The sequence below is a fragment of the Zalophus californianus genome, chromosome 8 (genome assembly GCF_009762305.2).
Source record: "Zalophus californianus isolate mZalCal1 chromosome 8, mZalCal1.pri.v2, whole genome shotgun sequence".
Taxonomy (NCBI): Eukaryota; Metazoa; Chordata; class Mammalia; order Carnivora; family Otariidae; genus Zalophus; species Zalophus californianus.
In genome coordinates, this window is record NC_045602.1 from 40424845 (window position 1) to 40710441 (window position 285597).

Sequence of the window (285597 nt, forward strand, 5' to 3'; positions counted from 1 at the left end):
AACCACCAAAGGTTTACCACCTGCTGTTGATGCAAGGCCCTTGCTTTGAAAATGGGCAGAAATCTGTGAAGTGCTATACAAATGAAAGATTTTAAAAATATGTACAAATAAGATGGTAGGTGTTATTGAAACGAGTACTGAGTGTTGTACGCAATGAATCATGGAACACTACATCAAAAACTAATGTATGGTGATTAACATAATAAAAAAACTAGTGTTTATGATTTTTTTTTAAAGATTTTATTTATTGGGCGTCTGGGTGGCTCAGTTGGTTAAGCGACTGCCTTCGGCTCGGGTCACGATCCTGGAGTCCCGGGATCAAGTCCCGCATGGGGCTCCCTGCTCGGCGGGGAGTCAGCTTCCCCCTCTCACCTTCCCCCATCTCCTGTTTTTTTCTCTCTCTCTCATTCTCTCTCTCAAATAAATAAATAAAATCTTTAAAAAAATAAAAATAAAAGATTTTATTTATTTATTTGATGGAGAGAGACACACAGCGAGAGCAGGAACACAAGCAGAGGGAGTGGGAGAGGGAGAAGCAGGCTTCCCACAGAGCAGGGAGCCCGATGCGGGGCTCGATCCCAGGACTCTGGGATCATGACCTGAGCCAAAGGCAGATGCTTAACGACGGAGCCACCCAGGCGCCCCTGTTTATGATTTTTTTTAAGATTTTATTTTTAAGTAATCTCTACACCCAGCGCTAGGCTGGAACCTACAACCCCAAGATCAAGAGTCACATGCTCTACTAACTGAGCCAGCCAGGTGCCCCTCTGTTTTGATTTTAAATGATGGTTTTAACAAACTTTTATTTAAAACATTCACCTGGGTGGCTCAGTCGTTAAGCGCCTGCCTTCAGCTCAGGTCATGATCCCAGGGTCCTGGGATTGAGCGCGCATCAGGCTCCCTGCTGGGCGAGAAGCCTGCTTCTCCCTCTCCCACTCCCCCTGCTTGTGTTCCTTCTCTCACTGTGTCTCTGTCAAATAAATAAAATCTTTAAAAAAATAAATAAATAAAACATTCATGTGCCAAGGATAACTCCATCAAAATGAGAATCTTGCAGTTGCATTGGGATGTGTAACCAGTATAGGTGCAGGTACTTTCATGTATACAATATGTATGGTCCTGAGTCTCTCCCATGGCCCTGAAGGGGAAAGAGCCCAACTTTTGGTGCACCTTACCCTTAGCCACATTCCCTGTAATGACCTAATTAACACTGCCTTGTGACTTTACCTGCATCCTGTCAGCTGGATCTTTAGGAAGCAGGGATAGGCATTAAATGGCTCTTGGCATTTCCCAGGCAAGTGACACAGGCTCTAACTGATTCAAGTCTGGTGCTCAGCCCTGGAATGCAGAAGTCGCTGTTACAGGAGAGAATGGGCTTTTATTAAAAAGTCCAGGGCCTGGGGCAAGGCTGTCTCCAAGTTTCTATGGTATCTATCTCTCGTCTCTCGTCTCTCCGGGCACAGGACCAGTCAACAAAAGACTGGTTGTCTCAACAAAAGTACTTGGAAAACCAAGCCTTTGAGAACTTCCCAGACAGAAATGGGTATGCTTAAAGACCACCTGACTAGTTAATATGACCTCCACTCCTGCTACCAAAGGAACGTAGGCGACCCACTTTGAATATCATTTCTGAGGTTGTTTCTAATTGTTCCAAAAATAAATGGAATATTTCTAGGAAATACTGGTCTCGAGCTAACTACAGAATAGAATTTCACTGACATTACAGGGTCATGACTATACCTTCATAAACTAGGTATTTTCCTATCGACCTTGATGATCAGGGATACAGCAGTACATGATCAGATCAGAAAGTGTATAAGCTGAAAATAGGGTTGGAGACAGAAAGTCCAATATGTTGCTAGCTACTGTGGTGTCACTGCTCCCGATACAGGTGTAACCTGAATCCCCACTTGGGAGCCAGAAATCAGCTGAGAAGAGGCCTCTGGAGAGAGACTGTCCTGGTCCTGGAGGGTGGATGAAGTGCGGCCTCCGCACAGCTCATCCCACTGAGCAGACTGGACTGAGTTCCTGACTTGTACTGAAGGGACTGGGTAAGTCTCTTCTGTAACGCCTCAGAGGATCCTTGGGTAACCTGAAAGTTAGGACAAAAGTCTGGCGCTTGACCCTGAACTGTGAGCAGAGCATTTTGAGAGAGAGCATACTAAATGAGAATGCCCTGCTTGTAACTTCCTGGCAGCCTCTCAGCTTTATCAGGGTCTGTCATGTAAAGCTGATGCCTGGGCGCAGGGCACTGACAGCGGTCCGACACCGCGGCCCGAACGTCGGGACACATATCCCAGGAGCCGGAGAACCCAGGCTTTCCCCGAGCCTCTCCAGGAGACCTGCAGGCCCTACAAGGACCCTAACAGGCTCAGTCCCGCCTCAGGGTCCAGGCTGCTCCCCCGCTCTTGGGAAAGGGAGTTCGCTCCAGGCGCAGGAGGAGAGGTCAAGGAGGCGCACTCTGCATCCCTCTACCGCGGAGGGGCCGAGCCCCCACCCACCATCCCCTTTCCCCAGCAGCGCAGGCTCGCGGGAAGGGCGGGCCAGGGCTCGGGTCAGCGGAGACGGAGGGCTCGGATCCGCGGCCCTACGGTCGAGCAGTGTGTGCAGGGGCGAGGAGCCCGGCTGGCGGGGAGAGAAGACCCTCTTCTCTGTAGCAGGAAAGCCCCCATTCCGCGATGGGGATCCCAACAGCGCGGGTCACTCTTCCGGTCCTGAGCGCCCGCGTCCCTGAGGCCCCGCCCCGCAGCCCACTGCGTACTGGGATTTGTAGTTCCTGGGGGCGGGGCTAGCACGGTTTGGCGTGGGTGTGTCTGTGTGTCTCGAGGTCCACTGTGGCGTCCCGGTCTTCGTGACCTCATGCCCGAGGGCCCACTGGACCTGGGGTTGGCACTGAGGTCGCAGGCTTCGGCTCCCGAGGCCCCGCCCTGTGGCCCACTCCTACTGGGACTTGTAGTTCGGGCTGGGGTTCGGGCCTGGGTAGGGCGGGGGGGGGGGGTGGGAGGAGGGTGGAGGGGTAGGTGTCGTAGTGCCATCCTGTTCCTCTTTGGCCTGGATCTGGACAGCGGACCTGGCCCGGGACTCGCAGCTCCGGCCAGGCTCCCTGTGGACCTTTTTGCAGCCGGCCCACCGCCTCAGCGGCACCTGCAAGACCAGCCTCCAGATGGGCAAACTGAGGCAGGAAAAACTGCATGCTCAGGCTGTGGTCTGCCCTGGTGTCAGGCCGAGTCAGGCCCGAGTGTAAACGTGGGAGAGGAAAGGCCAGAGTGAGGACTTGGCCTGGGAAGCCCAGCCCAGGCCTGTGGGCCATGCTGGGCAAGGGGAGGGTCCAGGGCCCTTTCAGTTCTTAAGAATCTGTGATCAATGCTGTCTCAAAATGATGAACAGGCTCGCCCAGGACTGGCTGAGCACATTAGAGCTGACCACCTCATAGGGTTGACAGATAAGATTTTATTTGCCAAATTTGGCAACCCTACAGACGGAGCTCAGGGAGGAAGGAAGTTTCTTCTGAGGAAGAAAACCAAGAAATGGGGCAATCCTGGCCCACAGGTTTACTTTGAGGATTACATAAACAGGGTTGGGGGGTGGGTTTTTTTTTTTTTTTATTACTGAAGTATAGGTGACATACAATATTATATTAGTCTCAGGTGTACAACATAGTGACAATTACATATATTAGGGAACACCACCATAAGTATCGTTATCATGAAGTATAGTTACCATCTGGGGGTGGGAGTGTTTTGTAAACTGTAAAGACGGTAATGGGTGAGGAGTTACCATCGTCAGAATTTGAACTTGAGACAGTGGAGAAAAGGCTCTGGGCTTTCAGGACCCTCACTTTAAAAGGGAACGTACACTTACTATAGTTATCTGAGATGTCTCCATCAGGAGAAGCTGGGTGGTAGAGACGTGGGACCTGTCTATAATATTTTTTTAAGTGGGGTGCAAATGAATCAAGGATGGCCTTACTGCTCAAAGGTTACAAAGCCCTTTGGGTGTTTGTTCGTTGACTGCTTTATTGAGTGTACAATTCACAGACTTGTGCAACTATTAACACAATCTAATTTTATTTTTTATATTTTTATTTTTTTAGGATTTTATTTATTTATTTGACGGAGACACAGCAAGAGAGGGAACACAAGCAAGGGGAGTGGGAGAGGGAGAAGCAGGCTTCCCGCTCACCAGGGAGCCCGATGCGGGGCTCGATCCCAGGACCCTGGGATCACGACCTGAGAGGAAGGCAGATGCTTAACGACTGAGCCACTCAGGCACCCCTACCACAATCTAATTTTAGAACATTTTCATCACCGCAAAAGGAAACTCCTAGTATTAGCAGCCACCCCCTAAACCGCACCCCCTAATTTCCTCCAGTCCTAAGCAACCATTAATCTACTATTTATTTCTACTGATTTGCCTGTTCTGGACATCTCATGGAATCATATAACACGTGGTCTTTTGTGATGGGATTCTTTCACTTAGCATAATGTTTTATTTTTTTTATTTTTTTAAAGATTTTATTTATTTATTTGACAGAGAGACACAGCGAGAGAGGGAACACAAGCAGGGGGAACAGAAGAGGGAGAAGCAGGCTTCCTGCAGAGCAGGGAGCCCGATGTGGGGCTAGATCCCAGGACTCTGGGATCATGACCCGAGCTGAAGGCAGACGCTTAACGACTGAGCCACACAAGTACCCCTCACTTAGCATAATGTTTTAAAATTTCATCCAGGTTGCAGCATGTGTCAGTACTCCATACTGTTTTTTGCAACTTCTTGTGAGTCTACAAATATTGTGAAATACAACTTCTTTTCTTTAAAGCCAAGTATCTGGAAGGTGAACTGAGGTAACTTGTTGCAAGTGAAAGGACTCCCAGCTGGGACTAGCGTTTGATGTTGAGAGTAGGGTGGGCCCTGGGAAAGGAGGGAGGGGCAGGGCTTGGTGGGGAGGGGGGGGGGGTGCCTGACTCAGCCCAGCCCTGCCTCAGGAGGCTGTGTGTTGTGAGTGTTGGGAGGTTCCCCACCCCCCCACCCCTCGCCAGGCTCCCAATCCACCCTCTGCCACTCACTAAAGGGATCATGGAGCAAGTGTTTGTTTGTTTGTTTGGTTGGTTTGGTTTGGTTTTACCTCATTTGGTCTCCATTTCCTCATCTGTAAAAGGGGGATAATGAAACCATCTACTTTAGAAAATAAATGGGGGGATTGAAGGAGAAAATCATAAAAAGGACAGCACATGGCATATAGTGCCGGCCCTCAAGACTGTTAGCTCCCATCATGAGCTTACAGGGGTGTTGAGGATCCAGTGTAACCCTGGCTTTGAGGGGATAAACCAGCCCTTCCTCCTGCCCCGATCACCCAGTGCCCTTCTTGTCACCACAATGCTCCCCTGAAGCCTCCTGGCCCGCTCATTCTTGCCGTACTGGATGAGTCCCACTTTCCCAGAGGTCACCAAGAAACTCCAGCATGTCACTGCCCAGAATGTCTCTGAGGACCCAACAGCTTTATTCAGAAAATATGGTGGTCCAGACCCCTGGCCATTCCTCAGAGCTGGTTGAAAAGATCTGGAAAAATTCATTATGGATAAAATTTAAAGGCTAGATGCATTCTGAGTGCCTTCAAAGGAATATTTTGGGGAATTTTGATGTTGGAATTTTTAAGTGTTGCAACAGATCCCTGCCAGCTTCCCAGGCTGAGGAAATACAACAGCTCAGCCTGAGCTGTGCCTCTGGATTGGAGTCAGAGGACCCAGAAGGGACTCCTTGTCTGCTGTCTGCATTTTACAGATGGGAAACAGACTCAGAGAGAACCATATGGCAGGGTAGTTAGAAGCCAGGTTGGAAACTCAATTAGGGAGAATCCTTTGCAATTTCAAGAAATCCTTAGCCCTGGAAATCAGTTCATAAGCCTGGATCCATGGACACAGAAGCAGAGGGCTGGACATCTTGGATGGCTCCAGACCTTGGCCAGAGCCCAAGTAGCCACATCCAGAAGTCAGTGTCGGATGCCTCTCTCCTGTTGTTTTTTTTTTTTTCCTCAGCCAGATGTTTGTCTTAGAAGTGGTTTATTAATAATAATGGTAATAGCACCTTGCATGTGTCCAGGCCTTTATTTTTTTCAAAGACCTTCCCACGGGTCATCTCATTGGATGCCCACAATTCCCTAAGGTAGGATGACTGGGTTATTGTCCTCCCTTCACAGGTGAGAAACCTGTGGCTCAAAAGGTTTAAGTGACTTTCCCAAGGTGACAAAGTACCTTGGGGATGCACTAGAATATGGGGATTTTGCTCTCTAATCTGCTAATCAGAGTAAAAATCTAGTTTAAAAAAATGTTTTTTGAGTGTCTGTTACCTGCCAGGTGCTCTGCTGGGTGCTGGCGTCTGCGGGGAGCAGGTATTTCTTGTTCTCTTCAAGGTCCTTCCAGCTGGACTAAGAATCAAGTTGACGTGAGACAGATTAACAGAAGAAAATCAAATTTAATAGTGTACATATGGGGAACCCACATAGATGTGGAAATTCCAGAGACAGTCAGGCAAAATGAGATCCAGTTGTCATGCTGAATTAAGGAGAAGGGGGTAGGGTTCTGGGACTTCAAAGGGAAAGAATGCAACTCACAGGAGGATTAACAAGAGTAAATGTTTGGTGGACAAATGTTTTCTAGGCCACTCAGAAACAATGGACAGAGAGGACTTTGATCAGATGGGCCTGGGCTAGGTTCCTTCCAGTCTACCGTACCTAGTTCATAGTATAATGTAATTGTTGATGGTGATGGCTGTCTTCCTGGAGCAGCTCCTCTACTTAAATTCTTTTAGGCCTTTGGTAGGGGAAGGGAGTAAAGAGCTTTTCCTGAATTTGCTGGGTTTTGATTGCTTTTTAACTCAATATGACCTTCATGCCAAGGTGGCCCATCTTGGCGTGGCCTGCCCTTGCACTCCTCATTTCACAAGGATAACCTGATGTAGCTCCTGGCTGGAGGAGCCAACAGTGTGGTGGGAGAGGTACACGTGTAGCAGATGATAAAAGTGATGACAAGGGCGGGGCGCCTGGGTGGCTCAGTCGTTAAGCGTCTGCCTTCGGCTCAGGTCATGATCCCAGGGTCCTGGGATCGAGCCCCTCATCGAGCCCCGCATCGGGCTCCCTGCTCCGCGGGAAGCCTGCTTCTCCCTCTCCCACTCCCCCTGCTTGTGTTCCCTCTCTCGCTGTGTCTCTCTCTGTCAAATAAATAAATAAAATCTTAAAAAAAAAAAGAAAGAAAGAAAAAGTGATGACAAAGGAAATTTCCAGGGGGGTGGAAGTGTTTTATATCTTGGTAGGATATAGGTTTACATGGGTATTTGCAAATGCCAAAACTCATTATGCTTATGCTTTGTGCATTTCACTGTAAATTTTACCTAAAAATGTAGAAAATGGGAATGCTCTGGGAAGACTATGTCTAGCTGGGAGTTGGCAGGGCACAACTGTTGGGAAGTGGACCAGAGAGGTAAACTAGGTTACCCACAAGTACAATTCCACCTTCCTTTGTGGGGTGTGGTCGAAAAGTTTTCCCATGGAGGCTGTAGACCCAGTTGGCCCAGTAGCCTTGATGCCCAGAGCACCTGGGGTCTACAGAGGAGGGAGGCAGGGATTGCTGCATGTTTCAGGAGACGGATATTTCAACTGAGTCTGCAGGGTGAGCAGTTGGCCAGAGGAGGGTGGACAGGTGGAGGGTGGTTTCTAAGCACTGCTCAGTGAAGTGTGGTTGCCTAGCATGGTCCAGACAGAAAAGGGTAGAACCAGACTTTGAACTACTTCCTTTACCCCAAGCCCCATCAGTAGGCCTCAGAAAAATTCAAGCTTGTTGGAATATTTTTTTTAAATAAATTTTATTGGGGCCACTGGGTGGCTCAGTCAGCTGAGCATCCAACTCTTGGTTTCGGCTCAGATCATGATCTCAGGGATTGAGCCCCATGTCGGATATGCTCAGTGTGGGGTCTCCTTGGGATTTTCTCTCCCTCTTCCTCTGCCCCTCCCCCTGCTCGTGCTCTCTTTCTCTCTCTTTCAGATAAATAAAATCTTTATTTATTCATCTGAGAGAGAGAGAGAGAGAGAGAGAGAGCACGTGCACAAGTTGGGGGAGGGGCAGAGGGAGAGGGAGAAGCAGACTCCCCGCTGAACAGGGGCTCCCTCCCAGGACCTGACCTGAGCCAAAGGCAGACGCTTAATGAACTGAGCCACCCAGATGCCCCTAAAATTTTTTTTTAAAATACATTTTATTTATTAATTTTTTAAAATAAACTCTACCCCCAGCATGGGGCTCAAACTCATGACCAGGAGATCAAGAGTCCCAAGCTCTACTGACTGAGCCAGCCAGGCACCCATAAGCTAGTTGGAAGTTTTTGATTTTTTTTTTTTAAATTTTAGATTTACTATTTATTTGAGAGAGAGAGCATGGGGCTCGATTCTAAGACCCATGAGATCATGACCTGAGCTGAAACCAAGAGTCAGACACTCAACTGACTGAGCCACCCCTGCGTCCCTAGTTGGAAGTTTTAAAGCTGCTCTTTAAAGAAAGAACAGTGTCCTGTTACCACTGTGTCAGGAGGCCAGGTCCATACCCTGATCGCAATGCCTTTTGTCAGCTGACATCTTTTGGGGTTTGCCTGCGGCTCATGACTCTCCACTCAAGATCCAAGGTGGCAGTGTGGCCCATGTGCTGTCTGACTCACTTCCTGGAGGGCCTGGCTGGCTGGTGCATACACTGGCTGGCCTGTTTTCCTCTGAATAGAGAGAAAGGGGAGAGGTATTGCAGGTCAAGCACCGGCTTTGAAGCCAGACCAGCCTGGGCTAGAATCCTGGTTCTGTGGCTGAACTGGGAATGTGGCCCTGGACCAGTCACCCCCTCTGAGCCTCCCTGACTCTTCTCCGTCCATGAAGCATAACTATGGGGGTAGTAAGTCTGAGGACAGAACCACATCGTGTGCAGAGCACTGAGTTCATAGCAGGCACTCAAGGCACAGACAGCAGCGGTCAGAGCTCGACCTAGGCCGAGGATCTGTCAGTCGACTGGGCTGTGGACACCGCCATCCCTGGCGGAGTTTCCCCGCGCTGCTTGGCTGTTGTTAGCCTCCCTAATACCCGCCTCAATTCTAGGTCCGCGTGCGCGTCCCGGGCTCCCGGGCAGGGTCAGGGGCGAGGAGGGCTCAGTAGCGCCCCCAGCCGGCTCCAGCCGCCCGCGCCCCTCCCTCTGACTCCCCGCGGCGTGGGGGGCCGCGGAGGCCGCGGTCCGAGCCGCCTGGCGAGGCGCTGGCAGGCAAACAGCGCTGTGGGGTCTGACCACCCGGCGCCCCGCTCCCCTGTAGGGATCGGAGGGGCTCAGCTGGCCGGGGGCGCCTCCTCGGGGCGCTCGCTCCCCCTCTCTTTGGGGCACACCCGCTTGCCTTGTCGTGTCTCCCCGCTTCCGGAAAGGAAGGACGGGAGAGGGCGGATCCTTGCTAAAGGAATGATTTATTTTACTCCATCTGTGACAAACTGAGCATTCCTGCTGGGGGAGCCTGGAGGGAGAGGAAAAATGTGGATCTGGTTAAAAAACAAACCGAAACAACAACAACAAAAAACAAGTTTTAGAGTCTGGTTACCAGATAATGTTTTTAGCGCGTATTGAGTGCCAAGGCGCTTGGGATTCCCAGGTGGAGTGACCTGCTCTTTTGTTTCGTTGTTAATTCGCAAACCTCTTTTTATTTTTGTGGTGATGGGGCCACGTTTCGCCAAGTGAGGCTCAAATGTGGAGAGCAGGGACTCCCATTCATCCTGTGTCCTCGGTAATGCACAGAGTCATTGCACAGAGTCAGTCCAGAACCCAAGAGTCAACCCCAGTTATGCACCGGGGCAGACTAGAGTCTGGAAACCTTGCTAGGGTGGGAGTCCCGGGGCTAGGGACAAGAGGTGTGGTGTGCTGTAACTTCCCATCCCCCTGCCAGCTACACCGAGCTCATGGTTGGAGGGGGCAGGGCCATTACTTCCTGAGGTGTCCAGCACAGGTACTGGGGTTCCCTTGTAAATTCCCTTTGTTGGGAAGAAAAATAAATCTAGGTTTATTAAGCATCTATTTGTTAATTTTATGATCTCATTTAATCTTCACCTTTATTTTTCTTCCCATTTCACAGATTGGGCACAGTGAGGCTCCAGATTAAACACAGTGAGTAAGTAGTCAGACTATTCAGCTCTTTCCACTCTGCCAGGTTATCTGCCCAGCCTCTGGTTCTTGTCGGGGACAAGGCTCTTGCTGGTATTACAACCCAGATTACCTTGTGTTTAAGGCCAGCAGTTTGACCATGGAGACGCTCAGATGCCAGCTAGTCTGCATTCTCCAAAGAGAATTTACCATCTTGCTCTGGTCCAGAATTTTTTTTTTTAAGATTTTATTTATTTATTTGACAGAGAGAGACATAGTGAAAGCAGGAACACAAGCAGGGGGAGTGGGAGAGGGAGAAGCAGACTTCCCACCGAACAGGGAGCCCGATGTGGGGCTCAATCCCAGGACCCTGGGATCATGACCTGAGCTGAAGGCAGATGCTTAACGATTGAGCCACCCAGGCGCCCCTGGTCCAGAAATTTTAACACATGGATTGACCTAGTTCTACTGTCCAAATTGCCACCTCCTGGGTGGGGCCTTGACCCTAAAGGCTGAACCTTATCTTTAATTAGCCTTTTGAGCAGCCCTGAGCCAGGACAGGCCTGTGTTCTGAACAGGCAGGCCAGAGTCCTGGGCAGAGGAGCCACACATGTGGGCAAGTAACTGGGGGCTAACTTTCCCCTGCAGCACACACAGACTCTGCATCCCTCTGCATGGATTCAGAAAGAAATGGAAGCTTCCCTTACACTGCCTCTGCCTCCCATTCCTGTGTGACCTCGCACAGGACCGTGGGCTAGCCACTTGTGCTCTCAGGGCCTCAGCATCCTCCTCTAGGAAGTGGGCAAGCAAGTTGGCCAGACTAGCTCTAGGGTCCTGTGATGTGATGTAGGCAAGATGGCCCCTGGGCTGGGTGCCTGGGTGGCTCAGGTGGTTGGGCGACTGCCTTCGGCTCAGGTCATGATCCTGGAGTCCCTGGATCGAGTCCCTGGATCGAGTCCTGCGTCACGCTCCCTGCTCGGCAGGGAGTCTGCTTCTCCCTCTGACCCTCCCCCCTCTCATGTGCGCTCTCTCTCATTCAAATAAATAAATAAATAAATAAATAAATAAATCTTTAAAAAAATAAATCAGTGAAATCCTTTAAAAAAAAAGATGGGGCCCCTGAGCTGAGCCAGAACCACTCTTTTTTTTTTTTTTTAAGTAGGCTCTGCACCCATGTGGGGCTCAAACTCACAGCCCCAAGATCATGAGTCTCATGCTCTCCCCACTGAGCCAGCCAGGTGCTCTGAACCACTCTTCATTTTATTGCTGTCCCTCAGAGCACCCAGTGCCAAGACTGTGTGTCAGTAAACATCTAGTGAACAAGGAGATGACCCAGGGTAGACTCCAGAGGCATTTGGAATGCAGGACACAGCAAAGAATGTTTTCCAGACCCCAGACACTCCCTCATTAGTGAGCTTAAAAAAAAAAAAAAAAAAAATCAAATGTATGCATTCAGGGCAAGGAGGAAGACAAGTCTGGGGGAGGAGGAAATTGTCACTGCAGAGGCAGTGACCCCACCCAGGAAATATGACTAACCCAGCTGAGGCCGGGGCTCGCAGACACGGCCGCCCAGTGCTGGTGAGTGTGGTGGCTTTCCTGGGGCTCTCCTCGCAGGTCCCAGTCTCAGAGGTGACCCTGGCCAGCAGCCAGCTGAGGCCACTATGGGGAGGCCCCGAGCCGGGGTGGACCTCAGCCCCCGGGGGTGCCCGCGAGGAGCCAGGCCGGCGGCATCCACTGCTGGCCCCCAGCGCTCGCCCTCCTCCATCGAGGCCGGCCGGCTCCTCAGCACTGTCCCCCCGAGCGGATGGGGACCAGGCTCCGCAGGGGCGGGGCGGGGGCGGAGCCAGGCGGGGCAGGTGGGCGGGGCAGCCCGGGCCGGGACCTGGGAAAGTGAGAGGCTGGGTGCGGCGGGCTAGGAGGAAGAGCCTGAAAAGAACAAGTACGAGGAAGGAGAGCTGCGGAAAGGTGAAAGTGGCAGGGTGGTTGAGGGAGAGTCGGCCCCGGGGACTTCTAGCTGGGACCTCTAACGCAGGCAGGTGAGGGCTGGCTGCCAGGGTCTGGAAACAGACTCACATTTCTGGAAGCTGCTTTGTCCGGGACCGGTGTCCCCCAGCCCGCTGTCCTGGCAGCTTTGTGCCAGGCTCCAGGTACATTTATGGTCTGACTGGAGCCCCACAGGCTGCCCCAGAGGAGGGCAGGTTGTGCCCAGGATACTGACGAGCCACTCCTGGGTCAGGCGTGACCTGGCTGGCGGGAGAGGTGGTGCGGACCTCCTGACAGATTTGAGGCTGCCCATCCCAAAGACTGGACTGGAGTGATTGTAGACGGGTGGGCTGCAGTGGTTGGGGGACGGTCAGAGCATTTGAATTCAAACTAGCCCAGCCCATTATTTTGCAGATCCAACGAGACCTCAGCTGAGGGTTTGGTCCTGGGCTTGGGGTAGGGGAAGGGGGGGGGAGGAGGGAAGGGAGAGTGGAGGAGGTCCCCCAGGCTATCTTCAAAGGCAGGTTCCTTCCGAAGTCCGAAGTCCGGCCAGACCCGTGTGCATCCTCCCCCACCCCTGGCCCCATGACGGTCTCACTGGATTCCCCAGCCTCTGCTTTCTGCCTCTGGGGCTGCTGCAACTTGTCCCAGCCTGTGAAATCTCTCTCTTTCTCTCTCTCTCTCTCTCTCTCTCTCGGGCTCCAGCTGCTCTAGAAATCGCAGCACCACAAGTCCTGTGTATCCGACGCACCCTCTGAGCGCCTGCAGGATGCCGGGCACAGGGTGGGGTTTATAGCGGCGGAAAAGTTTTCCCTTCCCTTCTAGGTTCTTTGGCTGGTCTATTAAATCGATATAAGACAGATTAACAGGACAAAACCAGAAAGTTTAATAACGTGTATACCTGCTGTATACTTGGGAGAGACCCAGGAAAACGCCCTGAAATGGTCGAAGCCATCACCTTAAATACCATCTTATGCTAAAGAAAAAGGATGTTGGGGGTCCGTTAAGGGGAGGTTACCAGGAAAAGCACGGTGAACAAGGGTAAGAGTGTTATGCAGATTTAAGTGGCTGCTTTCCCCTCTGATAAGTTGCTACAGTCATCCCCCCCTCCCTTCCTGATGCAGTGGGGAGACACCCTTACAGAGGGAGATTTCCCTTATAAGTGTAAATGTCTCTTACGAAGGGCAACTTCTACTTGGTTTTCAGAATGTCACCTGTGTCTGCTGCTTCTTAAAAATAGCCGGTTTAAAATAATCGGCATGCAAAGAGGCTTATTTTGGGGTGGTATATTTTGCTCCCCTTCAGGTTCCAGCTAGGTCCAGAGAGACAAAATACAGTCCCCGCCCAATAGGCCTTTATAGTCTGGTAGGGGAGGTGGGCAGATCCATAACTCAGAGTACTCTGGCAGAGTGGGAAGAAGCAATGGTTTTAATGTAAGAGGTATGTATGGAAGAGGTTGTCTTGGGAGGTGGTGAGTTCCCCATCACCAGAAGTGTTCAAAAGGAGGATGGTGAGGGATGCTATAGAAGGGATTCCTGCACTGTGTGCGTATGGGCATGTGTTGGGAGGCAGATGCAGAGCAGATTTAGATAAGTATTTAGACTCCTTCTAACGCTGACATCTGTGATTCTGTGACATTCCCCACCTAGGGGAAGTTTGTCTTTGGCCCCACTGTGTGATGGCTCCCTACTTCTCTGCCTCCTCCAGTTAGACCATGAGACATGGGTTGTTCTTTCTCATTTCTGTGCCCCCACCATCACTCTGCCCAGTGCCAAGCTCCCAGCGTAGACTTTGTATGGAATTGCATAGAGCCTGGCGTGGGCTGCTAGAGGAATGCAGGAATGTCAGGCAAGTCTGTCGCTCTGGATAAGACATGAAGCTGTCAGGTCATCCTAATAGACCACCTGCAAGTAGAGACTGAGGTATCTGCTCCCTAGTGAGAGGGCTGGGAGCACTCCCAGAAAAGGCTGAGGCTACCAAATGTCCTGGCAGGCTCCTTGGACAGCTGGGGTTTGGTCTGAGCCTGGAGGGTGCATACTGGACTTGAGGGTGGGCGTGCACACTGAGAAAGCTCAAGCCACTGTGGGCTTGGGCAGAGTGGCTAGAAGGCAGAGGTGTCAAGTAGCCCCTGGAGCAGAGCCTGGAGCAGAAGGCCAAGGGGCAGGGACCTGATGGGACAGCAGGGGTTTCCGCCCTGACCTGAGCTTTAGAGTCGCCTGGGACTTCTTACATACGCTATCGGGGCTCCACCCTCAGAAACTCTGATTGTAACTGTTCTGGTGTGTGGCCTGGACATTGGGATTTTTTTTGAGTTTGATGATTCTAATATACAGGCAGGTATGAGATGCCATTCTGGACAGTTAACTGGCAGCAGAGAATCCCCTGGAACATATGTTGAAAATGCAGATGCACAGGCCCCACTCCACGCCTCTGTGATCAAAATCTCCAGGCCTGGGGCCGGGGCCTCTGCGTTTTATAAGATCCCAAGCTAATTTTAACAGGCAGCCACGATGATGAAGAAGCAGGTGGCCAAACCTCTTTCGTTAAAACCCTGCAGTGGCTGCCAGAGACCTGTAGTCCTGAGAGGGGGCTGCCTGCTTCTGAGTTATGGCCTGAGCTCCCAGATCAGGAACACAGAAGGAGAAGTAGTAAAGCTAACAATTGACCCTCTTGTTCACACCACCTCTCTGCTGACTTGGGCGTAGGGCAGCTGCCTCACCATTTCAGACCTGAGTCACAGGCTGAGTAGCCCATGGCAGGGGATGTGGGCAAGCATGTGACCTTCTGCGGAATGGAGGAACATTAAAGGTTCCCTCCCCCAAACTTCCCCCTCACCACCTCCTGCTTTAGGAAAGGGTGGTTCCAAAAAAATGCCTTCAGCTCTGTTGTGAGTTAGGAATGGAAAAGAAGTCATGATTCCCGTGGTATTTGACATCCATAACCACTGCTCCTGTTTTTCCCTCCATTTTCTGCTCAGACCCAAGACCCTCTGCTCTCCAGCCCGTCCCCTAAAGATGGCCCTTCGCCCTTCCTGTTTCCCCAGTCCCCAAGAAGCTCCCCATGGTGCCAGTTTGCCTCTTCACCCTGAAATTCCCCAGGCCCCTGCTCTGAGTCACAGAGGCTCAGCTTACAAAAATGCTGTTCACCTGCACAGCGTGAATTGTGTTACAGTGCTTGCTAGTGTGTGGGCTGTGCATTTTACGCCAAAAAAAGAAAAAGCTGTGTAGTAATCGGAACATAGGAAAGAGATGGTGAGTGAAGCTGTGGCTACTGCATTTGCTGAATTTTTAAAAAATATACATATTTTTAAAATACTTGCCTTGACCATTTCCCCCCTGAGTAACTTGTCCAAAAAAGGTTGCTTTCACTGGTGGCCTATAGAATAACATGACGTTTGAGGTGTGGGGGAGGAAAAACTCCCCTGCCCCTCCAGGTCCTTCTAGCTGGACTTAGAATCAAATTGACAGGAGACAGATTAACAGGAGAAAATTAAATTTAATAGCATACGTATGGGGAATCCACACAGACATGGAAATTCCAAAGACAGTGAAGCAACAAGACTCTTAATAGGAGCTGAGGAGAGGGGTAGGGTCTGAGGATACAAAGGGGAGAAAGACCATCAGCAGGAAGGTGAGAGGAGATGCTTGGAAAACAAAGCTTGCCCCATTATATAGGTAAGTTTCTTAGGTAAAGAGGAATCTGTTGGGGCGCCTGGGTGGCTCAGATGGTTAAGCGTCTGCCTTCGGCTCAGGTCATGATCCCAGGGTCCTGGGATCGAGTCCCGCATCAGGCTCCCTGCTCCTTGGGAGCCTGCTTCTCCCTCTGCCTCTCTCTCTCTCTCTCTCTCTGTCTCTCATGAATAAATAAATAAAATCTTTAAAAAAAAAAAGAGGAATCTGTTAAGAGCTCTCTTCCTAGTATAAGCAGGCAGTTAAAGGGGAGGTAAACCACTTTTACTGAATCAATTGGGTTTTGATTGCTTTTAAGTCAAAATAATGTTCATGCCAAAGTGGCCGATCTTGGGGTGCTGTGGTTGCCCCCTACAGAGGCATTTGAGGAGAGCTGGTCATCCGCAAGTGATTGTTGATGCCTGGGAATTGAGAGTTTAGAATTAGGGAAGGCACTAAGTGTAATGTTAGCTCTAGGGCTTTTGTGTTTCTCTGTTTGTTTTTGGTAGGTGCCTTTTATTAGTTTGAGGAAGTTCCCTTCTATTGCTAGTTTGCCGAAAGTTTTTTTTTTTTTTTTTAAGTCAGGAACGGATGTAGAATTTTAGTAAATGCTTTTTCTGCATCTGTTGAGATGGTTATATATATATATATATATATACACACACATATATTGTCAATGCAATATATATAGTTGATGCAAAATGAACAAACCTTTTAGAATCTCTAAAAGAAAGAAAGAGAGTTTTATTTGAGCCCAAGTTAGGACAGTTGCCTGGGAAACATGCTCTTCACAGGGAAGAATGTGCTCCAGAGAATGGACAGTTTTTACAGGGTTGTATACTTTTCTACATCTTACAAAAGCTCAAGAGATTATAGATTAGCATATAGGTAGGAACCATGAGTTTCAACGTCAAGGAATGCAGGAAGTAGGAGCATTGGTCACTATCTTAAGAATGAGATGGTTTCCTTCAGGCTACTCATTTACAAGGCACATGTACAATGTATGTTTGGTGTGACATAAATCAGGATTTTGGTTTAAACAAAGTTTATGTACAGTCATGCTGACTTAGAAAGCAATAAGGTGGATTACACTGATTGATTTTCAGATGTTAAACTAACTTTGCATTCTTGGGATAAATGCCAGTTAGTGTTTTATCCTTTTTATATATTGAATTCCATAAGCTAAAATTTTGATAATATTTTTGTGTCTATGTTCATGAGGGATGTTGGCCTAATTTTTAAAAATTATTTATTTGTTTGTTTATTTATTTATGAGAATAAAGAGAGTGAGCATGGTGGGGAGGGGCAAAGGAAGAGGGACAGAGAGAATCCCAGGCAGACTCCTGACCTGAGCCAAAATCAAGAGTCAGACATTCAACTGACTGAGCCACCCAGGTGCACCCTAATTTTCTTTTCTATAATATATTTATTTGGTTTGTTATATCAGGATAATGCTGGTGACATAGAATGAATTGAGAACTGTTCTCTTCTATTTTCTGGAAAAGTTTGCATAGAGTTGGTACTATGTCTTCCTTAAATTTTTGGTAGAATGTACCATGACTTGAGGGTCACCTGGGTGGCTTAGTCAGTTGAGCATCCAACTCTTGATTTCAGTTCAGGTTGTGATCTCGGGGTCCTGGGACTGAGTCCCAGGTGGGGCTCCCTTGTCAGTAAGGAGTCTGTTTCTCCCTTTCCCTCTGCACCGTCCCCACTCATATTCTCTCTTTCTTTCTCTCTCAAATAAATAAATAATCTAAGAAAATAAAATTAAAAAAGAATGTACCATGACTTGGAACTGGAGGGGGAGTTAAGTACAAATTCAATTTCTTTAATAGATATTGGAACTATTCAGGTAATCTATTTTTTCTTGAGTGAACTTTCATTATTTGTATCCTTCAAGGAATCTGCCCATTTGTTGAATATATTGGCATAAGTTTTTGTAATATTGTCTTTATCCTTTTAGTATTTGTAGAATCTGTAGTGACTCATCTCTCTTATTTCTGAATTGGAAATTTGTGTCTTTTCTTTTTCCTAATCAGTTTGTCTAAAGGTTCATCAGTTTTATTGATTTTTTTTCCCAAAAACCAGCTTCATTGATTTTTCTCTCCGTATATATATTTTTCTTTCTATTAATTTCTGCTCTTATTTTTATTATTTCTTTTCTTCTGATTATTTTGAGCTTAATTTGCTTTTCCTTCTCTGGTGTTTTTATGGTGGAAACTTAAGTTATTGATTTTCGACTTTTCTAATATAAGCAGTATTGCTTAAAGAGCTGTACATCAGTCAGCCTCGTGTAAGACCCACAGTTAGGGGTCTGGAAGCAGAAGAGAGGTATGGCTGAGAAGTCACAGCAAGAGAAAGACATTGGCCCAGGAGTCAGAAACATAGTTTTCACTAGCCACTCACAAGCTTTGTGGCTTTGGACTTAGACTTTCTGAGCCTCAGTTTCTTTGCCTGCATAATGGAGCCAGGGTAATCTTCTCTTGGGCTCTTGGAGATGAAGTAGTTAATGAATATGATAGCATTTGACACCTGGAAGGGCCTCCCCAGACCAGTGCGAAAGGTGGTTGTCATAACATGTGTAATCATAATGGCTTCTTCTGTCTTTCCAGAACAGGAAACAGCATGTACACACGCCTCCCCCAGAGGTAGGCTATGTGCCCCATTCCCTTTCATCCCTCACCTTCTTCACCCCCAAGGGCTGCCCTCCTCACAGCTTCCCTCATCCCCACACCACAGTCCCCCGCCCATCCCGGTCCTCCCAGGTGTCTGCTTAGGTCCACTCCTCATGGGCCCTGGCCCCCACTGCCACCCCTCTTCCCTCCTGCAGTGGCTCCCCGTTCCCAGCCTCGGTGCAGGATCCCGGCCTGCATGTATGGCGGGTGGAGAAACTGAAGCCAGTGCCCGTAGCACGTGAGAACCAGGGCGTCTTCTTCTCGGGGGACTCCTACCTAGTGCTGCACAATGGTCCGGAGGAGCTCTCCCACCTGCACCTGTGGATAGGTAAGGGGGCTGGGGGACCAGTTGAGGGTGTGGAGCTGGGGCTGGCATGGGTCTCACGGGCTTTGCCCTGCCCCTCCCTGCCACCGCAGGCCAGCAGTCCTCCCGGGATGAGCAGGGGGCCTGTGCTGTGCTGGCCGTGCATCTCAACACCCTGCTTGGGGAGCGGCCCGTGCAGCACCGAGAGGTGCAGGGCAATGAGTCCGACCTCTTCATGAGCTACTTCCCACGTGGCCTCAAGTACCAGGTCAGAGCCCACCTCCCAGCGCCCTTACCCTGTGGCTTCTCTCAGAGCCACTCCTCCTTCCAGCCAGTTCGCACGCTGCAGAAGGCCCAGGCGCCCTCAGGCCTGGGTCCTCCCCACCTTTCTGCCCAGCCTCCGCGGGCACAGGGTACGGAGGGCCGCGGGCCTCCTGTCAGCCCACTAAGGTTGGCCGGTCTGGGCTGCAGGAAGGCGGAGTGGAGTCAGCATTTCACAAGACCTCCCCAGGGGCCGCTCCAGCTGCCATCAAGAAACTGTACCAGGTGAAGGGGAAGAAGAACATCCGGGCCACTGAGCGGGCACTGAGCTGGGACAGCTTCAACACCGGGGACTGCTTCATCCTGGACCTGGGCCAGGTGAGCAGGCAGGGCGGGGCTGAGCACTGTGTGGGCACCCGGCTTTTAAGAGGCCAGGGAGCCGGCGAGAAGCCGCTTCAGCCTTTAGGAAAACATCTTACATTCAAAAAGACAGCAACCTCCCTCTGCCGTCCAGCCACTGTCTCTAACAGAGCAGCCTGCTTTCTCCTTCCCTTGGAGCCTTAGTAGCTCTGAGTTCGCGGCCAGCCAGACCTCTCATTCATTTGTCCGCTCAGCAGTTCACTCAGTGAGTCTCTGGTACCTACTCTGAGCCAGCTCGGGGACCACAAATGGCTTGCCCTGGGGAGGCAGCCAACACAGGCCTGTCACCTGCTGCGATGCTCCGTAGGATGTGATAGGGGCCTGTGCTGAGGGGCCTTGGGGCTGGCAGGGCTCCCTCTAGCGGGCGCTGGTGCTGGCGCCACTATCCCGGGAAGGTGCCCTCTGACTAGACCTTCACGGAGGGGGACAAGCCTTTCCAGATGAAGGCACAGGTGAGCTGAGGCTGAGGCACTGAAGGCGGAGAGGTGCAGACAGGCATGCAGGGAGGGGACTGGCTTGACGGGGACCCTGGGTGGGGACAGGAGCAGTGGGAGCAAAAACTGTTGTGGAGCCTGAGACCTAGGTCCCGAGACTGTTGGAGGAGTCTGGACCACGTCTTGTGCAGAAGGCTCAAGGCAGAAGCCAACCCAGGGCAGTGGAAGGGGTGCGAGCAGCAGTGAGCGGGAGGCAGGCGACCGGCGCAGCACAGTGCTGGTAGCCGTGTGAGATACGGGCCTCAAGGATGCCATTCACCCCTCCACGTACTCATACATTCATTCATTCAGTATTTAATATGCATCTAAATATGCGCCAGTCTCTGTTGAAGTACTGGGCACGCGGCTGTGAACAAAGCAAAGCAACACAAAACAAAATGCTCATGCCCTAATGAAGCTTACTTTCTAGTCAGGGGAGATAGATTACAGACAAGATAAAAGACCTTTACGTATATGTGGGTGAGCCTTGTGGAGAGAACGCGGAGGGACACGGGGCTGCAGGGAAACACTCTCGCAGAGTGTCGTGTTGTCTTAGGATGGTCTTGCCTCCAGGGGCAGTTCTTCAGGACCCTTCCGCCAACACACACACACACACACACACACACACACACACACACACACACACACACACTCTCTCTCTCTCTCTCGCAGAGTGTCGTGTTGTCTTAGGATGGTCTTGCCTCCAGGGGCAGTTCTTCAGGACCCTTCCGCCAACACACACACACACACACACACACACAGAGTCAACAGGCATGATGCAGGCAGCTGAGCCTCCCCAATTCCCTCCAGAACATCTTCGCCTGGTGTGGTGGAAAGTCCAACATCCTGGAGCGCAACAAGGCCCGGGACCTGGCCCTGGCCATCCGGGACAGTGAGCGGCAGGGCAAGGCCCAGGTGGAGATTGTCACGGATGGGGAAGAGCCCGCTGAGATGATCCAGGTAGGGGGACGTTGGCGTGGGCAGCCGGGAGGAGCTGGGGGGTTGAGGGGGGTGCGGGTGGGTGGTCTGGGGTACTGCTTAGGGCTGTGGCTAGCTCACAGGGTGCCCTCGTGTGATTCAGAGTAAAGTGCTCCTCTGGGTGGATGGACGAGGGGCCTGGCAGGTGGACTGGACTGGACCCAGCCCTCACTCGCCTCTGCTGGGTGCCCTTGTGCAAGACACAGTTTGCCTCCCCAGGCCTGGTAGCCTTGGGCATGATGGGCTGGGAAGGTCTGGGGCAGGTGCCCAGGAATCCCTGGAAACCTGGCCCGCCCTGGCCCCTCTAGGTCCTGGGCCCCAAGCCAGCTCTGAAGGAGGGCAACCCCGAGGAAGACCTCACAGCTGACCGGACAAACGCTCAGGCCGCGGCTCTGTATAAGGTGGGCACTCTGGGCTACCCTGGCCTGGGGCAGGGCGTGCTGAAGGGAGAGGAGGAAGCCCGGGGAAGGTTGGGTCGGGCAGCAGGGTTGTTTATCCAGGGTTCGAGTGAGGTGAGGATGGGAAATGGATGGATGTCTGGCCCCCCTGAGGAGATAAAGACCACTTCACTTCCGGCCCTTTCTTGGAGAAGGAGGTGTGAAGCCAGTGCTGAGCTTGACTTTTTTGGATTCTTTGCATTTATTTGTAATTTGGAATCCACTTAATTTCCAAATGGATGCAAGGCCTCGGCACTACAGTGATTGAGGGTGACGTGAGGGGAGGGGTGCCCAGTCTCCTCTCTGCTCCTTGGGCAGGGACCGTGAGTGGGGACCATGGGGGCTATGTGCTGGGGGCTGTGTGCTGGGGGCAGGGCATGGGATCTGGCACTGCCCATCGTCTCCCAGGTCTCCGATGCCACCGGACAGATGAACCTGACCAAGGTGGCCGACTCCAGTCCCTTTGCCCTCGAGCTGCTGCTGTCGGATGACTGCTTCGTGCTGGACAACGGGCTCTGTGGCAAGATCTACATCTGGAAGGGTACAGTGGCTTCTCCATTCTAGCCTGAGGCCCCTGCAGCTGCTGCGACCAGGCCGCTTCCCCCTGGAGGGCTCAGCCTGCCTGACTGCTTTCAAAAACAGCCTCAGGGAGCCGCTGAGCCTTTTCTCTTTGCTGCTCCCCCCACTAAATTCCAGGCAAAGGTTCTGAAACATCAACAAGCCTTAGAATCCCCGGAGGGCCTGTTAGGACAGATGGCTGGGCGCCCCGCAACCCCCAAACACCACCAAAGAATTTGCATATCCAACTGGGTCCCAGGCCTTGCTGCTGGTCCAGGATCACATTTTGAGGACTGCAGTCCTACAGCACCCCTAAGCCTACAGCACCCCTAAGCCCTTGGGGCTGCTGGGACCCCAGTCTTGCCATTCTGCCTTGGGGTGTGACGGAGAGATTTTAAATTAAATCTCACTTTGTGCCCTGGGTAATGAACTAGAACTCATTTTTCCAAGAAATTGTATTGGCTGGAGATAGAAACACTGTTGTGTATAAGCCTGTTCGCTTGGTCTAACTGAAAATGGTGAAACAAAGCTCTGAGTCTCTGACTGACCCTGGGAACCTCCTTACTTCTCCATGCTTGTCTTTTCTCGAGCGTGTCCTACCTCCCTGACCAGATTACAACCTTCCTGAAAGCAGGAACCATATCATCTCTGGTGTCGTGACGAAATAGCACTTGCTCAGTAAATAATTTTGGGGGCAACCAAAGCCAAGAGAAACCCGCAGCCCTAGCTTGGTGAGGAAGATGGGGAAGGATTAGGCGTTCCCAGGGTAGCTGCTACTGGCCAGTAATACTCTGGGCTCAGAGAAGGGCCAGAGCAGCAAGGAGCATGGCAGCTTTCTACGATGAGCTGGGGTGGGGGTGGTTGGAGATTGGGCCCTGGGGCTGCCCTTCCCCTCCTACCACAGGGTACCTTTCCCATGGAACCAGTTCCGAGCTTGAGGGGTTCCCAGATGCCCACGGGAGGGAATTTAACCCCAAGCAAAGAACTGAACCATTTTGGAAAGAGAAACCAGAGGGGGAAAAAAAACCCAAGAAAGTTGGGAGCCAGGAAGAGAAGTATCTTGCCTTAAACTGGAGCACATCTTGCACTAGAGGGATGGCCCACAGGAGGGAATGGATAACTGTATGGTCTTCCTTTTTATAAGCTCTTAGGTGGCAGGCCTAATGGCTGTCTGGCATTATGGGACTGAGATTATAATAAATCACACCCTTTTGTCCTATTTAGTTTTGCACAAAAGGCCTGATACTTGTTGATACTTGTCAGCAGTACGGTTGACAGACTCCAGCAGTGTGGTGCCCCAGGGTGGGGCTCTCGATTTAGAGTCTCAGGCCACCGGGAACACTAATCCTGAATATCCGTGGGGCCATGGTCTGAGCAGGAGGTTTTGATTAGAGCAGGCAGAAAGAACAGTTTTCATCCCACAGAGCTGCCGGGTTGGAAGTCTCCAGGGCTGACTTCACACCTCCAAAGACTCCTCAGCATCTTAGCACCCCCTGGTCTGTTGTTTATTTTAAAAGTTGCCAGCTGGGGCACCTGGGTGGCTCAGTTGGTTAAGCGACTGCCTTCGGCTCAGGTCATGGTCCCGGAGTCCCGGGATCGAGCCCCGCATGGGGCTCCCTGCTCCGCGGGAAGCCTGCGCCTCCCTCTCCCGCTCCCCCTGCTTGTGTTCCCTCTCTCGCTGTGTCTCTCTCTGTCAAATAAATAAATAAATAAAATCTTTAAAAATCAATCAATCAATCAATCCGCTTCCAATTATTCCAGGGCGAAAAGCTAACGAGAAGGAGCGGCAGGCGGCTCTCCAAGTGGCTGAGGACTTCATCTCCCGCATGAGATATGCCCCCAACACTCAGGTGAGGAGACGCCTGGGTGCCCCACCTCCTCCTCCGGGGGCTCTTCCTGCGGCCTCTTGCCACTGCAGACCGGACAGGAAGGGCAGGAAATCCCCGGGCACAGTCAGGACCGGTCAGGCCTCGCTACCGCCCCCTCCAGTGCGAAAGCCCTTTTTAGTCCTTCAACATTTTAAAAGTACATGGTGTTTTCTTTTCCTTCTTTAAAGATTTGAGAGAGAGAGAGAGAGAGAGAGAGAGCGCGCACACGCGAGCGCGCTTGTGCACGAGCACGAGATAGGGGAGGGGCAGAGGGAGAGAGAAGGAGAAGCGGACTCTGCTCAGTGCGGGGCTCAGTCTCACGACCCTGAGATCGTGACCTGAGCTGAAACCGAGTCAGATGCTCAACTGACTGAGCCACCCAGGTGCCCCGAAAGTACACGGTGCTTCCTGAGAGGATGCGGGGCAGCACTCATGTGGCAGCTTGTGTGCCTCCTCTGGGCCCTTGTCCCCGGCTCGTCCTGCCCCCGTTGCTCTAGCACAGCGACTCCATGAGTCATTCCGAGGGGAGCTGGTAAGGCTCATGATGACTGGCGTGTCTCTCGAACTGTGCACCCCAGTGCTTGAAGCAATCTGTTTTCTCAGCCCGTGTCCCATCTCTTGGCTTATTTCTCGGCCAGGAGCATACCTGGCCGGGACAGCTATGTGGACTCAGGCCTGGCGCCCGGCACCCTCCTCCGTGGCTCCGCTCTGGCCTTGCCTGGTGGAGGCAGAGGTGGGAACCTCGTGGGCTAGACTTCTCCCCCATCCTCCCTGCAGGTGGAGATTCTGCCCCAGGGCCGGGAGAGCCCCATCTTCAAGCAATTCTTCAAGGACTGGAAATGAGGATGGGCGCCCCCCGCCTCCTGCCCGCTTTCTCCTCCTCTGGCTGCCTGGTCCCTGCGGAGGTGGCCCCGCGGCTGTTCAATAAAGGAGACAAGTGCTTCCCCCGCTCTCTGCCCTCACCGTCTGCCCTGAGCTAATCCTCACTCCCCGACTAGTCACCGGGCCTTATCCACGGGCTGGGGCATTGGAGGACCCGGTGGCCGCCCGCTGCCCAGCTCAGGGGCTGGAGCGGACTTGGCACCATCGAGGCAGTGGGGCCCAGAGTTCCCAGAGGGCTGGCGGGGACTGCTGGGAACCCGGTGGAGAGGAGGCACAGCACCGGGCCCCCGCTTTGCTTGCAGCCAGGGTTCAGTTCAGTCACATACCCCTCCGGGACAAGGTTGGTGCAGCAGGCTCGGGACGCAGTTCTGCTGGAGCCAGGATTTCCTCAGCTGCCCTGAGAAACCACCGTGAGGCACCTCCCAAATGACATGCTTGCCGACCAAGAGGACAACTTCTTTCCACTGCGCGCAAGTCTGGCTTGTCACCGCATGGGCGCATCACAGCATGTTAGGCCGATGAGCGCGGGGCCACTGTAGGGCCGGGGAAAGCCCCAGACGAGTGTGGAGAGTCACGGAGTCTGGATCGGATGTTACCCTGCCTCCGTGTCCTCCCGGGCAAGTTGCTTTTCCTTGTCTAGGCCTTAGTTCATTCTCTTGTATCGTGGGGCGGTGGCTGGAATATCAGTCTAGAGAGCCAAATAGGAGAACGGAGTAGCTCAGAGCGCTCCCAGCCGGGAGGGCATGATCCGGGGGCAGGAGCAAGGCTGGCAAGTCTGGACTGGAGTTCAGGAGGCCAGGCTGAGCTGCTGCAGCTGTCCTGACCCACTCCCACCCCTGGGCCCCAAGGGCGATGTGGCTTCTGAGCTCTGATCAGCTGGATTCTTCCATCCCCAACATATTCTAACCAAGTTCATCCTGATTTTGTGCAAAACAGCACAGGAAAATCAGCTTCTCTGTGTATCCCCCCAACTTCTCTCTGGGGAGCTGTGCGGTGGTCCACCCGACAGCCTCCACAGACAGGATGTGCCAGGGATGATTTGCAAAGGAGAGCGATGAAGGGGGCACCAGATCCTGACTTTTTAGGGTTGTGAAGCATTTTACATCTCCCATGGAAGGCCTAGATAGGCCCTTCCTAAATAAAATGCACAGGTTAAGATTCTTGCATCTACTTTCAAAGGGTGAAAGGCCCCCCTCCCCCTTTCCCAAGAGAACCACAACTTAATCCCTGGACTACGTTGTTGCTAATGTCCCAAGGTCTGAAGCTGAGCACTCTGGGGGCATTACAGAGGGAGTGACTTGGTTAGAAAGGGCTCTTGCAGAGGCCACTGGCCTCCCCTCCAGCTAGAAGCCCACACAGACTGGTCCCCGGCCATAGTGCAGGCTGGGCATTCACGGTCGGGTCTGCGGAGTTAAGCCTTCTGGTCTGAGAGCAACCGGAAGGAATCCGCAGGGGAGGAGCTACGGAATGGACACTCTGAAGTGGAGGCTGAGTCCCAGCCTTTCTGCGTCCCAGCCTCACCAAGCCCAGGAAGCTGTTGGCCACTGCTGCAGGCCCACTAAGCACCCAGGCTGGAGGAGGAAGTAAAGTAGACAAAGGATGAGTTCAGGTTGGGCCAAGATGGCACAAGCAAACTGCCTTCCGTTACCAGCCCTGTCCTCGAGGCATCCTGCTAAGAGCAGTGGGGAGTTCTCTGCCACACCAGGGTGGCTATGTGTCGTCCTGCCTCTGCAATGCACCGCAGCTCCGGTGGGTTACACTTGGAGAAGCGTGCAGGAGCGAGACCGTGGTCTTCCATGGGTCTACTTGACGGAGTACAGAGGACAGGAGAGCCATGTAGTGGGGTCTCCCCAGCTCAGGATACCCTGGCCCAGAGGAATGGAGCAACAGAGCTACTAGCTTCCCCAGAAGCCAATGTAGGAAAAAACATGCGGGGGCCTCACAGCAATCTTAACCAGAGCCAGGGCCGCCCTGCCCCCTGGCTAGAGTGCACAAGGCGTCTTGGCCTCTAAGTGCAGGAGGGACACCATGTACACTCAGTGGGAGCCTGGCCAGGGCAGAGCAACCTTCTCTCCTGGAGCCCCTGGCTCTCACCAGGCCCTGGAACAACAGGGCCACAGGAAGGGGCAAGGTTTGTCTTGGAGGAAAACTCTTGGGGCCCTTGACCTGGATGGAACAATTCTTTTATTCAAAAACTGCTGGTGTGTGAATTTCCTCCTTCCTTCAACCAATCCAGAAAGCCATCCCTGATGGGAACTGCACACCTCCATGGGGTGGGGAGTGTGCAGCAAGGGGGTGCCCAGCTGGTGGGCAGTTGGGATGGGCAGCAATGGAGACACCTACCGGACAGGACAGCCGGTTCTGTGTCATCAACAGCGGGGCTGAGGGATGGGGAAAGGGGAGGGTGGGATGAGTCCAGGCCAGAGACCCCAGAGGGGCCGGGATGCCAGCCCAGGAGAGGACAGCGAGAAGGCCTCTTGCCCTGGTTCATGCTGTCCCCTGCTGGCTGCTGCCACGGCTACCTTCTCCCTTCAAATTCTAGCTCCAGGGTCCCTGTCCTGTGGACACCCATTGCCTGAGAGCCCTGCTGCCCAGCAAGCCAGAATCTGGCACCTCGACGTGGGAATATCTCTCAGCGTGGGCATACGGGGAACATCCAGGCAGGGCCTTCCCACCTCATGATCCATCCACTCGTCGAGATTACCTGCAAACCAACTCTCCACTAGCTCAACTCAATTCTGGCAAATCCTTGCTCTGGAGGCGGGTCTGTGGGGAGCGGGGTGGGTCTAACTATCCCTAATGTCTCACATGGGTGAGGGTCCTTGGCTTCCCTGACCAGGCCCAGCCTGGGTACGCCTGGCATAATGTGCCATGCACCCTCCCAATGCCCCTGTGGCCCATGTTTTAAGTCTCCGTCAGCCTTGGGCTGGTCAGATCAGCCACGTGCCTTCAGATGAATGTGGCGGCAGGTCACACACGCCTGTGAAGGTGAGATCCTTGGAGTGAGGGGCTTGTAGCCCAAAGCACTTCTGTGCTCCCAACAATGAGGCCTGTCCCTTTGACACTCCAGCCAGGTAGATTTCCAGGGTCTTGAGCAGCCGCCTGGGGCTCTTCTTGGCCAACACCTCCAAGTCTGGAACAGAGGATTGGAGAACAAAAGGCTTGCCAGGCTCTGGACTGCACACCAGTCCGGGCCCAGCAGCCGTAGGCAGTACCCCCATCCCAGACCCTGTGGAGTGGAGGGTGAAGGAGTCTTCTAAGGTGGAGAGCTCACCAGAGAGGGAGGATGATGGACCAGATAAAGCCACAGCAACCACACCTTCTACCTTGACCAGGACAGTCTCAACTTTGAATGGCCAGTCCAACTGTTGGACCCAGCTTTTGATTCAGAAAATATGACCACCCTCGGTCGGAGGCCAGAAGGGAGGGCGGGCGCAGAGAAAGGGGAGCTAGCAGGCCCCAGAGGGTTGTGGGCTGATGGAGACTTTGAGCAGCTGGAGCTTGAGAAAGTGGGGGGGGGGGGCGGCTAGGGGGAAGGGAACTGCAGCCCAAACCAGCCTAGCAACCATGCTGGGGTCCCTGAACCTGGGCAGGGGGAGGGGGGACACACTAGGGAGTTCAGGCCTCTCCAAGAAGAAAGAGCACACCTTTGAGGACAAAGCCAGAGTCAGCGATGGTCTTCTGCTGCGTCCTCCAGACATGTGCGAGGCGGAGGAAGGTGGCGGCATAGAAACTGTTCACCACTGGGATCACCTTTTGCTGCCGATTACACTCCCTACGGCACAAGGGGGCGGTGTGCTCAGCAGCGGACCACGGACCACAGCTGGCAGCTGGGTGCCTCTGCCAGCCCCAATCCCCCCCCCCTCCCCAGGGAGCCATTCCGCAAGCAGCCTTTGCCTCCAGGGCAGGGTTGGGAGACTGGTTGGGGGTGATGGTGCTCTGTCCTGGCTCCCTGGGGAGCTGCAGGTCTCCAGAACGAGCTGGGAGAATGGGGCTGGAGCAGGAGGGAACCAGGCTCTGCTGCGTCCTTCCTTCTCGTCAGCCAGCCAGCAGCCCCGGGAAGGGTGGTGGGGGGGGGGGGCTGGCCCGCAGTGCTGGGACTCACCTGGAGAGGCACTCCTCCCTTAATGCCTGGATTGCGATGCGGGTGATATTCACGGACATCAGACAGAAGGGGAATTGCTGGAATGGAGCAGGCAAGGGTCAGTGGCAGCCCCGGCTCTTGGCTTCTGGGCCCGTCATCCACAACCCAGCAAGGTCCCCTGGAAGCAGTGGCAACCACGGCCAGGAGGCAGCAGCTGACATTGCTGATGTTCACACTTGATTTTCCCAATAATCCTCCCATTTCCCAGATGAGGAAGCTGGGACTCAGTGACCTGAAATGAGCTTCCCCAGGCGCTGGAACCAGGATTCCAACTGAGGATAATTCACACGCAGGCTGGCGGGCATAAGCCCTGTGCAAGCTCTCCAGCCTCTTCCCCATCCCGACCCAGGGGCTGTCCTTGGCCTTCATTCACCAGACCCACCATGGTGCTGCCCAAGGACCACACCACCCCCTGGGGTCAGGCTGAACACAGGAGGGGTGAGGCTCGGTTATCCAGCTGTACAGGTTCCTACAATCTCTTCTCCCCTTTTCTAGGCGTCTTATTTGACTGCTCATAAAGCACTTCATTCAAAAGTAGAGACGGCACAGGCACAAAGTAGGTAGGAAACCAGACTGGCTGGCACACCCCATTTGTCAATAACGGAGGCCTGAGAACTAGCTGTGCGGGTCAAAGAGGGGGCAGCAAGGGGTTCACCGGGGCTGCTTCCCCAGGAGGGGCCTCAGAATCCGCTGTGGGGTCTACTTTAATGCTTTATTTTTGGAGGGGCAAGCTCCTTTCTTTTCTTTTCTTTTCTCTTTTTTTTAAGTAGGCTCCATGCCCAGTGTGGAGCCCAAAGTGGGGCTTGAACTCATCACCTTGAGATCAAGACCTGAGCTGAGACCAAGAGTCAGACACTAAACCCACCAAGCCACCCAGGCGCCCCATCCTTCCTATTCTTTAATAACAAAACCTAAGAAAATGAAAAGGGGCTTTTCCCAGGGCATTTCCATATATTACATGTTAGTTTCCACTGTTGCATATATCCAAGGACACCCACTGAGAGGGATCCACAGATCAGTGCATTCATTAGTTTAGAGCAAGAGCCAAAGTCTATCCCATCTGCTTCCCCTGAGAAGAAAAGCCATTACATCATGATGCATAACTGTGCTGTCCAGTATGACAGCAAGTAGCCACAGAGAACCATTTAAGTTTAAATTAATTAAAAATTAAACAACTTTGGGGCACCTGGGTGGCTCAGTCGGTGAACCATCTGCCTTTGGCTCAGGTCATGATCTCAGGATCTTGGGGTCGAGCCCCATGTCAGGCTCCCTGTTCAGTGGGGAGTCTGCTTCTCCCGCTCCCTCTGCCCCCCACCACCCCCACCGCCCTGCTTGTGTGCTCTCTCTCTCAAATAAATAAAATCGTTTTTAAAAAATTAAGCAAAATTAAAAAAAGTCAACTCCTTAGTTGAAAAAACCTCAACCCTTTAGTCCTATTAACCATATTTCAAGTGCTCAATAGCTGCATGTGCTCAGTAGCTACTATATCGAACAGTGCTGATATATTACAGTCTCTTCATTGCAGAAAGTTCTATCTGGCAGCACTGAACTGTCGAGGGTCTTCTGCTCCATAAAGATTTTTCTCGGGGTCTTCTGTGGCATCTGGGTTCCAGATCTTGGCCTGGCCACCTACTGGCTTTGTGTCCTTAGAAAGGCCACCTGCACTATATGAGACTTAGCTTTCCCATTAGGAAGTACCTTTGAATGCTGTGCAGGAGAGAGTTAACGCACCAGGATCTGAGACTGCTGTCTTTAGAAAGGCCTGCTTGCAAGGATGGCCCCTGGCTGGCACCTGGGAACCTGGATTTGAGGAGGGTTCCCACCATTCCCTCAGGATGATTCATGCGCCTCAGCTGTTTGTACAAACAACATGATTTATGCTGAATATCTGCCTTTTCTCTGTGATTCTGGCATTTGGGTATGTGCTACACAGATGGGCACGACTGCGTCCCATAAACCCTTGGGCCTTGAATCTCTCTATAGTGAGCTCTCCGGCTGACACCGTTTCCCGTGCTGCACAATTCGATGCTGGAGGAATTAAGCATGTTCCGTGTGATTCAACCGGGAGAGGACTCTGGAAGGAAGACCACGCCTGATTGCCTACAGATTTGTCCCATGCACTGCTGCCCTCTGCTGGTTTTGCTCTTGCTGGTCTAAATCACAGCTGTGCGTACGACGGCAGGCTAAGTCCTGGGAGTCCTCCAGCGCATCATCGAACTGGGGGTGGTCCTGGGGACCCTGACACACGTGCCATGCTGGGTGGGGTCAAGTCACTAACATCACAAACACTCCACAAGATAGGTTTTTTACCTACAGTTCACATTTTCTATTGTCTATCCCCGGACCCACTCCCAGAGTTACCGTCGGAGGTAATTCAGATCACATATGCACAATACTAAGCACAGGGCCAGCCCAAAGAGGGGCTAACCACTGCCCACCATCGTTACCCTTGCCCCAGCATGAGTGGCCCACGCATTCACGCCTTCGCATACTGCCTACTTACCACATCCTTGTATAAGACTGCCCCCTCCCTTGCCTTTTCTCAGTCTAAAAATAAATATGGGAACAAGAATACGGTAGCAACATAATTAACAGAGGATCTAAACCTAGCATTCACTCACTCTTGGGAACATTCTTACCAAGCCCACTTATTAAAAAGCAGGGAAAAACTGGAATTCAGATCTAAATGTCTCCTTTTCTCCAGCAGTTCCACTGGCCCTGAAAAGTGTTGCTTGGAACCGAAATACCACCTGGAGGCTGTGTTTAGAAAATGGACTGAGGGACAGCAGAGAACATCACACCTGGACCATTCTGAGTTTCCATTTAAGATTTCATTTTTCTTCATCCCTCACACTCAGGCTTAACCACCTTTGAATCCTAAAGCAAGGAAGACCGAGTCAGCTTTTGTGGGGGCTGCTGATACAGTTTCAGCAGCCCTGGAGTTTCGACCCAGTAGTTTTGGGGAGGGGCCTGGGCCTCTGAAGTGGGCTGCTGGCTGACCACGGCTGTTGTAAGGAGCCCACTGCTAGGCCTGCTGTCAGAAGGCGGGTCCCAGGCCCAGCTTCACCACTTACTAGCTTTACCTCTCTGACCCTCACATTCCTTTGCTGGAAAACAGATTTGCAAGGATCATCACTGCCCTCCCTCTTCGCCAGCCTGTCATGTCGGCGGAATGAAACAATGGATGGAGACTGCTCAGAAGGCTACAGAAGTGTGTGTGTGACTAAGCACGATTAGAAGGTGCTTCCTCACCCACCAGCAAGTAGCCCGATGGGCCCTGTGCCTCCGTGTTTGTGTAACAGCTCCGCTTCTCAGCATGGCGTGGGCTAAGTCCCTGCCAGGACTTGTGGGAGTCTGCCCGCCTCTCACCCCGGCACTTGTATTTTTTGGCCAGTTCCCTTTAGCAGGATGTACCACAGGTACCTGGAACTTTAGTCCTCCCCTCAGGAGAGAACAGGACTGGCTGCGGGCAGGGGCGGTGTCCCCCAGCTGCTCCTCTGGTCTCACACACGCCTCCTGGAAAATGGTGTTTTCAAGATTCATAAGGGCTCAAGGTCAAGTGTTACTTTAAAACCTTGGAAGTGCTTATAGTTCAAGGAATTACACAATAAATCTGGAAGGGACCTTGGAATTGTTTAGGCCAAACTAAGGCCCAGAGAGGCTAAGTGACTTGTCTCAAACCATAGCTCCATAATAACACAGATGGAACTAGTGTCTAGCTTCCTGCTGCCTGTGCCAGCCCTCTTACTTTATTAGGTTAAGCTGCTATTCCATCTTATTGTCCGACATGCATATTGTGGAGGAGTAAACGTAAATCCCCAGTAAATCCCACAGAGGCCAGAAGGTGAAAGGATGAGAAACAGATTGGTCAAACTGGTCAGTCTGGGTCCCTGCTGATCAAGTTCCCAGCATCTCCTCTCATCCGGCTGCTCCCTCTGCCTGGGATGCTCCTCCCACAGATACCTGAATGGCCTGCTCCCTCCCCTCATTCAAATGAGGAATTCTGAGTTGGCAATAACCCTCTATCCTGGCTTCCATATTTCTGCAGGAAGCTCTTATAAGAGAACCTTCATAAATCACAAGAAGGGAGACACTGAGGTCAGAGATCACCTATAGGAAATATTAATTAGCTGTAAGACCTTCGGCAAGTCATTTCCCTTCTCTGGGCCTCCATCTAAAATGAGGGGTTGGGGGTGCCTGGGTGGCTCAGCTGGGTAAGCATCTGACTTCAGCTCAGATCACGATCTCGGGGTTCCGAGATGGAGCCTCTCATAGGGCTTTGTGCTCAGTGGGGAGTCTGCTCTCTCCCTCCCCCTCTGCCCCTCCCCCCAATTCATGCTCATGCTAATAAATGAAAAATATCTTTTAAAAAATAAAATAGGGGCGGCTGGGTGGCTCAGTCATTAAGCGTCTGCCTTCGGCTCAGGTCATGATCCCGGGGTCCTGGGATCGGGTTCCCTGCTCCGCGGGAAGCCTGCTTCTCCCTCTCCCACTCCCCCTGCTTGTGTTCCCTCTCTCGCTATCTCTCTCTCTGTCAAATAAATAAATAAAATCTTAAAAAAATAAAATAAAATAAAATAAAATGAAATGAGGGGCTGGATTGCTGAGGTACTCTGGGAGTCTATTATGGTGAAGCAGTGTTGCTGCAAGAGACTGCATCACTGCAGAAGCTAATAGGTACAGTTCTCAAACTTAACCCAGAAATTACCTCCCTGCATCATGAAGACCACAGCAAATGCCCACATTCTCAACTTGTGGGGCCTCAATATATCTCAAGACCAGATACTCATTAAGTCCCACTCTTGCCTCCTCCAGTGTTTCCTGGAATAGGCATAAGTGAAGCCTTAAGATTTATTCTTTAATTTTTATTTAAAACATTTTTTAAAAATTTTATTTATTTGAGAGAGAGAGAGTGAGAAAGCATGAGCAAGGGGAGGAGCAGAGGGGGAGGGGCAAGCAGACTCCATGCTGAGCGCAGAGCCTGACGGAGGGCTCGATCTCATGACATGAGCTGAAACCAAGAGTCAGATGATTAACCGACTGAGCCACCCAGGCGCCCGAGCCCTAAGATTTAATAGGTGCTTTTCCCATAAATATACAGAGATACTGAGTAGACATTAGAAATGAAAAACTGCCCCAGTGGCAGGAACCATATGATTATTTGTTCTGTATTCAAGAACTTTTGGGTTAAAAAAAGGGACCCACCTAAGATACACACACACACATAAATAAATTAAAAATAAAAAAGGCATCTACCTTACTAACGGTTGTGTTGCGCGCATGCAGGCGCACGTGTGTGTGTGTGTGTGTGTGTGTGTGTGCTGTATTTTTACTCTTGGAAATCAAAAGTTACCTTGATAACTGACACTCACCGAATAACTAATGCGCTTGACACTTCACATAGTTTATCTCCAACCTAGAATAATTCTGCAGGGCTGGAATTATTTTCCCATGTTACAAAAGAAGCAGCAGACATGGTGAAAACTACATCACACGGCCCACAACGCTGTTACTGCAACAGTCTGTTTTGGCAACCCCGGCCTGACCAATTCCAGCCCTCTGACGTAAAATGATCTGACTAAAATGTTGCAGGTGTGATCTTTGGCCCCTTACTCGAGGGCTCCTCTCCCTCAGGCAGTACCCGGGCACACCACCTTCCTGTTGTGTGCGAGGTGCAGCCGGGGCAGGACAGGCGAGCTCGCCACCTCAGGCCACTCCTACCGGAGCTGGGAGCAAACCCGTGCCACAGACATAGATTCCAGGCTCTGTCCACTCAGAGGGCCTAGAAGGGTGAGAACTTAGGAGCAGCGTGCATACCTGGCCCTCCGCTCTCACTTTCAAATGTCATTCTCCAATTAAAGGAGCGAGAGCTCCTTGGAGAAGTGGTTAATTCCAGGGCTGGAAATCATACAGGGAAAATATAAGATGGCATCTTCTGGTGTCCAGAAAGCCAAAAAGTGCTCAAAACAGGGTATGAGGCGGCAGGGGGTGGGGTGGGGGGGGCACGCCTGGGTGGCTCAGTCGTTAAGCATCTGCCTTTGGCTCAGGTCATGATCCCAGGGTCCTGGGGTCGAGCCCCGCATTAGGCTCCCTGGTCGGCAGGGAGCCTGCTTCTCCCTCTCCCCCCTCCCCTGCTCATGTTCTATCTCTGTCTCTCTCTCTAAGTTAAATAAATACAATCTTTATTAAAAAACAAAACAAAACAGGGCATACAAAAGAGCGTAAGTGCTGACCTGAAGGAGCTTCTAAAATGGCCAAAGCTGAAACAATGTGAGCAACAAAATAAGTAACAACAGTACTGGGTTATAACCCATAGAATAAAATAAATATCCAGGAGCCCACACTGATATAAAAAGTAATTGAATGAATAAATAAATAGAAGAACACAGACAACTGGAATTCTTCCAATTAATAAAATGAGAGAAAGTGAGGGAAACAGAAAACCACCATTAGAACAAAGTTTGAGGAAAAACAGAATATTTGCACAATCTCAAAGTATCTTCCCCGAGATACTTATTAATTACAAAGGGAGAAATAATAACTACAGTGGAGAAACCCGGCAGACCTCACCTTGACCATACGACCCAAGCCAACCATCCCAGTAGTAAGACATTCTGAGCTGAGGCACAGAGAAAGGTACATCACTCCTGGTATTCTTGCCAAAAATGAAAACCTGAATCTGAAATTTGTATGGCAAACTGAACCCCACCCAAACTTGCTCTTTCTTTTCCATTTCAGTTGATGGCCACTCTATCTTTCCAGTTACTCAGACTAAAAATCTCTTTTTCTCACACTCATCATCAATCCATGAGAAAAAGATACTGGTTCTTTCTTTCTCTTTTCTTTCTTTCTTTCTTTCTTTCTTTCTTTCTTTCTCCTTCCTTCCTTCCTTCCTTCCTTTCTCTTTCTTTCTCTCTTTCTCTCTCTCTTCCTTCCTTTTCCTTCCTCTCCCTTCCTCTTTCTTTTCTTTTTCCTTCCTTTTCTTTCTCTCTCTCTCTTCCTTCCTTTCTCTCTCTCTCTCTCTCTTTTTTTTTAAGTAAACTCTACTCCTAATGTGGGGCTTGAACTCACGACCCCGAGATCAAGAGTCACATGCTCTTCCAACTGAGCCAGCCAGGCACCCCAATTGGCTCTCTTTTCTTAAGCCCATATGCTCAAGATTCTACATCCGGAATCTGACCACTTCACACCACCTCCTCTGAAAATACCCATCATCTCTGACTTGATTATAAAAGTCCTCACTAAAGACTTTTCTCAACCTAGCAGCTGATACGATACACTTAAAGGTGTTAGGTTGGATTGTGTATTCCAGGCTGCAAAAACACTCACTTTATTCAGAGTAAAATCAAAAGTCCTTATCAGCCTACCAGGCCCTCTGCCATCTGGTCCCTGTTAGCCATAGGATCTCCCTTCTGACTGCTCTCCTGGGCTCCTTCTGTTACAGCTGGTTCCCTGCTACCCCTTCAAGTGCCAGACACATTCCTTCCTCAGGGCCTTTGCTCTAGCTGCTCCCTCTGTGTGGAATGCTTTCCCCCAGAAACCAACTGGGCCAACATCTTCACCTCCTTCAAGGTCTGATTTAACTCCCTCTTGTGAGAGCTACCCTGAGCACCCCATAAAATACTCCCCATATTCTCCTAACCTTACCGTACTTGTTTTTTCTCCTTAGCACTCACCACCTTTAAATGTACTCTATCATTTATTTATGTGTTAGGCTCACTGCCTTGTCTTCTCTGGTAGAAGGATCTTTGTTCACTGATGTACCCCCAAGCACTAAGCACAATAACTAGCATAGGGAATGCTGAATAGAAATTTGTTTAGTGGATAAATTCCAGGTGCCAGCATGTGGCATAGATGAATGGCAGGATATGGGTCAGATTTGTTTTCTAAAACAGCGGGACTACCACATTTTACTGCCTAGGAAAACCATTAAACCCAACACCAGAGAAGGCTTGGACAGACCAAGTGACTACAGAAGTCACTTCTGGCCTATCAGTAAGACCATGTGTCCCTTGACCCTCATAGGTAGATCTCCTCTGGGGCACATACAGGCTAACTCTCCTCCTTCAGGGTTAGGAGAACCTATTAGTACTGTTTAAGGGATGTCCTCAGGGAGGACAGTGAGTTGACACATTAGCATCATAGCTATGCCTAGTGCCTTTGTACACACCTCATTTAATTTTCCTAATTGTCCAGCTGAAGTGTCCATGATCTCCATTCTACAGATGAAAAAACCAAGGCTCTGAGGAGTTGAAGCACTTGCTTGAGACACACGCTAACAAGTGGTGGAGCTCAGATTCTAGCCCAGGTCAGGCTAGTGGGGGAAGCCTTGTCCTGGTTTGCCTCAGCTGTCCTGAGAGTCCTGAGCAACTAGAGACAGCCCCCATGAGGCTCTCCTGGTTGCTCAGGAGCACCCTGCACCCACAATGGCTCCACAGCCCTCTCCTCTGGCTTCCCCACAAAGCCCCACCTGGATATGGTGACGAGACAGGCGGAAAATCTCCTGGGCCATCAGCAAGGTCTTTGAGTCCATCACCAGGTACAGCAGGTGTAGGAGGGCAAGGAAGCCTGCTCCTCTTAGGTCTGTGGCTGGATTCGCTCCTGTAACCGAGATGAGTAACTGAAGGGTGATGGTGAGCAATGCCAAATCAAGTTCCTTCTTCCATGAGCTTCAAGGCCTTGGCCACCCCTGCCTGAATGTAACGAGGTACCCCTTAGCTTCACCAAGGTAGTGTGAGCATATTGGGGAGCTTGGACTGAGCCCCACATCCTTGTGATGTCGGTGGAGTCCACATGGGACTCCTGTAATGAGTCATGTAATGAGGCACCTGTGCCCCCTCTTAGCCAGTGGAACCAGCAGAGGCCAAATGGGGTACCTAAATTTCCACCCTTGCCCAGAAGTAATGGGGTGACATCCTCCTTCCCCCACTGGCTCAGTGTCAGAGGATGCCTACTAAAATAAAAGGTTTACAGCAGATCCAGAGTGTCATTACATAATACCCCAAATGTCCAGGATACAATAAAAAAAAAAAATCATTTGTTACACCAAGAACTAGGAAAATCTTAATTTGAATGAGAAAAGATACTTAATAGATAGCAACACTGAGATAACAGATGATGGAATTACCTGACAAGGATTTTAAAGCAGCAATTATAGGCAGAATAATGGCCCCTCCAAAGACATCCTTGTCCGAATCCCTAGAACCTAGGAATATATTTTGTTGCACGGCAAGAGGAAGTTAAGATCATAGGAAGAATTAAGGTTGCCGATCAGCAGATAGGGAGACTATCCCGGATTCTCTGGGTGGGCCCAATGTATTCAGAAGAGCCCTTAAAAGTGAGAAAAGAAGGCAGAAGCACAGAATCAGAGAAAGAGATGTGAGGACAGAGCCAGGCTCAGGGAGATGCTCTGTTCCTGGCTTTGGAGGAGGAGGAGTGGACGTGGCCTCTAGAAGATAGAAAAGGCCAGGAAATGGAGTTTTTCCTAGAGTCTCCAAAAAGCAATGCAGCCCTCTGCCACAGCGACCTTACCCCAGTGAACCTGTGTCGGACTCCTGAGCTACAGAGCTATAAGATAGTAAGTTTGTTTTGTGGGGTACTTGGCTGGCTCCACTGGAAGAGCATGTGATTTTTTTTTTTTTTAACAATCACATAAGGAAGCATTTATTTGAGGTTTAACATGGAATCATACAAATAAAATTTGTATAAACACAAATCCACATCAAGTCATAACACAGATAGCAAAAGACAAAGTAAAAACAAAGAAAACTAATTGGTGGCTATATACAGTTGGACAGTTGTGTCTTGTACACTAGAAAGTCTTTTACAAAATAATCATCTTAGATCAACAAAAGACCAATCTTCAATGTCGTCCTGCAAGATGGGTTAACTTTAGCAATCTCCTCCTGTCTTCTCCAACATCCTCCTTTAGTATGGCTGGTAATTGTTTTGGTGATTGCCACCCCCTCGAGACGCCTTGCCGTAAGCGCTCTGTTGCCCACTGTAGTCTGCACATCCCTGTCCATATCCATAGTTCCCATAGTTATACCCGGTATAATCATAGCCGCCATAGCCACTATAGTTTTGATCACCACCACAGGCACTATTGTAATTTCCATATCCTTGATCATAACAGTTATTAAATCCTTGGTTCCAGTTTTGGCCCTGACCTCGTCCATGACCCCTAGTACCACCTCGTCCACCAGCTGCAGCACCTCTTCTTCCTTTTTGTTGTTGCTGTTGCTGCCTGTATACCTCTTTGGGTTGTGCAACTTTGATTTCACACTTCCCAGAACCAATTTGATGATATCTCCTTTCTAACAATTTCTTTACTGGCTCTTCGTCTGTATATGTAATGAAACAAAATCCTCTTCTTTCATTTGTTTTTGTATCCATGGGAAGTTCAACATTTTCAATCTCTCCAAAGGCTCCAAAATATTCTTTAATTTGTTCTTCAGAAGTATCTGGGCTCAATCCACCCACAAAAACCTTTTTGGGGGGTTCTTTCCCTTTTAAAGCTTTGGCCCTTTTGGGGTCTATCAATTTGCCATCCAATTTGTGTTCTTTCAGTTCCAAAACCTTATCAACACTAGCAGCATCTTTGAAAAGCACAAATCCAAATCCTCTTGATCTTCCAGTCATTGGATCTGTTTTTATTGTACAGTCTACAACTTCCCCAAATCGAGACAAATATTCAGTCAGATCTTTCTTGCTCGTATCCCAGCTCAAGCCTCCAATAAACATTTTACCGTCATCCTGCTGATTCTTGCTCGCGTTGATCTTGGATCCCTCTGCGAATTCCTCTATGTTGCTGTACTCGTTCATGTCCTCCACGGTGGCGGAGTTGTCGGCCGTGGGGTGCTGGTGCGCCGTCTGGGTCGTGGCAGCAGCGGCGGTGGAGCATTGTATGGAGCTGGATTTAAAATGGCGGCGGAACAGAGCATGTGATTCTTGATCTCAGTGTTGTGAGCCTGAGCCCCATGTTGGGTGTACAGATTACTTGAATAAATAAATTAACTTTAATAAGTTTGTGTTGTTTCAAGCTGCTAAATTTGTGGTAATTTGTTGCAGCAACAATAGAAATCTACTACAGCAGTTATCATAAAAATGCCTTTGATAAATAATTACAGTTTGAAAAAAATGTAAAAATAGGAAGTCTCAGTAAAGAAATATCAGGTATAAAGAACCAAATAAAAAACTTACAACCAGAAAATATAACTAAAATTAAAAACTCACTCAGGCTCAAGAGCAGAATAGAGACAACAGCGGAAAGAATTGGTGAAACAGAAGATGGAACAATAGAAATTATCCAATCTGTTGAACATCAGGGAGAAAAAACAAAACAAAACAAAATGAACAGAGCCTTGGAGATCTATGAGTTACAGAACAGAGATCCAAAGAAATGAACACAGCCTCTCACCTGTGGAACAGCACAGAAGATCCAGCATCTGTGTCATCAGAGTCCCACAAGAGATGAGAAAGTATGGGGCTGAGAAAAGTACTTCAAGTATTCACTCATGCAGAATTTAAGAAACAAAACAAATGAACAAAGGGGAAAAAAAAGAGATGAACAAAAACCCAGATTCTTAACTATAGAGAACAGATGGTTACCAGAGGGGAGGCAGATGGGGAGATGGGTGAATAGGTGAAGGGCTACTTATAAGTACATTTATCTTGATGAGCACTAGGTGATGTATGGAATTACTGAATCACTATATTATTCACATGAAACTAATGTAACATTGTATGTGGACTACACTGGAATTAAGGAAAAAAGGTACGTGAAATAATAATGGCTGAAGATAGACCATATTTGGCAAATGACATTAAACTTACAGATTCAAGAAGCTGAGCAAACCCAATAGGGTAAGCCCAAAGAAATCCACACTAAGACACAACACAGTCAAACTCCTGCAAACTCTAAAAGATCTTGAAAGCAGAGAGGGAGAAACAACTGCCTGCCTCTCAGGGAGAAAGAATGCAAATGACAGAAGCTTTCTGGGCCAGAAGTGAGTAGCAGTTTGCAAGAGCTGCAAGAAAAAACTGTCAACCTGGAATTCTCTGTCCAGAGAAATGATCCTTGAGGAGTGAAGGGGAAATCAAGACTTCCTCAGATGAAGGGAAACCAAGAGAATTTATCACCAGCAGACCTACTTTAGAAAACGCTTAAAGGAAGTTCTTGAAAATGAAAGGAAATGATAAAAGGAGAAATCTTGGACTAATAAGAAAGGAAAACAGAACAGTGGAAAGAGTAAGCATATAGGTAAATACAGCCAACTTTGCTCCTCCTCTTGAGTTTTCTAAATTGTTTGATGGTTGAAACAAAAATCGTAACACTGACATGATTCTCATTGCATATGGAGGAAAATAAGATAATTATATTATAGATGAGGGACTTAAACATGTTGTCAATAACAATGGACGAATTAATTATGCGTACATAAAATTTCCTTTTTAAATGAGGACATTTTCCTATTCCACATAAATGTAACTTGATATGATTCTGAAAAGAGTAGCATAATCCAAAACAGCTGAAATAATTTTGTTTCACTCAAAAAATAAAATAATATAAAGCAAAATTTTCATCTGTGTTAAAAGGAAAAAGAAAATAAGAAAAAACCAAATCCTATCACTCTGACGCTTTCCATCTCTCTTAGAGTAAATGTCTGACAACGGCCTTTCCACTTCAGCCATACTCCTCGCTATTTCTCAAGCACGATAAACGTGCTCACCTCAGGGCCTTTGCATTTCCTGTACCCTCTCCCCCAATATCCTACCTCAGGGCGCTAGCACGACAGGAAGAGGACTATCTGGGCTCTCATTCTAGTCCTGGATTCAGGGGTCAAGGAAAAAAAGATGAACAATTCCTGTCTCTTACCCTGAAAGCCCAGATCTTCCCAGTGGTCTCCATGGAGGGCACAGTCAAACTTGGAGCCAGTCAGCTTCTTATAGATGGTCTGGAGGACTCGGCCATGCACTGGGTCTTGGCTATCCAGGCCACCTGCCCGAAAACACATCCCTACTCTGTCGGATTGCCTGCCCCTCCGGGGAGGACTGAGTGTTTCTCAGAGAACGGCTCAGACAAGATAGATCTGGATTGTACTCAAGACACTGTGTTCTCCCACATTTTCACCCCGTAGCTCCCACTCTCCCTGCCAACACGGTACATGCAAGACCTCTGGCTTAGCCTCCACAACAGGAGGACAAACAGTGCTCTCTGCTTGACCACATATGCAGCATCTGCCTCGTGGCAGCACCTGTGCACTCACACTGAGCAATGGTCAGGACCAAGTCCCTTTCTTCTCGGAGACCCTGGTGGAGCTTCGGAGGCCCGAAGAGGCAGTGCCGGAGGGCGGCGAGCCCCGTCCTTCGAATAGTTGGCTGGATTCTTTTCTGGGGAGGAAGTTGCAGGCAATGGGCAGAGGGCTGGGTTCACCTGCTCTAAGGAACTTACCATCAGGGTCAGTACAGGGACTGTTCTTGCAGAAAGAAGTAGCTCCGCCAACTAACTGGCTGGTCTCTGGGCCTTGGAAGGGGGCAGGAACTGTGAAGCACCTGCTCCATCTCTAGAGACAGGGTCTGCTGGCTCCCAGGATTTTTGTAAGTAGAAGAGATGTCCCCGGGGCGCCCAGGTGGCTCAGCTGGTTAAGCGTCTGCCTTCGGCTCGGGTCATGATCCCGGGATCCTGGGATCGAGCCCCACATCGGGCTCCCTGCTCGGCGGGGAGCCTGCTTCTCCCTCTGCCTCTGCTCCCCCCGTCCCCTCTCCTGCTCTCTCTTTAATAAATAAATAAAATCTTAAAAGAAAAGAAAAGAAAAGAAAAGGAGATGTCCCCAAGTATAGGCATTAGCCCGTTGTCCGCATTTGCTCCTTTGGGCTTCTCCAGAGCTACTTCCCACTGACTGCCAGAGATGGCTGGCATGGGGACCCCTGCTTTGGTCTGACAAAGCCAGGCTAGGTTTCCCAGCAGGACCGCTCTGCCTTTTGTAGATCTCTCTCTCTCTGCAGAGGGCATAAATGATAAAGCCTAGCAGTCCTCTCAACTTCCAGGGTGAGAGAGCCAGTGAGGTGGGGAGGTTAGTGGGGACTTTTTGGAGCTGGATACCTGAGAGTTTGCTGGAGCATTCTGTCCATACCACAAGAGCACCTCCTAAACCAGGTCATACTGACTTATTGCTCAAGGGCCACTGCTGCAGGTCTTAGAATATTCTGATTTTGGTAGCTTCTGGCCCTCTGTGTCCCATAAATCACCCATGATTCTTGACTTTTCAGCCTCTCTTGAACCAGGTTTTAAGTTGAAGATCTGAAATCACAATCTTCTAAAACTACTCTTAGTCCCTCAAGATGCCCCAGGAAGCCCACCAGCTTTTATTCTCCTCAATGTTTCTTCTTTTTCCAACCCCACGTATTTTTAAAATTCCCAAATAATTTCTGGTTCCCTGAAGGAATGGAAGAGTGAATGGCCATGACTTACTCAGCTTTCTAGACAGAATGCCTTGCTTCCCTAAGGAACTGTCTAGCATTTGATTCCAGACCTCCCCATCCCTAAGAGGGAAGAGGAGGGAGCAGCTACACAGACCTGTGTATGGCAGGGCCACAAGAGCTCTGGGGACACAGTCCCAAAAAGGCCACTGGGGTCCGGCATGAAGCCTGGGTCCTTGGCTACCGATGATTCTGTGCTCCCAGATTTCTTAGATGAGGTAAGGTCTTCAACTGGAAGCTTCCATCTTGCTTGCCCAGTGCCCTAGGCTGGTAGGATAGAAACCTGGCTCCTGGGAAGGTGTTTTGCCTGAGACCCCAAACCTCCCTACTTTCATACCTTGAAGGAAGAGAGGTCCACGGTCTGGAAATGCTGCAGAGCCTCATTGAAGGAGATCAGCTGCCCAGGCTGGTCTGCGCTGGCCTGGCTCCCTGTGGCAAAAGGCAAGACACTCTCAGACTTATAACAGTAGTCATTCTGTCAGCGAACATTTATTGAGAGCCTTCTGGTTATCACCTCTAAGCCAAACACTGGCTTTCAGTGGCAGACATCAGATATCTACAGCTCAAACCAATCTTCTTTTAAGGGGCTGGCATCCTCTGCTGGGCAGGCCCCTTCTTAGACGGGGCTGTTCAGAGGCTTGCTAGGTCAACCTCTGCAGTGAGTAGGGACAGATCTGCCCAGCAGGGGGTCCCATTCCACTCATCTGTGAGGAGGCAAGTCACTGCCTGGAGTAGGTCCCCATGTGGGAGCATGCCAAGGTCTGTTTAGGGACCTTTCCTCACTTCCACTTTGCCCTTTCTCACACCCTGTATATGGATGACCCCCCTCTCCATCTTCTGGTACAGTCCACAGGGAGTGAACGTATCAGCAATTTCGGGGATGACTGACACAGTCCACTGTAATGACTTTCCAGGAGCCCAAGTAGAGCTCAAGCTAGATATGGGTCCGAGCTCTACCCTCCTATAGCTCCGTCCAAACCTGTCAGAAAACGGAGTGAGAATTTTTACCCAGCCCTCAGAGCCTTCCAGCAGATGGCTTCAGTCCCTGTCTCCAGAGACTTCCTTGTCCAGTGAACAACCTGTTCTCTCTGGCTGCCTGCCTCCATCCTTCTGCCCAACCTCATCACCCTGCGGAAGTGGACCCTGATCAAGGTCCTCCCTGTCTTCTCTCAGGTCTGAGCAGGTGGCAGCCCTTTTCCCATGGCGTTCATTCCCATTTCCTCCAGAGGTGGATTTGGAAAGATATTTTATTCTATGTTAGGGAGATAAAAGGAGAACTCTCAGGAATTCTGTGTCCTAATCCCAGGGTCACAGAAATGTTAGCCACACGTGGATGGTGCCTTTCTTAGTAGCACAGTGCCATTCCTGCAGTTACCTGTCTCTGTCAGGATGCTGTCCACAGCTTCCCATTCTTCTTGGGCTCTGAGCACCTCTGCACTCACAACTGCAAGAGTGAGAAAAGGAGACCCTCTGAGACCCAGGGACGTCTGGATCGATGCTGCAGCCCCAGCCTTGTCTGTCCACCCTGGGTCCCGCTGCCCTCGGATACCCTCTCCACACGGCTGCCAGAGTGAGCATTCGAAAAGGCAGATCTGATGTCAACCCCCTGCTCGAAACCCTCCAGGGATTCTCCATAACTCTCCAGATAAAACCCAAACTCTTCAGCACAGCATCTAAATACTTTCACAGTTTGGATCTTTCTTCTACCCGTAGCTGTGCCCTAGGGCATCCAGAACTCCCTGAACTTCCTCAGCCCCTCCCACCTTCTGTGCCTTTGCTCTCCCTCTGCAGTCGCCCCAGGTGCCTGCACCTTCTGGTCCCAACCCCTGTGCTGCTCTTTTTCCTCATCCTCCAGGGACTCTGATGTCACTCTCAGCCAGCCACCTTCCCTGACTTCATTAAGTTTGCAGAGGGAGCCAGTGGGCCTCTGTGAACCCCTGACACCCATGCTCCTCAGTGTCGTGACTGTCTCTCCCACTACACTGGGAGCCACCTGAGGACAGCGTTCTCCAGAACCTAGCGCAGTGCTCCACACAGGACAAGTATTCAACAAATATCTGCTAATGAATGAAAGCACCGGAAACGGGGGGGCGGGGAGAAAAGGAGAGAAAAAGCAGCGAGACAGGTTCTCTGTAGCCACCACACACCACACAGCCCTTTCTCCAAACCACAGCTGTCACTCCAGCCCGGACTACTGGTGGTGCGTCCTGCTGCTGGCTTTTCCCATTTGCTAGAGAGGAAATTAACACAACATGGAGAAAACGGGAGAGACTTCAGTCCAAGACCCCAAATCATGACCCCTCCAGCCTCCAGCCCCAGTGGTAAGAGTGAGAGGGCAGCTCCTCCTGGCTATGCGGTCTTAGCTGAGGATATCGCAGGGCAATGAGCTGTCTTGAAAGTATACTTGTAAATAAAATAAAATAAAATACTACAAGAAACTCAAAACACTAACAGAAACTGAGGCAGAGAAAGCTGCTGAGAGCAACTCCAGAGCCAAACTGCTGGCGAGCACTTCCTGTCCACGCTCCCCAGCTGCACACAGGTGACACTGTACCCCATGTCATCACTCATGGGACTGCTGGAGGATGGTGCAACTCTTCACCTTCTAGGGGCGAGGGAGGGCGGGGAGAGGGGTATATGACCCACAGGTCAGTACTCGGTACGTGTTAGCTAGGTCACTGACACAGGCCTGGGTTCGGGTCCAGCAGGGCAGTGGTTAGTGGCAGCAGGTGACATGGGTCTGGACTTCTGGGAAATTCAATCTTGCCAGCCCCATCTGGGGTGGACCAAGACCCCGAGCCTCAGGGCTTCCAAGCTAGATAACTTCACCAGGATACAGACTGCTTGGCCTTGGATGGTGAAGAGAATAAAACTTCCTTCCAGCATGCTGGACCCTGGGAGATGAAGAGGAGGGAGAAAGCGGCTGAACAAAGAGGAGAGTGGGGCCACAGCAGGGACTGCTCTTATGGTGCTGACAAGGGCTGTCTCACCCCTCACGCTCACCGATGCCCGGCTTCACGGACTCTTCACCCTGCAGGTCCTCGTTTCAAGCAACTTGGTCAAACTTTTTTTTTTCTTTAAAGATTTTATTTATTTGAGAGAGAGCATGAGCAGGGGGAGGGGCAGAGGGAGAGGGAGAAGCAGACCTCCTGCTGAGCACAGAGCTCCTTGCAGGACTCGATCCCAGAACCCTGAGCTGAAGTCAGATGCTTAACCCTATGAGCCACCCAGGTGCCCCTCTTTTCTTTTTAAAAGATTTATTTATTTATTAGAGAGAGAGAATGAGAGCCCGAGAAGGGGGAGGAGCAGAGGAAGAGGGAGAGAGAGAATCTCAAGCAGACTCCCTGCTGAGCGCAGAGCCCGAGGCAGGGTTCCATCTCACAACCCTGAGATCATGACCTGAGCCGAAATCAAGAGTTGGCCACTTATAATAACTTGGCAGAAGGCTGTGAGCCAGGAGCAGAAACCTCACCTGCACCTGGAATCTGCTGTGACTGTAGGTTAATCAAGAGAAAGTACAAGGTCTCAACTAGCGGTTGCAATCTGGTCCCTAAAAACTGGAGACAAGTGTCCAAGGCATAACAAGAGCACCTCTTCCCTTTCCTCTTGGAACCGGGGAGATTCCTCCTCATCTGAAGATGATCCTGACATAAATACTAATTTCCTCCAACAGAAGAAGATGGAGGCAAAGCACAAATCTTCAGGACAGCAATTGCAGCTCACATTAGCACAGTTCCCTTCCTTTTTCAACTGCCTCCTTTATTTGGGCTCTCTTCCACTTAACCATATGGGAAACAGTATCACTGAGTTAGTAAGCCTGTCTATCTATCTACCTACCTACCTACCTATTTATTTTATTTTATTTTTTAAAATATTTTATTTATTTATTCATGAGAGACGGGGGGGGGGGAGGGCAGAGGGAGAAGCAGGCTCCCAAGGAGCAGGGAGCCCAATGTGGGACTCGATCCCAGGACCCTGGGATCATGACCTGAGCCGAAGGCAGATGCTTAACCATCTGAGCCACCCAGGCACCCTATTTATTTTATTTTTAAACACTTATTTATTTGAGGGGGAGAGGGAAAGACAGTCTTAAGCAGACCTCTGTGCAGAGCACAGAGCCCAATCTCATGACCCTGAGATCATGACCTGAGCGGAAACCAAGAGTCCAACGCTCAACCCACTGCACCACCCAGAAGCCCCATTTATTTAATTATTTTTAAAGATTTTATTTATTTATTTGAGAGAGGGAGAGAGGGAGACCTCAAGCAGAGGTGAGGGGAAGAGGGAGGAGGAGAAGCAGACTCTCCACTGAGCCAGGAGTCTGGCATAGGGCTCGATTAACTGACGAGCCACCCAGGCGCCTGTCTTAAAGAATTTATTTTTTTAAAGTAATCTCCAACGTGGGGCTCGAACTCACTCCCCAAGATCAAGAGTTGTATGCTCCACCAATTGAGCCAGCCAGGTGCCTCATAAGCCTATCAATTTAAATGAGCTGAGAACAATCTGGAAGAAGCCTGTAATTGTTTAATACGACTAAAAATATGTGGCACAGGGGTGCCTGGGTGGCTCAGTCGGTTAAGCATCTGACTTTGGCTTAGGTCATTATCTCAGGGTTGTGAGATCAAGCTTTCCATGGGCTCAGCAAGTGCTCATCTCGGAGTCTGCTTGAGACTCTCCCTCTCCCTCTGCTCCTCCCCCCTGCTTTCTCTCTCTCAAATAAATAAGTAAATACATCTTTAAAAAAATATCTGGCATTAAAAAAAATGCTACTTGTACTGAAATATAAAATATTTTGGCATTTAAGGCAAAATCTCTAATAAATGTTAGGTTTGTCACCACACAAAGATAAAAATCTATTAGAAGAAACTTCACAGATCTCCAAATAATTTTTCTACTTTAGAGTATTTTTAACAAGCCCTATATTTGTGGAGATTACATTTTCAGTTTGCAGAATTCCAAGATAACAATACAGGGCAATGAGCACTCGTTATAGATTTATAATCTGTGCTCTAAGCACTTCACCTCAGCTCATATAGTCCCTACACAATTCCCATCACACAGGTTCTGACTCACTTTCTGTCTTATAGATGAAGTAAGGGTTAGAAGATTAAGAAATTTGCTCAAGGTCATATAGCTGGTGGGTGAAAAAGGCAGGACTTACACCAGAGATATGGGACTCTAGGTGTTTCTCACCTGGTGAGTGGGCCTTTCTGTGTCATAAATCAGCAAGTGAAATGAACTTTAAACACAGTATACGAAAGAATCACGTGAAGCAGATAAAATAGGATACTTTTTCAAAGCCTTTTCACATACACTGTCTCATATCATTGTTGCAATATCCCTTTGAGGACAGAGAAGGCATTGATCAACCTCCACAGCAGACATGGAGATGATATGATTTGCGCAAGGCACATAATACAGCTGCTTTGAGTGCTAGATTAGGACTTAAGTCTTTTGACTTCTAATCCAGTGTTGATTCTAATTTTCCTTGAAGAATGATAAATCCGTAAAATTCTATAGGACAAGTACCGAGAGAAATTGAAATGATGAAAGGTAGACCACGGGGACCTCTAACTTGGGTCCCACCCAGGCTCCTAGGGCGCTGAAGGGGACCTTACCACGTGGCTCCCATCCATTCGCTTCTGCTGTCAGGGCCCGGAGGATGCCATGGTTCTTCAACTCTGAGATCTGTAGGGGCAGCCGACCTTTAGTGTGAGGGTGAATCCATACCCTCCCATCCACACAAACATGCCCCACCCACAGTAGAGAATGTCTTTGGAACCGGAGGTCAGAAGGATGGGTTGATTAAAGTCAATCTTAAAGAGAGGCAGGCGGAAAACTCCAACTATGATGTACAAGTCGGGTGACGTGGGGACAAGCATATGCTCTCCTTGAAGAATAAACAAAAATTCACACAGCTCAATTGAGACTGTGGTGTGCCTTTGGTATTCCCACTGCACTTTGTATTCTGCTTCCCTGGAGCAATTATCTTACTAGCTAGAGGTTGTTTTGCAAGTTTGTGCCCCACAACTCCGCCCCCAAGTGTGAGCTCCTGGAAGCAGGGTCTCTGCTGTCCTGAGTCCCTGGTGCCTGGCCCCACAGAGCAGCATGCAACAAAAGCTTGTATGGGCAGGAGGTACTGGGGTGTGGGTGACATGTACAGGAATTCCTCTGAGAGCCCGAAGAGCACTGGTGTCCTTGTCATATGGTGGAGGATACGCAGCACACACACTTTCAACCTATAAGACAAAGCAGGGTCAGATTCTTGGGCACGTATCAGTCCTCCAAAGTTGACAGCTTAAATGTCACACCTTTTCCTAATACCATACACACAAAGATGGATGAACTCCCGAGAACTCAACTGTACGGACTACTGCAAGGGAAAACTTCTGCTTAATCTAGTCTTAAGAGAAACTGCAAAAAGCTTAGTTAGTATTATCTCAGATTTTTTTGCTCTGTAAAAGGTCTCAGGACTCTGAGTAAGTTTAGGGAGGCAGTTTCCTTACTTTTGGCCTTTCTGTTCAGCTAAACCTTTGCCCATTAGAGCTTTAAAAAAACCACTTGACCAACTTTAAAAACACAAACAAAACAAAACAAAACCACTTGACCAACTTTTGCAACTCAGATTATCAATACAGGACTAATTTTCCTAATGTGTTTTAAAAAATCCTACAAATCAGTCAGGAAAAGAAACCCAGCCCAGTAGAAAAATGGGCATGGATATGGACAGCTTACAGAAAAGGAAACATGCACTGCTCTGAAACAAATAAAAAATGCTCAACCTTACTTGTAATAAGAGACGTGTCAAATAAAACTAGTCTGAGATAATATTTGTCACTTATCATATGAGCAAATTTCAAAAGTGTGCTAACACACTGTGTTGGCTAGAAAACCAAGTGTTGTAACACACTGAAGGGTAAATTGTTCCCACCTCTACAGCTTGACAATATCTGACAAAATTGTACATGCTTTTGGGGCGCCTGGGTGGTTCAGATGGTTAAGCGTCTGCCTTCGGCTCAGGTCATGATCCCAGGGTCCTGGGATCGAGTCCCGCATCAGGCTCCCTGCTAGGTGGGGAGCCTGCTTCTCCCTCTGCCTCTGCCTCTCTCTCTCTCTCTCTCTGACTTTCATGAATAAATAAATAAAACATTTAAAAAAAAATTGTACATGCTTTTGTCCATTTTGGGCCTGCAACTGCATTCTAGAAATTTATCCAACAGATATACTCATCCGTGTGCAAAAGGACATGCTTAGAGCGTCATTCGTGGTGGAACTGTTTGTCATGGCAAAAGGCTAGAAAAACCCCGAATGCCCACTAATGGACTAATTCCACAAATAAAAGCATATTAACTCAATGAGCTCCGATCTAGCCATAAAGAAGAATAAGAAAGTGTTTTATGGACAATATGGAACACTCCACATGATATATTAAGTGGAAAAAGCAAAGGGCAGAGTATATACATGATGTTACCATTTATATTTTTAGAAAACACACAAATGGGCGCCTGGGTGGCTCAGTTGGTTAAGCGACTGCCTTCGGCTCAGGTCATGATCCTGGAGTCCCGGGATCGAGTCCCACATAGGGCTCCCTGCTCGGCGGGGAGTCTGCCTCTCCCTCTGACCCTCTTCCTTCTCGTGCTCTCTATCGCTCTCATTCTCTCTAATAAATAAATAAATCTTTAAAAAAAAAAGAAAACACACAAATATATTTGCTTGTCTCTGCTGAGACTATTTGTAGACTTATACCCAAGGAAGCAGTGATTTTGCCTCCAGAAGAAAACTGGGTGGCTAGGGGACAAGAGAAGGCAGTTTTTTCACTATAGGTATATGCTCCCTGCTTTTTGGATTCTGAACCATGTGAATGTATTATTTTCTCTAAAATAAATAAGAGGAGGGGCGCCTGGGTGGCTCAGTCGGTTAAGCGACTGCCTTTGGCTCAGGTCATGATCCTGGAGTCCTGGGATCCAGTCCTGCCTTGGGCTCCCTGCTCAGTGGGGAGCCTGCTTCTCCCTCTGCTGCTCCCCCTGTCTGTGCTCTCACTTCTCTCTCTCTCTCTGACAAATAAATAAATAAATCTTAAAAAATAAAATAAAATAAATAAGAGGAAAAAACCAAGTAGAAGAAAATAACTAATAAAAAAATCAGTGCTACGTCAAGGCCCCAGAATCCCAGCTGATCCTGTTACTCTAATCCCTCCTACACATTTTTGCCAACTATTACTCCTTGAACAGAGCTTTGATTTCTTTATGACCAGGACACAAGAATGAATGCCTGAACACAGCACAGCTGAGCAAACTCCTCCACTGTTGGCTCCGTGATGCCTCCTCACGACTATTTCCCACTTCAGTCCAGTGAACACACTTGCTGCAGATCCTCTCACCTCCATCCCTTGGGTCATGTGGTCTTCCTCTAGAAGCACCCCTACCACCACCCCTTCTGCCTCCTCAAGGTCGCCTGCCTTCCCCACTGGGGCTACAAGGGTCTCTTCCCTTCTCAGTCCTACAGCCAGCCCTTCTGCGGGGAAGACAAGTCCCTCTGCAAGAGCCCTATGTGACAAGAAAACAGCTATTCGGAGTTGCTTCCTACATGTTTACAGTATGAGAACCCTGCTCACAGCCAGAACCTGGACATTTAGATAAGCACCTGAGCTTAGGATTCTTGCCACGAGTTCCTGCCTTGCTTTTCCTGGGGCACCTTTTAAAATAATCACTTAGAGTTGAGGCTGAGAAAAGCTAGTGACCTCCCCCTTGTAAGTAATAGGGGTGCTTGCTCATGGTCTGGGACTGAGGACTGCCCCTACCTTGGCTCATTGCCCCCTCCGCACACTCACCCCTGCCACGTTTCTGGGATCTGCAAGTAATAAGTCTTGTGACTCCACTTCTTTTTTGTGAGTGTGCTGAAACTGCACCATCAATCAAAATGGCCCTAGAGTTTTCACTTCCCCCAATGCAGCCTATCTTTAAATCAGACCCTGCGGCTTTGAGTGGAGGAAACTTCTTTTACACTTCTTTTCTATTTCTGACACCCATTAGCACAGTACAAGGCACAAAATATGTTCTCAAAAATTCTGATGATTCACTATGCTGAACAACTCCCTCCAGGGGTCTGTGTGCTTATGATTCATTCCACCCTTCCTTTCCCTCTCCAATTCAGTCCCCTCCAGTGGCCAAAGACTCCTCTCTGGAAGAACAGTTCACCTGTCTTAGTACAGTGAAGAAAACCTCCCTTGGCTCCCAAAGCAAAGGCTTTGTCCCACAAGCTCCATTAAGACCACTTCTGGACCAGATAGTGAGAAAGGTAAGGAAGGTAGGGTTAGCTGCCAGGCTCACACAAAGACATATCACACTGGACCCAGAGTCCTGAGGATAATCAAGCATGTGTTTGACAAGGGTCAATAAGGTAAACAGTCCAAATTGATAAATTAAACATATCTTGGGGGATTCCTCATTGACATTCTCCTCTCACCCAAGTAAATCCGAAACAAAATCCCATGACTCACTTAGAAAATAAGCTACTAGTGGGGCACCTGGGCTCAGTCTGAACAGCATGTGACTCTTGATCTCGGGGTCATGAGTTTGAGCCCCACATTGGGTGTAGAGATAACGTAAATGAATAAACTTTAAAAAAAAAAAAAAAGAAGGGGCACCTGTGTGGCTTAATCTGTTAAGCAGTTGTCTCTGGCTTGGGTCATGATTTCAGGGTTCTGGGATCAAACCTCTGCTCAGCAGGGAGTCTGCTTCTTCATTTCCCTCGCCCTCTGCCCCTCCCCCACTCCTGTGCATACATGTGTGCTAGCTCTCTCTCTCTCAAAAAAATAAGTAAAATCTTAAAAAAAAGAAAGAAAAGAAGCTGCTAGCAAAGGCAACTGATTCAGAGGTATATGCATAGAAGCTTCTCCTACAAAGAGCATTATAATGAGGGTTTTCCCAAAACATTTTGAAAGTTCTACATTCTCTTGATATATCCTGTTATTACTAATAACAATATATCCCAAATGAACACCTTCTTTCTCAAATAGAAGTGCTTGCTTACCTGTCCGTCTCTTAATCCTTTCTCATTATGGAAAGAGCAAGAGTTTTCATTCATGACTCAGTCATCTGTTCAAGTGAGCTTTGTCCTTGGGCTCAGAAAGGAGTTTAATAAAGTCTGAGATTAGAAGTATGGGGACAGCCAGAGATCCGACTGCTCTACCTTTGCCTTCCTTCTTGGCAGTCATTCAGACTAAGAGTAAGTAAACAGTCCCCATGTGCCATCACCAAGGCTAGGAGGTTTCTGTGAGTACTGAAAGAAGTCCCTGAGGTCTCTGAAGTCTCAGTCCTGTAAGAAAAAAAAAATTATGAAAGAAAAAAAAATTACAAAAGAAAACTAGTTTCATCATTCAGTTAAGCAAAAATGGGAATGGATGATAAATGGTCAAAAATAGCCAACATTCAGGGGCACCTGGGTGGCTCAGGAGGTTAAGCATCCCACTCTTGATTTCAGCTCAGGTCATGATCTCAGGTTCATGAGATCGTGTCTCCAGTAGAGTAGGGCTCCGTGTTTAGCTGGAGTCTGCTTCTCTCCCTCCCTCTACCCCTCTCCCTGTTCTCTCTCTCTCTCAAAATAAACACATAAATCTTAAAAATAAATAAAAATCTTTAAGCAGCTATAAACTTATTCCGAATAAATCAGCTGCTTTAGTCAAATGCCTAACTCTTACTTTCCATGCCACTAGTTGGAACAAACGGGATGCTAGAGGTCTGAGGGTTGGATCCTCAGTGTCCAGAAGACAGCAGCAGCACCACTCTTTAGTGGTGAGGTCTGGTTCTGACAATGAAGTCACTGGGATCTGGGGGCAGCTTATCAAAGGGAGGAAGCTAATGAATGGCATCCTGGTGGGTGGTCTTAGCTGAAGTGCTCAGGCTTTGCTTAGGTCTCAGACACAGGTTGGGTCTGGGGGCTTACAATACTAGGCCTGGTTCCTATGATGATAGATAATCAAAATGCAACACATTGCCTAGCCTTCTTCGGTGAACACCAATATTGCACATGTTGCAGCTGTTTAGTCAGTTTGGCTAACTCTAAGACAGTCATCCCACAAGCCCACCTTGGGAAGAGGGCTGGACAGGCCCGTAACTTATTGTGGAGGAACTGTAAAACATGCATAACTGTTACAACCACAGTCTGGATCATAAGTGGGCAGATAGCCCACACACAACTGACGGCCGTATTTCACCGACTTGGATAACTTAGGAAGGAGGGTGGCCTCTCTTTGAGGTCAACCCCCGACTGTGGGAACAGGATCTGGATTCCCTAGGAATTGGCTGCCAGTAACAAACTGGAATCTTTGTCAGATGGTAGGATGATTTCCTAGCACCCAGAATGGGAATACTTCCTGGCTATTGGGCTGGAAATTTGGGTCACTGTAATTTAATGGGGAGGACAGTACCTGTCCTACCTTGGTCAGGTGCCTCAGGAACTAGCTCTCTCCCTCACTGTGTTCTCTGGGACCTCAGCATCTGGTTCCCTTTCCTTGCCCTCCTCCTTGACCTCCATGACACCATATAACAAAACTCACACAGCCAACCTTGGGAAGGTGACAGGCAGGGATGGTACCAGTGATCTCAGGAAGCCTCTTCTGTTTCTATGTATGATATGAATCACGCAGCACAGAAACATGACCAACTTTACACACCTGCTAGTGCCTCAGTTCCAACTGGAGCTCTGGGGACTTCAACAGGGACAGTTACTATCTGTATCAGAGAAAGAAAAGAGCAAAAACTCCGTCAAATAAGCCAGTAACGGAAGTTATGAAGTCATGCCCGCCAACATTAGGCAAGTTCCTTATAGTTGGGTCCAAAGAAATGGCTTTCCCATAAGGATGGGTCTTTTTCAAATTAAGTATGGCACACCCACTTTAGGCAAGGAGCTACATTAAGGGGTATGATTTTCAAACTTCTCGCTGGAGCTTCCACTCTCTGAATAGGTATTTCATCCAGACACTGGGTCCCTACTTTAAATACAAATGCCCACGTAGATCTGACAGTCCTTCTCTGATCCTTTCATCAGGCTTGTCGCTGGGCGGTTCCCCGGCCTCTCACTGCCCCCACGGAGGGCAGGTGCCATGAGGACCCAGGTAGAGGCTTGGGGGCGCCGCCAGGCCCCCGCCGCAGGCAACGCCATCCCAGGCGAGCGCCGCGGCCTCGGGCAAAACGACTGGCCACCCGGAGGCACGGGGCCGGGTGCTCGCCGGCTGTGACGCGCGGATCTCAGCAGGAATCTCACTCCATCAAGGTACCCCGCCAGACTGGGGCTGTGTGGGTTCCGGACGGAATTCTCCTCACCAGTTGGTGCGGAAAACAGGTAAGCAACTTGCCTCGGGTCATTGGGCGCGCCCAAGGCAGAGCGCAGACCAGAACCCTGGCCTCCTGGGTCCCGGGCGAGATTCTCTCTCAGGCTTGCAGCTCTCAGCCTCGTCTCGGCCGGGGGCGACCATCTCCACCCCACGCCCACTCCGCAGAGGCAGGGGTTCGCTGGCCGCGGCCCAGCACTCCCGAGCGGTCGCGTCTGGCTCAGGCCCCTGGCCACGCCTCCCCGCGCGTGCGCACGCGTCCCCACGCAGCCTCTCCGCCCCCAGCGCCCCGCCTTCTGGCCGCCGGGGACGCTTGGTACAGCCCAGAGCCGTACGAGCCGCCGGGAGGCACTGTCCCAGGCCGGAAGGTTCTGGCTTATCAGTGGTCGAGGCTGCCTCCGCCTCCCTGCCCACCCCACCCTCGCGCAGAAGGACTCGGAGGCGAGGCGGAGTCCCTGCCGCAGAGGCTGGGCGCGGTGGCAGCGGACCCCGTCCTCGGATCCCGCCGGCGCCATGTGGCTTTCGCTGCTGCTGCTGGCCGTGCTGCTGCTGGCGGTCCTCTGCAAAGGGCACCTGCGGCTGTCCGCCGGCAGGTCCCCGAACCCCTTCTCCGAGAACGTCAGGCGTCCCCCCGCGCCGCTGGTGACCGACAAGGGGGCTAGGAAGAAGGTTCTCAAGCGAGGTCAGCGGGAAGGGACCCTAGGCTCCAAGGCTGCACTTGGGCGGCTTGCATTCCCATTCCAACAGGGAGAGCTGCTGTCCACCTGGGCCTCAGTTTCCCCATATGTAAAGTGTTGGGAGGGCTTCCTTGCACCGGCAGGCGCCCCGCCTTATTGTCTGCTACCGGTGAGAACCTGTGCCCTGGCAGGCGCCGGGTCATAGTGGCCCCATGGGCGCGGTCCCGTCTGCATCCCAAAGTCACGGTACTGCCGAGAACAGGTCCTCGACCAGCAGGATAAGCAAGAGACCTTCGCCCCATTTGGTTTATAGGACCTTACCTTTTTCACTTGCCCTCCCCCATGGTTCAGAGGTGTGGAGGAGCTGCACATTTCTTCCAACTTGTGTGGGAAATTGTATTTTGTCCATCAAGTGATCTGACTAATTATGCTTCCTCCCAAATCATATGGTTGAACCCTGGTTCTAAAACTTTGGGAGAACCTCAACAGGATGCCTCAGGCTCAGAGCTGCTCCTTAGTCAACCAGAGTGTCTCCACACCCATCTTTAGGACATATTTTGGGGTTCCTCAAAAGGTTTAAAAAACGAGTTGTGCTTTAAAAAAAATTAGATTCCCGGGAGCCTGGGTGGCTCAGTTGGTTAAGCAACTGCTTTCGGCCCAGGTCATGATCCTGGAGTCCTGGGATCGAGTCCCACATCAGGCTCCCTGCTCGGCGGGGAGTCTGCTTCTCCCTCTGACCCTCTTCCCTCTCGTGCTCTCTATCTCTCATTCTCTCTCTCTCAAATAAATAAATAAAATCTTTAAAAAAAAATAAAAATAAAAAAATTAGATTCCCTCTTTGATCTCCAAGGTCCCTCCTACTTGTAAATTTTAGAATTCTGTGTGACACATCTTGTGACACAGGCGGAGACAATACTCTTTTTAAGTGGAAAGACTGTTAGCCTGAACTTCTGAGATCAGGGTTTTAGCTTGAACTCTGTCACTAATTTACTGCATAACCATTCACAAGTCACTCCACTAATCTTGGGTGGTTCTAAAAATGAGATGACTAGTGTAACTGTTTTTCAAAGCAGTTACCAGTGATTTATCAGTGAGTCATGAAATCGATTTAGTGGGTTGCATTTCAAAATGTGGTAGAATAGAAAATATCAGAGTCATCATGCATAGTTCTGGGAAGTACTGTATTGTGAAACTTCTGTTTCAGGTATTTATATTATATACTTATTTATAACCTGGGTTGCGATATAAAATGTGTTTTTCATGGGGCACCTGGGTGGCTCGGTCGGTTACGCGTCTGCCTTCGGCTCAGGCCATGATCCCAGGGTCCTGGGATCGAGCCCTGCATCGGGCTCCCTGCTCAGCGGAGAGCCTGCTTCTCCCTCTCCCTCTGCCTGCCGCTCTGCCTACTTATGCTCTCTCTTTCTGTCAAATAAATAAGTAAAATCTTTTTTAAAAATGTTTTTCACTATAGGTTTTTCTAAAAGTGTTTGAAAAGTTTTTCAGGTTCTTTTGCAGCTTGAAAAGTTCCAAATCTCAGTTCTTCCGGAGTGATCTTTAAAGAGCAGATTTTGTGTTGGAAATGCCCATGTAGCACCATGCGCTGTCCGGTTTCATTTTGTTTAGGTGCTGGCCCCTTAGTTCTGCCTCTAGTCTTCCCAGATATGAAGGGGTGGTACTATGATTTCTCAGCTCTGTCCTGCTCAAGCTTCTGCTTCACGATCTTGACGACCATCATAGGACCGGGCTGCTCCACTCGTGCCAACAGACCCTGTGTTTTCCTAAGATAGCCAACTTGTGAATGGACAGTTCCATGAGCCGGCAGCCTGCCCACAACACTCTCCTCTGTCCCCCGTCTCCTTGTTTTCTTTCTTTCCTAGCTCTCTATCCACAAGTAAGTTTCTCAGCCTGTATTACTGTCAGCTTTCTGATTTTGTTTGTGTAGTGGTTTACTGATTCCTACTCTTTTTGATAGTAGGGAAAATCTCCAGGTACATACTGGTTTTGATTACATCAATTCAACTCAAACCAAATCACTGTCCTTAACCCGCCTAGCTGGTCCTGAGAATTTCCCAGGTGAATGGGTGGAGTTATTTTAGTCAGTTGCTCCATGCCAAACTCTCTAGAGTTTACTTGCATTGTATAAGCTAGCGGAGTCTTCCTTGGTGTCCGTCTCTTTGCTCTCTCGCCGCCCCTGCCTGAGAAGCTCACCCTCCATCTCTTCCCTCTGTGGTAGCTTTCTCAGCCAGCCAAGTGCCTGAGAAGCTGGATGCAGTGGTGATTGGCAGTGGCTTGGGGGGTCTGGCTGCAGCTGCGGTTCTGGCCAAAGCTGGCAAGCGAGTTCTGGTGCTGGAACAACACAGCAAGGCAGGAGGCTGCTGTCATACTTTCGGACAGAGAGGCGTTGAGTTTGACACAGGTAAGGCTTATGTGGGAAGGGCTTGGGAGCGTGGCTTTATCTTCAGGAGGCTGGGGGCAGCCATTGTGGGAGGATCCTGGACACTTCTGTTGTTTTGGAGGCACCACTTTCTTTGCCTGACAGCCATCACCTTACCGGGTGCTGAACTGGGCAGAGATTTGGTGGTTTCTGTTGCAACTCCTCCCCACAGAAAGGGTGGGCAGCACCCTCTGGGCATGGACTCAGCCGGGCGGGACTACCTCTTTCACCTTGCTTCCTTATCCACCTTTCCAGGGGTCAGTCCCCTTATCCCTATGACACCTTGTTTTTCTGTCTCTCCCAATAGGAATCCATTATGTTGGGTCCATGCAAGAGGACATTTGCCGTTTTGTCTTGGACCAGATCACAGAGGGGCAGCTGGAATGGGCTGCCTTGTCCTCTCCCTTTGACATCATGGTACTAGAAGGGCTCAATGGCCGAAAGGAGTTCCCCATGTACAGTGGGGAGAAAGCTTGCATTCAGGGCCTCAAGGAGAAGTTTCCCCAGGAAGAAGCTGCCATTGACAAATATGTAAAGCTGGTTAAGGTAACATGGACATGCTGAGGACCTCCTGTTTATTCCTGACAAGGCTGACCTTCTTCATGGGTGGAGTGACTGGGAGTCGTGGTGGGAAGGGAGGAACAGTCAAGTCGGCCCTGAACTCAGCCCTTACCCCTAGCTGGCCTTGGTGCCCAGCTGGGCCCTGTCTCTGGAGCCTGGACTCGGCGGCTGCCACTCTCACTCTGGCCTCTGTGGGGCACCCTGTTCTCCTTTTTGACAAGGCTGGCTTCTACCTCTGTGGTCAGATCACACCCTTTTTTACTTCCTCAGAGATCAGATGGGATTTTTCAAAGGGAATTTGGGCAGGAAACTGAAAAGCAGAAAAGGACTTATCTGAATGTGGAATGGGAACGATTTTTAATCCAAGTTCAGCCAGGGCTAAGGGGTGCTGGGCCCTGGTGCTGGGCTGATGCAGGCTGTTGGAATGGAGATTCTGTTACAGCGTTCTAGAGATGGGACCTGTTTTCATGGCTCATTTTTTCCCTCAGGTGGTGTCCCGTGGAGTCATCCATGCCATCTGGTTGAAGATGCTCCCGTTGCGCATAGCTCAGCTCCTCAGCAAGTGTGGGCCGCTCACCCGGTTCTTTCCATTCCTTCGTGCATCCACCCAGAGCCTGGCTGATGTCCTGCAGCAGCTGCCAGCCTCCCCGGAGCTCCGGGCAGTGCTGAGCTACATCTTCCCCACTTATGGTGGGTACTGGCTTTGGGTCCTGGGCGGCTCCTGGAGGAGGAGGGGCTGCCCTCTTGTCTCTCAGTCTTTCTTCCTGAGACTGCTTGACTAACTGAGATGGAGCAGTAGATACCCAAGGTCTGCTGGAGCTTCTGGATGAGAAGTCTAGCCGCCTACCTGCTGGACTCCCTGGTAAAACTTCCCTTCATCCGTGCCCTGGATGGTTTTCCTTTTCAACCAACAATGTCCTCCCTCATCTTGGCAGCATGGCACTTTGCAGGGAGGACATTCCCACTGGCCTCAGGATCTGTCAGGTGCCCTGTGTTTGGATAGAAACAGGCCCTCTGGCTGCCCTTAGGGGGCAAATGATCCCTGTGTGGGGATCATTTGGATCCTGGGATGGGTAGACTCAGGCTGCGTGCTTTTTGACAGGAAACTGTGTTCCTTTCTAAGTGGTGCTGCCGTTGGCACTTGCCTCATCACCCTTTCCTTCTTTCTGTAGGTGTGACCCCCAGCCACAGTGCCTTTTCCATGCATGCTCTGGTGGTTGGCCACTACATAGAAGGGGACTTTTACCCCCGAGGGGGTTCCAGTGAAATTGCTTTCCACACCATCCCTGTGATTCAGCGGGCCGGGGGCGCTGTCCTGACCAGTGCCACTGTGCAGAGTGTGTTGCTGGACTCAGCTGGGAAAGCCTGTGGTGAGAGCCCTGCTGAAACTGCCCAGAGCAGGAGCTTGGGGAAAGGGATTAGTCTGGCGGTAGAAAGGAGGCAGGAAGGATAAAGGATTGACTCTTCTCCCAAAGGACAGTATTTAATCATTTATTCAATAGGTAAAAATAGTTATCTAGTAATCCATAACCTCATAGGGGCTGTGTCTCTGTAATCTTTGTAGATCCTGGCCCATAATGGAGGCTCAACAATTGTTTGTTCAGTGACGGAATGAATAAGTAACCTGGGCACTCCAGAGAGCAGTGTGGAGACTAGCAAGATGCCCTACCCTCAACCTGTAAATGGCAGGTAGAGCCGAGACTCTCATTTGCCTGGCTCAGGTCTTTACTGCTACTTGCACAGAGAGTCAAAATTCCACTGTGGATGAATTCGTGAGAGGGTGTATCCAGGGAAGGACTCTGGTACACAGAACGAACAGGCCATCCATGACTAGGGGCTGCTTAAAGAAGCATCCAGGAAGGAGACACAGAGAGGCTTGAGAGAACAGGGCTGATGTGACAGTGAACTCACCAGAGGAATCTTACAAGGAGGAGGAGGGGAGTGGATGGCCCAGGGCACAAAAAAAGAAAAAAAAAAAAAAACCTAGGGGAAAAGGCCAGGAGCGATCTCTGAGAATGCATGTGTAGAAGAGACCAGGAAGTTGTCGGGTGATAAGGGAGAGGTGGCTGTCAGTTGTGTGAGATTTTCTCTGATGTCCAGAGCAAGTTCTCCTCACAGCTGAAGGAGGTCCATGAAGCAAGGTGGGTTGATCGGTTTAACTATATCAGTTCAGAATATTGTATTTTTCAGGTGCTAGGCGATAAAAGATGGAGATAAAAACCCAAGATGGCTATAAAGAAAATCTGTAACTCATGAAGTTTCCAGCCTCATAAGGAAGATCACTGAGATATAATTTAAAGTGTCAGAGGCACATCCTAAGAATGGAGGAAGAAGAGTAGAGGTGCTTGAGCCAGCTCATTAAGGGTGAGAAGAAGCTAGCCCGAGTATTTGGGATGTTATTTGAGGCAAGGGGAACAGAATGTGCAAAGGTACAGATGTATGAAAGAGCTGAGTATTTTTAGGCATCTGGAAGTAGTAGGTTGAACCCTAAGAAACTGCCTTTTTTATTTTTTTAAGTAGCCTCCACGCCCAGTGTGGAGCCCAATAGGGGGCTCAAACTCACAACCCTGAGATCAAGATCCAAGTCAGACGCTTAACCAACTGAGCCACCCAGGTGCCCCAGAAACTGCCATTTTTATAGGTCAATTAATGGTTGACTATCAGCTGTTTCATATGCTGCCCCCTAATAGTTTAGTGAGTGTGGCCAGAGATGGCGCTGGAGACATAGAAGGGCCCAGATCTTGGAAGGCCGGTATAAGACTTTGGAGTTTATCTTACAGAGGTTGTGGTGTCGCCAGAGGCTTTCAGAGTATTTTGGAAATAGAACTCTGGCAGCAGTGAAGAAGGGCCTGGGATTCCAGTGGAAGGGTGTCAGCCCATGAGCTTTGTCGGGGTTCGTGTGGAGGTTTGTCAGGTTTGACTAAAGAAAAGGGGGCGCCCATGGGACAGGGAGAGAGCCAGGGAAGGTAAGGGCAGGAGCGACTTGGGATAGGCCGAGAGTGCTCGAAGATGTTGCATTCGCTTTGCAGTTTTGTGTGGAGCCTGGCCCTAGGTGGGCTGATGCCCAGGTTTGAGAACATGAAGTGTAGGCTGGGGGAGAGATCTGTGCAAAATCTGGACTTTTCTCTTCCTCCTGGAGTGCACAGAGCCTCAGCCAAGCTCTTGTGCCTGCAGGCGTCACTGTGAAGAAGGGTCAGGAGCTGGTGAACATCTATTGCCCCATCGTGATCTCCAATGCAGGACTCTTCAATACCTTTAAGTACCTGCTGCCTGAGAACGCCCGCTGCCTGCCAGGTAAAAGACTGGGCTGTGTTGCTCCTCCGAGCTCCCAACAGTACCCCTCTGGGGCTAGCCTGCCCAGCCAGGCTGGTGCTCTTTCTCCTCCTGGCTGCCCTATGACCGCCCTTAAGCAGAACAGGTAAGCACGCGCACGCCGTCTCCAGCATCTGTTCCCAGCAAGGCCTCTGTGTTCAGGGGCTGGGAAGCAGCTTCCCTCGTATTGTATCACCCCCAAAGAGCCCTTGGTCCTTAGCTCTCATTCCATTCTTGGCATATTTACCCTCTCCCCTATAACCTCACCCACTTTGCCCTCCTCTTTCAAGGCTCCATTCCAGGTTGCCCATTTCTAGTTTCTCCAGATCTTAAATCATCTAATAGTTCATGATGGTCGGTAGCATCCTAAAGGAATATTTCTTGGGTTTTCACGAAGTTTGTGGTATGAATCCTGCTTTTTCCCTTAATTTCTCACTTATTTTGAGTGGGAAAGCCTGTTCTGACAGTATCAGTAAGGGAAGCTAAGGCCGGCATGGAGAAGAAAGTCTGGCTATAATTGTTGTGTGTTTTATTTGGGACCCAAGGTTATGCTTTTTTTTTTTTTTTTTTTTGCCTCTTTCAGGAACCAGCTCCTTATTAAGGCTGAGGCTGCAAGAGGAGTACCCTTCTGGCTTTCTTCTGTCCCTTGAGCTCTGGGCTTGTGCTTGAAATCTGGGGCCCAGATAACACTTAATGCAGTCATCTCCTCTGCTAGGCTGTGTCCAAAAATATAGAAGTCTGATTTGGGGGGCGAGGAGGCATAGCTATGGGTGAGGGCTTCCTTGGTAAGTCTGTGTGAGAGGCTTTCCCTTTGTCATTGCACATGATCCTCATTGCCACCTGGGAGAGAGATGTCATCATCCTACTATTTATGCAGGAGGTAGAGAAGTGAGGTGAAGTGACTTCCCAAGGCCACCCAGGTGAAAATAGCAAAGCTGAGATGAGAACAGTGGTGTGTCTGACTTGAAAGTCTGGGCTCTTGGCCCCCTCTGGACTAAGGAACATGGAGCTTCCAGAGACAAGGCCTCACTAAAAGGGGCAGGAGAGCAGGCCAGCCCACAGGGAACTGAGTAGCCGAGCCATAGTTGAGTGAGATGTTACCATTTTGAAGTGGACTTTAGGATATCACATAACCAGAAGCTGCTGGTATGATGTGAGGACAGGAGGCTGGCTGGCTAAGAGGGTAAGAGATGGTTCTAGATAAAGGCCTCTGGCTGGGGTGGGAGGTGGAGAGTGAGGAACAGCTCCAGATGTGGTTGGGGTGGAAACCATGGCCTTCAGCAGTACATGGAGGAGCCCAGAGAGCAGTGGGAAGGAGCTCTCCACTCCAGAGGGTAGGCCTGTGGCTGCTCTGGAGGAGCTGGGGAAGGTGGGCAGCAGAGTGGGTTCAGTAGAAAAGTGATGTCCTGGGTTTCCTCACAGGGGAGAGGGCAGGTGGCAGTTGTGATGGTTTCTAAGATAGGAGCTGTGTATGACCGAAAACCAATCTTCTCATATCTTTGCCTCACTTAGCTGGGCCTCAGCCAGCATCCGCTGCCAGCAAAGGCCTCCTTTCCCTCACACTGCGTGAGCTGAGTGAGGTGAGGCTGACTGGCCAGTGGCAGGGCAGCTGGACAGGGCTATGTGGACTGACAGACTTTGCCTTTGGTACTTCCTGCCTCCCTGTCTCCTGGCCTCCCAGGCCCTCTGAACCCCGGCCCTGTCCTCTGATGGGGTCGCAGTGCCCTCCCCCGTCCCTCCACGCCTCCTCCCCCAGAAGCCATGTTGCCCTCCCTTCACCATCCAATTCCAGTTACAACGTTTACTGCTTTTATGTCTCTTATTTAATGGCACCAGCCCCACCTGGCTAAAAAAACAATTGTCCCGCTTGGGTGGGGAGTTAGATGCTGCCTCAGATGAATCCCAGTTTGAGAACATTTCAGGCAGTGGCAGTGAGGATGCTTAACTCAGGAGACGCCAGGTGCTTGGACTCCTTTGTTTCCAGCTGCTTTGGGGGTAGGGATTCTCATGGGTCTGTCTCTCTCTCAGAGACGAGAACCAGGTATCTGGTGGCCTCTGGGGCAGGCAGTGCCAGTTGGCGTCAAGTGTGGAGGAGGGGTGGTCAGGCAGAGGGAGCCTGTGTGAATGGGAACACTTTTCTTAATTCCACTGCTGAGCCTCGAGGAGGTTCCTGGGGATGGTTTGGAGGGGAAGTTGTTTGAGTGGGGAAGACTGTTCTGACAGTATCAGCAAGGGAAGCTAAGGCTGGTGTGGAGAAAAAAGCCTTGATATCATCTTTGTGTGCCTGATCTGGGGCTCAAGGCTCTGGTGTTCTGCCAGGTATGTGGTTCCCGGATCACATCCCTCTAGTTGGAGAAAAAGGAAAGGAGGGGCTGGGTGGAAGTAGTTGCTATTCTTAAGGGCCTCTGAAGACCTACAGGGTCTCACTCCCGCGTGTGTGCCCATGTGGGGAGAGGGAGTCAGCACGGGCCCACAGCCCACAGGGCTCTTGCTTCCTCCCTTGACGCTGAACAATTAGCAGCAGGATATGGACTAGGCCTCAGCTTCATCCCTGGGTGGGGGGGCAGGGGGGCTTGTCCCTGGGGGTGACCTGGCCTCCAGGCAGTGCTGGTGGCAGCGAGGCCTGGGGACCAGCAGCCATACTCCTTGCCCCCAGGATGGAGCACTACCTCTCGATGCCCAGTGAAAAGGCTGCAGCACACGTGCCCTTCTTCTTCATTGCTTCCTCATCAGCCAAGGATCCCACTTGGGAGGTCCGGTTCCCAGGTGGGGCTTTGGGTCCTGGTGGGGTGGGAGCTGGAACAGGGAAGGGGCCTGGCAGGAGTGACCCTGGCTCTGTGTCCCCAGATCAGTCCACAATGATCGTGCTGATGCCCACCCGCTATGAGTGGTTTGAAGAGTGGCAGGAGGAAGTGACAGGGAGGCGGAGCAGCGACTATGAGACCCTCAAAAACTCCTTTGTCGAAGCCTCCCTGTCGGTTGTCATGAGGCTGTTCCCACAGCTACAGGGGAAGGTAGGCGGGTAGACTGTGTGCTAGTGGCAGCAAACCTCTTGGTGACATTTCCTTGTCTTTTGGGGGGGGAAACAAAGCCCGGAGACAGCGAAGCTCAGGGAAGGGCAGGGAACCCACCGCAGGCAGACAGCTCAGCCAGGGACATCAGAAAAGGGAGGACACGAGGATCTCACAAGGCCCCGCTCCCACCCTTTGGCTGCCTTTTTTGTCTCCTCAGGTGGACAGTGTGGCCAGAGGGTCCCCACTGACCTACCAGTTTTATCTGGCTGCTCCCCAGGGTGCCTGCTACGGGGCCGACCATGACCTGGACTGCCTACATCCCCACGTGATGGCCTCCATGAGGGCCCAAAGCCCCATTCCCAACCTCTACCTGACAGGTACACGGACTGCCCCATTCCCCCAGGGCCTGAGACCCTGGGCTTCCCTGTCACCCCAAGTACTGTTCTCTCTTCAGGTCCTACTGTCCCTTACAGCCTTCCACATGGGGATGGGCTGCCCCAGCAGGCTGTGGCCCCTGGTCCTGATCTGAAGTCATCTCCGGGTGCCCTAGCTTGGAGGGATGAACATGAGGAGCCCTCGCCCCCACCCCCTGTGAAGGATGCTCATGGGCCTCTGCCCTTGTCCCCTAAGCCAGGATATCTTCACCTGTGGGTTGGTGGGGGCCTTGCAAGGGGCCATGCTGTGCAGCAGTGCCATCCTGAAGCGGAACTTGTACCTAGACCTTAAGAAGCTTTATTCAAGGATCCAGGCACAGAAGAATTAGTTCAGTAAGCAATGAGTTTGAGGAATCCCACCGGACCTAGGGCACAGCCCTGGATGTAGCTATAACGTCTTTCTGTACTGGTTCCCTCCTCACATAAAAACACTCTAATTTGTTTCTGACTAGAGGTCTGACACACAGGTCACAGTCCTTGGATCACAGTTCTCAAGCTGCGGCTCTTCCAGCTGGGCAGGTGGTGAGCTCTCAGACCTCTAACGTGTTGTCCCTGCTAAAAGGCCCAGTGTGGGCCAGTGACTTGGACAGCCTGTCTCGTCAAGCAGCGCTTTGCAGACCACACTCCCATACCTCCCAACTCCGAGCAGTCAGAAGTCAAGTATCCTTTTGGTCAGGTGGATGGAACCTTCAGTGTTGGCCAGCTGAAGCAGCTTGGTCCAGCTGTCTCGAGGCTTCTCCTCTTCCATTCTCCACGCTGCGCTGCAGCAGCTCCACACTACTCCTCGAGGATAAAGGGTGCCTGAAGAGGTTTTTGTCAAAACCTGGGCATGGTTTTACTTGTAGTTCCATTAGGTTCAGAGGCCCCCAGATCCCATTTTTGTTGGTTCCAAGGGCTCTTTCAGAGGGTGGGGAAATGCCTAGGATAGGCTCAGTGTGGTTGACTGAAGACATTAGTCAGCCAAATATATGTTAGAATATCCAATTCATATACAGACAGGCCCTAGGTTGGTCTTCCTTATTTCCAAGGTGACACTGGGTCTTCACTGGGCCAGCACCAAGATACCCTCATGGAGCTCAGTACTGAGCCTCAAGGTTTATCTTCCAAAAATCCACAGCAAAGGGTGACATTAGCAGCTGGGGCACAGGACTGAAAAGATGACTTCACTGGGGTTGAAGCAGGTTGAAAGAGCATTCCCTGCCAAGGGTATAGTAGAGGACAATCAGAGTTAACTGTAAGACAAATCAGCCATCAGCCAGCTACCTCCTAGACCCAGAACACGGGCGGCCTGGTAGGAAGGAGTGGGGCTGGAAATCAGGATCAGAATGTGGAAAGCTACAGAATGTCTGCAGAGGCCTGGGATGGTGTTCCTGTTTATTGGTACATATGTAGGGATTAGATGGGAAGGTGAACAAAGGCTTTTTCACTTATATCAGACCTTATTTCTGTCAATCTTATTACCATTTTAATAAATTTAATGATTTTATAGCTTTAATATCTGAAGTTTATTTTGGTTTCTGTGCAATGATACAAAACTACATTGAAATGGCATTCAAAGAAGCTCAGTAAAACATGTACTGAAAAATACTTATCATTAGACCAAATAAGCTTTAAAAAAAATAGAAGTAATTATATAGTTAAGTTAAAGCTGAAAATAAAAAACATTGCAAAAACAGTGGCACTCTACTAACTGGGTAAACAAAAAAGGGAAACACATTCAACAATCATTTATTAACATGAGAAACTTCTGAATTAAAGGAATATCTACGAGTGTGAGGAGGCTGGCTTTGTTGGCAGCCTGAAACTACACAGGTCAGACCTAACACCGTTAGAGAGGAGTTTCTCAACTGGGACATTTAGGAAAGTCACACGTGACTTGTGGGACTAGCTGAGTTGAGATTCAGTCTTTCTCTGGACGAACAGTTAAATGGAACCTAAAAATCTCTTCCCAGACCTCTTCCTTAAACAAGGCAGTGTCAAAGGCAACCTTCCCAGCAAGATTTTTCAGAAAACAGCTGGCCAAACTACAGGGTCTGGTGTCTGGTGTCTAAAATACTCTCCTCCCTGTTCAAATGATTCAGAACATGTGCAAAGTGTGCTAGCTTTCATCACATATAAATAACAGCATTATGTATCAAGTTACCCTGTAAAAACAAGGAGCAGGCTTCCTTTTTGTGATTTAAATGACATGAAGTAGAGAAAAACACGAGAATCACCATCAGGGGAATTAGAGAGGTTTATAATTCTATCACCAAATGTTTCATTAAAAGCCATCATGGGAAAAGAAATGTCAGCATATATATATATAGCTAGTTGTCAGGTCTTTCCGAGTTGTTATAGCCTTTCTAGATAGACTGGCCTTCACTCCCCTCCGAGTCCAGAAGTGGATCTTTCTTTCTTTTTAATTTTATTGTTATGTTAATCACCATCCATTACATCATTAGTTTTTGATGCAGAAGTGGATTCTTTAAATAATTCTACTCAGTAATCTGAGATCAGCTATTCGATTTCCATTTTTTCTTTGCAGGGGGGGAACAAACCCCTCTATTGACATCCATGACTAAAGCATCGATTCCTCCTAATAGAGATCACCCTGCAACCAAAAGCTGGGGCAGGAAAGCAAGCACACAGCTGTGTGGATAGGGGTGCCTCTCGTGGCTCCATGAGCTTCCCTGCCCACCCCCCCTCCAGAGATGCCTTAGCCAGCTCATCCTCCTCCACATCATCTCTAGAAAACAGGCTTCCAATAGTTTATCTTCAAAAGGACAACTACAGAGAAAACAAGCTTTCCACTGGTGTGAGAGATTTCCTTCAGTGTAATTTCTAAAGCGAAACTTAAATTCTATCATACTTCTTTAGCACAAGATACAATACTTCTCGGATGCTCAAAAAATGGAACTATGTGGACTCCACAGAATACTTATTTTGCATCCACTTGATGCAAACCACCTCTTGGTTCCTGAAACCAACCTTTCTGCTCTCCTCCCTACAAGCAAAATCCATCAAAAGGGGACAGCAACCAGTAGCCAGGAAGAACTGTGTGAGACACCTAAGTCACATTCATATGTCCTGAACAAAGAAAATGTCTCCTTGACACTGAACTCCTGAAGAAGTACCTAGGGAATGTCACTATGGTGTAGGCAGGTACGCAGATGGTGCCAAGGGCACCCCTGCAAGCAGCTTAGTTTTTTTGGGAAGAGACCAGATAGAGACATCAGATAATGTCTGCCCCCCCCCCCTTTTTTTTGCTGGAGTCGCAAAATTTGTGACTGGCATTATGAAGAGTTATAGAGTAGAATGGAAAGAGCCAATCCTGTGTGGTGGGGGCAGTGAAGAAGGTGCCTGGAAAAACCTGAGCTGGGCCCTGAAGGAACATTTGGGGGAGAGAGGTGAGAGAAGAGAAGGGAGTGCACCCTAACCAAAGAACAGCCACGGGAAGCCAGGGAATGGAGGACACAGCAAGAACAAAAAGGCACAGAAGCCTAGATGGGCCTGACAAGAGGAGCCTCTGGCCTGGATAGGATGCAGATCTACAGAGGCCTGAACGCTGGAGTCTATAAAAGCTTGATTCTCTAAGCCACGAGAGGTAGACAGGGGAACCATGATTTTATGGAATGCTAGGAGAGCCTGACAGAAAATTCCCTAGACAAAGGAAAGCATTATAAGGTTGGTGCACAGGTAGAGAGAATGATGCCAAGAGCATTCATTCATTCCTTACCTCCGTAAATCTCAAGTCAAAGCCATGCTCTGTTTTGAGCAAGGTACAAGAAAATGTGGCAACAGGCTGGTCCCTTCTACAGACTGGCTTCCTCAACAGCAAAGAATTCACCCCACTGCCCTCACTTCCCACGTTCTTTGTATCTCCCTGAGATCAGCTATTCGATTTCCATTTTTTCTTTGCAAAAACAACTCTCTCTAGGCTATAATAGGGTAGCACAACTAGGGCAGATTTAAGGAAAACTTCAAACCACAGCAGGATCCAAGACACTACCTCAGCTACCCCTGAATTTCTTAAATTTTAATAACGTCTGACATGGAATGGAAAGAGAGTTTTTACTAATTACCCTTGGCATTTTATATCAGATGAGAGAACCATTTACTAGATTAAGGTAAAAGAGAGTACAGTTAGTTTCTGATTACAAGTCTCTTTTAGGCAACGAAGGCAATGCAGAGTTTATGGGAAACCTTCCATAAAAGCCCTTTGAAATAATGCAGATCAAAACCAAAACCGTCCCGCACATCTTATGCGAAGTCTGAGCTTACACTATTTTAAAAAGTTTGTTACAATTAGGAGTGTAGAAGAACAAAGTATTTCAATAATCATAACTGTATTTTTTAAAAAATCTATAATGGGAACCATGGCTTTACAGCTTTACTCCCAGAACCCCAAGTTCAGTTAGTACAACCAAATGTAAGTTGACTTTGTCTTAATATGAAAATATTGGAAAAATGTGAAGGACTTATGCTAGACAGGTTGGACTTACAGACAGTAAAGCACTTTTTAAAAGCTGTTTTGGTTTGCTGCTGGAGCCTCTGAAGAGAGTTATGTGTTAAAGTAGCCCTGTGTCCGTCAGCATTCACCTCTTCATCTTTTGTAAAGGGCACATCCCCCCAAAGTAATAGGCCTTGATACAAGAGCACCTCATCCTGCAGAGTTTTCCTAGGTCTACAAAGATAAATAGCGGTGGGCACAATGCTCTTTTCAAGGGATAACTACTAAATGGCCAACGCCCTAGGGAAGGCAGTCAGCAGCAGTAGCCTGCCTGGGGCTGAGATCTCCCTTTGGTCACAGCTGGCTTCCCACATGCTCTCTTTATTCACAATCAGAGGAGGAAAGGATGGAAGACACCAGCAGAGATAATGGGGACACAGGCGTACAAGGTCACCAAAGTGCAGGTGCAAATATCAAAGCAATTCCCCCGCCTCTGCCAGCCCAGACTTGCCACCAAATCCTAGAGGAGGGGGTGTCTCTTAGGTCACAGTACTTTTTTTCTTCATTTCTCTCGATTAAAAACAAATCAGCAGGGAGGACAAAGTTCTCAAGAATGGAAAAATCAAATCTGAAACGAGAGCAACAAAATTCATTGGTAACATTAATCTCCTTCCAGAGCAATATACCTCACTGCTATGCATTTAGGAGAAAAAAGATCTTATTGGGGTGCCTGGGTGGCTTAACCTGGTGGTTAAGCGTCTGCCTTCGGCTCAGGTCATGATTCTGAGGTCCTGGGATCCAGCCCTGCATCAGGCTCCCTGCTCAGGGTGAAGCCTGCTTCTCCCTCTCCCTCTGCCCTCTTCCCCCTGCTCATGCTCTGTCTCTCAAATAAATAAATAAAATCTTAAAAAAAAAAAAGTCAGTTTGAAATCAAACATACACTAGAATGATGCACACTTGGTGGAAGGAATATAGGAATCTTGGCTTCTGCTTTGTACCATTCTGTGTTGTTTTGAATTGTTTACATATGCATTTTTTAATTAAAAAAAATGAAAAGGGAAATAAATGCTTAAAGTCAATTATCTGGAAAGGTACTAGGCCAGGGCTAAATTGTGAAGCTGACCTACTGGGCTAGTTAGCAAAGGTGTTCTGAGCGGCTTATTCTGTTGCTGGCATGAACTGTACACGTGAACTGTGTTCCCTGTAGGAAGTCTTGGAACAACTCACAGTCAGGCCACCAACCACTTTTTACCAATGTCCTGACTGTCCCCACACAGAAGGGGAAAGGAGGGGTGCATGCTGGCAGCAAAAGGCAGTGGAAGTACTCTGTTCTCACTTAGACAGGCTGCCTCTGGGGAGTCTTGCTCAGCTCCTGCACTGTGGGGCGGAAGGAAGCCTCTGCTTTCTGGCAGGCCTGGGTCGGCCGCACTCAGGAAACCTAGTCCATGGTACTACGGGCTGATCTGGGGAGTTGGAGGCCTTTATGTTTCTGGACTCATTTGTACGCAGGGAGTGTAGTCTAATGCTTCGCTACCTGACGCATCATTCCTCAGCATTTGGCATCACCTAGGAACTTCCTAGAAATGTAGAAACATAGATTCCAACCGATATATAATGATTCAGATTTTGCTTTTTCATCACAATTCCCAGGGTGTTTAATGTGCCTACTAAAATTTGTGAAGTGCTGGTTCAGTGCAAAAAGCACAGGACAGGTGCCTAAGGACTTGCCATCAGGTCTTGATTTTGCCACAAACTTGTAGTAGGAACTTCGGGGGGAAAAAGCATGTTTCTGGGCCTGACTTTCCTCATCTGTTGAGGGAAGGAGCTGATGTAGAACACATGAAGGCCTCTTCTAGCTCTCATGTTGCAGACATGTATATAATGGATGTCTCTGCTTTGTGGTTCGCAAAGGGTGGGGCAATGGCGGCAGCACCCCCAGAATCAGCTGCTGTCTCTCTGTCAAATGCAAGCACACTGCTGGGCCTGAGACTGCATATCCCTCCCGCACACCTGGGGCTCCCTTCCTTACCTTCTGGTCCAAACGCTGGTAATCACTGGCCTTTGGGCGCCGAGTGACTTTAGATCTTTTTCCTTCTAGGACAAAAGCAATAATCTGGGGAAAGGAAAAAGAAATTAACAGGTGATTCTATAATAGCATATTTCAGTCTCTAAAATCAGAGGTCACCACCTAGTAGTGCATTTGTTAATGACCCGACAGTGAAAGAGCAGTACAACCACAAAGAGGCCTCTTTAAATTATAAGTTTTCAGGAGGACAGGGCCTCCAGTTACATCAGAATCTTTTATACTGCCAAACGGGAAATGACAGATGAAGGAAGACTGTTCTGGGCTTTAGCTTGTGGGAGTCTGTGTGATTTACTCAAGAGCACAAAGATCTGCCAACTGCGCCCCAGACAGCTCTAGGATAAGACATTCCTTTTTTACTTGCAAGCAATAATTATTTCTTATCTGTAAATGTACTTTTTCTCCCCACACCTTGTTTCATTTTAACCTTACCATTTTCACATCTGAGGTTCCTGTGTAATGAGCACTTGGATGTAGAATAAAGAACACACCATTCTTATTAAATGTCTTCCCTCATTCCTCACAGCCATAGGCATACTGACATCGTGAACTTTCCAATTTTAACCAGGCTATAGAAACTACTAAATTCTTAGAGCTCAATAAGAAATGCAATTATTTTGTCATCAGAGTGGTTGCTAAGCAACACAGATATTACTCCACACCAAACCCTGCTATAAGATGAGTGTATCCATGCAATTTCTGGCCATTCTTCTAATCAGAAACTCAACTGATTGTAGAAGATAGTTCCTGGGCTCTCTGCTGTTGATGTCAAAGACTATGTAACCACTCTTTCTGCCATTGCAGATGGAAGATAAAAGCTTGGGAAAGGAAACTAGAGATAATGCACGATCTTCAGAGTGGAAACAGGAAATCAGACAAACTGTCAGGTACTCAGGTTATCTGAGGCAGTAAACGATCTAAGTTTAAGATTATGGGAGGAGACCCAATTTAGGTCAGATCATAATAATGTCCTCACTTGGCACCTAATACAGCAGCAGAGGGTACTCAAAGGAATCTGACACGAAAGAAGATGATTTATAAAATGAGAGTAAAGAGCCCTAGCAGAATCTGAGGAAAAACTGAAGTTTGTCTTAAAATCCCCAGTGCTCACAGGCAGATGATGGAGAGATACTGGCCCCCACACCAAGCTTTCAGGGTGGAGGAAATCCCATTCCTCTTCTTAAGGCAATTCTTGACTTACCTTCCGTTTGTTGTGATAGGCAATGTAGAGGACAGCAACAAGAATGGCTGCAGTCACCAGATAGGCAAAGAAGTGGCTGCTCTCTGCACTAGCACTTCCAAGATTGCCCTTAAAAGGGTCACCATTCTCTCTACCCATGGAATCCAAAAGTGTCCCTTCACGGTTCTCACTGGAGGCAAGGCCAGGCATTTCTTTCTCTCCTTCGGATGGTGAATCTTCTTCAGGCTCTGTATCCCCTTCCTCAGCCTTCTTGGGCTCCACATCTGTAAGCTCTGAAGACTTGCTTTCTCTCTCCTGCTGTGGAGAAGTGGGTTTCGAGTCTAGTAATACTTTCTCCCCAGATTCACTTCTAAAAGCATGCAGAGAGCTATCTTCGTCAGCTGGTATGTTTAAGTCAGGCTTGGTGGGCTCCTTATCAGAGGAGGGGCTGGAGACCAGCTTGTCAGGGCCTTCTCCCGTGGACTGTGGCCGGGATTTCTCTTTGTCAGGGCCATCTCCCGTGGACTGCGGCCGGGATTTCTCCTTGTCAGGGCCTTCTCCTGTGGACTGTGGCCGGGATTTCTCCTTGTCAGGGCCATCTTCTGTGGACTGTGGCCGGGATTTCTCTTTGTCAGGGCCATCTCCCGTGGACTGCGGCCGGGATTTCTCCTTGTCAGGGTCTTCTCCCGTGGACTGCAGCTCAGGCTTCCCCTTGTCAGTGCCATCTCCCCTGGACTGTGGCCGGGATTTCTCCTTGTCAGGGCCATCTCCCGTGGACTGCGGCTCAGGCTTCCCCTTGTCAGGGCCTTCTCCCGTGGACTGTGACCGGGATTTCTCTTTGTCAGGGCCTTCTCCCGTGGACTGTGGCCGGGATTTCTCCTTGTCAGGGCCTTCTCCCGTGGACTGTGACCGGGATTTCTCCTTGTCAGGGCCTTCTCCCGTGGACTGTGGCCGGGATTTCTCCTTGTCAGGGCCTTCTCCCGTGGACTGTGGCCGGGATCTCTCCTTGTCAGGGCCTTCTCCCGTGGACTGTGACCGGGATTTCTCCTTGTCAGGGCCTTCTCCCGTGGACTGCGGCCGGGATTTCTCTTTGTCAGGGCCTTCTCCCGTGGACTGCGGCCGGGATTTCTCCTTGTCAGGGCCTTCTCCCAGGGACTGCAGCTCCGGCTTCCCCTTTTGAGGGCCTTCTCCCGTGGACTGTGGCTCGGCCTTCCGCTTGTTAGGGTCGTCTCCTGTGGACTGCAGCCGGGATTTCTCCTTGTCAGGGCCTTCTCCCGTGGACTGCAGCTCGGCCGTCTTGTCAGGGTCGTCTCCTGTGGACAGCGGCTCGGCCTCGTCAGGGCTGTCTCCCGTGGATTGCACCTTTAACTTGCCAGACTGTTCTTGTGTTCCGAACACTGAAATAGAGAAACCAGTTGGTACTGAAAAAAGGATGGCCAAGAGAAGGGAGCCCTCAGAGCTAGAAGAGACCGAGGCAACAAGCAAACGGGAGAGGTGAGTGATGGCAAGCGGAGGGGTGGCTATGGCAGGGAAGAAACGAGTTCAGAGAGCGACCCGGCCGCGGTGAGGATGGTGGGCCTGAGGGTGACAGTAGGATCATCGGGCGTGGGGAGGGGTCTTACCCGCTGCTGCGACGCTCAGCAGGACCAACGCAACCAGGAACCGCATTCTGCACGGACTGTGCTTCCGCCCCCCACTGTTCTCGCGAGATCCGTCCGCGCACTCTTAGTGTTCATAGCTCCGCCCCTTCCTGCGCGCGTCTTTCCGCCGCACGCCCAGGCGAGGGGAGGGGCTTAGGAAAGGGCCGGATTGGTCGGCGTTTCAGACCTTTCTCTTCGGCTGTGGACCCGTTCTTCAGTGCAGGCGTCGAACAACTTCTTTCTTTTCCAGGTTTCTTCGCTGCGTAGCTGCCGCCGCAAACGTCACCCCATTTTACCTTCTTTTCCCTTGTACTTCCGAGACAGTCTTGGCAGAGCCAGAGCTCCCTGGCCGACGGATGGCCCCACGGGATTGAGGTCGCTGGGACCCGGCTCCTCGGCTCCATCCTCTGCTCACATTTTTAAATTTTTCCCTTTCTCGTTTTTCTTTGCTCGTAGCTCACAAACGTGTTGAGCTCAGGTCTCTCCGATCTGGAAACAAAAACTCATTCCGTCGCCTTTGTAGCGGGAGCCTTCCCGTTCCAGTTTCTCTTTCCTGATCCCCCGGGGACTGCCCTCCGAGGTTCGCCAAAGATCTTTTCTAAAAAGTATATCCTTTTTCTGGTCATGAAAGTTATTCATATTCACGTAGAAGATTTAGTGAACGTATTTATAGAAATAGAAAACAAAATATCCCACTCTTCCGGGATAATCACTACTAAAGTTTTAGTGCGTTTTCTGTCTTGCAAACATTTTAATATTTTTGATTTGGTAATACATCCTAGTGGTTCAGAAGTCAAAATGAGTTTTTTTTTTTTTTTAAAGTATACATCAGAAAGTTCTTGCTCCCTACCATTCTACAGGTTACCACTTAGTTTATTGTGTTTCTATGTAGTGTTTTATTTATTTTCTAGTGTTTTTTTTTTTTTTTAAGGTTTTATTTATTTGAGAGACACACACAGAGCACCAGCAGGCAGACGGAGAGGGACAAGCCGACTCCTGGCTGAGCCGGGAGCCCAACATGGGGATTGATCCCAGGACGCCGGGATCATGACCTGAGCTTAAGGCAGACACTTAACCAGCTGGTGTTTTTGTTTGTTTGTTTTTTAAAATATTTCATTTATTTATTTTGACAGAGAGACAGTGAGAGAAGGAACACAAGCAGGGGGAGCAGGAGAGGGAGGAGCAGGCTTCCCTCTGAGCAGGGAGCTTGATGTGGGCTCTATCCCAGGACCCTGGGACGATGACCAGAGCCGAAGGCAGACGCCTAACGACTCAGCCACCCAGGCGCCCCTAGTGTTTTTTTTTTTTTAAGCAAATACAAATGTACTTATTTTTTCCTCCGACTTTATTGGTGTATTTGTTCTTTTCCCTATGCATACTCATTTTCCTCCAAATTGGTATCATTGGGTAGTTTTGTATCCCACTGTTAAAAGTGCTGTTAGTTTATACATTAATTGCTGCTTTATTTTTTTTTTAAAGATTTTATTTATTTATTTGAGAGAGAGAATGAGAGATAGAGAGCACATGGGAGGGGGGAGGGTCAGAGGGAGAAGCAGACTCCCCACCGAGCAGGGAGCCCGATGCGGGACTCGATCCCGGGACTCCAGGATCATGACCTGAGCCGAAGGCAGTCGCTCAACCAACTGAGCCACCCAGGCGCCCCTAATTGCTGCTTTAAATCGTTTTATAATCATTTGCCAGGTTAGCTGCTTTGTAGACTGGTTTTAAAAATGATAGGTCCTAACTTAATGGAGCATGCAATCTAGTGGGGAGCACAAATATTAATCAAATACTTATGCAAATTGTGTGTGTGTGTGTGTCTGTGTGGTGTGTATGTGTCTGTGTGAGTGCACATTCTAAGAAATGCCAAGAAAGCAAAGTGCAGAAACCGTGAGCTCTATTGAGAAAGGGACCTTTGAGTGGAGGAGCAGAGAGTGTAGGTCTTTCCCAGGTGAGGCTGAAGGGAAGAGGATGAGCTCTCTGGGCTAAGTGTACAGCATGTGCAAAGGCCTGGAAGCAGGTGGGAACCTAATATTTTTCGGAAGTCTAAAGATGAGAACAGAATTGCCAGATAACAGAGAATAAGGAAAATGGCAAGGGGTGAGGCTGGAGCAAAGCCAGATTTAAGGAGTAAATGATCTGGGAGTTGTCCAGAATGTAAGTCTTTGTGCTACACAAAAGTATATCAGAAAATATTCCAGTTAACTCAGGTTGAAATGTAATCCCACCAAAAAGGACTACAGCTGCCAGGGCAAATAACACTCCTCTGTAGTCTGTTGAGTACAATATTGAGGTTACATGTCAGGCAGTTCCAGTCAATTGAAATTCTTCAGAATTTCAAGGAACAGTACGTGGCATTGAGATACAGTTTTCAGGACCCAAGTGTTTTGTTTGTTTGTTTTTATTTTTTTTAAAGATTTTATTTATTTGATAGAGACACAGCGAGAGAGGGAACACAAGCAGGAGTGGGAGAGGGAGAAGCAGGCTTCCCGCTGAGCAGGGAGCCCGTTGTGGGGTTTGATCCCAGGACCCTGGGATCAAGACCTGAGCCGAAGGCAGACGCTTAACGACTGAGCCTCCCAGGCGCCCAGGACCCAAGTATTTTGTTATTTAAAAACCCTTTAATATGCTTCCCAATGTTTTTCTGTTGTAAGAAAATCTCACACACATCCTCAATACTGAGGAGAGAGTAAGAATCAGAGAAGTAGGGCTTCTGGGTGGCGCCGTCGGTTAAGCGACCAGCTCCTGATTTTGGTTCAGGTTGTGATCTCAGAATGTGATATCGGCCTTGAAATCGAACCCCAAGTCAGGCTTCACGCTCAGCAGGGAGTCTGCTCAAGATTCTCTCTCCCACTCCCCTTCACCCCCATCCCCGCTGGCGCGCATGCCCGCGCTCTCTCTCTCTTTTAAAAGAAGGATCACAGAGAAATTTTTTACCAAATTAATTCAGAAATGTGATTCTGCTCTGGCTAAAGGATGTGAACTGGTAAATGAATCTGTTTCTGAAAGAAAATTCTCTCCACCTCCCTCAAATAAATATTTGGCTAACATTACAGGATATTGGCTTGGCAGGAGTGTGTGTGTAGGGAAGTGAATAGAATTGTTAAGCTTGACCTGGTGTCCACGTGAGTAGGCAGGAGAGTAGAGAAGTGTCCAAAGCATGCAGAGTTTGGGGGCCATGCCTAAGGGTTTATATTTTATTTAACAGTAATGAGAAGCCAAAAGAGGTTTAAGTAGAGGAAAGATATAATCAAGTTGTGAAAATTTTTTTTTTAAGATTTTATTTCTTTATTTGACAGAGACAGCGCGAGAGTGGGAACACAAGCAGGGGGAGGGGGAGAGGGAGAAGGAGGCTTCCTGCTGAGCAGAGCAGGGAGCCTGATGGAGGGCTGGATCCCAGGACCCTGGGATCATGACCTGAGCCAAAGGCAGATGCTTAATGACTGAGCCACCCAGGTGCCCCAAGTTGTGAATTTTTGAAGATTAATCTGGTTGTAGGTTGAAGAATCTACTCTTGGAGTGGAGAGAGAAGAGTGGATTTAGGAGTAAATCAGCAGACTGTTTCAGTTCTAGTAGGACTAACGCAAGGACAATGAGAATGCAAGGAAAAGTGAGTAGACTCAAGATAAATTTGGGAGGTAATACCAGCAGGCCTTGGAGAGGGACTGGATATGGGGGCAAGGGGTGATGGTGAGGAAGGTGTGGCGAGTCAGACTTTGTGGGGATAGGGCATAGAAAATGAATTTGCTTCTGGTGGTATAAGATGCCTATAAGACAGTCAGATGAAGCAGTTAGAGAGGTAGTTGGAAATGTGAGCACAGCATTCAAAGGTAAATATGGAAACCATTTTCCTAATTAAATATTGTTCAAAAAACATGACTGTTAACGGCTTCATAAAAACATTTATAAGGGGTACCCGGGTGGCTCAGTCAGTTGGGCATCCAACTCCTGGTTTCTACTCAGGTCATGATCTCAGGGTCCTGGGATCAAGCTCTGCCTTGGGCTCCACACTCAGCTGGGAGTCTGCTGGAGATTGTCTCCCTTTCCCTCTCCCTCTGCTCCTCCCCCTGCTCTCTCTCTCTCTCTCTCAAATAAGTAAATAAAAATTTAAAAATAATAATAAATGAATTTATCATAAATTTTGTCACAGTTCCCTTATTACTGGAGATCTGGATTGTTTTCAGTTTTCTACTGGTAGTAACTATTATTATCAGGTACTGGCTAGGTGCATTTTAAGATGAGGGAGACCCTCAAAAAGATTAAGTAACTTGCTTAAGGCCGTGCTGTTGTCTTACCCAACATTTAATAGCAGTGAGTATTCATCATCTGCCAATTTGGTAGGAGAAAAAGTCCCTAACTGTTATTCTTTAATGTTTATTGCATAAGTAGTTTACATGACCTTGGGCAATTTACCTAACTGTGTTAAGTATTAATTTCTTCATTATGAAATGGGAATAAAAGTGTTGAGAATTAGATAATTCATATGGAGTATTTAACCTAGTATCTAGCATATAATTAAGACTTCCCAAAGTTATTATTATTATAATTATATGTTCATTATACAAAAATTTTAAAAATAAGGATAAGCCAAAGTAAGAAAATAAAAATATCTTGTAGTCCAGAGCTATTGTCATGAATATTTTGCTGGTTTTTCCTTTTTTATGGGTGTCTATGTACACATGATAGATTATTAACTGAAAATAAAGCAAGTTACAAAACCATACATACAACTGTTCCCTACAGGTCCTCTTTGTAGTTTCAGTGCTACAACTAGTCATGTCACTTGTCTTCTGGGACACGTTTTCCACTGTTTCTTTACTCAACATCCTTTGAGGGCTTTCAGTTGTCATAGAACTGAGTCTTTCTATGAGGAAAGTGAAATCAACAGACTGAAATATAGCACGGAGTTGAAGTAAGATAAGGAGTTAGATATTTCAGTAGAGTGTTGAGGGCAAAACCTGTATGCAGTGGGATAAGTAGGGAACGGAAGGTAAGTAGTAACTACCCTTTTCTGGAAGTTTGCATGTGAAACAGAGGGTTTCAAGTTATGTAAGAGGATTGAACTTTTTTGTTGACTGAGGGGAAGAACTCATTAGACAAAGTGACCGAGATTACAAGGTACAGAGATGAACAAGGTCAGAGTTGAAGGGTTGGGTCTAGGGTGCAGCAGAGCAATTGACTTTGGATTGAACCACAGGTTGACTTTGAGACCTGTGGACATGCAGTTAAAATAGTTAGAGGGTGAGTAGAGATTTAGGTGGGGATGTGGGAGATCAAAATCTCAGCCTCAAGTTTCTTGATATTCTAAGAGGCAAGGCAGTCTTCAAGAGTGGGAAGGTGGGGACTGAGTCATCGGGGGTTTGAGAATGGTGACATGGAGTTGTTGAGGGGATTTGGAGAGGAGCTGACAAAGGTCAAGTGTAATAACCAGTGAGTGGCACAGAAGGTCTGGCTGATGTTCGGCATCACAAATCAATTGTGGCACCTAGTTGATTGTGTGGTTCTTTAGGCAGAGCGTCTAACTGGAATAGGATTAGAGAAGGCAGATTTCAGCACTAACCCCTAACTCACACCAATTTTGGTTTAAGGGAGTGGTAGCTCCCTTAATAATAAATTTAATTTTTATCTTAATAAATCTTTAATAAATCTTAAATTTTCCTTGCAACCCTTCATGATAAAAACACTTAAACTAGGAAAAGAAGGGAACTTTCTCAACCTGAAAGAGGGCATCATACCAAAATCTCACAACTAACATTATACTTAGTGGTAAAAGACTTAATAAATCTTTAATAAATCTTAAATTTTCCTTGCAACCCTTCATGATAAAAACACTTAAACTAGGAAAAGAAGGGAACTTTCTCAACCTGAAAGAGGGCATCATACCAAAATCTCACAACTAACATTATACTTAGTGGTAAAAGACTGGAAGCTTTCCCTCTAAGATTAGGAACAGACGGTGATGTCTGCTCTTACCATTTCAACTCTGTACTGGGAGTAGCCAGGATAATTTGGCAAGAAAATGAAATAAAAAGTATCCAGATTGGAAAGGAAGAAGTAAAACTATATTTGCAAATGATGTGATCTTGCATATAAAAATCCTGAGGATTTTCTAAAAATTTATTTTATTTATTTATTTTTTAAAGATTTTATTTATTTATTTGACAGAGACACAGCGAGAGAGGGAACAAAAGCAGGGAGAGTAGGAGAGGGAGAAGCAGGCTTCCCGCTGAGCGGGAAGCCTGATGCGGGACTTGATCTAAGGACCCTGGGATCTTGACCTGAGCCGAAGGCAGATGCCTAATGACTGAGCCACCCAGGCGCCCCTCTAGAAATTTATTAAAACAAGTTCAGCAATGGCGCACCTGACTGGCGCAGTTGGTAGAGCATGCAACTCTTGATCTCAGGGTCATGAGTTCAAGCCCCATGTTGGACATGAGCCTACTTTAAAATAAACACACACACACAAGATCAGCAACGTTATAAGATGTGAGATCAATATACAAAAATCAATTTCTATACATTTGCAATACACAATCTAGAAATTGAAATTGTTTAAGAAACAATTCCATTTACTATCAAAAAGAACAAAAGAGGGGCGCCTGGGTGGCTCGGTGGGTTAAGCATCTGCTTTCAGCATAGGTCATGATCTCAGGGTCCTGAAATCGAGCCCCGCATCAGGCTTCCTGCTCAGTGAGGAGTCTGCTTCTCCCTCCGCCGCCCAGCTCGTGCTCTCTCTCTCTCTCTCTCAAATAAATAAATAAATAAATAAATAAGTAAATAAATCAATCTTTAAAAAAAAATAAAGAGGCAGGGGCACCTGGCTGGCTTACTCAGTAGAGCATGCAACTCTTGATCTCGGGGTTGTGAGTTCAAGCCCCATGGTGGGCATAGAGCTTACATTAAAAAAAAGAAAAAAAAGTAATATTTTTTTAAAAAACAGTGCAAAACTTATACTCTGAAAACTATAAAACATTATTGAAAGAAACTAAAGACCTACATAAATGGAAAGACATTCCATATTCATGGATTGGAAAATTTAATTTTATTAAGATGACTATGCTCCCCAAATTGACCTACCAACACAATCTCTATTAAAATCTCAGCTGACTTCTTTGCAGAAAGTGACAAGCTGATTCTAAAATTCATGGAAATGCAAGAGACCTAAAAGAGCCAAAACAGGCTTGGAAAAGAGCAAAGTTGGAGGACTCACCCTTCTTAACTTTTTTTTTTAATGTAAGCTCTATCCTCCATGTGGGTCTTGAACTCACGACCCCGAGTTCCAGAGTCACATGGTCTACTGACTGAGCTGGCCAGGTGCCCCAATACTTCCCAACTTTATTTATTTTTTTTAAGATTTTATTTATTTATTTGAGAGAAAGAGAATGAGAGATAGAGAGCACGAGAGGGAAGAGGGTCAGAGGGAGAAGCAGACTCCCTGCTGAGCAGGGAGCCCGATGTGGGACTTGATCCCGGGACTCCAGGATCATGACCTGAGCCGAAGGCAGTCGCTCAACCAACTGAGCCACCCAGGCGCCCCAATACTTCCCAACTTTAAAACTTACTACAAAGCTATAGTAATTAGGATGGTGTGGTATTGGCATAAAGACATATAGATTAATTGAGTCGAATTCAAAGTCCAGAAATAAGCCTCTACATTTATGGTCAGCTGATTTCAATGAGGGTCCTAAGACAGTTCACTGGGGGAAAGAATAGTCTTTTCAGCAGATAGAACAGTCTGGGACAACTGTCTAATAAGCATATGAAGAGATGCTCAACATCACTGGGATTAGGTAGATACAAATCAAAATCACACTGAGATACCGCTTCACACCTACTGGGATCGCTATAATAAACAGACAAAACAGAAAAAAATGTGTTGGTGAGGATGTGGAGAAATTGGATCCTCACACGTTGCTGGTTGAAATGTAAAATGGTGCAGCTGCTATGGAAAACAGTTTGGTAATTCGTCAGAAAGTAAAAACACAGAATTATCATATGACCCAGCAATTCTACTCCTAGGTATATATCCCAAAGAATTGAACACAGGGACTCAAACATTATACTTACATGTGATGTTCAAGGGAGTATTCTCAATAGCCTAAAGGTAGAAACAACCCATGTATTCATCAATAGATGAGTGGATAAGCAAAATGTGGTTTATATAAACAATGGATTAGATTATTCTGTTATAAAAGGGAATGCAATTCTGACACATGCTACAATGTAGATGAACCTTGACAGCATTATACTAAGTGAAATAAGCCAGACGCAAAAGGACAAATACTGTATGATTCCACTTATATGAGGTACCCAGAATAGGCAAATTCATAAAGAGAAAGTAGATTAGAGGTTCCTAAGTCTTTGGGGAAGGGGGAATGGGGAGTTAATGTTTAACAGGTAGTTTGTGTTTGGGATGATGAAAGCGTTCTGGAAATTGACAGTGGTTATGGTTGCATGATGTTGTGAATGTACTTAATACCACTAGGTTGTCCATTTAAAAATAGTTAAAATGGTGAATTTTATATTATACATACATTTTACCACAATAAAAAAAAGCTGTGTCTGAGTGGGGTAAAAAAACCTGGCAAGTACTCGTAAAAATGGCAAGCGAAGACAGAAGTAGTTTATCAAGTCTTTAAAAAAAAGAGGAATGAAATGCTAATCCATGCTAGAATGTGGACAATGCTGGAGAACAGTGGGCAAAGGCAGGCACAAAAGGGCAGTTTAGGATTCCACTTACACGGACTACTTGGAATAGGCAAATTCATGGAATGAGCAAGTGGATGAGAGGTCACGTGGGGGCTGGGGGGAGGGGTAATGACTCAGTGGTCATATAGATTCTGTTCAAGGGGATGAAAAGTTTTGGAAATAGTGGTGGTGGTGATACAACATTGTGAATGGAATGAGTGCCAGTGACTTGTACATTTACAAATAGTTAAAATGGCAAATTTATGTCACATATATTTTACCATCAAAAATAAAGGAGGGGCACCTGGGTTGGCTCAGTGGGTTAAGCGTCCGACCCTTGGTTTTGGCTCAGGTCTTGATCTCAGGGTCGTGAGATGGAAACCCACGTGGGGCTCTGCCCTAGGTGTGGGAGCCTGCTGAAGATTCTCTCTCCCATTGGGGTGCCTGGGTGGCTCAGATGGTTGAGTGTCTGCCTTCAGCTCAGGTCATGATCCCAGGGTCCTGGGATCAAGCCCCATATCGGGCTCCTGGCTGAGCGGGGAGCCTGCTTCTCCCTCTCCCCCTGCTCATGCTCTCTCTCTATCTGTCTCAAGTGAATAAAATCTTAAAAAAAAAAAAAAAAAAAAAGATTCTCCTTCTCCCTCTGCACCCACCCCCACCCCTCCATCTCCCCTCCAAAAATAAATAAGTAAAAAAATAAAAAAGGGAACGAAGTACTGATACATGCTACAGCGTGGATGAACCTTGAAAATAGCAGGTTGACAGAAGTCAGTGAGAAAGGACCATATGTGGGGCACCTGCCTGGCTCAGTCAGTAAAGCCTGTGAGCCTGATCGCAGGGTCATGAGTTCAAGCCCCATGCTGGGCGGGGAGCCTACTAAAAGCAAAAAAAAAAAACCCAACACACCCATGCACACACACAAATACCAGATGCTGTATCATCCCATTTATTATTTTTTTAAAAGTTTTATTTTTTTAAGTCATCCCTACATCCAACGTGGGGCTTGAACTCACCACGCAGAGGTCAGGAGTTGCATGCTCTTCCGACTGAGTCAGCCAGGCAGTCCCTATATGACCCCATTTAAATGTCGTGTCCAGGATAGACAAATCCAGAGACAGAAAATAGATTAGTTGTTGCCTGGGACTGCAGGGTGTGAAGGCAAGAAATGGGGGTGACTTCTAAAGGGTCTGGGGTTCCTTTTCAAGGTGATGAAAATGTTCTAAAATTGACTATGATGATGGATACACAACTTGAACATAAGAAAACTACTGAATTGTACACTTTAAATGGGTAAATTGCATGTTATGTGAATTATAGCTCAGTAAGGCTGTTATAAAAGAAATTGCAGTGCTAGGTACCATGCAAAACAACCAAAGGATGCCCCTTACATCTTGGCAATTATAAGAAAACAAACAAAAAAAAATAAAATAAAGATTTCTCTCTTTGGATTTCAGTTATCGATACTGACGGGTCTCTGTACATTTGAGGCTGGAAGTTGGGTTGAATTTTTCTGTCAGGCATGTTTTCGTATTCTCCCCTCCAACCCCCTGCAAAAATCTAGCACAGGGCTTGCTATGAAGATGGGGGCTTGATTCAAACAAAAGGATTGAAATACTCAGAAAAGGTCTTGCAACTGCAATTTTATTTTCTTTTGTGAAAATAAACAACTGGAAGTTTAAATTGCTCCAAAAAACCCCATAAAAACAAAAAGAAATACACACAGAAGAAGCATGTGAGGTGATAGGGGGAGGGAGGAGGGCGTTTAGACCTTTGGCAGATTGTGCTAGCACTGACCCAGGGTACAAGAGCAAGGCCTTGGGGCCAGGTCCCATCTGCCACTCTGGGACGGTGAGGGGAGGTCTTGACTGGTGAGGGGGTGGCACAGAGACTTCTTCACCGAGAAAGTGGCGGGCACCTTGAATCCCTTTCAATGTGGGGAAGGACCATTTCAGAGGACCTCTTTGCCCACCCAGAGCTGAAGGCTGTTGCGTTAGGGCCCACTGAGGGAAAGGGGACGCTGGTGAAGACAAATCAGGCAAAGGTGGCTTCTCATGGGATGACAGTCTTACACTGGGCAGAGGACGAAGATGAAGGCAGTTGAGCGAAGGAGAAAAACTTGGCGAGGTCGAAGGGAATGTCCAGGAATGGGATCTAGAGGAAGAGGTAACAGGCTAGAAGTCCAGCCGTGGCCGACATGCGGACCAGGAAGGGGAGGGTGGCACGTGGGAGTGCTGAGAAGCGGGAGCAGGGCAGAGAGGGAAAGAGGTAGAGAGGAAGGGGTCTTCTGCCCAGGTCCATCCACCACTGCACGTACAGGAAGAAGAAGAAGAACACACTACTTTTCAGTTCTCTTTCTTTTAAAGATTTTTTTTTGTTGTTTTGTTTTGTTTTTTAAAAAAGCCTTAAGATCAGCTACTGGTTACATCTACAAAACGTAAAGTGCTGTTGCTACCAGTCACTTTACAGAACAGTCCAGAGTGGTCAAATATTGACCAATAAAGTTTCCTTTTTTTTTTTTTCTTTTTTCTTCTGAATCCTTACTACTCGACGAGTCACTTGACAGCCTGCATAGGTCAGGGGGCAGCTCAGTGGGCAGACTTGGTGACCAAGGAAAGAGGCTGGGCCTGGAGGACTGGGAGGGCCTGGTGGGCGTGGAGCGCGGCCGGGAAGGAGGGGGGAGAAGTCAGCAGAGCTGTGGGCAGGGACCCGAGGGGGAGTGGCCGGGAGAGGAGCGGGGGCTGGCTGCCCATCTGGCCGGAGGAGGTGGCTGTCGCCTTGGCTGACAGGAAGGCAGCCGAGTGTAAAGCCAGCTGGGCCCGGCTCTCCGGCTTGGTGGTGAGGGAGAGGGGCTGGGCTTGCTCCGAGTGCGTCGCCGCGGGGGCAGCCGGGGACGCCAAGGCTGCGGAGGGGGTGGCCGGGGAGTCCAGCATGCTGCCGTGGGAAGAGGCAGGGCTGTCACAGGACTTCTCAGGGGGCAGGTACTGAACACATGGCTTCTTGCTTTTGGAGGCCAGAGCACCTACGGGGACAAAACACAAGAAAGACTGAGCAGCTAGTACTGCAGGTGAGGAGGAACACAAGAACGCCTACTGGGAGGGAAGGGCGGGGGGCCCGAAATCCAGGCTTTCAGGAGGAGGAAGCCGCACTGGGGGACACCTAGAGCATGGAGAAGGGGCAATGCCAAAATGCCAAAGACCTATTCGGTATCTGATAGGAGGGAAAAAAACTAAGGCTATCACATCATCCCCTTCCCTGCCTAAATCTCAGCATTTTTGGAGACGGATCTCCATTCGATTTGCTTTGAAATCTCTGGCTTACGGTGCAATCAGAGATGCATAGCACCTGCGAAGCGGTGAGGTGTATAACGGAGTGCGCAGCACATACATACTCTACTCATCTGTACTCCTACGTAAATAAATGTACAAATCATATCGATGATGGAGAGGGAGAGGGGGGGAGAGGGAGAGGGAGAGGGGGAGAGGGAGGGAGAGGGAGGGAGGGAGAGAGAGAGAGAGAGAGAGAGAGAGAGAAGGAGAGAGAGAAAAGAGATTAAAAGCACTTTAGCTGGTACCAGCAGTTCTATACTTGTCCAGAGTGAGCACGAGATGAGAGGTCACCATGCTAGGTGTGATTCCGGTGTGAAAAGACACAGTACATAATTTTGGCACAAAGTGACCCCGAAACCAAGCGAAGTATTTCTTTGGGTGTTCAACCGACCCAACCTTGGAGGAACACCTGCTTCTATTTGGTTCACGAATAGGTGGCATGTCCATCTCTCACGTGCCCCCTTCCTGAGGGAATTTCCAAGATAATTGCAGATACCATTCATTTTTGCCTGGCACATCGATTTTTAGAACCCTCAAATAAGATGCAACTCAACTAGTTGAGTTGAAAAGTGCCTAGGTTTTGAAGTGGGAAAGTGGTGGCATCAAATCCTGCCTCCGCCATTTAACAAGCAGAGTGACTGGGAAGATCCACCCTCTCTGAGGCTCTTAATTCATCATCTCTAAAAGGGGGTAATAATAACACCCACCCTAGTATGCAAGAGGTTCCCATGTGGCAGAGGCCCTGAGAATGGTAGCTGCGACCCAGCAGCGCTGTCGCTGTACCCTACAGAGAGCCCGGAACGATGCACGACAGGTTACCACCAGGGCGGCCGTTAGAAGAGCCGGTGCCCTCCTAAGGACTCACCCTCCGCCTCTTGGACTTGCTGCTGGGACTGTGTCTGTGACAGCTGCTTTTCTCTCTTCCTCTTCTTTTTCTTACCCTGAAAATTATGGCCACAGAGAGGGTAACCAAGGGGCAGCATAACTGGCTTTTCGGGGGGACTCCCAGACACGAAGTGGGGGAGCCCAGGACATGGCCCATACTGCCCCGACCCCTCCCTGGGGGAGGGAGCTGGCGGTGGAGGGGAGTTGCTCAGGTCACGCAGCCACAGAAGCCTCTGAGGCAGAATGAGCCTTGCTGGAAGGTGCCCTCCCGTCCCCACTCTATTCTTCCCTCCAACCCGGGGTCCTGGCCTTCTTGGAAGGCCTCATCCCTTCAGTGCCCTCGGGCTTATTTTTCCATTTCCCTCCCTGGAACAGTGTGGTTCTTGATCTCTTCTGAGGGGACTCAGGCCCCACCGAAAATCTAAGACAGCTCTGAAGCCTCCTACCAGAAATAAAAAGCAAATGAGAACAGACATACAAAAACCTGTCTAGTTTCGAAGAGTTATTAGCAATGCCAGCGGGGTTCACACATCGCCCTCTGAGCCCCAGGTTCGGAGCCCTTGGCCAGCAACACCCCCACCACCAGAGCCCGGACACAGCTCGTGCTGCGTCCTGAATTATGGAATCAAGGGCTGAGTCCACTTCAAATGAGAGGGCTACAAATTCACATCGGTCCTTAGGACACCAAACCCATGTCCTTGTTGATCTGAGAACGGAGGTGCCTCCCTTATTCCTGGAGAAATACAGCCTCCTCTGGGCCCTAAGAGGCCTCCGTAAGCGGAGCCACCTCCTGCTCCCGGGGGGCTGCTCTCTGGGCCCGACGGGCCACTCACGTAGTTGTCCCGGGCTGACCAGGTCGGGTAGAGCTGGGAGTGAAGCTGCCGCTCCTTCCGGGCCAGTTCGTAGTACTTGGCCTGTTCTTCTCGGGACAGGTTGTGCCACTGCGGAGAGAGGTCAGAGGTGACAGGGAGCGAGGAGTGCAGGGGACGCCGCCCCGCGTGGCCCGGGCCGAGAGCGGGCCTTACCTTTCTTCCCAGGATTTGGTTAATGGCCGCACTTTCCTTCAGGGTGCACTCAGCCACCACCTTGGCCCTCATCTCCTTCATATACAACATGAAGGCATTCAGAGGCTTCTTCACGTGGGGTTTCTTTTCTTCCTCCTTTTTCACCGTGACGGGTGATTTCCTGGGAAGTCACAAAGCTGTCGGTTAGTGTGTGTCGGTGGCCACCCGGCCCGCGACCCCTGGCCCTCACTGAGGCCAAGGGCCGCCTGCCCCCGGCGAGCGGACAGGAGCTGCTCGGGCGCTCGGTGGGTCAAGCAGCTCGCAGCACCTGAGCATCCCCCACGAGTGGTTCCCAGCCTTGGAATGACCTCAGGCCGTGTTCTATGAGGAACTGGTTCCCCGAGGAAGGGGCAGAGGGTGGTGGGGAGGGGCGCTGGCGACAGGTGACAGGGAGGGGGCGAGGCACTTTGGGCAGAAGCAAGAGGGGGGTCTCCTGTGCCAGGGGGCGCTGACTTGGGGGCTTTCCTGCTGGCTTTATGGCTCAGCTGACAAAGCCCTGGCCTTGGTGACAGAGTGACCTGGCGAAAATCCTCCCTTCAGGGCTCACATTTTTCCTGTGTATGGGGGAGGGGGAAGGAAGCCAAAAGCGCTCCAGGGTTCTCTTTCCGCCTCTAAATCCCGTCCAACTTCCCTGACTGCACGCAAAGAGGACTCTCAGAGAGCATGGGAGCGATCCCCAAGAGAGAAGAGGATGCGGCGGAGGGAGGCTGCTGGCTGCCCTGCTAAAGGCCACCAGGGGAGAAAAGTAAATGGCGTTTTGCTGCTCAGAGACTGGCCACCCCACACCCAGGCCGCCTGATACTCACGCGCTCACGGCCGGGCTGAGGCTGGGGGGCGCCGGCTCCTGCTTGACGATGGGGGGGACGATGGCGGGGTGGGGGATCCCTGAGGTGGGCAGACCAGGATGGGCCGGAGCCACCATGTGAGGAGAGAACCGGCTGGAAACCAGGCTGTGTACCAGGTGGGAAACAAGGGACGACTGAGGGGTTCGGGCTGACTGCTTGTCACCCAGCAGAGGACGTGGTGACCGCCTGCCCTGGTGGCAGAGCTGGGCCAACACCTCTGCCAAGGCAGCCTTTGAGGACGGACCGGGAGCGCGTTCACGGACCCGCGACAGATCCAGGTTCGGCGGACACCCAACAAACCTCCCTTCCCGCACAAAGGCACAGGGCTCCTCTAGCTGATGCTGGAAGCAGGTAGGATGAAAAACAAACGCAAAAGAAGGTGGAGCAGGCCAGAGGCCAGGGCGCTCAATGGGGAAATAAGGGCTATGGGTTGCACTTCCTTTGTCACCAGAGGTGCCACTGTCACGTAGATCTGGCCTCTGAGACAGAAGCCCCCTTTACTGTTCCCTCTCCTGACATCATTTCAGGAAAAACTCATCTTCTCCCAGTCTCTGGCTTCAGTGCCACAAAGCCTAGCACGTGGGGGGGACGTGGGGGGAGGCTAAGGGCTAGGGCCTTGAAATTCTTCCCTTAGAGAGATGGGAAAGGAGTGAGCCGAGTCTGTGGTCTCCATTCCGACCACGGGGCACGAGGAGGTCCCTTAGCAAAGAGGGGTGGGGAGGAAAGGTGAGCCCGTGCCTCCTAGTTTAGGGCCAGAGAACGCTTTCTGAATGGTCAGAAATGGCAAGGACACTCGTCGAGGGCCACTCTCTACAAGGCCACGTCACGCTCACAGACCCAGTCCCGGGACTCACCTGGACATTGAGGCGTTCATGGCGAGGGCAGGGTAGGGGTGCCGGAAACCACCAGGAGGGAGGGAGTACATAGGCTGTCCTTGCCTAGAAGGGCCAGGAGCAAGGACATCTGGTCAGCACGCTGGCTATGGTGGGACTGTTCAGGACAGGGAAGGAGAGGGGGCTGGGAAAAAAGCATAATAAAGGGCAGGAAGGAGGAAGTAAGAGTAAGAGCCGTGGGCTTTGGGGAGAGGACCCCACTGTGGCGGGTGGGGGTGCTGCTGCAGGTACAGGAGGCAGAGGGCGGCCGAAGGAAGGAAGGTGGTGAGTTTCCTTACTGTGGGACGAGCCAGCCGAGGGGATGGGGGATTTGTCCGACAGCTCCAGGAGACAGTGGGTAATATGGAGACAGCTCAGATGGGTGAGGGGGCCGGGGGATTCCTGCTTCAAAGAGACACGTGTCAGTCTCTTCCTTGGCCCTACCACAGCTCCTGGAACTAACACCAAACCGGAAGTCCCTTGCCCTATGTCCCCAGGCGTGCCGGAGCTTGGAAGGACTTTCTTTCAGTGTCCTGGCCCTGTCACCTCCCCAGCTCTGCTGGGGTCAGGGACATTTTTGGGGAAGGCAGGACTGACACGGCTTCTCTCTGGCTGCCTGGGTCCCACCTCTGCCATCAGGAGTAATTTCCAGCTGCTTATATAGGAGTCATCCAAGAAAGGGACCGGAAATCCTGGACTGAGAGACCCAAGATATCCCCCAGAGTCACCTGCTAACTCCTCCTCCTCTAGAAAACCTACCCCATTCGTGGAGAAGTGAACTTTGCATTTCTAGTCCACACTTGTCCTCCTCATTGTCTGTAACTTACAGTAACTGTGATTTCTCTTTAAACAGGGGCTCCAAAAATGCTTTGAGCCATGACCACTCTGGGAATTTGATGAGGCCATGTCTCCCTGGGATGGACAGTTCTGGTGAACAAGTTAAAAAAAATAAATAAAAGCCAGCTCAACCTTAGTGCTTTATAGCTATACTTAGAAGTCAGGTCAGACTGGCTACTTTTGAAAATGTTCAGTATAAGGCAAAGGTCTTGGCTAAGGGAGGCACAGAGACAGCCCACAGCTGGGCTAGACTTCAAGGACAATGCAGAAGATTTCCCCCCCACGTCCAGCTCATTCCACCCCCAAAGTATTAAGAGATTCTCACTGTGGAGCCAGGCCCTGTGCATTGCCTCATATAATTTCCTTTTATCCTCACAATGCCTCTATGATGTGAAAGGGACACAGGAAACACAGATGAAAAATCTGAAAAGGCTAACGTTAGTGGGCAAGGTTATGGGCTCTTGGGAGTTGGAGACATGACCTGAGGCCAGGGCTGCCTGATTCCAGGGCCGTGATGTTCCCTGAGAAGACAAGCCTGGCCCACTGGAGCTCTGCATGGGGGCCAGCAGAGTTGGATGACTCACCTGTCTTTGGATCGATCTCTGGGGAGAGGTGCGTGGGAGGGGAGCCAGGGGAGAAGTGGTCGTTGCTGTAGGTGATGAGGGGCGTCAACGGGTGCATGTGATGCGGGGGCTGAACAACAGGAACTTTATTAGACTGAAAGACAGAGAGAAAAAGACTAGACACAGTTGCCAAGGAGACAGAGTCCAACCTGCTGTTATACACTGTGTTCAATACATGCCAGGTATTTTCCACGCAACAGCCCATCCAGCCCTCAGACAGCCCTGGAGAGAAAGGAGCAGTCTACACTTCAGGGAAAGAACCAACAGAATTAGAGGAGGGATTACACCCACCCTCCAAAATCCCCTCTTCAAAACAACATACATTCACTTCATGTATGCTGGGCGGTGCTAAATGCTCCAGGCTATTGAATTATCAACTGTGCTCTGTGTAATCTCAGTGAGGTTTAAAAGGTTCAACGCACCCTTTCCAAATAGATTTCACAGAAATAGTAGCTCACAAGTTCAAGTCTGAGACTGGGAACAGACCAGTGGGGAATTGTCCTCGTCAGACCTCATGGAACCAGCTGTCATGTTCAGGCTTTTCAGACACAACCCAAGAGCACTTAAAACAGGTCTCTCTGTAGCACTTCAAACACTGCTACCTAATTACCATACTTCCTTTAAAACACCAGCAAATGTAAGAAGTACAATTATTCTATAGAACTATTAAGAAGAAAAAAAAACACTGGCATGCCATTGACGCACCCTGATTTCAGATATGAAAATGGGAAAAACCTGTGTGTCCTACAATTGGTGAACTGGATTAAATTGTTTTAATCTCATCTGACTTAACAATAAGGAGTTTTATTATAAAAACAACTACAATTTTTAAAAAAGATTTTATGTATTTGAGAGAGAGGGAGAGCTAGTGCACAGGCAGAGGGGGAAGGGCAGAAGGAGAGGGAGAAGCTGACTCCTGGCTGAGCAGGGAGCCCGACGAGGATTTGATCCCAGGACCCTGGGATCATGACCTGAGCTGAAGGCAGACGCTTAACTGGCTGAGCCACCCAGGTGCCCCAAAAGAGCTATAATTTATTGAGCACCCCACTATAAGCACAGCGCTAGGCAATACATCTGCTCCTTATTATAACTTAGCAAATTAGCTATGATTATCCCCATTTGCGGGATGAGAAAACTGAGCTCAGAAAGATTAAGTGGCTTAGCTCAAAACACAGAGCTAATAAATGGCAGAACTGGATTCATACCAGCCCTTTGCGGCTCTAACAAACCAGAGGGTTTTCTCTGGTAATACCTGCGTCCCCAAGAGCCCAATCAAAACATACCTGTCAGAGAAAAAGAACTGACATAAATTTTTTTTTTGCATAATAAGGTAAATGAGTTACAAGTGGAGAAGAGATTTGCTTTACAAAGAGATCTGCAAGATGGATAATGATTTGGAGGCAGCCCAAGGGCTAGAATTCCAAACTGCTGTCTTCCCATTTGAATTTTTCATTTCATAGATTCTGGGAACGTTTTTGTCCTTTCTCATGGTGCCCATTTGTTGTTCATAATGCAAACTCCGATCTGTACATTTATGTATCCGTGCTGACGGTATTCTTGCTCTACTTCCAGTAGGTTAAGCAGAGACAAGAGGCAGGGTACTGGAGCAAGGTCCCCAACCAGGATGCCAGCTCCCAGACCCGCAGATAGGAGGCAGAGAATTCAGACTGTTCATAACCGTAACCACTAGGTGGCGCCGGCACATGACCAGGCGCTGCAGAACCCGCCTGGAACAACCTCCTCTCACCTCCCAACCACCGTGGGCTCCTTCGACATTGCCTACAAACTCTAAAATTATTTTTCCCGTTTCCTTGCTGACTTTCGAAGGCGTCTCCATGTACACGAACATATAGCGCAAATAAGAGTATAGAAATTATTTTAAGGTCAGATTTCTTGGAACCTAATGTATCTAAATGATGCATTTGGGTTTCCTGGAAACAGCTTTGTCTAAAGGATGGTTTTTAGTATTATAAAAGCAACAGAATTATTATTAAAGTGATAATAAACGATAAAAGAATTACACAGAATGATTACAATTTTTTTTAAAGATTTTATTTATTTGGGGGCGCCTGGGTGGCTCATTGTCTGCCTTCGGCTCGGGTCATGGTCCCAGAGTCCTGGGATCTGGGATCGAGCCCTGCCTCGGGCTCCTTGCTCAGCAGGAAGCCTGCTTCTCCCTCTCCCTCTCCCACTCCCCCTGCTTGTGTTCCCTCTCTCGCTGTCTCTCTCTCCGTCAAATAAATAAACAAAATAAAGTAAAAAGATTTTTTTTTTATTTTTTATATGTGAGAGAGAGTGTGTGTGAGTGGAGAAAGGAGAGGGAGAGGGAGAAACAGACTCTGTGCTGAGCGCAGAGCCCGATGCAGGGCTCGATCTCATGACCCTGAGATCATGACCTGAGCCGAAATCAAGAGTCAGATGCTTAACCAACTGAGCCACCCAGGAACCCCCAGAATGATTACAATTTTTAAAAAATATATAAAGCTCTATGTTAAAAAAAAAGGCTAGTTGCTAAAAAAAAAAAAAAAAAAAAAAAAGGACTAGAAGCACACCAAAATGTAAACAGTAGGCATGTTTGAGTGGTGGAACTATGGGTAATTTAGTTTTTCTTGTTTCTATTTCTGTGTTTTCCAACTTTAATTATTGTCTATATTAAAAAGTATACTTATGGTGAATACAGAAGAAAGAAATACAAACTGTATTATACAGCATTTAGAAAACACAATCAGGGGCACCTGGGTGGCTCAGTCAGTTGAGTGATAAGACTCCTGGTTTTGGCTCAGGTCATGATCTCCTGGTGGTGGGACTGAGCGGGGCGTCAGACTGTCCTCCATGCGGTCTGCTTGAGATTCTTTCCCTCTCCCTCTCCCTCCCTCTCTGTTCTTGCCCTTGCTCATGCTCTCCCTCTCTCTCTCAAATAAATAAATAAAACCTTTAAAAAAAGAGAGAAAAGAAAACATAAAATCACACTAGCCTAACCCACATTTTGGTGTATCTCCATTCATTTCTACTTCTTCTAGATCTGGCTTTTTACTTATCGACTTACATTGTTTATAGCCATCTTTTATTAAATTAATGTTTTCAGCTTTTTTTTAAACATTTTTTTTAAGTTTACTTGAGAGAGAGCGAGTGAGAGAGAGCACAGAGGGAGAAGGAGGGCTGGATGAGGGGCTTGATGACAGGACCCCGGGATCATGACCTGATCCGAAGGCAGATGCTTAACCGACTGAGCCACCCAGGCGCCCCCATTTTTTAGCTTTACTGAGGTATAACTGACAAATAAAAGTGTAATATATTTGAAGTGTACAATGTGATTCTTTAATGTATGTATGTATGTATACCCATCTAAACATACTTCCTAGCATTATGAAACCCTGACTGCCCATGTGCTGTTGAGTCTGGCCCCATCAGAAGCTGGTACACAGCACTGAATACGTAGCAAAGGACAAGGCAGGGAAATGTGAGTTACATTAAAAAGTGTAAGTATTCTCACTTAAACGCTCTGTGAATTATTCTTGGTTCCCATTAGGTGGCATCACTGTCTAGAAAATGGACTGGGAGGTGGTGGGTTCACAGAAAGAGAAAGGAGGGTAAATCCTTCCTAAGTCAGTCTGGGAAGAGGCAGCCTCTGGGACCGATAATAGAGAACTGCTCTCTTTGGAGCTGACCCAGGGAAGGCTCTCCTTGGAGGCTACCGTTCCAGTAAAAGTTTCCGCTCTTTTCTCTCCTCAGCTACCCTCAGGAGCAGGATGTCTACAGCATACACTCAGGCCAAGGGTAGGAATGCTGGGAACCAGTCTACACCTCTCAGTGGAAAACCCCAGCACAAACAATGTGTACAGGCGAAGGTACAGCGTTCACTCAGCACTGTAGCCGAGGCCAGATTTACCTGGAGAGCATCTCAGAGCCATCTCGGGCCTGAATCCTTCCGCAGTCACACAGACCAAACCCTTTTCCAGTTCAAGTGCTTCTCAAACATTTTAGTCTGTTTCTAGAGGTGGTGCAAGCCAACCTTCTTCTTTAAATTCCTTGTCCCCGAGGAAACAATGCCTTGTCTCCCACCATTCAGGACTTAAATTCAAGGTCAAAGAAAAGCTAGCACCACACAGCTCCAACATAGACAGAGAAACCACCTCTCCACAAGGCCCCTCTCGTCCATCCCTCTCCTGCTTGTATCAGGAACTTGCTGGAGGCCTCCACAGAGCCTCCTGGCTCACACTATTCTTTTCTTTCCGATCCTGACTTCAGAGATCAGAAGGATAAGGTTTTGTAGATCTGGCAAAGATGAGCCTTCACTTTGTGGTACCACTCACAAGCAGCCACAGACTCACCAACAGACTGCCCAGGGAAGATACTGAGAGTCCTTGGGGTTGCTGACTGTATCTGATTTTATACATTTAAGAAATCTGTTCTACCTACATCCATTTGCTGTTTACTGCTGGAGGCGACCTTCTCTGTGGAGGCCAGAAGGGGACCTGTTTCCCCCAAGGCAAGGCTCTCTGCTGAGAATATTCAACAGCCCAAGAAGGAGGGTTTCCAAGGACTTGCTGGCTCTGGCCACAATGTTCAGTGTTACCCCTTCTATCTGTGACAGATGATTAGTTAGGCTGGGGTGGGGGGAGGGATCTCCAATTTTTTTTGGTCATATAACTTAATAAAGCATCAGTTCTGCTGTGTTTTGTTTGCTGGCTGGTGGTTTGTGCTCTCTAGTAATATTTTCAATTTAAGGATACTGCAGGAATCTTTTGAAGCTACTTGTACATTTCCTTATGGGTTATGTTAGTTAAAAGTAATGTGTAAATCCGCATAGCTGGGCTCAGGTGAACTGCAGTACGCTGAAAACCAGCAAGTAGGTGAAATCCCTGCCGTCGATCCCCTCACATTCCATAGAGTAAAGATGAACTTCTTCCTAATGATTTTAGATTAAGACATAAGGGACAGTGTTTTCACTCCTACCCCCTACCCTCAATGGAACATCCTGTGTCTGCACAGCTTTTTGGAGATAACCAACTGGAATCACTGCTCAAGCCTGGACAGAGAACAATTTTCTTTGCATATGTCCCACGGCAGGTCCTAGGAGATCCTTCCTTAAGCTCCTTCCACAATTCTTTCCTATCCTTATACATCAGCACATCACTTAAATAAATATTTCCTCTACCTAATGAGAGCTCATCAAGTGTTGGAAGAGAAATACCTTGTTCTCTCAGGTCTTCTCTTTGTTTCCCTCATTGGCCACAGTCTCTGGACTCCTCACTATTTTCTGACCATCTGTCTCTAAATTACCCTCATGTCTTTCTTAAAATTAGTAAAATATTCCAGAGAGAGATGACCGGTTGGTAGTACAGAAAATAAGATTGAAAGATTTATATTTGGTAGAACTAGGGCCATATAGGAACCTAATTTAAGTTGGTGGGACCTCATTTCTCTCTCTCTCTCTCTCTCTCTCTCTGTATGTACACACACACACACACTCTCTCTCTCTCTCACAAATACTACTTGAAAGGCAAAACATACACTCTTGACCATTCTGTCATCGTATCTTATTAAAGAAAGGAAGTCTGAATGTATGTTTCCTATACAGAATTTTCCTCTGCTGAAAGAAATGGAAATCCACACTTTTATTTATTGGATAAATGTTTGTGGAGACTGTCTACACAGCAGGCACTTGAGTTGGGCAGCCAAAGGGTTGGAGGCTGATCGAGCAGAGATGGAAAGAATCTTGGGCCTCTGATCACATGGATGAACTGCTGAACTAGTTGGTCCTACAGAAAACACCAATCATAGCAATAGGAGCAACCAGATGAATTCCCTTCTTGTTTCACCACGGCGGGGTGGGGAGGAACAGGTATTTATTTTGTTGTACCTATTATATGCCTGGTACTGCTCCAGGTCTTGCGAATGCACTAGAGACTCGTCTATTTAGACACAAACACCGATTCTCAGGGTACCTATGTTCTAATTGGAGAGATGGACAATAAGCAAAATTAAAAAATAATGTCTTAGATATTGAGAAATGCTAAGGAGAAACACTAAGTCAGGGCAAGGGTTTGAACAGGGAAAGCCTTGAGGAGAAAATGACTTTTGAATAAACACCGGAAGGAAGTGGGGGGGCAGGGCCTGCGGACAGGTTGGGGAAGAGCGTTTTGGCAGAAGGAACAGCAGCGTGGTGGCTGTGAGATGCTTAGCATGTCTGAGGAGCCACAAGGACGCCAGTGGACTGGAGCAGAGAAGAAAATGACGGGAGGGTCTCTACTACCGTTTAAATGCTTTCTGAGCTCCTCATAGGTGGCAAGCCACAGAAGCCGTAAAGACAAAGCCAGGCAACGGGTGAGAGAGAATGTTTAGGGAACTGGAATGTGTTTCGGGTCCTTCTAAGCAGGGCCATATTTTTGAGGTCCTTGCAAATAGGGTCCACGTAAAATTCTTGGGATAAATCTTTCTTCATCAAAACTCTCTCTGTCCCAGTGTTTGCGGGCATCATGAATGGCAAAAGAAAACCCTGACGTTACCTTTACTTTTGTTTCTTTGACACTGGCCCCCCCCTTTTTTTTCCCTGCATAAATGCTTGTAGGAAAAAACGCTTAAACCCTCACAATTCAAATTCAAATCGTTGTCCGGATGCACATAGGTGAATGCCAATTTTCATTTCCCTTCTAGAATTCAGGTGAACTCTTCCAATCTATAAATTCAAGTGTTTGTTTTTAAAGCCCAGTTTCACTTCTATTTATTGCCTTTTATCGTTTTCGTTGGCTTGGTCTCTTTGTCAAGAACACTATTTGTCGACTGGTTTTTTTTAGTGCCTCTCTATCCATTGCCATCTTTTCTGTGAGGGTCATCAATGCATGGATTGGACTTGCCACCATGTCCATTCTGCTCTACAGTAAGATTCATGAGCGGGAAGAGAGGAGGAAGAATTCCCCAAAGCTAAATGCTCAGTAGCAGAAACTAACAAGTTTGATGAAAAAAAAGGACACTTACGTGGCTTCAAAGCCTCTCCCCACAGAGAGCGCTTATTAGTTACAAGCAAGAGAGAGAGCAATGTCACAGTGGATACACATGGCAGACACCACCTTAACTGAATGATTGAAGCTGACATCCCCGCTATGGGGACGAATGGACACGACATCAGTGCAGTAGGGTTCTTGCCAAAAACACATGACCGGAGTCCAACCACGAGGAAACAAACAAACCCAAACGGAGGGACAGTCTACAAAATAGCTGATCTGTGCGTCCCAAAAAATGTCAAAGTCGGGAAAGACAAAGGCTGAGGAACCCTGGTACAGCAAGGGAGACAAGGGACATGGCAAGTAAATGCCACATGTGATCTTGGATTGAGCTCTGGCCAGGGAGAAGCACATGGCCGTAATGGACACTATTAGGGACATTTGCCCAAATCTGAATATATATTGTGGGTTAGAGAGGAATATGAAATGTTTATGTCTTGATTTTGATAACTGTCCTGTGGTCATTGTAAGACAGTATCTTTGTTCTTAGGAAATACATCCAAAGTATTCAAGGGTAAAGGGGTACAATGTCTCCCAACTTACTCTCAAATTGTTTTTTTAAAAAAAATCCACACATATATGTGGATGTATACACACACACACACACAGAGAGAGAGAGAGAGAGAGAGAGAAAGAGAGAGGGGCAAAGCATAGGGCAAAATATCCGAATCTGGATAAAGAGCATATAGGAGTTCCTTGTATTATTCTTGTAATTTTTCTGCAAGTTTAAAAATTATGTCAAAATAAAAAGTTAATACTGTATAGTAAGAAGTGAAATCTGTATTGGAGGCAGACCAGAGCAGCAACAGGCTATGGGATGAGTTTTGAAGTGCTTTGGGTCCGCAGCAGGTGTACTGTTGAAAAGATGGAGAAACTATGTGCAATTTTATTTTTTTTAATTTTTTTTAAAGATTTTATTTATTTATTCATGAGAGACAGAGAGAGAGAGAGAGAAGCAGAGGGAGAAGCAGGCTCCCCGCTGAGCAGGGAGCCCGATGCGGGGCTCGATCCCAGGACCCTGGGATCATGACCTGAGCTGAAGGCAGACGCTTAACCATCTGAGCCACCCAGGCGCCCCATGTGCAATTTTGAAAGGGACATCGCGATAAATGTTTTAAGTTGAGAACTGGCATGCTCAGCAAAGCCAGATTTCTCGGCTCAAAGGCAGAGCAGCAAGGCGGCCCTTCTTCAGAAGGAGGGCTTCCAGGCACTGGCCTGGCAAGGGGACCTTGGACACGAGGCTCGGTAAGCTGTTTCTGAGAGTGGCCCGATGTTTAATGGCAAAACGGGGTGTTTACTATTTAAAGGAAGCATTTTGGTCATCTTCTAGAAAGCACCTGATAGGTGCATGCACAAACACACAAACACAGAAGAGAATGAAGTGCTGTATCACAAAACGTGTGTAGGTTGTGGGATTATAGGTCTTTTTCTGGGCACTTTGGCATCTTCCCAAGTGTTCTACATACCACAAGTCTTACCTTCATGGTTTCAAAAAAGACTTAAAAAAAATAAAGGTCCCATATGAGAAGAGGGAATGGAGCAAGGGGGGCAGCTTATAGGCTGTATTACCTTTCCCCTGATGAGTTATTCTTCCATTCATCCACAGGGGTTCCGCTATCACCTACCCTGTGCTAGGCATTCTAACAGGTGCGGGGTAAACGAACGTGAGCAGAGCAGACGTGATTCCTGTCTTTGAGTTGGTTATGTTCTAGAAGTGCATCTATTTGTTTTGTGTGGCTGGGCACAGTACTCCAGGAAGAGAGGAGGGAAAGACGGGGGCCAGGCACATGGGGGCTGCAGAGAGGGGTCTGGATAACAGTCTACATGCAAGGAGATCACAGTGATCAGATATTACAAGTCGTTACATATAAAATATCACAGCTATTCCATTTTTAGAGCTTGTTTTTAAAGCATAAAATCCAAGTAGTAATAACACTTAACTCCATCCCCACCCTGGCCCGGTTATGGCTTGTTTATACACATTTCCTTGACAGGCAGCTTTGACATGACTCACTAAATCTCTGCCAAGTATGCAGGCTGTTTCCTTCATTTGCCCTTCTCTCAGGGCAAACCTCATCTTAAAATATTTTGCTTGTGATTCTAAATGAAACCTCCTAATTGAGTGTTTTCAAATTTCTAATAAAAACGCCAGTGTCCAGACCTCCACAACTACCTCCAGAAACCTCCAAGTCCTGCTTATAGCTCCAGCCTCGAGAAGCTAGCACCTAGTAAACTGGGATCGTCTCTAGCTCCTTCTTCCTGAAGTTCACCTCTGACTTACAATTAGGGCAATGATTCTCCATTCTACCCCTTAGAATCTCCAGGGGAGCTTAAAAAACTAAGATAGCAATTCCACCCCAGACCTATTAAATCATATCCTTGGCAGAGTAGATGTGAGATTCTATAGGCTCATTATCTATTACCTTTTTGATCTGTCCACTTGAGCTGGCCCCTAATGCAGGCCCTCATCACCCCTCAGTCTGCTAATTAAACAGTACTTTAATCGCTCTTTCCTTGTCTTAAAAAGAGCAGCAGTGGTGATGGCAGCAACAGCAGTGAGCTGACCATCACTGAGGGCTTACCTCGTGCCAGGCACAATTCTAAAATCATCACAACGCATGGGCTCATTTGCACACAATTCTTGAGGTCAAGTTCTCTTCTGGTTCCCATTTTATAGACAAGGAAACCAAAGCAACGTGAGATGAAGTAACTCGGCTAATGCTGCACCAATAGGAAGGGGCAAGGCTGGAGTTCAAACCCACGATGTTTACACCCTCCGACACATAGATGGTGCTCCCCGGCTGTGTCAGGCTTTGCTCCTACACACACGTGTGTCTCAGAATCAGAATGAGATGCTCCGACGTGAAAACTGAGAATGGAGGCTTCTCCGTATCTGTAGCATTGCAAGGTAACGGAAGTTTCCCCCAATACATGTTTCTTAAGCTTTTGAGGCGTGTTTCTGCCTTTTTTTTTTTTTAAGATTTTTATTTATTTGCGAGAAAGAGAGAGCACGAGCAGAGGGGAGGGGCAGAGGAAGACAGAGAAGCAGGCTTCCCGCTGAGCAGGGAGCCCGATGCAGGACTAGATCCCAGGACCCTGAGATCATGACCTGAGCCGAAGGCAGACGCTTAACAACTGAGCCACCCAGGTGCCCCTGTGCTGTTTTGTTTTGTTTTTTTTTAAGATTTTAAGTAATCTCTACACCCAATGTGGGGCTTGAACTTACGACCCCAAGATCAGGAGTCACATACTCCACTGACTGAGCCAGCCAGATGCCCCTTTGTTTTTCTATATTAGAATACATAGTGTGATAATCCACAATTTACTAGAAAATGAGCCATTTTGTTATCTACAGTGCAATGTGTCAACTGTTCAAGCTTCTCCACTCTGACAAAGTAAGGAGCCCCTGCTCCACCACCACACTGAATTAGCGTCTGCGGAGCACATACCTGCGATGGATGAATGTTTGCTTGGCTGTTGGAGCTACAGGCATGGAACCTTGTTGAGCGTTTAGGGATTTCATATATCTTTATGTCACTCACTAAATGAGAATGGGTACCTTAATTTATTTAAGGAAAAGAGTCTAGAAAGAGAACGGAAGCTTAGAGAGGGTAAAGAACTGTTCGTATCTCTGAGTAGAGGCTCCTGGAGGAGTGAAAGGAGGAGTCCAGGAAGCAGAGGGCTGTAAAAACTGACAGATGCTACCTGCGCTGAGCAACAGCAGGGGCACTGCTTGGACTCGGGCATGAGATGGCAGTTGCTGAGCTAAGCCAGGTGGCAGGAGATCAGCAGAACAAAGGATGCGGTGGTGGAGGTGGGAGTCGGGCTCTTGTGGGAGAAGCTGGTGGTGAACACCCACAAGCAAAATAAGATAATGCTCGCAGGAGGAGGAGGGCTGGACACAGGGTTTTTTTATTTTATTTTTCAGAGATGGATGGCTCTGGGCAACAGAAAGGATGGGAAGCTCAATGAGTACCCGTGCTAGTTTGAAAGGGAACGCACTTCCTCTAAAAGTAGATGGAGATGTTAGACAATGTGCAGAGACAGTATGTGGAGGGAGGAGCGGAGGGAGGGCCCTGCGTCTCGGGGTCCGCTGGAGTGGGCTGAGGGGTGCCGCAGGATGGGTGGGGGGTGAGCAAAGGCTTGAAACTTGTAGAGACAGCTGTGCCGGGAGGAGACAAGCCAGGTTTGTGGCAGGGTGGATGAGGGGTGCCATGTCCACCACCGTGACTGACCACTAGAGGGCATTGGGACCTTGTGTTCGGCCATCCCAAATGGGACTCTGGGGGACCAGAGATACCACCCTAGCCTATTCCTGGGGCTGCTCAGGCCTTGGTGCGTGGCCACAGAGCCTCTCAGGGGCAGCCCGCACCGGACAGCTCACTGTTCCCAACACAGTTGCTGGTCTCTTCCTAGAGATGGTGGAAACAGCTCTCCCCGCTTGTCTCCCCGGTGGACGGCAGGGACCATCACCTGAGAACTACACGTGCTATACTTCTAAACATCCAAGGGCTCTGCCTCTGTAAGCTGTTCACATGATTACTGCAAATCATATGGGCTCACCAAGCCTTTATTTATCTTCTACTTATATCTTCTTTCTCCTCAACTAGACTCTAAGCTTTTAATGAAAAAGGGCTGTCAGGGTATCTTAAAATGTTCTGAATGAGATGAAATAATATGTCTGGGATTTACTTTGTTTATCTGTTTTTTTTTAAAGATTTTACTTATTTGACAGAGAGAGACACAGCGAGAGAGGGAACACAAGCAGGGAGAGTGGGAGAGGGAGAAGCAGGCTTCCCGCCGAGCAGGAAGCCCGATGCAGGGCTCGATCCCAGGACTCTGGGATGATGACCTGAGTTGAAGGCAGACACTTAATGACTGAGCCACCTAGGCGCCCCTGGGATTTACTTTAAAACAACCCAGTGTTGTACGAGGGGGAGTGTGGGTAAAGGGCACAGGTGAAATTTTCCATAACAATGTTTTATTTATTTTTAAAAAAGATTTTTCCTTTATTTATTTGACAGAGAGAGAGCGCGCGTGCACACAAGCAGGGGGAGTGGCAGAGGGAGAGGGAGAGGGAGAAGTAGACGCCCCGCTGAGCAGGGAGCCCGACATGGGGCTCAATCCCAGGACCCTGGGATGATGACCTGAGCCGAAGGCAGACGCTTAACTAACTGAGCCACCCAGGCACCCATAACAATGTTTTAAACAACACCCTGTTTCCCCAGGTCTCCTTGTCTGTAAAAGGCGTAGGTCATGCCAGTGGGTTTCCTTCTAGCTGCACCCTCTGTGATTCTGAGGCTCGCTGTGTAGTGCATAACACCAGTTGGCTTGCGGGGTTGTGTGGGTCTTAAGGCTAGGGATGCCCAAGCTCCTAAGAAAAAGTCCTGGAAGGCAATATCCCAGGACCATCCCTTCTGGATGTCAGTCCCCTGCAAGGCCCAGGGAGGCAAGACCTGCTTGGACCCCATTGCTCCCCCACTCCCAGGACCATCCCGATCTTCCTTTGGGGCCTGAGCTGCCACAGGGCTTGGCACGAAGGCCTCCACGGCCCTGCTGGGGTTCTTGTTTGCATGTGTTTTAATTAATTCTTTTCTATAAATCCTGTATGAAAGAGCCTCTTCAACTGTAATCACCTGCAGCTATGAGAAGTGGCAAGGCAGAAGGAGCTACAGCAGAGGGAAAGGACAGCACCGCTTCCCGGGTGGCCCGGGAGGAGGGGGCGGTGGGAAAGACCAGGGTTGCCAGGCAGGGCGGGGCCGGCATTTCTAATCACACACCACCCATCCCAGGTGGTTGGTGCACGTGTGCTGAGGTGGGAGGGGCAGAAGAGCACACAAATAACCCCACTACACCCCTGACCGCTCTGCCTTCCACCCGAGGCACACACACTGGAAGCAGTACTGCCAGGCCCCATAGGCTTCGGGAAGGCGGAGGGGACGCAATGCCATGGGCTAAGGTGACAGTGTCCCTCCGGCACTTGAAGGGGAAACAGACTTACCAAGTGTGCTGGGGATGGTGACCTGGTGTCCTTGACTGTGGCGCTGGAGGGGACATCGAGGAGGGGCCACTTCATCTGCAGGTACTGCACAGGGGACAGAAAATACAAGGCAGCTGGTTAGAGGTCTCGCGAGCACCCCCAAGTGAGCAGAGGAGGAGCTCTGCAGTTAGGGTACTGTTGGTTCACTGCACCTGCACGAGCTCCTCCCTAGTCGGCGTCCATGCGATCATCTCCAGGGAGAGCACGTGCTTATAGTCACCCCTACCACCACCAGCGCCCCCCAGTCATTTTGTGGGGGACTCGCTCAACAGCACAACCAGCCAAAGTGTCCAAAGAACCGATCACTGAGGGTCAAGTTCTGCCTGCTCTAGTCATGGGACAAGCAGGGCTCATCAAGGGACCAAGGGCTCCCAGATGGTGATCTTGCCCCCTTCATCCCCATGGCTTATAGCATCACACACAATACTCCCTAGGACATGGCCTCCAGGAGTATGTGGGGAGTGAATGAATAAAAACCATCTGCCTGACCCTTGAAGGGTCATGGGTAATATCTGTCCATACTCAACAACGCTGATTTAACTTCTAGTTATAGCGTTTCTTAACCCTGAGAAGATTATCTAGTACCTTACCCTGTACTAATCCAAACCCAGTAGTAAACCCTCTATACACACACACACGTGCGTACACACTTTCTTTAAACTAAAAGCCTCTCCTCAACCCTGGCACGGCAGTCTTTGGCGAGGGCCCGGGAGAGGATGAGTGGGGAGGAGGGGAGAGGCCCTGGGTGAGCTCACCTGGGTTCCAGAGTCAAATGCTCATGGGTTCAGGGTCTCACTCTGCCAGGCTGTGCAACCCTGGACAAGTGTCTTAACAACTCTGAGTCTCAGTTTCTTCATCTGTAAGGCAAGGCTAGGTCCATAATTTTGCCGGTTGTTAGAAGGATTAGGGACAATGTCAAGTACAGAACACAACCCTTCCCACGTGGGAGACATGTGATAAACAGCAGCTATCATTTCCATAAGCAAACCATTAGTCTTTGCCAGGGGCAAAAGCACACATGTTGTCTTGGTGTCAACACTGATACGGTGCTTCTGGGCAATGGACCAGCTATGCAGCCTCTTTACAGAATTCTTGAGGTTACTCTGAAAGTTACACCTCCAATAAGAAATGCTGGCTCCAGGAAGAGTTTCATAGAGAGACAGAAATAAGTCTCTGAGTTTTCCCTTGCTCTGGTCATTCAATTCCAGGGAAAAAGAAATCGTGATTTGGCCTTGAGCTAAGTGCCCAGAATTGGAAAAGTAGAATGGGTGGTGCCCCTCGGCTCTTCATCACCTACAAACATGGACTGAGAGGGCAGGGTCTGGGCTTTCAAAACAATGTCCACAGGCAGGGATAATAACCCTAGGACACATTTAAGGAGGGCAGTGGCCACACAGACAGCAGGTGTATGGGCCAAGCAGGCCTGTCTATAGGAGGCTTGGGAAGTCGGAACGAAAGAGGGGATTTGAGGGGCCCTACAAAGAAGGACTGTCTCCACTCCAGGCCCTCTGGTACCTGCCCCCTCCTCCCTCCCTGCTGCCATACTATCATTCTGCCCCTGCGTTCTGCTGACCCTTCCCACCCCCACCCATTTCTTTCCCTACCCAGAGCCTATACTTTCTAGATGAACTAACTGGGATTTCAATGCCTCTGGCAAATTAAAAGGACTGGACAAATATTGGAATCATTAGTTAAAATTCATTTCCTCAGTGAATAACATTTGTGCCATGCGGGCAGTTTCCAAAGCATTGCATTTTTTTTCTTCTTTTTTCTTTTCTTTCTTCCAAGATTTTATTTATTTATTTGAGAGAGAGAGCACACGTGCGCACGAGCGGGGTGAGGGTTGGTGAGGAGCAGAGGGAGAGGCAGAAGCAGTCTCCCTGCTGAGTGGGAAGACCGTCATCGATCCCAGGACGCTGAGATCATGATCTGAGCCGAAGGCAGACGCTTAACCGAATGAGCCACCCAGGCGCCCCTCAAAGCATTTTCCACACGTCAACTGGTTTCATCTTCACAACAACCCTGCCGTTGTAAGTAGAGGTGACTGTCCCAAATTTTCGGAGGCGCTAATGGAGGTAAACACAGGGTGAGTGATTAGCCCGAGTTTATGAAGGGAGCTGCAGATGAGGTCCCTTGACTTCAAACCCCACACTGTTCACTACAACGCTAGTCATAACACTTTCCATAACATCACCTTCTTGAAACCCCACCCCTACCCCAGCCTGGATTTTTCTCTCTTCCCTTTCTGTCTCACACAGGGCTGGCCACCTCAAAGCTGAATGAATATTTACACATCAATGTTCTCCCATAGAGATGTTTCCCTAGCACTAACACCCTGAGCATTTCTGTTTATTTCCTGGAGGTGAGCTACAATCACAAATATCACGTGCTAAAGAGAAGTGTCCCAAATCCACCCCAACATGAAACACAGTAGAAGGGTTCCTGAAACCCACCAGCTCTACCAGCGTCTGGTTTCCTAGCTGGAGTCCTAAAGGCACACACTGCACACTCTTCGTTCTTGTTGGCTTACCAGGGAGGTTCTTAGATCAAAGAGGAATCCCCCTGAATCCTAGTTTGGGAGAGAACATTATCAGCGACCTTTTCAGGCTGTGAGGCAGAGCAGGCTTGTGGGAGTCGAGCACAGGGTTTCTCAACCATGGCACGACTGGCATTTGGGGCTGGATATGGTGGGAGCTGCCCTGTGCACGGCAGGATGTCGAGTAGCTTCCCTGGCCTCTGTTTACTAAATGCCAGTAGCTCCCAGTCTCCTGCCCATTTGCGATCATCAAAACCGTCGTCTCCAGACTGCTGAATGTCTCCTGGAGCGGCCAAACTGTCCCTCAGGGAGAGTCCCTGCTCGAGTGGCTGAGGAGCTGGTACCTCATATACTATGAGCTACATGAGGGTCTGCCTTCGAACTGGGGCTCTCAAGGCACAAACGTGCATAGAGACACACATGCTTGGAGCAAGTGCTTTTAGTAAGAGCTACTGGTTTCGGTTGTCCATCACAGGCTTGGTGTCTTACCTACCCACTGCCTGGAATGCCAGTGGGTGGAAGAGACCACACTGTCCTCTTTGCCCTGCAGGGTTCCCCTCTCAACTCATTGGCTTTAACTGAGGCCTGGAAGCTTCGAAGTGGGTGAAGATCTTTAGCCTTATCCACCACCGAAGTCTGGCCCCATAGAGATCAGTCAGACAGGTGGGGAGAGCGGTTCTGGGAATAGTGGACATCTGGCCCAGGACCCTTCCCGCTCCAGCCAATCTGGGGGGGGGGGTGGGCATAGGGGTGCAGGTGCACAAGTAAGGGTTCAGTCTGGGGATAGCGAAATGGAGGATTGTCCCTTCCCCCATTCTAACTTGTTCTGCCTTTTTAAGATATTGAAACAAGTAATGAAGGGGGGTGGGGGTAAGAGAAGACCTATAAAAAGGCATTGGAACCTGCTGTAGCTTAGCTATCAAATGCGTCTGGACTGCAGTTCTGAAGAAAGGAGCATTGAAAAGGGACAGCTGAGCTTCCCAGGACCATGACTTGGGGCAGCAGGGGCCAGCAGCACCCTCTGATCCTCTCCTGCCTCAGCATGAGAGATGTGGAGGTGAGGCTGGTCAGGCCTAACCCAATGTCTAATGGTGATAAAACTCTGTTTGGCTGCACTTCTCGTCCAGACCGCAAATCACCCTGGGGCCAGTTATTGGTGGGAGCATGTCCTTAGGGATTGAGAGAGGTGTGGCTGAGCCTAGATTCTCTGCATGGTAATGGCACGTGGCAAATTAAAAATGCTGGTTTCTCCAAGCCCAGTCTAGGCTCCATCCAGCTGATCCCAACTGGCTCCTGACCACTGTATCATGCTCAGGCTGCAGCACAGTGAAGCCACCTCCCTGCTGGGGATGCTCTCTGTGGAGTTTAGAACATGGAACCTGGTGGCATCGAGGCAACCGATGGCCAAGCAACAGCAACAGCTGTCACTCATGGGATGCTGTCTGTGGGATAAGTACTCTCTTCTGATACCCCAAAACAGGAAGGAAAAATCAAACACAAATGGTGAGTAGTACCACTCTTCTGAGTTACATATGCTGCTCAATATGCTACTGTATGTCGTGACTCTCTGAGACAGAACAGAGACGCAGTTGCCCACTCTTACTGAATCTGGGAAACTCTTTCTGGGGGTTGGGGTTCCACAGAACACACTTGGGGAAACCGTGCTGTTGTGGTTCACAGTTAAGCAGACAGAGGCTGTGGCTTAGAACCCGTCTTTGCCTCATTAAGGAAGGATGGTTCTGTTCCTGGTTTTAAATAGTTTTCACTCGAACAGTTGTTGAATTCTCTCCGATATACCAAGACGGTCATGTGGTTTCTCTTATTTGCCTCAGTTGTCATATGGATACACGGGGATAGATTTTTCTTACACGAAAGCGCCCTCGCATTCCCCAGGTAAACCCTATTTGGTCACGGTGGCTTGTTCGTTCTTGCACCGTATTGTGGAATGCTAACCACGAGTGTCTTAAGATTTTTACTTCTACGTGCCTGAGTGAGTGAACGTTTTCTTTTTTGTGCTATCTTTAATCAAGTGTTGCTATCAGTGTTATTTTGGTGTTATGATTTATAAAGGGGGCTGCGCCTCTTTTTCTTTATGCTCTGGGTCCCTTTCTCCTTCTTGGCCTCTCCTCAGTGCCCTCCTTAGGGTGACTACTTGGCCAGGTGGGCTATTTCCATTCGACTCGGGCCCAGGGAAGGGTCCCTCTGGAGGATGCTCTCACTGGACAGCCAGAACCCCCTTTCCTGCTGGGAGGCGGAGGTTCGGTCCTACAGGATCCCTGCTTAGCTTTAAGACTGTGCAGCAGATTAATTGCAGCTGTGCCCTGGAATTTCCCCAACATACAAATCTTCATGATGTAAAACAGCTGGGAGGAAATCCCAGCATGCCCTGGACAGAGGCAGAACTGCCAATGAGCTACGGAGATTAACCCTCCACCTCCCAGAAGGCAGCGACGCCCTCCCCCCACCCCCCATCTGCCCGTTCCAAGCTGGCTGTGGTGCTGGTGCGGACGGGACGCTACAGGACTCTGGGTAACGCCCACATTCTCCCCATTCACACGTTCTCACAGAAAACCCTTTAGGCAGGGCTCAGGCAAGAGAGGAAGCAAAGCTTCATGTTACACAATCAACAGCAGAGCTCCCAGAAGGAGTGTGCTACAGTTGGAAGCAAGGAAACCAGTCCTTTCCAAAGGCTTCCCAGGTGAGAACACCCCGCCCCACAGAACTCCTTCCACTTCGTGGTGATCTCGACAAGCCTGCAGCAGAAAGAAGGGCCTTCCCTTGAGCTTTTCCCCTGTCACGGTTTCTGTGTTTCCACAGCAGAAGCCTCCCAGTTTAGATGACCAGTCTTTCCTGCCTCTCTGGTCCCCAGTGATAAACAGACCCTCTGGGACCCCAAAGCCAGGCCCCCCTGAACAGAGAAGAAGGCTTTCCCAGACCTCCCTCTTAGGAAAATGTATGGTGCATGTGGCCACCCAGGAAAACAGGCTAGAAAGCCAAGCCCACAGGCAGACACACAGCTGTCCACCACACAGTGACAAGGACATTGTGCAAAACGCAGTATTTTAACATGAAGAATCGTATTCTAAATGAAAAAAAAAATGTGAACCAATGATGAGTTTCTCTTTACTCTCCATTCTGCCACAGTTGGGGATGTAATTAATCATTCCTCATCAGGACTACTGCAATGCCTCCCCCAAATTCTGTTAAGAGTTTAGCTTCTAAAAACTAACTCATCAGGGGGCGCCTGGCTGGCTCAGACAATAGAGCATGTGATCCTGCATCTCAGGGTCGTGAGTTTGAGTCCCACTTTGGGCATGGAGCCTATTTAAACACACAAAACACCAAAACAAAATCCAACTAACTCATCAGATCTCTTCTTTGCTGAAAATCCTTTCCTGGTTGGCTGCCGGGGTCAAGGGATAGAGTCCCCAAACTCCCCAGCAATCTGGGGCCAACCTATCGTCTTCCAGCTTCAACCCTCACAGCTCCCCTAAACCCCAACACTAAACTGCACTCAAGTTCCTACTAAACTCTCTGCCATTTGCTCGGCTGCTCCCCAGCTTGGAGGATCCTTTACTCGCAGGGAACTCTAACCCCTTCTTCAAAACCCTGTCCCAAGGTCACCTTCCCAGGTCCCCACAAGGAGCACTAGTAAAGCACTCTCACCTCTGTGCCTCAGCAGTGCTTGGTATTCCCATGACATTCTTCATGCTGTGTTGTTGTTATCCGTTTGCAAATTCTGTCTACCCTTTGGACTATACGCTCCTCAAGGGTCACATCCACATCCCCAGTTCCTTGCCCAGAAGCCAGCATTCATGATGTGTCCAGACCCTGTCCCATCTTGAGCTTAAGCACTTATTCCATGTCTGTAACACTGGGTTGTCCAGTCTCTTTCTGAATCCTTTAGAGATGTGGAACGCACATAACGGAGCTCTTTTCACTCTTGAGTGATTGGTTCTCACGTTAATTGGCCTTCTTTTGCCAAGAATTTGGAAATGCAGCTTGGAGGCTGTGACACCCAACCCTGTCAGTTCCTGGAGGCCTGTTTAAGATCCTCTAACTTCTGTCAAAATGGACACAAGTTGATCTAAATTTGAAAGTCTACCAACATTGAGCAATGGGCTCATTAGTGGGGAGACAGAAACACTCTCCCAACTAAGAACAAATGTTTCGTTTCAGGAAATCACTGAAGATAAAGTGAAAGCATTTAGAACTGGTTTCCAAACATGATGGATTAGACAAAGTTCCAAGAGCAGAAGTATAAAAAGCAAAGTTTACACTCTTATCCCTTATTTTCTTTTCTAAAGAGGAGTAGCTTCTACATTTGCTTCCTTTGTGGCTGACACTAAACCCCAAACAGTCACCCTTTTCGTTTCACTCATGTGTAGAAGGTGGGGTTCCTTCTTAAGGTTTTGCTAATAGGTGGGTTGTTACAAATTAAATCCAAAATGTCTTAATACAAGCTACTTTTTCATGTAATAAGACACACACAATTTTCCTTGGAAAAGTTATTTAGAACCACACTTCTGCAGTGTTTTTTTTAAACCAACAAAATGACTTTTCTCTGAAGCACCTGTCACAGCATTTAGGTCAGCAAAGATTTTTGGAGCCCCTCCTGTGCACTGGCAGTGGAGGGGGTCTAAAGATATTTCATGACTGAAGAGTAAACTCAAAAATAAGAGTGGGTTGGTTAGGTTTCAGTTTTCCCAAAAACACCTATTCCCTGCCCATTCCCTCAAATAATTCCCTTCTTTCCTGGAGGGCCTTAAACTATTCTCTTCCTCTTCCAACTCGGAGAATCTGGCAATTCCGGGTACCAGACTTGACCAAAGGTTAGTTTTTAAAAACTGGCTCCCCTCCGAGGCCAGTTTCCAGTGGTGGAAGGGTACGGTGTGGGAAGCGAGAGACCAGGCTTCCAGGCTTGTTCTAACCTCTCTGGACTCGATCATGTCACCTTTATTCAAGACTTATTTATTTATTTGAGAGAGGGAGAGAGAGAGAGAGACAGCATGGGGGGCAGGGGCCAGAGGGAGAGAATCCTCAAGCAGACTCCCTAGAGCCTGACACAAGGCTCAATCCTATGACCTGAGCCAAAACCAAGAGTCGGATGCCCAACCGACTGAGCCACCCAGGCGCCCCTCGATCATTTCACCTTTAAAATGGGGGTATTTTACTTTGGTGGCCTGAAGGCAGGGACCTGGCCAGATGGTCTCCCCTGGAAGAAAAAAAATGGACCGTCGGTCTATACCACAGTGGGTTCCTGGGAGTGGAGATGTGGGGAGGTCCTCAATAAACAGACTCAGGAGTCCTCGCTGGTCCCTGCTCACAAGTGGTGGACCTGAAGAGGCTACCTCACCTTTCAGAACCTCTGGTTTCTCACCTGTAATGTGGGAATAATAGCACCTACCACCTGGCAGAATTTTTTTATTGCGTGCAGCATCCACTTGGGAAAGGACCAAGCAAAGGGCTGAGCACATGGAGAGCTCTTAGGAAGTATGTGTGTGGTCCTTAAGATTTAAAGTTACTTTTGTTCAATGAGCCTCTCACCTGCACTTTACCCACCCAGGGCCCGGGAAGAGCTAAGTAACAGAGTTTGACCATCACTCTTCTCCGGGTGCTTTGTGCAGAGAGGTTCCTGCTCAGGGGTGTGCTAGTATACGTGTGACGAACAGCTCTCTAAGCAAACACACAGACACAAACCCCGCTTTGTAGCCTTTGCTGGTATCCGCAGTGCAAATACTCCCACCAGGGCTGATTCCAGGCCACCCCGGTGGGTCCCTGCCGGCATGGTTGGGAAGAGAGGCTAAGGGCTGGCTGGGCAGCAGCAGATAGGAGCTGCGGGGGGCTCTGGCCATGGTCTCCTGGAAGGCTGACATGTGGGGGCCTCGGCTGAACGGACCCGACATCTTGATGTAGGAGCCGGGAACCTCTGCCCCCAGAGGTTTTTTTTTTTTTTTTTTTCCCAAAAAAGTCAAAGTGCTTTTGGGTCCTCATTTCTGAAGCCTAGAACTACAGGCCTCCTCAGTCTAGGCAGCTTCTCACATCGCCTGTGATCTTGGGGTCTGCCGGGCCCGGGCAGTTTCTGTGCTCACTGCCTGACATATATGGTGATATACACACCACAAAGCAGCTTCTTGGTACGAAGTGGCCTTGGACACCTGGCCCTCCTTCCCCTCGGCTGCACCCTGCCGGATCCTATCTCCTCCCCCTGGCCCTCCTTCCCCTCGGCTGCACCCTGCCCGGTCCTCTCTCCTCCCCCTGGCCCTCCTTCCCCTCGGCTGCACCCTGCCCGGTCCTCTCTCCTCCCCCTGGCCCTCCTTCCCCTCGGCTGCACCCTGCCGGGTCCTATCTCCTCCCCCTTCTGCCTGGTCACGTCCATCTCTGCTGTACACGGGCAGCACCCCCTCCCTTCGGGTAGGATCATCCATCCCGGCCCCCATGGTGGGCTCAGACTTGGCCCGAAGAGCCTCTGCCCTGCACAGCTTTGTGCCCTGTTCTCTGGCCTGCACGTATAGACCCCCATCTTGATCACCTAGCAACACAGCAGAGCTGATTCATTCTGGGGAACGGCTCCATGATGTCCACTGTACAGAAATGCCATAATCTACGAACAGCCCAGATGCACAGACATCTAAATGCTTCCCAGTCTTTGCTGCAGTGAATGTCCCCCAACACTCATTATTATGCTCACGTAGGAACACAGCTGTAGGACCCTTTCCCAGCTGGGAGGGGTACTGCTAGGTCAAAGGTACGTATATTTAGGTTTGGGGAAGTATTATCCAATTTCTCAGCCTACGCTGCTACCAGGAACATATGAGAGAGCTTATAGCCTTGCCCACAGTGTCATCAAACACACTGATCTTTGCCAAACTGACAGGTGAGAAACAGTAGCTCCTTCTAGTTCCAATGTGCATTTCTCTTGCTTAAGTGAGGCTGGGAATTGTCATGTGTACAGGTAATGATTTGAAGGACAGACAAAAGATGTGTGTGGCCCAGAGGAAGTGGGGGTGAGGGGGGTGAGGGGGTGGGGAGAGATCCCTCTCCGGGGCTCTTCATGAGTTACAAAGCACGATGCTTCTCACAGCAAGAGTAACAAGCAAAGCTATTAAAAATTAATCTTTGCTTAATTTTTCTTCCCCAGCCCCTGCCTTCAGTTTTCCCAACTGGAACCCTCAAAATCTGCCTTCATGTCTTGGCTCCTCCCACCTCCTGTTGGCCAACAAGTTCCATGGATTCTAGGCCTCTTTCTAGAGTTTAGGGATTCAGGCCCTCCTCATTTTGTGGCGCAGCTACTGCAGCAGCCCTTGGTCTCTGCTTCTGGTCTCCTGGCTCTGGTTCAGTTCTGCTCCAGGCTCTGTCTAGGAAGCGCTAGGAGGTAGCAAGCCAGGCTGAAGGGGGTGGTGGCGCACGTTACTTTGCCTCAGACTGACAAAATGTCCAGCGTCTGTATCGAAGGATAGGGTGCTAGATAGAGATGAACATGTCCCAAATCCTGCCCCCTGGTGGCACCACTGCATCTGTCTCCCTCCCCATCTCCTCTAGTCCATCCGTCACTTGCCCCTAGAAATATCTTTCTAAAATATAAAACTAAGCTATTTATAGGTAACAGGTGGCTTCCCATTCTTCCAGAACTGCCTACTTATAGAGCGGATCGAGATGCTGTGAAGGCTCTGCACAGAGCACTCCATTAATGCGACATGGGCACCTTCTGCACAAGGTAACTGCTTCTGTGCACGATATGCCACCGGGGAGATTTTTTTTAAGCACTTAAATAACGAGAATGTAAGTCAGCAAACGACAGGCTCCCAGAAGATGGGTTATGGTGGGCAGGACTCTCACGGAAAAACTGGAAAACTTCTCGCAGGAGGTAGCAGGAGAGCTGGGTCACACAGGCAGGATACACTTCTGTAGTCATTTTACTTTTTAAAGCATTTTATATGAATTATCTCATTTCGTCTTAATGACCCCTAGATAAAGATAAGGCACGTATTATCAACCTCATTTTAAAAAATGGGGAAAACTAGGGGCACCTGGGTGGCTCAGTTGGTTGAGCATCTGCCTTCCGCTCAGGTCATGATCCCAGGGTCCTGGATTGAGCCCCACATCGGGCTCCCTGCTCAGTGGGGAGCCTGCTTCTCCCTCTGCCTCTCTCCCCCTGGCTTGTGTTCTCTCCCTCTCTCCCTCCCTCCCTCTCTCTGTCAAATAAATAAATAAAATCTTAAAAAAATAAAAATAAGTAACAATGGGGGAAAACAAGTCTGCTGGAAGCCTCTGGATTTAGGGTTTCCCATGGTCATGAAGCACCAGGATACAGAGCTTTGGACTGTTATGGTATGACTCAAAGGGTACAAGAGCATGCTTTTGGTCTTCGAGAAGCTTCAATCTCACCTTGGAATCTTGGGGTAGCAAATACAAAGCATGAAGGCTGCCACACCCCCCTCTTGTGCCCTGGTGGACACTGCTAACAGACTGTGGCGTTCTTTCCTATTTATGTGAAGACCTCAGAATCTTCAACCCCATACACCAGGCGGCCACTAGTTGATGAAAATTGATCTGGGAGGTGCAGTCTATTTATTCAGTCTGATTTATGCCTGAAGGTAGATAGAGATATTTTGGCTAGTAAGAAGGGAGGGTAGGACCAGGCCTTGGGAATATCTGTCTCTAGGCTGGCACAATGAGGAACTAAGTTTCCAGACAGAGGTGAAGGAGCCACAAAGAATGTGACTGGACAGCAAAAAGAATAATGACTTGCATGAAGCCCATTGACCAAGAAGCAGGCCTGGGAATTCTGAAGTTTATGGATTTTCCCCTGTGGGAGGAGAAGCTGGAAAGCATCCCAGGTATTGAGGAGAAAGGAAGCAGGATCTGTGTATAATCAATGGGAACAGGAAGTGCTTATCGTGGGCCAGTAACACACACACAACACAAAAGAACAGCCAGGCGGCCTGGAGCAGCCCTCTCTCCAGAACCCTTCTCCAGCACTCCTGCAGCCAGCGTGGGCCAAAGCCAACAACTCCTGGGCACCGGGAAGTGGGAAATGTCTGAGGAGGTCCCTCCGCCGTTGGGCAGTTCTCGGGGAGCGCTCTGACCCCACAGGCCAGGGAGGATGCTAAGAAAAAGGCCACGCCAGCCACCGCGACACAGGGCCGTCACTCCTGATCAGGGACCCTACAGCATGGGTTCCTGTGTCCCAGCCTGGTGGGCGTGCAGTGCACGGACACACGTGGGTCAGTCACCCACAGGGCACCACCAAATGATTCTGCATTGGTACTGAAGCGCGGGCACCGAAATTAGGATAGGACAGTGGAAGGGCTATAGGAAATGAACATTTATTGTGGGTACACCATATATCTATATAAAGATGGTTTATACACCTCATCACAGCACCAAACTCACATGACTCTTCCTCCTCACTTCCTGAGAGGGTGTTTGCCCCTCCTTCTCAGTTCCCATCTCACATCTGCTAAATAACATCCATTTTTTAGTGTTTAAACTATTCATTTTAATAGGCTTTAAAATATATATGCATTGTAGATGTAAAGAAGGAAAACCGATTTCTTGGACCCTGCTTTTAATGAAGCTCCATTTTTAAAACGTGGGAAAAAAGTGAGTCAACTCAAAGAAAAATCTTAGGTAAATAATGTAGGTGCTATGAGGCCAAGATGATGCATATAGTTGCCAGCAGGGAAACACTGTTGTAGAATCACCTGTTTATGGCCATTCAGAGGCTACAGCAAATTATGGGTGAGGATATGCTTTGGAACTAGAAGAGGTTCTGCACACAAACCCAAAAGTCAACATGTTCCAAGACACACCACTATCTTTTTCCCAAATGCTCCTCACCCAAGTGAAGACCTGAGAAATCTTTCCCTTCACCTTCTCCCTCACTGTCCGCTGGCTAGGAAGAAGGGAGTCACTAAGTCCTGTCCACCGGCTGCCACAGTATATTTTCTTCCATTTCTAACACCCGTGACCTTGCATTGGCTTCCTACCCACTCCCTGCATTGGCTCAGTCCCTCCTGGTCATTCACATACTGTCCTGCCCCACTAACTTCCCGGCCCGTAGCCAGACTCATGGATCCTGCATCACCTCCTCCTAAACATTTTGGGCACAGGAAGCAAAACTTATTTGTGCCTTGGATCCTCAAAGCCCGTGGCACAGCACATCATTTGTGAGAGGTGCTTGGTAACTATCACACTATGCTGTAGAGTTAATGGGGGATGCAAGGGCTTCTCTCTCCAAGTGTTGCTTCTCAGCCGGTTCGGGGGGGGGGGGGAGGGGCGGGGAATGTATTCAAAAGCCAAAGGCCATCACTGACCTTGCTCCTGGGGTTGTTGCCAGAGCCCCTAACTTTGTTGGCCTAGGGTGAGAGCAGTGATAATCATAACCTTTTAGGAACACAGTGGATGGAGTGAATGGCTGTCCATTCACTCTAGTCTACTGGCTAATAAAGACTCCATTTACTTAATACAGTAAGGTGGAGGAAATCAAACATTCATGGCTATTGTATCTGCTTCCAACAGTTTTCATATTTTCCCCTATAGTGTATATGTTGATTATAAAACATAACCTGGTATTTCTTAGCTCTTCTGTAGTGGGGGCCACAGCAGTGGGATTGTGTTGCTCAATGCTGCCATGGGCTGTCGTATTTCTGAAATCATACTGTCTGATACCAGTATGATTTCAGGCAAGCAGATACATCGGTGCAAGAGCCAAGGACAGCAAACTGTCTGCGTAGAAGGGTAAACAGATTCCTCTAAAGATTATATTTACCGATGAGTTAGTTTGTGCCAGGCACTGTCCCAAGCTATTTCCATGTATTATTTCAGTTGACCCTCTCAGCCTTATAAGTTGATGGTGTTTTCCCCACTGAACGGATGGAGAGACTAAGGTAGCGAGAGTTTAGGTAACCTGCCCAAGTGCTGTCTCATCCCCAAAGCCACACTCTTAGTAACCCTCTCATTTATACTCGTGTTGGAAGAGAAAAACAAAAACAAAAACAAAACTACACCGCGCCTCCAGCCCCATTGTGGCATTTGTCAGATGAGGGCACTGGGGCCACTGAAAGAGCCAGAATTAGGATAACCCAGGTTTGGCGGCTTGTATGGATCAGGTTATTTTTTGCAACCAACGTATCAGCTATAGGGGAACACATAAAAGTAATTGGAAGGGGATAAAATATTACTCTAAGCAAATCAACATTATGAATGCCAACCAGCAGAAGTCATAACACCCAACAAAGGAACGATTGTATTAGTCCAGATTTCACTGTTGGAGGGTGTGCTCATAGCTCCACACTGCCCCCTGGTGGCTCCCATGCAAACACCGGAAGCAGGCGAGGCCAATGAGCAGGACGAATAAAGGCTCTGCATAGGGACACCTGCCATACTGAAAGCCGCATCAGGGAAAGGGCTTGGAAAACCTAGTGGGACAGACAGAAAAGATCCTTTGGCGCCAGGCACTTACCCAAACAGTCAAGGAAAATCTCTGGCTTCCACTTCCATTTGTGTGCAGAATTTGAGATAAAGAAGGGATGAACTCACTAAGGAGTTAAATACTTTTAGTCTGTCAGATTGGCAAAGGCTTTTCTCCTTTTTAATTACCACAGGCACTTTTCAAACCTCGTTGGTGGGAGAGTAAATTAGTAAACCTTTCTTGTGCAATTGGGAGGCATGTATCAAGTCTTCCAAAGGCCCACCACCCGTAGGAATGTATCCTAAGGAAATAATTAAGGATGTGAGCAAAATGTAGCTGTGAGAAAGCTCACCAAAGCGCTGTTTATCACAACCGAAAGATATTAAGTACACTGTGTCGCAATGATGATATCTGAATTTATGAAGTAGGTGAGTATTTACAGACACGGAGAGGTGTTTACTATATACTGTTAAGTGAAAGAGCAGGATATAAAACATGTACAATCCCACTTTTTAAAAACATATCTCTATATATGTGTTGAAGAAAGATCTGGAAGGATATACACTAAAAGGTGAACTGAACTGATCTCTGGATGACAAAATTATGGGTTCCTTTTATTTTCCTCTTTTGACTAAACATGTATTGCTCTCCAAATGTAAGAACAAATACATGCAATGTGTTTTTGGTTTTTTTTTTTGCATAGAAATTTTAAAGACAGATAAAACTAATCAGAAAAAAAAACCCAACAGTGGAAGCCATACTCAAATCTCCAGTCCCACATTTCCAAACTTCTAAGTGCTATTTTCCCTTGAATGGTGTCCTGCCCCTGACAATTCTTTCTAGCCATCCCCATGAGGGCCTGAAAAAGGGTGATCTCAGCCACTTAGGAATCTCTGCCAGTCCTTGGACAAGATGTGCTGGGCCAGGGGTGTTTGATGGCCAGCAGCTGCATGCGTTCTTCCTCAGCTGAGGAAGGGTCTGCTCTGCAGGCCCTGCACTTTGGGGCTCTCTTCTTGCTCTTTCCCTTCCCTGAACACAGAAGGGGGCCCCAAAGGGGTAAGATGCGAGTGCCATTCTGCTCAGAGGGGAAGGGCTGGAGAGAGAGTCCAGTGTGCTGGAGAGCTGCCTGATGGAGCTTTAAAAAACGGATTCCTGTCTCTTGTCCCCATTATGGTCTGACTGCTCTTGGATAGGGCTGGAGCATCCCGTTTTTTTTTTAAAAGCTCTTAAGGTGATGCTCTTGTGGGCTTTTCTCCAGATGCCAACAACCCGCACCCCCCCCCCCCCCCCGGAACTTTCTGCAGTTCTACACACTGTTTGGGCTTCTCTTCCAAAGATGGCCTCCGTGGATCTGTGGCCCTGTCCCTTTTATACTTCCCTTATCCCCCAGAGCAAGCATCCACCCGCCTACCCACTCAGAGGTTTTTAGTGCTACCGGATGCCAGGTACCCTGGTCTCACCTCTGCCTACATTCTTGCCCAGAATACTATCTTTATTACAGAGGAATGATTATGTGGATAAGGCTCAATGTGGAAGTTTCTGGTAAATATGGAGAATCCAAAACCTGAGAGCGGCCTTTGCTTGGGGGCTTAGACGGGAAGTGCCTGCAATCGTGATTCCTGCTGTTACTGGCCAAATCCGCTGTATTCCTTCAACATTCCGGATGGCGTCAGCACATTACATGCCTCATTTCTGGATTGGGAGAGGGGCCGTGTCACATTCCCCAACCTCTCCAACCAAATCGAGGGCTTGGTCTTTAATGGAATTTCAAATATCCGAGGCTAGGCTAGTTGGGTTGGGGAAGGGGGTACATTTCAGTGCTCAGAAGCCCTCAAAACATTTCTCGAATCTCATGCATGTCATCTCCCAAGTGACCTGGTAGCACACCAACTCTAGGCACAGCCGGTACACGAAGCTGCTTACAGAACTTGACTTTCTTGCAGCTGTTTGGGGAGCAGGGCTGGGAGCTGGTCAGGCCTTGTTCAGGGCCCGCGTCTGATGACCCCAAGATTGCACATCTCTACCCCTTCCTTCCAGTGGCCCTGGTTCCTACACACTGGCTCTGAAAAGCAAACACTGAACCGGGTGACAACGACCTCTCCCTGTCCCAAGTTCCATGATGCACACAGAGCCAGACTAGGTAGGTGTGGCTCATCTGAATGCTTTTTTCTAATTGGCCAAATTCTCTATTTGATCCACCTTGATTTTCTCTGCTGCATTCTTAAATATCGCACACTACTTAATAATTCCTCAGGGTCAGGCATACTCAGAGTCACTCAAACACATGCTAAATTAAACTCAAGAGTCATGGTTTGAGTGGGTCATTAATTTCTTCCTCCTCGATTTCCATTTGTCCTCCCAAAGAAGGAAAGCCAGTGCGGGTGGCCAGGGTCCCACAGTTAGGTGGCTCCTGTGCTACTGCTACCTCACCCTTAGAGACTTTTTATAAAAACCAAAGACACCCACTTTTGCCCTTTTCACTCCTCCTGATGCCTTGGTCCACTGTAATCCGGCTTCCAGAACATTGACACTGTTATTGTTAAGGTTGCTGCTGGCCTCTTAACTACCAAATCCAATGTCATTTCTCAGGTCTCTTCCCTAAAAAGCCCCGATCTTCTGGGAAGCCCCCACCCCCGCTTTCTGCTGGTTTTTACACTCACCCCCTCCTACCACTCTTTAGTGTCTTGGCCTACCCCTTCAAATGCTGGTGTTCTCAGTCCTCACTGTGCCCTCTCGCCCACCCCCGGGCTGGTCAGCAGCTGCATGGTAATCACGCTCATCTCGTGGTTTGCCCCCAACCTTCTTCCTGAGCCCCTCACCCCTCATTTCCAGCTGCCTCCTCTACACCTTGCCACAAGCAGCTCAATCTCACACATGCTCTCAAAACCCAGCACTGACCCAGTTTCCTAATATCCTACAAACCTGCATTCTTTTGAAGTAAAGGGGAACATTTTCAACAATTACATGGGATGGGAAGGTTAATTTTTTTAAAAAAGATTTTATTTATTTATTTGACAGAGAGACACAGCTAGAGAAGGAACACAAGCAGGGGGAGTGGGAGAGGGGGAAGCAGGCTCCCAGCTGAGCAGGGAGCCCGATGCGGGGCTCGATCCCAGGACCCCGGGATCATGACCTGAGCTGAAGGCAGACGCTGAACGACTGAGCCACCCAGGAGCCCTGGGAAGGTTAATTTTAAGTGTCAACTTGACTGGGACATCAGGTTCCGAGATATTTGCTCAACATTATTCTGGGTGTCTTGGGATGAGATTAACCTTTGAATTGGTAGACTGAGGAGAACAGATTGCCTTCTCTCAATTAGGTGGGCCCTGTCCAATCAGTTGAAAGCCTGAATAGAACAAAAAGGTGGACCCTCTCCTGAGTGAGAGAAAGAAATTCTTCCTGCCTGATGACCTGAAGTGGGACATGGGCTTATTTTTTTTAAGATTTTTTTGTTTATTCATTTGAGAGAGAGAGAGAGAGCGCGCCTGAGTGCAAGTGAGAACACGAGCAGCAGGGAGGGTCAGAGGGAGAGGGAGAAGCAGATTCTCTGCTGAGCAGGGAGCCCGAAGTGGGGCTCGATCCTAGGACCCTGGGATCATGACCTGAGCCAACGGCAGACTTAACTGACTGAGTCACCCAGGCGTCCTGGGACATGGGCTTTCTTCCTGCATTGGACTCGCAATGAAATATCAGCTCTTCTTGGGTCTCGAGCCGTTGGCCTTTGGACAGAAACAACAGCACTGGCTCACCTGCTTTCCAGGTCTTTGGCCTCAGACTGGACTTAAACCATTGGCTCTCCTGCGTCTCTAGTTTATCGACTCACTCTGAGGATCTTGGAACTTACCAGCCTCCATAATTGCATGTAAATGCATATGTACACTCACACCTCTTACTGGTTCTGTTTCTCTGGAAAACACTGCCTAATACACCAGACAACCCTCACATCCGATGGAGGACCAAGTGCCGTCATTCTAACTCTGGCTCATCTCTCAAATCATTCCCCTCCTCTCTGTTGCCCTGGGCCTCTGCAGAGACTCCTAACTGACCTCCTGCCTCAACCCTTCCTCAGACCAGCCCATTGTTCATGCTACTGATTGTGTCACCAAAAGCTCTGGTGGCTCCCTGATGTGGCATGGCAAAACAAAATGTTCAGTGGGCACGAAGGCCCCAGGCTGCTCTTGGCATCTCCAGCCACCTGACCCCAGCTTCCAACAACACCCTCCCTCCATGTTCTAGTTGCCCCACACTACTCGGTTCTCCTGAGGGTCTCACTGTTCATGCCCCAAGCTTTTGGCAAAAGGGTACCATGCTTTTGCCAGGGGCTGGATCACCATCCTGGGCACCTTTGGCCAGTGGCCCAAGTGCTGGCAAGGTGGTCCCAAGGAACCTCTGCTCTCCCCAGGTGCATCTGAAGTGTATGTAGCCATCACAGTGTACACAGAGAGACAGACAGACACTGAGACCCTTCTAGTGGCCTCTGCTATTTCTGGAGATCCAGAGAGAGGACAGGGCACAGCAGGAGCAAACGACTGGGTTCCTCCCCAGCCCCCGCCCTCGGGAATAGGGCTCCCTCAGTCCTCAAGCAGTATCCACAGAGGCTGTGCTAGAGGCTTGCTTAGGGACAGCTTCAGGCACCATCTCCACACTTTTGCTCTCTGCTTTCAGGGGTCCTAGGAAACCCTACAGTGGCCACATATCCCCCATATATATCAATGGCTCATCCTTCTTCGGTTTGCTCTCTTTCTCTTTCTGCAACATCGTAGGGGGAAAATCTTTCTGGGAGACTTCGAACCCAGACCTTTAACAAGGCCTTGAGGGAAGTGTCTGGAACCACCCACATCTCTACTGGAGAACTGAGGCACACGATGTCTTCCTAGCCACAGCTCCTGACTCTGCAGACTGCTTTGTCCCTCACTCCATGCAACTTGTCAGAGGCCTGAGGAAACTGACAGAGTTGCTCAGGACAGGAAGTCCTGAGCCCACAGCACAGCCTTCTCAGCATGGACAACAGCTACTTCTACTCACCCCGATCACTTAGGCTGGCTTTGGGTTACAGCTAAAGCCTATCTTCGGGTTCTTATGCCCTCTGTCCAGACACACTGGTACTGGCGGAGTCAGCCATCCCCCACTGCACAGTGTCCTCTCATACCAATCAGGGAGGTGTTGATGGCAGACCCTTCAGCAGATTGCTTCTGTGGCCCCAAGCACATGTGCTCCATAATTGCAAACCCACCAAAAATGCTCTTTCCTTTAATGCCTACAGTGAGTGGCCACAGGCGTGGGGGAATCCAGAGGTTTCATCAGAGGGCCTTCTGGTATTACAGTTAACTTTTATGGTGGGTTTTAGGGGCTTAAATAATTCTACTGATATTATTAGAAGTAAATTTTATAAGCTTTGGCTTTGGAACACACACACACACACACACACACACACACACCAGAAATAATTCTGTAATAATACTACTCTTGAGTGTATGTTCAACTGCTACACAGTAACTGTAAACCACAAAGATACTGATTAGAAATGGCAGAAAGGCTGTTGGCAAGAAGGATCTCAGCAGACCTGTGTGGGGCCTGTCACAGTAGATGTGATCATCGAGGGTGAGCAAATGTGCAGTGATTAGAATAAAGCCCCCAAATCCCAGCAGAATTACTGCTACATCCCAGAGTCGACGACGTTCTGCCATTTGGATGGACCTGTTCTACCCCGCAATGGTTGAGGTGATCCTGAGTTTCCTGAAGGCAAGAAAGATGATGGTTTTTATTTCTGTATCCATAGAACAGGCCACAGCACAGTATCCTGCGTCTGTGTGCTAAATGGCCACTGAAACATCTTTCAAACGGGTGTTAACAAATGGCTAGGCCCTCATCTGAACCTCACAGACAAGGTTTCTTTCTAAAGATTTTATTTATTTGAGAGAGAGAGAGAGTGAGGGACGCATGCACACAAGCAGGGGGAGGGGGAGAGGCAGAGAATCTCAGGCAGACTCTGCACTGAGCATGGAGCCGGATGTGGGGCTTGATCTCACGACCCTGAGATCACGACCTGAGCCAAAATCAAGAGTCAGAATGCTTAACTGTGTCCCCCAGGCGCCCCCTACCAGGTTTCTTTAAATAATGAACCGGAAACATCAATCTCTCTTCTCCAGTTTAAATTCCAGCCTCCTTGCCTGTAAGATGGGGGTGACAACAGTGCCTAGGGCACACAGCGGGGCTGAGGATGAAACTGAAACGCACATGAAGTGCTGGTTCCTTGTAGGTGCTGGAGAGCCAATAGCCATTACCAACATTTCTTCTTGTGAATGCCGTTATATCCCTATGGAGCACAGTTTGCCTTAATGAATGGGGGTGAGTTTGTGAGGTCTGACCTCCAGGGATGTCCCACTTCCAGGTGCAACAACGAGCCGTCCAGGAAGTGGGAAACGCGAGAGAATCCCGCGGTTTGGGGGAGGCCTGAGAGGTCTACCTGCTGTCCCTCTGTGAACCCCTCCCTCACACTCCCTCCAGGAGTCTGGTGGCCTCAGGAGAGCTCTCAGCCAGCCCTGCCCTCCCCTTGTCAGCCCTGTTCAGCATGCCTGTATTTCTCAGCTCTCCACCGACATTGCTTGTCCATTGTTCAGAAAGAAAGGAATCAAGCCACTGCTTGAGGCGTAAGTTCATCTTAAAAAATTGTGTGGTTCTAAGGGTCTCCATCCAAGTTTTTTCCGAAAGATTATTCTCCGAGGAAAAAAAGAAAACAAAATGGCTAAATCTCACAAATTTTTAGTCTCCATTATCCCACGGCTCTTTACCCCTTGAGACGCCAATTTTCAGTAGTAAACTGGGCTGAAGTTTGAGAGCAAGGCCTAGAGAAGCTGTTTAATTTCTACCACCAAAGACAAACTCGGATTCTTTCACAATTTCCCCTCAGGCTGGCCCTCTGCTGCATAGGGCCAAACCACTGAAAGAATACATGAATGCAAAAAATTCGCCTTGCAGCAGCAAACACTAAGATTTTCTACAGATGCAAACCCACCCCAAAGATAATAAAAATGAGCGCTGGGTTTACTGGGCTTGTTAAAGGCTGGCTGCCTGATTTTCTTTAGCGTCTGAAAAGGTTTACATGGAAAGGGGGGGGGGCTTACTGACACAGCAGTTTAGGAAAATCAACACAGGCCCACGGGACACTAATTAGTCTGCAGTGAGCTCACCCCTCATTCCACAAATACTCGCTGTGCATCTTAGCGCCCTCAAGCACTGCACGAGGTGATGTGGGGAACAGAAAGCCCATGTGGATTGGGAGGCAGCCTTAAGCCCAGCAGGGAAGACAGGACTTGTGTCCCAAGTGATAAATGCCATGGAGTGTGTGAGTGGGGAGTGAAAGCTAAGAGGTGGGATTTGACCTGGACCTCTGAAGAACAGAGAGTCCAAGTTGCCACCTGGATAATTTACACAGAGCAGGGCTCTATTCTAGAACTCACATTATTCATAAACAAGCAAAAGTTCTGAACTGAAAGGATCTAGGGCAATGTTTTCCTAAAGACAACTATGGAGGGAGTCTCAGATGTCAGTCAGTGGTTGTCAGCCTCTGGGGAAGGAGGGGTACACAGGGAGGCCCACCCCTACTATCTGTGGGGTCCAGGACAGGAGTAGATGAAAGCCCATATGCCAACGAATTTAAAAGTTACAGCTTAAGCTAACAAGACGTTAAATACATTCTACCTTCTTATCTTGTCAGATCCACCTTCCCAGTTAATTTGAGCTCCTAGTCTCAAATTCAGGATACCTAGAGTTCTGAGTTCTGGACCAGAATGTGGCACCAGGGGGAAGAGTCTGACCTGGCACCCTCTCCTTCCCCTGCCATCCCCAGTTCTATCTTGTACCCTGAGGTCTCAGGACCACACGTGGGAAAGCCCGGAACACCTCAGTGTGCACACTAGGGACTCAACCCACACACCCAGGAGGATGGCCCTGAGGGAGTCTCAAAATCCCACTTCTTGGCTCCTGGGCCCCGTGGCTGCTCTACTCTACTTCCCTCTACCCCTGAGGGAAGGGAGAGAATGAGGTTGGTAAAGTGGGGGTCCAATGCAGAGGCCCCTTTAGTTCAGGCCTACGGGTGACACTGTGGACAGAGAAGGACTGGGTTCACAGCACCGTGAGGCACAGTGTCGTGCGGTTTTGATTACGATGCGGCTGGAGGCTAACCTTTATCCCAGATGTGAACACAACGTTAGATTCATTTTCACTTAATCCTCTCGTTAAGCCTAGGAGTTCAGTATTGTTATTATTCCCATTTCACGTGTGAGGAAACTGAGATTAAGGAGATTTTACTTTCACCAAGCCCACACAGCTAGGAGGGGCAGAGGCAGGATTTGAATGTTATACCGAGTCTCGTGGCCAAAAAATACTCAGAGGAAAATCATTTCCTGATCTTGAATCACAGAATCAGAGGCAGAAGGAACCCTGCAATTCATTATGTCAAACCCTCCCAACGGTGATGGGTGATGTGCTGGTGGACAGTGGCCGAGGAGGCATCCAGGGTCCTGCCTGCCTGCCCAGCCATCCCCACTGGGTGCAGGCTCCAGCTCCGGGGGTGGGGCGGGGACGGGGACAGGGAAGCCACTTGGGGCTGGGCAGGTGGCCAGGGCATGTGTGGCTGGGAAGGTGACCTCACTCCAAACAGGGCCCTGGGAGCTGTTTCCTAAAGCCGCTGCCTACCAAAGATTTCTCCAAATTCCTAGAGCAAAGTGGTGGACTACAGCAGGACTACAGCAGGGCAGCCCCAGAATCTGGTCATTCTGTTTCCAAACAAAGGGGTGGGAGCTGGAACACCCACACTGCCCGGGGCACTCAGAGATGCCCACAGGCATCTCGGAAGGAGAATGTTTTGTCTTTTTAAGAACTTGATTTAAAAAAAAAAAACCTTTTAAACGGAGGTATAAAATTTATATAGGGAAGTGCACAAATCCTGCATACAGCTCAGTGAATTTTTAACACGTACGTATTATGTAACTACCACCCAGACCAAGATAGAGACTTTTTTTTTGAAGTCTACACCCAACGTGGGGCTCGAACGCATAACCGGGAATCAGGAGTCCCATACTCTACCCACTGAGCCTCACAGCCACGTGCCCCAAGATAGAGAACGTTTTAAAAATTTATTGTAAATCGAAGTAACACACGAACACATTCTCTTTGTAAAGCATTAACACAGGACATGTGAGCTGACCCCCTTTCTGACCCCCCCCTTACTAGCGACCCCCATACACACACAAGGCCCCACTGTTATAATTCAGTGTGTCTGGAAGCGGGAGCTTCTCCCTCAGCATTCCCAGGCCTTCAGGCAGGGAAGCAGCCTGACCAAACAGGTTTGGGGTCCTTCTCCTCAAATGTTGTCTGCTGCCCACCCCCTCCCCCCCATACAATTCCCGCGACAGAGAGCCTGTAGCTCCCCCTGCTACAGAGAGTTCCCTTCCTTCTGAGCAGTGGGCAAAGGCAGGGCTGCAGGGAGTTCTCCCCATCCTCTCAACCTAAGCTGTCTAATTCTGACACCCTAGAGTCTGGCTGGCCCAAATAAAGAGTGACCTTCAGGTGCCTGGGCTGCTGGGCCTACACAAGGTGGAGGGGCTGCGGGGACGCCCGGCTCCTGGAGGCGGGGGCACACCAAAGCCAGAAACTGCCCAAACTGGTTACATTCCAGCAAGATTAGCTCGCACAAGGCCCGGGCCTGCTCCTGAGCCCACCCCTCCCGCCTCTCCTGGACCATGAATAGGATTTTAACTATTTCCCTCCCACTTGCTGTCCAGCTTCACTTGCTGACAATGCTCCCTGCTGTTTGCACATTAACCTCCCATTTGCCAGGCAGCGGCTCAGGGGCTGTGGATTAACACCCACCAACCCAGACAATGGTCTCCGGGGAGGGATGCAAGGGGCTTAGACAAAGGCTGCAGGCGCCAGGCCGAGTCAATCTCTACAAGGGCAGCGGCTCCCAGACTCTGAGGGCTGGGTGTGCTTCCCTAACAAGGGCCTAAGGAACGGGGAAATGACCCCCACCAGGTCCAATCTGGATGTTCTGGCCCTGGGGTGACTGACTTCCGGCCTGCAGGGACCAGGGGCTACGGTGCTGGGACGGGGAGCCCTTGGGCAGGCTTGGTAGACCCAGCCCCCCAGGTTAGGTTTTCTTTCTCCAGGCAAAACTGAGCTCGCAGGGGCTAGAGCAGGACACAGAGGACTCTGGCCCTGCACCCCGAAGCTTCCTGGGAAAGCTGCCTGTTCTCTTGGCAAGCCCTGACTGAAGCCACTGGTAGCTCTTAACTCAACGTCAAAGCCATTTTCTTACTCTCTCGTGTGCAGTCAGAAGGAAGGGGAAGGGAAGACGACCAGAGGACCCGGCATGGAAACATCCTATAAAGTACTGGCTTTTTGGCCCCAGCTGGGCTGCAGGATAAAGGCCAGGCCCAAGTATTTTAAAAACCCTCCTCCAGGTGATTCTGATGGAACTCTGTCCTAAAGCAGAGCCTCTCAAAGCTAAAGTTTGGATGCATCAGCCTGGATCTTGTTGAAATGCAGATTCCGGGACAAGAGGTCTGGGGTGGGGCCTTTGATGCTGCATTTCTAACAAGCCACCTTTGTGCACCAGGAGGCTGAACCCTCTCAATGCTCCCGGCACCAAACAGTTGTCTGGCTTCGGTGTCAACTCTTCTCTCAAGGCTGCCAGTCCGAGCTGCTCACAACTCCGCTGGAGTCCTTCCTTGTATTGATACGAGTGCCCACGACAATCCCTCTTCTTCCTCAGCCCCTCTTCTCTTGACCTGGAAGTTCTGGGTGCTCACAGAAAATTTTCTGGCTTCCCCTCCTGTTTTCCCCCGTACGTCCGGCCTCCTAGTCTAGGCCAATAAGACCATTTTGACCATTCTCAGATCCTCATTCTGTTCACTGTACTAATACCAAATGGGGTGGGGGCGGAGTGCAAACTGGTGAGGCTATGGGGGTAGGGGTGGGCAGAGAGCCTCCAGTGGCAACAGAAACCAGAGTTCCAGCCCTGAGGCAGTTACCATCCAAGGAACTTGAGGACAATTAAAAAAGCAACAAACACAATTAATATGGTTTACACAAGCAAAACTCATTAGTGTGGTTGAGGTGCTGGAGTTTACCTTTACGGGGCAAAGACTTTCCTTACAGATAGTACAAATTCATCGCCAACAAGAACTGCAAAGCAGGGTGGGGGGAGAGGTTGGGGGGGGCGCCTGGGTGGCTCAGTTGGTTAACTGACTCTTGGTTTCGGCTTGGGTCATGATCTCGGGGTTGTGGGATGCAGCCCCGCCTCGATGGGGCTCCACACTCAGGGAGTCTGCTTGAGATTCTCTCCCTCTCCCTCCACCCTCCCCACTCTTTCTCTCTCTCTCAAGTAAATAAATCTTAAATATATATATAATTGCAACGGGGATACTTAAAAGGCGGTGCACGATTTTCAAGCACTCCAGATGCAGGCGATAATACCTCTGACCTGCAACAGACACACACAGGCCCTTGCTCAGGGTGCCTTGCCAGCCTGGCTTTAATTCCTAGTGAAGTTCAGATGGAACGAACCTGTGCTCCTCCGGAAACGTTTTATAATTCAGAAGACTCCCTCACTTACCCCGACACTCCCTCCAAGTCTGAATTAACTGTTTCCAGGCAGCCCTGGGGCCCCTGTACCCTGCTAAGGAAATCATGTCCTGGTCATTGCTGCAGAGGAGATCTGAGCAGGGCTGATGGTTTGCAGTGGCAGCGAGTCTACGAATGATTATCCCCCATGAGATGATATAAGAGCAACCTCAACTCAAGCACTCATCTGGCTGCCCTCTGCTCAGCAGGGCTTCTAAAGTCTAAATTGTCCCAAAGACCCAAGGGTTCCTACTACCACTCCTTGCCCCTAACCTCCGCAAGGTCATAGACCACTGAGGGGTCTGGCTGAGCTGGGACTGAATCCTGACCACACCTCTAATTTGTTGTGTGTTACTTTGGTCTAAAGTTACTCTTTCAGGGCGCTTGGCTGGCTCAGTCAGTACAGCATGCAAGTCTGATCTCAGGGTGGTGAGTTCGAGCCCCACACTGGGCGTTGAGACTACTTAAAAAAAAAAAAGTTAAAAAAATGGTAGTTACCCTTTCTGAGTCTTGGTTCCTACTTGTTAAAGAGGTCTTAGTATCACTTAGGTTTAACTGAGCTAATGTTTAGCAAGTAAGCTCTTACAACGGTAACAAAAAGAGGACCTTTCCTAAGGTAGTAGAGATGGTCTTAACACTCCTCCTTTTTTGACAATCCAAAGCATCTGTCTTCTCTTGAGACACTGACCTGTCTCTGCCTGAGGGTGGGCTCAGCCACTAGTCTTGTTGCCCTCACATCTGCCTGGCAGATAGAAAGCTCCCGCACAAGATCATGGTCTTATGTATCTTTGAATCTCCTGCAATGCTCAACCCAATGCTTGTAATCTGGAAGAACCTGGTTGGTCTGTGCATAGATCTTCCACGTCAACCAGCCGACACAGGACAAAGCACGGACCCCACAACCAGGTGGGTCCTGCGGCAGCACAAGCCAGGCCTCCCACCCGTTGTAAGTAGGTTCCGTTTCTGTCCTTAGGAACAATGGTAAGACAGGAATTGCATTTCTGACCTGGTGCCAAGCTCTTCATGAAAGTGACCACCAACACCCTGTTTTTTTTGTTTTGTTTTGTTTTTTTAATGAAACACTACACGATATGTCTGCCACACGATGAGTAATCATAAACCTCTGTGGTTTCGGGGGCCTTAGGATTCTTCTCCAGAAACACGATCCCTCACGTTTATACTCAGTGTGACACAAGCTCAGACCGTGTTGTTCAACAGCCTTATTGCACCGTCCATATGTCCTACCTTGTTTTTAAGGAAATGGGTCGTGAGGTCAGGGACCACCTCTTCCAGGCCATGACATGCTTTGGTTGGACCGTAATGACCTCTTCTGGGGGTGGTGTAGGTCTAATTTTAGGCCTTCTGAAAAAGTGCTGTGCTGTTTCCCCAGGCTTCATTTCCTATAGTTATGTGATGAAGATCAAGTTTTCCTGAGGTTTTAAAATCAGAAAGCACTGTTCCCTGGAGCTGTTACCTCTTCAACCCTAGAAGGTTAAGCCTGCACTTTGGGGCCCCGAGAAGGGTGGGACTCACTCCGGGGAAAGCCCCCCTGTGGAGCTGGGTATTATTGGCTGAGTAGTGGGGAGGGCTCCCCAGGGAGACACGGGCCTGGGCAGAGTGGCCCGGGCTGGCGGGGCTGCTCAGAAGATGACACTGTATTACAGACGTCTTTCGAAGTCCTCCCTTACACACAACACTCTTCCATGGACTTTTTCTCCTTCCTCTTGGTTCTGTTCGCCCGTCCCTCCCTGGAACCAGGGACTCCCCCAAACTCCCAGCAAACAGCAGTGCTTGGCACGGGCCTCTTTTGGAGGGGTTGGGCCAAGGGGCCACTGAGGCTCAGATCAGGGTGTAGCGGGAAGCACACCGGGAGCATGCACTCATTTTGTGTTGTCTGCCTGGAGAGCTGAATGCATGTTAGAAAAAGATATAACCACCTGCAACAGTGTACACGAATTTTCTAGAAGTCCTGACACTGCACAGGGGCCAGTTCACACAGCTGCCACGGCCCCCCAGGCCCATGGCTATGGCCTCAACAGAAGGAATGAATATTTCTCAGTTGAGGACCACGGGGAAACCAGAGGCACAGGGGAACCTGTGTGCGTTGCGGGGAGGACCAAGCCGGGGCTTCCCCTGCTCCTGGGTGGTCATGTAGTCCTTCCGTCCTTTCTGTCTACCTGGCTCCTCAGCCTCCCTGCTTTTCCCTCCCTTCTCCCCTAACACGTACACACCATCTCCAACGGGGAAGCTGCTAGAGTCTCTCAACTGCAATCTGAACCAGAATGAGAAATGGTCAGCTGGTTCAAGGCACAAGCAGAACATAGCTCCTTATCAGGACATTTTCTGAAACAGGTGTCAGTCACAGGGAGCAATCAAGAAGCAGAGACTCACAAGAGTGATCCTAGAGAGGAGGGATGAGCATCTAACACACACCTGCCGTCTGGTCCTCTCTTCCTTAGCCCTTCCGTCCGGCTGGTCCCTTGTGGGGTGCTGAGGCCCGAGCCACAGACAAGGGTTTGGTCAACTCGCCCAACCAGCAGCGTGACCTTAGACAGGTCCTGTCCCTCACTGAGTACAGCTGCTGGAAAAAGCCCTTATTGAAACAATTATGTATTAAGCACCGACCGTTTACACTACACACTGTGCATAATAAAACTCAGAGGCTTTTGATTTCTTTCCTACAAGCCCTCTCTCTGTGTGTACTGAGAACGGTACTGGTTATCACTCTAGACAATACTACTACCCGGACATGGGTCATTAAGGGGGGCAATGACCTACCCACTTGGTATACTGACCTATTCTTGGTTATTCCAAAACATTACTCAGGCAGCATGATAATTGCTTAATTTTTCTTTCCACTCCTAAATTGTTAAATTAGACCAAAACCCCAAAACAAACAAACCACACAAACCTCCTAACACGAAGTAGGACCTTGATGCTAACTAACATCTGTTTCACTCCTGCAAAGGGGCTGGTTGAGCTCTCTCCCCCTACCGGTGGCCTCAGGCCATGTTCTCAGAATTTGGACCCTCACTTGGCTGCTCTGGAGAATCAGGCTGTTAATTCTTTCTTTACCGCCTATCCACTGTTCAGTCTGAACACCAAGTATCCTCCAGAGACTCTAGTTTCTCCTTTCCTTTTTCTGGAAAATCTCTCAAAGGTTCGTTATCTGTCCCCCAGATGTGCCTAATTCCCTGCCTTCAGGACTTCCCTTGGAGTGGACAGCACAACTTGGGGGCTTGCACAAAACGGTGTAATCCAAAGTTACCCAGACTTATTAAAAATCCTGCTTTTGAACTAGTCTATGTTCAAGATCTTCTCTCTGAGTTCTTTTTTAAAAAGGCGACATTACCAGCTCCTGTGTGAGGTGGGGGAGAAGGCCAGTGGTGGTGAGAGCTGTTGGCTTCCCGCTCTCACAGACGCCTCCCATCAGTGTGGGGTGGGGCCAGCTGGTCCCGGTTTATTAGCCTCTTCCTGACTCGGGGTTCAGTGCTGCCACCGTCGCTTGCAATTGGTCATGGCAGGAGTATTTACACCGCGCAAAACAGCAAACCCTACACATCACCACACGAAAATACAGTGACATCTTATCTTCTCTGTCTGGCACTGTCCCGTCTTCACACGTGCAAGCTCACTCAACCCTCATGACCAACAGCACGGGTAAAGAACCATTATTATCTCCTTTTCAAAGATGAGGAAACTGAGGGCTCTTCCCCACCCCGTGAGTTTTCCACTGTCCCATAAAAAGGCCTGGCCGGAGGCCCACATGCAAAACACTCAAGCAAATGCTCCACCAGAGCTCAGACTCAGGGGCAAATCCTTTCATGAAGGCTCTGTTCCAGGAGGGTTCTTGAAAGTGACAAAAATGATGTAAGCTCTGAAGAGGGTTAGAGAGACCCCAGGGATGGCTACTGAGTGGCAGTTCAGACCAGCTTGCAAAGGGTGAGGTTTGCATACCACAGGCTCCTGGTAACGAACCCCTAACTCTTGGCACACTTGGTCAGGTCAGGGAAACCCCTTCCACTTCTGGAGGAGAGAAAAGGAAGGAGGCACAGAATGCAATTATGAGGGAACAAACGCATCCTTAGATTCTCACAGCAGAACCGCCAGGGAAAAACCCAACCCTTCCACCATCAAGAACTTGGGTGTCGCCAGAGCAAACACCCCAAGGGCCTCTGCTCACCCTTGCAAGGGTGACTGTACAAGACCCAGGGCCCACACCACCAGGGGATAGAGAGGGGCCACATTTTTCAAGCAGTCCAAGGAGCAGTTAGTTCCCCCACTGGATTCCCAGTTGGAAACTCTGGAGGGAGCAGCTTTTTGCCTTCAGCATCCCAAGAAAGAAACTGCAATTAAGGAACAACAGAAATGTAATTTCTTAATGCTACTTCATAGGATGAAAATAGCCATATCCTGCAAACAATCAGACATTAGGCTGGGCCTTTCCTTATGATACTTAGGAGAGAGAGAAAACCAAGTCCACTCCCCTTCTCCCTACTTCCTCTTTTTTTTTTTTGCCCAGGGAATGAGTCAAGTCAGTCAACAAATATTTATGGAGCGCCCACAGGATTGCAGAGTCTGGGAGGAGACATGGGTTGCTGGAAGAAGCCCAGGATAGTTCTCACTTGAGACAGTTAAAGGAAATGTCAATCCTCAGGCCAGGTCTAAACAGGGCAGTAAGAACCGACTGCCACCCTGGGTGGGTTTATTCTGGGCCAATCACTCACTGCTGGCTGAGTGGCCTCTGTTATTGTAAGGCCGAAGTGGGTGGATCTGCCACGATCATGCACATTTTTGGAAAAATACAAGCACAATGCTAACAATCTCGATGGTTTTGGGGGTGGGGATTGGGGGTTGGCTGAGATGCTCTTCTTCCCTCAACTCCCCAAGGGCCCCAGAACAATCAAAATTGGTTAAACAAATGTCAGATGTTCACCATTTTCTCTTCTGCAAATGTAAATGTGTGTGAGCTAGAGGCGGAGGCTAGGAAAACCTAGGACCAATGGACACAGTCTTTTGGGGACCTGACCCTCTCTAGTTCGGAAACTGGATCGTATTTGCTCGGCTCCAGAGCCTTGCTACTCAAAGTGTGCTCCACGGACCAGCGACAGGGGCATCACCTGGAGTATGTTAGAAATGCAGAGTCTCAGGCCCTACGGAATCAGAATCTGCATTTCAGTAAGCTCCTCGGGTCATTCCCATGCACCTGCAAGTTTGATAAGCAACAGTCCAGATAACCAGGCAACTGTTTGTTATTAAGCCCTGCAGAATCCCCCAAAGTCACATTTGGGGAACACCTGTCCTCCATATTGCCGGAGCCAAGTTAGCAGGCTCCCAAGATTGTCTGTTCACAAAACACAAATATTACTAAAGCCTAAAGATTTGTAACTATATTATGATTCCTGGTTTAAAAATAAGTCACCTGGGAAGATCCAGGTCAGTTACCCATTTGTTTAATTAACAGAGGAAAACACACTGTTAGAGCCTAACAGAACTGAAGGCAATGTGCCACAAGGCGTCCTTCTACTTCCATTTCACTCAACTAACAGTGCACGCTGGCCTAGATTCTCTTCTGTTTTAAATAACCAAGTATGTTTGAATAACCTGTATGGTTACAATTAGGGTCAGCGCATCTGGGGAAGTCACCACAAACCCCCACACATAAATATGGTGATTTTAATAACAAATAACACATTTGGAGACTGGTATAGAAGTATGCAGGCGGAGGGAGCCACTGAAGATGTTAATTTGCATGTTCACAAAGGAATAGAATCCAGCTGCAACATTAATGCTTTAATTCTACAGAGCCATAGGACACATGAACAACCTCACCACGGGCTTGCTCTAAATTTAAAGCTGATTTTCAAACCCTCCTGATTTTGGCTTAAACTTAAATTTAGCTGCTTGAAGAGGAGACAGGATTTTATTTATTTTCTTTTCTGTGAATCCTGAAACAGTGAAATTGAAAAAGTCCATTTGTTTAAGTTTTGCAAGTTAAATACAAAATATCTGAAGAGATTTGATGCAAAGTTTCTCAAAATATCCATGTTGGCACAGAAAAAAAAAAGTCTCATCATTGGAAGAGATTTCTTTTAATAAGGCACTGGAATTTAAGGACTAAATTGGAGCTTAGCTGTTGCTTTCTGGTCTCCTATACATGTTATTAGTTTTAAGTAAATAACGCACAGAGTATACTAGTTTTTAAAAAGATCAATCTTCTGGGGGCGCCTGGGTGGCTCGGTCGGTTGAGTGTCTGGCTCCTGATTTCGGCTCAGGTCATGATCTCAGGGTCATGAGATGAGCCCCGCATCGGGCTCCTCGCTGAGGGCAGAGTCTGCTTGAGTTTCTCTCTCTCTCTCTCTCTCTCTCTGCCCCTCCCCCCACATGCACTCGAACGCGCTAATAAACAAATCTTTAAAAAGAATAAAAAAATAAAAAGATAAACCTACTGAATTAGGACGTACAGAAGCAAATGTGTGTGTGTGGAGGGAGGGGCTGTTAATAACAGTGGTCATATTACTGTACTATGGTAATATACTACTTAAACTAGAATCTATGTAATATGCTATAACAGCAACAGGTATTGTGTGAATTTGGCCATTTTTGGAGAAACAAGATCCTGGGAAGCTTTGTTCACTTTTATCCATTTCTCCAGGAATATGGTGTCTGGTGAACAGCTCACAGCACGTGTCTTCACTCAAACATCTGCATAAAGACAGAAGGGGCCCCCTGTAGGGATGCAAACCTGGTAGGGACGAACAAACAGAACTCGGTAACAGCATAATCAATTAATTGTTTCAGTTATGAAGGAAACGGCTACAAAATCCTCCCACTCAAATGGCACAGACCCCATTGAAAGTTGTTGGCATTCACACTTTATAGAGAATGGTTGGTAGCCAGGACTGATGGTGACAAGAGCCACTCTGGTCTGACAAGTCACCAAGAGGGAAGGCAGGTTGTTAGTCACCCTCATCGACCAAGCCGATGCACATCACATCCTTCTTGGGGGTGTGCGTATCAGACAATAACTAGGTGGCATGATTTCATGAGATTAAAAAATGTCTTGAGAGTTAAATGCTTGGGCGTTCTCAGAATTGCAGTTCTGCTGAATCCCTGACCCATCTGTTACTAATAAATGCCAGTGGCAATACCCGTGAATACACTTGTCAAGGGGGCTATTTGCTCATCCCCACCCCCACCAGGCAACGGACAGATGTGGGAATCAGAAGACCTGCACAGCCCGGTCCTGCCAGGGGCAATTCTGTCACCTTGATAAGCCTCAGCTCATCGCCTATTAAACGGGAGTGATTATACCAGCTTCACTTAATTCTTAGAACTATTTTGAGGCTCAAATGAGATAATGAATGTTAGTCCCTAGGTATGTCAATCAGCCAATAACCCAAGCGTATAGGATATAATCTGGGACATCCGTGGGTGAGAGGCTGGGTATGTTAGGGGGTGAGCTTCCTTCTTCACTGTCACAGAAAGCATGTGATAACCCTCCTAGTACCTTCCCCCCTCTGGCCCCCAAACAAGCTTTCCTTTAAATTTTAACACACTTCGAATTCATTAAGCAATTAAATCCATTTTGATCTAATTGAGTTTCCTCTGAGAGCAGCTTAAGATTCCTTTAAGCCTGTGAAGCTTCTGAGTAATTGGAAGGTGGAAACTCCGCCCCACTCACTTGGGTTGAGATGTCCATCATCAATTTTCTTCCAGTGTATGATTTAAGCTCTCTAGATGGCTCTGTTACATCTGGAGACCAGAACCAAGCCAGGCCTCCACCACGAGCGGCAGCAATAAATAAGACCACTGCACTGAGTCAGCACCGGATGTGGATGGGTCTGCCCTAAGCCACTAGTCAGAAGGAACACCTGGCCAGTCACTTGATAACCACGCGGGGCATGGCCATCCTCTAACGGTTTCTGACAAACCACCTTCAGTATATGGACAACAGAGGGCCTGGGCCTGAAGTATCATCAGAGCTCAAGGATGCACCACGTGGTTCCTAGTCGCCAATCCGGAGCTCCATGTTTGCCCTGTGGCCAGGGCAAGCCTCTTTACCCACTTGCCCCATCTAAGATGGCAGAGGGAACGGTGACTGAGGCCTGGTGAGGGAGGCCTGCCTTCTGCTTTCTACTCTAAGGAGGAATCCCCTAGATGGCATGCTCCTAAGCCAGTCCCAGGCCCTAGTCAGCCTCAGCCCTTGTTCACCATGGGAGCCTGCAGTGCAGATTCCAAGGACTCTCCTGAGGCTCCTCAGTGGCCTGGCATGCCTGGAATCTTGGAGAGAAGCCTCCTTTTGCCCAGTATCTGCCCTGATTCCCTGCTCTGGAATCTGTCCTGCTACCCAGCAGAGTAGCTGGGGAACTCTGTGGCCATAGATAGCTCTTGAGGACAGCAATGACCTCCATTTGTTAGCACTCTCACGTGACTTGGCTCTTCAGCAGTACCTGACGTAGGTGAGGTCTTCCCCTTCCTCCCTCTTCCATCATACACTCTCTTCCGGGGTCTCCGAACCTGCTAGGTCCTCTTCCTGCCTACCGCTCTGGCTGCTCCCTCTCCTTCACCAGAGTCGGCTTTGCTCTCCCATGTGTGAAAGCTGCAGTGCCCAGACTCAGCCCTCAACCCCCAGGATCTCCTCCAGTCTCATGCTTTAGGAGCCATCGACATGCCGATGACCTTATTAAAGTCTCTCTCTCCAACCCAGACCTCTTCCCTGAAATCTGGACGCAATTACGCACCGCCCATTACCTTCCCCACTAGATGACAAAAAACCTTAAATGCAACATGTCCCAAACAGAGCTCCTGGTTATTTCACCCCCAGATCTGCTTGTCCCAGTCTTCCCCATTTTGGTTAACGGCATTTCCATCCTTCTTCTTGCTCGGGGGGGGGGGGCGCCTGGGTGGCTTTGTCTGTTGGGCGTCTGCCTTCGGCTCGGGTCATGATTGTGGGGTCCTGGGATCGAGCCCCGCATCGGGATCCCTGCTTGGCAGGGAGTCTGCTTCTCCCTCTGCCTCTGGCCCTCACCCCTACTCGTATTCTCTCTCAAATAAATAAATAAAATCTTAAAAAAAATAAACTTCCTCTTGTTCAGGAGATACTTTTTAAAAAAAGTTTTGTTTTGTTTTGTTTTTCAGAGAGAGAGAGACAGTGCACAAGCAGGGGGAGGAGAAGCAGACTCCCCGCTGAGCAGGAAGCCCAACTCGGGGTTCAATCTTAGGACCCCAGGATCATGACCCGAGCCGAAAGCAGATGTTTAATCAACTGAGCCACCAGGTGTCTCCTCAGGAGATATTCTTGACTCTTCCCTTCCTCTTACATCCCATCAAGAAAATCCTGCCACTTCCCCTTCAAAATGAATCCAGAATCAGACAACTTTTCCCACTCCCACTTCTACTGTCACCATTTAAACTACATGGACCCCCTAACTAGTCTCTGCGTTTCTACACTTGCCCCCCTTCAGTCTACTTTTACCGCAGCAGCCCGACAGCTCTGTGAAAACATAGATGAGATCCTGTCACCTCTGCTCAAACCTCTAACGCTCTGCATCTCGCTCAGAGCAAATGATCCAAGTCCTCACCCTGTTCTACAAAGTCTCACGACTGGCCTTCTGTTCCCTTTCTGACTCTGCCGCCTTCCGTGCTCCCCTCCCCTGCCCACGCTGCTCCAGCCACACTGGCTCCCTGGCTTCCTCAAACAAGGCAGTGGTGATCCCGCCTGAGGCCCTTCACATTTGCCGTTCCCTCTGCCTGGAACGCTCTTCTGCCATGTTCCTAGACAGGTGGCTCCTGTCAAGTCTTTACTGAAACGTCACCCTGCAGTGAGGCCTTCGGTAAATATCTGTTAAATGAATGAACGGATAAATGAACTGGAGGCTTCCCCAGGAACCCTCACTAGTGTGCTGGGCCTCCAGTTTGCCTTGCTTGTTGGTTCCCTCCCTAGGGCTGGATCCTGAACCCTCTGTACTCTCACACCTCGAGGGGGTTGTTCACAGTGTGGTCCATGGCTGGCAGGGCTCTGGCTCTGAAGGCCAACCCTGCTAGCCTGCACCTGTCCTTGAGAACAGGCACCATGTGTCTTGAGGGTCATAATATGCATATTTGGCTCCTCAGACAGCGTAGAGCACACAGAGAAGGTAACTCAATACATGCCTACTGCATGAATGAGTGAACCGAACCCTGCCTCACCTTTCACACCGAACAAGAGCCCTGTCCTCCGAGACCCCCTAGACCATGGGCCTGCCGCTTTGGCAAGGTAGCTCTCCTCTCCCCACCTCACATCCCAGGCACCTCACACCCTCCCTTTCCTTGCTGACCTTCCAGAGCCTCTTATGCTGTTCGGATGCAGACAGTGGTTTCACAGGAGAAATGGGTTCTCTCGGGGCGCCTGGGTGGCTCAGTTGGTTAAGCGACTGCCTTTGGCTCGGGTCATGATCCTGGAGTCCTGGGATCGAGTCCCGCATCAGGCTCCCTGCTTGGCAGGGAGTCTGCTTCTCCCTCTGACCCTTCCTGCTCTCATGTGCTCTCTTTCCATTTCTCATTGTCGCTCTCTCAAATAAATAAATAAATAAATAAATAAATAAATAAAAAGAAATGGGTTCTCTCTCCATTTAGTTTCAAAAAACCGGATCCCTTGTGAATAACACACACACACAGATTCCCCCTGTAGGGTCCCGGGGCATGTCTCCACAATCCCTTTCTCCTCAAACCCAGTACAGAGGTAGGCAGGATGTTCCATCATGCCTCCTCACGGGTAAGGTACAAAATGGCCCCTTAGGGACTCAAAACAAAGTGTGAAGCCCCATGTGAGTGACTGAAAAGCCTCCATTCAGCTTCACCATTCCTGGCAATAAGCTAAAATAGCCAACTTTTCTGCGGCTACTTCTGGGTGATAGCTAGAGGCACCACGGTACTCCCTCTCATCAAAACACAAAAAGACAGCAAGGGAGTCTCCAGCACTTAATGATGCCAAAGAGTAGCCATCACACATTATAGAATTAGTTCTTTTGAAACATCGCGCCAGATGATTACTAATAAAGTACGAAAATACTCTGAGGATGGACAAACTGCAGCTGAATGCATACCAAACTTGCACACGTTAACCAAGATACATGGGGTTCAAGTAGAAGCCAATTCAAGTTCCTCATTGTTGAATAACTACTACGTGCAGACACTTGGCTGTGTTGAGGTCTGTAAGACTTGTAGGAGGCTCCCACTTGAGAAGTCTGTAATCTAAATGGGGAAAGGGGAAAAAAAAACATGCTCTTTCATTCAAGAGTTAAAAAAAAAAAAAAAAAGCAGCAGCATACCAGGGAAGGCTGAGGCAAAATAGCTGCTTCTAACAATAGGGAAGCAGAGAAAGAAGGGAGAGAGAAGTGTCAGGGAGCCTTCTTGAAGAAGACAGAAAACTAGAGACTTGGAAATAGAAGAAATGGAAGGAAGCAACAGATTCTGCGTGGAAAAGGAGAAGGCTGAGTAAAACGAGTCTTGCAAGCAAGAGGCTCACGGGGAAAATGCCTTCAAGTAGTGGGAGCCTGGGAAGAAGGGCTAGACTTCACGCTTACCACAAACAGCAACGGTGAGCCTCATTCGAGGAGGAGGAAGGCAGAGACAAACCTCAGTGACTGCCCGCTGGAGTAAGAGTGGACACAAAGCCGACAGAGTACAGCTTCTGAGGTCTAGCGAGACCATTTGTCCTCATACGGTGATAATGGCCGTGGTCTGGTTTGGATGAGAAAGGGAAGCTGACAAAACCTCAAGGCAATGTAGGGCCATTCTTGGCATTATCTGAGGTATCCCACAGAAAAGGAAGAGGAGGAGATTCTTGAGTGCCATGTGATCACAAATGGACGAGTGTGAATTTGATTGGATGTTGACGTTTTACCAGGCTGGGGGGTTCCATGTTGGCAATTGGTAGCCCAGGGCTAGCAGGAACGCCCCGGGGAATCCGGCAGCCATAAGGCTTCCAGCCTCATGGTACCCATGTCAGAATTATGGGATCATAAATATCAGAGGTGGGAGAGATCTGGTGGGTGACGTCTGAGGCTCCCTCCCGCTGGGGTTCTGTAGGTAAATGTTTGGTTGGATCTGAAGTGATCCAGATAGTGGAAGAAGTTCTCATCAGCGTCTTAAAGCTTCATGTTTTTAGACTCTGTGTAATTCAAAAACTTCCCTCACCACAAAAAAGAAGGCAAAAAGAAACATGAGAGGAATATTTGTAGAGAACTAGAAACGAGCAACTCCTAGACCCTTGCAGTTGTCCAGGTCCTAAAGCACAAATAAAGGCCGAATAGAGACTTTAGTTAAAATACTAAAAATAAACAGTGCCTGTTTTTAATTTCTTTTTGAAGGTTTCTAAAGGGAGCCAATAAATTAAAACTATACGTGGGGCCTGAATTATCTCAGAGGAATGAAGACTGCTTAAAAATGCGTCCCGTCCTTTGCGCCTGCTCAAGTCACATCGTGCGAGTCAGTCAACAAACTTCTATTGAGTACTATCATGGAGAAGGCACTGAGGACCGGGCTCTCACAGAGTCCAACCAGAAAACCCTAGTGTTCCAACTTCTGTTCCCACACTGAAAAATGCTGAGCTCCAAAAGACACGCTGTATAAAAATGTTGAAAAGGAAGACAAACCCTTTAAAAGGGTGACCTTGGGCGTGCCCTTCCCAATGGAGTTAAATGTCACTGCTCTGAGAACTTGTACTTTCTGATTTCCTGATTTTGCAGAATCCAAAGCTAGCATAACGAATTTAAAGCCTCCAGCTTCCTTCCTTTCTCCATTTCCTTAAAAACAAAAACAAAAGCCACAGACTTAATATTTCTACTAAAACACAACTTAACAAATAGCATCACGCATTTTTACGGTTACCATGGTTTAGGGAACAAATACATTTCTCTCTCTCCTGTTTTTTTGCTGCAAGATTACTTTTTCAAATTTCAGCAAGACAATAAATCCTGCCCCTGCATAATTTAGTCCATAAGGATACCCACCATTTTAGGCCACTTATGGTTTTAATTGTCGATATGTGTTCCTCAGTTATCTCTCTCACTTGCAACATGGCGACTGGCAGAATCAGGAGGGAAATTCCCATGTGGGTCCTTAGACTCCTTCTCAGGTTTTCCCATCCACATCTTCAGGGATGACAGCCTAAAGTTTATAACATCCTCCACTGTCCCTTCAGGCTCCCCCTTGTTTGTATTCCAGAGGGAGGGAGGTGCTGCCCGTAAGGAAGGGCAGGCTCTTAGAGCTGTCCTGTGTAGCCACATGTGGCTCGAGCCCTTAAAATGACGTGCCGGGGGCGCCTGGGTGGCTCAGCTGGTTAAGCGTCTGCCTTTGGCTCAAGTCATGGTCTCAGGGTCCTGGGATCGAGCCCCAGGTCGGGCTCCCTGCTCAGTGGGGAGTCTGCTTCTCCCTCTGCCTCTCCCCAGCTTGTGCTCTCTCTCCCAAATAAAGAAAATCTTAAAAAATAAATAAAATAAAATAAAATGACATGCTGTACATGTTAAACATACATCAAAAACGTGGAACGGAAAAACAATGTGAAGTGCCTTGTAATAATTTTTATATTGATTATATGTTGAATTTATAATATCGTAGATAAACTGGGTTAAATAAAAGACATGATTAAAAATAATTTACTATTGTCATTTTACTTATTTTTTAAGGTGGCTACTAGAAAATTTCAAATGAGCTATACAACTCACATTATATTTTTGTTGGAACAGCGTTGCCCTACAGGGATGGATGCGAAGTCATCTAGAGGGCCAGGGACAGATCTGGGCTAAAACCACTGTTCCTACTGCACTTGGGGGCGGGGGGCGCACAGAGTTTCCCAGGGCTTGAGGAATTGGGGAGAGTGTTGCATACAGATGGGAAATGGTCTGCACTGTGCCCAGGAATGAGGGGAAGAATGCTGCCTGTCCAGCTGTGTACATGGCCGAGCAGGGCTCCGACCCTCATGGCAGCAGGGGGAAGAGGGACCCCTGGGCGGGCCGGGAGCCCAAGGCCTGGCGGCTGGGCCAGTGAAGGGGGAAGGGTGCACCCAACGCCAAATAGGCACATCCTCTAGACCCAAGTCCTGTCACTTCCTTCCATCCCTTTTCTACAAAGTAGAGAATTATTTTAAAATTTATATCAGATGAAGTCATACCCCCTGCTAAAAATCCTCCAATCGATTCCTCTGCACTTAGAATAACATCCAAACTCTCCAAGAGTTCTACCCTCCTTTCTAACTCTATCCCTTATTCCCCTCCCCACGGCCTGGCCTTTATAGCTGTTCCCTGGGCCAGGGAAACCCTCACCCCGGATCTCCTCCAGGCTGATTCCTTGTCACTCGAGTCTCCCCCTGGACCATGAGCACGCCACCTTCCAGTCGTCTGCCTAGCTCGTTATTACTGTCTGCGGCTGTTTGATTTGTTCACTGCCTGTCTCCCCCCAGTAGAGAGTGACGTCCCCGACGGCAGCCCCTGGACTGCCTGGTTTTCTGCCTGGCCTCAGATCTGAGGACAGTGGCTGGGCCCCAGAAGGCAATCTGGATGAGCGCTGAATGAAGAGGGAGCGCGTGGTGACCGGGGGCCAGCTCAGGGAGGGGCGGGCTGCACGGAAGCCCCCGCCCCAGGAGCTGCCAAGGTTATCTGCATTTCAGAGGAAATGGAAGAGTCCAGTGCACACAGGGCCTGGTGAGGGCTGGGGTTCAACTCGGGGTCTGGCTCCGAAGCAGCTCTCCTCCCTCCACTGTCACCGTTTCTAGCCCCTTCAGGACCTGGAAGACGTAGCCCAGCTAAGCCTCCTCAGCCCTCCGCCTGCCGCAGGTGCTCTCTGCACCTGCCTCCACTGCCCTTATGGGACACAAAGGGCGGGGGGGGGGGGGGGGGTGGAGTCGGCTGTGCGATGGCCTTTCCTCCTGACCCACTCAGGGACTCGGTGAATAGGGCCCGTGTCAGACAACTGAATCTCCACCCCTGAGTCACGGAGAGCCTCTCCTCATGTTGACCCCAGGGGTGCAGAGCCTGGCCAGGGGCAAGAAGCTCTCATCTGGAATGCCCCCCTCTTTCCCAGCCTTCTGGTATCACCTTCTTATTCCGCTTTCCTGCCGGCAGGTAGGCCCCAGGCCGTTCCCACTTTTCATCACTTGGCATCACCCTTACTTTCGCGACAACGTGCCCGCTGCATGTGAAAAATTGGGGAGCCTGTGCACCCTCTAGGCCTCCTGCTCATGCCCATCCCTCCCTCAGCCCTGTTCAGAGTCCTGGAGGGCCCCCACGGAGGCCCCCTGATTGGGCAGCCCCTGCACACAGTACCCCTCCTCCTCCCCCATTATCCTTAGCTGCAGGCTGTCTCCCCCTGGACTGTTTACACAGCTGCAGAATGAAGGAACTTTCATTTCTCCCCCTCAACCCCCAGCTCAGGGTTAATGTATGTGTATTTCCGGCTCCCTACAACTTGGGGCAATGAGAATGCTAACCCAACCCCATCTCCTGTACATAGTCCATTCGCTGAGAATGGTACTTTCTGGGGACGGCAAAGCGTGTGGAACTGCTTCCTTACAGCAAAGGATTTCGTGGGCGCCTCCGCAGGCTGTGGGTAGCCTTGCTGCATGAGGTGGAGCGGCTGTTCCAATGCCATGAAAGCCCCATAACGTTAGGAACTGAGAGGGGGCCACCCCGCAGACCTCCAGGTGAACCAGGTTCCAAACAGGAACCAGGAATGGGCATCCTTGATTTGGGGACGGTAGAGTCCAAGGCTTGGCCAGCTACTATGGGCAAGGTGCAAGAAAAATAAAATCCCCACTAGACGAGCTATCCGATTCTAATAAATATCTGAGAACTCGAAGTCAAGACCCTTTAAGCATTTTAGGCCTCTCCATCCTAAGAATTTCCCCCAAATAGTTACCTCCTTAACCATATTCCCGGCAAGATGGGAGAAACAACCAGACATAAAAAGCACCACTTACTAGCCTATGGCTAAGCGCATAAGGGCGCCTTCCCCAACTAATGTGGATTGCACAAAATCAGAGTTCTTTTTTTTTTCTAACGATGTATTTATTTATTTATTTGAGAGAGAGAATGAGATAGAGAGAGCATGAGAGGTGGGGAGGGTGAGAGGGAGAAGCAGACTCCCTGCCGAGCAGGGAGCCCGATGCGGGACTCGATCCCGGGACTCCAGGATCATGACCTGAGCCGAAGGCAGTCGCTCAACCAACTGAGCCACCCAGGCGCCCCAAAATCAGAGTTCTAATAAAAGAACTCAAGCAGTGACTTGAGGTCTGAAGAAAAACATACAGGATGAAGCTGATGCTCAGATACCCCATGGTGGTGGACAGGTGTAGGGAATAAAGCATAGGGCAATCATAGTCACTGTGGCTGTCCCCTGTAGTCCCTCTTCTCCTTCTGACCCCCTTACTCTGTAATTCCTGGAAAGTCATGGAGCCTTTGATGCTTCTATCTCGAGAGGAGGAATTGTCACTTTGCATTCTAACTTTCTTCAAGGAACTCAGACTGGGATCTTGTTACCTCTTGTGTTCCTCCTACTGTCCCCCAGGATGACACCCTGCCCCAGGGACAGATTATACATACCACCAGTGGTCCCCAGTATAGGAATTTGTACTGTAGGAACCGAGGGTCACTGTCCTTTTCCACTTACAGAACAAAAAATTGTTCTTTGCAAGAAATTACCTGACTTGTCTTATGGGGTGGTGCTGGCCCAGCACCTGCCTGTCTCTTGAAACACTCACTCTTAGACTCTGAGCTCCAGGGACAGCAATATTCGCCATCCCATCCTGAGGCATCCAACCACACACACCTAGGAGAGGAGCCCTCAGGGTCTGACCCAGGTCAGAGGCCCCTCTGCAATGAAACCTGGGGATGACAGACCCAATTCTGTCTGTGAGGTCTTCACGGGGTCCTGGAGACCCGTGATGACCCAAGTTAGCTCAGAGCAAAGTATGGAGCCCAGAAAAAAATCTGCTTATATGCAGTGAGTGTCACAGGGACTAAAACACTCGCTGACACAGATGGGCTTGAGCTAAGGAATCACTTCAGGGTTGCTAAAGTCATTTTGGCCTGACCTGTCAGGTTGTCGTGTGGCCGAGTTCTTGTTTTTATCATCACCAAAAAGGTGCATGGTTTATTACCCTTGCCCTTGATATCCTAGTGCCTTGGCTAATGGAGAGCCTTACGGTTGTAAGGCTTGAGCCACATCTTCTCAGCTGAGTTCCTCAAGGGTCTTGGTTGCAGGCGGAGCATTACCTCCATGGTACAGATGAGGAAATGTGCCCACAGCCACAACACAGTGACTCCCAGTATAGGGACCTGCCCCTTTTCCACACTGGCTCTTAGGAACTATACTCCCGGGCATCTCCAGAGAGTGATGATAAACCAATCCTGCCACACATGGCTGAGTTCTGCATTGTAGGATAAGGAAAAAGCATGGGGGAGAGTTGGGGAGGACAGGCAGAATCTATAAGTAAATTAAAGTCAGAATATCCAAGCGCTTTAGACTCATATTGGTGAGTTATTTCTACTTAGTGTGGATCCAGGCTTAAACTAAAGGAAAATAAAAATAACGTTGACAGCCATTTCCTTGCTTTCTTTCTCCACCCAAGAGGCACCAGTGGTTAACAGTATGGTGGCAACAAGTGGGTCAAAGGTCAGCCCCTCAGCCAGCACTGGTTTCCATGGAGACGGGGGCTATTCATCCAGCACACAGAGCCTCTTCACAGTCACTTACACACAATTGAGCTATTACTGAGAGCCCAGGAGAGCGGTGTCTGGAGCAAGTGCACTAGACAGGGCAGGGTTTAATGGAGCTGATTAAATGGTCGTTGGGGAATTATTCCAGAGCAGGATTTGGGAATGCCCTTCAGAAACAAGTTAAATCCCCAGGTCTCATCCCATTCCCAACACTCCTCCCTTGTACTAGAATAATGCCAGTGTCTACACACTCTGGCTCACCTCACCCTTCTTCCCACATGTCCAAAGTTGAGAGGATCAACCCTCGTTCTGAGATTCTTGGACCTTTGGCATCCATATCATTTGCTCAGCACTGCGGTGCATTTGTGACTTAAAAAGATACCAACCCCAAAACAAAGAATGAAAATTTAAGCAGACGATCTATTTCAGGTATAAAATAAATTCCAGTGGATGGTGAATGTGGTTTAAAACCAGTACTTCTTAGAGATGAGAGATTCTTTGGCATTTGTTTGGGAATACTTGCAATCTCTCTTTCTCTCTCTCTCTCTTTTTTTTTTTGAAAGAATGGGCGCATTCCTTCCAAAGTTGCATTGCCATCTGTAATTGATCAGACATTCTACCAAAATTCCTGGAGCCTTTAAAATCAGGGTAGAACATGAGAGGTAAAAAGTAAAAATCAGTAGAAAAGCAAAAAGTCTTATTAAAAGATTATTCTCTCACATAAAAACTTCAGGTGAATGTTTATACATAACCACCCCAAAATGGAAAGAATCCAAATGTCCTTCAACAGGTGAATTGATGTGCAAACACTGGCTCATCCAATACAACGGAATTACTAATGAGTAATGAACAGGAGCTACTGATGTAAGCAGCAACATGAATGCACCTCAGATACATTTTATTTATTTATTTTTTAAAGATTTTATCTGGGGCACCTGGGTGGCTCAGTCGATAAGCGATAAGCGTCTGCCTTCGGCTCAGGTCATGATCCCAGGATCCTGGGATCGAGTCCCGCATTGGGCTCCCTGCTCTGCTGAGCAGGAAGCCTGCTTCTCCCTCTTCCACTCCCCCTGCTTGTGTTCCCTCTCTCGCTGTCTCTCTCTCTGTCAAATAAATATATAAAATCTTTTAAAAAAAAGATTTTATATATTTATTTGAGAGTGTGTGTGTGTGTGTGTGTGTGTGTGTGTGTGTGTGTGCATGGAGGGGGGAGGGGGAGAGAGAGAGAGTCTCAAGCAGACTCACCACTGAGCACGGAGTGGGGCTCTATCTCACAACCCTGAGACAAAGTCAAAAGTCAGACACTTAACTGATTGAGCCACCCAGGTGCCACTCAAATACATTTTACTATGTGAATAAAGCCAGATTCAAAAGGCTACACATTGTATGAATCCACTTACATGTCATTCTGGAAAAGGCAAAACTAGAGAGTCAGAGATAAGACCAGTGGTTGCCAGAGTTTGAGACTAACTGTAGGGAAGGTGCTGACTAGGCGGGGATGCCAAAGGGGACTTGGGGGTGGAGTGCAATTGTTCTAGATCGTAAATGTGGTGGTACAATTTGTTAAAACCTATAGAAATGTATTATTCCACAAAGAGTGAATTTTATGGTATGTAAAAAAAAGGGGGGGTGTCTAAATTTAGTCCTCTAGGCAGCAGGCAAGAAAAGAGTGTGCTGACTCTACAGGCCAGGATAAAATAATGAATCTGCTTAGTTCCCCTAAATTATACCTGCCAAGCTGTAAGCACAGCCCACTCTTTTAAATCTCTGTTGTTGTGATCTCTAACCAGGTTGAGGTAAAGATGAAAAATTTAAGAAATGAAGCACTGGATGGATGATGACAAGTATTCTAATGACACCGACAACTGGGTGGGGAACATCAATATTTATATTTTTGGAGACGTTGTTCTTTGTGAGTATAAAAACAGAGGAAAAAAATAGTGGAGATGTTCCTTAATGAGTAGGAGAGAAAATAGTGGCAAGAAGGCTGAAAAGATAGCAGTTATGATCAAGTGGGTTCATGACCATACATTGAACAGGAATGAACAAATTCAAGGTCTTCATGCAAAGGGTGAATGCAACCTCACAGAGGCCATCCAGACCTGGAGGCAGAGACCTACAGATGTCCACGCATATCCTCCCTGGAATGACAGCTTCACCAGGACACTCACATCACTCCTGTGGCCCATGTCCACAGCAATATGGTGCCCACAGGAGGTACGCAGTCAGTACTGATTGAGTAACAAATACGTGAAGGCAGAAGCTCAGGAGAAAATCTGATTCAAGAGAAATGGTGAAGAATTACATGGAAGATTTATACATATCATTTGGTCAAGCTCAGTATTCTGAAGCGTTCTGAGATTACAAAACCAACTTACAACAAACAACTTACAAAACCAACACATAAAGCAAAAAACAAAAACAAAATAGCCTCAAAACAAAAGAGGGCAGCCAGAAGGAATGGCACGGGAGCCTTAATTCTCCAGCTCTGAGCTGCTCAGCCGAGGCATGTGGACCATGTTGGCTGCTGCTCTAGGAGGCTCCCTGGCTGACTCTGGAGAGAACACAATGAGGACACCAAAGAATGTCAACAGGGTGACAATGACAGATGATAGCTAACTTTCCTATTGTTTTTCAATGTCCAGGCACTGTTCTAAGTACTGGGCTAATAGTAACTCACTTAACCCTCCTCACAACCACCACCACAGGGGGGCTATCGGAATATCACTGTACACATGAGAAAACAGGCACAGGGAAGCTATCTGACTAACTCAGGGTAGGGTCTGAACCTTTCCTGACCTGACGGTCTGCACACATAACCCCTACGCTATTATGGGAAAATGGGGCAAACCCATGAAGACAACAGTTAACAGAGATGAAGTACTACAACCACAGACATCCTACCACTGAGGGTGTGGACGCGAGACACGACTGAACTGACAGCTACATGTGACAATAACGCTGGGGGGGCAGGGGGGGTTCAATTCTGCTCCACGGGTGCCTGAAACAGGAAGCTCCTTCAATGGCTGACATCCTCCAATGGTGCCCCAGGGAATGGTGTTCTGCTCTTGGACACACCCCCTTCCAGGAGGTCCAGACTGGAGCAGCAGGCTGAGGACATTCAAAACTATGTTGTCTAGAGACGTTCCGTGTGATGAGAAGACAATAGGAGAAGGCTGTCTTCTGAAGAGTGAAAGGCACTCTTCACACTCTTCACGTGGATGAGGAGGAATTCAATTTGCTCTAGGCTGCCCCCATCACTGCAGGTGTCCAGGCAGAGGCCAGACAACAAATTGTTGGACCAGATAGCCCTGTGATCTCAGCCAGTGATTAATTATTCTCAGATGCGAAGTGATTCTCAGGTCTCCAAGAGCAATTTAGGAATGGAAAAACCCACTTCCAACTCAAAGAAGAAATACAAACAAGGCTGCTGGGAGGAAGTATCAGCCAGCCGAGAAGAGATGCTCTTTATCCTAACAGACCTGATTTCCTTAGGGCACTGACCAGTTATCAGCAAGAGCTGTTCCTTCGAGCTAGCTTAGCAACTTTGTCCATCAACAAGATTCCTGCAGAGTTTCAAAGTATTTTCAATGTACCCTATAATGTTTCTGGGAACATTTATATGTTCTTCCCCCCTGAAGAGAGCATTAATCCTGAGGGAACTGACATTTCAAAAGTCAAGGGATCTATCCAAGCTTAGACTACGTTTTGGACCGCTTAAGACATGTGTTCCTTTACCACAAACTAACAGCTAATTAAAAGACTATAATCCACCCATCCCCTCAGGCTTTGCCTCTGGCAACACAATCAGGCCAACTGTACACCGTGTAGGGCCAAGGAAAAACAGTGAAAACTTGAAGCTATTCCTTCTTTTTTTTTTTTTTTTTTTTTTTTAAGGACTAGTAATCCTATTGACTCTGCACCACAAAAATGAAGAGTGCCGTAAAATGGAGTGCGGAGGAAATGGGTACTCTATGGTAGCCCCAGGTGTAAACTGGTTCAGCCCATTGCAAGGAAATTTGGCAATGAAGAGCTTTTAAAATGTTCCTTAGTGGGCGCCTGGGTGGCTCAGTTGGTTAAGCCAACTGCCTTCGGCTCAGGTCATGATCCTGGAGTCCCGGGATCGAGTCCCGCATCGGGCTCCCTGCTCAGCAGGGAGTCTGCTTCTCCCTCTGACCCTCTTCCCTCTCATGCTCTCTATCTCTCATTCTCTCTCTCTCAAATAAACAAAATCTTAAAATAAAATGTTCCTTAGTGAGCCCATGTCTGGGAATCTACTCTATGGTAATAATCTTAAACTCAGAAAAAGCTTTGTACATAATAGATAGATACTATTATTTGTGAGAGTGAAGTACCAGAAAAACCCGAATTTCTAAAAATAGGGGAGTGGTTAAGTGTGTCAACTGAAGATAACACCTACGGTAGAATGTTACTGTAACATTCTGATGTTTAAAAAGAAAGAAGTACGAAACTTACACACCACAAGAAAGGTCTGCCAGAAATTGGACCAATATATTTGAATGGTTGTGTTTGGGCGACAGGATTATTAAGTGACATTAAAAAAAAGGGGGGGGTGTGCCTGGATGGCACAGTTGGTTAAGCATCCAACACTTGGTTTCAGCTCAGGTCGTGATCTCAGGGTCATGGGATCGAGCCCCGAGTAGGGCTCTGGGCTCAGTGTAGAGTCTGCTTGAGACTCTCTCTCTCCCTCTGCCCCTCTCCCCACACTCTCTCTTTTTCTAAAATAAATAAATCTTAAAAAAAGAAAAAAAGAAAACTTCCCTCGATCTCCAAGTTTTCTTTAATACACAGGTCTCTCCCTCCCTTTCTCTCTTCCAATAGCTCAATGAACACAAGGGAATATTCTCCCTGATTGTGCTTCTCCCAGGTCTGGGATGAATCTTCCCTCTCCTTTCAAGAATGTACAGCCCCACATAAACATACATGTATGCAGACGTTCACATCGTTCTGTTTCTTTCTTTCTTCTACCAAACTGGGATTGTATCACACTTTTTCAAGAGCTCCTCAGTTTCCTTTAAAACAAAGGCCCTAATTTCTAAGAACTCTGTTACCTCGGCAGACCATATTTCAACATCTCCTTCCTTGCTTCCTCTGCCTAAATTCAAACCATGAGGAATTCCTTGGGGACCCCAAGTCAAGTTGCATACCTTAAAGGGAGCCCAGACCCACTCTTCCCTCCCTTCCTTCAAGGCTGCCTGTCCTAGGGGCCAGGCTATGTTCCACACCTGCATAGGCTGCCTTCCCCAGCATCATGTCCTCACCCATAACTGGACAGTAACTAATCTCCCTCACTTGAAATGCAGTCCCGCCAGGCTGGGGACCTGATCTTGTTTTATATCTCAGTCCCTAAGACATTCCCAGACACCTAGGAACTGCTCAATGATTACTGAATAAAAAACAAATATCCAAACACCATCAAATTGTTTATGACTGATTCTAAACCAATCAAGTATCTATTGAGAAACTTCTCAATGAAGACAAATTCCAAGAACCCAAAACCTTATAATGAGGATGGGAAATAAGATATAGCTGCACTGAAAGATGTGGCAAACACCAGTGGCACCTGTCAAAATGGTAGCAATAAGGACTAGGAGGAAAGTTTTTCCTAAAGCTAAGTGTATACAACGTGAAGGACTGACCTGTACTGCTGGGTGAATTCATTTTCTCAGATGTTCTTCTCAAAACGAAATTATGGAGATAGTAGAGGGTAGTTTTTTCTATTAATATCTTTACATAGTAAAATTACAAGCTGGTATCATTCTGCCAATACCTCTCCTTCCCCAAGTTTTCTGAAATTTGAATGGTCCAAGAGACCCAGAAGTGGGGTCCAGGTGGCCAATGACCTTATTAGTTTATGGGAGGAACAGATCCCCAATGCCAAAGGGAGACACTCTTTGAGTTGAGCCCTAGGGGTGGGTTTGATTTTGTAAGCAGAGAGGAGATAAAACCAGTAATGAAAGCTGAAAGTATACCGGCATAGGGCCAAGAGGAATCCAAAGATGTTCAGGAGGCAAGTTTTTGTAGTTAGCTCTTATAAGGCAGGTGCTAGAAAAACAGTAAAACCGCTTAGGAGAGAAAATTCAGCACTAACTTACTCCGGAGACAAATGCTTGTCTTGTTCCAGGCACTTTTTGCACATTTTCCTCCCCACATCCACCCATCTCAAAGCCCCCATCTTTCAGAGGACACCAGGCATTCATTTCAGGGTAAGAAAGTGGCAGAGGTGGTATCTGAACCCAAGTCCACTTTCTGCTCACCACCTGAGATGTGAGAGCCTGTGTTCATTCAACAGTCTGTGTGGATGCTTTGGAGGTTCGCCGGCAGGTCAGAGATTCGAAGAAAGTGGTGCAGCGGTAGGTTTAAAAACAATGGAGATAAGGAGAAAAGGGAAGAGCCAGAGTTGGTTCTGATTGGAGGAGGGCTAAGGAGAATCAACAGGACCTGGGGCCCGAATGACGATTATGGAACATGAGGGAAAGAGGAACTGAAGACACGGATTTTGGATGATCAGAATGGGAACTGAGGTAGAATAGAGAAGTTGGGAAGACAAACTCTCAGAGTCGTAGATTTCCACCAAAATCTGTAAGTGGCGCTAACATGAAGAAGGGCAGTGGAGCACAGAGGTTAAGAATCCTGACTCCGGGTCGGCCTGGCTTCAAATCCTGCCCTTGCCACTTACGAACAGGCAACCTTAGGAAAGTAATTGATCTGTGCTTCGGTCAAATCAGGTGTCAGAGATACACCAGCACACACCTTGAAGGAGGTTGCTTTGAGGACTAAAAGCTATATTCACTGTAAAGATTTAGAATGTGCAAGCCACGCAGGGTTAAACTGCAGTCTGCCATATCTCGATGTCAATGGTCATCCCTGTGTACCTTTCCTCGGGCTTGGTTTCCTTCTTCTCCCTCCTTACTATTCTCAGCACACCTACATCCAGTTAAGAGCTGGGCAAGCCCACATCCTCACATCTGCTTCTTGGAGACCCTCCTGCAGCTCTCCTGACCAGGCCGACCCTTCTCCCCTCTCCCTCCCCGTTGGCTGGTCCTGAGGGGTCATGTTCAAATACTCAACTATCCGGCAAGCACTTCAACCCCTATCTTGGATTCTTCCAGGTGAATTTAAAACTTTTTATTTGGGTAACTTTCAAACATATACAAAAGCAAAGAATTCAGTGAGCCCAGTTAAACCAACACTCATGTTCCATGGCTAGCTCATGGCCAACCCTGGGTCATCCATCCCCCATCCATCCCCCGCTTCCTGCGGACCCCACTCTGCCCTCCAAACTATAGGATATCATTTCACTGGTGAGTGTGTATCTCTAGAAGACAGAAAATTTTAAAAATTCCTTAAGATGATTATCATGTTTTAAAAGATTTATCAATAATTCTCTAATTAATGAAATATCTAGCTATGCTTTTAGACTGTCCTGACTGTCCTATAAATTATTTTTTCCCCTACAGTTTGTTTATTTCAATCAGGATCCATATATGGTCCATGCATCGCAATAGCTCAAGGACAGCTCTTTTTTATAAATTTATTTTTTTTTAAATTTTATTTATTTATTCACGAGAGACGGGGCGGGGGGAAGAGAAGCAGAGGGAGAAGCAGGCTCCCAAGGAGCAGGGAGCCCGACGCGGGACTCGATCCCAGGACCCTGGGATCATGACCTGAGCCAAAGGCAGACGCTTAACCATCTGAGCCACCCAGGCGGCCAGCTCTTTTTTTTTTTAAACTTTAATCTTTTTTAGACCTTTAATCCTTGGGGGGGGGGGGTCCTCTCACTTGCCCTTTCTTTCCTTCTCTCCCTCTGTATCATCTCTAGAAGAAACCAGGATATTGGTTCTATAGTTTTCTGCAGTCTGAACTTTGCTATACATACCTTCATGTTGTCATTTAACACGTTTCTCTGAACCATGTATTTCTTATCAACTAATAATTAGACTTAGCTTGATCAAATTCAGGTGGACTGTTATTTTAGTTTATTTGGGGGAGAAGAAACAGGACTATTTCTTCTTGATTTATTAGCTGGGAAACTTCTGTAAAGAAAAACTTTCCAGACTACTATTTGGTGGTCCAGTGACAGCACATAACACCGGCAAGACAAATGTCTGATCTTTTCCCCCTATTTAACAGTTTTTAAATAATGATTTAGCTCCCTGTTGTCCCCCAAAAGAGAACAGCGTTGCTGTTCATTTGGTTGGATTTTTTGTTTTTGTTTTTGTTTTTTGAGAGTCATTGTGAACTTAAGGGTTTAAATAAATACGATGTTATGGATGCTCAAATTATTTCATCTTTGTCTCCTTAGGTTGGCTCCTGGGTCTTTTTGACTTAGCAGTCCTAGTATGTGAATCCCTCACAGTGGACCAGGAGACCCGAGTCTCTAGGGGTCTTAGACAGCTTTCACACCTTCTTATCTAACAGTACGTTCTGGGTTCATCTTGTACAACAAATCAACTCTTTCTCCTCGGGACCCCATTTTAAGGGAGAAATGATATTAAGTGAACAGAATCTGAGCACTAGAGTTGCTCACTGCTGCTGAGATAATTGTTCCTAGGCCTCTTCAGTGGACAGAGTTAGGAAAGATATTTTCTATTTATATATACATAGATATATATATGAAAATGAGTTTTGGTCTTTCCAAATGAAATTGGTCTTTCCAATTTGCATTCAGGACTCAGATCTTTTCATAGCCTCCTTGATCTTTCATCTGTACCTCCTTTCCTCCACACTGAAAATTCTTGTTCTCAGTAACACCAACATGATTACTCAATTTACTCCTTACACAATACATACAGGACACAAAGGACAGATTAACAACACCAACACCATCATCACCAACATGGTTAATGAAAACATTGTAAGATTTTTGCTTCTTGGCACTTCTTTTGGTCCTTATTTTATATCCACTAGAGACAGACAAATAATTGTGTTTGTATAACTGGGTTCTGCCTAGGTCTGCTGATTTCCAGTCTGGCTCTGTCCTTGGGACTTAAGCCTGCCCAGCTTTCAGTTGGAGGTGTGACATCCTGCCTACTCTTTGCCAACTCTACCCCAGAAGCTGGACCCAGTGCAAATCAGAGAAGCCCAAACCACAGCAGAAATCTGACTTTAGTGTTTGCTGCTCTAGGAACTCCATGCACTCAGACAGGCTTAGATCTGGGTTGGGATGAAGCCAGAATGGGCCTTGCCCTTTTGACATTGATTTGGGTGGAAGGCAGTTCCCCACGGGGGCCAGGTCTAAAGCTGACTAGTCTCCTTGCAGTCCTGTTTACTCCCATCTGGCTCTGGGAACCAGTGAAAGCCCAGCACGCTGTGAAATAAGAATCAAGTGGGCATCTGACAGGTGTCTATCAGAAAGAAATATTTATTCAGAGAAGTATCTATTCAAATATCTAAACACATCTGCCCATTTTTTTAAAAAAATATTTTATTTATTTATTTGACAGAGAGAGATAGTAAGAGCAGGAACACAAGCAGGGGAGGGAGAAGGAGAAGCAGGCTTCCCGCTGAGCAGGGAGCCCGATGCGGGGCTCGATCCCAGGACCCTGGGACCATGACCTGAGCCGAAGGCAGATGCTTAACCACTGAGCCACCCAGGCGCCCGACATCTGCCCATTTTTAAATTGGATTTTTTTTTTTTTGCTATTGAGTTGTAGGAGTTATCACATATATGATTTGCAAATATTTTCTCCCATTCAGTAAGTTGCCTTTTCATCTTGTTGGTTTCTTTTGCAGTGTTGAAGCTTTTTAGTAGTATGTACTTATTTTTGCTTTTGTTGCTTTTGTTTTGGGGTCAGATTCAAAAAGTCATCACCAAGACCTGTGTCAAAGAGCTTACAGCCTATGTTTTCTTCCAGGAATTTTCTGGTTTCAGGTTTTACATTCAAGTCTTTGATCCAATTTGAGTTAATTTTGGTGTATGGGATAAGATAGTGGTCTAGTTTCATTCTTTGGCATGTGGCTGTCCACTTTTTTGAACACTATTTATCAAAGAGACTGCCCTTTCCCCACTGTAAATTCTTGGATTCACTGTCATAAATTAATTGGCCATATACACATGGTTTGTTTCTGGGCTCTTCTGTTACACTGATCTATGTTTCTGGATTTTTTTTTTAAGATTTTATTCATCTATTTGAGAGAGAGAGAGAGAGAGAACAAGCAGGGGGAGCGGCAGGTGGAGGCTGAGGGAGAAGTAAGCTCCCCACTGAGCAGAGAGCCCAACGCAGGACTCGATCCAAGGGCCCTGGGATCATGACCTGAGCCCAAGGCAGATGCTCAACCGACTGAGGAACCCAAGCGCCTCTATGTTTCTGTTTTTATGCCATACCATACTGCTTAATTATTATAGCTTTCTAATACAGTTTGAAATCAGGGAGCATGATGCCTTCAGATCTTTCTCTTTGTTCTTTCTCAAGATTGCTTTGGCTATTTGGGGTTTATTGTGATTCTATGCAAATTTAAGGATTATTTGTTCTATTTCTAAAATGCCATTGGAATCTTCATAGAAACTGCACTGAATCTGTAGATTACTTTGGGTAGTGTGCACATTTAAAAAATATTGATTCTTCCAATCCATGAGCACAGAATATATTTCCATTTATTTGTGGCTTCTTCAATTTCTTTCATCCATGTCTTGTAGTTTTTAGCAAACAGTTCCTTTCACCTCGTTTAAATTTATTTTTATTCTTAGGTATTTTATGCTTTTTGATGCAATCATATATGAGATTTAAAATTTTTTTTTCTTTCTGATAGTTCATTATTGGTGTATAGAAATGCAGACAGATGTCTGTGTATTGATTTTACTGAATTTGTTTATTAGTTCTAACAGTTTTTTGATGGAATCTTTAGGGTTTTCTATATATAATGTCATTTGTAAACAGTGACGATTTTATTTCTTCCTTTCCAATTTAGATTCCTTTTATTTCTTCAGTCTTGCCTAATTGCTCCGGCTAGAACTTCCAATACTATGTTGAATAAACGTGATGAGAATGGACATTCTTGTCTTGCTCCTGATCTTAGAGGAAACGCTTTCAGCTTTTCACCATTCAGCATAATGTTAGGTGTGGGCTTGTCATATATGGCCTTTATTATGTTGAAGCATGTTCCCCTATACCCAGAGAGGCTTTTTAAAATCAAAAATGGATACTGAATTTTGTCAAATGCTTTTTAACCTTTATTTTGTTAGTGTAGTGTATCACAATGACTGATTTTCCAAATGTTGAACTATCCTTGCATTCCTTGAATAAATCCCCCTTGATCCACAGTGTATGATTCTTTTAATGTATTGTTGAATTTGGTTTGCTAGGATTTTGTTGAGGATTTTGCATCTATGTTCATCAGGAATACTGGCCTGTAATTTTCTTTTCTTGTGGTGGCCCTTGTCTGGTATCAGAGTTTTGGTATCAGTTACCTAACAATAACTTTTAATTTAAGAATGAAACCAACTCATTTACTTACCTCTTTGTGGTTTTAAAAAATATTATTTTTAGTTATGGAACTATCTATTTATTTATGGAACTATCTATCTATAAATAAAACTATACCTAATGCAAAGAAACAAACAAGTAACACTAACATACCCATTACCCATATTAAACAGTGTCACATTTTCCCATATTGATCTTGGAACTCTCACCTGATTTTTTTTTTTTAAAAAGAAATAAAGTGATACTAATACAGCTATAAAGTCCCTAAACTCAGCCATTTCCCCAGAAGCAACTATTGTCCAAACATGCTGGTTAGCATCCCTCTGCATTGTTTTAATACTTTCATTACATATGTATTATCTACAATTTACAGGCTCAATTTGGGTGTTTTCTCCAACTTTTCATTTTGAAAAACTCCAAATTTACAGGAAAGTTGTAGAAATACAATGAAAACCCATCTTTCCTTCAACCAGATTTACCATCATTAACATGTTCCCAAATTTGCCTTAGGTTTACCTCTCTCCCCTACATATGTGTACACACACACACACACACACACACACACACACACACACACACACACACTTTTATTTTGCTGAGCCACTCAAATGTTAATTTGTAGACATCATGACACCTTATCTTCCAATATGCATCACCATGGCTCTCCTAAGCATCAGGACATTCTCCTACATAACCACAATATGATTATCATTCTCTCAGGAATTTTAAACATTCATATAAATGGCACCACAATTTAGGGATGCTTTAGCAACTTGCTTTTTCCAATTAACATTAGACTTTTAGAATTTGTTCATGCTAGTACACATAGGTCTGCTTAATTCCCTGTATTCTACTATATGGCTGTGTTTCCTCATCTACTTATTTTATGTATCGAGGACTACTATGTTCTAGTTTATGCTAATACGTACAATGAACAATGGCTGTTCTTGTTCATGTCTCTTGGGCCACATGGGAGAGATCTGCTGGGTCATAAGATATGTGCATCTTTAATTTTACTACACATTGCCAAATCATTCCTCAAAATATTTATACTAATTTAAGCACCATTTATTAACATATATCCTTGCCGACACCTGCATTCTCATATTTTAATATTTGCCATCTCATTATGGTTTTAATTTGCCTTTCCCTGATCCTGCCTCTTTCTTTAAACAGAAAGCAAAGAACACATTTAACCTTTTCTGAACATCTTATACACCCTCCATTGCAACATACCCTACTGTGTCATTACTCCAGTCTTTCCCTTTGCCTAGATGGTCAGCTGCCACTTAACCTGCAAATGCTCAGGCTGTCTAAGACCCAAGTACTGTTCCTAAATCAAGTCAGTAAACCCTAGGTAAAGGTTCAGGGACCTCTCCTATAGATAAAAGAGCAGGAACTATAGTAAAGGACAATATGACCAGTTTTTCAGTGAGACTAAACACTTCTCAGTTCTTGATTATACAATAGATGTTTAATCCACTAGAAGTGTAATATTTAGATGAGTAGCATAAACTCTCAACTCTGAGAATTAGCAAAAAATGGACAAGTCAGAGGTCAGAGATCTCATCACCTCCCCTCAACAGAAAGGTGTATAGCCTCACAGTCTGAGGCGGTCAAATGCAGGTAACACAGACTGGCCTCATTTCAATTACTCAGGAGGGGGAGGGGCAGAAAGGAGAGGTGGGTGGAGGTGTGTGATGATGGGAAATACACCCAGCTAGGAAGTAAGACCAGGCTGTTGGCTCCAGCTCATTCTCCTAGTCTGTAAAAGAAGATAAACTAGATGGCTTCAAGTTTTTGTTCTTTCAACTCAAACATTTAATGGTTTTACAATACCATAAGAGCCAGGGAAAAATTCATTTCACTTCAGCCCTCCACAAAACTGGGGTTCATAAAACAGATCCTGAGTCATCGAAAACAAAACAAAATGCAACAGAAAAGATTCTCTCTTCATTCTTTAAGAAGTTAGAAAAGTGTAGGATGCATTTTGGAATATTTTCACCAAAATGGTTAAAGTTTAAAGTTTAGCATTTTGACGAGGGAGCATTTATTGTTTGGAAAACCAGATGTCTTTTTCTCGTTTTTTTTTTTTTTAAGATTTTATTTATTAGAGAGAGAGAGAGAGAGCATGAGAAGGGGCAGAGGGAGAAACAGACTCCCTGCTGAGCAGGGAGCCCGATGAAGGGCTGAATTCCAGGACCCCGAGATCATGACCTGAAACACTTAACCGACTGAGTCACCCAGGCGCACCTGGAAAACCAAATTTCTTAAGGGATAAAAGACATATACATGAAAATTGTACATACAATGAACACCTCTCAGGTACTCTTATAGGCATGGGAGAGAAGAACACTATTTTTGATCCCAAAGAATTCATTATCTAATGGAGGAGGCAAACAAGAAAACAACAGTTTTAATATAAACTGGTGCTAATAATTAATGTTAGTATAGGGTATTGGGGGGAAAAGGTACAGAAGTCAATCATGGGCAAGGAATTTCTAAATCAATGGTGGGTTCCAAGAAGAAAAGATGCCAACAGAACCCTGAGAATCAGTGGTGAGCACACTGGCACAGACTGGTAAGGGGTGGAACATTGTAAGTCCCCATGGCTTCAGAGATTGGTGCTCACTGGAACAAGCTGGGACACAATGCCAAGAAGCTATGAAGCTCTGACACCAGTCAGGACATCAAAGGTGAACAGAAAGAGGCTTCTGTACTTCAGACACATGCACTTTATTTTTTTTTAAAGATTTTATTTATTTATTTGATAGAGAGAGAATGAGAGATAGAGAGCACAAGAGGGAAGAGGGTCAGAGGGAGAAGCAGACTCCCCGCCGAGCAGGGATCACGATGCGGGACTCGATCCCGGGACTCCAGGATAATGACCTGAGCCGAAGGCAGTCCCTTAACTAACTGAGCCACCCAGGCGCCCCCAGACACATGCACTTTGAATGAGGATCTTGGAGATTAAGGGTGTAGAACACCTTACCTTTCCTCTCCTGTGAACAATTAGTTATGTGAAGATTAAATATCTGGCTAACACAGCAGGTTAAGTTTTTTCAGGTGAAAGTCAGTATAATTTGCCTGGTTTGTTTCAATCCTACCGATTTTGTAATGATCAAGAATACTAAGTTCAATGGTTGATTTGGTCAAGTTTCTGATGAACACTCAGGCTGAGTGAAAATGCCCATAATGCAGAAGTATGTTCTCTGTTGAAGAAGTTAGTATCTAGACACAGTAAAGGCAGGAAGTTTCTACACCGTAAGTCATGCTCAACACACATGAAATTCACCTTTTTTTTTTCTTTTTTAAAGATTTTATTTATTCATGAGACACAGAGAGAGAGAGAGGGAGGCAGAGGGAGAAACAGGCTCCCCACGGAGAAGGGAGCCCAATGTGGTGGGGACTCAATCCCAGGACCCTGGGATCACGACCTAAGTCGAAGGCAGATGCTTAACCAACTGAGCCACCCAGCTGACCCTGCAATTCACCTTCTGAATGGAAGATGGTTAGCCTCTGAAAACTCCTGGTCAATCACCAGCATTCTAGCGACAATGGGGTCATGAAAAGGAAGACATCTCTTTCTCCCCTCCCCAGAGAGCTTCCAGCCACTGGGCAGAGGGAAGGAAGGCTAGTTAGCCCAGACGACTACAGGAGCCAGTGTCTGGTGTTCTCTTGCAAGGCATGGCTGGAACACCTCCTCCCCAGGACCTCCGCTCATGCCTCCAGGCTTGAGTATTCCTTTTTCAGGTACTCCAGGTAAGGTTCCACTCTGTTTTGCCAGCCACTTGTCACATGTATTGTAAAGCCTGGTTTTCCTGTTTGTTCCCCTACATGTTAAGCTTCCAAGGGCCAGGACCCTATCATATTCTACTTGGTAACCACAGAAGGTGTTCAGTAATTGTTAAATGGATGGACGGATGCGTGCACACCAGGCATTCTTCCAAGGCAGGCCAGCAGGGAGGAAGGGGGTTGGTAATGTTGGCCTGATTGATTTCACAACATGTACGCATTCTAGAAGCAAAAAGCAAGCATGGAAAATGTGGATTGGTGATGTTTGTTTTGTTTTGCTTTGTTTTGTTTTAAGGCAAAATGAAGAGGGTAGGATGAACTGAGTGAACATCACTAACCACTCACTGAAAGTTGTTTGGACTCCATCATTTGGGAAAACTCCGAGCACAGCGGGGTGCGAAGTTCCTCAGATGTCAAGAGGGGTGTCGGGGCTTCGCAGGCAACGGAAATGGGCAAATTGCATTTCACACAGTTACATACCTTCTCATCAGATCCCCACTTATTATTTCCGCACCAGTCCAGTAATTCAGGGGCGGGCGTGGGAGTAGATAAAAGGTGCCTGGAGCCAGGGTGAGAAGAAGGATGGGCAGAGAGGGCCCAAACTTGCCCACACCCTGTGAGCTTCCTTTCATCCCTTTTGAATAAAATCTGCATTCCTTTTCTCGGAGAAGGGCAGCCCTGCTCCCCACCTAACGGCCCTGAATGTGGTGGACTTGGTGCCCCCCAAGCCAAGCTCCGCAAGGCAGCTGAACCCAGGCCAGCGTTAGCACTGAGGAGAAAGGGAGATTGTCCCCCTGGCCCAGCTCAAACATTTCATTCTCTTCCTAGGCCTCAAAACCCTAATTTGACCACAAAAACCTGGCCTCTGGTGTTTCTGTTATGAGTATCGGATTCCTTCGGCTGAACTTGGCTGTTCACTGCCTGAACAAATTACATTAACAATACAGAGAAATGTATACAGGGCCTTAAAAACACTGCTGAGCAGGGACCAAAACAAAGACGGTGGTGTCCTAGCAACAAACCTCACCCCCCAGCAGCCTCGGGCCCTGCCAGGGATTGTAAGCCATTGAGCTCCTCTCTTCTCTGCAAACAATTAGGGACAGAGAAGTCACAATTAGAGATGGGATTTACAGCCAGAGGAGCAATCTATAAATCACGGAGCTCCCACCCCCAGCCATTCCCAGCCAGATAATCAGAGCCAGATGTTTGCCACAGCTGCTTCAACGTGGGTACACTGTTGTCCAACTCAACCGACCATGCTCCTGCTCGGAGAACCGGCAGAGGCTCCAGCCAAAGAATCCTGCCAAGCCAGAGGGGGGCCTCTGCACCCTGGAGCAGGCCCAACGGCAGGAAAAGTTGGGTCATGCAGGAAGTGTTGGGTCGAGCGACTGCAGAGGTGCACAAGGCACTCTCGCTGGCGGGCCGCGGGGCTCCCGGCCTTCCCTCCAACCCCGCATCACTCCGTGATGCAGGCAACAATGACAGTGAGCAGCAGTGACAATGACAATCTGATCACCTGTGAAGTACTAAGCACTGAACTGTGTACTTTACAGCTACTCCCTCGCAGAAGAGCCCTCAGTTCACAGATGAAGACACGGAGCCTTCCAGAGGGTAACAGTTTTCTAGAAGGTTCCCAGGGCTCCGGAGAGGCAGAGCAGCAAGTTAAAGCTGGGTCAGCTTGACCGTGATGCCCCAATAACCTCACTAAACTGTGCAGAGACCGATTCAGGATGCGGGGCTGGCCGTTTCCAAGTTACTCTCTGGACTGTCAAACTTGGAAAGAGACTTGTTGTTATTTTATCTCTCCATAGGTGGTTGGTGTTTTCAATTTCATGGCTGACCCACAGCAGATTTTTAGAACCTAGGGCCATGACACAGCAAACTCCAAGTGTGGTAAAAGCTAGACTATTCAAATGTCGCCAAGGTGTTTCTCTTCATAGACCACCTTCTGATGCACATGTTTTTCTTCATTTTCCTACTTATGTGAGATAAACATAATGTGCACACATCTTAAATATACAGCTCAAATTATTTTTCGCTATGTATCAATCCATGTAACCACCACCAGATGAAGATATGGAACCTTCCAGGATCCATTTTACAAGGTTCTCACATTTCCCTTTCCCAGGCAACATTCCCCTGCCCCCACGGTAGCCACTGTCCTAAGCTTTATCACCATATAGAATTTTGCTTGTTTCTGAACCAACGGAATCACACATTGTGTCTCTGGTGTCAAACCAGGTCTTTTGTGCAGCTTTGGTGATTCTTGGGGTCAAAGCAAGGTTCCCAGTGTAAAATTCCCGACAATGAAAACCTAAGATAGCGTCCCTAGTTCTGTCTGCTACGTCAGCTTTGAGACTATCCCACGACACTGGTAACTCTTCTTCCCAGAACCCTGTTGGTGGTGTCTAAGACGCCCTGTCTTCAAGGCCTGGACAAGCCCCTGGCCGTTGAGCCTCGAGCACTGTCGGTAACTGAAGCTGGTAGTTACAAGCTGTGTTTACCGCACTTGTCACCCTCCATCCTTTACACACTGACAGCCACCACCTTTCACTCCTCAGGAAGGGCAGCAGGGCATGGAGGATGTGGCTGAGGCCCCCTCCCAGGAGGGGAAGGATTAAATGGTCTAGGATGTCTGGGCTCCAAGGGCTCTCCAGGTTCGGGCTGCTGAGGCAAAGCGCTCCCCAGTCACCCTAGCACTGCCCATCACCCCAGGAGACCCTCAGAGCGGGGAGCACTCCATCAGGGCAAGAGGAGGCCACCCACTCACCAACCCCCCACAGAAGGAGCCCCCTATTGGGTTGGGACTTTCACTGGGAAATCAAGGCAGAAAAGCTAGATTGGGGGTGGGGGCATGCATGAAGCTTCAGTTCAGAGGATAAAAACAGCCAGGACAACAGAGATTCTGAGGAAGGCCGACACCCTAAGGGCTAGGAGGGAGCAGGCTTTGCTCTTCTTTGGCTTTCTCCCCACAGTCTTGACCACCTCCTGAAGCACAGTGATGCTCACCTTAACTCCTTGGCATGGTCCCAATATCACTTCCCAGGGCAGTTATTTTTAGTCGCACTGAGCACCTGTTTGTTTCCATGACTGTTTAAAATTCTAAATCTGTTGCCATATTACGACATAGGACACTTCCAAAGGATCTAATACTATCAGCCGGAAGTGGCAGACCCTTAGGAATTCATACTCTCATCCAAGTATTTATGGCTGACACATAAATACAGTGACCCTACCTTCCAAATAAAACATCGGGGCATGGGATTTCACAAAGGATATTTTTGGAGGTGTCATTTGGATGGAGAAATAGAATCACAGCATATTCTTGATTTGTGGGGATACTGTGGGGATTTGACTGTCTGTGAGGAAGACTGTTCGAAAATTTCAGAACTGGAAATTGAGGGAGATAAAGGCCACTCCCAAATTCAGCATGTGGAAGCCCAAAGCAGTCTCCTATCGAGGCTGCTCGGGTCCCCAAAAGAGCTGGAGTCCATTCCCCACAACCAGCCCCTAAAACCCTCCCTTGCCCCCGGCACACGGGACAACTAGAGATTTCTCCTTTCTCTTTGTTGCCCTCTTCATCTTCTGGGCTACCCTTGGGTCACCCCATTTCCCCCATCTCAGCCTGTGTACCCCCTTTTACCACCGACTTCCAAGACTCCTCCATTCAAACGCAGTCTCTTCTGCTGGGGGACAAGTTCTCTCTTGTTCTAGTCTTAGGGGCGTGGGGTGGGGGGGGATGTTTCTAAAGGCTGGTCGACTTCCTAAGCTTGTAACTGACACGGGAGGGTCTCCTGACCCTTCCCACGACTCTGTCTGGACCCCACAGTGACCCTGACCACAGCCTGCTCAGCAGGTTGGTGCTGCTGTCTCGAGGACTGGGCACGCCCAGACGGTGCATGAGCACATCCTTCCTCAGCGGCTGAAGATCCTGACCTGCACCCGGGCCCAAGCCTATTTGCAGCTCACATGGAAACGTATGAGAAAACGCTCAACAGTAACCAGAAGACTGCATGTGTCTGCCATCCCTGAAGAACCCCACCCTTTCCCAGCTCCCAACATCTAGTCTTGCAGGTCCCTCGGCCCGGTCTTCTCTTCTCCCTCTTATAGATTCAGGCTCTTCAATATACAGATCCTTGGAAAACACCATCAAGACCCCAGGCTCCGATGAGCCTTCCTTCCTTGGAACCACGGGTCAACCATGGGAAGGCTGCCCAGGGCCAGGCAGAGTGTAGTCATATTAACAGTAGCCACGATGGTAATTATCGGGTGTGTCCTAGAAGGTGGACCCTGTGCCTGGCCCTTTCACATGGACTTACCCATTGAACCCTCACAACCGGACTATGTGGGAGGCACCGTCCCTGCCCAGGGGTACAGAGAGGCCAGGTAACTGGCTCAAGGTCATGCCCACTGCTAAGTGGTGGGGCCAGGGTTTGAGCCCAGCTCAGCCCAGACAATGCGGCCCGGACGGAGGGGTGGGCATAGCCCATCAGAGGGGACAGTGCTGACTGTTACCACACAGGAGCTTGAACCCTACATTGGTCCTCGGAGAACCTCTATACCACTTTTTTTTTTTTAAGAGGTGCTGGATTTTTACATGATATTTTTTAACTTTGTAAAATCACCGTTCCAGCCCCAAGCCACATCTGAAAGTAGACTGGAACAGTGAGCACAGGTCACGCCTGCTCTCAAGAGTGCCTCATGCATCTGACCAGGCACTGGTGAGGTCTTATGTGAGAGATTTCCTTCCAGACCTGGAATTAGGATTTAAATGTTTGTGGTTTCAGACAGCCCTTCCTACCTAAATGATAAGCTAATTGGAGGACGGGGAGCAGGTCTTATGAGTCATCATGTTTTGTGAAACCCTTCACAGCCTCATGTCGTCCTGGTAGAACAGGGGAGAGACTTACCTTCGCTGAGACCCTACTGTGTGCCACCACTGTGCTAGACCCTTCCATATACCAGCTCGTTTAATCCTCCGAAGGACCCGCTGAGTCCGGTAATAGCGACCTAGCCTCTTCTTTTTAAACGAATGAAGATGGTCATGTTCGGAGGGGCTTAGCCTCCTGCCTGAAGTCACAGCCTTCAGTGGCAGTACCACGCATGCTCCTGCCAGTTCATGGAACAGAATGTAAAGAACTGTTGATCTGCTTTATCTTGGTGGTTCCAGGCAGGGAAATCAATTCCTCAACTAATTAATGAGGGAACTGTTTATGTTTCAAAGGCTCTCAGAAAATGATAGAGTACTTGGATCCTTGGATAACAAAATTCTCTGAGCTCTCAGGGCCATGTTGGCTGCCTTGAAGCCTGAACAACACTGTGCTAGAAACACAGACTTATTCAGCAATGTTTACCAAATCCCTACTTATGTGTGAGGGTTGTCCTCAAAGTGAAGGAGCAGAGCTGTGTCTGGGAGTAGACCCATCACGCTGTGTGGCAGGGGGCAGTCCTGGGCAGGTGAAGCCTTGTGCGTGGATTCTGCACAAGGCTTCACCCGCACAGGACTGACTGGGGTCTACTCTACTATTCCTGAGCCGTGCCGCCCTTGGGACAGTTTCCTCACTGCTCCACACTTCGGTTTCCCTACTTAAAAATGGGAAGATGAGGATGGTACTCACTGGTAGTCCCTGTCTCCCAGGGCTGGTGTGAGGATTATATTAGTCGAAATACACATTTAGAAAGGTCTGGCACACGGCAAGCACTACAGAAGTGGGGTTATTGTTTAAAACCCCAAGTTGCTGTTCCTTTGTCATCCCCCATGGAAGGGAGAGGTCCTACTAGCCAAGGACAAGGGGTCGGGAACAGCCTGGATGAGCCCAGCCCTCCACATGGTCATCTGATGCTTCCCTCGATGGCTTACTGAAAACTTTTCCTGCCTTGACTATGTCTCATCGTTTATGGTGGGTTTTCACTTGATCCTCCTGGGTTTTCCAGGGAGACATTCTGCAAACAGTGCTTGTTTCCAATCTTTATTGTCTTGACTACTGTACCAATGCAACCCTGCTCTCTCCCTAGCCCTTTGCACTTCTCGTCTATCTTGTCAACATGGCAATGACGCTGAGGCACTGCTAGAGATCGCTGGTGTCAGGGGAAATGTTAGGGTGCCAGCAAGGGACCGCAGCTATGCTAGGCCCAAGGCTTCCCCAGCAGGGCAGACAGTTCCCAGGGGAAGCTGGAATGATGATGGGGACACTCAGCATGTATGGGGAAGGGGCAGACAGGAGAGGAGGCCCAGGAGGCAAGGAAGAGGCAGAGCTGAGGTCACTATAAGGAGCCAGGAATGGTCATATCATGGGGAGTGTCCCCCAGGAGGCCTGACACAGGGCTGGGACTCAAGAAGTACTGGTGGATCAACGTGACCTGTGAAGATCATGTCCTGTCCCCATGGGCACAACCTAGGACAAGCCCTTCCAGATACCCCCTTCTCCAGGATTTTAAGTATATGGAGACCCATATGCTGTCTTTTCTTACCAAGAGACACCCCTATCTCAAATGCAGATCCTTGCAAAGAAGGTAGACGGTTTCCTAATGCATTAAAATTCTAACTGATTTCCCTGTCTGCTCAATTGGACTCCTTGGGAATGTGCATACAGGACATTTTGTGGGGGAAGTCATCTCATAATTTGAAAATGCAGTATTTGCAACAGTAGGTTACTAGGCAAAGGCGTTGTTCCCCATTACCTGGGCCTCCTCCCCAAGTCAGCCCTGAGGCAGTGTCAGTGCGGCACCCTGGGGTAGACAGAGGAAAAGTGCTTTTCAGCAAGCACCCAGGATGATTCTGAAGCAGAGGTCCAGAGACTACACTTTGAGAATCACTGTCCTGATGGTTCTGCAGGTTTGATGCCTCTGAGCATCCTCCCCATAGTTCCCCACTCCCTCCTCTGACCCAAGAAGCCCCTCCAGATATTCAGGGTTCAAGCAGATCCTCCTAGGAGCACAGGCAATGGGCAGATCCCAGGAAAAGAAGCAGGCCGGCCAGCCACCCCTGGCATGGCCGCCCCCACCCCCAAACTATGGGAGACGGAAGGGGCTACAGAATATCCAACTGAGCCCTCCTGTCCCATTCATGTACTCGGACAGCACAAGTGTCAGTGGCTTCATGTGTAACCGTGTCCACAGCGTCGAGCAAAGGAAGGTGAAGCTGCCATCTGGGTTTCGGTGCCCCTGTGGGCCCTACATTAGGGTCTCAAACCACCTTCCTCCTTGGGCTGCTGCCCAGGGATTTACGGCCTTATTCACAATCTAGGCCCTTCCTGCACGGCTCGCCTGTGTCCTCACTGGATGCATACATATTCATCTGTCTCACCTGGAGAAAACTCTCACAACCAGACACTGTGTTTTAATGGGGGTGCTTTTCAGATTAAGAGAAATATTTGGCCCTGTTATTCAATGACTACTGTAAAATTCTATAAAAGATGTGGAGGAAAAAGAAATCAATGACCTGCAAAGCCCAGAATATTCTGAAAAGTAACCTCACTCTTATAAATTTCATATTACCTCCCTAAGTGGGGGGGGGGGGGGATCAGAATTTTATGATCCATCACTTCTTCAAGATAATAAAAAAAAACAGAAGATAAAAAAATGTGGACCATAACATCTCCCCTGCCCCCCTTTCTGGAACTGTCTCTTCCAATAAAAAGGCAGCTCCTACCATTTCAGAGGCTCCCCCTCCACTGGACTGGAGTATTCAGCTCCAGATTTGTGGCTAAAACTAAAACTGCTTGTGTGACAAGATAAACACATACCTAGAAATCACTCTGAAAACAAGGAATGGTAGGAATTTAGCTTTCCTGTGATGAATAAGATATGGCTCACTCCCTCACTTCCTTCAGGTCTCTGCTCAAACCTCACCTCCGTGAGACCTTTGCTGACACCCACATGTAAGGCATCCTGACCTTTACTCTCTATGGGCCTCCCTCTGCTTTATTTTCTTTATCACCACCTGACACACTGTGTGTTTGTTCACTGTCTCTCCCCTCATCCAGAAGGTAAGCAACTGGAGAATGGACATTTTATTCATTGCTACGTGCCCAGTACCTTGAAAGTGCCTGCCATGTCACTGCACTCAAGTAGCTGTTTGGGCAAGGAACCCATCCACCTGCCAATCTGCCCAACAGTCTGCTCATTCACCCAGATATATACCCATTTAGTAAATGCCAACCATGATCGAGATGCCCTGATGGACGTTCTGTAAATGGGAGTAGAGACTAGACATAGTTTTTGCTCCTGGAGAGACAGATACCTGGCAGATATGTGTGCGTTTGAGACAAGGGCCTGAGGGGAACAGGCAGGAGCTATGAGAACAAAAAAAGGTGAGAGCTATGTAAGATTAGGGGAGCAGGGAAGTCCTCCAGAGGAAGTGACACGGAGGCTGAGAGGGGGTTATCCAGATGAAGAATGGGGTGAATGGGAAGCACAAGGGGAGGTCCAAGGTGGGAAGAGCTTGGTGGCTGTGAACAAGTAAGAAAATGGCACAAAAGACAAGGAGTCAGACCACACTTGGTCCTCTATCACCAAGGTGCTGTGCACCTGGCAGGTGGTAACCTGGACCTAAATCACTCAGTGAAGATCAAGCATCAACTCTGCTTACAAGATTTAGAGAAGCAAGGAATAAACAATCCTGAAATGTTTCTTCCCATACCAATTATAAAAGAATATTGAAATTAATTTTAAAATATGGGTTGAAATCCCCCTTTGTTTCTTCATCAATGAGGATGCTTCTTAAATATCTGAGAAAACCTTGGTATGAGGAATCAACGTAACTACAACATTTTTTGGTGATAGAATGCCGTGGCGCTCCTTCACATTGTGGCATTTCTGACTGGAGAGTGGAGTCATTGTTCACAGTCAGGAGATTGGATTTAATGGACACGGTCTTTTTTTTTTTTTTTAATTTTTTTAAAGGATTTTATTTGTTCATTTGAGACACAGAGATACAGAGAAAGAGAAGAGAAAGCGTGAGCAGGGAGAGAGGCAGGGGGAGAGGGAGAAGCAGGCTCCCTGCTGAGTCAGGAGCCCGATGTGGGGCTCGATCCCAGGACCCTGGGATCATGACCTGAGCCGAAGGCAGATGCTTAACCATCTGAGCCACCCAGGCGCCCCTAATGGACATTGTCTTAAAGATAATCTTTAAAAGACTGTGTTTTCTTTTCTGCTAGAACAAAATATCTTATAGAAGTTTGTGTCCTGGGTTTATTTTCTCCTGCTAAAATTAGAATACATGCAACAATTTTAAGTTGCATAAGATAAATGAGGGCCTCCTTAATGAACTATAACCTCCTTGAAGGGAGGCATTATCTCTGGATTCCCAGCACCAAGAACAGTTCTCAGCCCATAAAAGATCCTTTAAAACAAGTTTAATAAGATGAAAGGGCCTCAGTTAGCCAAGATTTTGCTAGTCTGGTTTTGCATAAATCCTGCTCACAATCCAGTACCTGCCACATGCTAGCTGAAGGATTACAGGCTCTGGAACTGACTTTTTCAGAAAATTAAATGCAACAATAACTGATGAAGAGTGACCCACCCAGCAGCCCAGTACTTGGCAGTTAATAAGTGGGTTAATCAGTAAGAGGGATTATTGTTTTGTCCCGAAAAATGCAAGCAAAACCAAGATTGTTCATAGACCTTTTGCATTATTACCTTAATCACCTTCTACCAGAATCTGAACTTGGCACAAAACCACTAATCCACTGACACATTCTGAGGGCACCCAGTCCACATGGCCAAGGAGGACTGCAGAGCCTGTCTGGTCAAAAACAAACACAAAAGGTCTCAGGGATAAAAGGGCCACCAAGGCAAGATCAGTGTTGTGTGGGTAGACAAACAGCCACTCACTAACTCCCCGAACAGCCACTCACTAACTCCCCCGCAAGATGGATGGAATCCCAAAGGAAAAGTCACAGGACCGCCCTGGAGCCATGTAACCTCATATTCCCCCGAGGCCATGCCTGAGCCCTTCCGGGCAGGATACAGGAGACCAACAAGTGAGAGCTAATGTCCCCAAGTGGCTGTACCATCAATTTGGAACAGTCTTTCTTTGTCAATAATAAAAGGTCAGCTGTGAATGACAGACGGACATCATGCCAAGAAAAGAACTGCGGGTCAGTTCGTAGCAACAGGACTCTGCAGAAAGCATCCCACTAGGTGACAGTCCTTATCAATGGCTTATCAATCCCCATGATCCAACTGAGGTAGTGATTTAATTTTTATATAATACCCACTGTTTTAAAAATGCACACGAGTGGAGAAAACCACTTGGAAAACCTTATATGAACAAACTAGAATAAAGGACATGAGCTCACAAACACTCCTGCCTGCCACCCTCAAAGGCTTCTGTGACCTATCGATCCCCCAGAGGGCATGCGCACAACATCCATCGGCACACAAATCCGTCATCTCAAGCCGTGAAATACTCAACCTTTAGTTGGCAAGAGGTCCAACAGAGGTGTGGTACCTCTATGGCAGGAAAATGAAGACTTTTAATACACACCTTACCCGCTGCCTTCAGCTCAAGGCCTGAGCGACAGTCATGTACCCTTCACACGCTGCTAGCGGCAACAGAACACGATGAACTACTCCAGAAAAAAGACTGCCAATTCCTCAAATGTTTAAACACAGACTTCCCGTCTGACCCAGCAGTTCCACTCGTTGGTATGGGCCCAAGAGAACTGAAAATGTGGGTCTATGTTCATACAAAAACTTGTACACAGATGTTCAGAACAACACTGTTCGTAATAGTCAAAAAGTGGGAACACCACACATGTCCATCAACAGATGAGTGGATAAACAAAACATGGTATGTCCATGCAATGGAATATTGCTCAGCTATAAAAAATTACTTAATGCTGATTATTCCTATAATATGGATAAATCTTGAAAAAATGATGCTAAGTGAAAAAAGTCAATCACAAACTGCATAGGGACAAAGAGTAGATTAGTGGTCGCTGGGTTGGAGGAAAAAGGTGAGAGAGAGAGAGGGTGTGCTAGCAGAGAAAAGAGTTTCTTTTTGGGCTGATAAAAACATTCTGGAGCAAGGTGGTGGTGACGGCTGTGTAATTCTGTGAGTGTACTAAAACCACTGGTTCGCTTTCATAAAGAGATGAAGTTAGGGTTAGGTATAGTATGTGAATTATATCTCAATTAAATAAATAGGATGTATATTTAAGCTATGACAGAAAAAGAGGACAGGAAAAATGCTCTGGCCCCGTATTTCTGGGAATAAGGCCTGAAATCTTTACATCCAACTGGTATACCCCAAACGATGGTTCCCAGCCCTGGCTACCCATTAGAATCACCCAGGGAGAACTTTTAAAAACACAGTTGATGCTAACGTGCAGCCAGAACTGAGAACCGCTGCCCTAGAATTTGAGCTTTTAAAAGAGTCCCTGGTGTTGGTTTAGATATCTGTTACTTTATCCTTTCTCATAAACATGAGACGGACAAACTTTTAAATGGCTTGCAGTCTCTGGCTGGTAGAGCTGGAATTTTATTTTATTGTCTCTTCCACATTAAAAAAAAAAAAAAGTTCAGCAGGTTGCCATTTTATAGACCACGAATCTGAAGTACAAAATGGCTAAGACACACACTGAGGTCACGAGAGTGAGTGAGGGTGGGGATCGGATTACAATCTCATCCTTGGGAACCTAGGACTCCGACTTGAACCAGTAGGAACAGCCACTGGGCACGGGTGGCAGGGACAGGAAGGCTGGATGCAGCCTCAGCCTGGGGAAGCTGCAAACTCTCAAGTCCACAGTCTTCACCTTCCAATCTGGTAAAACGGAACCACCCCTCTACCGCGCCCCACCCAGCCTCCCCCAAACAAACCTGTTCTCCTTACAGGGCTGGGCAGAAGAGGTTTATTTCACCGCCTCGTCTCAGGTAAGCTACCCCGAAGTGCTCACTTATCTGGAACACTGCTTATCTGATATTCATGATTTTCCCATAAGCCAGTGAAACCCGCGTCAGGTCTGCATTAGGCTCCATATTCATGTCGGGGTCCTCAAGCTGTTTCCAATTGGCAAAGTCATGGCCAGTGCGTGTTGTTCATTAGTATGTTTGTGGGAGGCTGTCCGGGCCCCCACCCAGCCACTGGCCATGGGAAATTCTTCCCAGATCAGAAGACCCTCCGGGCTCAAGAGCAGAAAGGAGGGAGCTTCCTACACCTCTACCCGGGGTCCCGCTCGCAGCTCCTGCCCTTCTAGCGCGGAACACACACGGCCAGTGCTTGTCTGGGCTCTGACTCTGAGCAGGAACCTCTCAACGACTTTCTGTGCAGTTCCCTGGCTTCTCCATCCCACTCTCCCTCTCTCAGCGGTTTTATAAGTGGAATTCTCATCTGGGTTTCTTCACAATGTCGCCTTTGACTACAAGCTAATAAAACCCCAAACGGGAAATTCAGGAGTAATGACGATGCCACGTGACTACAACCTAAGGTTGTTGGTCACCTAGCTTTGGTCTTCAAGCTTGTACCCCATCTGGGGGCTTCAGTCCCCCCGCCTGCCTTTGTGGCCGTCAAGAGGGTCTTTGTCTTTTCTTACACTGAACGTGGTGGGGCCTGAACCTTTCCGAGGAGGCCCGTCGACAGCCTCACAACACTCCAGGACCCCTGCATGCTACTCCCCACCTCTGCTACCTTGCCCAGTGCTCACGCAAGCGGCCGCCTCTCTGGAGCCCATCCCTGCCCCCTAAAACCTGGCAGGAGTCACAGCGCTGGCCGCCCCGCACACCCAGGAGGCTGGTCAACCCCTCAGCAGGGGAAACTCTCCTGTTATGAGCATGCAAATCCTTGACAGAAAAATCAGGTAAATTAATGAGAAGAACAAAGGTGTTTCCCCGCACCCTGAATTCCCAGGTTGTAGCGGAGAGTTGTCTTACAACAGCCACATCGTATTGTAATTTATTTCTGAGTTTTGTTTTTAATTGCAGAGAACTGGGAAAAATCTTGATTTCCACAGATAAGTGGTGGCAAACGCTGACAGGCTTTCGGGAGACTGCCTTTTGATCTGAGAATAGTCTTTCGTTAAATCAGGGTCTCTTGGCCTTTCTTTCATTATTGCCCCCCTTAAGGAGCCTTGGTAGACATTTTTGCCTAATTGTGCTCTCCCCGCCTCTGTGAAATCTTAATACCATAGATACACTGTGTATCTCTTTAAGTACAGTGACCCTATGGAGGGCCATGCACCACTATCATAGCTAGATATTTTTGTCCCTTGGAGGCAATATACTCTGGTTGCGAATGCATTAGCTCAATTGATCCAAGGCTTGAAATAGTAGTGTAGACTATTTTTGTTTCGGAGTGAAATCATTACAATGATAGCAATACTAGAAACAATGATGGAAAATTCTTCGACAATAATAATTACTTGCTAGACACTGTTCTAAGCATTTTATCTGTACTTATGTAAACTCATACTGCTATTATTATCATTTAAGAGATGAAGAAAAGGAGGCCCAGAGAGGTGAGGTGACTTACCCAAGGCCACACAGGTAGTACATGGTAGAGCTGGGAATCAGGCCTAGGCTCCATACCTGAACCACTAGGCAACAGTGCCCTTCCCACAGTACCAAACAACTGCTTGTTTCTTTATCACAAATATAGAAACCAAACAAGACGCATCCACACCCTGCAATGGAACCACCCATCACGAGACACTTCCACAGAGGGACCCATCACAGGTTATTAAACTGGCCACTGAGCTATGAAGACACCCCAAGCCAGGCCCACCACGAGCATGGGTGAGTATCTGCATAATGGCATGGGAGCAGACTATGCATGCTCGAATATCTAACAAACCTGGGGTGTGGCTACAAACTTCCTAACCAATACTGCACTTACTATAAGAATTCCAAACCAGGGCGCCTGGGTGGCTCAGTTGGTTAAGCGACTGCCTTTGGCTCAGGTCATGATCCTGGAGTCCCGGGATCGAGTCCCACATCAGGCTCCCTGCTCAGCGGGGAGTCTGCTTCTCCCTCTGACCCTCTTCCCTCTCGTGCTCTCTCTCTCAAATAAATAAATAAAATCTTTAAAAAAAAAAAAAGAATTCCAAACCAGATGGAAACAGGCAGGGGACTTATCTGTCCCAATGTGAGCTACCGAAGCAGCTCCAGTCAGTGCATCACTGGTCTCTAGTGTGTTGGAAGGTGGAGTATTTAATCGGACATATTTTATTTTGGTTGCACACTTTTACATAGTGAAAAGAGTATTAAAAAAAAAAAAAATCAAGTCCAACATTTGAGAAACCCCCAAAGCACTGACCATAGCAGAGACTTTGAAATCACCTGCTTGCTCACCGTCCAGGGCTCTGTGGTCTGGCTGAGGGTGCCTGTCTGCACAAGCTGCAGCAGATTCAATCAGCCCCTGCACCCAGCTCCTGCTAGGGCATCCCACCTCTGCCTCCTTTGACCTTCCAGTCCATTCAGCTAGACCCTCGCCTTCCCACCAACCATCCATGGCTGGAACCAGTTCGATCCAAGTCTGGGGCTGGGCCCAGCACACTAGGTATCGGGCTCCCCAGGGGACTCCGACAGGCAAGGGGCCTGTGAGCCACCAGCCTAGCCCCACGGCCTGTCATCCCCACTTTCAGAAGGTGACCCTAACTCTGAGCAAGATCACAGCCGGCTGGTCCAAGCCCCTCATCTGCCCCTGGAAAGATAGGTCACTTTCATGTGTGTTCTTGGGGCCCATCAGTGTGGGAGCAGGGAGTTCTCCTGACTTTCCCAGCTATGTGTGTACTCCTGCTCCTTACTGCTTTCTTCCCATTCATTCATCTCTAACTTACTGCATGCCAGCGACTGGGAAATCAAAACAGACAAATACATCATCGCACAGCGTTTCTAGCAGTTAGGAAGGAAAAAGAACAGGGGGGCCTAATTTAGAGTGGGGGCAGGTGAGTGGAAATTATCTGAGGGGTGAGGGTAACGACATTCCAGGCAGAGCAAACCCCAAGCAGGGAGACCAGAGACGTGGCATTCAGGCACTCTGAAAGCAGGTGGATGAGACCCCAAGATGAGGCACAAGACGAGGAAGAGATCGGAGCTGCCTGTGTGTGTGTGTGTGTGTGTGTGGAGGGGGGTGCTTGCTGCTTCCCCTCTCCATCCAGGGGGGCAGCCGTGAAATCCCTGCAGTTAGGGGTATGGGCCAGGAGGTGGGACTGCCTTACACTTGCTCAGACCTGAAATTAGGAATAATCCTAATTCCTACCCCACATGGGGGTGGCGACTAAGTACATCTGTCCTCTAGAGCAGGGGTTCCTCACTTGGCATGTATACTGATATCACCTGGAGCCTTATAAAGTCCTGATGAGTGGGGCCCACCACCGGGCCCGGCCCCGGCATCCCGAGTTGTCAAAGTGCCCATGGTGATGCCACGGGATGGCATGCCACAGAATGGATGCCACGGTATTGCCACAGCTCCAGCTGCTGCAGGAAACGACTGCACAGAGCAGGGCAGGGCGCCGGGCACGTGGCAGGTGCTCAAAAAAACCCTAAGCTATCACCTACAGTGGTGGCTGCACTCCTTAGACCCCCAGCAACCACTCCCGTGTGGATGACTTTGGGGATAAAACTCTTAAGTTGCTTGACCATCAAATTCATAAAGACACAAAGTAGAAAGGGAGTTGCCAGGGGGGAGGAGGAAGTGGGAGCTGTTCAATGGGGACAGAATTTCAGTGTGGGGAGATGAAAAAAGTCCTGGAGACAGAGGGCGGTGATGGCTACATACGGTGTGAAGGTACATAACTCAACTATACATGTAAGAATGGCTAAGATAGTTAATTTTATGTTATGTGCATTTTACCACGATTTTTAAAAAGCTCCTTAAAATGCTGCTTACTTATATTCAAAATGTCTTTCAATGTCCACAGAATATAAGAAATGTTCCCTTGAACAATAACAAAAAGAATCCATGTATACTTTTCCATCCTAAGAACCTACCCAACAGAAAAGCCACTTGGCTGTCAAGATATATGTACAAGTGTGTTCGGTGGGGCATGTTGCAACAGGGCAAGAAGCATCAACAGCCTACAAGTTCATCACTACGGGAGTGCGCAAGTAAGTCAAGTCCATCTTGGGAATACTTTGCAACCACGAAAAAGACGGAGATAAGGTGTCTCCTTGGACACCAACAGCTTGGGCGAATAACAGACTATTCAGGGAGACGCTGGGCCCCTGGCATCTGAACTCCTTCCCCATAGCTAAGAATCCTTGCCCCTTCAAGTCCTGGTGGGAGACACAGTCTACCCCCCGCCCGGGGGGGCCACAAAGGCTGGCAACATTAACTACACCAATGGCATCGGCCCGGTTTTATGGCATAATGGTGGCCGTGGTCTGGGCTGCTACCTGGTTCCCACAGACTGAGCCCACGGCCTCCTCAGCAAGTCTGGGAACCACCCTGATGTCCTTTCAAGAAATTCCTGGGCGCCTGGGTGGCTCAGCCGGTTAAACGGCTGCCTTCGGCTCGGGTCGTGATCCCAGGGTGCTGGGATCGAGTCCCACATCGGGCTCCCTGCTCGGCGAGGAGCCTGCTTCTCCCTCTCCCTCTGTCTGCCTCTCTGCCTACTTGTTCTCTCTCTCTCTCTGTCAAATAAATAAAATCTTTAAAAAAAAAATTCCCTCTCCGCTGCTCTCAGCCAGTTGAGAGCTATTGTTTGTAACTAAGAACCCTATTGATGAAAACAGAGTTGGACTTGTTTTTTAACAACAAAAAATAGGTCCTTATATGTCACTAGGTAAGGACAGCTACCATTTCTTGAGCAGTTACTACGTGCTAGGCCCTGTTCTAAATACTTTTCATGTGCCAACTCACTTAGTGTCCACAAGACCCCTATTATTAAGTCGGTAAGATTAATCTCATTTTACAGATGAGGGAATGCAGGCTCCGATGAGGGTAGGTAGCGTGCCCAGAGTTACAAAGCTGGTAGGGAGTGGAAGTGGTTCGTGAACCCAGGAAGTCTGGCTCCAGAGCCCACAAGCACAGTCCTTCTGCAAACATGAAATTGCAGAGATCTGAAGAGGGACTGTAGGGAGCTGTCCACACCTGTTACCTCTGGGATGGGACTCGGGGTGGGGCTGGAGGAGGCTGCTGGCCTGTTCCTTCTGTTTGATTTTAATCTTTTGCAGCAAGAACCATTCCTGTGCTACATTTAGACAAAGTAGCACTGTGGAGTGAGTGAACTTGAACTGGGTGCCTGCACACTGCAGGCCCTCAAAACGGAGACTCCACTGCTGGCAGGAGCTTCCTGCTGCCACCCCCAAGGACCCGAGGAGGATTCAGCTTGGCTTCCTCCTGGCTCTCCCGCGACAGTCCACTCCCAAGGCGTCCGCTGTGCTGTGGCACACCAGTAGATGCTAGTTGTGTAAATCACACAGGCTCTTTGCCCTGGGGTCAAGGGCACCTGGAATCCCACATTCTGCACCCCACTCTTCAAGTTTGACTGGTCCTAAAGCACCATGTGGTCCCAGGCACCTTCCTAGGATCTTCTGACCCACCCACCCACTGCCCTGTCCAACTTAACCCTGCCTGGTTCTCCTACGGTTTCACTCTCCAAGGTCCAAGTTGAGAGCCAGGTCTCCTGGCAGCCCTTGGTTTCTCCTGTTCTCCGCCCGCACCATTGCCCGAGTACTCCTTCCTGTTCCGGTGGAAAGGTACCATGTTCGCAGGCCACTTCCTTCTCAGTTTATCCATCCTCTGCTCCCTTCTTCTCTCAGCTGGTCTATCTCACTCCACTCCTGAGGGCCACCCACACCCCCACCCTTTCACATGGACCCCTCACTACCGCACGAAGGCGGGAGTTGCTAGAAACACCACCTCGATCACAGGGGTGCTCTGCAGTAAGTCTGACGTCCTGGTGCTATTATTTCCTGTGGGCCCTAACCAGATGAGGGTCGATTTGTTTTTTTTGAAGTAGACTCCATGCCCAACATGGGACTTGAACTCATGATCCTGAGATCAGGCGTTGCATGCTCCACCAACTGAGCCAGCCAAATGAGGCATTTTGTTTTTTGTTTTTTTGTTTTTTAATAATTTCAGTCTTACCAAAAAGTAGCAAGACTAAAATGGGTTCCATCTACCTAAATATCCCAAATGTTAACATTTAATCTGTCCTCTCTCTTTCCATACAGTTTATTCTCTGAACATTCGAGACTAAGTTGCACACAAGATACCCCTTTACCTCTAAACACTTCAGTGTGTATCTCCTAAAAAAAGACATTCTCTTACATTCCCAGTTTATTTGCCTAATCAGGAAGTTCACATTGACACAATACTATCATCTAATCTACAGACTTTATTCAACTGTTGCCAATTGTCCAAATGATGTCCTTCAGAGACAGGGAGAGAGGAAAAAAGAAAAACCCATGGTGTGGGATTCAGTCCAGGCTGAACACTGCTGAGAACAAACTTCCCAGTTTCTAGACACGTCCATCCAGACTGGACAAGTCACTGTCCTCTCCGGGCTCCACCCTCCAAAACCCATGAGGATAAAAGGGCAGAGAAGCCAAGGGCATTTTCATTTTTGCCTGACTGCTCGACATACTGAAAGCGGTCAGCCAGTGGGGTCACTGTAATAACCCTCAGCTTGCCCCAGGCCTAAACACAATCCATTCAACTGAAAAAACTGAAACTCATTTCACTGAGTCCTTACCAGGTCTGGTGATGTCTTACCCGTGTCATCTCAGCGAAGCTCCCCGCCCCCGCCCCGCCAAGTCTATGGTTAGCCCCATTTTGCGGATGAGACAGCTAAGTTTGTAGTGGTTGAGTCATTTGCTCAAGGTCTTTCCAATGCTTACAGAATTAGAAATGAAGATGGCAGAAAACACACCTTGTCATTGGCTGTCTGACCCATCTTCTCAAGGCAGAATTAGTCCCCCAGGTGGGAGGGAAGCAGAGTCTCTGAAGAGAGACCTACGAGGCTGCGGCGGCCACCAGGCACAGGACCCACACAGCTGAACACTCTGGTCCAATGCAGTGCAAGGTCCCCGAGGCAGAGGAGAAAGGGATTCTGGAACCACGGTACAAACAAGACTACACCAAGTTCCATGCTGCAACATGCTTTCTCTTTGGGGCCTGGAGTTGAATTTTTGTCCCCTCCCTAGGCATAGCTTTGCCCTCTGCAGTTGAATAGGAGGTCTCGTCCCTTTGTAGGAAGTTGGCCATACCCAGGGAAGAAACTGACTTCTGATGCACTCGACAGAAGGGTACTGGAGATCCAGTGGAAATCCAGCCCTGCTTCTCTGCTTGGGCTCCACACTCAGCAGAGAGTCTGCTTCCCCTCTCCCGCTGCCCCTCCCCCCGCTCGTGCATTTATAGAAATTAGGACAATCACTTGGTTCTCTGCACCAGGGTAATCCTTGCAGCAACCCTCACCTTAGCTGCTAAGAGCCTGAGCCCTTGTCTCCACTGAATCTCAGCCACAAGCCTTAGGAGGCCACTTAATATTTCTGAGCCTCAGCTATTCCATCTGTAAATGGGAATAATAATCTTTCCCACCTCAAAGTGTTTAAAGCACTTATAATGCATATATTTTACAAGTGTGTGTGTGTGTGTGTGTGTGTGTATGCAAAAACAGCTTAACAGCTTAAGCCAGATGAAGTATTACATAGAAAGCACTTAACCCAGTAAGTTCCCAATGAATGGGAGATTCTATTTCTTCAGCTAAGACCACTACTGCTCCTGAGATCACCAAACACAACTCTGCAAAGCTGGGGAACACCAGGCCCCTTTGGCATTCTGGTCTGTGTTTTTCATTCTCCCACTGCTCTCAGCATGGTCCTAAGGAGCCCGAGCCACAGTGAGGACACAAGCCAGAGCTGAGAGCCAGAGGTTTCCAGGGTCCTGCCTGCCAAATGGCACAAGCCACAGGGAGTCCATTAAGTCCCTGCTCCCAAATCCACATCTACCACCAACTGGTTCCAAGCCAGCCCAAGGTACTGCCCCTTCCTGCAAACCGGCCTATGGTTGATCTTTCAGATTCCAGAGGCAGGCCACAAGATCCTCTATGGCCGCTTGCCGCCTTGAAAATGTTCTTTTGTCCCTTTAGGGTCTCAATTCTACCGTCCCACCAAACATCAGGCAATCCCAGTTCTTTCAGAAGGTTGCCTGCACCCCGGGGACAGAGGACACCATAGCCTCTTCAAAGGAACAGTAAAGTGCGTCTACATCTGTGCCCCCTCGGCCTAAATGGAAGGAGCACCAACCCGGTTCACCCATTCAGCAATCACTTATTGAGAGCCTAGGGGATGTAGGACTATGAAGATAAAAAAGGCAAGGTCTCCATTCTTAAGCAGGGGATCAGATGCACGATCCACAAAGAGAAAAGCTGAAGGTCAGAGCCAAAGATAAGCTCCAGCAGGTCCATGCTTGCACAGTCCTCCTTTGCTGGAAGGTATTCCCAACCCCTCCCTTCCCGAGCCCCCAAGCACACAGAATGAATGAGCCCCACATGGCTGTCCAGCTTCACCCCTCTGGGCTCACTCCTGGGCCCCGGGCTCGGCCAAACAATCGGGGCTTCTGGAGGCAGGCCGAGCAGGCGCATTCTCCTGTGCAGGGCCCACAGCGCCCTTCTCAGCTGATTGTGTCCAGGCGGCCGGGGTCTCCGAGGCGCATGAATACCCTTGAATGGGCCCATTCAGACTGATGGACAGGAGCTGAAAGCTGCACACACACAAAAGCCACTGGGTAGCCGGGAGGGCTCCAGCCTTGGGGTGTGCCCACGGGAAGGGAGGCCACCACTCCACAAAGAGCAGTGTGAAGACTTCTCTACGTTTTCAATGGCATCTCTGGGCGCCATCTAAACAGTACCCCCCCACCTCAAAGTGGGTAACAGCAGCGGACGATGGCAGTGCATGGAGAAAGCTGAGGGGGTCGAGGTAGAAATGAAAAGCCAACAAACAACAAACAAACAGAATACCCTTTTCTTTAATAGCAAGACGGGGCTCTGGGCTAGAGGAGCTAAAGGGCGCCTCCATGTGCCTAGCTTGGACACTGGTTAGGCCTGCATTCCTGACACCCACGGGGACCTCTAAGGACTCCGACTGACCTGAGATTGTTTAACACGTCACGGAGAAAAATGATCTCGAAAGGGCGCAGCCACTATTTCAATGAGGATTGGAAAAACCTGGTCCCATTCTTGTGCCACGCACTTGGTGCTTTCGGGGCGGGGGGGGGGGGGGCGGCGGGGGATCTCTGAACTGACATTTGTATTTTAAATAGGACCAGGAAGGGGAGAACCACCCACCTGGAATTCTTTTGATTGCTTCAAGGGGAGGGCAGGCTCTGCCAGTCAGAGGAGAAGAGAAGTCTATTTACCCTGTTGCGCACAAATATTTTATGCTCACAGTCAGGTGGCTACTCTTGGAAAGGATGACTCTCAGCTCCCGAGATCACATTACTTTAGAAACAACCCCCCAAAAGGATAATTAAAGAATAGTTCCTCCTCATAATGCAATACTATAAAGAGCAATTAAAATTAAATTAGCTTGTCATAGTAAAAAAGATGGATTACATTCTTGGGCTTCCCGACCCAGAGTTAGTAATTCATGCAGAGAAGGAAGAGGTCTGTGAGTGAGTAGCAGTTTTACTGGGGAAATATTAAATGTTCAGATAAATTCTGTGAACAGATCAAGATAACATGGAGACAGGTATGTACCCTGGCATAATTATTGGTTTTCTTACATTTATTTCATTTTTTAAATAATGGAATAATTCAAACACATAAGAAGGACAAAGAAAAACATAAAAACCAATAAACCCATCAATCCAAATTCACAAATGTTAACATTTTGTCATATTCGCTGTTTTCCTGGGGTTTTCTTTAAAGAAATAAAATGTTATAGAGCCAGAAGAAGCCACTTGCCCTCCCTCTGCAGAGGCAACACGTCTGTATTTTTATAGGTTTGCCATTATTGATGCAACATAAACAGACCATAGCATTGTTTTCTGAGTTCTTTTTAACTTTTTAGTGTGAAATAATTATAGACTGACAGGAAACTGAAAAGAAATGAAAAGGGTGGTCCCATGCACTCTTCACCCAGACAGCCCCAGTGCGAACACCCTGCATAAATAACTATAATACAACTATCAAAATATCAAAACTAGGCTTGAGACACCAGCCCAATCCACAGAGCTTATTCAGATTTTACCAGGTTTTTTGTTTTAAGATTTTATTTATTTATTTGAGAGAGAGAATGAGATAGAGAGAGAGAGCATGAGAGGGGGGAGGGTCCAAGGGAGAAGCAGGCTCCCTGCTGAGCAGGGAGCCCGACGCGGGACTCGATCCCGGGACTCCAGGATCATGACCTGAGCCGAAGGCAGTCGCTTAACCAACTGAGCCACCCAGGCGCCCATTACCAGGTTTTTTTTAAGGTTTTATTTATTTATTAGAGAGAGAGAGCACGAGCAGAGGGAGGGGCAGAGGGACACGCAGACTCCCCTCTGAGCCCAAACCTAGGACCCCGAGATCATAACCTGAGCCAAAGTCAGACTCTTAACCAAGCCACCCATGTGCCCCAAGATTTTACCAGTTTTACAAGCACTTGTTGGGGGAGGGGGGGGATCCATGCAACTTGATCACATGTGTAGCTTTGTATAACCACCACAATCAAGACACCAAACTGTCCTATCCCTCGCACTACCCCTCCATGGGGAGGACAACAGTCCCCTACCCCATCTCTAACTCCTGACAACCACTAACCTGTTCCTATCTCTAATTTTATTATTTCAAGAATGTTATATAAATGGAACAGTACAGTACGTAGGCTTTGGAGATTGGCTGTTTTACATGCATCATTTTGTTGAGGTCCATCCACACTGCTGCATGTATTGGTCATTCGTTCCCTTCTACTGCTGAGTAGTGTTCCATGGTGTAGACGTACTGCGGTTTGTTGAACCATTCATCACTGAAGGACATCTGGGAAGTTTCCAGTTTGTGGCTATTTTGAGTAATGGTGCTATGAACATTGGTGTATAGGTTTCTTTGTGAACATAAGAGAAAGGCCCGAAAAGAGTCTAAATAATTTTGAAAAAGAAAAAAGGAATCTATCCTCCCAATGTGAAGGATTACTATATAGCTACAGTAATTGTGGCCACATGGCAGTGGTAGAGAGATAAACATGTACGTCGATGGAGCAGAACAGAGAACACACAACCAGGCCCACACAAATATGCCCAGGTGATTTTTGATAGTAGTGCGATGAATTCAATGGGGAACGTATAGCCTTTTCAACGAATGGTGCTGGAGCCACTGGACATCAAATAACATAGACATCAACTTCAATTTCATACTTTATATAAAAGGTAACTCAAAATGGATCATAGTCTTAAATGTAAAATATGAAACTATAGAACTTTTAGGGGGAAAAAAAAGGACACATGAAAATAATTCAAGTTCTTTAATTCGCAGGACACCCGGAAAAGCCTCTTAACACATCTTCTCTGGTGTGTCCCAGATGACTGAAATTCCACTATTAGACAGTCATACCTTTGGCTTAGGGGCTCATCCAGAAAATTCCTCTGGGAGAGATAAGATACGAGTTTTCAATCCTGGGGTGAATCAAATTTCAAGAACTCTCCAGCTAACAGCTAAGAGAAGGCTCTAAAAAGAAATAAAATGAAAACATGCACTATATACTTGGGAGAAAAGAGGAGGTTAGAAAGGAGTCAGAGGAAAAAGATGACCTTCTGACAAGTTCCACCTACTTGACAATGCCAAGGTCCGTTCTTCCAAAATCTCTGATTCGCAATCATGATGATTGTGGTGGTGATGCTGGTGGTGATGAGTTTTCACCAAACTAAATTCACCCAACATGAGCAGACATTCATACAGGGTGTGCACCAACTTACACGCAAAGAAGGGTGTGTACATAAGAGTAAGAGAATAGGGGGTTGTTGCTGTTTCCTCAGTACAGTACCGATCTACCTCAAAACAAATCATTTCTATTCTAAACAGGGTAACAGTATGGAAGATGTATTTATCACCTATCTAGCATCTTCCTTCCTGGGTTTATTATTTCTTTTATATGGATGGTTTATGGAATTACTCAGGCAAATGCCTTTTGGGGGACATGTGCTTGGAGAATCCTAGTTACAGATACACTGGACATATCACCAACTTCAAAAGAATCAAAAACAATCAAGAGCTTTTAACCCTAAAACTGTAGAAACAAAAATTTTCACCTATGTTAATTCAGAAGGCACGATGGATGCCATACGGTCACGTAATCATATTTACCAAACCATGAATTTGTGTCACATGATCTGAGGTCTAAGCATCACAGAAACAACAGAAATGAAAATTTTAAATCCAGGAAGTGTGGTCCCATGAGATCTCAGGCTACCATTGCTTGTTTTTCCCGTGCACGCAGGAAGAGTGTTCAGAGAGGAGGCATCAAGTCTCCACAGTGACCCCCAGGGCAAGGAGGACCCACAACAGGTTGCAGCAAGCTCTCAGCTTTTCCATGTCCCTTTGAAGGGGCCTTGAAAACATTTCCATGGTATTCTCTCCTGACTGGGAAGTCAACCCTTATCTCCTAGCCAGGCTGCTCGGAGAATATGACGTTCAAGGTAAAATGAGGCAGCAGAGCATACAAACAGAGTAGGAGGCTGAGCCTTAACCAACATGAGCCGAACAGACAATGAGGGCCCTGTAAGTTCGGACCATGTTCCAGCTAGCCACAAAAAGCCACCACAGGCCATGAGCAGCCACAGTCATAGTGCAGTGTGCCACCTCAGGCTTGCACACAGTCATTCCGTCATTGAAGGCAGCCGTCTGAGAAAACTCGAGAGCACGCACCAGACAACCCTCTCGGGACCAAAGGCCACTCCGAGCCAAGCAAGCTTCTGTGAAGTGCCGGAGCCGCCCCGGGGTTAAGTGTGAGGGTTCTAACGTCTGACTCCTGCTCGGGACTGGGCAACGCACCTAGCCTCCTGTGCCTCAGCGGCCTCATCTGTAAAATACTGTGACGTGGATTCATGAGTCAATACACAGGCCTGGCAGAGTAGGTGCTCAGTGCAGGCTGCTTATTATGACCTCACTCCTTGTTCTTAGCGCGCACTCCCCTAAAGCTGATTTCCCAGGCGTCCCTCAGTCCCTGCCTAGGCAGTTACATTCTTCAGGAACGGGAAATTCTTCACCCAAGACTAAGAAAGTTTCTGAATGCTGGAACAAGCTCCAGATGTGGAGCCAGAGAACTGAGACGCAGGCAGGCCCTGTCACTCAACTTCGCTGGGGCAGGCCCTTGACCTCTCTGAGACGGTATGAGTGTTCCCCTCGCTGTGAGGATCAGAAGGGAGGGCTCACCTAAGAGACCTCACACCTGGCCAGAACAGAGCTCTTGGGCCAAATCAACCAGCAAAAGCCCACTTCCTGACATGGGCAGGCCCAGGTAGAGCAGCATAGGACTGGGCACTTAAACAGAGGGAAACACAGTCACTGAGAGCCTGCCTTGCCCCGGCCTACCGCCATCCCAAGGACAGGAGACATCAGTGGGGCCACCCTCTCAGTCCACGCACAGGGGCATCCACTGGGAGAGGATTCAAGGCAGAAGCCTGTGCTTACACCCAGCAAGGATGGGCCAGGAAAGGGCAGACTGATGATATCATCCTTCACTGGGCTTTCCAGGTAAGGAAGCTGGCCTCCAAGCTTCACATTCTGAGGGCTAGAGTTGTAAGGAGGCCTCTTCGTAATCACCATCATGAAGATGCCAGAATTACCAAAGACTAGAAGACCTCCTTCCTGCAAGCTGGCCCTTACCTATGGCCCTTGTCCCTTCGTTCCCTCCAACACCCAATCTGGGCACTCATCACCAGACTTCTAAAATCACCTTCAGGTCACCTTCCCCCTGGAATATCCCACAGTCCTTAGCTAGACTCTACTTTCCTAACTTTGCCTCAGCCGGGCCTGGTCCAGCCCCTCTTCCTGGCTGTCAAGGCCAGCTCAGGCCATCCCTCAGGTCCTTTCTTGTGCTCTACCCTCAGGGTCCCTCTGCTGACTAGAATGCCTTTCCCTCCTTTTTGTTTTTCCAGATTCATTGAGATATAATTGACATATTACGTTGGGTAAGTTTAAGGTATACAACATAAGGATTTGATGGTTTATATGTTGTGAAACCCTGTCCCCCTTCTATCCACCCAGGTCCCGCCTGGCCTTTATAGCTTGGCAGAAGAGCCGCTCCACAGAAAGATCCTTCCAGATTTCTAGCCCACAGAGACCCTTCATTTTTCTTTTAATCCAGTTTCTCTCCCAAAGACCTGGCCTTAAGATGGACTCTGCCACACTCCATGTGAACAGTTCCGGGGCCATGCGAGGCAGCAGTGTTCCATGCTCCTGGACTGCCTTGTCGGTTCAAAAGCTCTACTTCTACCCTTGAGTCAAAGACCCATTTCACTCCGTCTAGCTCCCGCTCTGGTCTCATCTTCCCCTTGTCCTCACCCTGGAACTACTCATTATATCCCACCCCTTCCCACGACTTTACAACATCATGGTGGCCAACATGGCCCATCACCTTCCGCCTTTTCCAGCCCCGTGCCTCTGTCTGTCTCGCCGTCATCCGTTTGTCTAAGCCTTGCTGAAACTGCAGCTCACACAACTAAGCCAGAGGCCCCAGAACTGGGCTGAGCAGCAGAGTCGTTAGGGACATTCTCTACCTTGAGCCGGGCTCTCTCATTCAACGATTGGCCAACACACTTGCTGTCCCCACTGAGCCCTCACTTCTATTATTTGGATTGCTTTGGTTTGGCCTCTAGACCTAGGTAAGTCCACTGAAAAGGGCCTGAGGCATGTCCTCTTGCAGCCTCTGGAGTGCTAGGCACAGGCAGGCATAAAACAACCACCTATTGATTCACCCACTGATTTTACCCCAAATCAGATCTGAACTAAATGACATGCCCATTCACCATGGTTAAGATTCAGACTACAAAGCACCCCCTGCCGTATACAAGTACATACAGGTCTGAGTCAGCAGGCAACAGAGATGAAGAAGACACCGAGAAAGAACGGGGAACATCCAAACCAAAGTCCACTGTGTACAATAATTACCTGACTACTGTTTGCAGCGTTCTTCCCTAGGCCTGAGACATAAAAGTTGGACTAGGGAGACCATCATAGGAACCTGAGACTCAAGCAACTCAGGTTTGTACTAACATGGGGAGACAAGCTGGAAATTCAATAATGACCTCCCCTGCCTTCTTGAAAGTGCCACGAGTAAATGCAAATCTTGGTTGATTTTCTCCACACATCTGAAATGGTTTTTGAAATCTAGTATTTCGGGCAGGGATCAGGTGCAACCAGGGTGCTTTTTATTTGAGAGAGAGAGACAGAGACAGAGAGACAGAGAGAGCGAAACAGAGCACGAGTGGGGTGTGGGGCCAAAGGGACAAGCAGACTCCCCTCTGAGCAGGGAGCCCAACTTGGGGCTCAATCCCAGGACCCGAGATCATGACCTGCGCTGAAATCAGACGCTTACCCGACTGAGCCACCCAGGTGCCCCCAGGATGCTTTTGAACTGTGGCCAAGACAACGCCATTTTATTTTCCTCCTGGGCCCACACAAAGACTACATTTCTCAGACTCCCTTGGAGTTAATGGGAGCACCGTGACTGACTTCTGCTCTCTCTCATCCCTCCTCCCCGGACTGGCTTCGGTGGACAGCCGAGAAGCCCTAGGATGGCGGTTTTCCACATGCAGGCCCTGGGCCAGCAGCAGGTGGAACTTGTTAGAAATGCAGGCTCTGTGGGAATGGGCCCCAGCAATCTTACTACGGTGACTCTGATACACACTCAAAGTTGGGGAACCACTGCTCCAAAAGGTGACAGAACTTTTAGATGGAAAGATCTAGGTCCCAGAAGGAAGAGTAGTGCTACAGACTTGCACTAGAGACAGAAATGAACTTGTCTCGGCTAAGCCATTTGAGGGGTCATTTTGTAAAAGAGGTATTCTATCCCAACAAAAAACACCCTGAAGAATCACCGGGCTTCTACGTGTGAGGGCCATTTCCCATCTGGGGTGTCCCAATGGCAAAAGCTGGCAGGGCAGGCTATCGGGAGAGCAGGGAGCTGGGGTTATTTTATCCTGGCTGTTGATAGCCCGCACAGGGACCCTTTCTACCCACTCATTCATTCGTTCCCAGTCCAGCTGGTATGTTAACAATGGGGGAAGCGGAAGTCACCGCAAGGCCAGGATCAGATAGCAGCCAGCTGCTGGTGTTAACACATTCCTGCCACCCTCCGGCCCTCCTGCCTGCCACAGGCTGCCTGGCACCCCGGGCCAGCACAGCCCAAGTCTGGGCCCCCGATTCACAGACGGCCAGGATCAGGGACCTCCCGGGCGGGCCTGAGAGCCTTGGATGTCCACCTTTCCACCTGTGACATTCAAGTTCAGTTCTGAGGGCCTTGTCTGTCCTTGCCACCGTCGCCTGTCCTCCCCAAATGAAATCCCACCTACTCCTCAAGGTCTGCTTCACATCCTGCCTCCTCCACGAGTCCTTCCTGACGGCTTCCTTCTCCTGTGTCCTTAGGCATTCTATGCCGGAGACTCTCGGTGTGGCCTCGGACATCACTGGGCCCACCCAAAGCGGTTTAACTGTGTTACACAGAGTTCTGTGTCTCCCCACTAAAAGACAGTTCTTGAGGGTAGGGGCTACGTTGCATGCCTTCCCTGTCCTTCCCCCCAGACGCCCCTCCCAAGTCTGAGCACCAGACAAAGCTGCATCGGGCTCCCTGCTCCGCGGGAAGCCTGTTTCTCCCTCTCCCACTCCCCCTGCTTGTGTTCCCTCTCTCGCGGTCTCTGTCAAATAAATAAATAAAATCTTTAAAAAGGGGGGGGCACTCATTACACTCACTAAATGTCTGCTTAGTGCTCAAGGAATGAGGTACTGGGGAGACCAGTGGCACCCAGGTGCGCCCCCTGATGATACTGTACATATAACTGCAGGACCAATAAACCTAGATTTAAGACACAGACGAGTGGGTGGGGGGAAGGGGTAACTGGGTGATGGGCACTAACGAGGGCACTTGATGTAATGAGCACTGGTATTCTATGCAACTGATGAATCACTAAATTTTACCCCTGAAACTAATAATATAGTATATGTTAACTAAGTTGAATTTAAATTAAACATTAAAAAAAAAAAAAGATGCAGACCAGTTTTCTTTGCTGGGGGCACATGTTGACTTCAGACTTTCGGCTCCAAGCAGAGTCCCCTACCCTCTCTTCCAGCCAGCCTTTGGCTCCTCTATGATTAGTCCATCACAAAAGAGAAGGCTTCTCCTTGGCTTCAGGGGCTGCCCCGGATTCTCTTGCTGTGCTCAACTCCTCCCTATCACTGTGCTCAACTCCTCCCTATCACGTATTCTTTGTTTCCACGGGCTATTTGTGCCCTGGGCACTTTTAAAGGAGGTGGCTGACTTACACTTCATTTCTGGCCACACACCAAACTGGACAAGGAATACATTCTGTCCACATGTCCCCTGCCCCCAAAGCATGCTGGCCACTCCTGTTAGGCAGGTCTGCTCACCAGGTAACCGAGCCCTCTCGCAAGTGCCCCCTGCTCACCTTACTCTAAGTCTCTTCCCCAGTCTCCTAAAAGAACCCCAAGCCAGGCGTGGGGCAGGGGGGGGGCCCAGGGCAGCCTGTCTCAGAAATTTACAAAACCTGAATCTCTCAGCCTCCCCTTTCTATCAGGAGAAACAGTTGACTGTCCCAGTCCAGTAGCAGCTATCCCGCATGCCAGCAGAAGGTGGACATGTGTCATGAGCCCTGAGCAAGCTGGACCTTCGGGCCAGGCCTGGGAATCATGTGCTTCAGACCCGCAAGGGAGGAGGCCATCTAGCTACTTGTTCTTTGCTGGCCACGTGGCGCTAGGCAAATCACAGGACCTCATAGCACCTCGGTCTCCTACCTGTGAAACAGGGCTAATAGGGCTGATAGGTACTAACCTCCGAGGGCTATTATAAAGATGACGTGAGGTTATAAATACAGACACTTGGAATAGCGCCTGGAGCACAGGGAATGCTCCAGAGAGGTCAGCTCTCACTCTTAATTATGGTTATTATTTCCTCAAGCCTCACTCTAGGAGGTCACTAACCTCTGAAGAATGTGAAAGGCAAGGAGGAGAGACCTTTGTGAGCCAGAAGATAAAGGCAAAAGGGTGCTCACGACCACAGAACCCTCCAGAACCCAGATCCTCCATAGAGGAGCATCCAAAAACCTTCAGGATTATGATTCAGGATGGAGCTCAATCCTTTTAAATCCTATTTAATCCCTCATGTAGGAGCTTAGTAACTACGGTGAAAGTGACGATGATACATATTGAGGCCATTTATCTAAACATTAAACTCAATTAAACATTCATTTCAATTCTTCAGATTTCTATGTTTTGGTGAAAAAAATGTATGTATATGTGTGTGTGTGTGTGTGTGTGTGTGTGTGTGTGTATTCATATACATAGATTTTTGAGCTTAAAAAAATATTTTTCACTGATAAGCACCAGGGAGGGCACCTAGATGCCATCAAAAATGTCGCAGGGGGTGCCTGGGAGGCTCAGTTGGTTATGCGCCCTAGTGATTTCGGCTCAGGTCATGATCTCATGGGTCCTGGGATCAAGCCCCACATCGGGCTCCCTGCTCAGTGGGGAGTCTGCTTCTCCCTCTCCCTCTGCCCCTCCTCCCTGCTTGTGTTCTCTCACTTGCTCTCTCTCTCAAATAAATAAATAAAATCTTTAAAATAAAAAAAATCTTTTAAAAAAAAAGAATGTGACAATCTGAGAGAAACTCAAAGGACCTCTCTCTCTCTTTTGTGGGGACACAAGGGAAAAGGTTGGGGAAGAGCTGTTAAGAGGTGGGGGCAGCGCATGTAACGGGCTGGCTTGAAGGGTTAGCAACATCCAGCATAGACCCTGCCATACTGTCCGCATGCAACAGAAACATGGGACTTCTGTAGCGGAAGAGGTAGGAGAGTGATCCAGGCTGAGGAAGTGGTGTGAGCAAAGACTGGACAGAGCGAACACACGCAGTGTGTTTAAAGAGCAGGAAGGAGGGCGCCTGGGTGGCTCAGTCAGTTAAGCGACTGCCTTCGGCTCAGGTCATGATCCTGGAGTCCCGGGATCGAGTCCCACATCGGGCTCCCTGCTCGGCAGGGAGTCTGCTTCTCCCTCTGACCCTCTTCCCTCTCGTGCTCTCTATCTCTCATTCTCTCTCTCTCTCAAATAAATAAATAAAATCTTTAAAAAAAAAAGCAGGAAGGAGTCTGGTAATGGTCACACTGCAAACAACAAGGGCGGCAGTAGGAGAGATCAAGGTAATTATGTTGGCGAATGTCAGCACATGGACTCAGCGGACATTTGTCAAGCCCCTACTGTGTGGCAGGCACTAGGGACCCAGTAGCGAACACGACAGGCAGGGGTCCCTGCCACGTATGGTGGACATTCTCCTAGGGATGTTGGGCAGACCAGCTGCCTGAACCCAATACAGATTCCTGGGCCCCTCCCCCACAGCTGCTGAATCAGCAGGTCTTGGCAAGCCCCAAGATACCGATATTTTTTTTTTGGTCTGTTTTTACTTTCACTTGCATTTATTTTATGCAGAACTTACTGCTGGGCCTAAGTTTTTGTTTCTTCAGTTTCTTCTGGGTTATCTTTTTCTTCTATGCAACCTCCTCCCCTGGTTTAGGAACAATGTTCAGTAAGAATCATCTCAACACGGAAGGGAGGAGAGCTCATATGCACGTGAATCCACCCATGAGCCCTGTAAATTCTATGCTCCATCTCGGGGGCTTTGCCCACCTGGCTGTGCTCGATGACCAGGGAGAGAATCTACCTCTAAACCCTTAAGTTCTGCATTACTCTCTGCATCTTTAAGTGTGTATAGTAAAACTTCAGCACTCTTCCTGGGCCACCGGCCCTGTGTGCAGCCCCACTGTTTGGCCTGGGCTTGAGTACCAGCTCCACCACTGCGGTGACAGAATGGCACACACTGCTTCTGCAAAGAGACATCCTTCAGAGAGTTGGTGGCTTTTTGGATATGCATACCCTGGATGGCCTGAGCAGCTTCACATGTATTCTTAAAGTGAACATGAAGATTTGAACCCCTTGATTTGTGTGATTTTTGTAGGGTTTTCTGGGTCATGTGAATAGCGAACCATTTTCAGAGATCACCTCAGGCCACATACAGGAAGAGGAAGGATACTGAATATTTTGAAAGCATAATTCTGATACACATTTGGGAAACACCCATCTGGATCCATCTAACTCTCAAAAGGGCCTGAATGCCCTCAACAACGTCCCTCCCTGGACTTGAATCCCTCCAGAGAAGGGGGACCTACCACCCGCCATGTGAATGCTTTGCAAACTGTGAAGTGTCCCATAAAAAAATAAGCTTTATTATGATTGATGCTGGGTTATTATCCCACCTTTGGACAGATGTGACCTTCTAAAGAGCCGAATTTGCAGCCCGTGACACCCTTCAGCTGTCTGAAGCACAGCTCCTGTCCCCTCCCCTCTCCTCTTTCCCTCCAGAGCTTAGCAAAGTGCCTTCTCTTCTGGTAAGACTCAGGACCACCTGCCCCATACCACATCCTTGGCAAGCTCCAGTAGTTCTGGCTCCCTCTTAACATGTGAGTCATGGCACCAACCCAATACTCGCCCCGGTGCTCTGACGGGGCAGGAGAACACTCTGATAGCCCCTCCAACAGTCTTCCTAGACACAGACCATATTGCCCTCTGCCGTTTTCTTTTTCCCTCCTTAACGAAGGGGAGATAGGCTTTGGGAAGCTCCTATTTTCTCTATCAAAATGACATTATGGGGGCACCTGGCTGGCTCAGTCAGAAGAGCATGAGGCTCTTGATCTCAGGGTCATGAGTTTAAGCCCCACATTGGGTATACAGATTACTAAAAAAAAAAAAAAAAAAATTTAAAAAATAAAACACAAAAAAACCTGAGTTAACTTAAAAAAAAAAAAAAGATAGCATGGATCCCAGGCCTCAGTAACACTGACTTTCTACTTGCTCAAAATGAAACTAAAAAGCCCATCCATTGTCTTCAGCGAAGTTTTTCAAGCTCGAACTCCTTCTGGAACCTCATCTTGTGAACTGGGCTGTCAGCAGTCTGGGCCTGCCCTTCTAAGGGTTAGTATCTCAGAATGCTCCAAGGGGCCCCGAACAAGCACCATCAAAACCAGACGTTGTAAGCTCCTCTGGCCTGTTTAGCCATCCCCAGGGAGAGCTGACTGCATAGAATGGGGCCTTTCTTAGCCAGGCTCCTTATGACGGGGCTCTTCTCCCTGGCTTTCTCCCGCTGCCCATGACATGGCCTTTTCCCCCACTTCGCCATTATCCTTCCCCCCCTTCCTACTCGGGGCCAGAAGAGCAAATCCTCTCGCCGGGGGCTGTCCTCTGGCAAGTCATTAGCTTGCCAGACGACTCCTTCCTTTCTGAAGCTGCCCTGACTGTCCAGGCCCTCATGAGCATCCCCACTCTCGCTCCGGCCAGACACAATGGGCCCAGATGGGAAAGCTCGGAAGCCAGGAAAACACAATTCTTCTCATGGGCCATGGGAAACCGTCACGGGTCCAGGGAGCAGCCGGGGCCCAGCAGGTGCTAGCTCGGCGGTATGGCGACGGCAGGAAGGATGGGTTGGGAAGGGGATAGACTGGAGACTGGTTGGGAACTACTGTAATAGTCTCCGTGAGAAACAAGAGCAACCCAAGGTGGTGGCAGAGGCATTAACAGAAACAGTGACCTCGAGAGGGTGGAGAGTCATGGGTACGAGGGCCAAGGGGGAATGCAGTGTGGAGAACCAAGGAGTCGCCCGGATGGGGATTACGAGGCACACTCAAGCGGGGATGATAACAAGCTGGGCCTGGCCATAGGAGGCTGAGATGGTCACGGATCCTGCAGGCAGACACAACACGCAGCTGGGTCCTTGGCTAACCCTCCGCTGGCCCAAAGTTAACCAAAAAGAGCACCTTGCAGATTGAAAGCCTCGCGACTCAATATCAGACTCCCAGTCCCACATCTTTCCTCCCCTGCCCCAAAGGGGGTCTTCTTGACCCTCTCCCCAGCCAGTGCCCCTCTGCCCCACCTGGCCAATCGCTTGGGCTTGGAGCTGTGCCCGGGGCCTCGCTGAGCTGCATCCTGAGCAGGAGAGTCCTTGAAACCATTAAAAATGAACTCTAGGGGTCTTCTACAGCTAAAGAAAGCCAGAGAATTTGTTTAGAAGAAAAGAACAGTAACTGTTTTTTTTTTTTTTATTGCACATCTAACAACAGTTATGACTCAAGAGAAAGGTTGTATTTCTTTCCTTTGAAAAAGGTAAGAAATCTTTTTTATGCACTTACTATGGAAAATGCATAGCTTGTCAAATTCCATATGATGAAAGGAGGAAAGCAGCAGTGCACCCAGGCCCTCTCCACACCAGGGCAGCTCACTCACCCCTGTCCTAATCCCTGCACTGGGTGGCAGGTCAGAGAGGGGTACAGCCCGGGGGGAGGGGGGCAGGGCCAGGGGACAGTTTAGCTCTGGGACTTAGCCCAAGTCTCTTGACTGCTCTGTGCTAAAAAGTAAATAAATCCTCTTTTAGACAATGGCTCTCTACCACACTCATGATGTTGGTTTTGTGGGGTGAAGAGGGGAATGAAGGCCCGAATCTGAGAGATGCTCTGGTACAGAGGTTCTCAAAGTGCAGTCCTGGACCAGCAACATCATCCTCACTGGAGAACTTGTTAGAAATGCAACCTCTCAAGGCCCCACTCCAGACCTACGGAATCACACACTCTGGGGGCAGTGCCCAGCAATGTGTAACAAGGCCTGCAGGTGATTCGGATGCATTCGAGAGCCATTACTCCAACATTTAGACCTCTATTTCATTCCAAGAAAAACCAGAAACTGTTCTGTGCCCAACTGAGAGAAAACAAACTCCAGGTGTTCCCAATTTCATTGGAAAGGTCAACATCAGGTTGAGTTCAAGGTAAGTGGTTCTATTGATTTTAACACAGTGGTAATTGGCAACTACCGTTATGGAGCAAAAGAAGACAATGTCTGCGGAACATGGGGGGCTTTGGAGAGAATGAAGCGCCAGAATGTCTAACTAACATCAGCTCAACCTTCCAGGACCTGTACTTCTCCCAGCAGGGGACTCTGAGAGGCCCCACCGCCACTGGCGGCCACTTTTTCCCATCTTGGGTTAACAGCCCCTTTCTCCTGCTATGCACCCTCTTCTCGACCATCTCTTCCACCCCAACTCCACTCACCCACAACAGGCTGCAGTCAGGAGGCCCACACCCCAGCAGGGCTGGCTGAGGCCACACTGTGACCCCTAACTCGAGACATCTAAGACACCTAAGACAATCATGTTTTAAAATGCAGTCCTGCTTGTCTCCGTGCTTCTCAAAGCTCAAACAGGATAGATGGCACCCACAGCTAAGCCAGAGCTTTAGCTGAGGCCATGCCACTCTATGATTCTAGTGACTCAACCAGACCTCGATTTCTCTATATACAAAATGGACAAATAACTATCTAGTAAGTGCTCATTAAATGTCAGTATTCCTGGCCTGGAGAGCGTGAGCCCTCAGAGAGGGTGGGTGGAAGCATCTAGATGCTGGGATTCCAGCACCCACTGCCTTCCTACAACCAGCCCTCCCCTCCCCCCACAGTCCCTTCTGGAATCTTCAGTGCATAGCAGGGGCTCAATAAATGGAGTGAATTGAGGGGTGAGAGGTGGAAGGAAAGAGACCCATGAATTTATGACTCAGGCAAAGGCAGGATTGATCAGTGATGGTATTTGAGGGGGAAGGAAATTGCTAAACAAAACAAACTGTGTTTACTACCATGAAAGGAAGCCAAAACAGTAACCAGCTAATATGAAACGCAGGAAATTCTGGAAAGTATGTAAAAAGGGCACCGTTTTCTTTTTTCTTCAGAAAGATTAAAACAGTTTAAAAACTTACTCCTTTCTGCTCTAAAGAGCTCATTGTCCTACACATGGAGATGTTCCTGGGACACCAGAATGTGGCACTACCTCTGCGGATTTCTTCCCTTCCCCCCCAGGTCCCCTGCTTTTTCTCAGGGGTAGGGGGCCATGACATCATTGATCTGTCCAGTCAGAACTAGTTAGTGTCACCAATTAATAAATGATTCTCTATCTGTTCCACAGAGCAAGGTGCTGTCATCCCAACGCTGACTGTGACCACGAGATGTTTGTGTTCTTTGGTCTTCGTCGTGCTATGCCTAGGACTGTGGGGCAAATTGTTGAGAAACCACGGAAACTGTGTACATACTCTGAGTATAATTATTAATATGGACTCATCAAAATAGAGATAAAGGAAACACTCAAATGAGAACAGGTTTGTTAGGCGACAGGATTATCATCATTTTCCCTTTTTATATAAATGTGGTGAATATTGAATTTGGACTTCAAAATTTTTTTGCATTTTTTTATTTTATTATGTTATGTTAATCACCATACGTTACATCATTAGTTTTTGATGTAGTGTTCCACGATTCATTGTTTGTGCATAACACCCAGTGCTCCATGCAGAACGTGCCCTCTTTAATACCCATTACCAGGCTAACCCATCCCCCCAACGTCCCCCCTCTAGAACCCTCAGTTTGTTTCTCAGAGTCCATAGTCTCTCATGGTCCATCTCCCCCTCTGATTTCCTCCCCTTCATTTCTCCCTCCCTACTATCTTCTTTTTTTTTTTTTTTAACATATAATGTATTATTTGTTTCAGAGGTACAGGTCTGTGATTAGGACTTTAAATTTTTTAAAAAAATACATGGTTAACATATCAGGTTTCCAGGACCCACTGATCTTCCTTTGGAACATGTAACTTGTAGAAAGCCATCATTTTTGCCAGGATGTGTAAAGGTCAGAAGCGCGCAGCCCACATAAGGACCAGTTACCCTGAGATAAGAAGGCTCGACAGCCAAGGATATGGAAAAGAGTAAGACCTACCGTGGGGGACTCCGGGGGTGGGGGGGAAAGGAGAAGATAATAGGTGGAAAGAAGGAGGAAATCCCCCCACAAGTGAAGCTGTCCACCATGGGAAGAAACTGCCCAGCCCCGAGTCCCCTGACCATGCAGATGTGGGAGAAGGAGGTACTGAGCTATGAGCCACCTGCAGGAACTGGTGGGCTCAGGTGCTTCCAGGTATCACTTCTTACCACTGCTGCAAGGCAGGGAAGCACACGGTCAATGGCGGACGGGAGACTCGGACCCAGATCTCAAACCCCAGACAAGCTACACCACAGCTTCCAATCCAGTTGGTACTTCTTGGCCCCACAATGGGGTAGGACACACCTGAGGCAACTGGGGAGACCCTACCTCCAGCGCCCCTGAGGTTGGCTGCCTCCAGCCTTTTCAGTCACCCTAAAAAGACCTACAGATACTGCCATTTTGCACCCTTGTCGTAAGAGGGAAAGGGTGACAGCGCCTCTCAGCATAGCCAGGAGGAAGAGATGGCTTCCTACAAAAGCTACTGGATTTTTTATCAGAAAGGAAGTTGACATGCCCCTTCCAATCTCTAACTCTGATTCTAAGAGATCCATCTGGTCCTTTTTCCTCAGGAACAACAGCCAAATAAGAAAGAAAGAAAGAAGACTGACCTAAACATGCCTGATAGCAGTGAGGCAGGGAGACAGGCCAACTGACACAAAAACGCGGAGGGCCGGCGCTGAGGTGGTCAGAAGTACCTGGTCGGGCGCCTGGGTGGCTCAGTTGGTTAAGCAACTGCCTTCGGCTCAGGTCATGATCCCGGAGTCCCAGGATCGAGTCCTGCATCGGGCTCCCTGCTCGGCGAGGAGCCTGCTTCTCCCTCTGGCCCTCCCCCCTCTCATGTACTCTCTCTCTCTCATTCTCGCTCTCTCAAATAAATCTTTAAAAAAAAAAAAAAAAAAGAAGTACCTGGTCATATCCTGGCTCATGTTACAGCCAACTTTTGTTTACCAGGCTTCCAGATTTCTCTTCCTGCCCTTCCCAGCTTCCTATTTTAATTTTCTTCTTTCTCTGCTCACCATTATCTCAGCGGACAATGAATACAGACCACTAAGAGGCAGTGAAAAAACTCAACGGAGTTACCTGCTAATGTCAGATTACCTGATCCATTGGGAAAACAGAGAATGACAAGTCCGGTAAGAATGGGGCCCCACCTCATTGTTCCTGATTTCATTATCTCGAGTCACACCCCACCGCCCCAATCCTAACTGCAGATCCTAACTCAAGTCTGTGACTGATAGGAATGGGAGAGAATCAGCAAAGGTCCCTTCAGATACACATGGTCAGAAAGAAAATCCATAGTTCAGGTTTTCGCCAAAATTCAGGTTACTTTCCCGCTAGTTCAGCCATGCACTTTCAGGAATTAACAATGGAGCAGGATTCGAAATGATTTAAACCTGATCCCTGCTCCAAAGACCATTATACAGCTGAGCAGGTGCCTCCATTCACACCTTCCACCTCTCCAGTTACATGGCAAAGGGCTCGTAACTCCCAGACACCAAACCAGGCAGCATTCACAACAGAGCCCACTGTGAGTTGCTCTGGGCGAGCCCGGGGACAAGGGTGGTCCACGACATTGTCTGTGCCACACTGCAGTTATGGCTCGGTTGAGGTCGAAAGGCAAGACAACAACATCAAAGAAGAAAATAATCACACAGAGAAATGAGAAAACACACAGTTAAACACGGGTAACAGTGTTTAACTGAGGCTGTGAAGAAACCAGTGGGGCAAGAGTGGAGGATGGAGAGACACTGGGGAGGTGACTGACTTCAGGTCTGGCTGACAGGTCAAAGGAGAGGAACACTTGGGTAATCACACACATTGCACACCAGTGCTGAAAGGCCACCAGAAGTGGGGAAGGTCCACTTTCAGAGTAGACAACGACCAGCTAGATGAGATGTCTGCACCACTGCAGATCCTCATGCCCATCTGGGGCAACACCACCCCGGTTTTAGGAGCCAGGAAGCTCCATTCCCATATCAAGCCTTTCATTACGTTTCACAATGGCTCAGTGGTAGCCAAACACTAAAAGAACCCAAATGTTCATCAATGGATGAATGGATAAACAAAATGTGGCCTAGCCATACAATGGAATATTATTCAGCCATAAAAAGGAATGAAATGCTGACATATAACTACACGGATGAACCTTGAAGACATTATGCTAAGTGAAAGAATTATCCCACTTATATGAAATGTCAGAACACAGAGAAAGAAAGCAGATTAGTGGTTGCCAAGGGCTGGGGGGGGGAAGGGTGACGAAAACGTCCTACACTTAGTGGTGATGGTTGCCTAACTCGGTAGGGATGAATTTGACGGTATGGGATTTATATCTCAATAAAGTTGTTATTTTAAAAACTGGCTCGATGGGAGTCTTCTAAATACATGTGCTAATCACCTAACCAAACCAGTGAGTTCCTATATAGGTACAGTTGATCCAACTTAATCTTTATTAATAATTCAAGGTCATTATTTCAATGATCAATCAATGGGTGCCATGTACTCTAATAAAAAGAAAATGCCCTCACCAAAGTGCTTCTCAGTATCCCCGTATGATGCCCCTTTTGGTTTCTGCCTCAGGTGCTCACTGTCAGGCTGTCAGCCAACACCTGAGCATGGTCGGGACGCCTCCTCCCCCTGGCACCTTGGCCAAGCAAGTGCAGGCTGGCACTTGTGTCAACGCTCGGAATGGACCGTTTCAATCAGGCACCTGGGTGAGGCCCCCTCTGCCGAGACTGAGCAGGAAAAGGTGCCAAGAAGATCACCTGGTTATCTTCATTCTCCTTTTGAAAGGGTGACTGACGTGATGAGCTTAATTTTTCTCTGGAAACAAGGTTTGTGTGAGAAAAGTAGGTGCATTTGAATCTTTTTAAATCCTGCTGCCACTTACTTATTAAAAATTGTTTATTGTGGGGGCGCCTGGGTGGCTCAGATGGTCAAGCGTCTGCCTTTGTCTCAGGTCATCATCCCAGGGTCCTGGGATCGAGCCCCATGTCTGGCTCCCGGTTTAGCGTGGAGCCTGCTTCTCCCTCTCCCACTCCCCCTCTGCTTGTGTTCCCTCCCTCGCTCTCTCTCTGTCTCAAGTGAATTAATAAAATCTTTTTTAAAAAATTGTTTATTGGGCACCTACTATGTACCGGGCACTGTTCAGGGTGGACGAGGCCAAATGGTGGTAGGTGTTATGGAGTAAGATAAAGCAGGAGAGGAGGAGAAAGAAGGCTGGGAGAGGGGCACTGCAGTTTTGAAAGAGGTGGTCAGGGAATTGAGGAGGCGACTATTAAACCAGAGCCACACAGGGTGAACAATGTTCTCGGTGAAGGGAACACACAACAGAGTCCCTGAGACAAGAAAGTGCCAAGTGGGTTTGGGAACAAGGAGTATGGATCGAACAAAGTACGTGAGGGAGGCCTCATTATTACCTGAACGTCGCTTCATTACCAGAACATCACCATCTGGTACCTGTCATACAGCCCTACCAGGTGTGTTTAGCTGAACAGACAGCAGAACATGACTTGAGGTGAAGCACCAGGGGGGAGCTCACGTGGGTACGTGACTAAAATCTGCCTTCCGGAGGCAACACCAAGGAGACGTTTCAAACAGGCCCTGAGGGACAGCACTGTCCATCTCATTGGATGGTCCAGGAGAAGATGCAGAAGCAAGGAAGACTAAGAAACTGGTCTCCGCAAGGTGCCAGCAGGACTCAAGCAGTAACAAGGATGTTTTAGAGCCGGAAGTGGGGTGGAGGGAGCTAGGGAAGGTTATTCCAATAGGATAAAAACAGCAGCTACTGAGTACCAGAGACACTCGAGTGTGTCATCCCCATGCTTTACGACAATCTGGCAAAGGTGATGCACAGTCCCCTTCCTACAGATGACAAGATGGGAGACTTGGCAAGGCCAAATGGCTTGGCCAAAGCTGCAAAGCCAGCAGACAGGAGAGCTCCACCACCGCCCAGGTAAGCCCCACTTCATGGGTCTTTCTAGGACTATCACATGGAACTGCTGTTCATCAACAATTTTTGAATTACAAGAATGGCTGTTTCTTATGGAGAGGCCTGGCACACCCAACATTTACCCACAACAGAAGCTCTGAAGGTTCCTGACAGGGGCAGAACTTCTCATGAGTCCACTGTTGGGCCCAGTGAGTCAACAGCACACACCGCCAAGGTTTCCAAGCCTGGCTGTTGTCAGAATCACCCTAGGAATCCTTACAGATCCCCAGTCCTGGCCTATCTGGATCAGAACAGCCAAGGGTGAAGTCCAGGAATCTGCATTTTAAAACAGAATCCCCCCGCCCACTCCACATCATTCTGACACAATCCTTCCCCAGAGTGTGAAAAACCACTGCCTTGCTATGCTTTCAGCAGGTGCAAATAAAAAATTTCAAGGAGTTAAAATCTTAAAAAAAAAAAAAAAGAGTCGCGGGCTCTGCCGCCAGAGCCAGCCAGACGCCCTAAGGGCGCCTGGGTGGCTCAGATGGTTAAGCATCTGCCTTCAGCTCAGGTCATGATCCCAGGGTCCTGGGATCGGGTCCCGCATCGGGCTCCCTGCTCAGAGGGGATCCTGCTTCTCCCTCTGCCTCTCTCTCTCTCTCTGTCTCTTATGAATAAATAAATAAAATCTTAAAAAAAAAAATTTCAAGGAGTGCATTTTCCTAAGATGTTCCTAGCCAGGAAAATCCAAGGGAATTCTGTCCACAGGCTGCCTGCCCATTCTCCTGCCGAGGCTCCAGTCTGGGACTGACTATAGGGGAGAGAAGAGAGAGTCCTTTCACACCGACTATGGTGCTAGCTTCCTGTGCAGGTGGGAAAAACTAATTTTCAAACTCCACTCTGGGTGAGTTTCCTGGGCCCTGTTTTTCTTTCTCCTGAGATGTTCAGTACTAAGTTTGTATGAGAGAGAAGCTGCTCAAATTAGCAGAGAGGTTAAGAATCAGAGAGGACTCTTGCCCTTGACAATAAGGGAAGTCTTTGAATAGCAGCAGGAAAGCAGGGGCATGGATAAAAACACAGAAGTCATAAGGCAATACAGTGACGTAACACACAAAGCAAGTGTGTTGGACTATGAGGTACACGGGGAAATGCGACAGCAGACTCCTCTGGAGCTCAGGTCATCAAAGCCAATATTGTTAGAAAAGGGACCGAATGCCATGGGATGGCATCTGGAAGGGAAGTAGAAGCACGCGAAGTGTGGGGAAGGGGTAGGGTTTGGGACTGGTCAGAAGTGAGGCTGCTCCAACTGGGTGAGGTCAGATGGGAGAGACCTGGAGAATCAGGTGGGGAAGTTCAGACTCAGTGTGTGAAGCCGCTTTCCTGGAAATGAAGTCACAAAGTGACAGTGTCTTTATTTTTTTTTTAATTTTTTTATTGTTACGTTAATCACCATATATTACATCATTAGTTTTTGATGTAGTGTTCCATGATGACAGTGTCTTTAGAAGATGGAACTGACACGAATGGGCAGGGTAAGGTGAGTGAAGGCAACGGAAGTGGGATGTTAGCTTAATTCGATTTCTGTCCTGGATGGTGGCAACCCTGGACTCCTGCCACAAGCTTAGTTTCAAGAAGCATATCACAGGGGCACCTAGGTGGTGCAGTCGGTTAAGCGTCTGACTGTTGGTTTTGGCTCAGGTCATGATCTCAGGGTCCTGGGATTGAGCCCCGAGTTGGGCTCTGTGCTCAGTGCAGTCTGCTTGAGATTCTCTCTCCCTTACCCTCTGCCCCTCCTGCTCGTGTGCACGCGTGCTCTCTGTCTCTTTCTAAAATAAATAAATGATTTTTTTTAAAAGTATATTTACAAATGGGTTTGAGGCCTTCCTCTGATAACCTGCATGGGCCAGGGTTGTTGCTCCTAAGTCTTGTCTACACCCAGACAGTCAGTGGATGATGCTCATACTTGGCAGCACTGAGGCACCCCAATTCCCTGGCACTGGCCCCACATCTACTTGGGTTAATGAGCCCCTGCACGGACTAGGGTGGGCCTACCTAACCAAACCATCCTTCCCCGCGCCCCTCTGTATCTCAGCCAAGCGTCCCCGCACTGGCTTATGGGGGCTGGTCGTGTACCAGGTACTAGTTCTTACCACCCAGCAGCCCCAGATTGCTGGCTTCAGCCAAGAGAAAAGGGCGGTGGGGTGCGTGACTGCAGGTGTGGAGCAGAGCGTTATCTCTGACTATAAAGGTTAAGTACTTAGCTGAAAACCTTAACCAAAAAAAAAACAGGAAAAAGCTGCCAACAAAAAAATAAAAACAGATACATGTGCACCAGCATCCCCAAATGGCTAAAACCATGAACCCAGATACAGTAAGTGCCGTTATCCTACGTGGTTAGAGAATGAAGTGTTCCACTTAATCAGATGTCCTGGTAAACAGAGAGGTACCAAAGACACAATCAATACATGGCTTTGGGAGAAAGTTACCACCTTAGTTTTGAGGGTGCCCTGGAATTTCTAAATGGTACCTACCATTATACCATTACCTACCATGGTAATCCAACCTCAGACCAACAAGACCGTGGAGCAACTCTGATTCCTATCTTGCATCTGGAAGCCAGGCCCAGCAGCGCAGTCAACTCAGGGGATGCAAGGAAGGACAAGCAGGGCCCCCAGGGACCTCCCTGCCCACCAAAAGATGACCTTTCCTTACATCCCCCACCATGTCTGCCCAGGCCTGGCCAGGGCGTCTCCTTATTCCCTAACCGTCCTCTCACCCCTGTGAGGCTCTGGACCCCCAAGAGTTGGACGCTGCCCTTATTCCCCAACTCTCTCTTGCTTTACTCCCACTCTCCAGCTCAGAGAAACACCCTGATCCCAAACCCCGGATGCAGAATGCCGTGCCTATGGATCACGAGCACCACTGCCACCCAAGACTCCTGCTGCCTTGGGTCCAGGTCTAGATCGGACCTTGGAGATGCAGACACACGGGGTCCAAATGCTCACAGGCCTGCGGACACATCAAATCAATACCTCCAGCCTCGAGGCAGATGGGCAGTGCTTTGATTAACAAAACTGGTAATAACTCACTACACTATGAGCCTCACAACTAAGTTTTTAATTTCTTTTTTTTTTAATTTTTTATTGTTATGTTAATCACCATTTCACAACTAAGTTTAAAAAATATGTTCTATAAACGGTTTTGTACTGTGATTGTGGGGGTGGTTACACAAACCCATGCATGGGATAAAACAGCGAGAACTGTACAAACAACACACATAAGTGAAGGCATGAGAAAAACGATGAGAACTGATTAAGGCCTGTAAACCAGTTAGCGGTCATAGTAAACATACCATTGTCAATGACCTGGTTTTGATCTTGAGCTATACAAAATGTCTCCACTGGGGGAAACTTGGGGGGAGAGATCCCAGGACTCTTATGTACTATTTTTACAACTACCTGTGAGTCTAATTATTTCAAAAGGAAAGTAAAAAACAAAACCCCACAAAAACCCCCATAAACCTAATCATCTACAATCAAATCATTTTCACAGCCACCAGGACCTGGGAGCTGGCACCCGCAACGTTTTCCCAGGCCACCTGGAACTGGTTCCGTGAGCCCAGCTTTCAGGTCCAACACGGGCAGCTCAAGCACTGGTGTGAGGCTTGCACATTTCCAGAGTGACCAAGAAGAGCACGTCCCAGTGCACTGGGCTCTGGGAGGAGTAGGTGGTTATTTTGCCAAAAGTCCCTCTCAGCCCCACTCACAGGAGACTGACTGGCAGAGACAGAGCAGTTTTCCCAAGCAGGACCCAACCCGCACTGGAGGGCATATTTAAAGCTGGGCTTGTTCTAAAATGTTTCCCTAATCCTTGTCATCTTTAAAAAGAAGACAAATCCAAGTCCATGTGAGTGCACATGCACACAGGGCTTAGCTCCAAGGAGCCAAAAATAAAGGATACAAACATCAACTAAATCAGTGATTGTCAAGACTGCAATCTAGAATTATCTCCATTGATAGGATTTACCCACCAAGTGGGGACAAGAAGGGGTTATTACAAACACAAACCAAGGCTTTTTAACCTCTTTAATGCCACAGACACCCCCCACCCCACCACCCCCTTGGCAGCCTGGGGAAGCCTGCAGACCTTCCACAGAATGGCATTAAATGCACAAATTAAATCCACAGCATTCCAAAAGAAGCCAATTACGGAAAATTGCAGTTACCAAAATATTTAAAAAATTTTTGCTGTGGTAATATTTAATTAACATATTAAATAGGACCTAGCCGTGAGTCTCATAACCACCTCAATTCTGAAGCAATGATGAGGCTAACGAAACTTAGAGAAATATCGACAATGACTCCAAAAGATTGGAAAAAAATCTCCGCAGTTCCTACTGGTGGTGGTCACAGGTACTGCTAATGTCACTATGGTTTATTGTCTCTATTCATAATCGAAGGAAATGCAATTTTTCAGCTGGTGAGAATGAAGTGTGATTTTTCTCCATCCAAGTGTTGGGAGCCTCCCTGAATTCCGTCCGTGGAAGAACGGCCTCTAGAGTAAGCAGCTGATGTAGAACTTCCACGGGAATGAAACACTGCCTCTTCTTCACACCCTTGTCACTACTCCCTAACCTGGTTACCAATGATAATGTCTGCACCTTCCAAAGAACCACCATCGCCCAACACGGGCCCTCTCCTCCAGAGCCTAAATGCATCCACTCAAACCGCGGGGGAACATCAGCATGTGACTCACCTTTATCTGGGGCCAGGGAGGCCTGCCCCTCACAGCTCACCTCTCCTTTCAGGCCCTCAGCAGCTCCTGCCACTGTGAGGAAATTAGAGGAATTCTACCCATCGCTGGGGGAGCCTGAATGTAAACCATCATCCTCCAAGTGTACCCAGGACCAGGAGAACAGATGTCAGTCTGTCAGCAAGTTAGTGCTGAATGCTGATAATCAACCAGCCCCGGGGCTCTGCACTCTGAGCAATGTAAGGGTGTAAAGAAAAATGCACGGGTCTACCCGTTAAAAGCTGTAGTTAAGGGAGAAAGCTTGGATGCTAATAGTTACAGGCTTGAATTGTATAGGTCTCCAAAAAGATACTCCGATGTCCTCACCCCACCCTGCCCAGTACCTCAGAATGTAACCTTAGATGGGTCTTCACTGAGGGACTCAAGTTAAAATGAAGTCAGTAGGGTGGGCCCCCATCCAATAGGACTGGTGTCCTTACAAAAGGGAGAAATTTGGACAGACACACACACAGAGGGAAGACAATGTGAAGACACAGAGAGAAGACAGCCATCTGAGAGCCAAGTAGAGAGGCCAGAGCAGAGCCTCCCCTCACATTCCCCAGAGGGAACCGACCCTCCGACACCTTGATTTTAGACTCCCAGGCTCCAGAACTGGGAGGGAGCACATTTCTGTTGGGTCAGCCACCCACTCTGGGGTCCTGTGTTATGGCAGCCCTCGCAAATTAATACAGTATATGAAGTCAAATATATGGCCTGGGAAAAGGAGATCTTAATTCAGAGCCCATCAAGCCACGTCTCCTTCTGGTGCCACTCATCGGTTTAAAATTAGATTCTATTCAGAGTCTGCTTCTGGTCTCTGGGAAGGAGGGATGGTCCAAGGCCCAATCTTTTGGAGGCTAAGACTGGAGGACGGAAGGGGCTTAGGGAATCCAGGAGTGCGCTGTTGGTGACACTCTCACCAGCCCCGTACTTACTGGGGGGTCACCCCCCCCCCCCAGCAGGCAGGGATCTTTGTAATCCTTTCATTCAAATATTCTGTGAGGAGTTTTGGCCTAGGGCAGTGGTTTACAAACTTGGCTGCATAGTAGAAGCCCCTGGGGAGCTTTAAGAAAATTCCACGCAAGCTTGAGCCCCACCCCAGACCAACTGAATCAAAATCTCAGGAGGTGGGGGCTGGGCATGAACATTTTTTAAAAGCTCCCCAGATGATTCTAATGTGCAGCCAGGGTTGAGAGCCACTGGACCCTATGACCTTTGAGGGCCTTTCCTTCTCAGAATTCGGCGAGAGTGCATTTTGTGTTTATCTTCGTGGTTCTCAGGAGCGTGCTGGGGCCGGCCTTGGGTCTGGTTTCTTACAGGTCCGGTCTATGGTGGCCTTTATTGGGTATGAGTGGAGGAGTAATTCTGATAAACGGGGGGGGGGGGGGGGGGGGGGGGGGTGGCCGGGAGGGAAGGGAGTTAAAAATGCCTTTCATTAAAACATCAATTTAATAAGATTTGGTTAGGAAGTTCCTACACGCCAGGAACTCAAAAAATGATCCAGGAACAAGCTGACAGCTCTTGAAGTGAGGAGTGCCACAGCTGAGAGACGTACAGGGGCGGGGGGCAAGCCACCCCCATGGAAACAGAAAGTGCCCCCAGAGATCATCTTAAAGGAGAAACCAGAATGTCTTCTGTGAGAACAGAAGAGCACAGGAAGGCTTGATCCATGAACTGAAATGATCTGTTTAGCTAGACACAGAGGAGACAATACCTGTGCAGAGACCAAGCACACATGAATAGCACCGGTTTGGGAATCCGGTATGTAACAAGGGGTAGCCCGGCCGAGGTAAGGCAGTGCCTGGCTTTGTTGCTCTCTGACCTTCCTGCTGGGGCTGGCTTCCGTCTGTAGCCACAGAGCAGCCTGCAGACCCCACCACTGCCCAAGGCGGCGGGGGGGGGGGGGTCTCAACCCAGCTATGCACCACCGTTTAAAGGGGAGCTTTTAATAATTACAAGTGCCAGGGTCCCATGACCTAGAGATTCTGGGCACAGGGGTCAGGCATGTGTCCTTTCAAAAAAAGGGGCGAAGGGGGCCTCCAGGGAGTTCTGATGGGCCAGTAATTCTCAACCTTTGGGAGTATCTCATAGCTGTGATCTCCAAACTTCTGTTTCTGAGGGCAGTCCGCCAGGACTATGGCCCACCGCTGGCTTGCCTTGTGGGGCCTACCTCGTGAGACCCTCGGCCTCTGGCTCCCACATGGGACTGCTCACCTGACTCCCAGCCCAGGCTCGGCCTGACCACCGGGAGCTTGAGTTCCTATAAGGATGCAGCCAGGCCCAGCTCCGGCTCCTACTCTCAGGCCAGGGTCTTGACACCAACCTGGCTAAGGAGCTGCCAGTCCTCGGCCCACAGTGTGGAAAATCGTTCTCACCCTTGCAGAGAGACACAATATGTTCAAGAGCACAAACAGGGGCTTCCTGTTATGGCCCACGTGCTTCACATGTTAACCGGGCTCCCCAGGCTGAAGACCACCACTACAGGTGGCCAGCCTCAGCATACAGAAGTCATTCCCTTCCTCCGACAGGAACCATCTGCGGCCAGGAGGTGGGAAGAGCAAGCCCCTGGGACCCAAGGGAGGGCCTGGAGCTCAGGGGACTCACCCCCTCCCCCCACCCAGGGGCACTTCCCCTCCCTAACAGCTCAGCTTCTCCCCAAGTCTGTGCCCCTCCCACAAGGGCCAATCAAGTTCTGGCACCAAAAGCCAAGCACCCAAATCCCATTTTACAGACTTTATGTATGCTAAAAAATACCCTGAGTTCATTCAAGTATCTAAGAATCTGAAATTTTACCAGGATGTTGGGCACCTGCAACGTATCTGGGACACTCTGAAGTCAACACCTGATTTAACGGGAAAAATTTCTCATGGGGTGAAGCTGTTACAGTGCTGGGGGCGGGGGGACTTGGGCAGGCTGGGGAAGCAGATTTTTTGTGAGCCAAGTGGATGGTAATGCCTTTGCTAGAAGGACACGGGCATATTCCCCAAAGCAAGCCCAGCAGGGGCATTCATGGCTGTGCACTGATGGATCGATCACATGTCTGGTCCTAATTCTTCCATACCTGCAACGAGAGGCCAGACAGACCTGGACAACCACCCCTGTCCTATACCGATTCAACAGGAATGAGTTGTGGGTTCTCAATGCTGTTTGTAAATGATCCTCAAGAACAAAATTAAGCCTCTTAACTTTCTTAAGATGTACCAAGACTTCAGGGGCGCCTGGGTGGCTTAGTCGTTAAGCGTCTGCCTTCGGCTCAGGTCATGATCCCAGGGTCCTGGGGTCGAGCCCCGCATCGGGCTCCCTGCTCAGAGGGAAACCTGCTTCTCCCTCTCCCACTCCCCCTGCTTGTGTTCCCTCTCTCGCTGTGTCTCTGTCAAATTAATAAATAAAATCTAAAAAAAAAAAAAAAAAGATGTACCAAGACTTCAAAAATAAAAGATGGGCTCAAATCCACTGTTAAAGAGTTTCCGGTGTACGTTTTTTCAAACTCCTCCTTCTTCCTTGGGCAGTCTCTAGCTTAGGGTTATTATTATTGACAGCATTCCTTTACACTTTGAAAGCATCTGTGTCTTCTTATCACACATAGTTTTGAAGCACTGGGCTAAGAGAAGTGTTTACTGTAAGCCGGAAAACAGGGATGGAACAGATAAAAATGTCCTGTGGTAGACACGGCTGCGGCAGGTGGGGAGGAGGAAGGCTGGGTTAAGGCTGGCTCGTCCGTACTGGAGGAGCGCTGGAAGGTGGCAGAGCTCAGGGCGGTCAGCAAGGGCAAAGAGAGGCGGGAGGCTTTCCAGACAGTGGACTTGATTTTCATGTTTTTCTCTTACACTGGTAGGCAGTGAAATTCCTGGTAAGATGACCATAACGTGGCCAACAAATCTTTGGGAAGAGTGTTAAGAGACAGAGCAGTGGTTGCCAGGGCAAAGAAGGATGGGAGGGTAAACCACAAAGGGGTAGCATGAGGAGTTTTTAGGGATTTGCAACTGCAGTGGTGGCTGCATGAGTCTACATGCGTTACACAGCGCATAAAACTGTGGGCGCCTGGGTGGCTTGGTCAGTTAAGCATCTGACTCTTGATCTCGGCTCAGGTCATGATCTCAGGGTCAGGGCTCCGCGTTCAGCGGGGAGTCTGCTTGGGATTCTCTCTCCCTCTCCCTCCGATTGCACCTGCTGTGTGCGTACTCTCTCTCTCCCCCTCCCTCTCAAACAAACAAAATCTTTAAATAAAATTCATAAGACTATATTCCAAAAAGACTCAATTTCCCTGTATATTAATTTTTTTAAATTTGAAAAGAAAACAAAACATAATCTTTAGGCAGAGGGCAGAAAGAGTTGGCAGAAGATAGGACACGCAACTAGCGCCCTTCCTCTCTCACGTGACAGCGTCTCAGGCTCCACCTGGACTCGCAGACGGTGGGCTCTGAAACCCAGAGAACCAAATGACCATCAGTCCAAGCACGGGAGGAGTAAGGAGTGAGCTGAGCCAACCAGGGAGCAGGAGAGACACTCTGGGAGGAAACTGGGCCCCTAAGCAGCAGATGGAAAAACTGAGCCAAGTAGGACCTTGTGAGGGGCAGAAGGAAACTGGCAGGGGACAGCAGGAGGAGACAGTCGGGACGGCACGCAGGACACTCAGTCCAGGACCAGATCCGCCGCGAGGCGGGGAGACCAGACGTCGCACTTCTCCTTAAGCATCGCTTTATCAAGGCCTTGGGCCAAGAAGGCCTAAATATGGGGCGCCTGGGCGGCTCAGTCGTTAAGGGTCTGCCTTCGGCTCAGGTCATGATCCCAGGGTCCTGGGATCGAGCCCCGCATCGGGCTCCCTGCTCAGAGGGAAGCCTGCTTCTCCCTCTCCCACTCCCCCTGCTCACGTTCCCTCTCTCGCTGTGTCTCTCTGTCAAATAAATAAATAAAATCTTAAAACAAAAAAAAAAAAAAAAAAAGAAGGCTTAAATATGAGCTTTAATTTTACCCCGGGCTTCTCCCATCTCTGATGTCAAAAGGCCTACACTCAACCCAGCCAGACGGAGGTGCCAGAAGAGTGTGCGACTCTTGAACTCTTGTGTGTTCAAGCCCCACAATGGGTGTAGTGACTACTAAATATATATATATATATAAAGAAAAAAAAGAAACCAGTCAGAGTTCAGGCAGTGCTATGGAAAACAGAAGGAATGCCTAAGCCTCCCTTTTTACAGTACGGGTCCTCCAGAGTGCAGGCAGCCAGCTATGCCCTTCTTGTCTCCGGCTCTTTCTGGAAGGACATCACTGACCCAAATGCAAGGAGTGAAGAAAAGCCAAGCAGGGCAGGCATCTGCCCAGCTGGTTCCTGAGAAACCCAGAGCAGCCGATGGCAAACCCGACACCAAGGCTGCAGGTGAGCCTCACAAGGGGCAAAGCACAACTCTTTGGACCACGAAAGGGGCTCAAGCCAGGTTCCCGGAGGTTGGCGGGCGGTCCAGGGCCCTGAGGGAGTCCGGGCAGCTCCAGGAGGAGCACAGCAGGCCCCAGGGCCGCCCAGAAGCCACAGGCAGGACAACAAGCCTCGGAGAAGCTGCAGAGGCTGCAGAAACCCCAGGAAGAGTTTCCTGTCTCGAGCGCCAGTCTCTCTCATTCCAGGAATCCCCTTTTCCTGAAGCTCGCTTGCTGTTATTTATTTATACAAGGCTGAACCCCACCTTCCCGAGCTCTGCAAAGCGCTCCTCACCACAAAGCCCGATTGTGCTTCCACATCCTCACAGCCAAGGCCGAGACAGAAACTGGCCTGAGGGAAGACGGTCTGTACCAGAGATGGAAACGCAGTCTGATTTAAAGGCGTGGGTCTCCAATAACAGAGAGCTTTGTTGGGACAGAGAACACCCTCCTAACAGCGTGGCGTGCCGGGGGTTCTGGCCTATCTTGGTGCCAGGGGGCCCTCCAGCAGGTGAGTTGTGGCTGTTTGGTTTTGGACCATCTCCAAAGAACCAGGCCTCACCATGGGGCTGGCTGAGAGATAAATCAGCATTCTCTTACAGAGAGGCATAGCAACATTTTATTAAAGCACAACACACAGATGAAAGATACGTCAATAAGAGAAACCCTGAAATTCTTTTTTTCCAAAAGGAGATGGGAAAACTACCGTCCCCCAGAACTATTCTGGCCCAAACAACAATGATTTTAGTAATTCAAAATTCAGTGATTTTTCTTAGGGCTCACAAGGTGGGTTTTCTCTCTGCCCCCAAACCTCTCTCAGTAAAAAGTTTGGTCAGAAATTATTTTTAAACAGGCTCATACCTCCTCACAACAAAATACATCTACAAAGTGCTAAAACAGCCCATGGGAAAGTTTGGATCTTGATGCCCTGGATAGGTTTCGGCTTCACACGGAGTCAGGTGGATGGTCTTCTGGACACCAAACCCAAAAGCATAGAGGGGGTCCCAGAGGGGAGCGGCTGGCCTAGGTCTAAAGCACCCATGGCAGAGGGAACAAAAGAGGAAAAGGAAGTCTGTCCACTGGTCAGTTCCTCGGTGTGGCTTCTCCCAGCTGCTGCCCCATCTCCCGCCTGCACTGCCAGTGGGTGCACAGTGCCTCACTCATACCGGCGAGTATCTAGAGCTGACCTCCCTAGAAGGCTGGCTCCATACCTTCCTTCCTCCCCACAGAATGTTTGCTTTCCTCTTGGTCCTCCATGCAACATTCTGACAGGAGGTCCCCAGCCTCTCTCATCCCAGAAGGCACCTCTAAAGCCATGCTCCTGTCCACGCAAATGATGAGTAATTACCACTAATTGCCCCTCACGTCCTACTAACCCCAGGAGGTCCCCTGAGCAGGGAAGGAGGGAGAAAGGAGGGGAAGGCGGGAAAGCCAGTCAGGGTCGCTCCCATTCTGCCCCACCCAGCCCCCCAAACCCTCCCCCTGCCCCTGGGCGGTGCAGGCGTTCCTGCTCTCCAGCCAGAGGCCTCAGCACTGCTGAGGGTTCTATTCTACAGCTCAAGCCTTCTTAGAGACAAAGCTCTGGCACCGTTGACCATTTCCGAACCACACAGCTTTAGAACGCAACTCCTGGAAGGAACTCCTCGGGTCACCCAGTCTTCACCGCTCAGGCCACGTCCCTCAAGCTCATGCACGCCATCCATGTGGCCCAGTGGGAGGTGGTGCCACCTAACGGGAGCGGGCCAAATCTGGGTTCTCTGCCAGTCCCTGCCCCTGGGAATGCTAGGTGGCCTCAGACAAGTCTGGTTTCCTCTAGAATGAAGCAGGAAAAACCACAGTACCCACAGGGTCATTCTGAGGATTAAATGCGTGAATGTATGCAATACTTCTCTGGGACACAGAGAACACTCAAAGAATAAAACTGTTATCACTGCACAAAGCACTATTCAGACAGAAGAGGGCCTCAAGGACCAGTCCTGCTATGTTTCTCACTAGGCTCCATGAAATTAGCAACTCTCTCCACCCCTCTGGGCTCGGTTTCTTTCGACCATCACTAAAATCCAACTCACATCTCCAAGGTCCCTTTTTTAAAACACACACAGACACATTCACACGGTTTATTTCACATGTGTACATAACACGTGTCTGTACACCGGGGTTTTCAACTGCAGCACAATGGACACTGGAGCAACCTAATCTTTTGTTGTGAGGAACCACCCATCCTATACATTTTAAGATGTTTAGCAGCATCCCTGGTCTCTACCCGCTAGACGGTAATCGTTCTCTCCCCAATCATAACAAAGAAAAATGTCTCCAGACCTTGCCAAATGTCCCCTGGGGGGCAAAATGGCCCCAGTTGAGAACTAGTCATGTACACACAAACACACGTACGCACATGGAATAATAGGATGCCCACTCTGAGAGTGAAGAGCTAAGCAGGGTAGAACAGAGGAAAACTACCTCTCCAGGTACAGAGTCCTTGCAACGTGCGCAAGGCAACTTTACGGGCACTGAGACCACAAACATACGCAGTACTCTGGAGCGTCTTTACGTCTGTGAAACAGTTACTGTGCTCATAAAGACTGCCTGCAGACTTAATTTGGCTTGCACATACAGAGTCCTATTTACTGCGAAAACTTGCCAGGCCGAGCTCCCCAGGTCTAGTCCAAAGTGTGCTCAGGAACTCGGCCTGGGGGAGCAGAACACAGGGGGTTCTGTGTGCTGCCTCTCTGCACACTCACCTTGAGATACTTGAGGAAAAGGAAGCCGCCTTGGGGCAGCAGGCGGCTGTGGGTTATTCTTAAGGAAGAGAGCAGCTTGCCACATGTGCTTCCCTCAGACTTGATGTGTTAGCAGATTTGACGAAACTTCTCTTTTCCCAGTTCAGAAGAGCTAGGGGCTTGGTAGACAAGGCTTGTGTATCCATGGACACGAGACCTACCCACTTGCTAATCTAAGTAAAAATGAACAGTAGTCATAAAGATGGAAGACAGAGGTTAATTGGAGGAGGGGAGGCGAACATCTGCCTTAAGGCGAGGTCTGTTTACCCCCAAGTGTTTAAAAATGAGAATCCTGAATTCCCTTTCTACCTTATTATGACTTATTTAACATTTGTTTTTAATTTGCCCAAGATCATAATCTTCACCAAGGACCACGTATAAGCCAAACTTGAACTTGAAAACCAAGCTGGACCTTTGTTCTGCCTGCATGAATTAGCGCACAAAGGGGCATCTGATTTCTCCCTTCCCTAACAATCTGGAACACTACTCCCTATGTATGTCACTAATGCTGGGAGAATGGGCCCTAAGACAGGCCTCAGGAAACGAAGGCTCTAATCCTGGCCAATTCACTTGTGAGCCACGGAGACAAGTTATTTCAAGTGCTGAGCCTCCTCTTTAAGTACACTGACAGTTCCCTGCTAGCAGATGCATGGAGTAAATTAAGTAGAACTAGGAAGAGCTACAGAGTCCTAGTTACTCACACTGACAAGGAAGTGCCACGAGTAGAATGGTAGCCCAGACCCATCCACTATTCCCAAAGTGGGTTTTGGGGAACACCAGTCCCATGAGATGCCACTTGGAAATAAAGCATTCTGTGGTTCCTTCATTCATCCAACAAATACTTATTGAGGGCCTTCTAGATGCCTGGTGCTATAAAGACAATAGAGAGCAAAAGAGACCCACTCCCTGACTTCTTCACTAAGTTTAGGATCCACAGACAAGTATCCAGAAACGGGGCCACCTCTCTCCCCACAGTAAAGGGAGTTCACATACAGGGAGCAAGGAACCACATCTGAGGCTGGGAGGCAGAGAGCAGGAGGGGAGACGCATGCTGGCGGGGGGGCGGGGGGGAGGGCTCGGGGGTAGTATTCCAAACACAGCGTTGGAGGAATACTGCACAATGCACTCCCTTGTAAGAGATTCATGGTACACACTGGCGTGTTAACAGCCCCAGAAGTTCTGTCCTACCTATTAACATCCCAAGGATGTTACTCTGGGAAATGCTGAGTGGCATTATTGTTCTCGTAGCCTACAAGAACCTTCCGTATGAAACAAAAGCTCTTGTTCATATAACTGGAAAACTACGTGTCCTCTCAGAACGGCCAAAATACCTTGGGCTTGCTAATGTAATTCTAAAGTATTTTCTTTGGCACAGACCTATAAAAACATATGGCTTCCACAACTGCTGACATATTCCCAGTATCACAGATGAAGAAAAACCCACAGCTACAAACCAGTGGGCCAGAATCAAAGGTCTACCTCCAGCACAGACATCTGCTTTATTTGTTAAAAGATGCATGTACAGCCTAGGGGCGCCTGGATGGCTCAGCTGGTTAAGCGTCTGACTCGTATCTCGGCTCAGGTCATGATCTCAGGGTTGTGAGATGGAGCTTCGCGCTGGCCTCGGTGCTGGGTGTGGAACCTGCTTAAGAATCTCTCTCTTCCCTCTCCCTTTGCCCCTCCCCACCCCAAAAAAGATGTATGCTACAGCCTCAATACTGGGATGAATCGAGAAAACCTTCAAAAAAGTAAAATAAAAATGATCAACCACCAATGATCAAGTTATCAACGATTATACCCTGAAAGATACCAGAAGTGAACAATGATTGCCCTTGTTAGCCTACAATGTCCATGAGGAAGACGGATTTTGCTGTTTATTTTATTATATATGATGCATAAAGGAAATGTAAATAAATAACAAATCCACATGTGCAGATTTTGTGTATAAAGTACTGTGCTAGGGGTGACAGGGATCAAAAGGGACAGTTGACAACCAGGGTCCTTAAGAACATGGATTCTAGAAAAGTAGCAATCCAAAACTGAATATCATTAAGTGCCCAGGGAATGGTACAGTATAAAGACTAAATTTTACAGGGGCTAGGGAGGACCGGAAAACCTAGGAATGCTGATGCTGATAATGAGTTTATCTTAACAAAGTCCTTACTGTACCAGACAATGTTCTTCATGCTTGTGTACAACCTTATTTCATCTTTGCAACTATGAGGTAGGTCCTAGGAATACATCAGAATATGGCCTTGGCCTCAGCATTCAATGGACATCTGTTATTCAGCTTCAGCGTCAATCTTCAGAAGGCCTGAATTTCTGCCTAGTCAATAATCATGTGGTCATAGGGGTGACCAACATTATTTAATTAATGTAACAATGTGAGAAATAAGGAAATGAAGCATGTTTGAATTCATCATCATTATCTGAACATGCCCCTTCAAAAACAGGGAAGCATTCTTTTTTTTTTTCTTTAAAGATTTTATTTATTTGTCAGAGAGAGAGAACGAGAGAGCACGAGAGCATAAGCAGGGGGAGTGGCAGGCAGAGGGAGAAGCAGGCTCCCCGCTGAGCAAGGAACCAATGTGGAACTCGATCCCAAGACCCTGGGATCATGACCTGAGCCAAAGGTAGGTGCTTAACCAACTGAGCCACCCCGATGTCCCCAGGGAAGCATTCTACATGTAAAGTTTAATGGAAATCTCCTTGTGAGCCTTATCTCTAGAAATGTTATCAGTGGCAGAAGTATGTTATTTTTTGGTTGGAAGAATACAATATAAGCATGAAACATTAATCTTACATAGAAAACAATTACAATGTACAACTACAGTTCTTAAATAGAATTAACTGCATTACTAATATTAAGAGTACATTAAAAAAGAACAGCAACTGTTTCTCAATATTTTTAAGTTGAAATAGGCATACTATATTCTACTTCTAAACTCTATAGAATTGCGTGGTGTGCTCACAACATTAAATGGAATAACCTTTAGAAACTATATATGCACCCTTAGCAGTCAGACTGTGGTCTCTAAATAACGTATTTCACTAAAAGGAATCAGAGCTCCTTCTAGAAATAGCTGATCTGGAAGGGGGAAAAGCACAAGGTAAGCCTGGAACGTCCTCCCATAACAGTAAGCAAGGAAGCATCAAAGACCACTGGGATTGTATCAAAAGGACTCAGGAGCCAATGTGAAGAGGCTTCCACCAGCTAAAGATGAAACAATTGGAGTATCAATAAAAATAATAGTCACAAATGGATTGAAACACAGGAAATAGGTTGAAATCCCTGAGCTCATATTTTAAAACATAATTTCATTGGTCACCTTTGCAGGTTATAAGAAACCAAATGGAAAACGAGTAAATAAAGGGAAAGGATCAAGCATTTAAAATTGCTTTCCCCATATTATCTACAGGGGTCAGCATACTTTTTCTGTACTGGGGGCCATATCTTTTCAGTTCTGTGCCAAATATAGACTCAATGGCAACTATTCACCTCAGCCCTTGTATTGCAAAAGCGTCCAGAGGCAATATGCAAACGAATGAGCCTGGCTGTGTTCTAATGAAACTTTATTTATAAAAATAAGTAGCAGTCTGGATTTAGCCTGTGAACTTTAGTTTGCCAACCTTTGACCTAAGGTAACTAATAGTTCATGAGGGACAGTTTCTCTTTTAAAAAGTAGTATAGGGCACCTGGGCAGCTCAATCGGTTGAGTCTGCCTTCAGCTCAGGTCATGATCCTGGGGTCTGGGATCGCGTCCCACATCGGGCTCCCTGCTCAGCGGGGAGTCTGCTTCTCCCTCTACCCCTCTCCACTGCTCATGATCTCTCATTCTCTGTTTAAATAAATAAATAAATAAATAAATAAATAAATAAATTTATATAGTCCTATAAAGAGTACAGAGCAGAATGTCAAGTTTGCTACCTCAATATTTCACAAGATTTCAAAATCATGTACCACACTTTCATGATTTAAATCACCTATGATCCAGGCATAATAAAGATGATGAAAACTATGAAAATAAGAAACTGTCATTAAAAAAAAAAAACAAAAAACCAACACTCATTTTTTTTTGGTCCCCCATGAACCAAAAAGATCTTGTTCCTTCATCTTACTTAGTATTCACAAATATGCAGTAGAGCATCACAGAAACAATCTAGGCATTTATAGAGTTGTGAAATTATCAGTCTTGCACTACAATGTCAAACTTTCAAAATGTGACCATCAGTTTGGCCACTACAAAGTAATAATTGTTTCTGGGAAGAAACATCAATGGATACTAAACAATGGATGAAAGTTTGATGAGAAACAGGTTATTTCCAGTATCTTCCAACAAGACACTTATTAGCTACAAAGAGAAAAAATAGTAACTTCCTTGGAGAACCCTGGCAGACATCATTTTTACCAAGTGATCAAAATTAACATCAACTGTAGCAGGAAAAAGAGGTGGTGCCTCATGAGAAGCAGAGAAGGGCACAGTAGCAACTACGTAGTTTTCATGCCTAAAATATAGAACCTGAATCTATTCATGAAGAAACATCTGAAAGAAAAGCAGAATTCAAGGTCCTTCTACGAAATAAATGGCTGTAATCTTCAAAAGAATATAAGGGACACAAGACAAAAGAGCTGTTCTAGACTGAGGGAGACTAAACAGATACAACCAAGTGTAATGCATGACCTTGGCTCATCCTGGATACCTCCCCAAAATTCGTTCTTTTTTTTTTTTTTAAGATTTTATTAAGTAATCTCTACACCCAATGTAGGGCTTGAATCCATAACCCCGAGATCAAGAGTCAAATGCTCCATGGACTGAGCCAGCCAGGTGCCTCCCAAATTCTTTTAAATGTTTCTTTGGCTCCAAAAGACAGTTTAAAGACAAGTAGCAACATCTGAATAAGGTCTATAGATGAGACAATAGGTCTATGTTAATTCCCTGATTTGATAACCACATTGTGGTTATTGTCTTTGGTGTTAGGACATACGCGTGAAGTTACCTAGGAGTAAGGGAGCATTGTATTTGCGACTTACTCTCAAATGGCTCAGAAAAAAAGTTACGGAAAAACAGAAAGATAAAGAAAGTATAGCAAATACTAACGTTTGGGGAAATCTAGAGGAAAATACGTGGGAATTCTTTGTACTATTTTGTACTTTCTCTATGTCTGAAAATATCTCAAAGTAAAAAGTTAAAATTAACATATATATTCCATATATATGAACTAACAGTACATACATCATTCTGTTGAGAGCTATTTGATTAAGAATTCACACAAACTGGCAATTCTGTTACAGTGATATGTAACTCTTTCCAAAGGTAACTGATAACCATATAAATTCAAAATCTGCACTAAGAACTGAAAGTTGATATGCTAATTACTTTTGTTGAAGCATTTCTGGTCCTCGTGTGACTATACCATTTAATCATTTCCTATAAAGATATTTTTTAAAATGCTGCAAGAAAACATCCACTTATTAAGATATTGGTTAAAATTTTTGGCTGCTAAACATCTTAATAAAGTTGTAATAATACTATAAATTATCTGGATGACATTACTCATTTCTTTTTATATCCCAGAAATTCATTCAATGATGCACTTAGTTTTAGTCTTGTGCAAATCCTGGTTTTAAAATGCAGTCTATTCAGCCAAAATGTTAATTCAGTAACCTTCAAATACACCATTACCCCATTTTGCCAAAGAGCACCCTAGGGTACTGGGGCCCAGAGCCAGACCAGGGGTGGGCTGGACTTCAAGGGGAGGCCAACTGTGGCCAAACTCAAGTCCCAGACCCCTTGAGCCATACTGCCTCTCCAAGGGAAAGGAATGGCCGGCCAGCAGGGTCTGCTCCTCTATCTCTCAGGCCTTGGGCTTTTCTGCACAGCAAATTCCTCTCTCTTCCTTCAGTGCCAGGCAAAAGCAACTGTTTTTAAGGGGCTCTCCCAAGCTCCAGTTGCTCTCACCATCCCAGCCCCTTCCTGCGTTAACTCTCCTTACGAGAGCCTTGCCATCATAATCCATTTCCCACTCTAGAATTCAGCACCAGAGTTTCCCTCCCTGACAAACATTTTATAACAGAAAAGCTTGTGTTGTAAAGTGTTTTCATGTCACATATCTTTAGCACGCCTACTCTAATACTCTACTTCTCCTCTCTGTGGTCCTCCTAGAAAATAGTTCAATAGATAATATAATTGATAAGCAAAGACTATATCCAATTTACATCGAAAATAATATGCAGGGGCGCCTGGGTGGCTCAGTTGGTTAAGCGACTGCCTTCGGCTCAGGTCATGATCCTGGAGTCCCGGGACTGAGTCCCGCATCGGGCTCCCCGCTCAGCGGGGAGCCTGCTTCTCCCCCTAACCCTCCCCCCTCTCATGTACTCTCTCTCTCTCTCATTCTCACTCTCAAATAAATAAATAAATCTTAAAAAAAAAAAAGAAAAGAAAATAATATGCAGGGCACCTGGGTGGCTCAGTCATTAAGCGTCTGCCTTCAGCTCAGGTCATGATCCCGGGGTCCTGGGATCGAGTCCCACATCGGGCTCCCTGCTCAACAGGGAGTCTGCTTCTCCCTCTGTCCCTCTGCCCACTTGTGTTCTCTCTCTCTCAAATAAATAAATAAAATCTTAAAAAAAAAAAAACAAGAAGAAAATAATATTCAGGGGTACCTGGCTGGCTCAGTTGGTGGAGCATGCGGCTCCTGATCTAGGGGTTCTGGGTTCAAGCCCCAGGCTGGGTGTAGAGATTGCCTGAAAATAAATCTTAAAAAAAAGAAAAGAATATTCATGCATGCACAAGCAAGTGGACTTGGTCAAGAGTAGGAAGCAGGCAAACAGACTAAGTCAACAGATGCACGTGACAGAATTTTATATCATGGTATCTAAAGAAACAAGTTTACCACCTCAAGATGTGAGAAGAAAAACACAAGGGAAATCAGAGGGAATCGATCAAACAGAGCCGCAGAGGACAGAAAAGAAAGATCGAGACAGCAATGAACACTATCTCTGAAACTGTGAAGAGACCAGCCATTAAAGCTCTGACTACCCCCGGCAGGGTAGGGATTAAAAGTGCCTCTAAAGGAAAGGGCTGGAAATGCCACCAAAATGAATACAGACATGTTACTCCTCACTCCTCTTTAACTTGTACACAGCATTTCTTTGTGCCTTGTTCCAAATGGCATTTTCACATGCATTTGGTGGTCAACTCTCACTAGAGGGGCACTCTAGCACTGTGGCTGGAATGATGGCTCAAACACTTTCCAGAGGGGGGACTCTGGGCCCCTCACTTACACTCTGTCTCAGCTTCCTCCAGGATAAAACAGATCATGAGAGCAGATGTGCAAGCATCCAATGCGGTAACAGTTGTAAACAGTGTGATACAGTGCCCCGGAACACTGCAGGTGCCTACAGGGCTGTTTTTTTAAAATGTTGATGTTTAAATATTCATGCTGTCAACATCTGACAAATGTCTGTGAGTCACTTATCATGAGTCAGGTGTTACGGTTTAATAAAGAAGTATTTTGAGGCGTACTTTCTCTGTTAGCACTGCAGGGCTCATTGTAGATCCCCCTGAGTAGTGGAGAGAGTAAAGCCCAGTGATGCAACTGAGCCCTAGTCTGGTTTCCATCCTTCATAACTGTTTGATCCTGGGCAAGCTCACAGTCTCCCTGAGCTTGTGCTCCTCAGTGGGCTGGATGCTCTCTTCCAGCTCGGAGGGCTCCAAGGGTACCCAGGCAGGGTCCTTGCAAAAGAATCTCAGGGAGGAACACCCAACCCCTAACAGGTATGTATTATAAATCCATCTGACCTTAGCGACCTCGATTTATCCTTTTGGAATTTACAGGGAAGAATGTAGTCCCAACGATCAGAAATCACTACCGCCAACAAATCTGGACTTGTTAACTGATCAGCATTTCATACCACTTATTCCTATTTCTTTTGTTTTTTCTTCCTCATTGTTAGATCTTTTTTTTTTTTTTAAGTAAGTTCTAGGGGCGCCTGGGTGGCTCAGTCGGTTAAGCATCTGCCTTCAGCTGAGGTCATGATCCCAGGGTCCTGAGATAGAGCCTCACATCTGGCTCTCTGTTCAGCGGGGAGCCTGCTTCTCCCTCTCCCCCCACCCCCCACTTGTGCTCTCTTTCTCTCTGTCAAATAAATAAATAAATAAAATCTTTTAAAAAAAAAGAATCTGCCTTCAGCTCAGGTCATGAGGCTCAGGTCATGATCCCGGGGTCCTGGAATTGAGCCCCGCATCGGGTTCCTGCTCAGTGGGGATGCTGCTTGTGCTCTCTTGTGCATGCTCTCTCTCAAATAAGTAAATAAATAAATATCTTTTTTTAAAAAAAAAAAAGTAAGCTCTATGCCCAACATGGGACTTGAACTTGTGACCCTGAGATCAAGAGTCACACACTCCACTGACTGAGCCAGCCAGATGTCCCTAGATCCAGCTATCTTTTTAATCATAGTTACTAACTCTCTCATATTTATGTCTTTTTGTTTTCCACATTTTTTTTTAATAGATCTTCCTACAAATAATGGCCCCATTCACTGTATGAGGTATAAGACATTTATCTCACTAAGATTTAGTGTCTTGCAATACTCAGATTTCCAGAAGGGCTTAGCTAGAATCCCAAGTGCCTCCCCACGTTCTATCAACCATACTCAGAAGCCTCTCCTGTTACTCTTTCCACCATGCTATTGTTTTCAGAAAGAGACCACCTGAAGGATCATTTGGGAAGTGAAAGAAAAAGCTGAATCCTAATTTTCAACACCCACCAACACCCACACATGTACATACACACACACCCACACACACAGAGAACGGGGAGTAGGAAGGAGACTAATACCTTCTCTACAATTCTTAAAATAATTCTCTGTGGAAATGTTTAGTATTTATTTGTCAACTTACTGAAATAGTTATAAATGACTGAGACTGATTTTTTAACTTAGAGAGCTTTAAAAAAGCAACCAATTTATACATTATTTTAGAAAATAAACAATACGGGAATAATATTTGCACGCTTGGTTCACCAGAGTTTGGTTTACTAACCAAACTATGTTGTAATACAAATCGCAGGGGTAGCAAGCAAGTTCACGCCTCCCGCCTTCTTCTACACCAAATACACACTTGTGTATTCTTCCAGCCCTCACCGAGTTCAACAAGGAAAAACTGGCCCCAAGTTCAAAAAAGTTCTAATGTTAGTAGATAACCACTTTTTTCTCCAAAGAGGGTATACATGCAGTGGTGACTTTCTGGGGGCCGCCCACTAAAGGTTATGTAAGTCCTCCGGGGTACAGTCCTCCAGAACAACTTAAGCCCCAGCCACTCACTTCGACAACTGTTTATTTGAGAAGGTGCGTTCCCAGGTCCAATTTGTAAAGTCAGAACAAATCTACCCACCCTCCACCCCAACCGGTAACTCTCATCAGGATTTCGGAACCGAGAAACAAAGGTCAGCCGTCTTCCCAATGGGAGGAGGAGTTAGTTACATCAGGCGTGTGAGTAGTCAGTCACAAGGGTAGAACAGGAAGACCCAGACTTTAAACTCACAACCAAGTTTCAAATCTTTGCGCCGTCAATTACCAGTGGCGTGACCTTGAACAAGACACTTGACCCCTACTAGTCCGCTTGCACAGCAGCAAAATGGGAATAGCAAGTACCTACTTCCTAGCAGGTTAGAAGCTATGAGAAATATTAAGGATTTATTTATTTTTGTAAAGATTTTATTTATTTGACAGAGAGACACAGCGAGAAAGGGAACATAAGCAGGGGGAGTGGGAGAGGGAGAAGCAGGCTTCCTGCGGAGCGGGGAGCCCGATCCCAGGACCCTGAGATTGCAACCTAAGCCGAAGGCAGACGCTTAATGACTGAGCCACCCAGGCGCCCCATATTAAGGTTTTAGAAGCTAAAGCCAAGTGCTTTCCAAATGGGGCGGAGCTGTTAACACCCTTCAGGAACAGCAAATGAGAGCCCCCACTTTACATCTGCCAGCATTTAAAAGTCATATTAAGACAAAAATCTCTGGTAATTTGGTGGGGGGGGAGAGATTCTTTTCCTTATTAGCATTTTTTGACTACCTAGGAGGTTGAACATTAGTTTCACATATGTGGTTGTTATTTGTAGTCTCTTCTTTTGGGAACTTTTTGTTTATATTTATTTTATGGTTACTTTCTACAATTATGGTGAACACCTGGGGCCTTGTTCCTCTTGAATGAAACAGATTTCTTCTTTCCTTTTTTTAGGATGTATTTGTTCATTTGAGAGAGAGAGAGAGAGAGAGCATGAGCATGAGAGGAGGGGCAGAGGAAGAGAATCCGGAAGCGGACTCCCCACTGAGATTTCTAAAATGCTATAGCACAGTTCCAGAGTGTGAGTTCATTCCCTGTCCTGAGGACTCCAGGTAACTAAAGTTATCACCCCTTATCACAACTACAAAAGCTCCAGAAAAGAGCCATGTTTAGGAAAACACTTTCATGGTTTTACTTTCAAATTCTGAAATGTGTTTCTAAACTAACTGCTCATTTTCCCATGAAAATCTATAGGCTATATACATAATGAAAAGATTTAAGATTCTGAAATTTATTTTAGAACCTTAAAGGTATGTCAGTGGAGGTTAACTCTGAGCATCTCTAAGCATTCACCTTATGAGTCGAAGAAAGAAACTACAGCGCCCCAGCGTTGCTCATTCAGCAGATACGGTACAGAAGAAAAGGCAGGTCACCTTTTCACCTTTATTTCCCTTGTGTTTCCTTCATTCCCGAATGCCAAGGTTTTGGAAACTGCAATTTATTTCATCATCCCTGAAATCCAGTCCAGTTTGAGAGAAGATAATAAAGCATGGGACATAGCAAAACCTCCTCCAAAAGTACATTATCAGGCTAGCCCATTTGGGTTGTTTTCTACACGCTTTTAAGCATTCAGTCCTTTCCCATCCCAATTATTTGTCACATCACAGTATCTGCCTCTGACAGCAAATGGGTTGTATTTTGATTCCCATCTTTAGCCTTCAAAATCAGCCAGCTGCAGACATTAAAATGAGGAAACATGTCCCAGGTGTGTCCTATCTCTCAATCAAGGCACAATGTTTCATTATTCAACGTGTAGCTAAAAGGTTCCCAAAGGTTTTGAGTTTTCTCACGGCGTGCGGAGGAAGGGCTTGTACTGCCAAAACGTCCAGAACCTTCACCCTAGCCAACTGGCCCTTGGTTTGAGAACACCAAAACTATCTAGTCATCTGATGCACTGCCCCTCAATCTCTGCCCAACTCTGCCTCTTTCTCCACATCTTCATCTTCAACTCTAGGGCTCGTCTGTACAACTGGGAGACCATCTACTGCTGAGCGTCCTCTGTCACTGAAACAAGTCTGACTTCTTCCCAGTTCTAGTCCCATCTCTTCTTCCTCCTGTCTTCTCCCCCATTCATCTTCCACCCTACCCTACTGCCCTACAAACAAGCTCCCACTCCAGCATCCCCCATAGGCTCTTCTCCACGGCCCGTGGCTCTTCCTTCCCCCTCCTTGCGGGAGCCAAACTTCTTCAATGGGTTGTCCGGAATCTGCTTTTCAACATCTTCCAGGTTACAGTAGACAGAAAATGTGTAAGGTACACAGGGAGAGCGTGGGAAGCCTGCCCGACACTGCGGGAGTCTGGTCTGGGGTTCTGGCTGAGTAAGGGATGGGCCACTCCCTGGGACCAATCCACAGCACAGCACCGGGCACCCAACTGGGAAGTGCTGAGCTAGTACCCCTCTGCCTCCCTATCTTTATCACCCCCATTTGCCTGGATCACTTGTCTCACTGGGCACCAATAACTTCCTAATTGCTAAATTCCCAAAGCTCCTCTTCACTCCCCCACCTTCTTGCCCCCTCTCTCTGTGGTGTCTGATGCTGAGGACCAGCTTCCAGGATGTCACAGGACCTAGCACGGCTCTTACCTTGTCAAGGGCTCCTTTCCATGCTGCCCCAGTGACTTCTTTCTCTGCTCTGAGCATCTTGTCCCTTCTTCTCTGGCTCCCTTGCATCATCCGGTTGCTGCGATTTCCACTATCCACTCAGCATCCCCTCAGACCCCATGCACCTCCGATGAAACTCAGGCAGTTCCTTGAGACGAAAACCCCTCACAGCCTGTGTGAGCTCTGCTATTGCCAAAATGGTCGATGAGCATCTGTCTAGCATGGGGCAGGCAAAGATGGAGCACCAGGGCCCCACCTGGAAGAAGTCATTCCCCCAGGTTACCGAGGCTTAGATGGCGAGAATTGTGACATCAGCCAGCCGTTTTCTGCCTTCACTTACTACCCCTCCCTGTAGAAATTCAAGCAACCATTCCAGTCTCTCCCATCCTATCTTTCTGTTCCATTCAGATACTCTTGGGCACTTTTCACCTCACCCCGGACTCCTAGGAGTCTCCTAACCCTCGTAGCTCCTTGCAGGTCCTCTCCCTCCAATCATCATGATCTAAGCACACATACCAGTCACATCACTTTCCAGCATAACTTTCAATGGTTCTCTGCTGCTTCTTGAATAAGACTGGATTCCTTCACTGACACTCAAGGCCTCCCATGCCCTGGCCCCTCATCCTTCCAGGCAAACGGAATAACTTGTATTACCCCCAACAGCCCTGAACTTTTGGCCTTTGCTCTCCCGGGGCTGGCTTCTACCTCATGATTGGGGTTTAAAGAAGACTGTACTGTTTGTTTAAGTTTTTATAATTAACAAGAATCACTTTGAATTAAAGAATGACTGAGTTTCAGGGACTAGTTTAGGTTTGGGGGGTTTGTTTCCTTTTTTTAGATTTTATTTTTAAGTAATCTCTACACCCTATGTGGGACTCAAACTCACAACCTCGGGATCAAAAGTCACATGCTCTACCAACTGAGCCAGCCAGGCACCTCAGGGACTAGTTTAAAACAACTTCCTCTCCTTATGTTCCTTGATCATGCTAGCCCAAAACAACTTTTCTATCCTCTTTCCTCTGAAGATTCTTTTCTGGACTTTGTTGACTCTTAACAAAGACTTCCTATTAGAGTGGTCTGTGTTCACACTACTTCAATATTTAGCCCTATAGGGCAAAGCTGGGTCTACTTCATCCTCTTTCCCACGGCCCGTGACAGGTCCTCAGTAAATATCAGATGAAGTTGAGGAGTTATGAATTAATCTTAAGGGTACCAACCTAAATTTCTCCAGTTTGGCAAGTAAAGTTGACTCTAAGTTGGAATATAAGTAGGATAGCTGCATTACATAGATCTGGATTATTGCAGCTTCCAACGAGTTAATCATTTAAATTATTTTTTAGGTCGCAATTTTTTGGGGTAACTCTGCACATCACTGTAAAGGCAGGAACACTCTGTTAAAAGTTAAGATTTTTGTGTCCTAGCTTACTTTCTCCTCCAGAATTCCATGAAGTGAGATCAATAAAGAATGAGTCCAACCTATAACTTTCCGAAAGTTAAGCAAGTCAGGCATTCCCTACCGGATCTGCAGACCTACCCAAAGGAAAAAGATGGACAGCTTTCAAGTTCCCTCCACAGACTCTGTCACCATTTGTCACCCCATCACCCCAGCAATCCAAGTGCCAAAACTGCAGCAACTCAGGCAGGGCCCCTGCAAAAGCTCGTTGCATGTAAAAAACCCTCATTAAACCCTGAGTTATATTTAGAAAAAAAATGGAACAGAAGTTATATTTAGATGAAATGGCTTTAAAGAATTTTACCAAAAGCAGCATGTTTATACCGATCTTCCAAAAGAAAACGATTTACTCATTCCCTTTTACATACAATTCCTAAAGACAGACCACTTCTCTCTCTGTACACAAAGATTTCTGCTGGGGTTCCTTTGTATCAGGAAGGAAGCAGGCGCATCCAGGATGCTAGCAAGACTGGCCATGGGCAGCGGTAGGATAGGAAGTGCTGAAAACCAGCAGACATTTGGAGAACAGACCCATTTCCTACAGAAACCTTAGTTAAGCTGGTCTGAGGAAGATGCCAAAGGGTGATGCTTGAGCTGCATGATAGTAGCTCTTAAATGCAGAAACTGGACGCCAAAACCATATAGACTCCCTTGGCAACTCTACCTAGAACTGTTCTTCTCCAAAATGTCGTCAGCACTCACATGATGGTCCAATTCCTCTCTACCAGCTCATAGCTAAGTCACTGAACCACATTCAGCATTTTCGTCTGGGCTCTCATTAGTCTTACACTATTTTTGACATCCACTTTCTTCCGCATTGGCTTACGTTTTCCTAGCAAAAAACCAGTCACTGGCACCAAGGTGGTTTAGTAAACTTGTGAAGCCTTTTCGTGAATGAATGTATAATTTCAGGGTGCCTATTTGAAGGAGTAAAAGACGGTGTGTGGCACTTATTCATCTCTTCATAGGCCACAGGGTCCCCAAGGCTCCAGAGGAGAATGAATCATGGCTTGGAGGCTTGGCACACACCCCAGGCTAAGGGGACCTCTTCTCTAAAGAGCCTCAGGAAAAGGCCACTTCCCAGCCTCCCAGCCAGGCCAGAGTGCAGGGCAAAGGTAAGGCATAAGGAAGAGAAGGCCAACCTGCAGCACGGGCCAGCCCCCGGTCACCCCCAGCAGGAATCACGCCAGGGGATGAGGGTGTCACAAGCCCTGATGCTTGCTATTCCTAGGGTCAATTAACACCCTGAGGACGCCCCAACCAATCCCGACTTTGGTTGTGGCTTGGTATTTCCAGAAAGTGTGACAGCAGCAGAGAAGTGAAGTCATCCAATTTTATACTACTTAGAGGCTTTAGAGGAGCAACGCCTAAGGTTGTGAAATGTAGTAATAAAACAAAAAAAAGACCTGGGATGCCAAAAGAGAGACCAGATCATATATTCCGGGCACCCCTCCCCCCACGTCAGCTACCCGCCCCCCACCCCTCCTCTACCCACTATCTACATTCATTTTACCAGGATTGGCCCCCAACTGAGGGCCACTTTGTCTGCACCTACAATTTGCCTACTGTGAGAATCACATTAATTACAACAATATAATCATCCACAGGAAAAGCATCGTCTCAACCTTACAGTCCAGACAATCAAGTGCTTAAGTGTTTCCTCACTTGCTTTCCTAAAAGCCCATGATACTCAAGGATAAGGTCAAAATTAGTGGGTTCTATGGAGCTCATCTAACAGCAGGAAACTTCCCTGGCACATCAGTGAACTTTGTAACCAGGCAGGCCTAACACAACTATGGGCACAGAAGGGGCACAGAAACTACAGGGAAACTGAACTTACTTCTGTTGGGGCAATTCACCGGGGGAACGAGACTATGTATGGGAGTGGGATAGGACACACTAAGTTCCTTCTGAAAGGCTGCATGCAAGAAGACTTGAGTGTCCCTGGAGGCTTAAAAGGAGAACAGTGACACGGGCCCAGGCCGGGAACGGCTGCAGGAATGAGCAGGGACAGTCAGAAACAGGCAGGGAAAGAAAGGTTGGCTTCTCCAAGGAGGGCTCCAAAATTCCCTGGCAGGCCTGGATTTAGTCATCAGGAATCCCCAGTACCAGTGATAATCAGCCTGTGGAAGCTCTTGGGCAAAAGAACATGTAAGGTGGGGCGCCTGGGTGGCTCAGCTGGTTAAGCGTCTGCCTTTGGCTCAGGTCATGATCCTGGAGTCCCGGGATCGAGTCCCACATCGGGCTTCCTATTCAGCAGGGAGTCGGCTTCTCCCTCTGACCCTCTTCCCTCTCGTGCTTTCTCTCATTCTCTCTCTTACTCAAATAAATAAATAAAATCTTCAAAAAAAAAAAAAAAAGAACATGTAAGGTGGAAGACGGAAGGGAGGGCAGTAGAAGATGGCAGAAGGAAGAAGGGATAGGACACAAACAGAAAACCTGTCCCCCCGGGGCTCTTGGGGTGGGGGTGGGGAGCAACAGATGAAGACAGGCGGTTGTCAGAGTCAGGGTTCAAAGGGGAAGAATGAAAACACCCTAAAGAGAATTGGGTGGGTGGAAGGAAGAGCCTGCCTGAGGGAAATGATGGGTCCTATTTGGGACATTTCTGGTGACTTTATCTGCACCAGGACCTGGATCAGTGCTGACTCACGGACCTTAATGCCTCCCAGACTCCTCTTTCCAGACATCTAATGGTAAATGGAAAAATGGGACTGTGTTAGTATCACCCTCTCGCACACAAAGTGACAGGGACCTGAGCAAAAAGTGAGCTTTCAAAATCCTTGCGGAACTGAGCTACATCTGCGCACAGGGAAGGGAATCAGTGGAAACCTAAACGAAGTCCCTGCAGCTTGTTTTGCTCAACTTACCCACTTTCAATATGAATGAGAAAAGGCACCAGTCAGATGCCCGTATCCAGCCTATATTCAGGACTTCCTGGGGGTGCTCCAAAGCAGGGACAAAACCGCGGGGCCTTCCTTCCCTGCTTCAAAGGTGAAGGTGTGTGGTCCCACGCCCCTCTCCCCAGGTCAGAGCCCCCTACCTCCACTGCCACATCCCTTCCGGCCCAGAGAGAGCCTCCACTGAACCCACAGCGGTGTCTCCACTCTCCACCGACCCTGTACCACGTCAGCAGGCAGCGCCCATTCATCACCGAGCACTTCTCAGGCGGCCCTTTAATTATGATCACTATTTAAGGACAGCTTAAACAAAAAGTGAGTCTGTCGGGCCTGCTCCTCAGGCGCCAACACCTCCCGCCCCCGAATCAAGAACGAACTGGCGGGCACTGGGAAGCAAAGAGAACCACCAATGCGCGCGTGGCGCCCAAGGGACCGCGCGCAAGAGCCTGACACACAGTCACAGTAAGTAGGTGCTCACCGAAGATCCGCCATCGGACCTAGCACCTGGGCAGTCGGTCCTGGGGTGGGGTGAGGTGGCGGCTCGGGGGACACAAAGGCCTCGTCGGCCCAGGGCTGCGCCCCTCGCGACGCGGGGGGCGCGAGTTTAGGGCCAGGGAGGGGGCGATGGAATCCGCCCTCATTTGCACGTCGTCTGGGGCCCGGTCAATTTGCTTAATCACGGCTCTAAATGCCAGCGCGCAGCACACAATGCGCGCCCATTAACAGGTTTAAAGTGTCGCAGCGCTCGCTTTAAATGAGAAAAGCCGGCAACAAAGGGGGAAAAAGCCAAGTTCCTCAACTTGAAGAATGCCTCGGGTCACCCTCCAAATCATCTAGGGGAGTTTAAAATCCCAAGCTCCACAGAACAGTTGAAGCCCCTGCTCGAGGGCTTGGCGGGGGGGCGGGGGGGGGGGGCGGTGAATAATCCGCCACGAATACCGGGTTTCTTAGGAACCAACTCGCAGCCGCTCAGTGAAATTGAAGTCGGGGGCAGCGTCGCCAACCCAGCTCCCCCGGCCCATTGCCTAACTGCCAGGGAAAGCTGACGGATCTCCAGGAAGGAAAGCGAGAACCAAACCCCCCCCCCCAGCCAAAAAAAGCCGGCACAAATCCAAGTTTTCCTTTACTGCCAGCAAAGAATTTTGGAGGCCAGGGAACACCCCCAGAAGTGGACCCCAAAGCCTCTCCCCAACAGAAGGGGAAAACGTAAAGGAACTTTACTTTCATCCAGACACTGCCCAGCGCAGCCTAACGCTCGGCCGCCACAGAATAGTTCAACTCCGCAAACATGTTCTGCCCAGGATCCTCCCGGGACGGCCCCATCCCCCACCCCATCGCCGAGCCGGTGTCGCATCCCGCCGGCCCGGCCTCCCACCCGCCCGGGCGCGGCCCGACAGGCACTCACCGTGCGCGCTCCTCCGGGAGACAAGGGTCCGTTGGAGAGGTACGGACTGCTCAAGTCTGGGATCATCAGGAACGGGTACCCAGGATACGGGGGGCCCTTAAAGAACGCGCCGTCCTGGGGCCTTCTCACTGCGGGCAAGACCGAGGCGGGGGTGTGAGGCCCGGGCCCCCGGGACAGCGCGGCGGCAGGAGACCCGGGGCGAGGACCGCGCTCCAGGACTGCTGTGGCCGCGGAGGACGGAGAGCAGGGGCACGGCCACGGGGCCAGGGGAACCGTGGGCGGCCTGAGCTGAGGCGCTGGGCGCAACGGGGCCCGGGACTGGGGGCTGCCCCGACCCGCACGTACCTTCGGCGAAATAGTCCCGCGGCTTCTGGAAGGCGTCCCGGGCGGGCTGCGGGCGCCTCTCCGCCTGCGGAGGAGACACAAAGGCGAGAGCGGGTGAGCGGGCGCGGGGCTGGGGTCCCCCGGGGTCGGCCGCGGGAGCCTCCTTACCTCCGAGTCCGAGCTGCTGCTCTGGTTCTCCGACTCGTTGACCAGGGACGACTTGACCTCGTCCAGGTCCCGCTGCGCGGAGGCACTGTCGCTGCTCGGCTCCTGCTCCTCGCCCCCCTCGTCTTGGAAGGGGATCAGCTCGTCGTTCGCCCCGAGGTCGTCCCCTCCGCCGGCCGCCCCGGCGCCCGAGCCGCCACCGCCGCCGCCGCCTCCCCCGCCGCCGCCGCCGCCGAGCTGGGGCATGGTGGGGCCGCGCGGGCCGGGGCCGCCGCTCTCGGAGCCCCTCGCCGCCCGCGCCCGGCCCGGCCCGGCCCGGCGCCCGCCCCTCCCTCTCTCCCTCCCGCTCGCCGGCCCGCTCGGCTCGCCGCCGCGGCGGCCGCAGCAACAAAGTTTGACAGGGCGTGGCCCCGCGGGAAGCGGGCCGGCGCGGCCGGGCCGGGGCGGGGGCGGCTCGGCTCGGGCCCCTCCGGCAGCGCCCAGCCCAGGGCTCCCCAACTCGCCGCCGCCGCCTGCTCCGCCGGGGCGTCCCAGCGCCTGGCCCGCCGGGGAGGGGCGAGCGGCGGAGGAAGGAGGGATCGCCGGTCTGGGCAGGGGGGCCGGAGGGAGGAGCCCCGGCTGCAAGCTGACACCCGCGCGCCTCGCGGAACCCGGAGAGCTCCAGCGCGCACACACTCACTCGCATTCACACTCGCACACCGCTCACTCACACCTTCCGGGGGCTGCGCCTCCCCGCCGCGCTTACCGCCCTCGTCACCCCCCCCAGCCCTGACCCCTTCCCCTGCACCTCGCTCCGCACCCCGGGCGGCCCAGCTGCACCCTCCGGCCCACTGCCCCCACCGCTAGGCATCCCCTAACTTTCTTCCAAAGAACCCCCAGAACTCCGCACCGCTTCCACACCCCCTCCCACCGCAGCGGCGCGCTGGCGGGCGGCACTGCCCCCTGCGGGAAAGCTTCGGACACACAGACCCGTCGCGGACACTCGCTGCCTGGAGTTCCTCGGAGCGCGGGATCCCAACAGCCTGCTGGCCCTCGCCGGATGCGTAGGACAGAGGATCGGGCAAATTTATGGCACCCCGGAATATGCCGGGCGGCCTTCCGCTCCTCCTTCCTGTGGGATTCCAACGCGCCCCCTCCCTAGCCCAGGTTTTTGACCTTGTTCAGGTGTCTAAAGTCACCCGCCGCTGAAATCCCCAAAGATCACCTTTCATAGTTGCGGACCAGGTCCGTCAACGAATAACTCACAGTCCTGGTTTCAGAAAGGATTCGGATTGGGTTCGTTGCGAAGGAAAATTGTGTGCCTGTGACCTCTGAAGCCGTTCACAAAGCTACCTCGGAAGCCAAGGAGCATGTAAAAAATAACCCAACCGGCCTCCTGCTGAAAGAAATGCCTCTTAGAGTTACATTAAGATAGCATCCCTCTCCAACCAGTTTGGGAAAGTTTAAAAAAGTGGATCTCGTGCCATCCACAGTGGGGAAGTGTTGGCGAGACCATCCGTTTTAAAAGCAGACTGAAAGGCAGTATGGGAATACCTAAAACTATTTTCAACGCAACTGGCAGGGGAGTTTTCTACAGCGATTCCCCCACACATGGACAAAGTCACAGATACAAGGAAGTTCAAAGCAGCAGGGAAGTTGGGAAGAGGGGTTCTGGGTCTCACAGTGAGCCTCTGTGCAGCAACCAGCTCAACAGAATGAGGCCCCCCCGCACATATGGATCCTAGAATGATTTTGGAGAAACATTAACAGTATTACGGCCCTCCCTTTCATTTGTTTTTTTTAAAATTAAATATACATATATTTATATTATTATATATATTTGTTTCTGCATAGAAAAGTCTGCGAAGATACACACCAAGCTATCAATAAATACATTTGAGAAAAGGAATAGGTCAGAGGAGAGAGCCTGTTTTGTTCTGCTTTCTACATATTTTACCATTTATCACAACCAAAGATGCCTTATCTCTTTTTACACAATTAATACATGAATACAGTCTCAAACCTTTTTCAAACAATATCCATGGATCTCGAATAGTATCTTGAGTACAAGGTAAAAGTCCCTCCTGCGCTGCTTGCCACACCTCACTCCAAGGAGGCACTGTTACTGGTTGGGTGTATCCTTCCAGACATTTTCCCAGGCACATGTAAACACATATACAAACGTTCAGATTTACTTACACATAAATAGAATTATACTATTCATATTATCGTGTGATATTTCATTTTTATAAGTTTCTAAAAGAAAGTTTTTCATGTGGTCCATAAACATATGAAAACCCTATTGTATTAGTTTCCCATGGTTGCTATAACAAATTATCACAAACTTGGTGGCTTAAAACACTGGCAATGCACTCTCTCACTGTTGGGGAGGCCGGAAGTCCAAAATGACTTTCACTAAATCAAAATCAAGGTATTGGCAGGGCCAAATTCCCTCCTGAGGCTGTAGGGAGAGTATTCCTTGTGTCTTCCAGCTACTGGTGGCTGCCTCTGACTCTGATCTGTGAAATCTCATCACTGCACTTTCTGCCTCTGGTCATACGGCCTCCTCCTCTGTCCAATCTCTCTCTGCTTCCTTCTTATAAAGAAGGACACTTGTGATGTCATTTAGGGCTCACCCAGATAATCTTGGATAATCTCCCCACTCAAGTTCCTTAACTTAATCACATCTGCAAAGACCCCTTTTCCTTATAAGGTAATATCCACAGGTTCCAGGGATTAGTACATGGACATATCTTTGGGAGGAAGCCATTATCAGCCAGCCACACCTCTCGCCCTCGAAGAAATGCAAACTGAAACAGCACAGAGATACCATTTTTCATCTATCAGATTGGCAAAGGCAGAAAACAATTACACCCAGCACAGGCCCCTCTGCCGGGAAACAGTTGCTGGGCATGGCTGTGTGTAACGTTTCTGAAAGGACATTTGGCAATAGCTATGAAAAACCTTTAAATGTGTACACCTTTGACTCATCTATACACTTCTAGGATCTTATATCAAGAAAATAACCAGGCACACAAGTAAACCTGTACAAGTGTGTTCATCACAGTGAAAAGCTGGAAACAATCTCATTGTCCCCAGATAGGGAATTGTTAAATAAAATCACGATGCATTCATCAGATAGAATGCTATGACGTTGTGAAAATATGTTTGTCAATGTGGAAAGAGGCTCATGATAGTGAAAATAACAGATTAAAATTAATGTATATAGACTTCTGGGAGACCTGGGTGGCTCAGTGGGTTAAGTGTCCATCTCTTGATCTCAGGGCCCTGAGTTGAAGCCCTGAGCTTTAAGTAGGCATTGAGCCTACTTAAAAAAAAAAAAAAAAAAAAGCATATAGACTTCTGCTTTCCGTTCTAATGGAATATTAATGTCAGACTGACTTTTCCATCAAGAACCACTATAAATGCTGGGTGAAATACTAAAATAAAACAACAACAATAAAACCCAGTTGATGGGAAGACATCAGAGTCAGTGAAATCAGCCAGGACTTAAGGAGTCAAGATACCAAAGAGAAGGGAAGTTCACTGAAGTTTATATTTACCACTATTGTATCCCCTCAGAGCATTTGGTGATTTGCAACATCAGGCATAGATAGAGGCCAAACAAAAAGCAACTGTCTAGAGCAGGCAAACTAGCCTCCTGTTTCCATAGGGCCTGTAAGCTAAGAATGTTTTTTACATTTTTTTAATGGTTCCCCAAATAAATCAAAGAAGGATAATAGTTTGTGACATGAAAATTATATCAAATTCAAATTTCAGTGTTGATAAATAAAGTTTTAATGGAACATAGTCATACTAAGTTAGGCACTGCCTATGACTCTGCTTTCAAGCCATAATGTCAGAGTACTTGCAGCAAAGATTATAGGTGGTGTTCTCATGGCTCTAGACCACTACCCTCTGCACTACAAAGTAGAGATGAAGTGTTTCAAGTGCCATGTATATCACTCAAACAAATTCACAAAGCTTGTGGAAAGAACCAGGTGTTTATAGCCTGTAGTATTCATTATAATATTCACCAGCAAGTACTTCGCAGAAAATATTTACTTCTGTTCTTGGATTCCTTTTACAAAGCATTCATTACCTGAAGAAATTTTTTCCCAGATTGTATTTTTTGGTTTACTCTTTCTGAAGGAATGAATATTCCTTCCAGGTGGTCCAAAAGTTGCCTGGCATGTAACACCAGCTTAATATAGAAGTATATGTTTGGAGCTCTGTTCACATTGCTACAGTCTGTTCATGATGTATCTGCTGTGGTTCATAATGAATTTTCCCAGCCATGTCATTCAGTCTTTTTGTAAATATGGAGTTAAATCATTTTATGGATGAGTTAAGATTTGAGCAAGAGGACACAGCCTACTCATTCCATGAATTCTAAGAATTTTCCCATGTATAAAAATCCCACTGAATCATCCCAATAAATGATTATTAAGCATTCTTTGGATGTAAAAAAATAAAATTGTGCAAGAAACTCATCTTCCCTGCTGTTCTTAAGATGAAGAACCATGCAGAATCCAAAGTCATGAGGATTTTGGTTTGCATTAGGGTTCCAATAATTCCTGTGTGACTCTGGAAAGGTCAAGTTCATATCCTGAAGCCTTGGTTTCCTCATCTATGAAACAGGGAAACAGAGCCATGGGTTGCTCTAGCTGCTCCTGATTATACAGCCAAATCAGCTGTCAAGGACACTTTTGGCCTCATTTCCAGTTAGGGAAATACGAAAGATGAGGTAGAGGGGAGATGACAATTTATCAGCATAAGTTTTATGCCTCTGTGTTTTCCTCTAGCAAGTTCACTTTCCTTTCTCAGTTTACTATGGACTTTCCAACTTCTGATCATTTTGTGTTACTGTTCTCGGCAAAATTACATATGCTTTATTTTCTTTTTGAAAGAGGAGGTAGCACTCTACTACTTTCCTCTAATATAGCTTCAAAAGTATTCCAGTTGGGGCACCTGGCTGGCTCAGTCGGTGAAGCGAGCCACTCTTGATCTCAGGGTTGTGAGTTTGAGTCCCTCATTGGTATAGAGATTACTTAAAATCTTTTTTTTTTTAATTTATTTATTTTTGAGAGAGAGAGAGAGAGCAGCAGGGAGGGAGAGAGGGAGAGGGAGAGTGTCTCAAGAAAACTCCATGCTGAGTGCAGAGCCCAATGTGGGACTTGATCTCATGACCTGAGCTGAAACCAAGAGTCGGAAGGTTATCTGACTGTGGCACCCAGGCACCCCCAAAATGAAATCTTAAAAAAAAAGAAAAAAGTATTCCAGTATCTCGAAGTGGGGCATATCTGGTTTTGATAAAGGGAGTTAATTTTTGCTGCCAGAGCCCTATGATTAGCCAAATTCTGGCATAAACTTTCCAATCCCAATTCTTGTCATCTTTTGGGTTTTCTTTTATTTATTCTTTTAAAGGAGGCTCCATGCCCAACATGGGGCTTGAACTCATGACCCTGAGATCAAGGGTCACATGCTCTACCAACTAAGCCAGCCAGGTGCCCCATCTTTTGGGTTTTTAAATAGTATTTATTTTTAGTTTTCCAAATTATGAAAGGAATATTGGTCCCACAAAAAATCTGAAGCAATACCTACCAAGCAATAAGCAGTGCTATTTTCTGGAGATAAGCTAATAGGGGACTTTTTACCTCCTACATTTTGCGTGTGTGTGTGTGTGTGTGTGTGTGTACATATGTGTATATACATGTATTAGGTTCATAAAAATGTATACATTGAAAAAAATTTGTGCTTTATTATACAAAATGGACAATTCAGGGACGCCTGTGTGGCTCAGTTGGTTGGGTGTCTGCCTTTGGCTCAGGTCATGATCCCAGGGTCCTAGGATCAAGTCCCACATCAGGCTCCCTGCTCAGCGGGGAGCCTGCTTCTCACTCTACCTGCCGTTCCCCCTGCTTGGGCTCACTCTCGCTCTTTCTCTCTCCCTAATAAATAAATAAAATATTTAAAAAAGAAAAAAGAAAATGGACTATTCACAAAATGTTGAAAACATAGTGAAAGCTAAAAGGATGCAAAAGCATGTTGCAGAATTGATGTGGGCAAGACCCATTTGCCATTGCTGGCATCACACACCAGTTCCCACCTCACACATTGCTGGCTCTATACAGTGGCTGGTGCTGCTACACTCCTGCCCTGTTCCCCACGGGAGCTCCACCAGGCTACAACCACCAGTGCACCAAAAAGCATGGGCCATGATCTGCTTCTTTGCATTAGTATTTTTTTTTAAGATTTCATTTATTTATTTGACAGAGAGAGAGAGAGCACAAGCAGGGGGAGCAGCAGACAGAGAGGGAGAAGCAGGTTCTCCACTGAGCAGGGAGCCTGATGCAGGGCTCCAACCCAGGACCCTGGGATCATGACTGAAGCCAAAGGCAGACAGTTAAATGACTGAGCCACCCAGGCGCCCGCTTCTTTGCACTAATAACCCCTGATTCAAAGTCCAAGGTGAATGTGTCTGTTTGTCAAAGTCTAGGTCATATACCCTGTATCGCAGCTGTAAGTAAGAGTGGGAAAATGAGAGCTAGAAAAGCAGACACAATCTGATAAGGAGATTTGTGTGCAGGTTTATTGGGGAATGATCTCAAGGAATAACATCTGCAAGTGAGGGAGTAAGGCAGGGTTAAGTTTGATGGAAAAGTTGAACTGCAAAGCAGTTGCAACAGAGGACACAGTCAATCCCACAGAGAGCTCTAGAGCTGGAATATTCTTTTAGATTTGCCCCAAGTTGGAGGCAAGGGGCCAGACCTTTGTTCTCTTACACTGATTAGTCATTGGATATGGGCTGCCACCAGAGGGTGGCCATACTCTTGGGCAAGCCAATTCTCCTTTGCCCAGAACAATTTTTAGGGAAAGATTCAGTGGTGAGCCATTGGCAGCCAATACTCCTGGTGCCTGAGGAAATGAGTATCTCAGTCCTAAAGGGGAATTCTATGTGGCACACCACAGCGTCCACTACTATCCCTTGCACCATTTGGATCTGCTTCCTTTCTATAGCCTGTTCACTCTCATAGACGTTTTGAAAGTGTAGCTTTGAGAAAGGGTAGCAGGATAAACTACAGCCCTCACTGCTTCATCTCATCTCACATCACAATCTCCCTCCCTTTTACACATTCCAGGCTAGAGTTTCATATTTCTCTCTCCTTCAATCTTGATGGCTTATCTGATGGATAGCCTAGACCCTCAGTACTGGAGTGGTCTCAGCCCATTGTCACCATACTTTTCTTAGACTGCCGCTGCTTCCTTTGTCCATTTACCATAAATACTGAGCAAGGAGTAGCAAGAGATTTTTTTCAGTGAATCACTTGGGTGCAAAATGCATTCTTTCCTACCTGGATTAAGAGCAATCCTATCTCCTGATGATCACAGTCAATTAATTACCGATGCCAATATGGTTATTTCTTCCCTTTCTTGCTAGTCTCTTGTCACAAGAAACCCAAAGTGACTGGGCAGTAGCTTTAGGGAAGTTTTACTCTGTCCCCTAGAGGAAGCATTCTCCTCTGGGAACCAGGAGATCCAGAACTTAAAACTGAGAGGATAGGAAGCTCAAATTTCCCAAGTGGGTCAGTGGGAAGTGATGGAAGTGGAGCCCCTCCTACTTATATTCCTTGGCTTCTTAACTCGTGTAGTTTGTCTGTTTGGACACTCTACCATTTAATGGTCATTGACTTAAGGTATATACTGCATCCTGGAGGATGATGTCTCATTCTTATTGAGTATCGTCTCTAAATTAGTACCTCAGCCACACTTTCAAAAGGCTATTCCATCACTTTATTAGTCCAGAAGCTTTTGAGTGAATGGGGTATGTGATAAGATCAGTAGATCTCCTTATCATGTGGTCATTGCCACATCTTCCTTGCTGTAAATTGGGTTTCTTGGGCCAGAAGTGATGCAGAATTAATTCCCTACTGGCAGATCATTCCGTAAGTCCTCAGTTAGGGTGTTCCCCAAGGCACTGCAGGCAGAAAAGCAAGCAAGACTATATCCACAACATGTATTACCTCCAGTCTAGAGGAAGCAGCAGCTTTCAGAGGGGCCCAATAATCAACTTGGCACCAAGTGGCTATTTGGTTTCCTTGAGCAACGGCACTGTATCGGGGACCAAGCATTGGCCTCTGTTGCTGGCGGGCTGGGCATTGCATAGCACTGGTAGCTAGATCAGCCTTGGTGGGTGGGAGCTCCAGCTTTGGGGCCCATTCCCAGTCTCCAAACCTGTCACGATGACCATTCCATTCCGGAGCCAACTGTGTCAGCCCTGGGGTAGGTGATAATAGAGGTTGGCTGACATCAACCTGCCTGAGTCATTTGTCTGTTTGGTTGTCTGGGGGCTCTTCTGTCGGGGGAGGCTCTTTTGTGGTCATTGAAATGCAATACAAAAATATTCACACTTTTTGCCCACTTCCTTAGGTTCATCCATAGGAGGTGCTGGCAAACTTCAAGCCCACCAACCAAATCCACCCAGTACCTGTTTGTAAATAAAGTTTTATGGGAACAAAGCCATGATCATTTATTTACATACTGTTGTTGACAGCTCCTTTTACCTAACAGCAGAGTTGAGTAGTTGCAGCAGCAAGGATGTGGCCTGTAAGTCTAAAACAGTTGCTCTGGGGGCACCTGGGTGGCTCAGATAGTTGGGCATCTGCCTTCAGCTCAGGTCATGACCCCAGGGTCCTGGGATGGAGCCCCGCATCGGGCTCCCTGCTCGTCAGGAAGCCTGCTTCTCCCTCTCCACTCCCCCCACTTGTGTTCCCTCTCTCGCTGTGTATCTCTCTGTCAGATGAATAAATAAAATCTTTAAAAACATAAATAAATAAAATAAAACAGTTGCTCTGATCCTTGACATCAAAAGTTTGCAGGGTGCCTGGGTGGCTCAGTTGGGTTAAGTGACTGCCTTCGGCTCAGGTCATGATCCCGGAGTCCTGGGATGGAGCCCCGCATCGGGCTCCTGGCTCAGCAGGGAGCCTGCCTCTCCCCTGACCCTCTCCCCTCTCATGCTGTTTCTCTCTCAAATAAATAAATAAATAAATAAATAAATAAATAAATAAATAAAAGTTTGCCGACTACTGATCTACTCACTTCTTTCTAAGACCTTGTCCCCAATTTCTTTTCAGGTCCCTGATCAAGCAAGCCATTTGACACTGTCTTCAACTCTGTGTATATTTTTTACCTTTGGTCACTTCTCTTTCTACACAGAGTAGATGACTAGATATATCATCCAAAGCTCTCACCTTTGGAAGGATCTCCCCCAGATATTTTTTCAGGGTTACTCCTGAGCGAGACAGTACTGTATCAGCAGTCCACTGACTTGCCATTTCTTCCTCACACGGTCCAATTAACATGTTACATTGTCATAGTGGACCAAAGTGATGTTCTTCAGACAGTCCAGATCTATTGGGACTATATTATGATGGTGTGCTGAATTTAAAATATGTCCACAATTTCAGCAGAGCATACAACTCTTGATCTTGGGGTTATAAGTTCAAGCCCCACATTGGGTATAGAGATTACTTAAAAATAATAATCTTTTTTTAAAAAGATTTTATTTATTTATTTGACAGAGAGAGAGGGCACAAGCCAGCAGAGGGAGAAGGAGAAGCAGGCTCCCTACTGAGTTAGGAGCCCTATGTGGGGCTCGATCCCAGGACCCCGGGATCATGACCTGAGCTGAAGGCAGATGCTTAACTGACTGAGTCACCCAGGTGCCCCCTGTTTCTCTTTCTTATTCCTCACTCTTGTTCCCTGAGATCGCCTTCCCCAAAAAACTATCTGCACATAATCTTTTGTTTGCTTTCAGGAAGACCTACAAGATAATATAAAAAGGCACTGGGCATAAATCAAACCTGATTTTATATATTTAGCTACCCAACAGCTGGCATCTTATCTTACTTAATATAGAAATATTGAGGTCAGAAAAAAAAATAAAAAAGAAATTTAAAAAAAGAAATATTGAGGTCAGGAATAGTGCTACTACCTCCAATATGATTTAACAGGATTTTGGAAGTATTAGCCAATACACACATAAGAGAAAGCATTTTAGATAAGAAATATAATAATTGGAAAAGAAGAGAGAAAAAGATCTCTGTTTAGCAGCTTACCTGGCAGTCGACATATGGGTCTTTTGCTTCAACAGTGTTTGGATGGAACATACCCCGGGAATCCCTTTCTTCCTACCTTGGAACACTTCAATATCTTCTCCATTCCCAACCTCAAGACCTTCGCCTCATCCACCGCCTTCCTCCCAGACCAGCTAACACCATTTTTTTGTGCTTAGCTACACTTAACTGCCAATGGATCTGAGCTCCCAAATTTGAGTAACTCATAATAATTTGCATAATTCAGAATTATTCCACCGACATGGAGGCCATTGTCAACCACTTGGTTAATCTGCATCAGCTGGCCTCCACTTAGCTCTCCTGGGCTCCTATTTTGAGCATGATGTTTCTCTGGAGGGGCGGCCCTCCTTCAGACCCAAGATGAGTGGGGCAAAGCCCTGGACACAGAAAACACCATGCCCCTGGAGAAAAACCCGAAGCAGGCCCTTTGGCTTCTGCAAGCCCCAGCTTCTGCCCACGCAGACCTCCACTTCTTAGAGAACCGCTTCCTAGATGAGGAGGTGAAACTCTTCAAGAAGATGGCGACCACCTGACTCACCTCCGCAGGCTGGCCAGCCACCTTTCTTCAAAAGGCTCACCCCTCAAGTAAGACTAAGAGCCTGCAGAGCCTGGCAGCCTTGAGGGGCCCCTTTGGCACACCCCTGGTGTCCCCGCTTCTGCCTGAACCTCTCCCTGAAGCCACCAGGCAGCTTTTTAACCCCCTGAAGCTCCTGCTCAAGCCATGGATCAAATGGAAACAATAGCGCTTTTTGCAGAAAACAACAACACACACACACACAAAGAACAAACAAAAACCTGTCTCTGTTTGCAGATAATATAATTATTCGGTTGGAACATCCAAAAAGGTTGAAAGGGAAACAATCACAGGGACAAGAAAATTTAGTAAAATAACATGATATAAAATTAACATGTAGAAATCAATAACCTTCATATATACAAACAGTAAGCAATTAGAAAATATAATGAAAGAGAAGATCCTTTTAAAAATAGCAAAGGGGCGTCTGGCTGGCTCAGTCGGTAAAGCATGAGACTCTGGGTGTAAGTTTGAGCTCCACACTGGGCAGAGAGTTTACTTAAAATTTTTTTAATCTTTATTTTTTTTAATTTTTATTTATTATTTGAGAGAGGAAGAGAGAGAGCATGAGCCAGGGGAGGGGCAGAGGGAGAGAGAAAGGGACAAACAGAATCCCTACCCAGCACCAAGCCCAGTGTGGGACTTGATCCCAGGACGGTGAGATCATGACCTGAGCCGAAGTCAGACACTTAACCTACTGAGCCACCCAGGTGCCACTTTTTAAAAAATCTTTAAAAATAAAAGCAAAAAGGGGCGATTGGGTGGCTCAGTCAGTTAAGCATCTGCCTTCGGCTCGGATCATGATGTCAGGGTCCTGGGATCGAGTCCTACATGGGGGGGGGGTCTCTGCTCAGCAGGGAGTCTGCTTCTCCCTCTCTCTCTGCCTCTCCCCTCCAACTTGTGTTCTGTAACGCTCTGCTCTCTCTCTCAAATAAATAAATAAAAAATCTTTAAAAAAATAAAAATAAAATCAAAAAGAAACTAAAATATCTGGTGTAGACCTAAAAGAAATGTGCGAAAGCTAACTACAAAACACACATAAAAGACACAAAAGTGGGCTTGAGCAAATAGAAAGATGCGCCACCCTCTTGAGTAGAAAGACTTACTATCATAAAGATGTCAGTTCTCCCCAACTTCTGTGATACATTAATCATGATTTCAATGGAAATTACCATCGGGTTTTGCTTGTTTTATAGAGCTGAACGAGTTTATTATATAATATATTTATATTATAAAGCTAGTACATTTCTTTAAGAAAGAGAAACACGTAGAGGCTAGCCTCCAAGACATTAAAACATTAAAGTCTCTATAATTAAAACAGTATAGAAGTGACACATGAACAGACAGACAGACCGATGGAATTGAATAGAAAATCCAGAAATAGACCTAAGTGCAAAAGGAAATTTGGCATACAAGAAAGGATGTATCTCAAATCAGTGAGGGAAAAGACAAACTTTTAAATAAGTGGTGTTGAGACAACTGTGTGCCCATATGGAAAAAGATAACATGAGATTCATTCTTCTCGTGTAACTGGAATAAACGATATATGAGTAGGAGACCTAAATGTGAAAAACGAAAATGTATAAATACTAGAAAGAAACCAGAATGCATTCCTTTATAACTTGGGAGTGGGGAAACAATAATTTTACAAATCAGAAGAAACACAAAAAAGATTAGTAAACTTTACTATGTAGATATAAATATGCTTTTGCAAGAGAGAGAGGGAGAGAACATAAATTTTCAAAAGATGAATTGACAAACTGGGAAAAAGTATCTACAATTTATATCACAAAGGGCTAATACTCTTAATATATGATAGGAAGTGTTCCTGATTTTTAAAATGAGATAAATATACGAACAGAAAAAGAAATGCAAATGGCAAAGATGCTCAATCTTTTTTATAATAAAGGAAGTGCATATTAAAATTACCCTGAGATAACATTTCTTCCCTATCAGATTGGCAAAACTCCAAAAGTTTGACAACATATTCTGATGGTGAGATGTGAGGAGTTGGGCTCTCTTATATGTTTCTCATGGAATACAAAATGATACAATCTTTATGGAAGGCAATTTGGCAAAATCTAACAAAATTAAATATGCATTTACCCTTTAATTTAGCAATCCGACTTCTAGGAATCTACCCCAAAGACTCAGGTAAAACTATGACCCAACATACAGATGAGGAGCATTTTGTAACACTATTTAATAAAAAAGACTGCAAACGATGCAGAAGTCTATCAGTAAGGAACTGGTTGAAGGTTACATTCACACAATCAAGTACTGTATAGATGTAAGAAGCAATGAGATATCAAAAAAAATGCGATCTTGCCGTTTGCACCGACGTGGATGGAACTGGGGGGTGTTATGCTGAGTGAAATAAGTCAATCCGAGAAAGACATGTATCGTATGACCTCACTGATATGAGGAATTCTTCATCTCAGGAAACAAACTGAGGGTTGCTGGAGTGGTGGGGGGTGGAAGGGATGGGGTGGCTGGGTGATAGACATTGGGGAGGGTATGTGCTATGGTGAGCGCTGTGAATTGTGCAAGACTGTTGAATCACAGACCTGTACCTCTGAAACAAATAATGCAACATATGTTTAAAAAAAGAGAGAGAGAGAGAGAGAAGATAGTAGGAAGGGGGAAAAGGAAGGGGGGGAAATCGGAGGGGGAGACAAACCATGAGAGACGATGGACTCTGAGAAACAAACTGAGGGTTCTAGAGGGGAGGGGCGTGGGGGGATGGGTTAGCCTGGTGATGGGTATTAAAGAGGGCACATACTGCATGGAGCACTGGGTGTTATACACAAACAATGAATCATGGAACACTACATCAAAAATTAATGATGTAATGTATGGTGATTAACATAACATAAAATTTTTAAAAAATAATGCAAAAAAAAAAAGAAGAAGCAATGAGAATCTCTATTTCTATGGACTGAATTGTGTCTCTTCAAAATTCACCTCTTGACTGGGCGCCTGGGTGGCTCAGTCGTTAAGCGTCTGCCTTCGGCTTGGGTCATGATCCCAGGGTCCTGGGATCGAGTCCCACATCGGGCTCCCTGCTCAGTGGGAAGCCTGCTTCTCCCTCTCCCACTCCCCCTGCTCGTGTTCCTGCTCTCTCTGTGTCTCTCTGTCAAATAAATAAATAAAATCTTTAAAAAAAAAAAAATTCACCTCTTGAAGCCTTAACTCCCAATGTGATCATGTTTCGAGATGGGGCTTTTGGGGTAGGTTTAAATGAGGTCACGAGGGTAGGGCCCTTATAATAGCACTAGTGTCCTTATTTTTTTTAATTAATTATTTATTTATTTGAGATACAGAGCAGACTCCTCGCTGAGCAGGGAGCCTGATGCGGGACTCGATCCCAGGACCCTGGGATCATGACCTGAGCTGAAGGCAGACGCTTAACTGACTGAGCCACCCAGGCGCCCCAGCACTAGTGCCCTTATAAGATGAGACACCAGAGAGCTTATTCTCTTTCCCTGCCATGTGAGGATACAGCAAGCAGGAGGTCATCTACACACTAGGGAGAGAGCTCTCACCAGAAACTGACCATGCTGGCATCTGGATCTTGGACTTCCAGCCTCCAGAACTGGAAGAAAATTAATTTTTGTTGCATAAGCTATCCAGTCTATGGTATTTTGTATCACAACCTAAGATGCCTCAGATGCCTATCTACCTCTATGGAGTGATTCCAAGATACACTGCTAAATGGAAAAAAGCAAGATACAGAATAGTGCATAAATGCTATCCTTTGGGTATGAAAGTGTAGAAATATGAATATACAAATGTATTTGCTGATATTTTCATAAAGAAAAAAAATGAAAGCATAAATGGTCACCTACAGTGCAGTCTTTCCCAGGCTTTTTGCTCCAGAGGAACTCCTGGAATTTTTTTTTTTTAAATAAGCTCTGTGCGCAATATGGAGCTTGAACTCACAACCTTGAGATCGAGAGTCACATGCTTTACTGACTGAGCCAGCTAGGCGCACCTTGGAATGATTTTAAAGTCTAAGGGAATCCCTGCATAAAAATTGTACATACAGGGCGCCTGGGTGGCTCAGTCGGTTAAGCGACTGCCTTCGGCTCAGGTCATGATCTCGGACTCCCGGGATCGAGTCCCGCATTGGGCTCCCTGCTCAGCAGGGAGTCTGCTTCTCCCTCTGACCCAACCCCCTCTCATGCTGTCTCTCTCTCTCATTCTCTCTCTCAAATAAATAAATAAAATCTTTTAAAAAAATAAATAAAAAAATAAAAAAAAATTGTACATACAACTCATTATACAGTAGCATGATTGATAAAATGTAGATATAATCATCCAATAATAATCAACGATGTTCTTTTGAGTAAAGAATATTTTTTCCTGTGAAGTGTGCATTTTGCTTAACTAATTAACACCCTTTTTTGTGTGTGGTTCCTCCAATCCACAAAGGATGTCAACTCTAATGCAAGTCACTAATGTAAGTAAAGAGAACTTTAGTCTTTCCCTTAAAAGAGATTCTTACTTGAATACATTATCCAAGAGGATCTAAAGTCTTATTACAAATTTCTACTATAGAAGATGTTAGTGAGGTGTGATATGTGGTATGTGTGTCTTTTCCCTTTAAAACTTTAAAACTTTTTTTCTGAAAAAAAAATAAAACTTTAAAACTTTTTTGCCAAACTTCCTTGAAAAAAGTTTTAAAAAAAGTAGATAGCTTAAGATTTAATTGATTTCTTTAAACAAAATGTTTACTTTTATTTACGTTTTAAAAGATTTATTTTTACATAATTTGGGTTTTTAAAAAAATAGATTTATTTATTTATTTGAGAGAGAAAGAGCGAGCTCATGCATATGCTGAGGGAGAGGGAGAGAAACAGACTCCCTGCTGAGTGTGTGGAGCTGGATGTGGGGCTTGATCCCACTCCCCTGAGATCCCCTGAGATCATGACCTGAGCCAAAATCAAGGGTCGGATGCTTAACCCACTGAGCCACCCAGGCACCCCAACAGCACACACGTATTTTTAAGTAATCTCCACAGCCAGCCTGGGGCTCAAACTTATAACCTCGAGATCAAGAGTCACATGCTCTACTGACTGAGCCAGCCAGGGGCCCCTACACAAAAATTTTAAACAGCTTTTTTTTTTTTAAAGATTTTATTTATTTATTTGACAGGAGAGAGAGAGCACATACAAGCAGGGGGAGCGGCAGGCAGAGGGAGAAGCAGGCAGAAGGAGAAGCAGGCTCCCCGCTGAGCGGGGAGCCCGATGCGGGGCTCGATCCCAGGACCCCGGGACCATGACCTGACCCGAAGGCAGATGCTTAACGACTGAGTCACCCAGGCGCCCCTTAAACAGCTTTATTGTGATGTAATTTACATACAATGCAATTCACCCATTGCATGTGTTCAATTCAGTGGCCTTTAAGCATATTCACAAATGAGGGTGACAATCACCACAGTCAATTTTAGAACATTTCATCATCTGAAAAAGAAGTCCCAGCTTGATGGGAGAAGCTGCAGTCACACTGCAAAGGGGCATGCATACAGAAATGAAAGGAATTTATGACCATCAAAAAAAAAATCCACCACAAGCAGGGACATCATATTATGTCAGAAAGCACAAAAGCTGTAAAAGACAAATGGAGTCATTTCAAAAGGACGTAAGAAATAACACGAAGGGGCTTCCACTGGCCGAAGATGGGACAACTGGAACTTCCTTTAGAATACTCCAGAAAAAAAAAAAAAACAAAATTGGGGAATGGGTAGATGAAAGAAGATTGGCAGAATGTTGAGAAAAGTTGGAACTGAGTGATGGACACATAAAGGTTCATTTTACTAGACTCTTACTTTTGCTATATTTGAATTTTCCTTAATACAAATTTATAAAAGTAATATATTTAGAGTATAAAATTTAGGAAATACAGGGGCGCCTGGGTGGCTCAGTCAGTTAAGCGTCTGCCTTCAGCTCAGGTCATGATCCTGGGGTCCAGGGATCGAGTCCCGCATCGGGCTCCCTGCTCGGCGGGGAGTCTGCCTCTCCATCTCCCTCTGCCCTTCCCGCCCCCCGCCCCGCGTGTGCTCTCTCTCTCTCTCTTACTCACTCTCCCTCTCTCTCAAATAAATAAAGTCTTTTTAAAAATTAGGAAATACAGAAATATAAAGAGTATAATAATTATTGGTGAATCCCACCACTCAGAAATATGGTAACATCGGACTGTTCTTCTAGGCTGTTCTTACTCACATTTGCAAACCCTGGCCTCTCCAGCATTGCTCAGGAGTGTCATTAACCATTATCAAATAAACACAGGTTTCTGCTACTCTCCAGGCAGCTGCACCTCACGGTCACCTGTGGGAGAAGCAACATGCTTGCAAATTGCCACCTGCAACTTGGAGGCTCTGTTCTTGGCACTGTGATTTTGGGGCACATGTCTGAAACCAGGTTTTTTTTGCCCTGACTCAGGATCTTACTTGGACAGGTCCCTTCTGGTCTTCATACATGTGTGTCCTTGAACTTGCTTAGCTGCCGATCTCTGCACAGTCTATCAGGCCCCATACCCACAAAGGGAATTGTGAGTATGCCATAAACTCACACACACACACATATAAATATATTTTAATGTAAGCTCTATGCCCAACATGGGGCTTGAACTCACAACCCCAGAATCTACTGACTAAGCTAGCCAGACACCCCATGAAGCTATATTTGAATTCAGTCCATCCTAAACATACCCTATATATTTGGAGAGACTCTGTCCCCCCTTTATATATTCCTGGGTAACAAGAAGACTGAAATTTTTTAATTTATATGGATTTATTTTGCAAACTTGGCAAATCAGGACCATACCCTACTTTGTTCACGTGCCATGAAATATACTTTATACTATGATTTTTAGTGCTGGCATCATTTTCTGAAGCCTGCGTGTTATACATCCAAATTTTCCACAGCATTTTTTAAAAAGATTTTATTTATTCATTTATCAGAGAGAGCGCACGCACACAAGCAGGGGGAGTGCCAGGGAGAGGAAGAAGCAGCCTCCCTGCTGAGTAGGGAGCCGGACGTGGGACTCCATCTCAGGACCCTGGGAGCATGACTGAGCCAAAGGGAGACGCTTAACCGACTGAGCCACCCAGGTGTCCCTTCTACAGCATTTTTCACAGCTCTAAATAATGCTGCAATGGATAGTTTTGTAAATAAACCTTCCCTACCTATTTCCCTAGGATATGGTTCTAGAAATGGGACTCCTGGATCAAGACATTTAAACATTTAAAAACTCCTCATATGCATGTGTGTAACATGTTTAAATGTTGTCAATATGTTATGTGAAAAATGGTATCTTCCTTTGATTTGCTCTTCTTTGATTATTACCGAATATAAAGAAGCATTTTAATGATGTTGGGGAAAGCTCAGGAGCTATGAAAGGGAGAAAGGACACTGAGCTCTCTCTTTTGAAGGACAGCTCTTTTACCATGTGTCATATCAACTTTAGCGGTTGGTAGAAGTGAATGGTAGTGTGTTGGGGCCAGACAGACTTGGGCTTGAAGTCTAGAACCTTCCGGAGGTGACCTTGGGCAGGTTTCTTGTCTGTTTCTGCATCTGCAAGAATGGAGTCATGGGAGTAGTTCCCTCCTAGTGTCCTGTGGAGATCTCCTGAGGCAACCCACCCACGGCTCAGCTTTTGCCTGCCCTGGAGTAAACACTCGACACATCACTGTCAGGGTCATGACAAGTCTGGACACTTGGAAGTATTCCAAAATGTTAACAGAAATTATAGCTGGGTGGTAGTATTTTGTGTGATTTTTTTTCTTCCCTTGTTCCTTATTTTTGAAGTTTTTTATATTGATCATGTGTTCCTTTAATGCATTCAAAAAACTTTTCAAAACCTGTTTTTTTAAAATGCAGCACCTCCCAGCTGGAAGTCCTCACTCCCCAAGGTTTGCAAACTGTTTCAGCACTGAGCTGGCCCCCCAGACAGCTGACCCTTGCCCTCCCCCACATCCCACCCCCGCAGCTGCCTGCCCCAAGTCTCCACAGGCTGCGAGAATCAGCGTCTCGGGGCTGCCTGCCAGGTGCACAGCTGTGACCCCTTGCAGCTTGCGCTGCTCTAGCCATGGCAGATCGAGGGCCTAGCTGGCCCAGGAGAGGGTCCTGCCGGAGTTGAGCAGAGATGCGGGAGCCAAAAACTGCTGAGCTAGCCCCAGCCCATCCGGTACCACCATCTGTGTTTCTGGCCTGGCAATCCCCAGCAGGCCCTGGATTATTTTTAGAATTGACAGAGGACTTCCAGATCACCTAGCCTGTGGTTCAGCCTAGGCTGCACATGAGACTCATTCAGGAAGCGTCTTGAAACAAACTGATGCTCAGGCCCCACTCCAGACCTGTTAGGATCTCGGGAGGTGGACACTGCCATCGGCCGGGTGATTCTGATGGGCAGACTCTGCATTTCACAGTTGGGGAAGCCGAGGCTGGGAAGCCAAGTAGCATCACACGGCACACAGTAGGATATTACACAGACCTCAGCCTGGTAATGTAGACAGATCGTCATCATCATTCTCCTGATGTAGTGGGAGGCCCGAGTGGTTTACAAAGATATCCTCAGACATCATCTCTGTGAGTCCACATAACATGGGGTAAAGAAGGCAGGTAGATATGATCTCTGCTTTGAAGACCAGGAAACTGAGGCCCAGATGCATGAATTCCAAGTCTGAGACGGAGCCAGAACTATAATCTGACTTAATGCCCAAGACACCCAGAGGCAGGATGCCTTCCAGAGGGAGACACTCAGGTGAGCATGCCTTGGAGGGCTTGCATTCCTGAGCCCTGACCCAGACCCACTGTATCAGCACATCTGGGTGTGGGAGAGAGTATGTGCAGTTTCTAGAAACTCCTCAGGGGACTAAAGTTTGAGGATCATTTCGAGTGCATCCACTGTGGTGACCTGGGGCTAAATAGCAACAGAATATGCCTATTTAAAATTTAATTTTAATGGGGAGAGGGACGGACTTTTAAGTTCAATATGGCTGAACAAAAGAAAATCTCAGAAAAATTGTAATTAATACTCTCAGAGAGATACGATACTACATTTATTAAACTAGAATAGGATGGTATTTCATTTTAAAAAGAATGATAGGGCGCCTGGGTGGCTCAGTCGTTAAGCGTCTGCCTTCGGCTCAGGTCATGATCCCAGGGTCCTGGAATCGAGTCCCACATCGGGCTTCCTCCTCAGGGGGAAGCCTGCTTCTCTCTCTCCCACTCCCCCTGCTTGTGTTCCTGCTCTCACTGTCTCTGTCTCTGTCAAATAAATAAATAAAATCTTAAAAAAAAAAAGAACTATAGAATTAAAAAAAAAAAAAAAGAATGATAACATTAGAAAATAAACAAAATTCTCAGTGACAGTGCTTTTTAACCCCAAATCTTGGCCTAGCCACACTACAATTAAATATACATGAAGACATTTTCAGACTTTCAAAGTAAAAAATGAACCGACCTGCAAATAAACACACAAAGGAATGTGTCCTTTCTCAGAAAGCTACTGTGCATCGCATCTAGAAACCAACCAGTTCAGACCGGAGCAAAAGTCCTTTGTACAGGGGAAGGCAGGATGGAGGTCTCTGGGGAAACATGACTGATACGTGTGAACCTATGGAAAATCGTACTAAGAGGCATTGTATGGAGCTGTAGGGGAAGGCTTGGCCAGAGAGTCGGAGAAAATGAAATGAGAAGGAATGAGGCGAGGTTGCCTGGCTGGCTCGGTCAGAGGAGCATGTGACTCTCGATGTCGGGGTCCTGAGTTTGAGCCCCACGTTGAGTGTAAAGATTACTTAAAAATAAAATCTTAAGGGCGCCTGGGTGGCTCAGTTGGTTAAGCGACTGCCTTCGGCTCAGGTCATGATCCTGGAGTCCCGGGATCGAGTCCCGCATCGGGCTCCCGGCTCAGTGGGGAGCCTGCTTCTCCCTCTGACCTTCTCCCCTCTCATGCTGCCTCTCTCTCTCTCTCTCTCTCTCTCTCTCAAATAAATAAATAAAATCTTTAAAAAAAAAATAAAATCTTAAAAAAAAAACTTAAAAGATAAAAAGAGAGAAAGAATGAGGCAAACACAAAAAGTAATGTCAGAAAGGTAATGCAATTTAGGGGCGCCTGGGTGTCTCAGTCGGTTGAGTCTGCCTTCGGCTCAGGTCATGATCCCAGGATCCTGGGATCGAGTCCGGCATCAGGTTCCTTGCTCAACTAGGAGACTGCTTTTCCCTCTCCCTGCAGCTGCCCCTGCTTGTACTCTCTCTCTCTCTCTCTCTCTCAAATAAATAAATAAATAAAAACTTAAAAAATAAATCCATAACCTCCAAAAGTAATTCCAAAAATGTTTGACCCAGGCTACCTGGCTGGCTCAGTCAGTAGAGCAAGTGATTCTTGATCTTGGGGTTGTGAGTTTGAGCGATGTTGGATGCAGGGGTGACAAAAAAGAAAAATGTTTGACCCAATAGCATCTTGGTTAAATATCAGAAAGGAAGGAGGGGCGCCTGGGTGGCTCAGTCGTTAAGCGTCTGCCTTCGGCTCGGGTCGTGATCTCAGGGTCCTGGGATCGAGCCCCACGTCGGGCTCCCTGCTCAGCAGGGAGCCTGCTTCTCCCTCTCCTTCTCCCGCTGCTTCTGTTCCCTCTCTCTCTGTCCAATAAATAAATAAAATCTTTAAAAAAAAAAAAAGAAAGGAAGGAGATATTTACAGCACATATGCCAATAAAAGATTTGTAGGACGACTATGTAAAGAATTCTTTCTTACCCATCAATAAGGGGAAGGGGATACTGAATCCAAAAGGAAAATAGGCAAAAGATATAAACAGGAATTCATGAATGGCTCACAAATCTACGAAAAGTTTCACTAGAAATCAGAGACTAAAATAAAATAAAATACCATTAATAAAAATGAAATACTGGGACACCTGGGTGGCTCAGTTGGTTAAGCCTCTGCCTTTGGCTCAGGTCATGATCTCATGGTCCTGGGATCGAGCCCCGCATCAGGCTCCCTGCTCAGCGGGAAGCCTGCTTCTCCCTCTCCCTGCCACTCCCCCTGCCTGCGCTCTCTCTCCCTGACAAATAAATAAAATCTTAAAAAATAAATAAATAAATAAATAAAAATAAAATAAAATACCATTTCTTTTTTTCCCTTTCTGTTGACTTTTTAAAACAGTGACATTCTAATTTTGTTTTGCCATCTTTTCCTTCTGGTAGTAGGGAATTTATATACACTTTTAAATTCTTTTAGTAGGGCGCCTGGGTGGCTCAGTTGGTTAAGCGACTGCCTTCGGCTCAGGTCACGATCCTGGAGTCCCGGGATCTAGTCCCACATCGGGCTCCCTGCTCAGCAGGGAGTCTGCTTCTCCCTCTGACCCTCTTCCCTCTCATGCTCTTTGTCTCTCATTCTCTCTCTCTCTCAAATAAATAAATAAAATCTTAAAAAAATAAAATAAAAAATAAATAAATTCTTTTAGTAGCCACCCTTGAAAGTTTGCTAGGCATACATAGAAGGTTTAGATTTAGTGTTTTAACACTCTTTCTGAAAAAATTCCAAGGATCTTGTGTATTTGTCCAGTATTTTTAAAAGATTTTATTTATTTATTTGAGAGAGAGAGAGCGCACACAAACAGGGAAGAGGGAGAGGGTCCCAGGATCCCAGGGTCCCGGGATCGAGCCCCACATCAGGCTCCCTGCTCCGCGGGAAGCTTGCTTCTCCCTCCCCCACTCCCCCTGCTTGTGTTCCCTCTCTTGCTGTGTCCCTCTCTGTCAAGTAAATTAATAAAATATTTTTAGGGGCACCTGGGTGTCTCAGTCATTAAGCGTCTGCCTTCGGCTCGGGTCATGATCTCAGGGTCCTGGGATCGAGCCCCACATCAGGCTCCCTGCTCAGTGGGGGGCCTGCTTCTCCCTCTCCTCCTGCCTGTGCTCTCTATCAAATACATAAATAAAAGAAAAGAAAAAATAAAAAAATTTTCAACATAGAGTTATCATATGGGCCGGCAATTCCACTCCTAGATATATATTCAAGAGAAATTAAAACATGTCCACAGGAAAACTTGTGTGTGAATGTTCATAGTATCATTATTAGAAACAGCCAAAAAGTGGAAACATCTTAAATGTTCATCAATTATTGAATGGATAGGGCGCCTGGGTGGCTCAGATAGTTAAGCATCTGCCTTCGGCTCAGGTCATGATCCCAGGGTCCTGGGATCGAGTTCCGCATCGGGCTCCCTCCTCCTTGGGAGCCTGCTTCTCCCTCTGCCTCTCTCTCTCTCTCATGAATAAATAAATAAAAATTCTTAAAAAAAAAAAAAACCAACAAAACTATTGAATGGCTAAACAAAATGTGGTATATCCATACAATGGAATGTTATTCAGCAGAAAAGAAAGTAGAAGCAAAGAAAGTAAGGGGTGAAGTATTGACCCATACTACAACATGAATAAATCCTGAAAACAGGCTAACTGAAAGAAGTCAGACTCGAGGACCACATTATAGTATGATTCCATTTATATGACATAATCAGAAGAGGAAAATCCATAGACAGAGGAAGCAGATTGGTAATTGCTTGGGGCAGGGGGAGGACAGGGAGAATGGGGAGTGACAGCTACTGGATATGGGGTTCCTTTTGGGGGAATAAAAATGTCCTAAGATTGTGCTGATAGTCGCACAACTCCATGACTGTACTAACAACATTGAGTTGTGTACCTTATTTTTTTTTTAAAGATTTTATTTATTTATTTGAGAGAGAGAATGAGGTAGAGAGAGAGCATGAGAGGGGAAAGGGTCAGAGGGAGAAGCAGACTTCCTGCTGAGCAGGGAGCCCGATGTGGGACTCGATCCCGGGACTCCAGGATCATGACCTGAGCCGAAGGCAGTCGCTTAACCAACTGAGCCACCCAGGCGCCCGAGTTGTGTACTTTAAATGGGTGAATCATAAGGCGTGTGAATTATATTTCAATAAAGCTACTTATAAAAAGATAACAATCCAGCCATTGAATTCCTTGGTATTTACCCAAATGAATTCAAAACTTGTGTCCACACAAGAACCTGCACAAGGATGTGTATAACAGCTTTATTCATAACTGCCCAAACTGGGAAGTAAAGACGATGCCCTTCAATAGGTGAATGGATAAATAAACCGTGGTACATCCAGACAGTAGAACATTATTCAGCGCTAAGAAGAAATGAGTTTCCAAGCCATAAAAAGACATAGGGGAAACTGAAATGCTTATTACTAAGTGAAAGAAGCCAATGAGAAAAGGCCATATACTGTGTGATTCCAGCTATCTGACATTCTGGAAAATGCAAAACTATGAAGACCATAAAAAAAATCAGTGGTTGCTAGGGATTGCGGGAAGGAGAGATGAACAGGTGGAGCAGAGGATTTTTAGAGCAGTGAAGCTACTCTGTACACTACAGTGACATGGATGGTGGATACATGTCATTGTACGTTTGTCAAAACCGATAGAATGTTCACCATCAAGAGTGAACCCTAGGGGCGCCTGGGTGGCTCAGTTGGTTGAGCGACTGCCTTCGGCTCAGGTCATGATCCTGGAGTCCCGGGATCGAGTCCCGCATCGGGCTCCCTGCTCAGCAGTGAGTCTGCTTCTCCCTCTGACCCTCCCCTCTCTCATGCTCTCTCTATCTCATTCTCTCTCTCAAATAAATAAATAAAAACTAAAAAAAAAAAAGAGTGAACCCTAATGGGGTGCCTGGGTGCTCAGTCGGTTAAGCGTCTGCCTTCAGCTCGGGTCATGATCCCAGGGTCCTGGGATCGAGCCCCACATCGGGCTCCCTGCTCGGCAGGAAGCCTGCTTCTCCCTCGCCTTCTGCCCCTCCACCCCGCTCATGCTCTCTGTCACTCACTCTCTCTCAAATAAATGAATAAAATCTTAAAAAAAAAAAAGGGTGAACCCTAATGTACACCATAAACTTTGGGTGATAATGAATGTAGGCTCATCACTTGTAACAAATGGACCACTCAGGGGCATGGGTGGGGTATCTGGCAACTCTGTACATTTTGTTCAATTTTGCTGTGAACCTCAAACTGCTCTAAAATTAAAATCTATTTAAAAAAAAAGAGAAGAAAAAAGTGACAATCACTTATACTGTTAAGGAAAAGATATTAGACCATCTTCTGGCTTCCAAAATTGCCCTGAGAAATCTACTGCCTGTCTAATTGTGGTTTCTTTGTAGGCAACCTGACTATTTTCTGTGGTCTTTTAAAAAGATCATCTTAGATAAACTCTATCTTAGGAGATCTGCAGTCTCACTGCGCTGTGTCTAGGTGTTGGCTTCTTTTCTTCTTATTTCCTGCAGCTGTGACTCTGGTCTGTCCTCAGTGCCAGAACTCTCTCAGCCATTCTTCAAAGATGCCTCCCTTCCAGTCTCTCTAGTCTCTCCTCCTTTTGACAGGCATATGCTGGACCTTCCCATTTTACCCTTCTTGTTTCGTAACTGTCTCTTTGTGTTTTCCATCTCCTTGCCTCTCTCTCTTTTCCCTCTGGATCATTTTTCTCTTCATCTTTGTGTAATCTGTTTAACCCTTTCATTAAGGTGTTGTTTTTTTTCACTTTTTATTTGAGACAGTTGTAGATTCCCATGCAGTTTTAAGAAATGGTCCAATGTCCTCTCTACCCAGTTCCCCCAATGGTAATATCTTGCAAAACTATAGTACAGTATCAACAACATGAGTGGACCTAGAGGGTAATTATGCTAAATGAAATAAGTCAAAGACAAATACCATGATTTCACTTGTATGTGGAATCTGAAACAAACAAAAAATGAGCAAACAAATCCAGAAACACCATTTTTTTAGAGGGCAGGGCAGAGGGAGAGAGAGAATCTTTTTTTTTTTTAAAGATTTTTTAAATTTATTTTTTAACAGAGAGAGAGGGAACACAAGCAGGGAGCATGGGAGAGGGAGAAGCAGGCCTCCCACCGAGCGGGGAGCCCAGTGCGGGACTCGATTCCAGGACCCTGGGATCACGACCCGAGCCGAAGGCAGACGCTTAACGACTGAGCCACCTAGGCGCCTGGGAGAGAGAGAATCTTAAGCAGACTCTACACCCAGCACAGTGCCTGACATGGGGCTCGATCTCATTACCCTGAGATCATGACCTGAGCTGAAATCAAGAGTCAGACGCCTAACCAACTGAGCCACCCAGGCGCCCCCAGAAACACGACCATTAATAAGAGAACAAACTGCTGGTTGCCAGAGGGGAAAGGATGCGGGATGGGCAAAATGGGTGAAGGGGAGTCGGGGGTCCAGCCTTCCAGTTATGGGAGGAATAAGGCACGAGGATGAAAGGTGGAGAACAGGGAATGTAGTCATTGTTTTGTTGTAATAGCCTTGCATGGCGTCAGACGGTAGCTACACTTGTGGTGAGCATTGCATAAGGTATAGACTTCTCTGGAGTTGTTCGGTCACTATATTGTACACTTTTTTTTTTTTTAAGATTTTTACTGGGGCGCCTGGGTGGCTCAGTTGTTAAGCGTCTGCCTTCGGCTCAGGCCATGAGCCTAGGGTCCTGGGATCGAGCCCTGCATCGGGCTCCCTGCTCCGCGGGAAGCCTGCGTCTCCCTCTCCCACTCCCCCTGCTTGAGTTCCCTCTCTCGCTGTCTCTCTCTCTCTGTCAAATGAATAAATAAAATCTTAAAAAATATATAAAGATTTTTATTTATTCATTTGAGACTCAGAGATACAGAGAGAAGGAGAACATGAGCGGAGGAAGAGACAGAGGGAGAGGGAGAAGCAGGCTTCCGCTGAGCCAGGAGCCTGATGTAGGTGGGGCTTGATCTCAGGACGCTGGGATCATGACCTGAGCCAAAGGCCGACCCTTAACCATCTGAGGCGCCCCTGTGTTGTACACCTGAAACTAATGTAACATTGTGTATCAATTATACGTCAATAAAAAAAAACCCTATAGTTCAGCATCATAACCAGGATATTGGCATCAAAACAGTCAAGATATAGAACATTTCCATCACACCAGGATCCCTTGGGTGGTCCTATTATACTCCCACCCACTCCCCTCTCACCTCTACCCCCTCCTTAGCCCCTGGCAATCACTAATCCCTAATCACTGCTCCCCATTTCTATAATTGTGTCATTTTAATATTATATAAATGGCATCACACAATCTTTTTGAATCGACTTGATTCTTTTTCACTAGCATAGTTCTCTGGAGATTCATCTCCTCCTTATTCTAGTTTTCTGAACAGGTGTTGAATTTTGTCAAATACATTTCCTGCATCAATCGATATGCTCACATGGTATTTCTTCTTTAGTCTGTGGATATGGTGGATAACAGTGTTTGATTTTTGAATATTGAAGCAGCCTTGCATCCCTGCAACTCCACTTGCTCATGGGATATAATTTTATATATTGCTAAATTCTATTTGCTAATATTTGTTAAGGATTTTTATGTCTATATTCATGAGGGAGCTTGGTCTGCCTGTTGACGTTTTGTTTCAACAATTATATTTTTAATTTCTAAACATTCTACTTAGTTTACTTGAAAAACTGCCTTGTTATTGACCGTCTCTTGTCACTTTCTCATTTTTGTGTTTCTATGGTGATAACAATCATAAACTCGTGTTTGGTTTATCTTAATCTGGGGAAATCCCAAGAGCTTACATTAGGTATGGTTTCCTTCAAACAGATTTACATTTCTTTCTGCTGCGGGCTGCAGAGCCAGTCGCCTGGGGCTACTTCAGCCCCCTTTGGGCCCCTCCCCACCAGAGTTTTAGGCTCAGCTCTCTATCCTGGCCATTTCGCTGCTGGCCCAAGACTCAATCTCCCAACTGCAGGACTTCTGTCAGCATTTACTGTCCAAACAACTCTACCTCTTAGGACTCTTCCCCTTTGAAGATTGCTCTTAAATTTTGCAAACTCAGCAAAACAATACAAATAATGTTTTTTGGGGGGTCCTTTAAGAATATCTAGTCCATGACACATTCTGGCAGCAGAATGAGATTCCATTTCACATCTCTCAGAATGGCAAACATTTCAATGCCTGACACCTCAAGCGTTGAGGGCATGAGCAGATTAAACCCTTACTCATGGTTGGTTGGAGCATACACTGGGACAACCACTTTGAAGAGCTAGTTGTTATTATCCAGAAAAATTGAAGATGCACATCCTCTTCATTCTATTCCTGGTACATATTCTAGAGAAACTCTTCCACACACATCCTGATAGGCATGTACAAGAATATTCACCATGCATTGTTTATAAGAGAACTCACTGGAAATAGGCTAACTGTTCTTTAAGAGCATACATCGTGGTATACTTATGCAATGGAATACCATGCAGCAATGGAAAGGAATCAACCAGAGCTTCATGTGTTAATATGGATAAATCTCTCAAACATAATGTTAGCCAAAAAAGCAAGTTGCAAAAAAATACATACAATATGATTATGTTTGCATAGAGATTGAAACATGCAAAATAATCGTAAATATGCCTTAGGAATGCATATATATATATGCATCTTCATATATATATATATATGAAGAATATGAAGAAATGTGTAATAGCAATCAACACCAAACTCAGAACAGCAGCTGCCTCTACAGAGAAGAGTAGGGATATAAGTGGGCCTAAGGAGGACCCAAGGGCTTCAACTCAATTAATATTGTTTTATTTCTTTTTTTTAAAGATTTTATTTATTTATTCATGAGAAATAGAGAGAGAGAGAGAGGCAGAGGCAGAGGGAGAAGGAGGCTCCCTGCGGAGCAGGGAGTCCGATGTGGGACTCAATCCCAGGACCCGAGGATCATGACCTGAGCCGAAGGCAGACACTTAACCGACTGAGCCACCCAGGCGTCCCTATTGTTTTATTTCTTAAACTGGGCAGTGAGTATATGGTTATTCACTATATTATTCTTTGTATCTTTTCATAAGTCTTGCCTTGTCATCTAGCCAGATTCTACCTCTTAAATATTTCTAATGGAGTGAATCCCAGAGTCACCAGTAGAAATGAGATTAAGCCCAGTCAGAGAGGTTTGCTGTGAAAAAAGGGGACAGCTGAGGTCCAGCAACATCTCTGAAGGCTGAAACATGGAAGACTTAGCAGGTATGGTGCTTACAAATCCACGGAAGAGAATTTCAAGAATGTATAGTTGGCAGCTTCTGAAATGGTTCCCAAAGATCCCCATCTCCTAGTACGCATGTCCTGTGTATTAACCTCCCATTGACCATGGGCTAAACCCATCACTTGATTCTAACAAATAGAATACAATGGGGCACCTGGGTGGCTCAGTCAGTTAAGCATCTGACTCTTGATTTTGGCTCAGGTCATGATCTCAGGGTCATGAGACTGAGCCCGGCATCAGGCTCTGTGCTGAGCATGGAGCCTGTTTGAGATTCTTTCTCTCCCCCCTCCCTCTTCCCTTTCCTTTCTAAAACAAAACAAAACAAAACAAAACAAAACAAAACAAAACAAAAACAAATAGAGTACAGCCGAAGTGATGGGATGTCACTTCTTGCTTAGGTTACAAAAGAATGTAACTTTTGTCTTGCTCAAATTCACTCTCTCTCTTGCTCATCCCCTGGCTTGCTCTGATGATGTGAGTTGATAGGTTGCAAGTTGTCCTATGGAACTGGGGGTGGCTGCCAGCCAACAGCTGGAGATGAACTGAGGTCCTCAGTCCAACAACCTATGAGGAACTGAATCCCATTGACAGCTACTTGAGTAAACTTGGAAGTGGATCTTTCCTTTACCAAGCCTTCAGATGAGACCATAACCCCATGTGATAGGCCCTGAGCCAGGGGATCAACGAAACTATGCCTGAGTTCCTGATGTACCAAAACCACGAGGTAGTAAGTGTTGTTTTAAGCAACTATGTTTTGAGGTGATCTGTTATGCAGCGATGGATAACTAATACAGATTTGGGTACCTGGAAATGGGGGGCTGCCATAATTAATACCTAAAGATATAGGAGAGGCTTTGGAATCAAGTGGTGAGCAAAGTCTGGAAAGGTTTTGAGGAGCACATTAGAAAAAGCCTAAATTGCTTTGAACAGGCTGTTAGGAGAAATCTGGACTTTGAAGGGACTGCCAGTGAAGTCTCAAAAGGAAATGAGGAAAATATTATTAGAAACTAAAGGAAGTGGGGCACCTGGGCGGCTCAGCTTAGGTCATGGTCTCAGGGTCCTGGGATCAAGCCCTGCCTCGAGCCCTGACTTGGGCTCCATGTTCATGGAGTCTGCTTGTCTCTCTCCTTTTGCCCCTCACCCCGCTCATGGTCTTTCTCTCTCAAATGAATAAATAAAATCTTAAAAAAGAAAGAAAGAAAGAGAGAGAGAGAGAGAGAGAGAGAAAGAAAGAAAGAAAGAAAGAAAGAAAGAAAGAAAGAAAGAAAGAAAGAAAGAAAGAAAGAAAGAAAGAAAGAAAGAAAGAAAGAAAGAAAGAAACTAGAGGAAGTGGGGTAGAGTTGTTACAACTTTGGGGAAGGTAGAACACATACCTAATGAAGTTGGAGGTCTAGCTGAGCAGAATTTCGAAGCAAAGCGTTAAAGGTGCGTCCGGGTTTGTTGCTGCTTACAGTAAAACACAAGAGGAGAGAGATCAACTGAAGGAAAGACTGTTAGAGAAAAAGGAGCCAGGAGTTGATGGTTTTGAAAGTTCCCAGTCTCTGTAGATGGCAAACCATGCTAATGTTAAGAAATGACTTCTGAGCACTCTTGGAAACAAACAAACACAGCCTGGCAATTAAAGACAAGGGTATGACAATACAACGGTTTGTTAGGACCTCGGAAAAATCAAGTCATCGGAGTAGTTTTCAGTCACACGAAGGGACCTTTCAATAGATTAAGGATGTCCCTCCTAGGTGCTCTCCAAGCAAGCTGTAGGGCCTCAAGGACGTTTAAGAGTGCTGCCCCCAGCAGGAGCCCAAGGTAGAGAAGGCCTCATCTTCAAGATCTGTGGGAATGACTTTGGTGGGATGGAGATTCTCAGAAGACCCACAAAGTTCTTGAGGAAACTATGTAAGCAGAAACACTGCAAGCTCAGACAAAAAAAAAAATCTTCCTGGGGGAAGCAGGCTGAGAAAACCATCCGGGTGCAAGTATGTATTACCTCTCCTGGCTAAGGGAGGAGGGGCCAAGAGCCCAGAGGGCAAAGCCAAAAGTCATGCAGAATTATTCCCAGGCCTTGAAACTTAATCAAGGAACTTGCAACGTCTAGCAGGCTGAATTTCGGCATTTCTGTGGACCAATGATTTCTTTTGCCTCTCTCTGTCTCTCTCTCTCTCTTTTTGTTTTGCTTTGTTTTTTGGCTTTTGAACAGGGATGTCCCTAGCAGTTACCCTGTCTGTCCCACCTCTGCATGTGAGGACAGGGCGGCAAATACCTTTTCTCTTTCATTTCGCAAATTCACAGAACCACATTGGAGAACTGGAACTACACCTGAGTACCTTCATCCACACCTGGACCTGACTTAAGGGAGGAAATTCTGGACTTTGAGCTGTAATGGAAGGAGACTTTGGGGGACCTCAGGAAAGAGTGAATGTATTTTGCATGGGATAGGGACATGAATTTTGGGGGGCTGAACATGGACTATGGGCCGCAGCTTCTAGAAAGGCCCTACAAGTATTCATGTCTCTGTCCTTGAATGCGCTGCAGAACTTAACACCCTTCCTAAAACCAAGAGCACTCAAACAAGGCACTCCAGACCTGGATGTCAGGGTCGGACGCATGGCCCTGTGGCAGCAGGTCCCTGAGTAGGGCTGACGGAGTGCAGGCTGTGAGGTCTCCGGGTGGCTCCTGAGACCTGCTCTGCTCTGGCTCTCCTCCAGCCTCTCTGTCTGCAGCTTCATGCCTCCTGCCAGGTTCTCTCCGCTCATCCTGAGAGAGCACTACCTCCTTAGGCAGCAAGCTGGATGCTCTCCCCCCAGGAACCTCGCACTCTGCGGGGCCCTTGAGGAGGAAAGCGGTCTCGGCCATCTTGGAAGTGTCAGGGAAGAAAAACATTCTGATTTTCTGTGGCCCTACCTCTCCTTCGAGCCCAGGATCCTCATCCCCAGAGATCCGGACAGGCGCTGGCCCGTCGGCAACATTGCCGGGCCTTAGTCACCACCCTCCCGGCCAGACCCGCTGCGGCTGTGCCTGGCGTCTTTGTTCACGGCCTCTTCCTAATACGAAGGTGGTGCTGGGAGCCGGGTGATTGACAGCTGGAGCTTCTCTGGGGCTCGTTAAGGGAAGCTGGGTGGGGGTCCAGGCGAGCGAGCTCTCCCCTGCCAACCTCAGACCCAGGCAGTGGGCTGGGGGCAGGGAGGACAGGTGGTCAGAGCCCCCTGGGCTGGATTGTCCTCTGCTTCCTGCCAGTCCGAGGCCCAGCGGTGCCCACGGCCAAGGGCGAGGCTCCACTCCTAAGGGCGCAGCAGCTGGACCAGAATATTCAGAAGTGCCAATGCCTCCCATCCTGTGGGGCCCCGCAGAGCCCAGCATACGCCCTTCGCTGCCTTCCATTCCAGAGCCCCCCAGCTACTCAGCACCGCCGCCAACTCTTTCCCCTCCTGGTCCAAACCCCCTCTTCCCCGCTTCCCGGGCTTGTGACACACTGGGCCTGGCTGTCAGTGTCATGATTTGCTGATTTACTCTCCAAAGAGCTGATCATGATCTGTAGTGTTAAAAACTAGATGGAGGGGCGCCTGGGTGGCCCAGTCGGCTAAGCATCCAACTCTTTTTTTTTTTTTTAAAGATTTTATTTATTTATTCAAGAGAGAGAATGAAATAGAGAGCACGAGAGGGAAGAGGGTCAGAGGGAGAAGCAGACTCCCCGCTGAGCAGGGAGCCCGATGTGGGACTCGATCTCGGGACTCCAGGATCATGACCCGAGCCGAAGGCAGTCGCTTAACCAACTGAGCCACCCAGGTGCCTGTAAGCGTCCAACTCTTGAAAGAAAGAGAAGAAAATTCAGCTCAGCTGCTCCCGGACTCTCCCTCTGCACTTCTGGCTCCTTCTCCCCAGGGTCTAGATGTCAGGACCTATGCAAGTTCCAGTTCCTACTCCAAGCTATTGGCCCAGGACCCTGCCCAGCCTCTGCAGGTCCCATGCACCTTTGTTTACCTCTGCCTGTGAATTCCACCCTGATAACCATCAGGGCCTGTGGATAGCCACCCACACCCGGCTCCCTGACTTCCCAGTGTGAGTGAATCCCTCCCTGGCCCTCCAGAGCCATCTTGCGGGCATAGGACTGTTCTGACGCTGAACCCTGACTGGGATCCTCTGACCCTCCGACAGCAACAGGCCAGTCCTTTAGCCCAACAACTATGCTGACCCCTCACCATGGAGCATGACCGCCGAGGACCAAGTCCCAGCCTTCTTGCTTTGCTGAGCTTGAAGGCCACCCCTCCCTGCTGGTGAAGCCTGTGCCTCCTTCCTATGGGCCCACCTCTGTCATCATTGTCTCTCAGCAAACCTCCTCCACCCCACCCACCCCATCCACCCCTCATGCATCTGCTTCTCTTGGGACAGAGAAGAACTTGAGGTTTCACCCAATACTTGACTGTGGCTGGATACTTCCAAGCTCTCTCAAATAGTTGTATCCAGGCTATTGTTCTGAGGATCTCAGTTCTTCACTGGCTGTTAGCTAGAGACCTACCATAGTTCCTTGCCATGTGGACCTTTCCATAGGGAAGCTCATAATATGGCAACTGGCTTTCTCTAGAGCAAACAAGTGAGAGCGCCAGAGGGAGCCCCCAAGATGGAAGTCAGAGCAGTTCTGTAACCTGTGATACAGTAAGAAATACATATTTGGTCTTTGTCCCCCATTCCAGACACAGAGCTCCTAAATCACAGAGCTCCTAAATCCCAGGGAATTTCCTGGTAGGAGAAATGAGAGTATCTTTTGTTCTAAGAAGTCAGATTTTTTTTTTTTTTTAAGCAGGCTCCACACCTAAAGTGGAGCCCAGCATGGGCTTGAACTCACAACCCTGAGATCAAGATCTGAGCTGAGATTAAAGTCAGATGCTTAACCAGCTGAGCCACCCAGGCACCCCTCTAATGAGACGATTCTTAGCAGGCCCCTAGATATCTTCAGGATGGGTGCTGGTCACCAGAACAACAAAGGTGTGATTGGGGATTGGAACTTTCAGCCCTACCTGACCCTCACCCCCCAACCTTTGGGTAAGGGAAAGGGGCTAGAGTTAGTTAAGTTAATCACCAATTGCCAATGATTTAATCAACCATGCCTACATGATGAAAACCCCATAAACCCCCAAAATGACAGAGTTCAGAGAGCTTCTAGGTTGTTGAAAACATTGAGGTGTCAGAAAGGAGGCACCCCAGAGAAGCCATGGAAGCTCTGAGAACTTTCCACCATACCTTGCCTCAGACATCTCTTCTGTTGGTTGTTTCTGAGCTGTATACTTTTTTGTTGTTGTTGTTTTTTAGTTTTTTGGTTTTTTGTTGTTTTTTAAAGATTTTATTTATTTGAGAGTGAGAGGGAGCACAAAAACGGGGTGAGGGGCAGAGGGAGAAGCAGACTCTCCACTGAGGAAGGAGTCTGACGTGGGACTAAACAACCCCAAGACTCCGGGATCATGACCTGAGCCAAAGCAGACACCCAACCAACTGAGCCACTCAGGCACTCCTGAGTTGTATCCTTAATAATAATTTGATAATAGTGAGTAAAGTGTTTTCCTGAATCCTGTGAGCCATGCTAATAAATTATCCAAACTGACAAGCTGGTTTATCAGAAGTGCAGGTGACAGCCTGGGACTTGGGACTGGTATCTGGGGTCAGGGGGAGGGTGAGAGGGTCTTGTGGGACTGAGCCCTTAACCTGTGTGATCTGTGTTAACTCTGTGTAGTTAGTGTCATAATTGAATTAGGGGCACCTTGTGGCTTAGTCAGTTAGGCGACCCGCTCTTGGTTTTGGCTCAGGTCATGATCTCAGGGTCATGAGATCAAGCCCCACATTGGGCTCTATGCCCCGCGCTCAGCAGGGAGTGTGCTTGAGATTCTCTCCCTTTCCTTCCCCCTTCCCCTCTGTGAAATGCCACCACCCCGCTCACTTGTGCTCTCTCTCAAATAAATAAATAAAATCTTTCTTAAAAAGAAAAAAAGAATTGAATTAAGTTGTAGGACACCTAGTTGGTCAGAGCGATTGCTGGTGTGGAAAAAGCTCACACATTTGGTGTCAGAAATGTTGTGAGTAAAAATGGTTCATAATCTAATCTTGGTAGCAAGGAAAAGAAATAAAAGGCATAGAGATTGGAAAGGAAGAGATAAAACTGTTTCTGTTATCAGATAACATGATTGTCTGCATAGAAAATCCCAAGGTCTCAAAAGAAAAAAAAAAACTCCTTAAACTAAATAAGCGAATTTAGCAAGGTCACAGGACACAAGGCCAACACACAAAAAGAAACCATATTTCCTTCGATAGCTAGCAATCCTACAAGTGGAAACCAAAATTTAAAAAAATTAATATTTATAATACCAAAAAATGAAATGTTTAGGTATAAATCTAATAACATATGCACAGGAAAACTACAACACTCTGATGAAAGTCATCAAGGAAGATCTAAATAAATGGAGAGGGGTGCCTGGCTGGCTCAATCGGTAGAGCACAAGACTCTTGATCTCGGGGCTGTGAATTTGAGCCTCACATTGGGTGTAGAGATTACTTAAAAATAAAATCTTTAAAAAATAATAAAATAAATGAAATAGATACGAAAAGGCAAAGAATAGCTAACATAAACTTGAAAAAGAATGAAATTGAAGTAATTACACAAATTATTTTAAAGCTAAAGTAATCAAGGGGCGCCTGGGTGGCTCAGTCGTTAAGCGTCTGCCTTCGGCTCAGGTCATGATCCCAGCTCCTGGGATCAAGCCCCGCATCCGGCTCCCTGCTCCGTGGGAAGCCTGCTTCTCCCTCTCCCGCTCCCCCCTGCTTGTGTTCCCTCTCTCGCTGTGTCTCTCTCTGTCAAATAAATAAATAAAATCTTAAAAAAAAAAAAGCTAAAGTAATCAAGACAATGTGTTCTTGATGAATGTTTAGATATAGAGACCCATGAAATATGGAGGTTTGAATTTTGACATTGGTGCAATGGAGGAAGGATAATCTTTTCAACCAATAATACTGGAACAATTCTATATCCATATGCACAAAAAAACCCCACTTTGACTTAAACTTCATGCCTTATTTATTTTATTTTAAAGATTCTACTTTTTAAGTAATCCCTACACCTAAACTGGGGCTTGAACTCACAAGCCTGAGATCAAGAGTCGCATCTCCATTGACTGATCTAGTCAGGTGCCCCCTTCATGCCTTATTTTTAAAAATTAAGACAATATTGATTATAGAGACATTAAAAACATTTGTGCATCAAAGGACATGAATAGCTATTTCTCTAAAGAAGACAAGAAGACAAACAAATTGCCAATAATGACATAAAAAGATGTTCATCATCATTAGTCAGTAGGAAAATGCAAATCGAAAGCATAATGAGATACCACTACACCCCCAAGAGGATGAAGATAATTCCAAAAACAGAAAGTAATAAGTGTTGGCGAGAATGCGAAGAAATTGGAATTCTTATACTTTGCTGGTACAAATGTAAAATGGTGCAACCACTGTGGAAAAAGTTTATCAGTTCTTTGAAAAGTTAAACAGAATTACCACATGACTCAGCAGTTCTATTACTAGCTATTTACACAATAGAATTGAAAACAATTACTCAAATATTTGTACATATATACTGTGCTCATAGCAACACTATTCGTAACAGTCAAAAGATGGAAACAACCCAAATACCTATCAGTGGATGAATGGATAACTAAATTGCAGCATATATAAATGATAGGATATTATTGAGTCAGGAAAAGGAATGAAATATTTAAAAAAAAAAATTTTAAGTAAACTACCCCCAGTGTGGGGCTCAAACTCTTGACTCTGAAATCAAGAGTCCCACGCTCCACTGACTGAGTCAACCAGGAACCCCAAAAGGAATGAAATATTGATATGTGCTACAACATGGGCAAACCTTGAAAACATGCTAAATAAAAAACACGTGGTGAGTACCTGGGTGGCTCAGTGGGTTAAGCATCTGCCTTCAGCTCAGGTCATGATCCTGGGGTCCTTGAAGGGAGTCCCATGTGGGGCTCCCTGCTCAGCGGGGAGCCTGCTTCTCCCTTTCCCTCTGCCCCTCCCCCAGCTTGTGCTCTCTCTTGTTCACTCTCTCAAGTAAATAAATAAAATCTTAAAGAAAAAAAAAAAAGAACACGTATTATTTGTTTTCATTTCATGCAATGTCCAGAACAGGTAAATCCACAGAAACAGAAATCAAGTAGGTGGTTGCCAGGGGTTGCAGGAAGGAAAAGTAGGTACAGGTTTTTGTTTTGTTTTTTTGAGAAGTGAAATGTTTTGGAACTAGATAGAGGTTGTGGTTTCGTAATATTATGAATGTACTAAAAGCCATTGAACTGTATACTCTAAAATGGTTAATTTTATGTTATGTGAATTTAAACTCAATAAAAATTAATTGTATAGTTCTTGGATGATGTAATAGAATTTGGTGGTAAAATAAATTTGATTATAGATATAAATATATAAAGTAAAACTATAAAACTTTTAGAAGAGAATGCTGGAGACAATCTTTGTGACCTGGGGTTAGGCAAAGAATTCTTATCCATGATACTGAAGGAGTGATCCGTAAAAGGAAAAAACATTGAACTTCATCAAAATTAAAAACCTTTGCTCTGTGAAAGACACAATTAAGAGAATGAGAAGATAAGCCACTGGGAAAAATTATTTGCACATCATATATGTGATAAGGGATTTATCCAGAATATATAAAGAACTGAACTCAATAAACAAACAACTGAATTACAATATGGGCAAAATAGGCATGTCACCAAAGAAGATATACAAATATCTAATGAGCATATGAAGATGCTGAATATTATTAGCCAATTTGGAAAAGTAAATTAAAACCACATTGAAATACCATTACATACCCATCCAGATGGCTATCACGAAAAGAACTGTAGCGATTAGGCCAACTTTCAAGGATGTCCATTACTAATATACATTGGGAGACTGGGGAAAGGACCGCTGGGTAACCCAAACCTCAACGCATCTACTCTGAACTGGACTTTGGCCAGAACTCCACTTATTGCCATTTATTACCCGGCTCCTATTCTTCTATCTTTTTAAAAAGATTTTATTTATTTATTTGACACAGAGAGAGAGCGCACAGCAGTGGGAGCAGCAGGCAGAGGGAGAGGGAGAAGCAGACTCCCCGCTGAGCAGGGAGCCTGACATGGGGCTCGATCCCAGGACCCTGGGATCATGACCTGAGCCGAAGGCAGACGCTTAACGACTGCGCCACCCAGGTGCCCCCTGCTCCTATTCTTTTAAGAAAAAAAAAAAGAAAGAAAGAAAGAAAGGATTTTATTTTTCTTTTAACGATTCTTTTTTTTATTTTTTAAAGATTTTATTTATTTATTTGAGAGAGAGAGAATGAGAGACAGAGAGCACGAGAGGGAAGAGGGTCAGAGGGAGAAGCAGACTCCTCACTGAGCAGGGAGCCCGATGTGGGACTCGATCCCGGGACTCCAGGATCATGACCTGAGCCGAAGGCAGTCGCTTAACCAACTGAGCCACCCAGGCGCCCCTTTTAACGATTCTATTTATTTATTTGTTTTTATTTATTTGAGAGAGAGCAAGCAGAGGGAGAGGGACAAGCAGACTCCACTTTGAGCGGGGCTCAATCCCATGACCCCATTATCACAACCTGAGCCCAAATCAAGAGTTGGATGCTCAACTGACTAAGCCACTCAGGTGCCCCAAAAAGGATTTTATTTTTAAGGAATCTCTACACCCAGTGTGGGGCTTGAACTCACAACCTCGAGATCAAGAGTCACACACTCCACCAACTGAGCCAACCAAGTGACCCCTACATGTTCCTATTCTAACAAGGGACCATGATTACACTTTGGGTCTCAGGTTATCAAAGTCAGCTGGGAGTCTGTGGCCAATTGTCCTCAAAATGTTTAGGTATTTTCCTTTTCCCAATGCCCAATTACCCAAGTAAATAACCGTAAGTCCCTCTGGGAGAAGGCCAGAAGGAATCATTACCAAGTACAATTGCCGTATGTTGCAGGGTCCTTCAATCTTGGAGTTCCAGCCTCTTCTTCAATCAGTGAGTTCTGGGTTTGAAAATTGTCTTTGTGTAGAAATGGGGCACGGGGATGTGACTTTTTATTGGAGCAACTGCTCTTATCTTCATCATCATCATCCTTTTTTTTTTTTGATGTTTCAATTTGAAGAGTACTCTTGTTGGCTAACCAACTATTTTACGCTAAGTTCTATTAACTACCTCTGTAACTCTCCTCTGCTCTGACCCTGCTGGCTGCCATTTCAGTCTTGCCACTCATTGTGATCATTGCAGCCTCCTGGCTTCAATTAGTTAAGCACCGCCACCTGTCCCCTGTTGCTTTGGAGTCCTCTCCGGCCATTGCTGAGTGAGGCACTGCAGAGGAGAACAGGTCCGCAAGGGTAAATGATGGAGACAGCTTGGATTCCAGTCAGCTGGGCCCCAGACACCACACTTTTACCCGGCTCCCACTTCTGCCTGCCAAACCTGTAAAATAAATGTTAAGATGACCCCTTGGAGGCCTTCAAGGGCTGAAGGCTGGGCAAGGGGCCGCCTTTCTGTTTCGTGTTGATGCACTGCCCCCATGTGGCCACATTCTGAACTTCATCCTCGTTTGCACCCCCCCCCCCCCCCCCCCCGCAACACCGGTCTGCCCTCCAACCTCACCTTGCTGGGAAGCACACCCCCGCTGGCCTCAGAAAGCACCGTATTAACTCGAACTGGTCACTCACACTCCTGGGCCTCAGTTCACTCCTTTCTAAAATGGGGTGATGATAGCAAAGTAAATGAAATGATGAAATAAAATAAAACAACTAAATTCCTGGATCAATCAGGGCCCAGTAAACATCAGCTCTGGTGCTGTAATGCTTGGCTTTTTTCTCTCTAAATCAGGGGCAGCTGGGGGCGCCTGGCTGGCTGGGTTGGTAGGGAATGTGACTCTTGATCTTGGGGTCTTGAGTTCAAGGCCCATGTTGGGTAGAGAGATTACTAACAAAAATTTAAGAATAATCGATCGATCGATCAGGGGTGGCAACAGTCACCCTCACCCGTGGGGCAGTGGGTGAACTGCGAAGTCAGCTCCCGATGTCGGGACGCAGCTTTCAATGTGAGGCCACCCTCTTTTCAAGGTTCCTTGAGAAACGTTCCACTAGACTAGTTTGGTTCTTGCTGGCTTACTCAGACCACTGTTGAGTAAAAGGCATAGAAGTTGCTGAGATAATGGGAGGCCTGGCTCAGACCCCTGCTTTTGAGACTCGGGACGAGAAGTCCCTCACTAGACAACGCTCTACTGCTCTTAAAGCTGGAAGGACCTTCATCCCCATGGCTGGGGGCATGGAAGTGTGGGTGTTCCTCAAACCTCTCCTTCCTGCGCCAGTTGTTGGAGCCTCCCAGGGGTGAGACTGTCAGGTGCCTTCCCGGACAGGATTTCTGCCCTTAAACGGCCAGCCTGGGCGAAGCTGTTAGTCTCCTCTGTCTTACAGAGCAGGAGAGTCAGGCTTGGGGATGAGGAACTGCTCCAAGCCCACATAGCCAGCCTGGGCCTGAGCTGGGATTCCGTCCCAGATCTGGCTCTTTCCATGCTTGGCCCTGGGTCACTAGAGCAGTGCCTCCCTGTCTCCTTGTCAAATGGGGCCCATTCATGAAGACTGATAGCCAGCCCTGCATACCAGGAAAGGGAGCCCTGCCCCCATCCTTGCTGGAGTGATCCCTTCAACCACAAACACAAGCAGGAATGTTTCAGGAGCTGCGGCCTCTCCTTCCCAGCAATTAGCCAAGCTTGTCCATCTGAAGGACAGAAGAGGCAGCTGGAAAATCAGACTGGTAATTGAAGAAGGCCTAGGTGAGGTGCCACGACTTAAATATTCTTGATGGGTGAGGACCTCCAGCCTGTGGAATGCTCCAATTTTGGAGACAATGTTCAAATACAGCATAAAGGCTGCCAGTTTAATTCCCAATCTTGTGAAAGAAATGTATGTGTATTGCTGGACCAGTTTGTAAGAGTTACTAAATGGCTTTCAGTGTCTACCCAAAAAATTTCCCAAGGATGACTTTCTAAATGCTCCCAGAGAGACTTTTCCGAATTCTTGGCTCCTCTGAATTTGTCGTTGGAAAGATAAGGCAGAAATTGTGACGGGGTTAGAGAAGAACATTCGAAGAACAAATCATCTTGTGTTTTCTAGAAATGTCCTCATTTTAATTTACTGTCATATCACATATCATGCCAGGTGGATTTTATTCCGTCCGATTTGAGTCAGACCACCTGGGTCAGGGGCTTAGCTTTGGCAGGGACGAGACCCGAGAAAATCTATTTTCTCTCCACCTCTTGGTGTTAAGCCTTTGCCCCGGGGCAGCCGTGTGGTGGCCGACGGGACTGTGAGGAGCGTCCTGCAGCGGCTGGGCCGGCCGGCCACCCTTCCACGGACCGGGCTGCTCCACACACCGAGCGGCCACGGCTTCAGGCACCATGTGACCTGCCCCCGCGGCCCAAGCAAAGTCGGCATGGCGTCAGCTTCTTGGGTCCAGAGCCCCCGGGGACGACCCGGAGTGCAGGTGGCCCGGGCAGTGAGCCACTGTGCTGTGCGGAGAAGCCCGCTGTGGCCTCTAGCCTAGCAGCTCCACGGGCGAGCCAGAGGCCTGCAGACCTCTTCGGAAGCAGGGAGAAGGCGCCAGTGCTGCGCTTGGGAGACTGGGTAGAGAGACGAGAAGGCCTCCGAGCAGGCTCCTGAAAGATAGGGGGTGGGTGAGAATCAGCCCTGCTGCTCTAGAAGGAATTGCAGGGCTGGCCTCCAAGCTGGGTCCGACTGCCCAGGGAACACGTGCAAGGTTGCTGCCGCCGGGGCTGAGCTTTCCCTGAGACTTACTTCCATCCACTGGAAGATGGAGAGATTAAGCCTATCTCACCTCTTGGGGCACCTGGCTGGGGAAGCGTGCGACTCTTGATCTTGGGGTCATGAGTTTGAGCCCCATGTTGCGTGTAGAGATTGCTAAAAAATAAATGTTAAAAAAAAAAAAGGAATTGTTAACCATGGTTTTTTTTTTGAGAGAAAGCTCACATAAGGGTGCCTGGCTTGCTCCGTCAGAATGAGTTTGAGCCCCATGTTGGGTGTAGAGATTACTTAAATAAATAAGCCTTAAAAAAAGTTCACAAAGGGGCGCCTGGGTGGCTCAGTTGGTTAGGCGACTGCCTTCGGCTCAGGTCATGATCCTGGAGTCCCGGGATCGAGTCCCACATTGGGCTCCCTGCTCAGCAGGGAGTCTGCTTCTCCCTCTGACCTCTACCCTCTCATGCTTTCTATCTCTCATTCTCTCTCTCTCTCAAATAAATAAATAAAATCTTTAAAAAAAAGTTCACATAGAATTCACCATTTTAAAGTGTGTACAATTCTGTGGTTTTTAGTATATTCACAGGATTGTGCAACCATCACTGCTACCTATTCTAGAACATTCTCATCACTCCAAATAAGAAACCCTTTCCCATTAGCAGTCAGTCACTCTGCACTCTGCTTCCCCAGTTGCTGGGGACCATGAATTCACTTTCAGTCTCTCTGGATTTGTCTATTCTGGTCATTTATTTAAATGGAATCATAGATAGGGTGCCTGGGTAGCTCAGTCGGTTAAGTGTCTGACTCTCCATTTCGGCTCAGGTCATGACCTCAGGGTCATGGGATGGAGCCCCACCTCGGGCTCCAAGCTCACTGGGGAGTCTGCTTAGGATTCTCTCTCCCTCTCCCTCTGGCCCTCCCACCCTACCATGGGTACAGTTGCTCTCTCATGCTCTCTAAAATAAATAAATCTTTTAAAAAAACAAAAAATAAAAATAAATGGCATCATATAATAGGTGTCCTCTCGTGTCTGGCTTATTTCCCTCAGCATACTGTTTCCAAGGCCCTTCTAAGTTGTAGCATGGATCAGTGCTCCACTCCTCTCCATGGCCACGTGGTATTCCATTGTGTGGCTACATCGTGTTTGATTTGTCCCTCCATCACTTGAAGGGCATTTGGGTCGTTTCCACTCTTTGGCTATTATGAGTAATGCTGCTGTGAACATTCATGTAGGAATTTTTGTATGAACAAATGTCTTTAAGTGTCTTGGGAGCATACCTAGGAGCGGAATTGCTGGGTTGTATGGTGACTCCATGCTTAATGTTTTGAGGAAGAGCCAGACTTTTTTTCCACAGTGGCTGAGTATTTTATAATGTACTTTTAAAATTCTTTTTTTTTAAATATTTTATTTATTTATTCATGAGGGACAGAGGGAGAGAGAGAGGGAGAGAAGCAGAGGGAGAAGCAGGCTCCCAAGGAGCAGGGAGCCCGATGCGGGACTCGATCCCAGGACCCTGGGATCATGACCTGAGCCGAAGGCAGACGCTTAACGACTGAGCCACCCAGGCGCCCCTATAATGTACTTTTAAAATCATAAAACTACTCTTAACAGAGCCTCGTTCATAATATTCATTCTTTCATCCCTTAGATAGCTGTGGAGTACCTACTATGTACTAAACATTGTTGTAGATACAGTGGTGAAAAACAGAGAGCTGGCATCCCTGTGTGTGCGTGTGCGTGTGTGCGTGCACGCATATGTGTGTATGATTGTATGTTTATGTGTATGTATATCTACATGTGTGTTACTGTGTGTGTGTGCAGGTGTGTCTACGTGTGTTACTGTGTGCATCTATCCATCTGTATGTGTGCGTGCATGTGTGTGTGCGCGCACACGCGCATATGTGTGTATGGCTGTATGATTGTATGTTACTATGTGTGTGTGCAGGTGTGTCTATGTGTGCTACTGTGTGCGTGTCTATCCGTCTGTATGTGTGCATGCACCTGTGTGTGTATGTTTGTGCACATGTGTCTGTGTGCATGTATGCATGTGTGTGTATGCTGGGGAGGTGACACTGATAGAATTATCGGGAAACAGTCAAACGGGAAAGGGGCTGGGGAATTCTGGGCAGGCATGGGATGGCTGTTTTTACTTGGATGGTCAGGAAGACCTCCCCAACAAAGGGAAGGAGGCGAGGGAACGTAGCCCTTCCAAGAAAAGGCAGCTGCGAAGGCCAGAGTCCCAAAGCTGTGGCGTGCCCGAGGAGCAACAGGGCCGCCAGCGAGGCCAGTGGGGAGGGGACAAAGAGCAGCAGGGGCCGAGCGCAGCAGAGTGGCAGCAAGCACATCCTGCTGGGCCTTAGGCCAGGGTGGGAACTCTGGCTTCCCTTGGAGACACGTGGGGGCCATCGCAGGGGATGAGGCTCCTGACGATTTTCACAGGTTCTGGTGAGGTCGTCTAGCTGCTGTGTTGAGAGGGAGCGGGGAGAGACTGGGATGTGGGCTGGGAGACGGTGGTGATGACCCTGGTGGCAGATGACGGTCGCCTGGGCCACGGGCGGTCCTGGAGGTGGTGGGAAGGGGCCGGTTCCTGGACAAGTTGTGGAGAGCCAACTGGATTTGTTGATTAAATGGATGTTAAGTTCAAGGGAAAAAGAAAAGTAGAAAATGAAGCCAGTAGATTCTGGCCTATGCAACTGCAAGGACAGAAAGCTGTGTTCTCTACAAGGACGTCTTTGCTTTGTTCGCAGCACAGCCCTGCGCGCCGAGAACAGTGCACGGCACTTACTGGGCTCAACCAACTGGGTAAATGGAAAGGTGGCAGGGTCCTCAGGAAGGTCTTTATCCGTGTTTCTTCTGTGACACCTGTGGTCGCCAGACCTAGGATGATACCTCCCTCCCCCCCGATCTCAAACTGTACCGGGAAAGAACACGGCTTTCTGTGATTTTTACTAGGTCACTGATTCTCATGGAAATTTTTGCCAGAATCTCTTACAAGGGTTTGAAGTAGGGCAGGCTAATTGAATCAATGTATTGCCTTTACCCAGATGCATGCGTTCTGTCTTCTGAAATTTGGTCCCATGAGAATCTTGTGCCTGTTCTCTGACCCACCACCTACCATTTACTGAATGTTTACTTTGTACCCAGCACTATATCAACACACTATTTTTTTTAAGATTTTATTTATTTATTTTAGAAAGAAAGTGGGGTGGGGCGCCTGGGTGGCTCAGTCGTTAAGCATCTGCCTTCGGCTCAGGTCATGATCCCGGGGTCCTGGGATCGAGCCCCGCATTAGGCTCCCTGCTCAGCGGGAAGCCAGCTTCTCCCTCTCCCACTCTCCCTGCTTGTGTTCTGTCTCTTGCTATCTCTCTCTGTCAAATAAATAAATAAAATCTTAAAAAAAAAAGAAAGAAAGAAAGTGGGGGCAGGCAGAGGGAGAGAGAGAATCCCTAAGCAGACTCACCCCTGAGTGCAGAGTCTGATGGGGGACTCGATCCCAGGACCCTGAGATCGTGACCTGAGCCAAAATCAAGTCGGATGCTCAACCGACTAAGCCACCCAGGCATCCCTCAAGACATTATTTAACACTATTATTAGTTTCATTTAATAGTGAGGAAATAGGCACACTTTTTTTCATTTTATTATGTTATGTTAATCACCATACATCACATCATTAGTTTTTGATGTAGTGTTCCATGATTCATTGTTTGTGTATAACACCCAGTGCTCCATGCAGAACGTGCCCTCTTTAATACCCATCACCAGGCTAACCCATCCCCCCACCCCCTCCCCTCTAGAACCCTCAGTTTGTTTCTCAGAGTCCACAGTCTCTCATGGTTTGTCTCCCCCTCCGATTCCCCCCTTCCTTTTTCCCTTCCTACTATCTTCTCTCTCTCTCTCTCTCTTTTTTAAACATATAATGTATTATTTGTTTCAGAGGTACAGATCTGTGATTCATCAGTCTTGCACAATTCACAGCGCTCACCATAGCACATACCCTCCCCAATGTCTATCCCCCAGCCACCCCATCCCTCCCACCCCCCACCACTCCAGCAACCCTCAGTTTGTTTCCTGAGATTAAGAATTCCTCATATCAGTGAGGTCATATGATACTTGTCTTTCTCTGATTGACTTATTTCGCTTAGCATAATACACTCTAGTTCCATCCACGTCGGTGCAAATGGCAAGATTTCATTTTTTTTTTTTTATGGCTGCACAATATTCCATTGTATATATATACCATCTCTTCTTTATCCATTCATCTGTTGATGGACATCTTGGCTCTTTCCATAGTTTGGCTATTGTGGACATTGCTGCTATAAACATTGGGGTGCACATACCCCTTCAGATCCCTACATTTGTATCTTTGGGGTAAATACCCAGTAGTGCAATTGCTGGGTTGTATGGTATCTCTATTTTCAACTTTTTGAGGAACCTCCGTACTGTTTTCCAGAGTGGCTACACCAGCTTGCATTCCCACCAACAGTGTAGGAGGGTTCCAAATAGGCACAATTTTTAATGAAGTTTAACTTGACCAAGAACACATGGCTAGTAAGTGGGAGATCTAGAATTGAAACCCGTCTGTGCTTGCAACCCCTGCATTTTATCTTCTCCCTGTTGGGAGGCGGATGTTCACATGTTAGGAGTGTTTCCATGGGAACTCCTGCATTCAGAGGGAAACTGGACCTTTCCAACTCTAAGCTTTAATTCCAGAGGACTGTTCTCCAGGTGTTCTTTTTTTTTTTCAAAGATTTGATTTTTAAGTAATCTCTACACCCAACATGAGGCTCGAACCCACAACCCGGAGATCAATAGCCACACGCTCTACTGACTAAGCCCCAGCCAGTGCCCCCCATTCTCTAGGTTTTTCCCAAACTTCACCTTTAACTCAGCTTGATTTCAAGCCTCATCCATTGTCCTTGACACAAAATTGTGTATCTCTTGAGCCTCACCATGAATTTTATTTTTTTAAATTTTTTTAACAAAAATACAAGAGAACAAATCTACATCTTTATTTACTTTTCATTAAATTTAAATCCTTGAGGGGTACAGCATCACATGGATTCTGTGGCCAATGGCTTTAGCAGGAAGGTTGCTTCGGAATTTGGCACGAACCATGCCACTGTTTCCATGAGCACGAGTTACGTTTCCCCAGATTACTCTGGTTTTGTTTGGTTTGCCACCAGGAGTCACTATGTTGTTCTTTGCTTTGTACACATAAGCACATCTCTTGCCTAGATAGAATTCCGTTTCATCTCGAGCATAAACACCTTCGATTTTAAGAAGAGCTGTGTGCTCCCTCTGGTTCCGGAGACCCTGCTTATAGCCAGCAAAAATGGCCTTGGACCACAGCCTTCCAGACATTATTTGGCGTTATGGGAGTCCTGTTGCCAGCAGGCCTCCACAGGCTCCAAGATGGCGGGGAAAAAAGTGCCTCACCATGAGTTTTAAATTGTAACCTTTGATCAAGGCACACCATCTTTGTTCCTCTTCTCCCTTGGGGTGAGCAACATCAGCAATCCAGGGCATTCTGCAAATTCCAGACTCTTGTCCAGAATGGACTGACCAATTATTGCCCAGGACTTGCCTCCTAGCTCAGGCATGATTTGGGTACTTTTGAGGTGGGAGAGGGAACCTCAAAATGATGAGCTAAACCCTAATTTCTTTTCTGTTTCTTTTTTTTTTTTAAGATTTTATTTTTAAGTAATCTCTTTACCCAGTGTGGGACTGGAACCTACAACCCCAAGGTCAAGAGTCGTGTGCTCTACCAACTAAGCTGGTCAGACCGCCCCTTAAACCCTAATTTCTAATACTGAAAATTCATATCAATTCTCATCATTCATTATAAACTTTCCAACCACTTCTTCCTTCCACCAATCTTATTCCATTCTTTCTCCTGATTGCCATTTGTTATGGCTGGTTACAGAATTTAAAACATCTAAAAGCTGAGTGTTTCCAAATACTTTGTCAAATACTGCCGTAAATTCTACCTGAAATGCCTCATAACAATGTATACAATGTCTACCTTATAGCAACATAATAAGATGTGAAAATCAGGATTTGTTGCATCCTTTAAGAAATCTTAGGAGCACCTGGCCGGCTCAGTTGGTAGAGCATCTGACGCTTGATCTCGGTGTCGGGAGTTCGAGCCCCATGTTGGGTGTAGAGATCACTTAAATAAACAAAAACTTAAAGAAAAACCTTAGGCAGGGCACGTGGGTGGCTCAGTTGGTTAAGCGACTGCCTTCGGCTCGGGTCACGATCCTGGAGTCCTGGGATCGAGTCCCACGTTGGGCTCCCGGCTCAGTGGGGAGTCTGCTTCTCCCTCTGACCTTCTCCCCTCTCGTGCTGTTTCTCTCTCTCTCTCTCTCTCAAATAAATAAATAAAATCTTTAAAACAAAACAAAACAAAGCAAAACAAAAACCTTAGGCAACCATTGGCTGAAGGCGATTTGAAACAGAGCAGTGTGAAAAGAATGCCTGACACCGGTACCAGTGGACAAGCACCTGTGATAGTGCTTGTGAAAGTCTACACGGTGGGTTTTTGTTTAAGCAGGTAGACATGTTTGGCGCTCTATAACCACAGAATGGTGAACACTTGTACAAAAACACTACACAGAATTAAAAGACTCATTGGGGTGCCTGAGTGGCTCAGTCAATTGAGCGTCCGACTCTTGATTTTGGCTCAGGTCATCGTCCCAGGGTCCTGGGATTGAGCCCCGCGTCGGGCTCCCTGCTCAGCGGGGAGTCTGCTTGTCTCCCTCTCCCTCTGCCCCTTCTCCTGCTGTCTCTCAAGTAAATAAATCTTTAAAAAATAAATAAAAGACCCATTGAAATGTGCTAAAAGTGTTATTAAAACATATACTCCACCTTCCTTCCCAGACACCCTACTTCATAGTCTCAACCCCCAGAGCCCCAGGTTAAAGTAAAAGCTCTTGTTCAGGCTAGATGCCAAAATTTTGTAATTTCCACCACTTTTTAAAAATATTTTATTCTGTTTCCTAAAGATTTTATTTATTAGAGAGAGAGCACGCGAGAGAAAGAGAGAGAGAGAGAGAGAGTGAGCAGGGGGTGGAGAAGGGGGGAGGGAGAAGGAGGGGATAGAATCTCAAGCAGACTCCGGTCTAAGCCCGGAGCCTGACGCAGGGCTCGATCCCATGACCCTGAGATCATGACCTGAGCCAAAACCAAAGTTGGTTGCTCAACTGACTGAGCCATCCAGGCGCCCCTAAAGATTTTATTTTTAACTAATCTCTATACCGAATGTGGGGCTCAAACTCACAACCTGGAGATCAAAAGTCGCATATCCTACCAACTGAGCCAGCCAGGTGCCCCTCTGCCATCACTTTTTTTTTTTAAAGATTTATTTATTTGAGAGAGAGAGAAAGAGAGCACGAGTGCAGGAGAGGAGCAGAGGGAAAGGGAGAGAGAAGCAGACTCTCCCTGAGCGGGGAGCCTGACGTGGGTCTCCATCCCATGACCTTGAGATCCAGACCTGAGCTGAGACCAAGAGTCAGAGGCTCAACTGCCTGAGCCACCCAGACACCCCTCCACTATCACTTCTAACGCTATTATTACCTGGAAGCAGCTGGGTGTTCAACAATGGAAAGCCAACAACAACCAAGAAGCCAACAGGGACCCTGAAGAGGAAAAAAAGATTGTAAGGAGCAAAGCCTTGTACCCTCTCTGGTCCTGGGTGGGACTCTATCCAGGCAGATGAAGACATTCTGAGGGTTCTTCCCAGTTCCCTCTTTCTAGTCTCACTTGTCCTGTGAAATTTTAAGTACTAATTCAAAGTCCTTTCTGGACTGAGGACCAAGGCCACACCTCCACCTCTCAGGC

At 47.7% G+C, this 285597-nt stretch overlaps 7 protein-coding genes across 13 annotated transcripts; 2 read left to right on the forward strand and 5 right to left on the reverse strand.

The window, feature by feature from the left end:
* Nucleotides 1–11671: 11671 nt before the first annotated feature.
* On the forward strand, nucleotides 11672–24717 carry CAPG (capping actin protein, gelsolin like). Of its 5 annotated transcripts, none has more exons than XM_027623771.2 (10): nucleotides 11672–11720; nucleotides 18406–18441; nucleotides 18624–18796; nucleotides 18886–19040; nucleotides 19244–19411; nucleotides 20737–20886; nucleotides 21213–21305; nucleotides 21750–21882; nucleotides 23661–23749; nucleotides 24545–24717. In XM_027623771.2, the coding sequence occupies exons 2-10, from the start codon at nucleotides 18419–18421 to the stop codon at nucleotides 24608–24610; spliced, it is 1050 nt and encodes a 349-aa protein (XP_027479572.1). In that variant the 5' UTR covers nucleotides 11672–11720; nucleotides 18406–18418; the 3' UTR covers nucleotides 24611–24717. The 5 variants fall into 5 exon arrangements, with proteins under 5 accessions (XP_027479572.1, XP_027479571.1, XP_027479575.1 ...); XM_027623770.2 differs by lacking the exon at nucleotides 11672–11720 and adding an exon at nucleotides 12001–12107; XM_027623774.2 differs by lacking the exon at nucleotides 11672–11720 and adding an exon at nucleotides 12027–12107 and having other exon boundaries at nucleotides 18411–18441.
* A 2078-nt stretch (nucleotides 24718–26795) lies between these two features.
* On the reverse strand, nucleotides 26796–53456 carry ELMOD3 (ELMO domain containing 3). 2 transcript variants are annotated; one of them, XM_035728869.1, is made up of 11 exons: nucleotides 53307–53456; nucleotides 49436–49513; nucleotides 48893–48962; nucleotides 44650–44718; nucleotides 43612–43703; nucleotides 42062–42185; nucleotides 41671–41793; nucleotides 37264–37394; nucleotides 28755–28831; nucleotides 28297–28424; nucleotides 26796–27782 (listed from the first exon to the last, which is right to left on the reverse strand). In XM_035728869.1, the coding sequence occupies exons 1-11, from the start codon at nucleotides 53358–53360 to the stop codon at nucleotides 27580–27582; spliced, it is 1149 nt and encodes a 382-aa protein (XP_035584762.1). In that variant the 5' UTR covers nucleotides 53361–53456; the 3' UTR covers nucleotides 26796–27579. The 2 variants fall into 2 exon arrangements, with proteins under 2 accessions (XP_035584762.1, XP_035584763.1); XM_035728870.1 differs by lacking the exon at nucleotides 49436–49513 and having other exon boundaries at nucleotides 53307–53441.
* On the reverse strand, nucleotides 38465–41793 carry LOC113938345 (heterogeneous nuclear ribonucleoprotein D-like). The gene is made up of 2 exons (XM_035728872.1): nucleotides 41671–41793; nucleotides 38465–39705 (listed from the first exon to the last, which is right to left on the reverse strand). The coding sequence occupies exon 2, from the start codon at nucleotides 39615–39617 to the stop codon at nucleotides 38721–38723; it is 897 nt and encodes a 298-aa protein (XP_035584765.1). The 5' UTR covers nucleotides 39618–39705; nucleotides 41671–41793; the 3' UTR covers nucleotides 38465–38720.
* A 2545-nt stretch (nucleotides 53457–56001) lies between the features above and the next one.
* On the forward strand, nucleotides 56002–67230 carry RETSAT (retinol saturase). The gene is made up of 10 exons (XM_035729017.1): nucleotides 56002–56287; nucleotides 58516–58698; nucleotides 59024–59262; nucleotides 59766–59967; nucleotides 60450–60647; nucleotides 62452–62571; nucleotides 65098–65355; nucleotides 65437–65603; nucleotides 65821–65980; nucleotides 66233–67230. Exons 1-10 carry the CDS (start codon nucleotides 56119–56121, stop codon nucleotides 66364–66366), a joined length of 1830 nt encoding a protein of 609 aa, XP_035584910.1. The 5' UTR covers nucleotides 56002–56118; the 3' UTR covers nucleotides 66367–67230.
* A 1025-nt stretch (nucleotides 67231–68255) lies between these two features.
* On the reverse strand, nucleotides 68256–75496 carry TGOLN2 (trans-golgi network protein 2). Its single transcript, XM_035728868.1, has 4 exons — nucleotides 75355–75496; nucleotides 73754–75129; nucleotides 72499–72582; nucleotides 68256–71097 (listed from the first exon to the last, which is right to left on the reverse strand). The coding sequence occupies exons 1-4, from the start codon at nucleotides 75398–75400 to the stop codon at nucleotides 71092–71094; spliced, it is 1512 nt and encodes a 503-aa protein (XP_035584761.1). The 5' UTR covers nucleotides 75401–75496; the 3' UTR covers nucleotides 68256–71091.
* Nucleotides 75497–85679: 10183 nt separating this feature from the next.
* TCF7L1 (transcription factor 7 like 1) lies at nucleotides 85680–236391 on the reverse strand. Of its 2 annotated transcripts, none has more exons than XM_027623678.2 (12): nucleotides 236149–236391; nucleotides 236002–236065; nucleotides 235657–235784; nucleotides 105518–105601; nucleotides 92474–92606; nucleotides 91352–91454; nucleotides 91035–91118; nucleotides 90142–90285; nucleotides 89297–89456; nucleotides 89105–89212; nucleotides 88252–88327; nucleotides 85680–87079 (listed from the first exon to the last, which is right to left on the reverse strand). In XM_027623678.2, exons 1-12 carry the CDS (start codon nucleotides 236389–236391, stop codon nucleotides 86646–86648), a joined length of 1761 nt encoding a protein of 586 aa, XP_027479479.1. In that variant the 3' UTR covers nucleotides 85680–86645. The 2 variants fall into 2 exon arrangements, with proteins under 2 accessions (XP_027479479.1, XP_027479478.1); XM_027623677.2 differs by having other exon boundaries at nucleotides 91352–91457.
* Nucleotides 236392–282786: 46395 nt separating this feature from the next.
* LOC113938227 (60S ribosomal protein L35a-like) lies at nucleotides 282787–283119 on the reverse strand. Its single transcript, XM_035728966.1, has one exon. It carries the CDS (start codon nucleotides 283117–283119, stop codon nucleotides 282787–282789), a length of 333 nt encoding a protein of 110 aa, XP_035584859.1.
* Between the last annotated feature and the right edge of the window lie 2478 nt (nucleotides 283120–285597).

Coding starts and splice junctions, on each gene's coding strand:
- RETSAT (XM_035729017.1), top strand. CDS start 56,119: ATGTGGCTTTCGCTGCTGCTGCTGGCCGTGCTGCTGCTGGCGGTCCTC. Junction 59,968..60,449: donor CTACATCTTCCCCACTTATG/GTGGGTACTGGC, acceptor TTCTTTCTGTAG/GTGTGACCCCCAGCCACAGT. Junction 65,981..66,232: donor TCCCAACCTCTACCTGACAG/GTACACGGACTG, acceptor CTTGTCCCCTAA/GCCAGGATATCTTCACCTGT.
- CAPG (XM_027623771.2), top strand. CDS start 18,419: ATGTACACACGCCTCCCCCAGAG. Junction 19,041..19,243: donor CACGTGGCCTCAAGTACCAG/GTCAGAGCCCAC, acceptor TCTGGGCTGCAG/GAAGGCGGAGTGGAGTCAGC. Junction 23,750..24,544: donor GATATGCCCCCAACACTCAG/GTGAGGAGACGC, acceptor TCCTCCCTGCAG/GTGGAGATTCTGCCCCAGGG.
- LOC113938227 (XM_035728966.1), bottom strand. CDS start 283,119: ATGTCTGGAAGGCTGTGGTCCAAGGCCATTTTTGCTGGCTATAAGCAG.
- TCF7L1 (XM_027623677.2), bottom strand. CDS start 236,391: ATGCCCCAGCTCGGCGGCGGCGGCGGCGGGGGAGGCGGCGGCGGCGGT. Junction 235,785..236,001: donor GCGGGACTATTTCGCCGAAG/GTACGTGCGGGT, acceptor TCTTGCCCGCAG/TGAGAAGGCCCCAGGACGGC. Junction 88,328..89,104: donor GGTCAGCCCGGGACAACTAC/GTGAGTGGCCCG, acceptor CATAATTTTCAG/GGTAAGAAAAAGAAGAGGAA.
- LOC113938345 (XM_035728872.1), bottom strand. CDS start 39,617: ATGAACGAGTACAGCAACATAGAGGAATTCGCAGAGGGATCCAAGATC.
- TGOLN2 (XM_035728868.1), bottom strand. CDS start 75,400: ATGCGGTTCCTGGTTGCGTTGGTCCTGCTGAGCGTCGCAGCAGCGG. Junction 75,130..75,354: donor GCTGAGCGTCGCAGCAGCGG/GTAAGACCCCTC, acceptor TCTCTATTTCAG/TGTTCGGAACACAAGAACAG. Junction 72,583..73,753: donor CCTATCACAACAAACGGAAG/GTAAGTCAAGAA, acceptor TCCTTTCCCCAG/ATTATTGCTTTTGTCCTAGA.
- ELMOD3 (XM_035728869.1), bottom strand. CDS start 53,360: ATGAATGAAAACTCTTGCTCTTTCCATAATGAGAAAGGATTAAGAGAC. Junction 48,963..49,435: donor GGGCTCTCAGAGGAATTCCT/GTACATGTCACC, acceptor CTGCCCCTACAG/ATCTCAGAGTTGAAGAACCA. Junction 28,832..37,263: donor TGTCTCGTCACCATATCCAG/GTGGGGCTTTGT, acceptor GCTCCATTCCAG/CAATTCCCCTTCTGTCTGAT.